Here is a 276,746-nt window from a genome sequence, read left to right on the forward strand (position 1 = left end):
GGTGAGGATACCAACAGGAAGTGTGAGTGGCACCATTCCTGGGTCAGGTCCTAGACTGAAGGAGAAAACTGACTACAGAGCCATGAACCAGCTCTCTCAAGCTCCCGCCCATTTAACTTGCAGTGATGGACTATGACCTGGAACCGTGAGCCAAAATAAACCCCTTCTCACTTACGTCACTTTTGTTAGAGCATTTTACAACAGCTACTGGAAAAGAAACCAAAACAGTGCCTGATAAACACTTACTGCTTGAAGGAACTAATATATAAATTTTTAGACAAGAAGGGAAACAATCTCATTTTCAAAAGACATAATTGTCATGCAAATATCAATAACATGCATGTGCATCGATAGATAATTGAAACTATTTAACATTTTTTAGTTTCTTTCATTGGGAGTTATCAATTTTAACTTTTCCTTAATTACCTTGTATTCTTATATAATGTTTACATAGCTCTTTAAGACAGTAAATTCAAGGCTAAAGTTGTGAGTTCAAGGATAGTCTGGGCTATATAGTAAAACCATGTCTAAACGTAAACAAAATCAAAAGGAGAAAATAACCAAATGCTGTATATACTGAACTAAAATTTGTGGTTACCATTATTTCTGTTAAAAATTTTATGATTGCCACACTTAATTTCATTAAAGTATTATTCCTTTATTAAAGGATGTCATACTCTTTGGTTGACTCACAGGGTTTTTTTTTTTTTTTTGTTTTAAATTGATTGTTTAGCATTGACGTTAGGGTATAATTTTTGAGTAAATTTAATATAATTTGAAGAGTTTGTAATTTATAGGACACAAAGTTCAAAGAGATAAACTAGGCCTCAAAGCACAATGATGTTTATTGCAGTTTTCAGTATTATTTACTGTTTCTATTAAACAGACCCTGTTTAAGTTAGAAAAGCAGAAACTATTTGATTGTCTTTGACCTAAAATAATGATGCTAACATGGGCCTTAATTCAGGGTCCTAATTAACTGACTTCAATGTTCTCTCTTCAAGAGAGGTTATATTGAAATTCTTTTCTCATGTGTATCATGCCATGATAGTGGAGACCTCTAAGAGTTTTCACACTAAAGAAAACAGGCAAATAAGGAGACATTCCTTTCCAGAATTCATATATATGTTATAATAGAACCTCCTGTGACCAAGGCAGTGGCTTCATAAAGGAGTCGGGTGTATCAGTTCTAAAAATGGGAGAACTAAACAGAAGCTTCCAATATAACACCAGTGAAACATCCAAGAAACAGGCTGTACCATATACATACATACATACATACATACATACATACATACATACATACACATATATATATGCTATCAAAATTGTGAAATGTTTAAAGACAATTATCTTAAAGTTTTTGCCTGACTTAACTTTTCAAAATTCCTTTCTTAAAGCAACAGATGACATAAATTTACATAACTGGATGGGGCCAGCACCCTGTCACTCAAAGGAAACGCTGTAAAGATCTACCAAAAGACGATGCAGTGATTTGCAGACTGCTTCTCAGACCTCGGTACCTGGTGGGGAGAGCACAGCTTCTTGTCGCCCGTCAGCCGGTTCCCATCCAGAGAGAACAGGAAGCTTCTCCGCTTGACACTGTCTTCAGATTCTGACTTGGGAAACCTGTCCCCCTCGGTTCTGTGGTTTCCCTCCAAATGCTCCCTCTGCCTCCTCTTCTTCCTCCGGTTCCTCCATTCCTTGGCACTCTTGGAGCTTAGCTTAGAAGCTTCGGAAGAACTCTCCAGAAGTTCCCCTAACCCTCCTATCCCACTGAAGTCTCTGGATGCTGCGGAGGCTGCAGCCACTGCCTGTGGAGAAAGGAGGCCAGGAGATGCTTACAGTGAGCGCCTGGAAGCGGGAGCGAGGGCAGACAGACGTCTGCCACCTAAGAGCATCAACTAGGAGGGGCAGTTCTGCACTCTGGTTTATTACTTAGCAGTAGCCTCTACCTTTAACTGGCATAATACGGTGTACCTTACAGCAAGAACATCCCAGCGTTGCATGTGGTCTGCACTGGCTTGTAATGCTAAACTCTTCCGAGGTTGACTTTAGTTCAGGGGACATTCGCTGACCTGAAAGAACTCGGTCTCCACTTAAGGACACGTGTTTTCTGGGAGCTGGGTCCTTTCTGACCACTGTCCCATGATTGTGAATAGGCGTGTGGTCCTGCTTCCTTTGTATGCTTTTTTTTTTTTTTTGGGGGGGGGGACATTTCTAGCTCAGGGTGTGGTGGTGTATATTTGTAACCCTAGCACTTGGGAGGTAGAGGAAGGAGGGCTGGGAATTTGAAGCCACCCCCGGGCTACATAGTACGGCCCCATCCCAAGCCCAGCCCAAAGCAAACCTCTAATGTGTGACTGTTTTACCTTAGATGTAAGAGCTGGCAGTGGACGGGCAGTTCCTTCTCATCTTTGGCTTGGATTACACCTAGTCCTATGGTTTACACCTCTGAGGGGTTTTAATTCCAGACAGTTTTTTGTTTGTTTTCTTTTCCTTTTTTCTTTCTTTCTTTCTTTCTTTCTTTCTTTCTTTCTTTCTTTCTTTCTTTCTTTCTCTCTCTCTCTCTCTCTCTCTCTCTCTCTCTCTCTCTCTCTTCCTTCCTTCCTTCCTTTCTTTCTTTTTTGTATTTCAAGACAGGGTTTCCCCGTGTAGTTTTGGTCCCTGCCCTGGATCTCACGCTGTAGACCAGGCTGCCCTCGAACTCACAGAGATTCGCTGGGCTCAGCTTCCCAAGGGCTGGGATTAAAGGCCTGTGCCACCACCATCTGGCCAGACAGTGTTTTCAGTTGTAAAATTTTAAATATTTACAAATTTTGTACACTTGTTACAAATGATAAGCATATCAATAAATAAATTACTGATTTTTTCTTAAGCGTATGAGACCATCTCATACGTTTTATTTGTGTATCTCTGCATGATGTATTCTTATAAATTTTGAGGTTTTGGAATCATTAATGAACCCAAGCCAGCTTTGTGGTAAAAACATAGTGAATGTTTCGCATTTTCATCATAGGAATAATATTTTTACGCTGGAAAAGATTTAAGCATGACTTAGTAAGGATTTGGAACGACACAACATGTATCAAGCCAAGTGCTCATTAAGTATGTTCCTGTTTTTAAACATAAGTTCAGGGTAGAAAAGATTCAATTAGGACAATATTGGTCACATTTTTTGCATGTGTCATTATCAACTATAAATACCTCTAATGCATCTACCATTCTGTCGATCTCCGTCTTGGAGTGTAGGTCACACCAGCATTTTATTTTTTCCTTTACAGTGGCAGGTGTGACACCTGCCATTGAAAGTCCTCAGTAAATACTTGCTGAGCAAAGATTCAAAAGACATCTTACTGTCAACTGCCTGGCACTCGTGTGGCGTGGGGCACAACTTAGCTTTGATTTTCAAGATCTCACAGAAAGCTGTGTGGGGATGGCGTGTGTAAGGGCAATATCCTTTGGAAAAGGATAAAAGTAAAACCCATTTAATGAATTTTGTCAGCACCGTGTGCTCTGTTCCTTCCTGAGAAGAAGCAAGCCCTCTTCAGTAATTCTGTTTTTCAACCTCATGTTAACTAAAATAAAAAGCCTTAAACTGAAGCACACTATGTTGCAGCGTTTCTTGGGTCGGTCTCAGTGGGCAGTTGGGATGCTGAGTACAGTCTTGATTTGTGTGTTGGACTCAGCAATACAGAACATGTAACACAAATATATGTTATATCAAGCACTGGACCCATACAGGGTCCCTGCTTTAAACATTGATATGAGACAATGCTGACATGTAACTGAAACTGTAACTCATCATTTAGCTGTCTATAAAATTGTGTATGATAGTCACTTTTAAAAATTTTTGACTGTCCATCACTTCTTAAATCGTCCATGATGACAGATATGGAAGAGCGAAGATGCTGTACAATATAACTAAGTATATGCATTAAAGTAAATCAAGAAAACAGTTGTTGATAGCAAATTAAATACAATACACCCTGTGTGATGCTAAGAGGTACATAATATGTATTGGTGAACATATGAATACACGTGCATCTTTGTTCTAGCCAAATAAAGTCCTAGTTTTCCTTTGCTCCTTGTGCAGACACAAACACAGGGCTTCCAGGAGTGCTTATCTTTTATAGACTTGTTTGTCCCCAGGAATGTAGGAAGTAGTGGTAACACTCTCTGGCCACAGTCCTGAAACAACCATTCAATTTAAATCACTTCTGGAGTTTGTTTTGCATATGACACAATTTCCCTGCCTATTCTGAGTAACAGTTCAGACAATTCAAATCCAAAACAGATTTTTTTTTTTTAAGGCAACAAAAGCAACCCATGGCACAACACATTTTCCATGTCACTCAACAACTCAAATCTGTCACCTGTTCCACTTTCAGAGACTTGTCGGCTCCCTCAAAGGCAGATGTTTCCTGCCATCCCTCATGTCCACGCACCTGTTTACACACAACTCTGTGTTGCTGCCAATGTCCTGCTTGCTCAGACTCATAGCCAGTTATCCACAACTAACATCCTGAACTCCTCTCATAACAAATGGCAAGTTAGTACTTAATATTTATGTAGGTCACATTTTCTCAGGACATTTCTCTATGGCTCAAAATAAACTCTATAATTTATACTGTCTATGAGTCCTTAAAAATACAATCACATAGCTAATTCTTCATTTTAAAACCCTGTTTAAAGCCATAAGACATTAACTATACATACTTCAATTTATATTAGATATCTTAAATGTCATGATTTCAAATTGTATCCTATAGCTTACTCTAATATTTTCCCAGTAGACCTATTTAGCCTGGGATAGGCTAAACTGGGTAATATTGAAATTCAAAGGTCACAAATTAAATATCAAGTACAATTACAGTGATTGGGGATGGAACATTTTTGTCTAATGTTAGCTTTTCCATTTTTAAAACTTGCATTTGATTTTGTGGGTCCACTGAACTGTGTGCATTTCCTGTCTACAAAAATGATTAAACCTACAGGACCTTTAACAAACCTTAAGTAAAAATGAAATTGATGCTGTGTTTCATGAGGGCATTGGCTAGATGGCAAGTTATGAAAGGTCCTAAGTAATGGACAAGACCTGGGCTTCATTTAAGTACACACAGCCTCATGGTGCACTAAACCCTCTTTCCCTTCCTCTACCCACCATTGACTGGCCATTATTAACCATGTTACCAGTAAAAAACTAAAATGGACTTGGTACTCTGATTTCCCCCAAAATACCCCTTTCCCTGAACTATGTTTTGAGTGATATAAAGCTAATGCTACAATTACGGTGATTTGGCCACTACAATACAATAATTGATTATTGAGTGGAGAATGACACATTTTTAGCTGATTTAGCCATGAGATAGACAATCAGCCCCTTTAAACTCTTATTAGATATAGTCTAAACCTAGTTTAGAATTTTATTTCTGAAGTTTAAAAGACTGTACACTTTTAATTTATGTGATATTTTACCCCAAAGTAACTCCATTTCATAAAATACTTATTCTTATATTGTGTTATCTGTGTAGCTTTTGCAAGAAACTTAGAATAGTTGAAAAATTAAATGTTGGTTCTATAAATTCCAAGTATAAATTGTAATTCAAATAATAATTCAAAGATCTATGTCTATTCATTTGAAAAAAAAAAAAACTAAAAAAAAAAAAAAGCTGGTATGTAAAATACCTCCACTTCTAGCCCAGCAGGGCTAGCCAGATTTTCTTTCTCCTGAAATAACCAAGACAATAGAAAAGTAGATAAAAAGTCACTTCACTTCTCGTCAAGATGTTCTAAAACACTGGGAAATGGGAAAGCATGAAAGCTCCAATAGTGTTGTAAATATGGCCTCGGACTCACAGACTGAAATGCAGTGACAGGGTTATCACTGTAGACTTCATGAGTGGACAGGGTGGTGCTGGAATAAAGGATAAGCAAGCTGGCTATGGTTCACAGGACAGGCACGCAAGGACAGGTCTAAACAGGATAGAACCCTGGAGCTCTTTTGAGCTTCACCTTGAGTACTGAGACTACTCAGCAGTGTGTGTGTGTGTGTGTGTGTGTGTGTGTGTGTGTGTGAGAGAGAGAGAGAGAGAGAGAGAGAGAGAGAGAGAGAGAGACGAAGACACAAAGACGGAGATGAAGTTTCCTGAGGTGAGTATAGAGAGAAGGCATCCTCCACCTATACTACATTAGGAATGTCCTGACCATCTGTTCTAGCAAGCACTTCATTTTAAAGGTCATTGAGTATTATTTAGGGAGATGGTAACTCAGTTGTAGATGATTAATCATCTTTACATTAAATACTACTCTGGTCCTATCTGCCAAATCTTCAAATGTTTGAAGATGTGAAAGCATCAAACTGATTCATGTTGAAACTGTCTCATCACAAAGACCAAGAATTTTTATAGGAATGCAAAAGTATGCAGTGACATCCAAAATGAGTTCTCTAGAATTTAATTGAGAATTTTCAGAACTTTACAAAGGAAAAAAATGTAACCCAAGATACAGAAAAAAAATTTAAAACATACAAAAAACTGAAACAGATACTAGACAAAACATTAGCATGGTGCTACAACTGTGCTATCTATGTTCAAAATGTTAGTTAGAGACAGCCACAGTGTCTGATAGGAAAAGTATGCTAGATGGAATTAACACCAAACCAGTCAATATAGCAAGAGATGATCAATTTGAAGATATTGATAGAAAAACTATCCAATATGGTGTAGACAAGCTTATTTTAACACTTGTTCACAACTACAAAGACTCAAAATATCCTTGAAAAGAAAACCAAAGCTTGAATGATAACAGTTCATCCATAAAACTTACTATAAACTTGCAGTAGTTCAGAGTTTCTCTGTGTAACAGTCCTGGCTGTACTAGAACTTGCAGAGATCCACCTGTCTCTGCCTCCCCAGTGCTGGGATTAAAGGTGTGTGACACTACTACCTAGCTGGGCAATGATTTTTGACAAATGTGCCAAGTCAACTTAGCAGAGAAATTATATTTTGTACCAAAACGGTTTTGAAATGATTACCTTTCTACATATACAAAACAGAATACACACAGCTAATATTCTAGATATACATTCATTTATAATGAGCATTGAGCACAAGGTAATACAGAAAGCTATATAACTTTGGGGGCCAATACAGGGGGAAATCTGAGGCACTAATTTAAAAAGTAGTAGTTTAGCTGCCACCCCAAAAGCATTAAAAAAGAAAAAAGTAATGAATTCTGCTTCATCAGAATAAAAACATTTGCTTTAAACCTATTATCAGATGGAAAGCCAGCTCCAGCAGATGTCAAAGACTTGTACTCATAGTGTATAAAGACCACTTCAGACTCTGTAAGAAAACAAACAACCTAAAAAATGAAAACAAAACAATATAAAAAAAAAAAAAGAAGGAAAGAGGATTTCAGTACCCACTTCATAAAGAAAGGCATGGAAGAAAGTAAAAACATAAAAAGTTGTTCTGCTTCATTAGTTGTTTGAAAACTGCAAATTATAACAGCAAAAGTCCTTATCAGCATGGCCTACACAAAGACTAACCATGCCAAGTGTCATCAGCGGCAGTAGGAAAGGAGCTGGGGACCCCAACAGTAAGAGATAGCAGCCAGGCTCCCGGTGCAGCGACGCACAGCCTTCTGCTGGCAGAAACTAGAGTGCCCACCCCACACCTCTTAGTCTAGTCCTGTGTTCCCATCTCTTCAACTCGTGACTGCCTTAGCCACTACATACTACGTTACTCAGTCACTACATAAGCTTCAGCCCTGAAAATCTAGTCACTTGATTTCAGATACAAGCTATCTTGATGATATAGAAACTCCAAGGAAGTCTGAAATGTAGCCATTCACAGAGGTTTCTTAGAAACTTTAGAGATGAATTAACTTCGGTATTCAAATTCAAAGGTTGCTATTGGAATGCAACATTATTAGTTGGAAATCTCGATTATGTTTCTTAAACCCCACCCTCAGTTTCTGTGAGAATATTGCATATTAAGTCTTAACCTTAATGTAGTCCTACCTATTAGCTAATTTCTCTTTGGTATATGATGTGTAAAAAGTTTGACTCCAGTTTTATGAATGATAAAACTTGCAGTAGCTTGCAGTTTTCCAATGCCAATAGCTACATACAATACAAAAATGGCAGCTCCGGCTTGGTTATGATGGCCAAAGACTCCTAGTATGAAACTGAAATAGCAACAAAGCACTGACAGTCACTCCATACCTGAGCCTCCTCCTGCTGCTTCTTCAACTGCTCCAACATCTGCTGAAACTCTGCCTCTTTCTGTTCAGCCTCCTCCAAGGTGGCCTGATTCTGTTCCTCATAGGCCATGGCCACCACAGCCAGGATCAAGTTGACCAAATAAAAAGAGCCCAAGAAAATCACCAGGACGAAAAATATCATGTAGGTTTTCCCAGCTGCACGTAATGTCTAGTGTAGAAAAGGGATAATTTCATTGATGTTTTAATATAATAAATAAAAGTCAGACTACAGGGCTGGGGATTTAGCTCAGTGGTAGAGCGCTTGCCTAGCAAGCACAAGGCCCTGGGTTCGGTCCTCAACTCCGACAAAAGAAAAAAAAAATCAGACTACAATAGTTAGAAATCAGGAAATCAATGGCTTTTAATATTCAACTATTTTGACCAAATAATTTTTGGTGTTCAATGAGCAAATACATACACATAAACATAACAATCAGATAATCAGCAGTATGATTGCCATACCATTTGACATAAAAACATTTCAAAATAGTACTTGTTTGATTTACATTAAAATATCATTATTAGACTTCCTAATGCAGGACCATGATATAAATGTCATGCTTCCACATTTGGTACAGATTCAGCAAAATGAATTTCATATAAGAAATTCCCCATACATGTACTTTCATAGTGTGAGTACGTTTGAGTACATATGTGCATGTATATGCTTCACATAAGAAGCTCTCCATATGTTTTTTAGGTACCTATTCCTATATATGTATATTTCCAGAATGAAGCCCATAGCAGAGGGCCTTTTATCTAAGAAACAGTATATTGTGTGTATGCATGTGTTTGTACAGGAAAGAGACAGGGGTGGGGGAGAGACAGGAAAGGGAGGGGAGAGTAGGGGAGAAGAGGACAGGGGAGGAGAGGAGTCTGAGGAGGATTCTAGGCACATCCACTCTCATAGTATGACCTCCTTACTATCCCTGGGTGTTACAAATAAGTACTTAGAATTTTGTATGAGTTCATCAACACAAATCCTACTCATGCTGTTTAGTTCTCACCAGCTGATAAAGGTTTTCCCAGTAGTCTTGAGTCATGAGTCGAAACAGAGACAAGAAGGCCCAGCTAAATGTGTCGAAGCTTGTGTAGCCATAGTTGGGGTTTCGCCCAGCCTTCACACAGATGTACCCTTCTGGACATTGTCTGTGAAGAAAAAAAAAAAACAATGGTGGGGTGTCAGCGAAAGCACAGCAATTTCCACCATCACTCTTTATTTATAGGAATTGTCAAAAGCCAGAGTTGTTATTGACAATGAGGCTTTCGTTTCAAGAACACTTTAGCTGATTGCTCACAGGTGAAGTTTGTGAAGAGACAGCAGCAGAAGACGGAAGAATAAGAGAGTCAAATTTATGGCCGTTTGGAAAGATGAGAGTGTAACAGCCAGACAGTCCTGTCCTGATGTCATTGTGATGCATGCTTCACAAAGTGGTAAGAATCAATAATTTAAAATTAAGGAGAAAGTGTCAGCAGGTAGGGGACATAAGTCAGCAAGATGGCCTGTTAGCAGTTCTGTGGAGTTGTCTGAAATAACCTCACATTTCAAAACACTTAGTTTTATGGAAACTATGATGACAGTAGAATTTCCTGCATCTTGATGTTCAGGTCTTAATGTCAATACATACATCATCATCAACTCCAATCTTACTCAGTTTTTCCTTAGCGTCCTTCTATTCCAGATAGGTTTCTCCACTCAAGTTTGCATTTTCCTCCCTGTCTAGACTCAGCTCTTTGGAACAAATTGAGAATGTCATGCACACTTAAAAACTAAGAGAAAATCTCTTTAAAGGTAGGGCATGTTCAAAAATCTACGTGGGACTTTATTGCATGGGGTATTTGTCCACAGTCTAAGTTTTTTTCATTAGTATATAGTCATAGGTATTTATTTTATAATTTGAATGATAGTTTATTTCTTTGACCTCTGGGTGTTGGTAGAATTTTCCTGCCTGGCCCACAGTCAGGACAAATCTCTCTTACCTGCCAGTCCCACAGTTGCTCAGACCCAAACAAGTAAGCACACAGAGACTTATATTGCTTACAAACTGTATGGCCGTGGCAGGCTTCTTGTTCTCTAGTTTTTATATCTTAAATTAACCCATTTTTGTTAGTCAATAAGTTGCCATGTGGCTCGTGGCTTACCAGTACCTTACATCTTGCTTGTTTTCACTTCCCAGAATTTTCTTCTCTGCTTGTCCCACCTATACTTCCTGCCTGGCTACTGGCCAGTCAGTGTTTTATTTACTAATTAATCAGAGGAACGCATTTGGCATACAGAACATCCCACAGCAGCTGGGAGCTGTTTGAGTTGGTACTTGCAACAGACAACCTCCATGATTTCATACCTTTTACCCTGTAGCACTTTTTAACCTTCTCACATATTTCAGACTAACCTTTTTCTATTTCCTGAGAGAGCATTAGAATTGGGCACTCCTCTAAGCAGCCCTGATTCCTCTTAAGGAGAGCAGTATCAGAACACCAAAGTCTGGGTGGCACTTAGTGTCTATTGTTACTGAGCTATCAGTACTTCTGGACCCCTCAGCTGATGGAATAATAAAGTACCTGTGTGCATTCTCACTAATGATGCACATGCATAAACACACAAATATTTCTACATGTAGCCATTTGTGTTTATATTCAGCCACACTTGGAGTACATCTCCTATCTCGAATTATAATCCTTCAGCACAAGGATCATTCTAGATCTCAACTGTTGCTTGTAACTTGGCACTTTCACAGTGAACAGCCTGGCTCCTACCATCTCTTTCCATTTTCTCAGTTGTTCAATACCAGTGTACATGCACAGGGGCTTTGGGATTGGCTATCCACACTATTGTGGGAAACACTTTATTGCTAGGCAACTGCTCCTTTCTCTTTAGTGTCATAGACTCTACTCATAGCCTAAGAGAAAGTCAGCGCATTCACTCATTTCTCTTTTACCTCACATTTTTAGGTTATTTCACATGTTTGTTCTATCTTTAAATTTTCTTGTCATATATTTATTATGATTATATATATTAATTTTATCTTGGAATCCCCACGCCTCCCAGTGAGTTTTAAAGTTGGCATCAACTATTTTCTTCTCTGTGTTCCATGGCTTGACAAGTGCTTAGTGTATTTACCATTGAAGACTCACTCAGAGTGCTGTTCCCACCTTAACTACACTGTATTCTTCACCAAGCTCACTCTCCATCAAAAGTCCCTTTAAACTCGGATCTTTTGTTCATCTTTGCTCTTTTGTTCTTTTCAGACATTGTGTGATTGTAATCTTAAGAGTATGTGGCTTTTTCAGGTTGAATTTGTTTTCCTTTCTCACATAGGAACGTGAGTTTCAGATTCATGTATCACTTAGCAACATTGAATTATGTGTGCATACAATAGTGTATGTGTTTACTTAGATATACAATGATATCGTGGCTGCTTCCAGTTTGGATTGATTTATGTATACAGCTGAGGAAAATAGTAGCTTGCAGATTTCTATGTAAATGTGTTTTCTAAATAACTGGCTCTCCATCTAGCCTTGTGGTGACATGGCTGTTTATTTTCTAAGTATTTTTCAAACTCTCTTACCAACAATCATCTATGATTTAGAGATTGCACTTCCTAGAGAGGCAGTCATTCTTATTATTTACACATAAGGCATTTCTTCCACCTTTTTAAAATAAAACTTTCACATCTTTATTAATCCTGTTGTTATTATTATGTCCTTCTTACCCTGCATCGGAGCCATTTCCACAGAGCAAAGGGTCTTTTTGTCCATCCAAAACATAAAAATGGCCTGTTAATATAAAGAATAACCAATTTGATTTCATATTAAATTCTATTTACATTAAAAAACAGAGCAGAGTTGGGGATTTAGGTCAGTGGTAGAGCGCTTGCCTAGCAAGCGCAAGGCCCAGGGTTCGATCCTCAGCTAAAAAAAAAAAAACAGAGCAAAGTTGGGGGCTGGGATGATGAGATGACTCAGTGGGTAAAGGTGCTTGCTTCTGACCCTGACAGCCTGAACCTGATCCCCAGGACACACATGGTAGAAGGAGAAAACTGAATCCCACAATTCCTCTCACCTCTTTGTGTGTGTTGTTGCACACAGGTGTGACACACACACACACACACACACACACACACACACACTTTTTTGCGATAATTTTTTTTAAAGAATTTATCGAAGTTTGATGTTATTTCCCAAGGGTTCACCAATAAAGAGGCTTCACACATAGAGTCTGAGTTGTTTATAGTTGAAAACTCCCTCCGCAACACTAAGGCTAACTGATAGCGGCTATGTGTCTTACTATCATCCGCGATGTAATCCTTCCAGTTAAACGTGCTCAATGTTACATTAACAAACGTCCCGTTTGAACCCGCTGTGCCATTGAAGTAGGAAGTAGTGTTGGTTTCAAAAGCAGAATCGCTCGGAGGCCACTGTAAGCATTTATTCCTCAGGTTGCCCATGAAGAGCTGCAGGCCGATTAGGGCAAAGACACTGAGACAGAACACAGTGAGGATCATGACGTCAGAGAGCTTCTTTACCGACTGGATCAGGGCCCCCACGATGGTCTTTAAACCTTTGGAGAGAGAACTCTATGTCAGCTGAGGAGCAGTGTGACATACGACAGGATTTCCTCTTCCTAGGTACACACATTCTCCAGCTCCCATGAATGGCAGCTCAGCTACATGGACATAGAAGCTTTATGGACAGCTTCAGGACTTGGAAACAGATGGAAGGCTGACTTTCTATATGAACACCATGCTGCCAGAAGGTTCTGACCCCTGGTTCAACAATCTTCGGGACGTTCTTTCTGTGTGATATCATGTATTGCCACAAACATGTAGGAAACTAAATTGTGGTTGCTTTTTCTTTCAGTTACTGTGTTTCATGAAGCTGTTTCTCCCAACCCATCCTTTATGCCAGCCTATAGGAAGCGGTGCTTAAAAGGCAAAATGAATTTTAAGACTGTAAAGATCTCATGCCACACACATGCTGCTCCACAACCTTTTCTCTTTTATTAATTATGATCTATTTTTGAAATAGATCTGGAGCAAATGGTAAAATACAAGACAGTCAGTAAAGCCATCAATAGCGAAGCCTTACCAGAGAGCAAGAGAAAAGACAGACATCTTAAATGAAAGAGAGGTTACAAAACACTCATTGATGAGATGTGGATGTCTCATGCAACTTTCTGTTAAACTCAGAGGCTGACTTTATGAATAAGGTTGAAATTGCCAACATTTTAAGGAACTGAACTAACACAGGAACACTCTTTGGCATTCTTGAATGTGACAGACCTGAATAACAAGCAACAAGGCCAATGGTGGGTTTGCAACTCCAATATTATTATGGTATGTTTAAAGTCAGCCTCGGTGTTTAACCTAGCTCTCACCTGGAATGACTGAAATTGTTTTCAATGCCCGGAGAACTCTGAACGTTCTCAACGCTGAGACATTGCCCAGGTCCACAAACTCTGTCACATATCTGTAATAGGGAGTTCACACACAAACACAATAACACACAAGAAAAGTTGGAGATATAAGGGCCTACCACCTTACACCAGTTTCTTCTTACCTGGAATTACAGAAATAGTTTTCAGAGCTCTCAAGACTCTGAAAGTTCGAAGGGCTGAAACATTGCCTAGGTTTACAAATTCTGTTACATACCTGTAGGATTAAATCAGAGTTACAGATAGTTTTGGCAAAGTTCATTTTAAGTAACTAATGCTGGGTTGGCATCTAGAGCCCCTTGAGACACACAAACAAAACTGATATAAAGCTCAGGGTGCCAAAGGCTGAAAGCTGCCTTTAAGGGAAAAAAATATTGCTTTATTTCAATTAATTTTTATTTACATGAAGATGATTGTTTGCAAGATTTATTGCAGCACAGTCATTTCTATTAAATTGTAGTTAATGAGTAACTTGATTTTGATGAAGATAAAGATGGTAGGATATGAAGAAACTCCAGTTATTGCTCAAAGAAATGAGACAATAAAATAATTCCATGTGTTGCTAATTTGCTAGACATATCTACCTTCTAATATTTAGTCTAATGCATATTATTATAATGTATATGGTATAGAGTTAAGTTGACTAAAAAGAAAGCTCTGTATTCAAAACATATCTTAACTTGATTTATAAGGTTAATAGTTCATTCCTTAGAATTTATCAGATAAAAATAATTACTCACGCCATCACGATGACACTGAAATCCAGCCAGTTCCATGGGTCACGAAGGAATGTGAAATCTTCTAAGCAAAACCCTCTTGCCAAAATCTTTATAAGTGACTCAAAGGTATAGATCCCAGTGAATGTATACCTAGGAAAAGCACCGAAGGCACAGTTAGCAACTGTAGAGAGGAAATAGAAGAGACAGTTTTGAGCATGGCAAACCCTAGCATTTTCTTTTTAAATTTTCCAAAACTTTATTTATTTTGTACTTACCCAAGAATCTTTTGTTTGTTTGTTTGTTTTGTTTTTCGAGACAGGGTTTCTCAGTAGCTTTGGAGCCTGTCCTGGACTAGCTCTGTAGACAGGCTGGCCTCAAATTCACAGAGATCTGCCTGGCTTTGCCTCCCGAGCTTACCCAAGAATCTTAATTATTCTTATTAGACTTAGTAAAGAATTAAACTAAAGAGAAAATAATGTATTTGTCATAAATATATTCCTAAAAACTGTTGTTGCTAAACTACTAATGTTTTAGAACAATAGTTTCTTTGAGGGTTAGGGAGGGTGAATATGATCAAAATACCCTATACAAAATTCTCAAAGAATTAATAAAAATATTCATAAAAAGGGATAATTGTTTCCCATATTTTGTGGATTATCATTAATCTTGAGCTCTTAGAGTTTCTAAGTAGAATGTAAGCCTAAAGGTTAGTGTTCTAACTGCTAGGGGACAAGTAAAAATAACTAGTCAAATTTAACTTTCAGTAGCCACATAGTTGATGTCTTCTTTGAGAGGCATCGTAGTGTGGACCCATGCACCTTTATTGAAATATTCTTATTCAAGTTTTCTAATGGTTAAATTCATTTAAGGCTATTGATAGATTTTATTTTTTATTTTTGAGTCAGGTCTTTTATAGAACTATAAAACTGCCTGATCTGTCCTATGTCTCCTTCATGTATGCATTTATGATCCCATAACATGCATTAGTTTTCTAGGATTTCATGTCTGTATTTGCCTAACATCCTCAGATCACATATAATAAATTCTTCAATCTAATTTCATATTCAAACTTGTTTGAATCCTAATCTCCGCCTTCAAAGGGCAAGCAGCTTTTGAGTTTGTGGTCTATCATTGTGTATTCTAGCCCATTTCTCTGAGTGATGGCAATTTAAGTTATTTCTGTTTCTTCCAAAAATAGTGGAGAGTACTTGCTTTTAAACACCATGTTCTTAAAAAGTACAATTTGAGCTTATTTTTCAGAATATTTCATCTAAGTCATAGAAACATTTGATTTTCTTATGGCAACTCATTGTGTTTTCCAGCCTACAAATCGCTTATATGTACAGAGTGTTAGGATTAGTGTTTGTGAAATGCTTTTCGTGAGATGTTCCCTTGTAGGGAGGAACAAAGAAATAGATGCAGAAATCATCACATTCAGTTTCCCAAGTACATTTTCTCTCCATCCCTCACCCTCACCAAGCTCAAGTGGTTACCGGAGAAGTAAGCATAATCGCCACTTACAAAGTAGCTGAATATTAAGAGTAGACACATTTTACCATGCCACACTTGTGTGGACTTGTATTTTAATTTGGATGTTTGTGTAATGCATGGCATAACCTCTACCTTCACCTCAGAACCGAGGTTTCTTATTGTCTTCTTTTTTCCTTGGACTCCATGTAGATTTGTTTCTGTTTAGTTTAACATTTTAAGTTTTTAAAAATTTTTTTTCAGTGACAACCATAATTTTGCTTGTTTCCCTGCTATGATGCAAAAACTACCACATGTAGTGGATTAGAAAAGTTGTAGTTACTTAACAGAAATGTGCAAACCCGAAACTCTGTAATGCTAAGATTGTCTTGATAGTATGTATAGCTTCTCTAAGTTACTACTTTCCCTTAAAATAAGACACTCAGAGCTAGACAGATGACTGTCTTCCAAAGGACCCTGATTGCACTCTATACTCCAGTCTCAGGGCATTCAACATCCTCTTTTGGTCTCCTTGGGCACCACACACACATGGTGTGCAGACATACATGCAGACAAAACACTCAGACACATTAAAAATAAAATAAAAAAGGTTCATATCTAAATGTTCCCCTGACTTAGCTTTTAGTATTATATTATTAAAATGAAATGAAATTTGTGTGTGCTTAAATGCTTCAATCAATCTTACTAGAAAAAGTTTGTACACAGCTGTTTTTATAGTTATTTCCATTTTGTTAGCTGTAAGTCATAAATGGTACCTGGTATTTTGGTTGAAAGAGCTGCTTCAACCTACAAACAGGATCCACTATGACAATAACATCTAGAAAATATTTTCAAATATTCTCAGTGATCCTTTGCTGAAATATAAATTATTGACAAATGGTGGCTTAGAATGGCATAGTAATTTTTCATAGTAATCTCCGAAAGTGCTAATAATAAAAATTGATGTCATTTGCTTGGGCATCATTCTCAAAACTATAGACTCAAAATACAGAAGTGTTTAGCTTGAGTTACAAAAATAGAAGCCACAAGTCAGACCATTACCACAAAGAGACTGTGAGAGAATCTGAACGTGTTTTCTTCATTTCAAGAAGTTGTTCCTACTTACTCTACATTCTTCGTCCAGTCTGGAGGGTTGCTCAATGTCATGAATACACAGTTGGTCAAAATAGTGCACATGATAAGCATGCTGAATAAAGTAGACTGTAGTTAAGGAATAAATGTCAATTCATTATAGACCTATAAAACTTACCTAACTCAAAAGATTCAAAAACATGAGTTAACTGTGAAATTAATCTTACTTAGTTGGGTTAAGACAATGGTTAATGAGAGAAGTCAAAGCCTTTCATATAGCCTGATGCTCTTTCTAAAAAGTTTACACTGATTAGGAATTCTCTTCTAAACAGATCTGCAGCAGGCTCATGGTGATGATGGTGATGGAACTCATTTCTTTATACTTTACAGCAGGTATAGGGGTGTTGTTTTGTGCTACCAAGGTGCCATCATTTGCTGTTCTGCCAGGAGCATTGTTCTTGCTATTTCCATACAGATTTCACTAGAAGGAAGTTCATGTGACAAATCATTTTATTTTAAAATATAAACCTTTCTAACATCAAACTTCAGAATGAGAGAATCCTTATGTACTTCAAAGGTTACCTCCTATTTGCGGTGTCCATATGATAATATGTTTTGCTTTATTTATGCCTGTCTTGAATTTGTCTATAGAAAATGCCCATCCTATTAAATACCATCCTAAACCTATTTTGTCATCACTTCAAAATCTTTTATAATCTGTGCTTAGTCTCCCCATCACACGTATTTTTTTTTCACTATTAAAATTTGCACATGTCTATGTCACACTGGGAATCCATTACAGCACCTTTAGCATGCAGAGTTAGTATTTTACCACTGAGCCATATCGCAGGCCCAGGAGGAGTTGGAAGGTTGATAACTTTTTGATATATTATTATCCAGGTACATAAGATATGCAGCAGTTTCATGAATATTTTCAGAATGAAGAAAATAAGGAAGAAAGCAAGAAAGGAGTTGTGGATATGAGGGAAGGGAGGGAAGGAAAGAGGATGAGGGGAAATGGAGGCAAATTTGCTGAGGATAGACAGCCAATTAAGACATGAATTTTGGAGCATTTGTTAATATGTATAGTGACACTGACTATATACGCTATATAGTGTATACACTGTAACAACTGTAACAGGATAGACCTCAATAATAAATGACTTAGTTGAGGCTAGTGAAGGGTTAGAGAATTTGCTCTTGTTTCTGCTGTACAGTATGGTCCATTGACATGCTTTCTAGCACGGCTTCATATTTGCTTCTACAACCATGGTAATAATTTTATGATAAACTTGTTATATAAATAACAGAAGACCATGGAAATCAATCTCTTAAGCTAACAATGTTATCATTCACTGCAAAGAAATTTTATAAATATTAAAATATGAAAAAGGCATTTTATTGGAAATCCACCATTAGAAATAGCATTTGGACAATTCGCATGAAAAGGATATGAATGTACCAAAATCTTAATAGCAATTTTCCTAACGGGGTTTAGCGGAGTAAGGATGTACAGGGCAGAGGTGGCACTGAATCGAAAAATTGCCTTCCCTTTATTCAACACCACAAAAGTCTGAAAGAGAAAATACAAGGGAGATTACTGAATCAGACACGCAAGCTTATTCAAAGCATTTCCAACGCACACCAAGAGCTCTTATCTGATTCGCTTGTTTAAACATGTTCATTTAGATTAGTCAGAACGTAACACATCCTGTTTATCAGACACAGTCTCTGTGTTTCCTCTCTAAACATACAGCCACAGTAAAGGTCCAGCTGTATGGACCAGTACCTGGCCAGTCTCTAAGCCTCTAGACTTGTTGATACAAACTGATAGCCCTACACAGTCTTTTGTTGTTGTTGTTTTGTTTTTTTTGAGACAGGGTTTCTCTGTGTATCTTTGTGCCTTTCCTGGAACTCACTCTGTAGCCCAGGCTGGCTTTGAACTCACAGAGATCCGCCTGCCTCTGCCTCCCGAGTGCTGGGATTACAGGCATGTGCCACCACTGCCCGGCGACCTACACAGTCTTTTCAGTCAAATTCCACAGCCTTACAGAGTTCACTTTTGTTTGATGCTTGCCATCTGTCTCCAGCTTTGATGGCTTTTCAGGTCATTCTGTATGCAGAGCTGGTAAGATAATCTTTTCTAAATATTTCAGTCATATCAAAATTCTAACCCCAATTTTGTGGAGGCCTCCCACTTCATCTCTGTAGTTGCTGATTGAAGACATTTAGGTAAGTCACAGAGCCTGATTTTGTTTGCGGAGACAGACCCACTTTGGAGCTTATGCTGAGAAAGACAGCTGCATTGAAAATTAATTGTAAAGGCATGACTTCAAAGGCCACGTCATAGTTAAAAGTCTACGATCTGAAGCATACAATCATCACCTTAGCATTTAAGCTATGCAGAGCCATGATGACCTATCAAGGCCCCCGGGATGGATCACGCTTTATTTTTTACCACTAGAGTCATCTCTGTTCCAGTCATGTGATCCCCATGTCAGTCCCAGTCGGAGCCTGTCCACCCCTTCCTCTGGCTCTGGTGGACATGCTCCCAGAATCAGAGACAAAGGCTAGACCTGTAGAAAGGGCTATCCACGTCCAGGTTGACCCAGCTATCATGACCGTCAAAAAGAAGTTTTTAAAACACCTTCATGCTGGAATGCCCTGGGAGTACTTCAGAATTGTCAATACTTAAATTTTGGAGACAGGCAGATATTTAGGTATTTTAAACACTCCATTCTCCTCAGGTAATTCTAATATGCAGGCAGTCATATTACTTAATCCTTTTTTCCATTCTCAATAGCCAAATCACCCTCCCTCACATTCTCCCTAGATAAATCACACTACCTTCTAATAAGTCCCTAGCTGTTTCTCTTGCCAATAAGTCTTCGTGTAGTACTTTACACTCCTTCACATGTGCTTGCAATCACCATCATGTAGCTATTTCCTCATAGGGGTCATTCCTGGGAGAACCTAGTTAGATGTTTTCATAAGTGACTGGACACAAAGAACCTGCAGTCTATGGTTGCATTTCTCCCCCAGTAGTTAATAGTATGGTTTACAAATAAACACTTGTTCTAATTAAACATGGCTTTACCTTTAAGGCACTGTTCACCTTTATGACATCTGTTGTATGTACTGCTTTACTTAATAGCATGTTTGTACCCTTTAACTAAGGCTGTATCCATACATTCACAGTGACAAGCTACACGCTCTGTTTGAAAAGGCAGGCAGGAATGTTTATACTGTGAGCAGAAAGGGCAGGGACAAGAATCCTCTCACAGCCCTTCTGTGTTTACGACCGTGGAGCCAACCATTACTAACCACTTCCAATGAACTGAGCTCCATAAATTCTAGGAGGAGGGCAAGTAAACTATCCCTTACTGCCATCAGGATTATCTACAAGTGACCATGAACCTTGCCAAGCCTGCCCTTGAACTACAGGAGCATTGGTGGATTGTGACAAATTCACAGTCAAGCAAGTCAAGATCCATTTAGGCATCAACATCAGCAACAGTGTGTAAAAGTTCACAATAATTTGAAGTGCATTAACTCATGCTCTTTGAAACAGTTTCTCTGAAAAAGCAATTTCGACTTGCAGCATTAGAAGGGGGTTTTATTTTAAAGATATCTCTAAAAATAGATTAAGCAGGAATGAACGGTCCTTTTACATATGAAGCCCTCTGCATTTCCAGAGGTTAGCCTGTGGGTGTTAGTGGGTCCTAGCTGATGAGTGTAATGCATCTGCTCTGAATTTGCAGCTCAGGTAGGTATAGGACACATGCCCGATGGCTTAGAAACAAGGAGTAAAATTCTGTTGTTCTCCACAGTGAAAGAGTTACACGGAAATGTTTGATCTAGAGTTCTGATGCTATTGAATGATGTACCTACACCAAAAATTACATGAGAACACACCAGATGGCTGGGTGGGAGATAAATAACACCAGCTCTGTCGTCAGGTTTCTAAGTAATGATAAGCGGCAAAACACCTTGAAAAGATTGGGTGCCTATTGCCACAATCGTTTTAAACACTGTGGCTGGTGTGTTGCAGAAGTTATTTTCTTCTCTGGAATGCGGGTTGCTTCTTTCTTCTGGGTGAATACTCTTGAGCTCACTTAAATTCTTGCTACTGTGAAAGAAGCAGCATTACACCTCAATGGAACAGTACTGAATTTAAAAAAAAAAAAAAAAGTGATGCAACCAACTTTTGACAATCTTATTTGACATGCACTGCTCCTGCAGAGAGTTTGATCAGCAGTCAAAAGCTCTAAAGCTGGGCAGACGAGGCTCATATATCCTTGGTCTGTCCCTGATAGAGTGTGACTCTGGTAAGGCATTGCCCATGGCTTTACTTTCCCATCTGTAAACTGAGTCTAACAACAGCAAGTGCGTCCCTGGCTCATTGGTATGAAGTGAACTAGAGTGTTCAAGTGGCTCCTAACATAGGGTGAGCCCAGCAAATGTTAGCTATTATTATCCTGCCACTATTTTTAAGCTGTTAACCTGGCCAACTTAAATGCTATTAAAATACATTGTGGTATTACTCATCTAGTTATATTAGGCACTAAGATACATCACTAATTAGCGACAGCAAATCGGTACATGAAGCTCTACAGCTCCCATGTTGCCTTTTACATACATTGTCATATAGTAACATGGCTTCGAGCTATGGTAAAATTCTGAGTTCATACATTAGCTCCTCCCTTTGTCTCCTAAGAGTCACATGTCACTTTTTGGAAAGTAGTGCCCAAATCCTCACCCTCATAGATATTTCATAAATGAAGCTAGGCAGCCAACAGGAAAGGGGTAAGGTGATATAGAGGTCTCCCATGATGGTTCAGAGTTACTGCCAATGAATTGTGTGCCAAGTCTGGTTTCCAGCTTGGAGTGAGAAATACCTGTCCTTTCCAGTGCACAAAAAACAATTCTGTTTTCTAGTGGCAGATTCAAATTAACCAAGCTTGAAAGCCTGACCTGTAAGATCATATGCTAATCAATTTACAATAAAATGTGTATGTTATTTTCTCATGCGGAAGAAGAATTATAGTGATGATTTTCCCTCAGGAAATCTTTGAGAAAACAATTTATGGAAGAAGAGTCCTTGTTGAACATGGAGTCCAAATAGCTTACTTAATATAATGGTGTATGGGGGGGGTATTTAATATCATCTTTTAGGCAGCCAAGAGTAGCCCTTTCACAAAGGTGATGCTGTCCTTGGGAAGGAAATTCTTTCAATGAAAGTAAACATAGCCCTCCATTGGTTAATATTTCTTATTTTCTCCTCCACCCCTGCCCACTGTAAGCATAACAACCTGATTGGCTCCTTTAAAAAAGTAATACCTTTATCACGTCAAAGTAAAACAAACATGTGTCCTTAAAATAATTTTAAAAACATATTCTTTGGGTTTTGGAGCTCAGGCTGTACTTTTAGCTCAGGCTGGCCCCAAGCTCATGATCCTTCTGGCTGTCTCCAAAGCTCTGGGCTTCTAAGTATGTAACAACACATACGGCTGCAAATGTATATTTTAGGTTTATTTTCCCAGTTTCTGAGAGGAGTCCCTTAAGGTTAATAATTTATTAAAAACAGAGTTTCTAAATTTCAAATATTTCTTGACTATCTCTGCAGTAGAGTACTGAAACTTATTTTGGAAGCATAAGAATATATATTTAAAGCCTTCACTTTCAAAGGACATAACTTTTAAAAGATTGATTTTATTTAGATGTGTATGTGATTGCATATGTGTGTACATGTGTGTGAGAGTGCTCACAGACTCCAGAGAGAGGAACAGATCTGGAGTTGACATTGCAGACAGTCCTGAGCCACCTTACGTGGGTGCTGAGAACCAAACTGCAGCCCTCGGTAAGAACAGCAAGTGCTCTTAACCACAGAGCCGTCTCTCCATCACCAAGACTAATAACCTCAAATTGTATTCCACTTAAAGGATGCAGCATCTACAACCATTGCTTTTTAAAAGTTCTATTTTGACGAGTAAAGGTATTCTGTTTCCTTGCTCAAACCACAAATCATCAACTCAAAATAATGTTATTCTTTACAGTGACTGTTTTATTTGGATAAAGGTAAGCTATAAATTGTGGCTAAAAGGTGCCAAAATATCCATTTAGGAATTAAAGCAGTATCCTTTATTTAGATTCTCTATGAGTTTCACAAAGTTGGTTTAACTATAGAAATTGTCTAATTCTGGAAGAACTTATCAGTTCTTTTAAATATCAGGAAACATAGTCATTACTGTTCCTTTAAATTATGGGAGGATTATTGTCGCTATTATTATTTATCATCATTAATATTTTCTCTTCTAATCTTGATATTTCTTCCTTTGTGGTACTGTTTTAACTATTTGTAGATGGTTCTAGAGTTTAGCCTAGCACAATCTCAACAAAGCCTGTAGGAGTTCCTAATCACACACCAGGTTAGAGGATAAAGACTAAAAATGTATGCCTCAGTAAACATGCTTCTCTGTGAATTATCTGTCTACAGGGAGAGACAAGTAGATCACTGTCTTCTAGAACACAGACGATTGTAAGAAACATCAGCTGAGAATGAACTAAAAAATAAGTATAACATGCACCCTCTTTCACCCTTATAACTACAATGTTGCTGTCTATCAAGCAGTTAAATGGGTTAGCAACAGCAGATATTTATCTTTGCTGTCAACTGTAAGTTTTCTCATTATCTTGATACTGTGAAATGGTAGAAATTGTTTATGCTTATTCCCCTTTAGCAGAAACGTAACTTCTTACGAATTTTCTTTGTTTACTTTACTGTGCTTTAAGATATGTGGCAGAAAAGAGCACCATAAAATCTTTCACAGATGAAAATTACAATTCTCTAACATATACAAGCCCCCACTTTGCACATCTAATTGAGAACGCCTTGGCCAGGCAAAATCAGCACTCACTTTCTTACTGACATAGTAGGGGTCCAGGTCCTCCAGGGGCTCCGACACCATCTCTGGAGGAATGTCTCCATAGATAAATGGAAGGTTCTTCCCAGCTTCCAAGTCACTGTTTGGCTTTGGTTTGCTCTCATCATCAATGTCTTGTTCTTTCTTAGGCTTCCTGGCTTTCTCTTCTGCAGCACGCTTTTCGATAGCAGCAAGAGATTCTCGCGTGAAAAGGCGGAAGCTCTCAGGTCCTGGGGGTACCAGCAGTGTCTGGGCCATCTTTTCATCCTGCACATTTAATTACGTTTAGCTTCTTGCATAAGAATTGCCTAAGTGGATGGAAACCATGCATGAATATTAGGAAAGGCAGAGAAGGAATAAGAAAGAAAAGCCTGTGGCTTTGGGGAAAACAATATTATGCTGTTTTGGTAATTAGCTATAAATTTTAACTGAGAAATAGCGTTCAAAATGATTTTCTGTTATTTCAAATATGTTTCAGTGATTTAAAATAATAAATATCATAAACAGAGCAAAAACCCGTTTTGCACACTGATTGGCTTAATTTAGCCATTTTGCAATGTATGCATATCTCAAATTATACACAGTATATAGGTTGTATTGGTTGATTAAAATAATAAAACATTAAAAACGGTCTTTTCTGAGGCCTTGAATCCAAATGTATTATAGTCCACTTTTGTTAAAAGAACAATGGCAGTAATGCTTGTCAATCAATTTGTTTAAGGGGACATTTTTTTTTTTTACCACATTTCCTGCATCACAATATAATAACTTCCCAAATAAGTGTTTATTGCAATGCAGTTATTGTGATACATGCCTGATTCATTGCATTACAGGATAGAGGAAAAAAAATTGTCTAACCCAACCACATTCTACTTGTCAGCATCATTAACTGAATCACTGAAAAACATCTCAGCAGCAGCAGCAGCATAATAAAAGCCAGTGCTTCTAAAGAGATCTATCTTTTAAAGATACATATATATCTTCCTTTATGTGTGTGCATATGTACTCCTGTTCATTTGTGTGTAGGTATACATGTGTGTGGATGCACACGTACATGCAAATACGCATGCACTTGTATACCTGTGTGTAGATGCCAGAGGACAATCTGGGTGTCACCATCAGGAACACTATGCACCTTTGAGGCAGTCTCTCATTGGCTAAGAGTTCACTGAAGAGGGTAGACTGGCCCAATGACCCACCCCTTTATGCCTCCCCTATGCTGGAGAGGAGTGGAGAGAAGGCAAAGGCTTGGAAGGACCTGGCTCAATTTCTCAAGGGAGGTAAAATAAATACTTCTGCAGGAATTGTGTCAGTCTGTCAAAAATCCAGGAATCCAGTCATATGGACATGGAAACAAAAGTAACAGTTGCGTTTTTGTTTTTTTTTTATTGTCCGCAAAATCTCATTTTTAAATTCCAAAAGGGAAAGTAGAAACTTTGACAACAATCAAATATGATGTTCACACCAGTCATCTTGTAGAAGGATCTGCAGCTATGGAGTCATTGTGACATTGCCTCCATTCCCAGCCCTTCTAGTCTTGGGGCAGTTCACTCCTAAAACACCTTCTGACGCTTGGCACGTTGCTGTGTGGAAACACTAAGCACACAGATAATGAGAAAACCTGCACTGCTTATTAAAGAGAACAGGTGATATTGCTTTGTTTTTATTGAATTTGTACTGGAATTACTAGTCCCCTGATGCATTCCAGTGGCAAGAAATGTTTTCAACCTGAGAGGACTTTAAGTCAGTATTTATAACACTGCCCCATCATACTGAGCCCTGTCAAAATGTCAAATCATTCTTTCACTAATTTTGTAAAGCACCTGTGTTGTGACTCTGAGTTTTTGGTTTGTTTTGATTGATTTATTTTTCCAGATCAAGTTGCATATGGATTAGAAGGGGAGATAACAGTTCCATTTTACTTAGAGATGAAGTAACCATTTTATTTTGTGCTGTTCATAGCAGGCAGCACAAAACCGAACTAACACTTTCAGTAGGTCCATTTGAATCCATTCTAGGTAGTGCGTTTCTTGATTATTCAAGCCTGGGTCTCCCTGCATAGCATTGGCTGTCCTGGAATGAACTCTGTAGACCAGGATGATCTCGAACTCACAGAGATGCATTTGCTTCTGCCTCCCAAGTACTGGGATTAAAGGCATGCATCACCACCACCGGTGGTTGTGTGTTTCTAACTACAGAAGGAGTCCCTGCTTCCTGCTTATTGTTAATACCCAGAGAATCAGAATCTACCTGTTGCACATCTCTGGTCATGAACTCAGTACCTATGGATCATCTCAATTGCTAAACTTGGAAGGCCACAGAAGAGCAAATATGCATGCTTCCTGGTGGGGTAAAGTTGCTTTTCTATTTGAGCATCATGCTGAACTGACAGAGAGAAAATAATGCTGAGTCTGGGGTGGGCATTTAGGGACTCTGTAGAGTCACCCTCAGAGATCCTGTCTGTGGCACTTAGCCTTGCCAAAGTCATAGCATTATGGAAGAACCTTAAGAACCTTCAGAGGATAATGCTCCTGTTGCTGAGCCTGACAACCTGAACTCATTTCCCAGAACCCACATGGTGAAGGAGAGAACCCACTACCCTAAGTTGTTCCTTGTTTTCATGTGTGTTGAGTATTGTGTGCGCACACTGAATAAATTTAAAAATATTTTTAAAGAACCTTATTGTATATGTGCCCATACACTGTCAAAAAAAATTACTAGCTATACATTGATTTAATTTCATCTCATTGAAAGCTTCTAAGTCTTCAGTTTTAAAAATAAAGTTAGGTTTTAAATGTCCAATGTGGAAATCTCTCAATAATCTCCATGGTTCATTCTGATTTGTATAAAATGATATGGAGCAAGATGCTACTACAAAAATCATAAACATTTACTTACATAAAAATAATCAATTATGTTCTTATTGGCTTACAAGGGGCCATAGTGGAGAATTTGATTGCTGGTCAAAATGAAGTACAAATATCTATGAAATTCTCAGACAGTCGTCTGAGCCCTGAGACATATCGGTCCCTGTTCTCAGCTTTTCCCTGACTTGGGGAATTAGAGCGTGGCCAATATTGGAACTGGCTTCCACATTCAGTGAGCCTAGGATCCTCTATCTTCTCTTACCACTTTGCTGTATAGTAAACTCCCATGGACTTCTAGTTCTCATTAAAATTTTTTCCACTTCTTTCTAGTTCATTGAGAGCTTATTATACAGAATTCTTACATAAATTTATATCCATATGAGAACAGATATTTAAATTTTAATTCTTATTGAAGCCTTGATGTGAAATATATATTATTAATGAATACATGTGCATTATTACTTATAAAAATAATCCAATTTAATATACCATGTTGTCTCCAGAACTATCTTTTCAGGGGCACAAACGATACAATAAATCTAAGGAGATGACCCTCTTAATTAAAAAACAAAGAACCAGTGTGTGGGTACATATGAGCAAATCAAATATACACCTCTGCCAGTTAATACAAAGATTGTCATTCTGTGTTTCTTATTGTAAAACTGGATCACAGAATTTGATACCTATATGGAACCCTTGGACACACATTTAAGAAATATTTATCTCAGGAATAATGTGTACCAGCAACTTTCCATGAACTGGCCCTTTCCTAGAGGAGATAGCAAACCAGTGCACAATACAGATGATAACAGATGTTAATACAGATAATTAAAATACAATCATACACAACCGGTTATCTGACGTTCATAAATTGGATCAATTTATTCTGACTGACTAGGCAAGGGAGGGAGAGATATGGTTCATAAAATTTTCCTGAGGAAGTGACTGGTTTTGTAGGCTAAACAGGATTTGATGGGTGATTGATTGTAGTGTGGTGGCAGTTTGGAAAGAGTTGGCTGCAAGATGCATCAGAAGAGACACCAAGCATGGGTGTATGTGTGCATGCATGTGGACAAAGACAAAAACAGCATGGAGAGTTTGGTCAGAGCTCTCAGCAGCTCATTAAGACTAACACTGACCTGCATAAAAGACTAATGTGAGATCAAACGGTAAGGTTAGGCAAGATGTAGTAGTGCACCAAGGGTCTTGAACAGCATGCTCAGATAAGCACCGAGGTTGAGGGACACAATCAACTTGAAGATTAGCAAGTCAGAGGCAGTATTATGAATAGACAGGCAGGGAGAGACCTCAGAGCAATGGTCTCTCTATGACTGAGTTTCAGGAGCCCTTCATATCCCTTTAGTGGCATATCTACAACCAGACAATTCTAGGGAACTCTCTATTCCTTTCTAGGGAACTGTGATTATTTTTCTGTGGTATCATATCAAGGTTCTATGAATGGTAATTAATTACACTGGAGTCAGAAATGGTATCCACAAACTTTTGATCAATCTTGTGTTTGGAATGTAATTTTTACAGAATTATGCATGTCTCTATGCCTTCATAAATGAATCGTTTGGAGGATATCAGCACTCTGTTAGGCAAATCTCCCAAATTTTGATGAAATTCATCATGTGACATTCCCAAAGCACATTCCTTAATGTTGCCAATGATTACACCAGAAAAGCCATAATGCACTGGGGGTTGTCATGCTCCCAGTGGCAGGTGAGAGCTTTCCAAAATTCCAGTTCCCTTTGAGAGCTCCAGTTCAACACTGACAACAAATGTTGTCATTTGCTTTTCTGAGTGACAGGATTTTTCCTTTTGTTCGTTTTTGAGAAGATATGTGACTAATACCCAAGTCAGAATATCATTGTTTGCCAGTTATCCTTTCAAATGAAAATGGTGTTCCATGACACACACATATGAGAGAGAGAGAGAGACAGAGAAACAGAGAGACAGAGACAGACAGACAGACAGACACAGACACAGACATGGAGAAACAGAAAGAGCAGAGCAGATGAGTTTGGCTCCTGACTCCTATAATTGCCCTGGGCTCTTTCTAGAAACAACCAGGTAGGTTTAGTGTCCAGCAGAAACACTGGGTATTTCTTCCATTTCATCATATAGAACATTAAAAATGTGGCTTCTTTGGGGTTGAGATTTACTACTTTACCGGAAGTTTCTTACATGATCTGACTTTTTTTTCTTTCTTACTGACAGTATGTGGCAGTGAAACACCATGAACAGCACAGGTCAATGTCATTTCCTCCATGCCTGCTGAAGCAGCCACTGAAGTATTGTATCATCAGTGCAAATGATAAACCATGACAGAGGCAAATGGGACCTTGATGCCATGATGAAAATAGCATAGACTTCACAGTCTTCCCCACAAAGGGTCTTAAAGACATGTCATTGGCAGTAGTTCTCCAGCAGGAAGCAGTTAGTGAAGCGGGAAGAAGAAGGTCTAACTGCAGCCCTATGCGAGCAGGCAAGGATTTAGCGATGGTAGATGGTAAATGGACTCCGGCTGCTCTGTTATATTAGAACAGATTGTCATCCTTTCTAGTCTCCACAACCCCTCACTCTGTAATAAAGGGAATTGCAGCCAGGATAGTGCATACTTCCTAAGCTTTAATGTGACATCTACATATGAAAATCCACCTACAGGATGAGTACAGAGGCTCACAGAGAGAGTAAGCCACTCAGGTGGCAAGAAAACCCATAGCCAAAGTGTCTATTCAAGGCACAATTATAGGACACTGAAAACCAGTGAGCTTTTATGGCTGATCTGAGGCAAAGAACAAAGCTTGTGAGCTGCATTTCACTCCCTGGTCTCTGGAGTAAGCCCCAGCTGATAGGAAGCCAGTAGAGCAACACAAGATGTTTGTAAGGCAAGATAATAAATCCTGTTCAGCACCTACTGAGTTTGAGGTGCCTGGGGACATCTGGTATGTAATTAAAATACGTGTCTGAGATGCAGAAAAGGTGTCTGAGCTGAGAAAATGTCGATTCAGGGGCAGAGAACTCTTATGACATCATTTAAGAGCAACGTGAAAAGATGAAAAAGCAGATTTCACATGACTGCCAGTCTTGAAGGAGAGGACATAGAGGGTATCAGGCAATGAGGTCAGAGCGATTACCTAAACACCAGAAGAGAAACTTCCAAGATGTTAATTAGAGGCTGTGTATTGGATCCAGCAATTAGCTGACATATTCACCTCAAGAAAAAATAAGAAATGGATCCAATATTATCTCCTGAAATGTCCACAGGCAAACACACATATTGCTTTGAGACAAAAAACAAAAACAAAACAAAAAACAAAAAACAACAACAAAAAAAACCTCTACATATTCTATTTTTTGTTGAATTAGTTTTTTCATTATTGTTGTCATATTGTATTGAATCCAGCTATTTTACAAATGAATTTTAAAGGCCTAAGTTGTATATAAATAAATATAGAAATTAATTTGAACCATTCGATTTTCTTTCCCATATCACTGAGCTGTGATTTTATTATAAGCTTATGAATGTTTGTGAGATCAACCAATACCATGGGCCTAAACTGTACTAGTTGATAATGAATCAGAATCTGAGAAAAATAACACAGTAAACATTAGGGACATGCTGTGCAACTATCAAGGCACAACACACATCTCCACTTGTCATATGGTCCTTGGCTCCTCATCTTTTCTAATTTTCCAGGACAGTTGGAAAATCTTGTTGCTAGCTATATAACCTGTTAATATTGGCCACCCTCTCTCCCTCTGTCCCTCCCTCCCTTCCTCACTCTCTCTCTCCCTCTTTCTCTCTCTCTCTCTACCCTTCCCTGCATCTCCATGAGTCTCTCTCTCTCTCTCTCTCTCTCTCTCTCTCTCTCTCTCTCTCTCTCTCTCTCTCTGTGTGTGTCTTTTTTTTTTTTTTTTTACAATGATGCATGCTACAGACAAAATCGATTAGTTCTGGTCTGCTATGTCAGACAGCTGTAAATTTACCATCTTCAAGGATGGAAAATTGCTCTATGTCCCATAACTCAAATTATTTCCCCCCTTCAAGAAAAATTCACAATGTATTTTCATGTACTTGATGATGAATGAGTTACTGGGAAAGTCTGAGCCTCTTGCCAAAGGAAATATCTTATCTAAAAGATAAGATGAACCAATTAAATATCCACTGATAAAGAAATCTTTATTTTTGTGGTACTGAGGATTTACCCCATCCTTATACGTCCTAGGCAACACTCTACCCAAACTACATCCTCCTCAACCTGAAGAAGAGGTTTTGCTTCTATGTGTGTGTGCCTGCATGTGTATTTGTGTGTGTATGCGAGTGCATGCATGTATGTGAGCATACACTTCTGTGTGTGATTGTGTGTGAGCACGTGCCTGCCTGTCTGCTGGGGATTGAATCTGGAGCTCATAGGTAATAGACAGGTTAAGCAAATGTTTGACCACTGGATAATACCTACTCTTCCTCTTCTTCTTCTTCTTCTTCTTCTTCTTCTTCTTCTTCTTCTTCTTCTTCTTCTTCTTCTTCTCCTCCTCCTCCTCCTCCTCCTCCTCCTCCTCCTCCTTTTTTTTTGTTTTTTTTTTTTGTTTGTTTTTTTCGAGACAGTGTTTCTCTGAGTAGTTTCAGTGCCTGTCCTGGATCTCGCTCTGTAGACCATGCTGGCCTTGAACTCACAGAGATCCACCTGGCTCTGTCTCCCGAGTGCTGGGATTAAAGGCGTGCGCCACCACTGCCCAGCTACACTTCTTCTTTCCAACAGAACTTTCTCTTAGAACTAATGGCTGTCCCTATACGTACTGGAGTAAGTTAGTTAGCACTCTATCTGTTAGTACTATAAAAAAAAAAAACCAACATAATGTTTTATTGAGTATATACATTGAGCATTTGACACACTGTATCAATAACGACTAGATATCCACAAGGTGGAGTTACATACTGCATTCCACATTTCTAAAGAGCTTTGAAATAATACCTGGCTGTGATGACTTCCTAGCCAGATGGCTTTGAGATTAAGTGATAATAACCAAACTCTGTTAAGTGATTTCTATATTTGATACTCAAGTAATTTATGCGTGTGAACTTATTTAGTCATATTGCAAATTTATCATGCTGATTACAGTCTTGACCTATTAATATTATTTTTATTCTTAATTTACAGATCAATAAATGTACGTTCATGTCAGCTATATAGCTTGTCTAAATTTCAAAGTTAGTAAGCTGAACAACCAATATTCAAATCTGGACAGTTCAGACAAAAAGCCATATTTCTAAGACTATGGAATGACCAGATTCCTAACTCATATTTGCGACATGAAAGTAGGTTGTCAGTCATCTCACTCAGGGATTGCTATGTGTGGAAGCTTCATTGGAAATAGATCGGCTTCACCTAAGAGACTGAAACTTTAACTCTACTTGGGTAAGTAGGAAACACTTATATAAGCATCGACGATAAACATTAGACACATATGTAATAGACACATGATAAAAAATGCCCACATTTCTAAACAACATGTTCACATATATTCAGGGGACTTCTGAGCTGTCTAAAATCAAATTATAGCCCTAGGATTGCTCCTCTAGGTCATGTGTCTTTCAGTGTCTAATCAAGGATGCTGGCACCTCTATCAGCCTGAATAAATTCATCAAGAAAGTAATTCCATGGCAAGGATACCACACCATTGTCAAGTACAAAAGCGATCCCGACTTTCTTTTACTAATGCTCATCACTGTCTAATGATAAATGTGTGGTTGTCCACATGTGATACTATTTATTTATTTCCTGTTTAACAAGTGGATTTATTATTGTCTTTTTCTTCCATGGACTCATATCATGGGGGAAAAACTTGTCAGAGGAAGAAAGCCCAGGTCCAACTCTGTCTTTGGAACGATCATCTAGGACATAATAATTAGCTCAGAGGCTGATGTTTGCTGTGACTTTGTCCTCATCTGATCACTCATAAGCTGAGGAGACAAGAGCCAACTAATGACAACAATTAAGCCAACCTTGTTATACAGGAATCACTGTTACCGGCTTTAATAGCTCTTGACATTTCTTGCTGAATGTTTGCAAACTGAAGTGGGTTTTCTGTGAGTCCCAGTGTGCACTCCACCCTGGATACCTCCTCAAAGCTCTTTTGCAATCAGTGCTTAAGGAAGTGATATGTGACCCCATTCTGGCCAATGCCATGCCAGGAAGGTTTGTGGGGGGGGGGGTCTGTTAGAGCTTATGCTGGTTAGGAAAGGAGTGAGGGAAAGGCAGAGTCTCTGTCTTGCACCTTTTTTTTTTTTTTTTTTCCATCAGAGGAGTATCCATAGCACGCGTTCAGGCATCTTCCAACCACAGCGGCTGCCACTCTGAGGGCAGAGCTGACACAGTGAGTGTGGCCGATCCCAGAGACATGTTTCCCCTTGGGCTCTTGACGGACGGCTCAGCCCTCGGACCCGAAGAACCTCTGCACTGCTTGTTAGGTCCAATAAACATCCCTCCTGACTCCAATCGGTTCAGACAGCTTTCCTAGTTAGTGGCTGCTGATACACCAAATAAACAAGTGCTTGCTGGTCAGATCAAAACCTTAGCCAGTCCAGAAGCCAGCGCACGTTTGAATGTCCTCTATCCGGTAGAAACAGGTGAGCTATGGGTCTAATTACCAAATAAATATAATAAAGTTTAAAGTAAACACAATCCCAGGCAATTTATAAAATACACAAAACAAATGTCCCTCTTAAAAGAAAAAGAAATAGAGCTGGGGTTAATTTCTCTTTCTGGCTTTTGGCGTCATTCCATGCCCCAAGGCCATCCCTGCCAGGCCTCATCCATTTGTTTATCTATTTGGAGAAGCGCACTAATGGGGGGTGGGGAGGGAGCGCACCTTTCTGCCTTCTTTACGTCTGAGTACAGCTGTCCTGGTTAGCAATAGAAATTTCAGTTTGCTTTTCACAAACACGAAATTATTCTAAAGGAGTAGGCTAGGTACCTTTGAGAATCACAGCATCTCTGTTTGGAAAAGCTCCAGGCCCCTTCTGGGAATTAGCTCATTTGTTCTTACAATATCCCTAGAAGGGATTCTGTGTTTTGTCCCCGGTAAGTCACTCCTCCACGAATCCTTGACAGATAAGTCATCGCTGACTAACTCTGGTGAGCTTGACTTCAGCTTTCTTGCTCCATAATCTGTGTGAAGAAAGAACAGAGTGACGTTAACTGGGTGTGCTGGCCACTCACCATGTGCTGGTGCTCTGGCTCTGGGTCCTGGTTCCAGGACTTGGTTTACCTGTGGCTTTTGATCAGAAAAGCAGCTTGCTGCAAAGCTGGCCCTTTGATCCTGTTAAACAACATGCCCAGCGTCGTGAGTAGGGCCAGGAACCGCTGCCAGGAACCCTGGACAAGGGTGGGACTCTTTTCTCCAGCTGCTCTGGTTCATTCAGTCTTTCTAGGACATGCTGGCACATGGAGGCATCTGTCAGACCTGCTACTTCCTTGTCCCTTTGCTCCTTCTACGTCTTCCCCTTGGCTAAGAGATTCTAATTCCATTTCTAGCTTATCTTACTTTTCCTCGCAGTATGAAAAGTTGCTTAACTGACTCATTAAGATAAGACAGACCTCATTCAATGGCTTCTAAAAGTAAATGTTAGACAGGCATGCTACACCACAGCACTACAGTAACCTAAACTATCTGATGTCACTCTCTACTGTCAATGGCTTGTCACAGGTTAAGTCAATAAACATGATGTCACAGGACAAGGGAAGCTAGTCTAAAGACAGACATATTTAAAACAATATGTACTTCAATTTGCATACACAATGGTTCACAAAATCAAGAAATCCTCATTTTCCATTTTCTGGCAAAAATTAAACCCTTGTTTTAAAATTTCATAACATCTATTAAAATTTCTGTCTCCAGATGAACTCTCTCCAAAGTCACCAATCTTCTGTTCTGTCCTGTCACCAGACACAGAACATTATTAAACCCTGTCAGTGCCTTTTGGTGACTGAAAGTCATTTCAGTCAGGATTGAAAACGCCTTGTGGCCTGGCCTGTGCCTTCCTCTCCAGCCTCTTACAGTGTAGCTTTCCCAGTCTCTGGGGGTGTAATGTCATGTGTTTACCTCATCAATCCAGCTGTTCACCTCACAATACAGCTGTTCATTTCTTACAGGTAAATGAAGATTGTATCTGGAAAAGTGTTTTTGTAGAATGGGATTTTAAATTAGCATCTGTATACATAAGTATACACATGCACATACCTGTGAATTTATGTAAAGTAGGTTTTCCACAAAAGCTGGACATTTTTAATAGTATTGGTTGCATTAATAGTATCACAGATATTATTTTTTTTTCAATAATACCCATGTGCTATAGACCAGATCTGGAGTATCCACCAAAAACAGACTGATGTAAAGCTTGGTCTTTAGCCCATGGGGCCATTGGACAGGGTCTACTAGGAGGAACTTCTGTTACTAAGGTCATAGCTTTGAAGGAGGTAGTCGGACCCTGATTTTTCCTCTCCCTGTCTCTGTTTCTGGCCATCATGAGGTGAAGAAGCCTTTGTTCCAGAATTTGGACATGTTGAACTCTGCCATCATAGGCCCAAATCCACTGACAGGGTTATACAATCATGGACCCCAGAAACAAGAGCCAAAGTGAAAGATGTGGATTTTCTCAGGTATCATGTCCAAGCGTCAGAAGCATGACATGTAGTTCCATACAGCAGCATGCATACTTGGACTTAAGCGTTATACTAAAATGACAGTCATCCAATAATTGCCAATGTTTTCTACTCCCCAGACATACTCCTGCTGAACATGGCTTCCCTTGCCTTCACAGCTCACAAGTAATTCGATTTTAAATGCTCTGGCCTCCAGCTTGACATAGAATAAGAATGACTTCAAATAACCAAAACATCAATGTAGTCATAGTTCTTAAATATTTGAGAGGTCATCACCGGGGACATGGTGGAGGTGGGGTGTGAGTTGAAGAGAAGTGGTGAGTCTTAGCAGCACCCCAGCCCAGAAGGCTCTAATTCATCTGCAGCCTCTCTTTTTCCCACCTTCAGGAAACTGTATTTACAAACAGGAGGAAATGCAGCTGATAGTTTAGGCTTCAAGTAGGAGGACCATTCTTCCAATTGCAAGGACTCACTGGGAAGAGCAGGGATTCCTGCATGTGCCTCCCACTCCAATCTGCATTGTATCTTCTTTCTTTCTTTTTTCAATTTAATATTTTAAGCCAGGGTCTCATGTAACCCAGACTGTTTCAAACTCACTTTGTAGTTAAATCTGACTCAGAACACCAGATCCCCACCCCCACTTTCTAACTTCCTCTATTCTGTGACAATAAGCACCTGTGACCATGCTTGTCTCATTTTTACTTCTTGAGATAAAATATCAATCGATTACCACATCAGCCCGGCTTTAAAGTCATTGTGTAGCCCAGGCTGCCCTTGGACTAGTGATCTCGTCTCAGCCTCCCATGGGTTTGGCTTACAGGCCTGTACCACCAAGCCTGATTACATTGTCTCTCAATGTGACTTCTATCTCATTTATCTTTAAAAGTGAGCTGTGCTTTACAGGCCGATGGTGACATAACACTCGACACCTTAAAACAGTTCTGAAGGGCAGCGTAAGAATTACTTCAACTGATTTTTATGTCTTTAAAACATTTGCTGTGTGCACATGTGCGCATCCAAGAGGATGCTAGCCACAAAGGCACACGTGGAAGTGAGGCCACCCCACAGCAGCCATTGTTCTTCCTCCCTGTGGATCTTGGCTCAAATGCAGGCAGTCAGGCTCCGTGCCTTTTACCTGCGGACCCATATCACCAGCCCCATTAAGCTGCTTGCCAACCACTGATTTCATTTATTATTTTGTCATTTGGGGTGGCTTCTCTGCATGTACATCTGTATACTATGAGCATGCTGTGCCCCCTGAAGGGAGAAAGAGTGTCTGATCCACTGTGAACAGAGGTACTGCCAGTTGTGAGCTGCCATGTGGGTTCTGGGGACTGAACCTGGGTCCTCTGGAAGAGCAGTCAATGCTCTTTGTCATGGAGCCATTGTTCCAGCCTCTAGGCGACTTTTTAAAAATTTAATTCTCTTTTAAATTAGAAAATAATTTTCATACAATATATTTTGATCATACTCTTACCTCTCCCACCTCCTCCCAGCTCCTCTCCATTTCTCTACCCACACAACTTCATTCCCTCTCCCTCTCCCTCTCCCTCTCCCTCTCCCTCTCCCTCTCCCACCCTCCAATACAAATTTCCAGAGGTAAGTCGGGGTCAGGCAGGATTCAAGTTTCTGTGGTTTTGAACAAATGCTCTAGGAACATCTGGCATAGAAACACAGACATCAAATCGAGAAAGGAAAGTAAGAAGGGAGAGAGTAGTGACTATGAGGAATGGAAAACATGTTCTGTATGTAATAAAGGAACTCTGAGGAGTGGAATACGTGTTCTGTATGTAAAAAAGGAACTCTGAGGAGTGGAATATGTGTTCTGTATGTAATAAAGGAACTATGAGGAATGGAATACATGTTCTGTATGTAATAAAGGCTGGACTCTAGCTCCAATTCACCCAGAGCCAAGAAAACGGGGATGTACCATGAATCCCAAGGTTTACTTATTTATTTTTAGCTGAAACAAAACAAACAATTCCCGAAAGTTGTGTGTAAAAAGACAAACTTGGTCTAAGAACTAAGCTGGAGAGATGAGAGTTTTCTTAGCACTTACCCTAAGAAACAACAAGCGATGGAGTCAATAGGTACCTAAAGTTAATTGAGCAGAGGCTCATCTAAGACTTAATCAAGGAAGTCTGCTATTGGATGAAATGAGTTCAGTACAGCGGACTTCATTTAGAAATGGATGCAGTGGTTCATAAATATGGCTCTCGTGTGAGCTAAGCTGTGCGATGAACTGAGAGAGCCTTCCTAAATGGTGAGCCTGCCTTTGAGCCAGTCTTATTAGACTTTCAGCACTCCAGACTCTTTGGGAAAAGATATCATGGCGTAAATGAGGAAACAGTTGCTCAAAGAACATGATGGGAATTTACCCTGGAACTGGTCAATAATACCAGCTGTAGAGCCTGGGACCTACTTACTATAAATGTATTTTTCTTAACCAATTCTTATTTTTATATTTGGTCACTAACATCAAGAATTAAATTTTCTAGAAGGTTGAGGTTTTTTTACTCCCTTTAGTGTAGTTTGGTGGCTCATTAAACTTATAACATGTGTTAATTTCCAGAGTTTTGTGGTTTAAGGTGCATGTCTGTGGTATTACTCATATATGTGAGCAGGGATGTGTAGCGAGTGAGTGAAGTCCTGTGTGAAAGTGGATGGTTTGATGTGGGCATGGCCACATCAAGGACCTTGGTGCCTCAGACCCATGAGGAATGGCAAAGTCCTCCCTGGGTGAGGCTCAGTGAGATGGCAAAGTCTTCCTCTGGTCTATGTGCAGATGGGGGCAGAGTGTGAAGAAAATGGCCACCTTAGCTTTCTTGCCCTGATCTTGACTGCCTGAAGATTGCTGCCCTATAGACTGCTCCTGTAGCAGGATTGTAGCAGGAATCTTAACAGGTCTCATGAATAAAATTAAACCTGAGGCCAGTTATTGGGGTGACTGCTGGAAGATCAGAGAAGCAGAACAAGCCACAGCCACCTCACCTTGCCAATTCCTCAGCTGATCCTGTTTCCTCAGACTGGAAGCCTCTCTGTCCTCATCTGAATGAATCTCAGCTGAACTATGTGCTCAAAGCCTAAAAGCTTAACCAGCCAAATGCTTCTAGTTCCTGGTCTTCATGCCTTATATATCTTTCTGCTTTCTGCCATCACTCCCTGAGATTAAAGGCTCACTTCTTGGGATTAAAGGCTTGTGTCACCACGCCTGGCTGTTTCCACTGTGGCCTTGAACTCACAGAGAGAGATCCAGAGGGATTTCTGCCCTGGAATGCTAGGATTAAAGGTGTGAGTGCCACCATTTTCTAGCCTCTGAATCTAGTGGCTGTTCTGTTCTCTGACTCCAGATAAGTTTATTAGGGTGCACAATATTTTGGGGAACACAATACCACCACATGCTCCTACCAAGATTAGCTAAGGTTGCCTCCATGTTCAGCTGTATGTAAAAATCCTGCATTCCTTTTCATCCACAAGTAATAACCATATGAAATAACCACACCTCCATGTTCAACTGTATAAAATAAACACATTGAGCTTCCAGGGCACTGCGGCTTCTCCATGAGAGAGCCTAGCCTACCCAATTTTCTATGTGTCTATGTGTTTTTTTTTTTGTTTTTTGTTTTTTGTTTTTTCCTTTTTTCATCCCCTCACCTCCCCAGTGAGGTCCGTCTCTGAAGTCAGGCAGAGAGTAGCAGCTCACTATCTAATTTTTAAAGACAGGACCTCCTAGTAAACCTAAAGCTCAAAACAAATTGGCTAGATTGACCTGCCCCCCTGCTTCTGGGAATCCATCTGTCTCTCTTCTTACTCGAGGTCTCGAACTTACACACAAACCCTGCTCTGCTCGGCTTTGTAGGTGAGTGCTGGGATCCAAACTCGGGTCCTCATGCTTGCACAGCAAGAACTTTCCTGCTAAGCTGTCTCCCCAGATTCCCTCCCTGTGTTTTAATATTTTTATTTTACTGGAGCTTTGTTGATTTTACTATACTTCTGCCTCCTTGCTTTGTCCTTTAATTTGGGCCATTCATGCTATTTTCTTTACTTTCGACACATTGTATCTTCCTTTGTATTTACAACATAACACTGCTTCAGAACTTTCCAGTTCAAAATTAGTTCTGCAACTCAGTAGCCTGGAAAACCTTGCCTCCTCTGTACTTTGTGCAGGGACTGAGGCAGCTCAAAGCTGCTCACCATAGACGCAGGGACAGTGTTTGCATGAGGAAGGAACAATCCTATTCTACTTCTGTAACTAGGTAACAGCCCCACCTAACCTGCTCAGTTGAGTTCGAAACTTGAGGTCCTTATAGAGATGGTGGCTTTAGATGGACAAATGACTGAGATGGCAGGAAGGGAAATGCTAAACAGTTGCCTAGGAAACCAGCTACGCATCCAGCCTCAGTGTCCCCACCATTCTTCTTGGAGCAAATTTGACTTCCTTCATGGTGGTCACTTAAAAGCTGAAGTATCTTTTAGTTCTATAGAATTTCATGTATTGCTTTGCTTTCAGCATGTTATAGTCAGGAGAGTGACAACTAAGTGTACATTTTAGAAGAGCAGCCCATTAATCCACAAGTCCTAACTTGGACATATTTAAACATATTTAAAATATTTTCCCTGTCCTGTTGAATGTGATCTAGAAAACAACAACAAAACCTCAAGCAAACAAACAAAAACAATATCATTAACAACAACAAAAACCATCAGTTTATATCATGATTCAAAGAAGTGAGATATAATCATTTTAAAAAAACACATCTAAGTATTTCCTTTAAAAGTTTTATTCATTTTTGCTGGACAATGCTGGCATATGCCTTTAACCCCAGCACTCGGGAGGTAGAGGCAGGTGAATGTCTGAGTTTGAGGCCAGCCTGGGCTACAGAGCAAGTTCCAGAAAAAAAAATTTACTCATTCTTAAGTATGAATCTATACTTCTTGTGAATAGCTCATTTTTTTCTAGAGTATTCTTAATTTTAATACCAAAAATAAATATCAAATATTGAATTTATTAATAAAACAGCTTCGAATTGGAAAGGATCTTTCAGGCCATCTAGCTTATAACAGGGCCCTTAAGACACAGCATCAGAATCACTTAGAGGCTTCTTGTTAAAGCGCAGCTTTCGCAGCCCCACCCAAAGCTGCTGCAGCAACTGGGCTGGGTGAGGCCTGCTTTGCATTTCCAACAGGCACAGAAGTGCTGATGACACTGTTGGTCAGAAGCCACCAGCACCGCGAAGGTGCCCGGTTTACTGAATCAGCATAAGAGGAAAGAGAGTAAAGCATGGCAACCATGGTGGGAAGCAGAGAAAAGAGAGACGCGAAGGCCCCACAAGTAAAGAATCCGATTCTGGGCAGGGGCCGCTGCCGTATTGTTTTGAGAAATGATCTCACATAGCCCAGGCTTGTTTCTGGTTAACCTTGTACACTCGATTCTCCTGCCTCCTCTCCGAAAATATGTGGTTACACACAGGCATCAACACAGCCAGCAATATTTTGTTTTTATTGTTTAAAGATAGAAGCACACCCCCTACCACCCCACCCTACACAATGTTCTATGCATATATGTAATATGTCTCTCATTTTAATGACTTCTCAGAAATGACCATCTTAGCTTCCTCTGGCTCATTTATCTACTTAATGCCCTGCAGTGTGATTCCACTGAACCTGGAGCCTTGAAGTGATTGATGGCAGTGCTTCACGGCAGCCACCGATGGCTTTCTGTCTCCCTGCCTCCAGCCTGATGGCCATACAGCCTATTTTAGTCCCACCAGCCAGAGTGATCTTGGGAGAAGAGAAATTTAATCACATCATTCTTCTGCACAGAACCCTACAGCAGCTGTGTAGAAAATGTTTGAAGCCCTCACTTTGCCTGCAAACTGGCTTCTGGCTGTCCTTCATACGTGGAAGCATACAATGTAGGCTGTGTTTCCCTGAAATCCTTGCTTCTCCCTTAGGAAGCTGAAAAACCTAGAACTTACTTCACATACTGCTCAGAGTTTGCCTTGTTAAAGAGACCTGCTCATCCCTCAGTTCCCACCCTCTCCACAGGCCCTGTCCTCTTAGCATGTGCTACAGACCTTATTTCTAATGCCTATTACTCATTTTCTGCCTTTTGAGATGGTGTGTAGTTCTCACAAAAGCTGGACTATTTGCCCAGTTTGGGGTACCACTCCATTCACCATCCAGCCAATGGTTTTGGAACAGTGCATGGTACACGCTAAATGCTCAATACATTTTATTTGAATTGCTGAATACTTAAGATAGTTTCCACAAAACATTTCATGGCGTTGCACTTCAAGTTAGTATTAGGAAATTCACCCCACACTTTTGAAAGTCCTGTTTCCTATGTTTCAGACATTGTATGACAACCACACCAGAAAAAAAGGAAATGCGCATTGAGGTAGAATTCGTTAAGTAAATAAAGTAGTTTGTCCACCCCTTAGGATGAAAAAACAGGAAGAGGACTCATGACAATAACAAGGCCCTTCCTTCCAGGAACAGTATGTTCTCATCATGGAATCCCATTCAGTCCAGATCAAACACGAATTATGATCCTGTGGACCCCAAAGATAAACCTGTAATGATGCCACGTTTACTAGATTCTCTTCATAATAAAGCAACCTGAGTAGTGAATGCTTCCCTCTAAGTTCAGTGAACTTTTCTTGGGAAAAATGACCAGCTGCTCTGAAAACATTAACCCATCTACTTCACCAGTAAAAGTGGTCTACTTTCTCTTCCCCCCCAAAGCTTCTGGTGTCTGGTTTCAGGGTTCCAATATGCTCATTCTGCTTGGTTCGAGTCCTGCCTTGGGGGACATTGCACACCAATTCCAAATCAGAAGTTACCCCTGCCTTCTTTAGGCCTCTCAAAGTACACTCATGTTGTGTTTGGATTACACAGTAATTGAAACACTGTCTCCTGTTTTCTTGGGAGCAGGGGTGCCTGTCTCCATTTGCTAGGAAATTCCTTGAGGAGAATGCTCAGTGACTGCTCGCTATAACCAGAAAACTGTTCAATGAATATTCACAGAATACCATTGCCTAATTTGAATTCTGAAAATGTCTGTTTAACATAAATCCACTGATCCCATAAAAGGACTCAGCACTGGAATTCTGGTGCCAAATTTTGAAATAATAATAATATATTGAGTATGTGACCTTAAATAAAACATATTATCCGTAAAAATTATTTTGACTTTTGTAGCTGAAGTTTTCTCTGGTCCTGCCCAGCTCCACAGACCCTGCAGCTGCTTATAAAATAATCACTCAGAAGCTTATGTTAATTAAAATTGCTCAGCCATTAGATCAGGCTTATTATTGACTAGCTCTTACACTTAAATTAACCCATAATTCGTATTTATGTTTAGCCTAACATGGCTCGGTACCTTTTCTCAATTCTGCCTTCACATCTTGCTTCTGCTGTGTCTGGTTGGCAACTCCTGACTCAGCCTGTCTCTTCCCAGAATTCTCCGCGTCTGTTTATCCCGCCTATACTTTCTGCCTGGCTAATGGCCAATCAGCATTTTATTTATCAACCAATGGGAACAACACATTCACAGCATATAGAGCACCATTACCCATCAGACCCTTCTTTTTTCAATGTTAATGTTAGCATCTAGAAAACTTAAAGGCACATGTGTAGGCCTTGCTATAGTTCTGCTAGATAAATGTCTGCCTGGTGAGGAGATGTCTCCTGCTCCATCACCCTTCTGCAAACTTCTGTCTCTCACATGTTCCTGAGCAGTGCGTGGAACAGGCTAAGTGCTCATGAAAAACAAAACGCATTACTTCAGAAAAGGCTCTTTCCTTTTCTAAGAAGTTTGAGGAGGGAGGGTATTTCTCTCTGGATTGACAGTTTTCTCTTTCCTTTAGTCAAATTGTTGTTTTTGTCCTTAGGGCATAAGATTTTTGTACGAAGAAATACCGGAGTGAACGAAATGACTTTGCCCTGAGCAAACAAGCTGGGTGTGAGCTCAGTGGAGCAAAACCCACATTTAAATCTGAGTACAACAGAATTATGGGAAGCTTTCTGTTTTCAAACACATTGGAAACACCGTGAATGAAAAGTAAACAACATACTCAGACAAATGGCCAGTCCTCGATCCCTCCACCCGCCGCAACACCAGCCATCTTGACTGCCTTGTGAGTCGTCGTCATCCTTAGCTACATTTCTTCTACTCCTCACTAGTACTGTGTGCTTTAGGCAGTTTCTTTCCAGGCAAACACAGACTGTTTACTGACTGTAATCAAAATGACAGCACACTGTTTTTACAACTGAGTGCTGGGAGTCGATTGCCTTTTCCACTTGGCAACCTGAGGACATTTTGGATCTGGGTTCTTGGGGTACAACTTGTTTGTGTCCCTTCAAGATGGTGATGTTGGCCACCCCATAGCCACTCAGGCCCCACATTGAGATTTAAAATGTAGAAGATGGGGGTGGGGAGGTTCTCTACTCCCAAGTGGAGAGGCTTTGATCATTTCCTTCAGATCAGTGCAAGTGGCAAACCCTGCTGAGGGAAGTTCTGAATTGTGTGCTGTGTGGTCCTTCATCAGCCTATGGCCAAGCACATGGGGAGGCATTCTCTGACAAGAATGTCCTAAGAGTAGATGGCTCTCATATCCCAGCACCAGGTCACCTCTTGATGGTACACAGAAGGCCATGCAGCATGACAGAGTGGGTAACTTAACTCATGGCCTTCAGACTTAAGAAGGAGATCATGGGGAACGAATCATATATGGGTTATAAGTCAAGCAACCTGTGTTCTAGACTGACTGTTCTCTGCTCTCACTTGCTAGGGAATATACTGAGGACTCAAAATCTCAGATATTTAGTGTCTATACCCAAAGAAGAAGGAAGAGAGAGAAAGTTGGTTTTAATTTGGATGGCCCCTTTTACCTGTGAAAATTCTAGGTCTGTGTTAATCTCCTGAAATTAGAGATGGTGAATATAGCATTACCTGGTGTTCTCAACAAAGGTCACTGGATCCTGCTGCAAAACAATTTCCTGAGACAAGAGTGCTATAGCTGGTAGAAGGTGTGTGTGTATGTGTGTGTGTGTGTGTGTGTCCTGGTTTTGAGATGATTTTAATGAACTGGGCACTTGCCAAGGTCTTTTTTTGTTTGTTTGTTTTTGTTTTTATTTTTCGAGACAGGATTTCTCTGTGTAGCTTTGTGCCTTTCCTGGAACTCACTTGGTAGCCTAGGCTGGCCTTGAACTCACAAAGATCTGCCTGCCTCTGACTCCCGAGTGCTGGGATTAAAGGCATGCACCACCACCGCCTTGGCGCCAAGGTCCTTTTTATTGTTACTTACATCTGCTTGTTGGTGAATAAATACTATGAAAGCCTTTTAGAAAACATAATTTTGAATCCTTTCTAGATGTAAACATTGAATATCTGCCCATTCAATTCTATACACATGGTTTTTCATGAAATTATGTTATCAAATCCTCTTCTCAGGAATTCTATACAAATGACAGTTTTAAAAAAACCCTACAAAACATTAAGTCTGCTTTTCGGTGAAATATTGCTAGTCACTTGGTTAAATCCCCTTAAAAGATAACCCTTTAAACTAAAGAAAATGTAAAAATGCAATATCTTTGCAAGGATCAGAATTCAGGACCAAGAGAGTCTGCAACTTTTTTTCTTGTCATTAAGCATAACAGTGGCACTAAAATAGAGCAAAGAGACTGTGTGCATTGGCCTGATTTAGGTGTGGGTGATGCCACTTACTGCAGTGGGAAGCCAGAGAGGAAGGGCTCCGCGTGTAAAGACCAGAGAGATGCTGGTCATCCTTTGCAGACAAAGAAGAGCCATTGTGCCACAGGTAAGTGAGATTTTTGTCTTAGATAGAATTACAATGGCCAAGTGCTCCAAGGACATTAGATGGTCTCTCTATCTTCACCCTTCTAAAAACAAAGAACCCAGTAAGTAAGAAGTTGGTTGAAGCAGGCAGGAAGCATGGGGGAACTTAAGAAAAGCAGAAATGAAAGTAGATATTTTTCCATGTGCCAAGTATCCCATCAAGGATGTGGGTGCTTCAGAATTCTGACTGAATTCTGAATGGGACACTGTGGTCTCTTACTCTCCAAGTGCCCACCGTACTCCATATTTTAAAAATTCACAGGTTCCTTCTTAGAGCTATTTCAGGTTTTAATTGATTGGAAAGTGTGGAAAGTTCCCACATCAAGTGCCCCTTCCTGCGTCTTAAATATTTAATGTTCAGGGTTTTTAATCAGAAAGAAATTGAGAAAATCATCAGTAATAATTTCTTTGTGCATAAAACTCCCCAGATAGCTTTCTTGTGTGAAGCTGACTGTCAAAAAAATATTTTTTCTTTCTCATTAGATTGATCTCATATTGTCTAACACCAGTATCACTCCTGTGCATGTAAGAAAATGCACATTACACTGCCTTAAAATAGCTTTGGCATGCCAAGTAAAAACCGTATCTAACAGGAGCATGGGAGGTAGCCCTAGTTTTCCCGGTGGTATGTCTTGACTTTTCTATGTTAATTTGCATGAATAGCCGCATCATGATTTGCATATGCTCTGCTACTTTCCATTGACTCCTGAACTTTCTTTTTCAAAATGTACAAATGATATTAAAGAGGAAGTTGAAACACTCACCTCATCCAAATCAAATTCATTCTTACAGCTGACACCGTGTTGGTAGAGGGGAATGGGTACATCAAAAATAAGTTTATTTTCTACACTGTCTAACTAGTTTAAGGAGGCCCATCTTTGGTCCTTCATTACTATTATTAATACCTCACTGACTTACTATTTGTAGTTTCAATGTAGATTACCCCACTATTTTGTGTGTAATAGACAGATACATCTTTTAAGGTCAGTAATCTAGTCCCAGTGTGCGAATCCAAGTACTGTGCCAGAGACTTCCATCATAAATTGGACTTTGAACATGGTAATGTATTCCCTGTGCTTCTCACAGAAACACCAACTACCTGCGTTGAAGGATAGATAGTCTCAACCAAAGATTCAGCGACTTTCTCTATATGCTGGTCACTAACTTGACCAACAGAATGTTAGGGGATGGATATGTAACCCCATTAAGCAGTAGTGTTGAATGATGAGGACCCAATTATTAGAAAGGGCAGGAATAAACTGCTCTACAGAGCAGATCATGCTCTCCCCTCAGAACAGTCTGTGACAACCAACATAGAAAAGCACCTAAGGTGTTAACCAGGAAGTGTCTCTTTAAGGAGCTGAAAAGCTGACTCACCTGAAGAATGGAATGCCTTTTTAGAAATACAGTTAATTATTAACCTACTTAGCGATTATATCAATTCCCTTTCTTCTCAGAAACACCACTTTCTGGAAAAAAAAAAATTAACCAAGTGTTTTGGCTTCAACTTTTTTTTTTTTTTTATTATTCTACAGAACCTGACTTTCTTCTAAACCTTCTAAGAATTACAGTTTCAAAACATTGAAAATCAAAGCATCTCATTGTAAGCTGGATGACATGGATATTTAAAAGTGGTCAATAAAGCCACTCCTTTCTGATTATTTAGGACTTAATTCTCAAGACAGAGATTCATAGAGAACAGAAGAACAAGGCTGGGGGATCTGTGGTCAAGTGAGCTGAAGTTCACTGATGGTTATTGTCCAGTGTGTGCAATGCTCTATGCAGCTACTTTGTAAAATATTTAATATAAACCAGCACTTAGGTGAGGTCAACTTTCAGAGGTAAGGGTAAGAACTTACCTGTCTGAACTAAATATCAACTCATTTAGTTCCATTATTCCCTTTATAGGAGTGGATATAAGTGCATGGCTTGTTATTCTCTTAGCTATCTCTAATGTCTTTATGTAACACACACCCAGTCATTAGCATCTTTGCATTGGAAAACCATGGCTTTCAGCTCTCTTCAAGTTCTCTCAAGTCACACTTTTTTTTTTTTTGTAAGCTTTACTTTATTTTCCCTGCCTTCTTTTAGTTAACTGATGTTAAAAATCTGGCTGTGTATTTCAAACATGTTTCCAGGGCTTTTAAACATACTTTGAAACCTAGACTTGACCCGGGAAAACCCATTCAAATTGGTCAAAGGAGCAGGCAAGCATTGCCCTTCCAGTTACCCGTCTGGTGTGTTCACAGCTGCGCGCTGCGCTGAGCGAGCCCCTGGCACCCAGCATGTTTCTGTATCTTTTTCCTTTTAGTTACTCTTGTTGTTGACTTTTCAACTGATGAGGCTTCACAAATCTGTATTTACTGCTTTTCTTTTCCTTACTTTTTTTTCATTTACTGGCTAGGTTCTCATTCTAAAGACGTGTATCGAAATCCAGTATTACTCGGGCTGTGTGAGAGTATGATGTATGACTCTAAATTCTAATTTTGCTTCTTCCTCCGGTACCGATTTGATTGGTATCAATTTTTTTTGTCTATGTATATTGGTGGTAGAGCCTAGTGCAACTGTTGGGAGTTGATGGTACAGAAGGACTGAAGGATTTCTTGGGCTGGAATGGAGTTAAGTGGTAGAGCACATGCCTAGTATGTGGGAGACACTAGATTCAAGCTCTAGTAGTATACATACACACTCATACACACACACACACACACACACACACACACACACACACACACCCAAAGAGAGACAGAGAGACAGAGGAAGACAGAGACGGAGAGACAGAGAGAGTGACAGAGAAAGACAGAGAGAGAAACACACACACACACACACACAGAGAGAGAGAGAGAGAGAGAGAGAGAGAGAGAGAGAGAGAGAGAGAGAGAGAGAGAAGGGATTTACCTTAACTAAATAGTTACTAACACATTAATTAACTAACTGGTAACATGAAAGTTACTTTTAGGACTTTGAGACTATATATGATTTAGGACGAGCATACACACAATCAGTGACATTGCAAAATTCGCATCTAAAAGGTGTGTGCATTCCCTATACACAAAGCTTTAAAAGATACATCTCAATAGCTTTAGCACAGAGTAGGAATGGGCATATTACAGGGAACCAACTAGCCCACCAGGAGCAAGATGTAAACACATGGGAAGCATTAACAGCAACAGCAGCAACAACAACACCAAAAACAAAGGTGGTCACTACTCTAGTTAAAGTGATAGGGCACTAGAAATGTCAGTAGGAAAAGCAGAGACCCAGGAGGGATTTGAAATGAAAGAGATGGCACCATGGTGGGCATTAGGCTGGGGCTGCAGCTGCCCATGTGGAGTCTGAGTACCAACATGGCAGTGCTTTTACATAGGGTCAGTTGGCTTCTTCTCCATCTGGCAAAAACACTGGTTGGACTGGGGAAAGGGATGACACATAGAATGACCAGATTCTTCCTGTAGGTGTTTCCTGCTGACTGGGTCCTTTATCATGTAAATTGAAGTTGATACCCATGTGGAGAGAGAGAGGAATTCTCTTAAAAACTCTGGCTTTTTTTTTTTTTTTTTTTGCTTTTCAGAGAAACCACTCAGTCCATCAGTCATCTAGCTAGGGCATGGCACTCTCTACTTCTAGAATGGCTTGACATGAACTTTCTGGCTCCTTAGTCTCATCATCAACAGCCTCACTTATTCCTCAAACCCACTTTTTTCATAAGTCTTTGTCCCTTTCCTTGGACTTCATCTGCTAAGGTCATTCCCACCATGGGCTCCTAGAACACTTGGGAACGTCTTAAGTTAGACAGAAGAAATTTCATAAAAGTAAATGTCACGCACAGACATCAAGAAGTCAAATAAATAGATAGATAGATAGATAGATAGATAGATAGATAGATAGATAATAAATAAATACACAAGTGACCAGTTCTCAGACAGAGGCTTTAAGCCCACAACATCTTTTGCAAGAACATGCCAGTCACAATACCACTTAGTAACAAGAATTGTGATTTAATTAATTACTCCAACCCAAATTCTTGGGAAAGTAAAAGTACAAAATGTTCTGCATAACTCAAGAATAAAGTATATTCTGACTACCAGGAGATTAAAATTCCCCAAAGGGAACTTCTTGGCAGAAAAATGGCCAAAGTTATTTAAAGATTGACTTCCCATCCTTGAATTCACCCACTGACTAAAACAATATTAAATCACTCTTTAATTATGTAGGGACCATCATTTCTCTTACTTTGCTCCAGCATGGAACTTGATCACATGGAGGGCTTCCTGTATGTAATCTCAAAAAGGGCAAAAGTCTAACTCAATTATTATAAAAATAAGAGAGACTTTTAAAGAGATTTTTTTAACTTTGGCAAGCCTTGAAGATGCCCAAATACAGTCACATGCATGTTTATCTATACTCACTTTAATATTTCCTTTTAATTGTTCTTTATTCATACATTTTGGGCAAACTTTTCTTTCTATAATTTTCTTTAACTTCAAACCCAGAGTGAAAGAGATGGAGACCTAAAAAGATAATCTATCAATAGTTGGCACATTGAAACTTACTTGTCCAGTTGAGTAGGTATTCACATTTAATTTTGCAGAATTCTACTGAGGTTAATGACATATTCAGATAAAAACTCAAGATTCAGGGACCCAGAGAGCCAGAGCAGATGTGGCAGTTCATAGAACAAGAGAACTTTTATTATTGTTGCACAGTTAACAAGGTGAAAATCAGTATTATTTTGTCCTGAACTTGGTGACTACCGTTTTTTACATCCCACTAAAGTGCAAAACTGAAGAATGTGCTAACTCCACCCCAAAGTGAAACATATTGTCAGATAAAGGTGACCTGTGAAAGTTGCTGATCAAATCGAGGCACAAGATTCAGTAACAGCAGTTCTGACTCTTGTCCTTTCCCAAGTTTCTGAACACACAAACGGGTAGGAACTCAGATGCTTTGTTGCATACTGGTTGCCTGTGAAAATTGTCCATGGGACAACATTCAAATAGGGGTAAAAACAAATTTGAATTGAAGTTAATAAAATAGAACCTAAAAGTAGTGAAATTAACTGTTTCTGATTTAAACTGTATTTCAGGAGCAGGTGGGCAACTGACCCTCCTTGTTTTGTAGAACAAATAAAACAACCAACTACACAAGTGCAGAAATGAAGAATATATTTTTAGATGACAAGTGAGACATTGTCATCAAGTCAGTTCACAAAGTTTCCATGCATGAAAGATAACAAGAAATGGTCATGTGCACAGCTACTCAGCTACTATCTCATCATATGCTCATTTCATTGGAAGAAAAAAATACATCATTACTTACTTGCATTTACAGATGGTTTCAGATAAACTTCACCCTGCAATTAAGGACTCACAGGAGCTAGGAAGGAGCTGGAGCCAAGAGAAATGACTAGCTACAGCAAGCTCAGTGTGTGTCCTGCTGAGAAATCTTACCCTCCAGTTGCTAAGCCTCCCTGCTCTCGGCCATCGGCTCTGTGCTATCCTGAGTCCATTAAGTCATCCTGGCTGCCATGAAGATGGAGCTGACAGCCCAGTTACTGGAGTCAGTTTAAAGAGGCCCAGGGTGGTTGAAGGAAAGGATTAGGAGGCCTGGGGTGCTGAAAGGTCACCCCAGCTCTAGCTCCCAGAGATCCCCATAGCACACAGCTGTCAGGAGTACAACACTGCACTTAGAGAGTCTTTGGGGAGAAGCAGGGCCTTCAGAGCCTGTCAACAATTTCATCAGGCACATTTTGCCTTCCCACCTTTCACTGTATCCCTAACAGGATTTAAGACCAGAGAGCCAGGATGTTTCTGAGGTTTAGATGCTGTAATCTGATTATCATAGGATTATAGAAATTACTTGTTTTTAAAATGTGATTTCTCACAAAATATAGATTGCCTGTGCGGGTCCTCCCAGAGGCCTTTGGTCTGAAAGGCAAGTCCTATTAAAGTCAGATGAAATAAAGTCTTGGATCTGATTTTGCCAAAAACATAAAAGGAAACAAACAAATAAACACAGTGCAGTCCATAATGACATCCAGGGACAGGAAGAACCATCTTCTAATCTTCTAGAAGTTCCAGGAACTCTCCAGAAAGTGCCTTCAATGACACCACTAACTGACAATGTCATAGTTAACACATTTGTCTGGCTGATGTTCAGCTAAGGCCCTCTTCCAACTTGACAGTTACCCACTGCTAAGCTACAGAATTCCTTGTGGTTTCATCCCCACTTCCTGTGGCAGTAGAAGGTATTTCATCACTGGTACTAATAATAACAATGATACCTGTTCCTTTCCATAGGTGTTGGGGTGGCAGATTCAAGAGGAAGGAGGAGAAGAGAAAATCTCATCCTAACATCCACACTAAGCCCTGAACAGAATCTATTTCATTTCCTCAGTTTTCTAAGTAGGCTCATTGTGATTGATGTTTTGTGTACCCCAATAAACTTATGTGGGGGTCAGAGAACAGAACAGCCACTATATTAAACATAGAGGTTAGGCAGTGGTAGCACATGCCTTTAATTCTAGCATTCCAGAGGCAGAGATCCATCTGGATCTCTGGGAGTTCAAGGTCACACTAGGAACAGCCAGGCATGGTGGCACATGCCTTTAATCCCAGGACTTGAGATCTCATGTCTTTGTTTGGGAAAGACACATGCCTTTAATCCCAGAAAGTGATGGCAGGAAGTAGAAAGATATATAAGGCATGAAGACCAGAAACTAGAGGCTTTTAAAACTTTTAGTCTTTGGAGCAGCAGTTCAGCTGAGAGCCATTCAGGTGAGGACTCAGAGGCCTTCAGTCTGAGGAAACATGATCAGCTGTGGAATTGGCGAGGTGAAGTTGGCTGTGGCTTCTTTCTGCTTCTGTGATCTTTCAGAATTTACCCCAATACCTGGCTTTGTGTATTTCATTTATAAGAAAGACCGTCTAGCAATTCATGTTACAGCTCATCCTTGTTTTCTTGACAATGCAATAGAGTCTCCAGAAGTTAAATTACCTTTTCAGGAAACAGTGAAGCTGTTTCTGCCTGCCAAGCTCTTCACCACTTCTCCATTCACTCCTTGGTGTTTCTACCAAAGAAGGAACTGGCCAACAGCCACAAAAAATGTCTACACCTCTCTCATTCTTAGAGAACCATTATCATACATGAGTTGGGAGATCCAGGGATACCCTGTGCCCCATGGAAACCCCCAAATCACCAGGAAGAAGTCTGAATGAATTAGAATTGGTCTTTGACTCCACTTCCCAACTATGACAGGCAAGAGAAATGCACTTTTGCAGTAGCTGGTGTTCTTTTGTAATCTACAGAGCTCTTAAGTGGTAGACCCTAAACCATGCCCCCATTTCCAGCTCAGAGCTGAACATACTTGAATCTACTATGTGAAAAAAAATTAATATGTGTCTGGATCTTGTAAATGAAATCACCATTACATTTTTGTAAAGAAGGAAACACTCTAATTTTCTTTAGATAGCATGTAATCAAAACATTTCATTTCTGAAGACTTCCAAGAGCATATTTTGCAAGGTGAAGAGATGTGAGCACATGGGCTTTTCACATTATGACCGTTTGTATAGGAGAGAAAGGGAGGTGAGCAACTAGAGAAATGAGCAACTAAGGAACCATTGAAACTTTCTAAACAAAACCAAGAAAAAAAAAAAGGTAACATTCAGGGTCCAAATATAAACATCCATTCATAAATATAAGCCAGTCCAATCAACCAGCTCTGGCATTTACAAAGAACAAAGTTACTCACATCCAGTCACCTGCAGAAAGGCATGGTGTGTACTGTACAATACATCTGAGCCAATTAACATTTATTTCTGAAAACCCTCTCCAAGAGAACACTTTTCTTTATGTCCTATAGTTGGAGTTCTTCTGAAACACACAAAACCAGGGCTTTCCTCTGAGGCAGACACTATTTTGAAATGTTTTAAGGGGGAGTATTATTGCCACTCAACAAAAATTACTAAGTGAGATCACTTGGTTTGTTCACCTCATGATGAGGAAACATACCTCAGGTACCTTCACGTCTATTTGTAAGGCCCTTTGTTTGGTGCAGACCAAAGACTGGGTTGAAATCACAGGTCTTTATTTCTCACAGGGCACATGCTATTCAGAACGGATTGGATGGAATATTTCCATGCAGATTATCACAAACACGAATGCCTTCATCTTTGTCTTCACAAGGGACATTGCACGCCCCATTGTGTGTGTATACACACGCACACAATATGTACATGTAAAGCTGTCTAATCTTAAAAACTTGTCTTTCAACTATTGCCTGTGGGTTTTCTGGTAATGTGGTAATGGTGTGATCGCTAACTAAATGAAACATCATGAGCATGGTGTGAAATATTTTAGTGACAACCACAGACTCTACACAATGGAAATTATTCTCATTTAGTCTCAAACAGGTTTTCCAGGTGATTGGTAGTAATAGGACTAATAGCAAAAGCCAATCATGAAATGTTCCAGGAAAAAAAATAAACCTACCCATCTATCCAGCTTATGGGACACAAAAAGGTACCAAAACAGGGCGTTGTGGAACATACAGGAGTCTTTGGATCATTTTGTCTTTAGCAAATTCTATGTATTTTAACATTACTCTTGGCAATCCCCTCCCTCTAGGCTGCCAGATTTCGAAGAAAAATGATAATGTCTAAATAGCCAAAGACCTCTGTATTATAACTGCCTGCATACATGGCCTCTCCAAAGCTGTTGAATAAAAAAACTAAGACACAGGAAAGATAGTTCAGATTTCATTACACATTCATGATTTAAAGGATTCATGATTTAAAGGTGCCGGACATGCTGAACACTTAAAAAGGTGGTGTATAGTCGTGAAATCCAGTAGCTTGGCATTAAGTCTAACAAAACAGATGTTCTCTCAGTACAATGAACCCCAAACATCTGCTTGTTTCACTAACACACACACACACTCCTTAATCCCTAGTCTGTATTGTAAGTCACCATTTCTAGACAGAAGCTTTGTTTCCTTTGAAAAATAAAGAAATAGTAAGCAGTTTACAAATCAAATGATGCCTTTAGTTCTAATAATTTACATTAAACATTGGGCTAAAATATGGCAGCATGAGGAGGATTTTAGAATGAAAAGAAGATCTGGCAGCTAGATTCTGCAGTGCAAATAATGAAATGTTTTCTCAGCTTACCTGATGGAGAGCCTTAGGAATCACAGCTCAACAAAGGCCAGCATCCAAGATGGTTAGAATGGAGCGTGCCACCCCCTGCAGCTCTTCAGATTTGGGCCCCAGGGATTTGCAAATTCAATTCAATTTTTTTTTTCTCGCTTTCTCTGTGGACATGAAAACAAAGGGACCTTTCCAGAATCCTCTCTGCTTATGCCTCCGCTTCCTGTTCTGAGACTCACTCTATGGTACCCAACATATATCAGAAAACGGCACTGGAAGGGGGTGGGGGGGAGCTGGCAGCACCCAACGTGTTACCGCCATCTACTGGCAGACACAAGCAATTGCGCAAACGACAAAACATTCCTATTATTCCCCATCTCTTTGGAAGGCAGGAGGTAAACCTGTGTGGAAACATTATGATTCACGAAAGGTCCCCACGGTGACAGCAGTGAGGTGTTGGAAGCTAGGGTAACCTAGCTACCATGCGAGTGTGGCGACGCTTTATTTTTTTTTTCTCTAAATTTCTAGTTGTTTGTTTAGAAATCATAAATGTTTTAAAACCTAGGAAGTTTTGTTCAAAATTAGCTTCTTAGGTTATCTAATACGTTATACACAGGTTTTCAGAAAGCCTTCGTTAAGTCTACTCTTTTGAGATGTTTTTTTATTTCAAGGTGGAGTATCTAGCATCTTAGAGAATAGTGTAATATATATCCAGGCATAATCTTTTCGTGTTGTTCGTTTTGTTTTGTTTTTTTGTTTTTGTTTTTGTTTTTATTTTGGTAAAATGCCAAAGGTAACATACAAATGTAGGAAGATTCTATATCTCAATGGAGCTAGCTAGTCTTTACCATTAGATAGTTTGGGTGTGTGACTGACCCCGTCTCAAAAGAGGGACGGGGAGTGGAGGGTGGGGGTGCGGGTGTAGATCTTAGAAAACATCTAACATTACCCCCCACACACACACACCCCACCCTTTCATGAATACATGCACACTTCTACACCAACATATATATACGCTAAACACACACAAGAAATAAATAGAAATAAAGAAGACATTCAAGTCAATTGTCTATTTGAATGGTTGTGTATTTGAATCCACAAGTCTTCAAAAACACTTAACAAAGCAAATGCTTGCCAGGGTATTGAAACACAGGATTACATCATCAAAGTGGAACTAACTTTTTTAAAGATAAGCAGATAAACTGATCTTTTTCATTTGACTTTTCACATTCAGAGAATATTTATCTCACTGAACCTGGCATTTGATAGGCCAGTGAGCTCCCAGGGTCTCTCAGTCTCTGCGCCCACTGCTGGATTATAGCACTGCCCCTGAGGCTGGCTTTTTCTTGGATACTTTCTTGGATACTAGGGACTTTAACAGGGGTCCTTCTGCTTGCCAGGCAGGTCCACTAACAACCACCTACCTCAAACACCCTTGACATACTTTTTTAAAGATGGATTACAGCTATTCCCGGTGTCATCCACACACTCAGGCAATGCTGTGGTCAAAATAAGCTAGCTTCACTGAGAGTAGATACTGACAGAACAATTGTGCATCTATATGCAACTATGTGGGTGCCACCTCAGCTCTGAAGATGAGGCTAGACCATGATTGTCTCTCAGGAAGGAATTTACTCATAGCAAACAGCAGAAAATGTATCAGACACCATATTTTCAGCAGCGTGTTCAAGAAATGTTTACTTTTTTAAAAAATTACAGCTCCCACTTCACCTGATGGCACAAAAGGGATGTACTTGAGCCAGTTAACCTTTGTCTCTGAGAAACTTTCTCAAAGAGCTGGTTCTCTATGTCTTGCAGTCAGAGGTCTTTCCTCTGAGGCAGATCCTATTCTGAGATGTTTTGAAGGGGACCTCAGATCCAGGTAAACAGAGTCATTCAAGGATTCTCTATGTGATGTCAGGTTTATGTCAAACCAGTGAATGGCACCCTTAGCTACTTTCCCTTCTCACTGGGGGATAAGCTCATGGAAACATATGCATGTGGAGAGAGCAGAGTATGACCCTAGGCATCCCTTTCCTGTATAAGCAGACTGCCAGACCTGTCTGCTGAAGTCTAAAATTGTCCTTGGCCCTCGGATATTGTTACCTCTCCACACCTCCTAATAGACCTGTGAGCCCGATCACTCCATTTCTGCTTATCAGGGTAGCAGCCCATGCTTATGGCTATTGTTTACCAGTGTTTTGTAGCTCTACCTACCAAGTCTCATTTGTTTCCCTGTCCTTGGGAAGGAAGGCAAGAAATAAGTAAAGTCTTTTGAGCCTCAGTCTGGGCTGCAATGGACTGACATGAACACCTCTCTACCCCAAGCAGCCATCTGTGCCCTGGCGTTTCCAGGCACCGGAGGTCAAGTGCTCTGAGTATCAGCCCAGCAAGGCACAATGCCTGACACACGAGAATGCTCTAAGTTCGCTTGTGGAGGCTTCCTTTCTTCTCCACAAACTTCCTTTCTAGCCTCAAAGAGTCTGTTTGGATCTCTCATTCTATACCACACCAACTGGATCTGTGTATTTTCCTCTCAGATTGTTCCTTCTGACACCTAAGGGATCAGGTATCAAGGACACAATAACAAAGCATTGAGCTGGGTGGCTCTAACCTGTGGATACCATGACTGAATATCAAGGCTGTGGAAAAATCTGGCAATTGTAATAGGTTTATGACTACACAGTGACAAAAACATTCATTCAAACCCAATATAGAACAGATCCCAGGTGTTTCTGACAATGATCCCCCATGTTGCATCCTGGAACTTCACTGCAACCTTGGTTCTTAGTACACAGCATGCACACTGCCCATGTTATCCCGCCACAGTGCTAAGACACTGCCTGAGTCACGTGACATGAGACAGATCTGAAGGAATTGCAGTCGTTTTCCTGGATATACAGAGAGTTCTGGTCTTATAGAAGCATAATGACTTTATTATGGAAAACAAAGACTTTTAATATATTCCTACCATCATTCCTCAGCAGGAATTAATTTTATACACCTGTGGATTGTGTTGTACTCAAATGTTTTTTGCTATATGAGTTGCTGACTTGAGCTTTATAAAATCATGAGGTGAATAGTATCTTGGGATCAGGACAGAATTCCCAACAATTTCTGAGATATCCAGAAACACCCATCTGCCATTATGATTACAAATTTATGGTGTAATGTCAAATCATGGACCAACTCCATAAAACATTGAAGACTCTTGGTGCCCCATAGTGTCAAATCTTCAGCCAATCCCTCACATTTACATTGAAATATCTTAAGTTTAAAACACAAGACATTTCCACATAGGCTATATTTGTCCTGAAGAACTGTCTGGAAGAACTGGGAACAGTGACTATATTTATGTGGAAAGAATAATGTAGCTAGAGTTTTCTCTCCGGGTCCCATCAAGCCCTGGCAGTCCGACAGCCCACTTATAAAATAAACACACAGACGCTTATATTATTTAAACTGTTTGGCCTAATGCCTCAGGCTTCTAGCTATCTAGTTCTTACATCTTAAATTAACCCATTTCTATAAATCTATACTTTGCCATGAGGTTTGTGGCTTACCGGTACCTTTCGTCTTCCTTGTCATGGCGGTGGCTGGCAGTGTCTCTCTGCCTCAGCCTTCCACTTCCCTGAATTCTCTTCTCTGTTTGTTCTGCCTATACTTCCTGGCCAATCAGTGTTTTATTTATTAGCCAACCAGAACAACACATTTGAAATACAGAATATCCCACATCAGAATAATAAGAAAATTAATATTTATTGGTATTATATGCTAGACAATGTTCTAAAAGCATGTATTAATTTGAGTTTTATCCATAGAAATGGTATGATACACATTTTATAGATAAGCAATAAACTATAGAGGGAGACAGAAATGCACCAGTCAGTATTTCATAGATCATCTGGAACACATAACCTTACAATAGAGTGAGGTATTTCTGATGCTATGAGTGTTTGCCATGTGCTGGAAAAATGTAAGTGAAATTAAGTATCTATGGATTAAAACCACAGCTACTCTCACTGTGTAGGTTTGAGTGAGGAATTTCCACCATTGTATAGTATGTTTGGACACTTGGTCCAAGTTGTGAGGTGATACCTTGTTGGAAGACATACTCTGCTGGGGCCAGGCTTTGAGAGTGTATCACCTCACCCAGATTCCAGTTCCCTCTCACTGTGTTCAGTGTGTGGATAGAAATGTGATCTCTCAGCTTCCTGGACAGCCACTTGCTGCCAAGCCTCCCCCAACATTACAGTGTATCCCACAGCAGAAATATAAGCCCTCCTAAATTCCTCTTTCTATAACTTGTCTTGGTCATGGTATTTTTATCACAGCAACAAAAAGTAACTAATACATACATTTCCCTGAAAATTGTGATATGTTTTATCTTATAATTTTTCTGCCATGAGATATCTATTTTCTAGAGACTTTTAAATTTCTTTCTTTTCTAGTTATACAAAAATTATTCCCATCTCCATCACTCAACTAAAGGCTTACTAACTCTTCTAGTCCCAAGGATAGCATGCTAATTTCACCACCACTCATAAAGTATTAGGTAGTGTGTTCATTCTGATGCTTACATACTTTTAAGTATCAAAATACTCAAACAGGTTTCTTGCTTATGTCAATGAAAGCATTGATTTGTGGAAGGGAGCAGATCCTAGGAGATATTTTAGTGAGGAATGGGTTGAACAATACAAGAAGGTAGTAATCATTGTTTCAGTATATCTCCCAACAAAAAGAGAAAAAGAGTCTGTAAGGAGATTGTCCCTCTATATTACTGATGAAACTCACTTTTTAAAAAAATTATTAAATTTTCTATTCATTTTACATACCAACCACAGAGCCCCCTCTCCTCCCTCCTCCTGCCCCCCAACCTTTCTCCTCAACCCACCTCCCATTCCCACCTCCTCCAAGGCAAGGTCTCCCATGGAGAGTCAGTAGAGCCTAGTACATTCAGTTGAGGAAGGTCCAAGGCCCTCGCCCTGCACCAAGGCTGTGCAAGATTTCCCACAATAGGCACTGGGCTCCAAAAAGCCGGATCATGCACCAGGGATGGAGCCTGATCTCACTGCCTCAGGACCCCCTAAACAGTTTAAGCTAAACAACTGTCTCACCTATCTAAAGGGCCTAGTCCAGTACCATGGGGGCTCCACAGCTATTGGTCCACAGTTCATGCATTTCCACTAGTTTGGCTGGCTGTCTCTGTACATTTTCCCATCATGATCTTGATGTCCCTTGCTCATAGTATCCCTTCTCTCTTTCATCAATTGGACTCCTGGAGCTTGGCCTGGTGCCCAACCATGGATCTCTGCATATGCTTCCATCAGTCACTGGATGAAGGCTCTATGATGGCAGTTATGGTAGTCACTCATCTGATCACCAGAATAGGCTGGTTCAGGCACCCTCTCAACTATTGCCAGTAGTCTAAGATGGGGTCATCCTTGTGGATTCCTGGGAACTTCCCTAGCACTCTATTTCTCCCTATTCTCACGATGTTTTCATTTCTCATGGTATCTCTTTCCTTGCTCTCCCACTCTGTTCCCATTCCAGCTTGAAACTCCTGTTCCCCTATGTTCTCGCTTGCACTCCCCTCACCCTATGTTTGCTCATGCAGATCTCATCTATTTCTTCTTCCCTGGGCAATCCATGTATCCCTCCTATGGTCCTCCTGAAACTCACTTTGTGTGGGCAGAAGTTGCCATTTCAATAATAGAAAGGAAAAATGATGGTGAGTGTGACATGATTTGCTATGAAGTTAGCCTCATGGTGGCTTTTGCACTCTCTACAGACAGAATGCCAGGTAACATTCAGGTTATCAATCAGTGGCTCCTGAGACAGTCTAGAGGATACTGATGACAAGCAGAAGGCTCTGTAACATCAGTGGTATCTGACTATGCTTGATGTAGTAGTCAGTGGTCTCCAGAGGAAGAGAATGAATAAAATGGAGATGTGTCAGAGAGGGATTTATTGGGTTGGATTACATGATGTGGCCTAGGTAGTGCAACGTCTCACACTGGAGAAGCCAAGAATCTGGGAGTTGCTCAAGTCATGAGGCTAGATGTCTCACCAGTCCCCACCTGGTGTTGAAGGCCTGGAGGATTCTTAGAGAGCTGCCAATCATTAGTCTGCATTGGCACCCTGAAGGAGTTGGTTCTAATACAGAGGTTCTCAACCTGTGAGTCTCAACCCCTTATGAGGTCTAACTATCTTTTCATAGGGGTCACCTAAGGCCATCTGAAAGCACAGATATTTACATTATAATTCATAACAGTAGCAAAATTACAGTTATGAAGTAGCAATGAAAATATTTTATGGTTGGAGGGGGTCACCTCAATATGAGGAACTGTATCAAAGGGTTGCAGCCTTAGGAAGGTTGAGAACCACTGTTCTGATATCTGTGAAGAAATGTCCAGCAACAGGATAGATGAACTTGTCAGCAAGAGTGAAGGCAAGCAGGCAAAAGCAAATTGTCTTTCTTCCAACTCCCTTTTTTTCTAGGCAGTCGCCCAGAATCTGGGCTGCTCACATTTAGGGTGGGTCTTCAAATAATCTGATGAAGAAAATTCCTCACACTTCTCCTAGCAGCATATCTTTTAGTTGACTCCAGATCCAGAAAAGTATACAACCAAGGTTAACCTTCACACTTGGTAAATAAGTCATGGACAATCAGAGAGATTCTGGGCAGAGCAGACTAACAGCCTCTCGGCACCTCCTTGGGATTCATCCATTCTTAAGCTTCTATGTTGGTAAGGTCTGCAAGAACAACATGGAAGAGCTTTAATTCTGCTTGACTCTGATTTTCAGAGCATTGTAACCACATAGTATTTTGTTGTAGTGCCTATAAACTCTGAAAAAATTCCAGACCTTTGGCCCCATTTCGTATTTTCTAAGGCATTATGTCCCCAAAGTGGAGAAGGGGGTGACTGTTGTGCCGAACAATGAAATCCTATTAAATACTCACTAGAATGGCTAAAGTCCAAAGACTGGTAGTTCTATTTATACGGATTCACAGAGACACTAGTGAGAATGGAAATTAGTGCAACCATTTTTTTTTAAATAGTGTAGTATTAGCTACAGATGAACACAAATGTACCTTTAGAGCAAGGGATACTACTGGCCAGTATGTGGTAGAAATGTGTGTGTGGACAGGAATGTTTGTGACCACATGACTGAAAACAGCACAAATGGGAAGCCACCTAAGGGTTCACCAACAAGAGAATGGTTCAAAGAGTGGGGGCATGTCCTTGATCCATCATAGCAATACAGATGAAGTAAAGCCATTTCAGGTACCCAGAGAAACAAGCTGTCCTTCACAGCTGAGGAGAAAGAAAGCTGGCACACATAAACAAAACACTGTGGTTTTGTTATTAAATTTAAAAGCAGGCTAAGTGAATTCTAATACCAGAAGTAAAGAGCACTAGTTTGTCTTGAGATAAGACAGTCAAGCATGGTGGAGAGAGGTCATTATGTGGGTTGTATTTCCAATTACATATACACGTTGACGGTGTGATGCTTGTCACTTCTAGAGATGGGAAGGGAGATAAAGGAGAGATGGATGGGACTTTCAGGGCTTCCTGTTTATATTTATCTTCTACTTATATTTGTATTTTATTCATGTAAAGTTTTCTAGAGCTGAGTGTTACAATGTCTGAACTGGGTTGACACTCACGATCCTCTTACTTTGGCCTCCTAAGGCATGTAATAGCACACCTTACTTATATCAGTGTCCTTTAAAAAAATAAGTGTAAAATGCCAAGATACATTAAAGACACACCTTCATATCCATTATACATGTATACCCCTTGGTCATTCCCTCTTTCTGGTGGATATAGAATGATTCTGTCTGCTGTTTTGAGTGTGTTCTGGAATTCCTTGTCATTCAGCTCCTTTGCTTCTGTCTTGTTACCTTGAAACCAAAGTTGTCTTCTGTGTGTTTTCATTCGTGGGAAATAAACACAGGTTAACTGGTCTCTTTGCTGCCTGTGGCTTTCCAGCTCCAGAATCAACTTTACATTGCAGTCTTCCGATGATAAATCAGAATATAAACCTGAAAGTAGCACAGTTTAGCTCAATGCCTGGTGTGTAACATGTCATAATTAAAGGAACAAATGGTCCTCTTCTGGGAAGACAATGAAAGACTTTCTTGGTTAGTACACTCCTTTTTCTATGGTGTCTTTAAAAATTGGGAAATATAGATAATTTCCACATTTTTCTGTTTGAAAAACTGAATACACTAAGCAAATGTTACATGATGGTAGAATTGGTTTAAAGTCATGGTAATTGTCAGTTTAAAGTGTTCTCACTAGAAGGACCGAGGAAATGATTCATACAGTGAATTACCTGGCAAACAAGCATTCGGTCTTGAGTTCATACCCTCAGAAACCACATAAGAAGCCAGGTATGATGCACAGACCTCCAACCCCACTCTGTGGGTGTGGTCATGTGTGGATGCCTGAAGCTCACTAGGCAGCCAGCCAACCTAGCTGGGTTCAGGAAGAGAGTCTGTCTCAAAATATGAAAGTATAGAGCAATCAAGAAAAAACACCCAACATCGACCTTGGCCTCCACATGTATAGGCCCATATATGTATATGCACCACGCACACACACACATACACTCTCTAGTGCTGAGTAAGTATACAACACCCACACTGTGTCCCACAAATGAAAAACAAATAAAAATCTACCTATTCCATAAAATGAGTATATATCAAGGACTCGAATATTCCAGGTTTAATGACTAATTAGGTATAGTATAGTAATTAGATACATTTTAATTAAGCAACATTAATTTATTTTGACTTTTATTATAAAGGAGGAATATGATAAAGCATATTCAGTTTCCAAGTGGCTGCTAGTGCAGACACCTCCTTCACCATGGCTGTCCAGTTACAGGATCTCAGTGTTATCTTGTACGACTATGCCTCTGCAGTTCTGTTCCTTCCCTATGAAATTGCTTTCCTTTACTGCCGTTATTATCATGATTTCCCTCTAACACCTGGGCAACTGATAATTACTCCAGAATACTCAGCTCGGGTAATGAACTTGAAATCCTGTTGCTCTTACCATAAATGACTTAGAAAACCTCCCTTTTATTCCCCAGAGACCACTTTAGCCGCATTTTTTTTTTTCATTTGGACTGCACTGTAAATGCTGATATCTTTCCAGCTGTCATCAGCAACACTTCCATTCACAAGACTATGGGTTCCTTGAGAACAAACACTGCAGCTTCTCATGTCCTTTTTTAATTGCTTCATATGGTGCCTAGAACACGACATACAGACATGGTAGGATCGCACCATGCTACCACCTACATGTTATTGCCTTATAAGTCTCTCCCATTTAGAGAAACAGTAGCGAAGCCTTGCTACCCAAGGACGGGTTAGAACAAGAGTAAGATTACTCCACCACCCCTCATGCATGGCAACCTGTACTTCAGTGTAAAATATCAACTCAGTCTACATTCACCAATCTACATACATTAGATGTGGAAATGATTCATTCGTTCAGATGACTGAATATTTTCAGGTGCTTATAAATGCCCATGACATATGGTAGGGTTCATTAGAGAGACAGGTGTGATAAGGGCAGGTACATGGAGCCAGAGCGGTACACCTCTGTGGCTTTCGGGAAGAACTGCTGGATAATCTGTTTACCTAAATGCACATACTCTCCACTCTAGGGCTTTGTGACTAAGCAACAGGCCCTTTCATTTTTCCTACACAAACTTTGTGAGTATGACACTGTCAGACTGTCGGATCATCCAAGCTAAAGGGAAAAAAAACACTGTTGTTTTTCCCACGAGGCCTTGCATCTATTGCTAACAATAACAAGAAAGCACATAACACATTCCTTAGTGCATACAAGTAACTATGCTCAATCTACATATGAGTAAGTTACTAAGAGAAATATTAAGATTTTAATTCTGTATGTTCTGTGTTTTGTTTTTGAATATTGACTTACCTTATCATTTTGAGCTTCCTTTATACATTTACTGTTTGTTTTATATTCATTGATTATAAAGTAGACTATTTGGATAAAGGTTCATTTTATGGAAGTTTTTGTTTTGTTTAGTTTTTTCATTTCTATTTCAGAAATAAACTTAGCAACTACAGTACCAGAAAGTTCCTCAGAGTCTCTAAGCTCATTCTATTAGTGAAGAGTGTAATTTGAAAAGACTTGGTTGGACTTGCTATGAATGATGCATATTGTCTGAGGGTTTTTTTGTTTTTTTGGGTTTTTTTTTAGCATCCTTTGTTTTGCCCTTATTTTCTCTTGCTTGATGAATCACCTGAATCAGGTATTTTTCTTTGGGATTTGAAGCAAACAGTATAATTCAAGATAAGGACATCCTTTCCTTAGTGGCCAGAAGATGTGGCCCAGAACCTGGATAGTTTGCCTTAATCTTGACTGTGGATATGAGCCTAACGTTCAGTCTGTAACTTACTGATACAAGAAATAAATATTTGTTTTTATTATACAAATGCGTTTTACTTCAATTTGCTACCCTACCACATCCAGTAGCAAAACACTCAAAATATTATTTTCAGGGTTTATCTCTCCTCCTCTTTGACTGCCAAAAGCATAAATAATTAATTTGTCAGTGTGTCTCTAAACTATCTCTTCAGCCCAATTCTTGCTTCAATAATGAAGTCTCAGTAGACACCAACATTCTTGTCCTAAATTTGCTTGTATGTGATCACAAACAAGTTGTTTGACATCCTGAAGATGTAATTCTAGTATCGTTAAAATAAAGACAACACTGACACCTAGCTCATACACTTGTGTGGTTTTCATAATAATAAAAAAAAGGATGGGACCCACTTAACACAGGACAGCCATTGTCCCAATAAATATTAGCATTATATTTTCAGTCATATATTATTATTTTAATTATGGCACCATAATTGTGCAGCTGTGTGAAATAGGGAGACATTTTTATTTTCCTGTTTCTTTGTATTTGACCAGTTTCTCATCACAGAAACCTTCCATTCATCAGCTTGTTACTGCTTCCATATCAGTGAGGTCCTTCTGACCAGCCCTTACAAATTCTGAAATCATTTTCTGGTTGGTAGTCCAGCTCAGATGAAGCCCACCATTGCCGAGGATGCTTGCCAGAACACCAGTTCTACCAGTATGCTATTTTGCTCATCAAAATCTTTAAGGGGGCTTTTTCCCTCTGCTTTAATAAGTAAAGTCAACCTCAGAGTCCTGAACCAAGTGCCTGTGCCCAGAAGCCATAACTCACGTCTAATCAACCAAATAGGGAAAGCTGTTTTTTTGGGGGTGGGGGGGGAGAAGGAATTTCTTTTTTTTTTCTTTTTTTTTTTATTGTATTGTGTTTTAATTTTACACATCAGCCATGGGTTCCCCTGTCCTCCCCCCTCCCGCCCTCACCCCCACCTTCCCCCTAGCCCCTCCCCTCCATTCCCATCTCCTCCAGGGCCAAGACTCCCCTGGGGATTCATTTAAACCTGGTGGATTCAGTACAGGCAGATCCAGTCCCCTCCTTCCAGGCTGAGCAAAGTGTCCCTGTGTAAGCCGAAGGTTCCAAACAGCCAGCTCATGCACAAAGGACAGGTCCTGGTCCCACAGCCTGGATGCCTCCCAAACAGTTCAAGCTATTCAATTGTCTCACTTATCCAGAGGGCCTGCTCCAGCTGGGGGCTCCACAGCCTTTGGTTGATAATTCATGTGCTTCCATTAGTTTGGCTATTTGTCCCTGTGCCTCTCAGAATTTCTAACATGGGCAAGCTTTTAAGTAAATGGAAGATATTTTATTTTACTGTGAGTAATTATAACATTGGATTTTATGAAACATAACTGCATATTTGAGACATGCATTCTTACTGATACAGGGAAATAGCATCATAAAATTTGTTCTAAAATGGCAGAAGTAAAAAGATTGATTAAATAACTTGGATAAAAATCTGAGTAATGACTTATATGATGATACATACACTAGACTTCTTTCTCTGTTTTTGAGTGTTTAGTTTTTATAATAAAACAGGCAATAAAAGATAACAAATTGGAAAACCCATTGCCTATGCTACATTTGGCATTTTTTTTAAGAACACTCTTTCCCACAATTCTTAAATACACCCTCCTTTTTATCATGTATTGTGTGTATACAGGTAAAATGATTATTAAATATGTTAAGTCATTTTGATAGCTTATAAATGTATGAAAGTTGAAGTATCTTAGTGATCATTGTCATCACTAGGTTTTCTGAGCAGTCATTTGTGTTTATAGCACATAGTAAATAACTACAGAAATGAACATTGCAATCCAGTGAAATCCAGGACAATTTCCCAAGAAAGGGTTCTTTCTTTCCTCACACACAAAAAAGAATGCTCATTGCAGTCTTGCAGCATCTTAAAAATCAAGACCTAGTTAAGAAAGTGGCAGGGGTGGATGGGATGAAATTATGAACCACTGGCAGCAGACTTGTAATTGAAGAAGCTTTAGTGGCTGGAAATAGAGACAATTGCTTTTGAAATGGAGAATAAAGAGTTTACAGATAACGGGTCTCACAATGTGGCCCCAGGGAAGGGGCAGCAGTCACATGCCTGCTCTTACATCTTTAAGAATATTTTAGAGCACAATGGTATATTTATTTTTCTTGTAGTAAGTGATATCTAGCAACACAAGTGATTTTTTTTAAAAATATCAGGTTGGGGAGTTAGCTCAGTGGTAGATTGCCTAGCAATCGCAAGGCCCTGGGTTTGATTCTCAGCTCCACAAAAATAAAAAATAAAAAAATAAAAAATAAATCTATTTAGCTTCCAGGTCACATCTAGCTTAATCCCTCCAAGTCCTGTGTTGAAGTGTATGGTGTCTTCAGCAACAGGGACTACCTTAAGATTCTGGGAGGCCACCAAGGGCAGCGGCAATAGTCTATAGTTTGGGGGGTAGTGTTATTGGCTTGTTTGTTTTTGCAGGAGGCCATGTCTCTTGGACTCCCTGAATAAAAACTCAAAAGGAGGAGGTTACTTATGCCTGAAGCTAGGGTTTTGATAAAAATCTATAGCTGTTGGGTAGCACTGTCAATACAAGTGGCATAACTGTAGTGTGTGTGTGTGTGTGTGTGTGTGTGTGTGTGTGTGTGTGTGTGTTTAATTCTAGGTTAACAATTACACACTTTCTATTGATTTTTCAAACATCTTTTATACCATTTCTCTGTCCTCCTTCCCTCTCTGTGTTTGGCCTCCCTTTTCCCTTCCCAACTAATTGCCCCTCCTTCAGTTTCCATTCATAGCACCTGTATTTGTATCGTACACTCTCCATTCCTCTCTCTAGAGCCTCCCTTCCACATGCCACGATCCCTTTTCACTTTGCTAGCTTTTGCGGTCACTCCATGTTATATACTCGCATCTGAGAATTTGGAGCTAGGAACTGCAAGAACACACTGTGTTTTTCTTTCTCAGTCTGGGTAAGCTCACTCACTAGTTCCATCCATTCACCTGGAAATACCATGATTTTATTTCCTTCTAGCTCAGTAGACCTCCACTGTGTATGTAGCACATTTTCCATTACCCATTCACCACGTGAAGGACACAAAGTTGCTTCCATTTCCTAGATATTGTGAATAGGGCAGCAACACACATGACTGCATAAGTGTCTGTGTGGTAGGATATCAAGACCTTTAGTCACGTGCTAAGGAGGGGTATTAGTCTATAAAGTAGATCTCTTTTTTACCTTTTGCATTCTCCATACTGATTTCCAGAGCATCTGCAGCACTTTGGAACTCTATCAACAGTGAATACGGTAACGCTTTCCATTCATCCTAATATAAATGTATTGTTGGTTGTTTTCTTATCTTAGACATTCTGACCAAATGGGACTTAAGTTTACTTTGTGTAGCTATGGTCCATGGCCTGTTTTTAATTGGGTCATTTTTATTTTGTAGGTTATTTTTAACTCTTCTTTTTTGTGTTCTTTGCATATTCTGGATACCAGTTCTCTGCCAGATGTTGAGCTGATGAATATTCTCTGCTACCTCTTTGAGGACTAGCTCTCATATACTGGAAGGTGCTGTGCAAACTGCCAAGGGAGAAAAGTCATAGTCTTACTCAGCTGTGATGCCTATGAACCACAACAAGGACCATAAATGCAAGATGACCTTGATGTTGTAGTAGTGACACTTACATCTTGGGGATAAGTAAAAGCCATGTAATTGGACTTAAGGCCTATTTGATAGGAGGAAGTTTGTGCCCAGTATTGTAAACATAGCCAACTATTTCTGCCTGGAAAGGCCAGGGGATCTAGAGGAAAATTCACTACTGTCAGTTATCCTAAAGTAGTATAATTTCTAACTGTATTCTAAATATGTATTCTTTTACCCACAGATAAGTTTATATCTCATTCCTCATCCAAGAAGCTCCTTTTTGAAGCAGAAATCATTATAGAAATCTACACCTGGTCAAAATATAGAGAACTGACCCAAGTATGTCCAATTACAATTGATAAATTTACAACCTCTATACCCGAGGCTCAGGGAACATCCAGAGTAGAAAAATTGTAATATCAGAGGACCAAGACATCTGTTGCAAGTTTGTGTCTTCTATATATGACAGGAAAGCTCTACCCATGAAATCTCAACAGTATAGCTGCCTAAACAAAACCTGAACAATGACAACACCAGTTGACATGCGATTGTAGTTGAGGGAAATCTCATAAGCCCCTATCCTAGATGAAGCATTCTATGTAATTAATGACTGTAGTCAAAAGTAGAATCAGTTTTCCCTGTGGACAACCCCCCTAAATAGATATCCAATACCAAATGGTCAGCCTTAAAAACATATATGTAGAAGTAACATGAAACAAAATCAGCAGGTTGTGTTTATTAGAATGTGTAGATACATGTATGCCATAATAATCAAGAAAAAGAGGCCATGAACTTGAGAGGACAGGTAAGATGCAGGACACTGGCACTGGAGTAGTTGGAGGCAGGAAATGGAGGAAGGAAAAGATGTGAACACAAGACTCATATATGAAACTTTCAAAAACATTTTTTTAATCTATTTGAGAAAAAAAAAGTAGTACCTTCAACTTTCCTTAAAACATTCCCCAAGCTATGGGCAGAATTCATGCCAAATTGGCAATGTTTAGCCTTCTAGAAAATCCTTTCCTTGGTCATCTTAGAAGACAGGTGGCCTGGCTTTGGTCCTTGTTGGTTTGTGTCTCTGCACACCTGGCCTCAATTGTTCAGCCTCAGGTGGAGTGAGCTGTCACGTGGCAAAGAAACGGACTTGGAGCTGTGGTGTGCTCCTGCCCCTGGCAGCCTGACTGAGTGGATAGGCGGGCAAGGACTAAGGGAGGCTCAGGAGGGAGCCAAACAGAAGCACAGATAATGCAAACACAGACTTTTGAGTCTAGAATAATTCCTGGAATTAAGACCCAGTAGTTAAATGCTAGTTGACACCAAGGCAGGTGCACCATCTTGGCCGGACGATTGTAAGCACTTGGATAAACATTGGTTGTTGATTTATTCTCACTGTTTTAAGAGTGTCAGTTTCCAGCCTTCATGTAGAGTTTGCTAATTTCCTCTGTCCTGCCCCTTATTTATTTATTTATTTGTAAGATTGCAGCTGAGAGTGTGGCAGCCAAGTTTAAAGGAAGATTTATTGTTCACATTGTCTGTGTAGGTTTGGAAACAACAGCAAAAAGCTCTATAGCTTACATATGGAAAATGGGAAGAATTGTCTTTTATCTCTGAGGTTTGATTATTAGGAGAAATCAAAGAGATATTTTCAGTTTGTTTTGTGTGCAAACATAATCACATATAAAATGACTAGGAAAGAATACACCAAGTCAAGAAAATTCTGAAGTGTCAGGGAATAGTTTCAGACAGTGATGTAGATGCTTTGAAAATAATTTTGAATTGTTCATTTACTCAAAGAACTATCAGATAAGTTGCTCCAGGCATTGTACAAGATAGGAATGTTCCCTGGTCACAGGGTGCTTGCTGCACATGGGAGAGGGTTTGTCAACACAGCCTGCCTGCCTTTCAACATGCTGTGTGTGGGAAGGTGATGGTATGCACAGGTGTTACGGGACCCCAGATTGGGACTGCTCCTATTTGTGTGCTACAGAAACAGTTTCAAAAATGGGATAGCAGACTTAGAAAATGTAAATGTCCTGAAGTCAGAGACACTGCAAAGAATAGTGTCTGCAAAGCATAATAATGTGCACTTCTAAAAAACAGTTTAAAGAAATTGCATATAATTATTTTTGTATCAGTTGAATTTGGTAGCTTTGTGGAATGTAACTGGCTGTACCTTGATTACAAAGGAATAAAGAGTAAGAGGTTATAAAAGCACCATGGAATTAAAAAGGGCAGGGACTAGATATACTTAGGACACGTTTGTGTCCAAGTCTTCAAATGCTGGCATCAAGAGTTCAGGGTGGCACATACCTTTAACCCCAGCTTTTGGAAAGTACAAGCAGGAGGATCTTTATAAGTTCAAGGTCAGCCTGGTCTACTTGTCCACAAAGTGAGTTCCAGATCCTGTTACAAAAATAAATATCCATTTCTCCCCTTGTCTGATTCCATTTTCTCAAGTGCTCCCTTACATTTCTGTACATAGAATACTCCAAAACTCGTCACTGACATCCAGCAAGATGGAAAAACAGTGAAAAGTAATGCAACTTACTGCCACATGCCAACTAAAGTCCCAAGAAACACCCCAACTGAGTCAGTCTCAGAGGCTGAGATAATGTGAGGTGGCTTCAGATGGCCAAACCTGGGTCCTGTGGCCGTTTCAGAGAAGGGAACAGAATCTGCTCACCCAACCAGGTGTCTTACATGCAGATAGATAGTCAGTTACCTGTAGGAACTGGAGCACTCTTCTTATGTGAGAATAATTATTGAATAGTGCTTCATGGGTTTATCTTAAATAATACTTTTGATTTGAGATCATTGTACACTCATATGACTATTTTAAATGTCAAATCTTTTCCTCTTATTAAAAAAAAATTACCAACTTGCTCAAACTTCCTCAACTACTCTTGGAAACTACTGATTTAGTGATTTGTTAAAAGAGATTTCTGATGCATATTTCTGATGCTTGGGAGGCAGAGAGAGCTTATACTAGTCTAGGATCTCCAGAAAATAGAACTGCAGCATGACAGACAGACAGGAAGGAAGTCTAACGGACATAGGGCTAGATAGATAGACAGAGATAAATAGGTAAATGATAATGATGATAAAATATAGATAGATAGATAGATAGATAGATAGATAGATAGATAGATAGATAGATGGATAGATAGATAGATACATGGATGGATATAGAAGAAAATAAATCAAAAGATCAAAAATAGGTAGACGGAAGAACAGATGATACACTTACTATCAGGAACTCATTTGTGCAGTTATGGAGGCTGAGGCTCCAGAGGGACAGCAGACAACATGCTGGAGACCTAGGAATCCCATACATTCTAGTCCAGAAGCAGGAGAGGAGCCCCCTCCCTTAGCTATTGAGGCAGAGGTAAAAATCTTTCTTACTCAGTTTCTCTTCTATGCAGTCCTTAATGACTAAGGGGGTGCCTACCCACATATGAAAGGACAACCTGCTTTGCTATCCCAGTTCAAATGTTAATGTCATTCAGGGCCATCCTCACAGACACTCACAATGTTCAACCCAACATCTGGGCACCCTATGGCCCAATCAGGTGGACATGGGCACTTAGCCTCACAGAGACCAGGTTCAACCCTATAGCTGCTATTAAATATGAAATATGAAGGAAAAACATGGGGTGAAAAGTAGAGATTTCTATAGTGTCTCTTTCACACATTAAGGGCATTGGCATTTGGTAGCACATTATACCTGCAGGATGTTGTAAATTTGCAAAACAATTACAAATAAGATTGAAGTCATTTTCCTAAAAGCCCAGTTCATCTAGTATGGTGTGTCCTATGCATTAGCAGAGGCAAAGCCCTGTGCAGATGAGAAAAAAATAAAACGAGACATGATTAATAAGCCTTATTTATAGTTGAAAAAGAATCTCAAGTGCTAAAATTGAAACTACTTTCTGATTGTCCTCACTTATCTGCTAGCGTTTCCCTGAGCACTTGGCAAATAAAAGGTGGGTTGTGTGTGTGTGTGTGTGTGTGTGTGTGTGTGTGTGTATGTGTGTGTGTATTTAATATTGTGCTGTTTCATTTGTGTGGTTTCCCCAAAGTCTGATCAATTACATTAATAATCCACATCACTTGGAATGAAAAGACATTTGTTAAGCCAACCTCAACTTATGATTTATTCATTCATACACAGGGCTGCAACTGCCTACCAAAAAGAATGCTCACTCTTTTTCTGATTGCCAAAAACCATACATCTTAGGAGCAATGATGTAGAATTAAAATGCGATCCAGATCTTGACACTTGGCTCCTGACCTTGACAAGCCTGGGATTTGCTCTCTGGTCTATTTCCTTTCCTTACTACTGAAAGCACTCCTAGACATGCTCTCCTCTCTGATTCAAGGTGGCCTCCAGGAGCTCCAAGTTCAAGTCTTTCTAGTCCTAGTCCAATTGAAAGGAAAGCACACCTCACATGACCTGTGCCAATGGTCTGCTTTTCCAATCCTTTGGCTTGGCTTGGAGTTTATGTCCAATCTTGAACCAGTCTTGGTGACCAAAGGAAAATAGATTCTGACCAATTGCAAGTTGCTCCTTAGATGTCTGAAACTGAAGGCATGCAAACATCGCTCATGCTGTAGGAACTGAGAACTTAACAAAATTATTTGAAGAAACACTATGGGATGGAGATTAGAATGTGAAGGGATGACCATAGGACTTCAAGGTTGTCCAATGCCACTAGACAATCCCAGAAGGAGACAGTGATGAAGACAGGTTGTCTTATGATGACATCTACAGTCCTCAGGAAACACCCTTCCTAGAAATGGCTTCCTTAAAGGATTGTGCCCATAATGAAAATGTCTGTGGAAGTTAAACATCCAGGGGGAGTGGAAATGCCTTCTTCTGTCCCAAGGTCAGACAATGTTAGTGAAGATGCTATCACAGCACGAGTCTTCCTATGTCTTATAATACTTGTGTTTAAAATTTCAATAAAAACTCATAGAACCCATAATTTTTAATTTTGTATATTTATTTATTTATTTATTTATTTATTTATTTATTTATTTATTGTGTGTGTGTGTGTGTGTGTGTGTGTGTGTGTGTGTGTGTACTTGTACATACTATGCTGTGCATATGGAAGTCAGAGGACAACTTGTGGGTCTATTCTCTTCTTCCCTTGTAGTGGACTTTGTCTATCAAGTTCAGATCATCAGGCTTGGGAGCAAGCCCTTTTACCCACTGAGCCATCTCCCCAGAATTTGTAGTTTTTGTGATGTTTTCCCATTTATTCTTTTTTTTTTTCTGGAGCTGAGGACTGAACCCAGGGCCTTGCACTTGCTAGGCAAGTACTCTACCACTGAGCTAAATCTCCAACCCCCATTCATTCTTTCTTCTGGAATATTCCCTAAGGACTCATCTCATCAACTAAGGAAAGTTCACTTTGCATGAATAGTGAATGAAATAGGGCATGATCTGTAAAAGTGTTAGTTAATGTTTGTTCTAATTATCCATAACTCTATATTTTATGTAATTTTACTAAACCATGTATTTTATATAATTTATATAATCTTATTAAACATAATTCACCCCATTTTTGTCATTGTTGTTTTTTGAGACAGGGTTTTTCTGTGTAACAGCCCTAACTCTCCTGGAACTCGCTCTGTAGACCAGGCTGGCCTCAAACTCACAGATCTGCCTTCCTCTATCTTCCAAGAGCTGGGATTAAAGGCCTGAACCACTACTGCCTGTCTAATTCATCCCATTTAAAATTGAATATTTCATTTTATATTCCCAACTCAGCGGCCTGTTTAAACCACTGTGTTTTTGTCTTTTCATTTTTTTTAACAGTTGACTCCTTTTCCCCAGCAACTGAAATATTTTGAAGTCTATTCTGTTGTGAAATTATTTCCTTTTTTCTCTCTCTCCACTGCACATTGCATGTCCGGGGATTAAAACAAAATTTCAATGATTTTGTTATCTTTTGCCATATTCTCCTCCACCCAAAGGCCTCTGAAACAAAATATCTACCCATCACCAGGGCCAGACTTGAGGGAATGGATCCTATAACCTTCCCATGTGTTGATCTCTTTTAATGGTTTCTATGAACAAGAGGAAGTGGGTAATAGTTGTAGCATACCTCTTTCCTTGAAGCCCTCAAGTCACAGGGACGATGGATGTACAGTAGTTCCTTTGTTGATTGCGTGAAGAGGTGTCCCTCCAGACCATCTACCTGGATGATCTGCCTTCCATGAATCTCAAAAAGCTATCAGGAAGAAAATTTAATGGTTTTGTTGTTGTTGTTGTTTGTTTGTTTTAGTTCAAAAGTCTTCAAAAGGCAAAGGTTCAAAAACGTTCCTAAAGATTGATGAGATGGCTTAGCATGTAAAGCATTGCTGGGCAGGTTTGACAGTATTCCCCCTGTGTCTTTGTTAGGGTCCTCTTTTCTAGGTAGCCTCCCTGGAGTTGTGAGTAGCAGTCTAGTCATCATTGTTTTACATCTAGTATCCTCCTATGAGTGAGTACATAGCATATTTGTCTTTCTGAGTCTGGGTTACCTCACTCAGGATGATTTCTTTTTCAATTTGCCTGCAAACCTCATGATGTCATTGTTTTTCTCTGCTGAGTATTGTGTATATGTACCTCATTTTATTTATCCATTTTTCAGTTGAAGGGCATCTAGGTTGTTTCCAGGTTCTGACTATTACAAACAATGCAGCTATGAACATAGATGAGCATGTGCCCTTGTGGTATGATTGAGCATTCCTTGGGTATATGCCCAAGAGTGGTATAGCTGGGTCTTGGGGGAGATGGATTCCCAGTTTTCTAAAAAAAACAAAAAAAACAAAAAACAAAACAAAACAAAAAAACCCACCATATTAATAAGGGCCATATTGATTTCCAAAGTGGTTGTACAAGCTTGCATTCCCACCAGCAGTGGAGGAGAGTTCACCTTGCTCCACATCCTCTCCAGCATAAGCTGTCTTCTGTGCTTTTGATCTTAGCCATTCTGACAGGTGTAAGGTGGTATCTCAGTGTCGTTTTGATTTGCATTTCCCTGATGATTAGGGATGTTGAGCAATTCCTTCTTTTGATCTTAGCCATTCTGACAGGTGTAAGGTGGTATCTCAGTGTCGTTTTGATTTGCATTTCCCTGATGATTAGGGATGTTGAGCAATTCCTTAAATGTCTTTCAGCCATTTGAGCTTCCTCTGTTGAGAATTCTCTGTTTAGTTCTATAGCCCATTTCTTAATTGGACTGTTAGGCATTTTGATGTCTAATTTCTTGAGTTCTTTATATATTCTGGATATCAGCCTTCTGTCAGATGTCTGGTTGGTGAAGATCTTTCCCGATTCTGTAGGCTGTCGCTTTGTCTTGTTGACTGTGTCCTTTGCTCTACAAAAGCTTCTCAGTTTCAAGAGGTCCCATTGATTGATTGTTTCTCTCAGTGTCTGTGCTACTGGTGTTATATTTAGGAAGTGGTCTCCTATGCCAATGCATTCAAGACTACTTCCTACTTTCTCTTCTATCAGGTTCAGCTGGTGTGAGTGTGTATAGATTACCTCCATGTGTTTCCTGTGTGGCACCTGAAACAGCTTTTCATGAAAAAGTTTACTTTTTCCGTGGATATTTAGAAGTTTCAGGGGAATTCATGACTACTTCATAGCCTAAAGGACTGAATTCCTAGAAGCCACCTCCTTGCCCCATTCTACTGTAGGATCTGATGCTGAGGAGAAGACAGAGTGACTGAAATGTGGAAAGCTAGCAAGTGTGGAGGTGCATGCCCCAAATCCCCGCACTGGGTGGCAGAGGCAGGAAGATCAGGAGTTCAGGATTGGTTTGGGTTACATGACACCTTGTCCAAAGACACTTCAAAATAAATAAATATGAATTTATTTATTCAGGGGTTAAGCATGCTGGCCACTCTTCCAGGGATCAAGTTTGACTCCCAGCACTCACATGGTGGTTCACAGCCACTTGTAACTCCAGTTCCAGGGGAGCCAATGCTCTTTTTTTGGCCTCCACAGATATTGCATATACATGGTGCACAGGCATACAAGCAGTGAAAAATACTCATACAAATAAAAAATAATAAATATTTTAATTAGAAAATATGTAAGTGGAAAGTGGTTCCTGTGAAAGTATGGGAAGATTAAGACATAGATGAGGCAAATGATAAAAGAATACTGAGAATGTGGCAAATTGTGATTTGTTTGCACTTTGGAGGAATTCAAGCATTCACTAGTTCTTTAAGAGACAGAAGCATGAATCTGTTAATATTGTAGAAAGGGCATTAAGGGCCCTATGGAAAAATATCTAATATGAATTGATTCTGAACTCCACTTATTTCTAAACATTCATTTGTTCCTCCATCCAAAAAAAGAGAGTAGGAATGAACCTTTTTCATAGTCTAGGGTATCATCTATAGAGATTCCATACCATACTTAGTCAAAGTCTGTCTTCTCTGGCACTCTACTACACCCTTCACTTCTTCTTCATGGGTGAGGAGTATCTCTCACATGTGTCCCTACCACATCACCTGGCACTAACAATAATAATCAATATTTCTCCTGTTCCTATTCCATACTCTCCTAGTCTACACATACATCAAAGAATCAGTCTATTCTGTATGTCTCAGAATCAAGGTAAAATGTATTGTTCAGCTAAGAAAAGCAATATGTGGCAAGATAGTCAGGAATAAGACCAGAAAGAGAACAGGTAAGTGGGAATGGGGTGTCTTACCAAGAAGACTAATGTGGCGTAAGGATATAGTTGCTAAGAATATTCAGCTGGGCCTTTTTGCTTCATCTCTTTGGGACAAATGTTCCTGCCTGATTTGACAGAAATGGTATTTTCTCTGCAGATACCTCTGAGCCATAGTCTGAGACACAGAGATATTACTTGCTGGAACCAGCTCTGTCAGTATGCTTGAATAAGCAGAATTATTCCTTCAAGCCATCTGAAATGGAGCTGACTTCCCAATAAGCAAATCATAACACAGAAGAATGGAAAAGACAAACATTCATTCCTTCCAACTAGTGCTTGCATTAATCTGATTAATTAAAGCATGAATGAGAACCGTTTACTTGTGCCTGTTGTAAAAGAGCAGCGCTGAATTCCTCCCTGGGAGACACACTGTGATCGTTGGCTCCCTTTCTGTTTTTAGCCTCACTGCTTTCTCATGTTTCCCACCAGTTGAAGCTGGGCCAATGTATGCCCACTGAAGAGGGTTGTGCAGTTTTGTTGGTGACTAAATTTAAAGAAAATCAGTGGTTTTTTTTAATGTCAAAATGGATCAAAATACTTTCACCAGAGGAGCTCATGTGGGTGTCCCCAAAGACAATCTAAAAGAAAGCAGCAAAAAGATAGAAGTCATCTTTACCTTTCTGAGGATTTTTCCAGGTTTTTAGTTCTCCACACAGGCTTGTCTAATCTAGTCAAATTTCCTTTAAAAATTGGTGAAAATCAGCAGGTTTAGTTCCAGTATCCTACCTGCTCCTTCTCTATTAGGCTTGCTAATATGTCACAGGAGACAAACTGATTCTGTTGAGTCTGTTTCAAAGAAAGATACTTCAGTGGCCAGTTGTGGTGTCATGTGCTTATAATCCCAGCATTGGAGAGGGTAAGCTTGCTACATAACAAGATCTTGTCTCATAAAAAGAAAAAAGGAGGAAGAGAAGAAGGAATGAAGGGAAAGAGAAGAGAAAGGGGCTTCTTAAAGAGTCTTTAAAATACAGGTACCTTATGAAATCTGGCCAAAATTGTTGAAAAAAAGTTTCTTTTATCAGGGTTCTATGCTATCTTCAGAATCTATTTGTAACCTGGCAATGTGTGTCTATAATAGCCATACTAAATATGAGAATGAGACTTAAAGTCTTCTCTTGTCTTCATATTTTAAAACTCTTTATTTTCTTAAGACCATAAAGAATTAGTAGTTTTTTTAAACATAGTAATGAAAATAATGGCATAGGAAGTAGATTACAATTAGAATACATTTAACTCGTAATTAATTTTGACACTGAATGCCATAGAATTGAAACAATTAGACTGTCAAAATTTCTTGGCAAGAAAAGCAATATGCAAAGTCATACTTAAAAATACTGTCAAGGTTTATTTTCCTGAACATCAAGTTTATTTAAGATTGAGACAAGGGCTGGAGAGATGGTTCAGCCATTAAAGGCTCACAACCAAAACATCGAGATTTAGACAAGATAGAAGGCAAGAAAGGAAAAGGAAAAGTTTATTTAGCAACCTACAATATGTTGTAGCATTTCCCCCCAAAATTGCAAGCTAATTAGTCAAAGCAGCAAATTCATCAAACATATGTGGTAAAGGGATCTGCAGCACAAGAAGTTTGCAGTGGACATTTCCAGAGGTACACTAAACTATAGGTTGTTGTTTTCCTTTTTAGGGAAGATGGGTTTTGGTCTCTTGCTCGCTCGTAACCCTGGAAGCTTACGAGTTGTGTCATTTATCATGCTCCCTCATGCTATGAAATATGTCCTATTTGGTCACTTGTTTGGGTTGCCTTCTTGTCCACGCTCAAGGTTCCTTGCTTCCCCTCTGGGAAGCCTGCAGAGAACACATTGATGTGGATGAGCTCAGGCACGTGATGAGACAGGACCAGTTGGAAAGGGTTTGCTCCCATGTATTTGGGGTCACACAACACACACTGGAGGGGCAAAGTAAGAGAAGGAGAGCCGAGGAGCTATTTCTAGTGTCGCTCTGACTTCTGCCCACAGTGTTAATAATACTTTGTTCAGCACCCACACTCGCACTTTCATCCCAGCTGGGACTCTTCTGATTTGCAGTTTGTCTTTGCTTTCACAGAGATTGAGTAAATGGAGGAGGTGCTGCAATGGCAAAGTTAAATAAATAGTGGTAGCACAATGTGATAGTGCCTTACATCCATCCCAGCAGCAGAAAAGACAAGCCGGTTGAGTCCTATGGACAATGTTATAAGGCTCTTCCTGGCAATAATTTCAACACAATCTCATAGCAGTTGATGATTTCAGAAATATCTCTACAAGCACACTTTCATGTGATGGATTCTCATGGTATCCTTGTGTGTGAGGTGAGGGAGGATCAATAATACTGTGTGCTAAGGGACTTGGCTTATAGGTGGTTGGGGGAAAGTCTTCAGAGCCTGAGTGTTCAGCATCTGTGGCTTGCCAGATCGATGATGTTGGGAAAGAAGAAATGAAAGAAAATAATTTTTTTTTTCAGAGAGAAAGAGAGAGAGAGGGTGAAAATCCTGGTAACTACTAGTATTCACCAATCTGTAAGCTAAGGGAACATCATAGAGATGAGGTAAAGGTCTCTCAGTAAAGATTAAATAAAAACACACACACAAAACAAACAAACAAACAAACAAACAAACAAACAAAAAACAAGAATGCTGTCTCCAAGTACATTGCTAAGTCCATAGCCTTGGACAAAAATGAATCACAGAATGGATTTTAGAATGGACAGCTATGATTAGTTCTTTGCTTAGTAAAAATTATTCTGAAGACTGAAGGGATGGTCCAGCAATTGGTAGCACTAGTTGCTCTTCCTAAGAGACAGGTTTGATACCCAGCACCCAAATGGTGACTCTCAGATCCAGAGTGTCTATCACCCTCTTCTGACCTCCACAGATACCAGGCATGCACCTGGTGCACAGACACACATGCAAGCAAAACACCAACACATATAAAATAAGATAACATAAAACATGCTGAGGATTGTTACTAGTGATTAGAATACAACATGGATTTTTTTTTTCAAAATTTGCTACTCCAAGTTGAGAACAAATTCCATCATCCTATCCAAAGTGCAGTTTCCAAGTTGCCAATTGTAAATATCTTTTCCTCTCTCAAAAAAACCAATCCATTCTGGAGGAAAGTGAGTGGGATTTGTGCCAATGTGGGGGCAATCTTTAAAATATGTTTGAAGCTATATTAAAAAAGAAAGTGTTTGTATCTATTAGCCCATTAGATATGAAGCCTCAATTCAATATTGGCTTGAATTAAACACAGTGTTCTTTACACTCAAAAGACCCTTATTGGATGGAAATAGTGGGAGAAGGAAGGGAGAGAAGCATCCAGAGCACAGGAGCAGGAGGCCTGGGCACAGGCACACTGGGGAAACCTGAGCTTTGCTGCTGTAAGCAGCACAACTATCATTCTGTTTGTCCCAATGGCAGAACTCCCACTCATGTATTTTAAGCACTCTGTTCTGGTACTCTGTTCTAAACTTACGAGGCTGGATGACTCCTAACTAACAAGTGTTAAAAATAATGATTGTAGCTTGGGGAATTTTTTTTAATATGTGGGTGGAGAATTTTCCTTCTTTCCAAAGTTCAATTGAAGAAGGCTTTTTAATGCTTATTTTCAAACACACAAATGTGGGAGCTGTGAGATCAGTTCTCTGAATTCACATGGATTCACTATTTTCCCCCTTTGGGACCCATGGTTATATATGTATACCATGTTCCACTTCACTAAGTATTATGACCGTATATACTTGAAGTGATGGTGACAGCTAGAGATATCACTATCCTTTTCAGGGCAGGTGAGCTATTTGGGCTGCTCCCTTTATAACTAGAACAACTTGATAGACCAATGTTTCCAATAGTGTGTGCTGTAGAACATTAGTCTCAGAGATGGTTCAAGCAGAAAAATTGTTTCTTATAGAAGGGTCTCTGCTAAAGAATCATGCTATGGAATGTCATTATGTATACTGTGAATGTGTGTTGCTCTGTTTGGTTGATAAATAAAATGTTAATTGGCCAGTAGCCAGGCAGGAAGTATAGGCAGGATAAGCAAACAAGGAAAATTCTGGGAAGAGGAAGAGCTAAGTCAGGAGTTACCAGCCAGATACAGAGGAAGCAAGATGACAAGGCAGAATGAAGAAAAGGTACCAAGCCATGTGGCTAAACATAGATAATAATTACGGGTTAATTTAAGTCTAAGACCTAGTCAGTAATAAGCCTGAGCTAATGGACAAGCAGTTATAATTAATATAAGCCTCTGTGTGTTTACTTTGGGGACATGAGTGGCAGAGATTTGTCCCGACTGCTGGCTGTCCAGGACACAGGAAAACTTCCAACTACAGAATCATCACAATTCATGCTAGTACTTTGAAGACTTGAAATATATTCCAGGGACAAATAAGTTTTCAGTTTATTATTTGCTCTTCAAGTCTCTCATTTTCCCATTGGACAGGATGTGGGCTTGAATGCCAGGTAACCCCAAATATCCAACATCCAAGGAGGGAAAAGAGCCCCAAACAGGCCCCAGACAACCTCATGAAGCTGAGCCCTTCTCAGCGGTCTTCTCTCCAGGGAAAGAGAATATTTTATCCTTGTTGAGCTCAGATATTTTCCAGTTTCTGTTATTATACTGTGCAGCTTACACATCATTTGTTATATTCAACATTCTTAAATTACTTTTATTATTTTTCTCATTTTGTTCAGTATTTAATACTTCTACTAGTAGATATACCATGTTATATCAATGCATGCATTTTGCTGTCTGGGGATTCAAGCAGCACAAGGCTCAAAGGGAATCCACAGAGTTGATGTACTATGACATTTTTTTTTTCTGAAGGGGTAAGGGAAAAGACTCACATATCCTCTTGGTGGTTTTTTTCAGACCTTTTCTTTATATTTCTTTTGCATTCTGATTGTGTATTCTGTATTCTCTTTTATTATCGCTATTTAGAGATGTCCTTTGTGTCTCTCTTGGTGTTTTCCTTCTAACTCTATCTTTATTCTTCCTTATTCTTTCATTCTTGATATTTTCCTTCTAACTCTATCTTTATTCCTTCCCTTACAGCTTATGTACCCCAACAAAATCTTTCAGGCAATATAAAAATGACAATGTGGTCGCATTCTGTTTTTCAAGTGTAATTACAATGAATACAAGTAAAAAAAAAAAAAACCAGCGTATTTTCCATATCATTTACATGATTAAACATTTTATGTATTTACTGGTTAAAAAAACAAATTACCCCCAAGAACCCACTTACATTCATACGCAAGCAACTTGTTATAGATTAACAGATTATAAGCAAGCAAGGTATTCTTCTCAGTCAGTTCTTTCACTGTATTTTGTGGTTACAAAGCAAGGATCAGTCACATTATTTCTTATCTTGAAAGGTAATCTTATAAGGAATCTTAAAGGAATCACAAACCTAAACTTTTATACATGAAAAACAAACCTAAACTTTTATTCATGAAAAACAATCAGTCAGCTCTACTTTAAATCTTTAGGATACTTACCCACTCATCAATAGATTTTTATATCAAGAGATTGAAGGCAGAAATGGGTATAGGGAATTAATCATCACCTTTGGACATCAAACAATACTAGTTAGAAAGACATGCCAGCTAATGATAATTGGGCTGCTTTGTTCTTGTTCCCTGACCTTAAAGAGTTCCTCACACAACTATGTGCCTTTCTAAAACTTTAGATCTTCTTGGGTTTTTCACCTCAAAGCTATGTAACAAAAACATCTTAGTCTAACTTTAAGTTATTTTCAAGGCTTTGTTTCAGCCATGTTGCATACCAAAACCTATGAACACATCTAACATAATGATGAAAAGAATTTGAGCCAACCTAGCTCCTGGGACTCAGTTGTTTTTCTTAATCATTAACCTAAGCAACAGTCTATATGGCTCCTCAATGTGTTCTAGCCTCTCCTCTTGATCCTGGGTCTTCAGCCTCCTCTCTCAGCCCTGCCTTGTAGGTGTGACCATTACCGAAGCCTCAATGGGGGTTGGAACTTCCAGGCCAAGGCTGGAATGGCTACCCACTACAGGAATCTTTGATTTTGGTTTATTGACTATAACCCAGGCACTGTAATGCCTTAATCCACAATTTTCCTCACCATTCCCTGTTTCCTTATTGGTGCTACTTTCTACTTTCTACAAGTCTAGGACCTAGATTCTGTCTATCTAATGTCTTTTCACAAGCCTGTCCCTGGTCTTCTGGACCTCACTTGGATACAAGGAACAAAAGAGAATGTTGAAGATGACATCAACACTTTGGTGTAGTCTGTAGTCTCATTATTTGTTGGGCAGCACAATGAAAGGTTTTGTGGGGGCTGGAGAGCTCAATGGTTAAGAGAACTGACTGCTCTTGTAGAGGACCTGGGTTCAATTCATAGCACCCACATGGTAACTCACAACTGTCTGTAACTCCAATTCTAGGGGATCTGGCATCCTCACACATATATGTAGGTAAAACACCAATGCATAAAATAAAAATACAAATTTAAAAAAAGAAAGATTTTATGAACATAAAACATCATCTCTACTGCTCAAGAGCTTGGAACGTGTTAGAGATTCACATTGTCAGCTGGTTTGCCTCTTAGCTGTATTCTGTTTGGAAAATAACATTAGACACTTCATGGTGGCATAGGAGAAAACGTTAAGTCCCCATAGAGAACTGCTCATTTTTTCCAGTCAGGCATTAGCTAGTTTGGTGGAAATATCTTTGCTTGGAAATCCAATGAGCAGGTTGCTAGTTTCCTGTCTAGAAGTAGTGCTAATGTTAAGTCACAGTTTTAGTCAAAGTTCTCCAGAAAGACATAATCAGTGGGAGACAAAAAGGGAGAAAGGTCCTCTATGATGAAAGGGGGTGATAGATGATAGATAACAGATAGCTATAGATGATACATAGAGGATGGCTACATTTTAAACAGATGGTAAAGAAGATAGATAATAAGTAGCCTGGCTTATTTTGAGAAGTGACGTGAAATTGTGGAAGCAGAGGGGCTCCCCAGAAAGACATCTTTAAGTAAGAGAACCAAGGAAGGTGGTAGCATAGGTCAGGTAGAACTAAAGTTAAAGTTTATGGACTAGAGAAGCTAATGGTATGAGATTTAGTATGAGGCCAAAGGTTTGATAGTATGGTAGACCACTGAACCAAGTCTCAGAGTCCAAAAGCTGTGGAATCTAGAAAACATATTTATAGGCAGAAGAAAAGGAGTACCTCAGATCCTGAAAGAAAACAGAAACATTTCCCTTTTGTGTTTTCGTTCTATCTGAGCATTAACCTTTTGGATGGTACCTTTCCACAGCAGGTGAATTCATATTTTCTTTACCCAGTCCATTGATTAGAAAATGCCAGTTTCCTCCAGAGACAGCCTCAGAAACATACTCAGAAATAATTTTGTACTGTTTTCTGTGTAACCCTTAATGTAGTTGCATTGATACCTAAAACAATAACCACAGACATCTTTGCTGAGGAATAATTTCCTTATTTGTGGAAAAAAATTCATATCTTCATCTGATCACAGTTTCTTGTCCTGAAAGAGCTAAAGTGGACATAGGAACCATCTAGCTCTCATTTGGAAATCATTGTAGCACCCCTCTTACTGGTACTCAAATTTTTGCAAATCCTGGGAGATTTCTGTCTTCCAACGCAGCTATCCACTCACAGAGATGTCATTTAAATTCTCTGTGTTGCACAGGAATTGGTAGTAACAACAAGTGAACCTTCATATTTCAATCTTTCTTCTTCCCCTAGAACCATTGTGAACCAGGAATCACCTTTCTGAATCTTCCACCTCTCGACTGTCTTAATATATGTCTTAATAATTGTTCAGATATTTTCTTTCATTGTTCAGTATTTCCATCTATACAAGTGTTGTTTTGGGGGGTGTGCTCCACTCCACCAACACATGGCTCATCACTAGAATGACACTTTCAGTGTGAGTTCAATTTGAACTGAAAGATTAGCATCTTTTATTCTTGGTTCACCATCATCATATACTTCATTTATGTTTGGTAGGGTAGCTTTGGACTTTGCTGTAAACATGGTTTAGAACATTTCTGGTCATTACCCCTTTATCATTAGTATATACATATATGTGTTTGGTATATGTGTACATATACATATGAATATGCAAGCGTACTACCCTGTTAGTGAACATGGGCATGCCAGAGGTTGGTTGGGAATCATCCTCTATCATAGTCACCTTATTTTCCTGAGACATGGTCTCTCATTGAACCTTGGGTTCAAGTTTTTTTTTTTTTAGATTGACTAGCCACTGATCCAGGGGATCCACCAGTTTCTACCACCTAGTCCTTGGGTTATAGGTGTGCAGCACCATATATGGCTTTTATGTGGGTGCTTGGGGTCCAAAGTCAAAACCTCGTGCATGAGAAACTGAAGCCTCAGCCCTAGCAGTACAAGGCATGCTTGTGTATGTGTGTCCACAGGTGTATAGACAATTCTAAATGAGGAATCAACTCTGGTTTAAGCAAACATATCTCGCCATTTCTAACACTTTCTGCTCATTAACGAATAACTAGTAATTTTATCATCCTGCTTGTCACATTTTTTTGATTTCAAAAAGGCAATGTGTTTTATATGTTCTCTGAATAGATTTGAAGCCCTTGCTCACCCGAAAGGTTTGTTGCCTTCAACTCTGCATAGTGGCCTGGATGGTCTGATGACTGGAGTATGCTGGGAGGACATTGCTCTCTCAGGAGAACTCTGCTCCATTTCTTTTTGTTTAGGATACTGGTTCTGCTGAGTAGAAGGTTCCACTAGAAGTAAAGTCTCCTTTGAGGCTTGGGTTACTGTTTGATCTGTGTCACTGATTATGACTGGTCATAGACTGAAGGCATCACTGGTTGTCCAAAGCCCTTCTTCATCCTTTCCCTGTACCAGTGTATATCTCTGGCAATACCAGTGTATCTCTGGCTATATATCTTGATAATGGCATTCTATTCCAGTAACAGACCTTTTAAGCTATTTCTTTTATTTCAATCACTATTTCTACTTTAGTATCTGGCTGCTCTCATATGAGGATTCTGTATTAACAAGTTCAGATCAAGAAAATGCCCACTTTAGTCAATCAAAGGGACAACATTTGTTCTAAATAGACATGTCTTGGTAAGCTTTCTGCCCCTGTAACAAAATATCTTCAATAACTAAATTATGAGGAGGTAATTTGAAGGCCCACTTAAGAAAACTGGATCAAACCATCCATTTAAGGCCTTGGAGAACTAAACACCTGTGATTCCATCTACTCATCCCACAGAGACAGTTCCAAAAGCTTTTGCTGAGATCAATTAGGAACAAGACTATTTTTCCCTATCTTGTGTTCTCTAGGCCACTGAGAGATGAAATTGCCAGAAAGCAAAAACAGAGCTTTACCTAAGGCACATGAATCAAGCAAGTCTTTTTTTTTTTTTTTTTTAAAGCTGACAAGGACTATTGTCAGTAATAATGGAGATGATGTTCTTAGAAACACACCATAAAATGTGGTCACAAAAACTGTCGGAAAGGATGGACTTGACAATCAGTCCTCTGCCTGCCAGGGGGTTTTTGTGAACCTTGCCAAGTATATTGTGGTGTAGGGGTTGAAGAAGGTCAGTTTGTATAAGTGGATCTTTACCATGCCAGATTTGGTTGTTTGCTCCAGGGGGAAAAAAAGAAAACCACACCTCCCAATTAGCAGTGTCAGGACAACCTAAAGGTACTCACTTGCCAACAGTAGGGAGCTGCCAGCCAGCAGAACTGTGTTTTCTGGAGTTACTCACAGGGGTTTGTGAGGCTTACAGCAACTGTGAGAACTCCTCATTGCCCCTGGGTCCTGGAATGCTGCTCTCATAGGAAAGAGAAGGAAGCCGGGGTCCCTATGGATCTTGTGCTTCTCCTTTTCCTTTTCTATCACTGTCCCCCACCCCCCACTTATTAGTATCTTGTGAATCTATAGTCTCTGTTTACCCTCCCCTTTTCTGATCTTTCTTCCTTCCATCCTTGGAGAACTTGTTCTCAAGCACCACAGTGAAGGGAGACGTTCCCAAAGAGAACCTTCCATTCCCATCTCACCCTACTGACTCACAAAACTGATGAGTAGCTTAGGTGGAGACGACAATTCTAAAGGTCAGTCGAATCATCTCCTCTGTTTGTATCTTCCTCTCAAGCAGTGCCCTGAAGGAACAAAAGCGCCAAGGACCGGAGCCTGAGTTAAGTTTAGCGTGTGCCATTTTCTAGCTTGGTTTTTCAGTCTTTAAGAGAGAAAGTAATTGTAATAAAAACTACTTCACAAGCCTGTTTGAAACTTAATGAGATAATTTGTGCAAAGTGCTTACTTAGTACACTGCTGCATCAACAATATACAATAAATATTGTTTTGTTTTTTAACATTTGACAATAAAAGTTCAACAGTCACCTCAAAGCCTGCTTACTCTGGAAAGAAGAAAGAGCTGCTTGATGCTGATTTATCCAGATTTGCCCAAAATACCACTGAAAACAGCTCAAGAATGTAGCACTCTAGTTTCAAGACAGGAATTATCAAATAAGTAAATTTATTGGATACTGTATGTATGTCCACATTTGTGTGTGTGTGAAACCTAAACATATTTTAGATAGCTTAATAAAAGTGCATAATATTTACTACATTGATTTCATACTTTATGCATGCCTATCAAGGAGAACATAGGAATTAAAAGGCAAAAATAAAAGCACTTTACAATAAATTTACAAAAATGATGCACAAATTCTATTTGTGGACACTCATTCATTCATTCATTACTCAGGCATAATTAATGTTTCAGGTATGCATTAAAGGCCCAGGCTTGTAGAAGTGGCCAAATAGAAATTACTATAAAGAAATCAGAATAGAGAGTGAGAATATGTCCAAACTCAGATAAGAGACAAGGGTGTGAACAATACACTGAGCACATGGCTAGACTTTGGTTTTAATGTGAAGGATGTGAGTAGCCACTGGAATCTTTTGAAGAGCATGTGGCATAACCCACAGTTTAGGGAAATTATCCCAGCCATTGCACCATGTAACACCATGGTGAGTGAATATTGGTATGGAATAATCCTCTTGTACACTGTAAAGGTTTGTCACTTGAAGTGGTTTAATAAAACTCTGATGGGACAGTAGCCAGGAAGGAAGTATAGGCATGGTGACCAAACTAAAGATGATGGGAGGAGAAGACTAGGGTCAGGAGTCACCAGTCAGACACAGAGGGTGCAGGAGATGAACATGCCATGCTAATAAAGGTACCACCACTAGACAAAGCAAAAATAGGAATACAGGTTAATTTAAATGTAAGAGTTAGCTAATAATATGCCTGAGCTATTGGCCAAGCATTTATAATTCATATAAGCCTCTGTGTGTTTATTTGGGACTGGGGCAGTTGGGACAGGAAATATCTATTTATATATGTCATTCTAAAATGTGGCCAAAATTTCCACATTAAACCTGACAAAGCTTTAAAAAAAGGATTCTAGACACACAGGAATGGAGTCAAACATGGCCTCTTGGTATCTGGCTTCTTGGTAGCTACCTTTTCTCCAGTGGGCTCTGTTTGCTGGCAGCTCCTTTAAGACATGAGATAGCTTCCTGGATCAGTGCTAAGCAGCAAAAGTGGGCAGCTCCTTTAAGAGGCCCTGCTATCAAACATTTAAATGGTGTTTATGAGCAGCCAGTGGCATGCTACTCAGTGGTGGCATGGACCTAGAAATTTCCCAGAGTTGGGATAGCAAACATGCCTCCATCATGAGACTAGACTCACAGGAAACCAAATGGGAGGAGCCAGCACCAGTGTGCTATGATTTAAGTTACACAGCAGTTTTTGCTCAGCAGACAGAAAAGGTTACAAATGTGCAGTAAGGACAGATTCAGACAGAAAGAACCTCTAAATGGGTCACAGTGTGTTTAAAAATAAATGTAGGCTTGGGAGAGAAAAGAAAACGGATAGAGAAAGTCCTTAAAAAAGGAATAGAGTAATAAAAAATATAATAAGCCACAGAAAGATAGAGAATATACAAAGAGACTGGATACTGTATGTTATTGTGTTGACTTTAAATTTTTTGACTGCTAATGAACAAATGATAACTTCTGAAAGACATTTGATTATAAAAGCTGCTAGATTAAACTAACCTATAAATTTTAAAAATAGTTGACTTCAAAATTTAAGTCAGAAGGTACGTTACTTTGGGAAAGAGGTTTTGCTTTTACTTCCACAGGAAATGAAAGGCTGTGGATTCATTCTCGGTAAAGAAAAATCAGGTTTGATCAAGGAAGATCCCCTGAAATTTTTCCAATGGGAACAGATAGGCCAAATGATCCAATATTTCAGACCATCTCTGTTGCAGTTTTCTCTGAGTTCTGCACCCAGAACAGCTTCAAGGCTACTGGCTGAGAATATCCAGCTTCACAGAACACTCCAGTCAAGACTTGACCATAATCCTAAATTTTATCAGGGTCCCCAAAAGATTATCAGTGTCCTTTAATCAGCAGGAAGTATTCTAGAGAACTACCACCACATTCTCAAAAATAAATTATTTATATTTGTCATTGTTTAGGTTGGTTACAAGTTGTTATTGTTAATTTTCAGAAAAAAAGCTGAACAAAGGAGATTAGATTCAATGATCTTGGTGTAAAAAGAAAAGTGGAGATATAGAAATGATAGGACAAAAGGGTAGATTATTGAATTTACTTTAATTAAAAAGCAACTATTAATCTTACATATTTTACATTGGTATGGACTTTGGTTTATTGATACAAATTTAAAGTTAATTTTGTTATTAGTTATTATATATGCATATATATATATATATATATACACTTTTGTTTAGAGTATTATGTTTATGAAGCCCATTTAAAAAGGTAACATATAATTAAGAAATATAGGCTAGTAGCCACCTATACAAACAAACTTATAGTCATGTTAGTTAGGTTTTCAAGGTCACACAGAGATATATTTCAGATAGATAATCAATCTTAAAACACTTCAAAGACCTATAGAATATGGCATTTAAAATGTTTTAATGACTTAAACTTTTCTCGACAGTGAGACATGTCTGCTCCTGGCAGCATCAATTACTTCAAAGAGGATGATGGGCATCAAAAAATTCCATATAGAGTTTACTTACTTTATGGCAAAACAGCAATTTGGGAAAGAAAAACTGCCCTTGCCTCAATTGCTGTCAGTATTCTGTTCAAAGTGGACCAGCAGGGCACAAGAAAGGTGACTGTCAAACTTTGCCAAGACAAGGTAGGACAGTCCTTCAAAATTCCCTGTTTTACAGGAATATGCTGTCACATATGTTAAGCCTATAGGCCAGAGTTGGATTCCCCAACATTACAGAGGAACTTTGGGTGACTGTCCAGGCAGCAAGATGTCCCTGTCATTAGGTAACATTTCACCCTTCAGGGGTGTTTGATGAAGTTGAAGACTAGATAGTTATGATTATAGTTTTCCTTAGTTATGTTTAAAAGGTAAATTATATATAAAACTTTAGACTCACCAAGATAAGATGGATAATTGTTTTCTCTGATTTTGTCAAATACAAATAGACTAGATATTGTAAATATAATTCCTGCTTGATAAATGTTTTGTTATATGTAATTTTACTATGTTGATGTTAAAACCTCCCTTTTTGATTAGACAGAAAGGGGAAAATACTGTGGGATAATCCTCTTGTACACTGTAAAAAAAAAATTGTCACTCAAATTGGTTTAATAAAATGCTGATGGGCCAGTAGCAAGTCAGGAAATGTATGTTCCAGGAGAGCTCGCCGTTGAGTTTCAGCACCGTGGACAGCTGTATACTCTGTGGCTTGGTTCCTGCCCAGTTGATGGAGCTGACATCGACAAACAGACAGACCTACCCTTTTTTTTTTTTATTTTAAGTGGGTTATTACCCAAAATTTCATAAACAACTGTAGAAAATTAAGTAAGCAAACTAATATATATTGAACCAAACTAAGGACGACAGGAAGGAGAAGGTGGAGTCAGGAGTTGGCAGCCAGATGCAGAGGGAACATGAGTGTGCCATGCTAATAAAGTTACCACCATGTGGCAAATCTTAAATAGAAATATGTGTTAATTTAACCAAAAACAAACCTGAGCTATTGGCTGAGCATTTACAATTCATATAAGCCTCTGTTTGTTTATTTGAGACTGAGGCAGTCAGGACAGGAAATGTCCATTTACAGAATATTGCATTTTTAGGAGCTTATGACGCTGTCTAAAGATACACAGAATTCTAGGACAGGTTAGGCATGTGTCCTAAAGAGTAAAATTTTGTGTAAAAAAAAAATGGGAGAAACACTTACTTGTTAAGAAAATATTTAAATATTGTATAGGTTATTGTAGAAAAAAATCCCCATAAGTACAAATTTCAATTAAAATACTTTAATGGTATTTCACGTTTGTAACAGCTCAGTATTTGATCATATCAGATAGGAGAAATATTTAAAAAAAGAAAACATAATTGATGATGGCACAATCTATGTAACAAAACTTCATCACACATATAATAAAATCTAGAGTCATTCTTATTAGATTTATCAACATTATGCCTTCTGAATTATGTGCATGCCTATTTTATGCATAAAATATAATACAACTAACTGTGTATTAGACAATACTTTTATTAGGCTGATTTAGAATCTTTTACCTTTAACTTCTGAGTTACGTGTCTATGTGTGCGTGCGTGTGGGTTTGTGCCCACAACTATAGTGCCTGTAGAGTCTAGAAGAGAGTGTCGGATCCTCTGGAGTTGGAATTACAGGCAATTGTGAGGTAACTGAGGTAGGTGTGGGGATCAAACTTAGGTCCTCTGAAAGAGAAGTGAATGCTCTTAATCACAGAGCCATCGTTCCAGCCCCTGACTTAGAACCTGGGAGACTAGAATTTTTGTCAGATTTTACCCAGATTTGATGTCAGCTAACCTAAAACCTAGGATGTCCCAAGAGAGCCTGCCGATGAGTTTCAGCACCACGGACAGCATTATCCTCTGCAACTTGGTTCCTGCCCCTCCTTGATGGAGCTGGCATTGACAAAAGACAGACCTACCTTTTTTTATTTCAAGTGGGTTATTACCCAGGATTTCAGAAACAATTGTAGAGAATTAAGTAAGCAAACTAATATGTATTGAACAGATCATATACACAGTAAAACTTTGGTTTTCTGACTTATTTAACAAGTGGGAAGTTTTACATTCTGCTCCTACCCTCCCAGTGAGACCTAGCTTCACACTATAGTATAGCACAATTATCAAATCTCAGAGTGCCTGTACATTCTGAAATGTTTCAGAAAGCTTGAATTGACTGAAGACTTTTCTTTTCATCCTTTATTATTCTGTTAATCACAAACATATCTGTTAAGAAAACATACTTCTCCACAGAGATCACCGATAATGGTAATTGTTACAATTATTTTCATATAGCAATTTTTAGCAATGTTATGATAACTCAGATTTTATTTAAACATAATAAAAACAAATCAAACAACCCCAAAAAGTTGAACTATATTTTTTTTAATTTAGAGTACAATGACTTTCCAATGTTTAATTTGTGACTAATTCGAGTAGTTGGATTCAAATACATTAGATTTCTGAACTATATACATTACACTACTTGGTGTTATTTGTTGAATGCTGTTCTGCCAAATGAGGTTGCTTTACCGTGGTTCCATTTGTGACCAGGAGGTGGCGCTGTCACGCAAGCGGCTCCCTTACATTTATTTATTTATTTATTTTAATTTAGCATGCTGTTTTCTAACAGACAGTGGGTACCATCGAGTGAGTGAGTGTCAGAACAGAAAGCTAAGGCAGAAGCAGAGAGGATGCAGTGATCGTCCTGTCTTGGCTTTTCTTCTTTAGTAAGGATAATGCACATGTGAGATTTTACTTTCTGCTGTCGGCTGAATTCTAGAGACCTGCATTGGAGACTGTTATGTTCATCACGCACATGGATTCTGTGCTATGATTACCATTCCCTTTATTTCAGGTAAGCAAGCATGATTCCATTTTTGTCACATTGGTGAATCGCTATTCTGCCAAACGATGGCATTTACATTAAGATGTGCTTTGTAATCTTGGATTCAAATCCAAAAGGTTTAAATGCTCTAATTCTGGCTGTTCTGCCTTAAAAAAAAAAAATCTTCCTATGCTAAAATGATCACTGGCTATGCCATGTTGTATTTTAATGTCTCGTCGGCTTCTCAGCTTTTCATGTCAGGGGCTGTATTTGTTTAACTTCGAAAGATAAAGCTTTCAGAGTGAGGGATGGGCCTTCTTCTCACAAGGGAAATACTGATGCCTAATGCGTTGAACAAATCATAGAGATGTAATGAAGCAGATTAACATGGCAGTGGTTCTGCCAGAGCCCACGGCTGAGGCCCCTGGTCACAGCCTCAGAGGCACTCCAGCATTCTAAGCCCAAGGCCTTTTGAGCAATCACTGCTGCTAGGATACTGGGATTCTGTCTGCTTTTGTTTTAACCTTTCAGAATGGTATGTAAGTCACTTCTCTCCCACAAGTGAAGATTGATGTAATGTGTTTAATAGACTCCGAGTGACAGGATTGGACTCCCCTCCCCCCATATAAGGAGAACAGTGAAAGCTAATTATTGCTGGGGGAAATGGATTTTCCTTATTTATGGGGAAAAAAAGGAGAGTGACCATTTAGAATAGTTCATATTGTGGAAGGTGTTCACATTTTACGTGATTTTAGGTCATGTGATGTTAGCTGTGCTAACGAGTGCAGTGACTCAGGAGGTGGAAATGGCATGCAACAACCTTTTTTTTCCTTATGATTTCTCATAAAGATTCTTTTATGGTTATCAGAATAGTCAGAGAAGGAAATATAGGAATGTCACATTCAAAAGATGTGGTTAAAATTTGGCTCAACATTTGGCTTGATGTTAATGAATTTTTAAAATATATAAAAATATTTTTGTAAGATTGTTAACTGCTTCACTCCCTGTTTGGGAGGGGTGTGTGTGTGTGTGTGTGTGTGTGTGTGTGTGTGTAGGTGGCAGGGAGTGGGATGCATGCATTCAGGATGTTTCTAGCTCAGTCATCATTTTCCTATAAAAAGGTAGTTTGCTGTGTCTGAGATTGTGAAAGCTGTGGGTTTTCTGAGATGTTTAGGAATACTGAAAAAAAAATGTAATTTGACTATGCTGAATCCAGGAGGAGTTTTCAGTTATATGTAGTTCAATACATAGGATGGTTTTAGAATCACAGATTTCTATTTAGCATGCATCTATCTTCCATTTAGAGAAGAGCACCAGTGGCTGGCAGATTACGTGGATTTTACATTAGGTGGATTATCACACTTGGGGTCCAGGCTCAGTTCAAAGCAGCAAGTATGACTAGTCCCCTGACTGGCAGCTTTCAGTGTCTTCCACAGCAATGATCTCCACTGTGATCAGACCCTAATGGCATATTCCAGGTGTGCTGATAATGACTCCGGTTGATGTTGACTTGGCAAATTCTGTAAAATGGTTTCTTTCAGTGTACGTTGCTCAACGGGTTATCATATACAGAATTAAATTTATTTAAGTTTCTTTCCAAAAGCCACAAGAAAACAGTTTAATTAAACAGTTGTAGAGATTGATTCCTTAATATTGTGTCTTCACTTTAGATTAGGGATATTGTCTACCTTGTGCTCATGAATGACATAGGCAGGCTTATAGAAGCCCATTATTTTATTTCTTCTATCCTATAGAATACTCTGTGTATAGAAGGGGTAATTTGTGGGTACTTAGATGGTATTGGGTACAGATTATATACTATTTCTTCAATATCTGGAGAAAAGAAAAGGATTAACATACATCATTTCTACACAAATATTTGTGAAATACCATGTCTTTATCTAAGAAGGGTTCATGGTAGGGATTGAAAAGTAATTACAGGAACTGGAGAGGTGGTTCAGTGGTCAACAGTGAGTACTGCCTTTGCAGAGGGGCCTGCATTCAGTTCCTAGCACCCACTCTGGGCAGCTAACAATCTTTGATAACTCCAGCTCCAGGGAATCCACACCCTCTTCTGCCCTCATTGAATACTGTATTCACATGGCGTGCCCATTCACAGACATACACACAATTTAAAAATAAAAGAAATCTTGGAAAAAGAAAAGAAATTTACTTTTGAGCATATCACACTTCATCCTGGACTCTGTGGGACATCTACCTATTTACCTATACACCATTACCCCCACGCATACCCTTTTATACACATTGACACACACACACACACACACACACACACACACACACACACATAAATAAAAAAAAACTAAAGTGGCCATGGGGCACATGCCTTTAATTCCAGCACTTGGGAAGCAGAGGCAGGCAGATCTTTGAGAGTTTGAGGCCAGCCTGGTCTACAAAGCAAGTTCCAGTATAGCCAGGGTTATGCAGAGAAACTGTCTCAGACAAACCAAATGGAAAAAAAACTAAGTAAATCTTAAATGGAAATATACATGTGCAGATACTGTCATTGCTTAAAATATTATAAACACCAAAATATGGGATGGAGAAAAGGGGAGAGTGAGTGAGACCAGGGTATGTGGGCCTCTTTTATGCTCAGTTCTGTGCAACAACTTGGGTTCAGAGTTTTTGATGATATAAATCTTAGGAAAAAATGAATTTGAAGAAGATTAAACATAATTAGATCTTTAAGATAAAGTTGACTATAAGTTAACAAAATAGATTTGCTCATTTTAGGTGTAGAGGTGAAGTAGGCATACAGGAGGAAATTGAACAGGAAAATTATAGAGAACAAACAATGATCCAGTATGTTTGCAGCTTTTGTTTTGCTTGTTCTATTTTCTTACTATTTGAAGGGGAGCTAGCTACTAAAAGTAAAGGGAGAAATTCAATTTTCAGTGTTAAGTATTCAACACATTCAAGCAAACTCTCATGGTGGAGATTTGATGTCTAGATATCAGAGTATTTGTTAAGGCTGAACTTATGAACCTGTATGAACTCACAGGGATGTATTATGACTATGTATGAGACATAGTCATAAGTCTCACATAAATGCAAATCCACATGATATAGAAATACAGCTAAATAACTGTGGCATAATCTTCAGGTTTGGAGAGTAAAGGAAATCTAGAAAGGACATCAGTTCATTACAGGAAGTGATGGGAGAGGCTAGACGGTCATCAATATGATAGGAATCACAGTAGATGAACTGTATTTCTGAACAAAAATCAGACAATGAAAAACCCCTAAAGTGGTTGGTTGGCAAGGTAGCAGGATGAAAGCAATTGAGTTAGTTCTGATTAGTAAGTCTTAAGTAGACTTTAAGACACTAGCAGTCTGACCATGCCCAAGGCCTGTGAGGGCTAACTGAGAAATGAGACAGTTAAGAAGTCTGCTTAAATATTAGGGAACTGACAATTCAGAGCTAAGGTGATGTTCTATAGCATCTAGAGGAAGGCATCTTTAAGGAAAATTTCAGTTAGTATCATAGAAAACTAAGTCTAGAAGTCATTGGAGAAGAATTAAGGAGAGAAGCAACAATCATAGTGTTAAGAGAGGCAGGAAAAGAGGTTCAATGTCTGTTTAAAACATGAGACTGGGAGGTTAAGGGCACTGGCTATTCTTCCAGAGGACATAGGTTGGATTCCCAGCACCCATATGGCAACTCACAACTGTTTAAAACTCCAGTTCTATGAGATTAACCATCCTCTTCTGGTCTCTGTGGGCCCTGAACACACATGGTGTACAGATATACTTACAAGACCCATACACATAAAATAAAAAGTAACAGATCTTGAGGAAGAAAAACAAACTCACAAAACCAGTGAGTGATGCTTCAAAGTGCTGCCATGGAAGTAATTTTGAGTGGTTTGCCCTTGTCTGTATGATAGAACATGAGGTTTCTTAAATTTATTGATTTCTCAGAAAGGGCCATTTGTGGCATATGGTCTTTCTTGAAGGAATAATTAATCCTCAGTAGCAAAACACTTCCCTGCAGAACACAGTTTGGTCACATTAACTCTTGAATGAGCAGTTAATAACACTGCTTCACAGCAAGCACACCATGCATATTTCCATCATCTTACTCCTGTAAGTACCACTTAAAACTTGCTCTTGGTGGCTCCAATGCACACCTATTGCACACATAGTGGTTTGAGTGGGATATCCTCCATAGACTTAGACATTTGTATGTTTCAGCACTTGGTTCTGTTCTTTCTGGAGGCTCAGGAGTTACAGCCTTGTTGGAGAAAGTATGTCCCTGGAGGCAGGCTTTGAGAATTTAAAGACTCTCACCATTTCCAGTTCACTCTCTTGTTTCATGCTTGCAGTTCAAGAGGTGAGCTCTCAGCTTCTGTTACTGCTGCCATGCTTGCCCCTTGCTGCCTTGATGGACTCTTATCCCTCTGGAATCATAAACCCAAAGAAAATCTTTCCTTCTATGAGTTGTCTTGGCCGTGATGTTTTATCTTAGCAACAGAAAAGATTAGGACAACATATCAGTACTCAGGGCTCGTTTACCCACTTCTGAGTGAATTGTTCAAGCTCTTTCCTTAAATCTCATTTTGTTCCATTGGTAACCAGATGTGTGTAGAGAGAAAACAGGATGCATATTCACAAACTTCCTTTACTAACATCTATGGAACTTCCTGTCAGAGTTCTTCTTCTTTCTGTTGGCAAGCCCAGAATTCTCTGTGCTCTTTCTTAGAGTTGATCTCTAGTCAGTCACAGAATGGCAAGGTGATACATTGAAGATGTTGATGAAGAATTTCATCCTTCATATTGGAGTTCAGAACTGGCTGAATAAAGTGTGGCATCTGGATTCCAGAGCTCCCTGTATTCTGTGTGGTGAGAGTGAGGAGGTTCAAAGATTGCATATGAGATGCAGGGTGTCTACTGATGGTGTTCCTTCCCTCATTGCTGGCACTGGGCAACCTGGTAAAGGCAGAGGTTCTGGAGCTGCCCAGTATCCTCTGCCTCCCTCTTGTCTTCTCCTGAGGACAGCTTAGATCTCTTCACAAATACCTCAGTTACTTCCTAACTCTTCTAAGTGAGAGTATCTTTAGCTCAATACCTTGTTAACAAAATAAGACATAATTCAAATCACAAATGTGGTTTCTAAATTATTTCTTAATATACTTTGGTTTTACAGCCATCTACAGAATCTATATCCTTGTAATTGTATCTGAATTTTGATACAACTGTCTTCTTAGGAGACTTAGCATGCATGGGGAGGATGGGGGATGGGAACATGAGGATCTTGATAGAGGGAGCCATTTTGGGGTTACAAAGAAATGTGATGCCAGGGAATCTCCCAGGAATCCACAAGGATGACCCCAGCTAAGACTCTTAGTAATAGTTGAGAGGGTGATGCAACTGGCCATCTACTGTAATCAGATTGCTGACTGCCCTAATTGTCATCAGGGAGCCTTTAACCAGTAAATAATGGAAGCAGATGCAGAGATTCACAGCCAAGCACTGGGCTGAGCTCCAGGAGCCCTGCTGAAGAAAAGGAGAAGGGATTTTATGAGCCAGGGGACATCAAGGTTATGACAGGGGAACCCACAGAGACAGCTGTCCTGAGCTTGTGGGAGCTCATGGACTCTGGACCAACAGCATATTTATGACAGTTGTGTAGCATGATCTGTTTGTGAGGCTCCTAGCAGTGAGATCAGAACCTGTTCCTGGTACTTAGCTGGCTTTTGGGAACCTGTTCCCCATGCTGAATTACCTAGCCCTGCCTTGATGCATGGGAAGGAATTTGGTCCTGTCTCAACTTGATGTGTCATGATTTGTTCAGCCCATGAGAGGCCTGCCCCTTTCTGAATGGAGGAGAGGAGTGGATGGGGAGGAGCGTAGATGGGAGCAGGAGAGGGAAGAAGAAGAGGGAGGGTAAACTGTGGTTGGTTAGTAAAATAAATGAAAACATTTTTAATTAAAAAGATATATAGATGAAAACTTACAGACAGCTCACTAAGCTTTTCTGGTCCTCACACATGTTTTGGTCATTGCTCATGATTCAGCAACTTTTTTGGGAGAGTTGCCTTTTCTATCTAGAAGGAGGGACAGTCTCAACTTTAGAAATTACATCTTTCCAACTTGGCTAAATGAAGTTGAGTCTATCAAAGCAGCTTTAAAAAAAAGACTAGCATGGACCATTTGAATGTGTGATGGGTTAGGAATGGAAAGACTAACTCCATCTCATCCCACTAACATCTGCTGAACACAGGCAGTTGACTCTTGAAAGATGCCTCCATCTGGAGGTTCTGAGATAAGCATTAACCACAAAGCAAACCTAACTCATCCTTTCACGGCTTGGAGCACCTCCAAAGGGTTTAATTGTTTGGTTTTGTTGTTATTTACCTTTGTAAACATCTATTTTATGAAACTGTGACTTTAAAATAGGTCATAGAAAACACAAAATAAATCTCACAGTGATACTCTTCAGTTTGCTACTTCAGGCAAGTCTATGGGTAGTCTAAAATTTCTGTTGAAAACCTTTGTAATGAATATTATAAAACCCCTGGCCACTTTCAGATTATACCAGCTGAAAAATTAGAGGCATGTTCCCTTTCTTGATGTCATTGCTTTGGGCATAAATTATTAACACTTTTTATTCGATGTGCTTTAAATACCAACAACAGTTGCAGGTGAGTTTGTTGCAAAGGAAAAGCAATTTTGTTAAAAACAAAAACCAAAAGATTCAGACACAGACTCCACATATTAAGAAGCTGTCAATGTAGAATTTGCAGATGGTTCCTTCACATGCCTGTTATCTCTAGAATACATGCTTGTGTTTTCTTCTCCAAATTTTAATAAGTAAAAGTAGAATTTATAAAAAAAATTGGCTTATTTTTGTCTAATGATGAATCCTAATGTTTAGAATTCATAAATGAAAATCACTCATAATTTCCTTCCAAATAAGAAAAATGAGGACCTCAATAATGTAACTGCATATTATACTGATTTCAAAGTATCAAAGTTTTGTTTACATTTTGAGGATAAAAGTGATTATCATTGACAACAGAGTGGTACCTACTGATACTGTTTTAATGTAGGAAAATACCACTTGAATCAAGAGCATGGGATAAAATTTTATTAAAACCAAAAATTAAATTCATTTTCTTTGCTCTCTTTAATAGTCACACAACAATGTCATCTTCCCTTGCAATTCAAAGCTAGAAAATACCTCAGTATGATATTGTACATTAACTTTCAATTAAGATCTTTAATTGAAAATTAAAGACTTTTGTTATGAAGATAGTATCATTATTGGTGGCTAATATGGACAGTTTTCAAATTTAATTTCTGAAACTTTCAGAGTTTAAGAGACAAGCATATCCTAATTTGTTAATTTTTTTGGATTATTTTTGAAACAGAGCCTTACTATGTAGTCCTGGTTGGCCTAGAACTTACTTTACAGACCAGGCTGGTCTGGAATTCACAGAGATTCACCTGTCTCTGACTCCCAAGGGCTTGGATTTGGATTTAAGGTATATGCCACCATACCTGACCTTGAGGAAAGCATATTTCAATCTATTTGCTATATCAAATTGTGGTAAAAAAAAGTTTTGACTGTTAAAAATATTATCATTTTAGTAGGTTATTTAAAGTTGCTAGAGGGTAAAATTGTAATAGAATAAAGTGACCCGAGGGAAAAATCACCCTCAAGAAGTGTATTAACCATTTCAATTATTATTAAACTTTGGAGATCCTATCTGTTGTTGCTATCTAGAATTGGATGGAATTCTGTGTTCTCCATGTGAGCATATCAGGATGGTATTAGCAGATAAGTGTGCAACTGTGTAAGTGTGTAACTTTACTCTACCTGCCTCTTGGGTTGGGAATTACATATGAGAGGGTAACAGTGAAAGAACAGAATTCTTATGGAACATGTGTGAGGAGTTGGTTGGACAGTCATAACAAAGGAGAGACTTTATCGTTAGATTTTTAAGGTAACATGAACAGTATTTCCTTTCTGTGGATAATTGATGTCAAATGGGAAATACCTAAGACCCAAAGCTGGCCATCCAGGGAAGGTGCTGGTGATGTTGTTTACCATCCAACATTTATTACTAGCTTGAATGTATTTCTCTTTTTCCATGTCTCTTGTGGACTAAAGACTTGAGAGGGTCTATCGTTAACAAAAACTCCTGAAAAGGAGCTGTGTCTGCAGAAGCTGATTGGCTGACTCGTCGAGTCTCAGTTCTGAGGAGACATTGAAATGTTGCAGGCCCAGAAGCTAATTACTTATGCTAGTTCTGGCCCTCTGGAATAGCCATTCTTGGCCAACCTGTGTGGGAACTAACCTCTTGTGAGTAAGAGATGAAGACCTTTTGGAATCTATTAACTTAACTGACCAGTAGCTTCCACCAACCCCAACGGTTAGAATCTCATCAGATGGTATCTTGGGCCTGTAGAAAAGCTCCCCACATCTTGCTATAGCCACCCTTTCTGCTGTACCCACCAATGTATTTCAAACTTGCCTTGATTATGACTTTCTCTGTTCTGTGAGAATATAAAACTTGATGAAACTGCTTCTATTTTAGAACATGGAATCTGAGTTAACCTAAGTTGTGTTCCTTGGCCATGGTCACTCAAAATGACTCCAGAATAAACTGCCCATGACTTCCCTTGAGATGAAAACTGTGATTTTTGCATTGACACTAGCAACTTCCAGATTACTAAGATCTTCTAGGCAAGGGCTGAGACCTATGTGAACATTCTTAGTTAAGAAGACTTGTTTTGTAGACAGGTGGTATGCAGTGTAGCATATGTCCAAGAATGTGGTTTATTAACAAGTTCTCAAGAAGAAAGTATGGACTGCTCATGACAAACTGGTGATGTTCGATGGTCTTATTTCTATGGGCTGAGAGAAGAAAGGCAGAAGAAGGTGGCTTAAATTGAATGGATGCACCCAGATCAATTATTCATGATTTTAGTCCCTAGGAGTCAGAAAGTTCAAATGTAAAGTGGCTTATCATTTAGATGAAGAGCTCAGACAAGCCACAGGCTGTGAAAGACCAGCAGTCAAAGTCCTGAGTGGCACCTGAGTCCTTAGCTATGTCACAAGGAGTGACATGATTCTGCAGATGCTAAGACTGACTTCCTAGGGTAATCAGTTCTGTCTAGAACAATGGTTAGAAAGTCACACTGACTACGGATCTGGACCCATAGCAATCATACCAAAGAAAGCCATTCTCCACTTGGTATACATTGTCCACAGGCCTTAAGGAAGGAGTCTGTAATGGTGGCTTCTGGAACCAGCTCTAGGGCCTGTGGCCCTAAGCTCCCTAGATTTTCCCCCAGCAAGTTCTAGATAACATAAAAGTTGTAAAGATAACAACTCACAGAAATCCTGTCACAATTTTAATTTTCCTCTAGATTTATTTATTTTGTGTGTATGAGTATTTGTATGCAAGTTTTTCTGTGTACCATATGCATGAAATGCCCAGAGAGGCCAGAAGAAGACATCAAATCCCAGTAAACTGGAGTTACTGACAGATGAGCCACCATGCTAGTGTTGGGAACTGAACTCTGGTCCTCTACAAAAGCAGAAAGTGCTGTTAACTGCTAAGCTAGCTCTCCAACCCACATAATTTTTTAGATGGGGCAACTTGGTGAACTAAATGAACAAGAAATGTGTTTGTCAACATCAAAATAATTTAAACAGTAAGTTTTAAATACAGATTTGAGCTTATAACTGTTATGAGGCCTCCATATACAGAAATAATATGAGAGTTAGAACCGTAGGTGACAAACCTGATCCAAGGATACAGGCAGCCAAAAGAAGTATAATTGCTATTTAATTTAATTAATTTAAGTGGGAAAGTTGACCATATGGCTTTTTTGTGCTCTTCAATTTCTTAGTTCCAGTAAATTTATTTACTGCTTTAGTTTTTAGAAACAAATATTATTTAATCAGAATTACTCAACTGATTCTCTTAAAGAGTAAAAATTTGTATATTGTTCTAAATCTCAGCTTACATACTTTTTTCTTTTTGCCTTTTGTTCATTTGGTTTGGTTTGCTTGTTTGTTTGTTTGTTTTTTCTCTGTAGACAAGGCTGGTCTCAAACTCACAGAGATTCACCTGCCTCTGCCTCCCAAATTCTGGGATTAAAGGTGTGTGCATGCCGCCGCTGCCACCACTTGCCCAATAGATGCTTGTTTTTAATGAATAGAAAATAAAACTTTCCTTGAGCATGCAAGATGGCTCCATTGGTAGAGACACTCATCATCTAGCCTGACCACCTGAATCCAATCTTGGGGACCCCATAGATGGAGGAGAGAACCAATTCCTGACCTGCACACCTACACTGTGGTGCACACTCACCACCCACCCCGACACACAATAAACTTTAAAAAAAATTATGAAGCATAGTGTGTGTGTGTGTGTGTGTGTGTGTGTGTGTGTGTGTGTAGATCAAAGGTCAATCACAAGTCTCTCCCTGAATCTTTCTCTCCCTTATTCTTGGAGATAGGATTTCTCATTCAGTCTGGAGTTCAGCACCTCCAGCCAGTGTGGCTGAGGTGTGTCTCAGGCGTTTTTTGTTTTTGAGCCTTTGCTTTCCCAGCACTGTACGGGCACACACTGCCATGCCCAGTTTTTTCATATGGATGTTAGGGATCAAACTCAAGTGTTCGTGCTTGTGCATTTTATGGTCCAGCCCCAGAACACTTAACACTTCCCATATGAGCATTTACTGAAAAGTGTCCATTGAATGTATTTCTATACCTTATAAACATTAGAGTGTCAGTGAGAAATATCTTATGACATAAAATATGAACTAAATTATCTAATTTTATGTAACTGAAATATTACTTCCTTTATATAATTCTCTGTTATCATGTGCAAGATAAATGTCCATTACCTTCACCTACCGCTATACTTGTTATAATATAGATTAGACATCTGTGCACCCAGGTAATCATCTCTCAAATGAAACTTTGAACATTAGTGAGACAGATATTGTCTTTGTTTCCACAAAGCTACCCAGAACCGACAGACACTTCTGTGTTAGTTGACCTTCCAATTGCTACTAAGTAAAAAGAGAAGAGACTTCTTCTAACTTAGTGCCAGAGACTCCAATCTATGGTGGCTGGGGTGGTGGTGGTGGTGGAGGTAGAGTAGTATCCAATCCATAGCAGCCAGGGGCAGATCAGTGTAGTACCAGGATGGAGGTTGGGCAAGATAGAACTGCCAGAGACAGGCCCCAGAGACCTGCTTCTTCTAGCTAGGCCTTACCTTTGAAAAGAATAGTCCTTTCACATCTTTAATTCATCAGTGGATTAAATAACTCATTAGGTCAGAGCCCGCATTATCCAATTGTCTCTGGAAGCACTTTTACAGACACACCGAGGTATTGCTCAGTTCAATCAAGATGACAGTCAAGATTAATAATCACAGCTGACTTCCACCTTAGGCCATCAGTGCATCTGCAAGCTGAGTTATTAGAAGCTTCAATCCAGACACTGTTTGAAATGTCTTGTGTATGTATTGTAAATGTGTCCTGCTTCATGTAGGTTACTGAAATAAGTCATAGTAGTTCTTTTCCTGACTATGCCTTTAATAGTTTAATAGCCTCTTAATTTGATTTTGGTTTCAGTTTACTCCTGTTGATTTGTACAATGAAACAAACATACTATACATAAAATTGTCAGAAGAAGATAATAATTATTGTTCTCACATTATCTGTCTCCTGTGTGTGCACATTGTCTCTGGAACTCCATAATAGAGTAATTTTATGCTTGGTGTCTTAGTTCAGTTTCTATTGCTATGAACGATAAAAACCGTGACCAAAAGCAACTTGGGGAAAAGAGGGTTTATTTGGTTTACATATGCTGGGTTGCAGTCTGTTGAGGGAAGCCCACACAGGAACTCAAAGCAGGAACCTGGAGGCAAGAACTGAAGCAGAAGCCATGAAGGGATGCTGTGTACTGGCTTGCTCCCCATGGCTTACACAGCCTGCTTTTCTATAAAACCCAGGACTACCTGCCCAAAGGCGTTACTGCTCACAGTGAGCTATGCCCTCCCACATAACCCACATCAATCATTAATCAAGAAAATGCTTAAGAGAGTTGCCTACCTGCAAACTGATGGAGCATTTTCTCAATTGGGATTCCTTCTTCCCAAATGACACTAACTTTTGTCAAATTTTGAAAAACAACCCCCCCAAAAAACCCAGCCAGTACATTCAGTAATAGAATTAACCAAACACACACACACACACACACACACACACACACACACACACAATGTGCATATGCAGCCCATATCTCCTTCCACCAGAACTGCAACCTAAACAATATAAAGACTTAACTTCCAGAGGGGGGATGAACGCAGATCACAACACTCCTCTGGTATCTTGACTGCAAAGATTGTGAATTTGGCAACAATTTCAAATCTTTAACTATAGAATTTAGACCACACTTTATTTATCTAGTCAGTGACCTCAAGTTCTTCTTCACTTCCTCCCATCATTCTGCTTTTTTGATTTTTTTTACATTTGCTGACTCTGTCAAAGATTCCCTCTCCTAAGCGGCAATGAGTAAAGCATGGTACACCCTACGCTAGCAGCATAGGAAACAAGAGCAAAGAATACTTAGCAGAATCCAGAAATCATTGCCCTTTATGCTAGTACACTGTTGGTAAGAATCTTTATTATTATTGGTTGAATCACTTTGATTCAATGCTACCTTTTAGAAATTTCATATATTTTCTTCCAGTAATTATATTGGCCAAATAGCTAACGTTTTGAAACATTTACTGCTTTATAATCTTGTCTTTAAAAATTTGCAGTTATTTTATCCTCACGATGATCCTGGGAGTTAGGTATTCCCACAACCACATTTAACATCAGAGGATATAAGGAAATTAGAAGTTGCCTGACTCAGTAGTTGTTCAGTTGAGACACTTTCCTAGGTAAAGCAAAGTGCACAGAGATAGACATCAGGTCTGGGCTAAGATTTTGTAATAAATGAATTAACATGTTTTTAAAGATAAACACAAAGAACTAACAGAAGTACTGTAGATCCAGCTACACTACTCCCAGGTATATACCTCGATGGTCTAAGGCAATACATCACACATTCAATAATTCTTGCACATCATGTTTATTGCAACACTGTTCACAGTAACCAAGATATGCCAGGGCTGGAAAATGGTTCAGTGGTTACAAGCGTTGACTGTTCTTCCAGGATCTGGGTCCAATTCCCAGCACCCATATGGCAGCTTATAACTGTCTGTAATTCCAGTTTCAGGGAATCTGATACCCTTACACAGATATACATGCCAACAAAACACCAATCAAAGCACATAAAATAAAAAATAAATAAAAATAAAAAAACACTGTCAAAGATACAGAATACCCTAGAAGCCTTCAGTAGATGAATGGTTAAAGAAAATGTGGCCTGTCCCTATCCTAGAAGTAACTGAGTGCACAAAATTTCTTCTGTAATCATGACACTTGGAATCCAGCAGCAACAGTGAATAACAAACAAAATCCAAAATGAACAACACATGGGGGAAAGATCATTTACTATGTTGCAGATATATTTATCTTAGGAATAACACATTTGCTTTCTTACATTGCTCTCTCTGAAAATGTGCAGGGGCAGTTCCTCCAAAATAAAATTTTTACCCTTCAAGGGAAAGCAAAAGAAAACAGTTTAAAAATGATAAAACTATATTGTTCACTGGGAAATTGGTGGAACTGGGATCATTGTGGTCGGTGGAATGAGCCAGAGTCAAGGAGACAAACAATGCCTGCTTTATCTCTTACATTATGCTTTATGGTATGAGAGAAGAAAAAATTGTTAGTGTGGAGGAAAGAATCTAAAGGGGGAGAGGAAGATGAAGAGGAAAGAAAGGAGGAAAAGACAAAAGCAGAGTGTCACAATGATACCCAGGATTTTGTATACTAACAGAAATTAACTTAAAAAATACATATACAAGGAAGAATCATGCTTTGGTGTCTGTATAAACTCAGCAAACAAAATCTATGATAAAATAGTAAGTGATAAATAAAAGCAAGCCAGAACCATTGAGCTCACAAAAAATAAAACACAAAGATCTGGGTTTAGAATTATCCTATGCACAAATTCTGCATTACCTGGACACTTCAGGATATTAAGTATTGTTATTGTTATGATAAATAGAAAGAGGAGATACAGCATCTTCTTTAAAATGTAACATTTAATGATTCAAATATAGCTGAAAAAAATCCATCTACTCTTTGTGGTCATTTCCATTGGTCAAAAATCTATGACATATTAAGGATTAAAACTATATACTGTTTGAATATTTACAGATTGGTTAAAGCTAATAAATTCATTTTATTAATCAATTATTATTCTGAAAATACATATTGTTCTTGTAGAATTATATTTTTATTTTTAAAAATCCATTAATTATGCAATTAAGGCAAAAAGATTGACAGGGTATTTTTGTATTGGAATGTTTTATTTTAGAATATTATTTTTATTGAAAATAGATTGTTTTCATACAATAGATTCTGATAACAATTTCCCCTCCCCCAGCTCCTCCCATATTCTCCCCAAATTCCCATTCATCCAAATCCTTTCTTCATTTTTCTCAATAGAAAACAAACATGCACTTAAAAACTAATAATAAAATAAGATAAAATAAAAACAAACCAATATAGGACAAAACAAACAAACAAACAGGAAAAAAAGAAGCAACAAGGAAGCATGAGGAACATGTGCAGAGCAGAGGCACACAGGTTCACACACACAGGCAATTCATAAAAGCAAAGTGAAAAACCATGATATATAATCAAAAGACCTGTAAGCGTTCAAAAAAGTCCAGATAAAGCAATATGAGACAAATATTTCCAAAAATACCATTGAGTCCGTTTTGTATTGGACATCTACTACTGGGCATGGGGTCTGCTGGTCTGAGTGGTCTGAGTTTGTGCTAAGTTGGGGAAAACTAATTTTTCCTTTGCGAGTGGCTATTATTTGGAGAGAAATTGTTGCTGCTTTTCACAGAGAACCGGCACAAAAATTAAGGGAGAAGCTATTGCTATTCTGTAGTTAGTTTTCCTGCCTGGTCCACAGTCAGGACAAATCTCTCTCACCCGCCAGGCCCATAGAAGTTCAGAACCAACCAAGTAAACACACAGAAACTTACATTGTTTACAAACTATATGGCTGTGGCAGGCTTCTAGTTATCTACTTCTTCTACCTTAAATTAACCCATTTCTATTAATCTATGCTTTGCCACGTGGCTCATCGCTTACCATTACCTTACATCTTCCTTGTCATGGTGGTGGCTGTCAGTATATCTCCACCCCAGCCTTTGCCTCCCAGAATTCTCTTCTGTCTTGTCCCACCTATACTTCCTGCCTTGCCACTGGCCAAACAGCATTTTATTTATACAGAGCGATATCCACAGCACTATTCCATCTACAGAAAGGGGCAGAGGGGATATCACTACTTCATGACCCGTCACTTTTTCTGCTTGCCCTTCCTGCCAGACACTCAGATGTCACCTCCTGGTAGGCATCTGGTAGTAAGCACTCTTCTGAGAAATGTGTGACATTGTTCACATCATGATGTAGGCTTTGACTGTACCATCCTCGATCTTGACTAAGCCATCTAGAGCCTAGGACAGCATCTAGCAAGTCATGGTCATTCTCTGACTCTTCTGTTCAAAACGTTTGGGGAATTATGATGTGTAAAAATTACAATAAATTTGAAGTTGAGTGTCCATTAGAACATAGCCATTTCATTAGAACACAGCCATGCTTAGTGTGTGTGTGTGTGTGTGTGTGTGTGTGTTTACATGTGTGTGCATTTACACCTTTTTCCACCTTAGGACATATTTATTTATTTGCACTGTGGACCACACATATCCCTAAGCATTTGCTAAATAGTCTCTTACAAAAGGTGAACTTCAGGCTCCAGTCTGCATTTTTACTTCACTATAAAGGCAAGACGCAGGTGATGGACAGCATTCAGATGACCACATCTAGTGTGGGGTATGGGTATACTTACATCACAATATTGCCTATTAATTTAGCCACTTTTCAGCTTATTCTCTCACTTAGTTCTAATTATAGGGTGTATCTCTAAATGATTGTTGATAATTATTTTTATGCCCTTCTTCAATACTCACTTAATAAGCTTCAATATTATTACATTTACATCAATACCCTCTCCTAGATTGGCAAAATTTTGAAAATATTAGTTCTTTGAGGCCATTTTTATAAAGCTTCAGCATTATCTTTCACTATCATTAATGATATGATGTGCGGAGAAAATTTTACTTTGAGACAGACAACATAGCCATGTAAGGGGATTCCTTTCATTCCTCAAATGAGTAGATGAGATACTTACAAGTACCTTTCAAGAATCTTGATTTAGCTCATAATCATTTAGACACACCAAAATAAAGCATTTTATTAGCATATTTCTAATATTGTATCATTTTGCTTTCCTATTTTTGATGAGAGTTAGTACAGTATTTTATTAAGTACATGATGAATTTTATTTATTGCATCCATTTGTTTTGTGCCTGTATTTAATAACAAATTTGATTTTAGATCTTGTTTTTGAGAGTACATTTGGTAACTTTTGATTATCAAATTTGTATTTGCATATGAAACTATAATGAGTAATTTTCTGTGTTTGAAAAATGTGAAAATGAATATTTCCAATCTCATTATTTCCAACCAAATTTCAATAACTTATTTATATAAAAACCTTGTTTCATTTATTTTATTTTATTGAGGCAGAGTTTCCTATGTAGCCCTAGAACTCAAAGATCCCCCTCTCTCTGCCTCCCACATGCTGGGATTAATGGTATGTGCCCCATACTGGCTAAAATCTTGTTGTTTTAAAGTAAATTTGTATATTTTTAAGCTTTTTGTGACTTGTCTTGTGACATTTGCACTTTCTTGCATCATTTTAACAGGTTTGTTTTCACAGACACACTTTTCCTATGGAATTTCAAAGAATTTAAAATATTTTTTCAAAGCAAGCTCCAATATGGTAATTGGTGATTATCAGCTTTCTCATTTACTGCTGGTGTAGTTCTCTTGATTTTTAAGATAAAACTGACAGTTTTCCCATTTTTATTGGAAGTTTCATGGACTGTCTTAAGATACATTCTGGAATTATTCTGTTTACTGGTTTATGGATTTCTTGTGCTCTTAAGTTTATTGCTCCTTATTTAAAATGATTGGTTCTTTTCTTTTGAAGCAAATGGTTGATGGCATTTTTGCTTTAATACTGAATAATTAAAGGGTGATATAAGGTCTGTGAATTGTTTTTTTTTTTTTTTTGAAAACCACTATGACCGTATCCATAAAAGACTACATCTGTACTATAATTCTGAGATTTTTTTTTTTTTGAGCAAAGATTTTTTTTTTGAAAGATTATTTTGTTTGCTTGCTTCTAGGTTTCAGATTTCAATTGGTTAACATTTTAGAGAATGTTGTAAGTGTGATTAATGTATTGTGGCCCAAACTTTTGAATAAAGTCCCCCCAAAGTATTTCCTATAAAAGCTATTCAGGGTATGAAGATGTAATGTAGTTAGTAGAGTGCTTGCCTGGTATGCACAAAGCTTTGAGTTTGATCCTCTGCACTGCACACTCAGCATTGTGACACATGGCACTCACCTGTTACCTCAGCCCTGGACAGGCTGGGGCTCTAAGGTCAGAAGATCAAAGTCATCTTTGGTCACATAACAAGTTTATGGCTAACCTGTCATGCACTATCTCAAGAACCAAAAATTGTTTTAAAGAAAGAGGAGGAGGTTATTCTACAGGATTTGGACTTTTATTATTTTGCTCTTTTGTAACTGTTCAGATTGATAAATTATCAAAAGCATTTTGTGTAGTACTCTTTGGTTCATTCTTGTTTTAAAAAAAAAATCAGTCAAATCTCTAATGCCTACACGCTGCTTGCAGAATTTATCTCTCAAAAACTAAGAAAGAAGAATATATGTATCTCACAATTGTGTAGAATTTCTACCAGTTTTGTATAATGAACTACTGCTCCTGATTTTGTGACTTTATGGATACTTTTATTCAAAATTTACCATTTTGATATGAAATTATCTCATCTATACATGAAGCTTTTTTGTTCCTTGATACATGTTTTGTCTCAAATAACTTTGCAAACCCTACATTTCTGTTTATATTTGACTGGTATATTTTTGCTCTCATCTTATTTTTAGCTTTTGTAACTTGTTCCTTGCTTCTTTTGAATAAACAGCATCTGCTCCTCTCTTGCATTATGATCTAATTTGGTGCCTTTTATTAGTTAATGTGAATCAAACAATTCACAACTCATTATAACTGGTTGATATCTTTGGTTTCTTGTCTGGTAATTTTTTTATTGTTTCTACTTTTACTTCTGATTTTCCTCTCATTTTTAAAATTAATCTTATGGCTTTTACCAACCAGTCTTTTTCTTATCTCTGTTTTTTCCTAGTTATTTATAATGCATTTACATATATTATTTTGTGCCTGTTAATTTGTCTTATAAAGAAATTATGAGGGTCATGAATGAAACAATAACCATTAGCTACCACTCTCTAAGACAAAATAGTAATTATTTACTTACTTACCCAACCATTTTCACATAGATATGTGACTAGGGATGTAGTCCAGGGCTTACTTGGTGTGCTTGAAGCCCTGGATATTTCCTCCTGCACTGCCAGTTCTAATCAGTCAGTCAATCAACATACTTCATCATTTTATACAAAGGTCTGAGAAACATTTTTCCTATTGTGATGTAAAGCCAGTAACAACGATTTGCATTTCGCTCTGTGGATTAACTGGACTTCGTAGTTCCCTGAAGTTCTTTTTGTTATAATTTCCCCCTTCCCTCTGTCTTAAGTGTGTGCTCAGAATCACTTTCCCACACCACACAGCTCAGTGGCATTTCCTCTGCTGTGGCTGTGTAAGTATGTTTTTCTAATGCCCTTATCTAAGTAAGGACTTTCAATTTTAGTGAAGAAAGGAAAATACAAGCCAATTCCAACAGGGGCTGTGTAGTTTGATGTTCAGGACTAATCATGAGAAGTGATACATTGTTTCCTGAATTCCACGCCTTCACGTGGAGCAGGGTTCCTGTTGGTGAGATATACAGCCCCCCACCACTAGTGCAGAACTTGCTCTTCCTTCAGACCTTGTCAGGGCATCCAGGTTGGGTTGTGTGCTCTGTGTAAAGCTTGCCTCCCCAGTTCTCTTAAAGGAAATGTTTGAATTCAGTATATAAAACACTGGTTTCATGTGCGTTTCCAAATATACTTCATTGACATTTGCCTGTCCTCCTCACTGCCTTTTCCCGTCCCTGCTGCTGCTCCTTCCCAGTATCCCCCCTTCAGCTCTGATGTCATATAGTCCATTACCCTCCCGTTTGTTCCCCCGACTCCCATAAGATATTTCTGACTCATGACCTACTCTCCAGTTTCATGACCTACACACACACACACACACACACACACACACACACACACACCCTTGCATGTTTTCCAGCATCCACATATGTTTTGTCTTCTCAATTCTTCCCTGGATGGTCAAGAATCATTTGTTTTGCATCTAACAATAGAGTAGGCAACAGATATCTGTGATTTGTGACTATTTAGTCCAAATGTAAGTCTCTTCAAGTCCTAAAATTATTTACAAATAAAGAACAGTTAGAATATAAATTTTCACAGACTCATAAGTTTTTATTTACTTAATAAAAAATTATTTGTACCACCTTATCTTCAAATAATTTCTCATTCCCTTCTTTAAAAGAAACTGACAACCCAGGTTCTCCCTCCCTTCCTTCTCCCCTCTTGTTTTCTTTTTCTCCCTCCTCTCCCAGGCCTCTTTGGAGATGAGACCTTACTGCAGTGGACTGAAGCACTGGAGTAGGAATCAGAAGAATGGCTCTCAAATATATTCTCCATAATGGTCAATTTTGTGAGCTCTGATTTTGTTACCCATAACATGGAAGGAAGAGGCTGTGTTGTCTCTAAAATGTCGTAGAGTTCTATGCTCTACACTGCTTCCAGCAAATCTACAAGGAAAGGCAATGTTTTCTCACCTCATGAGAAGAGGCAGTCAACCCTGTACTCTTAGTTTATGAGGGAAGCAGAAGTCTGTGCTGAGCAGTTAGTGTGCACTATATGGTTTGACCTTGGTTTGTGCTACTAACTTCCTAGACTTTTAGCACTGAGGAGAACAAGGTTCACTAAGCCGTCTCAGTTGGTTACACCTGTGAGGTGAGATGGCGTTGGATGTGGCTCTCATCATACCTTGTCTGAGCTGCCCATAAATTTGGTCATGCTACCTTTGTGTTTATGATGCTGAATGTTTTTCAGAAAGGAAACGAATATGATATTTCATTCACACTGCAGTGTTGTTTATCATTGGTGTAGTTACCTGCCGTTGTTCTGGGAACTGGTTAATCTGGAAATGGGAATGGTCTTTCAGTGCTTTGGTTACCTCTCAGGTGAAATGACCTCGGCTTTGTTTTTCAAGTGGTAATTATTGAGAAATGACCCAAGTGAAACCATAATGAAAACTGATGTTTTACGCAAACGCTAATCCTGTCTGGAAATAATAAGAGGAAGCTTTTCTCATGAGTGTGCTGTGTCCATCTAGAACATCTAACAGTCTTCCACTCTATCCCTTAATTAAAACATTTTGTTGAATTTTAAAATGTTGATTTTTAAATGAGTTTAAAACTATTGGTCTCTTTGATGAATCTATAATTGGTCTTTTCCTCAAGTGAAAACTATTTTAATTATGACTTAACTATTAAAAATAATACATTTTAAATATAATGTTTTTATTCTTTAAAAATTTAACTCTTATTTGTGATCTATTTTGATCATGTTCACCCCCATCCCCTGTCCAATGCCTCCCAGAGCCTCCCCCTTCCACACTCACCCCAACTTCACACCCACTCTAATTAATGTGTGTGTGTGTGTGTGTGTGTGTGAGAGAGAGAGAGAGAGAGAGAGAGAGAGAGAGAGAGAGAGAGAGAGAGAGAGAGAGAGAGAGAGCCCATGTATTGAAGTATTGCCTTCTTACTAGAGACTACACCTCCAAGGAAAATTGACTCTCCCCTCACAACTAACAACCATCCATAGTTCCCAGCAAGGGGTATGACCTGGTGAACTCCTTCTCGCCAGTGCTAGAATGTTGATGGTTTGATCTTGTGCAGATCTTGTGGAGTCAACCACAGTTCCTGTGAAGTCATGAATGTAATGGTCTTGTCATGTCCAGGAGATGGTGTTTTAGCCCAGTCTTCCCCAACTCTGGCTCTTGTAATTTTCCACCCCTTCTTCCATAATGTTCTTTGAGCCTTGATGGGGAGGTGTGAAACATTCCTTCTTGATACTATTTTTGTTTTGGAGTGTGTGTGTGTGTGTGTGTGTGTGTGTGTGTGTGTGTGTTCAAAGAGGCTTACATATTTTAAATGAAGAAAGACATAATGAAGACTTGGAAAGCCAGAGAAAGTTTCTATTTTATCCATATCCAGTCCCCAAAACAAGAAACTTGGAGTCATCTTCAATTTCTTTAGCAACTTCTCAAAAAAACAAAACAAAACAAAAACAAACAAACAAACAAAAACAACCACTTCAGTTTTTATCGAGGGACCCTAGGAATCATCTCTCCTCAATTTCTATTGTGTTTGCCTAGATTTAGAGCCTTACTGTTTTTTTCCTGGGTTTTTATTTTACCTCTTTTATAGCATTTTAAAAATCATGCGCACAACATCTGTTTTATTAAACTTCCACATGAGGCAACTCCACCCTAAGGACACAATATATCAGCTTGAAGTTCACCTGGATAGAAAACCTAGAGAAATGACAATGGTTCTACATGTAAAATAAACATCGTCATCAGTAAATAGAAGACAGGTTGCTCGTGATCATAATTCCTACTCAGTAGATAAAAATCGTCATCAGTAAATAGAAGACAGGTTGCTCATGATCATAATTCCTACTCAGTAGAGCACTGGGAGTCCTATCCAAAGTCATGGGACAAGAAAAAGAAATAAGAGCCCTTGAAATGAAAGTGGAACTAATTTAATGAAGTTACAGGATACAAAATTAGAATATGAAAATCAGCAATTATTATATACTAGCAATTATTTATCTGCCAAAGAAATCAATAAAACAATCCTATTTAAAATTGTTTAAAACATTTAGGAACAAAGATGAGAAGAGTGATGAATGATATCTACCATGAACACTATCAACATCAATAAAATATACTGAACACATAAATATATAGAAAGATACACCTTGTTCATAGATTTGAAGAATTAACATTCTTAGATGTCCAGTCTTCAGAAAGCAGTATAAAGATTCAGTGTAATTCACATTACTATTACAATGATGTTTCATATGGAAAATGTTTTTAGGTCCTAAAATTATATGAAATCACTAAACACAAATAAACAAAGTAATCATATGCAGAAATATCAAAGCTAGAAATATTATACTAACTTATTTTAAAATGTATTGTATGAAAAACCCTATTTTCAGGAAAATAAAAATAAAATACAATACAAAACTACAGTAATCAAAGCATCGTGCTTCTGACATAAACCCTGACACATTGACTAATGGAACAGAGTAATAAAGCGTGGAAGTATGTCCATATGTTTATTTTAACAAATTTTGGTAAAAGTGTCACAAAAAAGGAAAAGGACAATCCATTCAATAAATGACAGTTGGAAAACTAGCTATCCACATGATGTGGGATGAAATGGAACCCTAATTTCATGCCATATATAAAATCAAACTTAAAACAGATTTACTTGAACAGTAAAACTACTAAAATATAGCACAGAGGAGAGGTTCCACGGGACTGACCTGAGAAAGGATCCTGTTGGCTATGATGAGGAAACACATCAGAAAAGAAGCTAAAAATGGATGAGCAGGATTACAACAAGCTAGAAAACTTCAGCATTCTAAGGCCAGCAGTCCACAGAGTAAAAGACAACCTGAAGAATGGAAGAAAGCCTTTGCAAACCAGGCATCCTCTAAGAAGTTAATTCCCCAGATTTATAAGGGATTCAAGCAGTGCAACAGCAAGAAAACACGTAACCTGATGAAGCAATTAATAAAATACACCAACATGTAATGTATATGAATGGCTATCTAAACTGATATTTATTAAAATAATGTCTCTAATGTTTTGAATTAGCATTATTGTTGTTGCTGCTGCTAACAAATTCTACTGTAAACAATGAACAAAACTCATTTCTGACTGGTGGTAATTCGGATGGCTTTATGGAGCTAGAGAGCTAGCTCAGCCATTCAAGACACCCTCTTGTCTTTTAAAGGAGCCAATTTCAGTTCCCAAATGGCCTTCTTATTCTTTCTAATTCTGTGTTATTTCTCTTATCCTGTTTATTCAGGATCCTGCACATCACATAATTGAAAAGGCCGAGGTGCACATGGATGCCAGCTTTGCGTTCAGCTTCATCCAGCCTCATATCCAATCTCCTTTTACTTCCCCCACATGCTCAAAGTCATCCTTCTTAGTTTCAATACTTAAGGATCATCTTTGCTTTGAGCTCATTCAACCCCCCTTACTTTGAGAGAAATCCTCTTAAACGCTTTTCTTTTCCATGTGGATTTCTTGTCCTCATTCAGTCCTTTATCCCTGTCTTCAATAAAGCATGGCTCTCTCACACTGAGAAATGTGTGCTTTGATTGCATTTTACTTTCCATCCTGAGTGGAAAACTTCCTGAACAAGTTTGGCTCATCTTATTACTTTACCTCTTTATAGCCCACTCACCACTTACCCACTTTTCATCATAATCACAAGCACACTGTAATATTAATATCTGTAATATTTCATGTGTTCTATGCCTTATTATTTCACTGTCTTCCTTAAAAGCTTCAGCACATTGCCAGTGACCTCTCATATCCTATTTGTCATTTTCCCACTACACTATATTCTTTCTTAACTAAGTCTGCAACTTGAACCTCCGGCCACAACTAACCAACTTGCTATTGTCCCCATATGCCTCCTTTTCTATAGGTCCAGAGCCAGATCCTGCTGAGAGCAGGGCTTGCTCATTATTTTCCTTTCAACTGCAATATTCTCTTAGCTAGGCCATCTTTGGCAGCCTAGAATAAGTGCCACCTCAGCCAAGAAGCCATGGGAATCCCTTTGTATTAATTTCCGTTCTTATTGCTAGGAGAAATAATCTGACTAACGCAACTTAAAGAAAGAACAGTTTGTTTTGGCTCTTGATCCACCAATGCAGGGTAGGTATGGCTGCAGGAGCTTGAGGTAGCTGGTCTCATTGGATCCATAATCAGAAAGCAGACAGATAAATGAGGATGTTCAGCCCCCTTTTGTCTTTTTGCTAAATCTAGGACCTCAGCCTATGGGATGGTATCATCCAAATTCATTATGACTCTTCCTGCTCAATAAATCCAATAGAAATTCCCTCACAGCCATACTCAGTGGTTTGTCAGCTAGGTCAATCTAGAGCATATCAAGTTGATGATCACTGTTAACTATCACAGCCATCAGTGCCTATAACCTTTTTCAAACAGAAGACAATCTCACTCTAAGTCCTTTTGGTTCCTGTTAAGAGGGACAAAATAAAAGAATTAGTCTTGCTGTGGTCAATGATATATTTGACTAAAACAATAGTTTTTCTATTCTAAATAGTATTTTTTCTTCTAAAATAATGATGCTCTCTATCCCTCATTGATCTCCCTCTCAGTAAAGTAAATGAAAAGTAAAATTATGCTGATAAATAAAATAGTTTATATAATGCATATATCAATTTTGACAATATTTTTAGAAATTATTCTAATATTTTTAGAAATTATTAAGCCTTAATTATTTTGTCACTAAACAATTGTAGGTGGCTTTGTTTTGAACTCTGTGTGTGTGTGTGTGTGTGTGTGTGTGTGTGTGTGTGTACACGCACATGTGTTCCTTTATGTCATTACTAGACTTGGTGTTACTGTTCTTTATGTAGAATTATTGTGACCACCTAGTTCACTAGATGGATTACTAGCTAGTTCTTTTTTAACTTCTACTTTTGGATATCAAATCTAGTATCTTGCACATGTAAGGCAAGAATTCTGCTATTGAGACACCCCAATCCTAATTATCTAAGTTTTTGATTTCTTTGGAGGCAGATGGTATGTTGGATTCAACTCCTGTTTGTTTGGAAGCTAATTATCTTCAAGACATGATTGTGTGATACTTCCTGTTAAAGTGTGAATCTGTATCAGAGAAGCTTAATGTGTTCCTACTGGTCATATGGAGACAGCAAACTAAAGGTGACCAAGAGGTACACTCTGCCATTAGAAAAAGAGAGCAGAAGCTGGAGAGTGAAGCAGATGAATGGCTGCCCAACCTCCTTTGCCTGGCTTAGTGTAGCCAGAGTCCAGAAAACAGGAAGGGTTCATGTTTTCTTTTACTGGAATCCAATTTCAATAAAATTAAATAAATATTGTTGAATATATGCTAACTTGAATTTGACCATTGTATTCCTCACCTGACTCAATCTCAATTAAAATAAATTATCTTTGTGTCACCCAGTGAACCCCTTCTGCTTCCTAAGACATCACTGTACTTGGGCTTTGTCACTGAAGCATATTTTACCTGCTTAAAAACTTCACATGAATGATACCATGGCACAATCCTTTTTTTTTTCTTGGTTTCTTTGCACTCACCATAATACTGTTTAAAGTTGAACATTTCTTGCATATATAAGTAGTTCATAACTTTTTATTATCAAGGAATATCTTTCCTTTTTCATTTCCCACTTGATAATATTTGAACTGTTTAGGAGTTTAGCTATTATTTAAAAAATTAAAAATAAATTTAAAAGGTTGGTATGATCATTCTTGCCTGATCTTTTGAGAAGTACAGACTTCATTATTCTTGTGACTGTCAGACTTGAACGACCAAGTTTTAGGGACAGGATTTTTCAAAAGATGTATTTTAAATGTAATAACATGAGCAGTTTGAAAGTTACACAGCAAAAGATACAGAGTGCAAATATTAAGCAAAAAGATGATAGGATTCTATTATTAACAAATAATGAATTATTTCTTGTCAAAAGATACTTATACAAAATAATCATTGGATAGGGAAGAAGCAATTCATTTGTTTACGTGCCCATTTGGATGTATGATGGTATGAATCTGATGATATGGTGTATGCCTACATACCATGTGTATGTGTTTAAGTATGGATATGTTCATGTGTGCTTGCATGCACATACACAACAGTGCACATGTGGAGGTCAGAGGGCAACCTGTGATGGCAGCCTTTATCGTCCATCTTGGTTGAGACAGTGCTTCTCTTTTGCTGTTATCACTGTTGAAGCCCAGGCTGGGGGCTTGAGTTTCTAGGATTCTCCTGCCTCCATCTTCATTCTCACCGCAGGAGCAACAGGACTGTCAATGTATGCTACCACACCCAGTTAGATCTGAGTTCTGGGGATTCACACTCACACTGGCATGGTGGGTGCTTTTGTCCTGGAGCCATCTTCCCAACCAACCCCCAAGGAGGCAATTTTTAACAAAGAATAATAATTATTCAATAGTTTGTGAAAACAACAGTCTAAAAAACTACAGCATAGTAAAAAAATTAGGCAAATTTCATTTTGTTAAAATTATTTTTGAGACAGGACCTCACTATGTTGCCCTAGCTGGCTTAGAACTCACTATGTAGACTGTGCTGACTTCCAACTTGAAATGATCTGCCTCATAAGTGCTGGGATTGTTTCAATAATCCTCTTCTAGGAACTGATAAGACAAAAAGACAAAAGGAAGTTAAAAACAGAAGAAATGAGTAATACTATCGATTATCAAACATAAATGTAAGTGATATTTATTTATACCTCAAAACTTCAAGATATTAATTATTTTCATTTTGCTATACTGGTTTTGTTTAATTTTTAAAATGTATTTTTATTGGTTCCTTAAGAATTTTGTATATGTTTTGATCATTTTTACTTCCCAACTCCTCCAAGATCCTCCTTCACTACTCACCAAACTTCATGTCTTTCAAAAAAAACCATAAAGACCAATTCGTGCTACCAAATATTTTTGTATGTGTTCTCTTCCACTGAAGCCTGGTTGACTTGGAAGAACCTATTCTCTTAAAGAAAAGCCAATCATCCCATTCCTGACAGCTATCAGCTATCAACAGGGGTAGGACTTCATGTCCACCTCACCTCTTCTGCTGGATTTGGTCTGGATCAAGCATGTACAGGTCTTATGTATGCTGTCATAACTGTTTTGAGTTCATAGATACAGCTGTCCTGGTGTGACTAAAAGACAATGTTTCCTTATGCACTACACATGGCTTTTATAGTCTTTCCATCTCTCTTCATCAAAGGTCCCTGGGCTTTGGGAGGAGAAGTTTCAGTATAAATGGTTCACTTAGGGCGAAGCATTTGCCAGTCTCTTATTCTCTGCACTTTGTCCAGTTGTGAGTTTCTGCGCCAATCACTATCTGCTGCAAATAGCAGTTTCTCTATTGAGGACTGAGAAATATATCAATCTACATGTATAATGATAAGTCCTTAGGAATCAGGTTAATGCTATGTCCACTTAAAAATAATTCTTAGTAGGTTCTTTCCAAGAAGGTCCTATGATCTGTCTAATCATAGGTTCTAGGCCTGAAAATGATGCTAGGAATGGATTCTATCTGGTAGACTATGACTTAAATCCCATGATATTTATGCCATTTTTATTTTTTTACCTTTAGAGAATTTCATTCAAGAGTACAATATTTACATAATATCCACTCTTCTCTCCCACCTCCAGGTCCCCCTTAACCTCTTTTTGCTTAATTACTATTGCTAATACATGGTTTTTATATATAAATATGTGTATTATGTGTTATGTATATATGAATGTTTATATAAATATAGTGCTGCTCACATGTATATATATTTGGGCTTACTACTTTAAGTTGGATGAACTAATAGGGGGCTTATTCCTAGAGAACACCAATTCTCCTTCTCTCAGCCACCATCAATTGTCTATAGCTTTTTATCTAGGAGTTGGGCCTTGTGAGATTTCCCCTATTAACACTGGCATGTCAATTGATGTTGTCATTGACTATGTATTGTTTAGGAAACATTTGGTAGAGAATTATTGGGCACAGTTTCCCCTTCTTATAGGGAAGGCACTAGAGCAGAGATCATGGTTCTCTGGCTCTTACAGTATTTCCACCCTCTCTTCCTCAATGTTCCTGAGCCATACTTGTTAGGGGTTGCATTGGAGATGGTCTACTGGGCTGGGCATCCCATGCTCAATTGATCTCTGCATTTTGACCAGTTGTGGGTTTCTGTAATAGTCTCCTGCAGCTGTAAAAACAAGTTTCTTTCCCGAGGGGTCAGAGCTACACTTGAGGTAAATAAAAGGATGAGTATATAAAATGCATTCTGGAGGTCCACTGGTTTAGGGAAATGGTAGTAGTAGGTTCTCTTCTAGGTTCGGTGACCTCACCAGCCATGGAAGGTGGACTTAGTACCTAGCACGGATTCCTTCCTGTTGAGTAGACATTAAGTGTCCGATTATGTGGCTATGGTTACCCCTAACAGATAAGGGCCAGTATTGTACCCTTGGAGACATCATGTCATGCTGGTCATTGTGCTTCATGGGTTGGGTAGGATGACTTTATTGCTTTTCCTCCCCTTAGTAGTTTGAATATCACCAGGTACCATGAGAGTTAGTCCTTAGATAGGAGGTTTTGAGGGCAATTCCAGCTTGATTCCTCCAAGTCCTGTGTCCAAAGCATGTGGTGTCTTTAGCAATAGACTCTTACCTTTAAATTCTGGGATGCAAGAAAGGGCAAGGGCAATGGTCTATATTGTTTTGAGAGTCAGTTGGACTGCCTTGGCCAACAGCTCAAAGGGAGGCTTCCTATGGCTGATGCTGGAGTTTTGTTAGGCTCTGGCTCTTGCAGGGATCACTGTCACCCTAAATAGCATAACTTCGTGGCATGCACGTGTGTGTGTGTGTATGTGTGTGTGTGTGTGTGTGTGTGTGTGTGAATACAAACTAGCATGTTTCCTATGGCTTTTTCAGACATCTCTTATGTTATTTATCACTCCTTCTTCACCCTCTGTGTTGCCTCCCGACCCCTTTCCTCTTTCCCTTCTCAATTAAACTCCTCCCATCATTTTCCCTAGTCCCTCCTTCACGGAACCTGCGTCCCACCATTCCCTCCACAGAACTCTTTCTCCCTGCCCCACAATGTACCTTCTTACGTTCCTAGTTTCTGTGGTCTCTCCATGTAACATACTCATATCTAAAGATTTGGAGCTAAGTAATTCACAAATAAGAGGGGACATCCCACATTTATTTTTCTATATTATTATTGACTATAATATTTTCTACTCCCATCCATTTACCTGCAAATTTCATTTTTTTCTTTACAGAGATTAATATAATTCCATTTTGTATATGCACCACATTTTCATTATCCATTTAAATTACTTTAAATAGAACTTTTACCACAGATCAAAACCTACCTATAATGTAAGTCTTGATCCATTTCAAAGATTATTTGATTACAGTGGATTAAATTAGAGGTCAAGAAAAATAATATAAATAGAAAAGTCTGCTTTTTGAAGCTAAGGAGCACATGTTAAAAATAAGCAATCCATAGATTAAATGAAACATAGCAAGACTTCAAAACATCCTCTACTAATGTCATTAAAACACGGTTTGTTAAAAATCTATATTGAAGCCTTTAGTCAACAGTGTGTTAGAAACTGATCGAAACTTAATTCTCTTCAGAAGGCATGAGAATAGGCAGAGAAGCAGACAGGAGACTGAGAAATACAGGAATGATGCCCATGTCATCCAATGTCCCCATCTTACAGCACATGTAGTGAAGTCAGGCGGTCTTGACTAAATCGCTAAGTAAATGCAAACAAATAGAATGAAAAACATAAATCTTTGAACAGCCCTGGAAATTCCCATAGTATGGTGTACAACGATGCCAAAAATGTTTGTAGTCATAATCTACAATGCATTAACATCGACAGAGATCATGATGGAAGAAAAAGATGGTGATCACAGAGTTGAGTAGGAAGCCTAGGAGAGCTCTGAGATCTGTTATGAGAGGTGAGACAAACCCATCTGCTTCTCTTTCCAGTTTAATCCATAATGACTATATGAAATTTGACTAAACGATCTTGTGGGGATGCCATCCAAACAAAATCCATTCTTTTCATTAGCATTGACTCTGGTGCCAACTGAAGAAAAACTGTGCAAGATCATAAAATAAGGGATGGCTCTAATTCCAAATCTGCTGTGTGTTCTAACTGACAAAGTCTTCTATTTGGAAAAAATATTTTCTTTATAGAACACAAATCATTTCCCTCCCTGGCTCTCTTTTATGAGAAACCAAAAGGAAATTGGTTTGCAGTTTGTGATCATGATTTGAACTTTTCGAAAAAGGTGTGAGTCATCCCCTGCCCTTTGATGATTTCCAAATGACAAGGCTTTGCTTTTAGGGATCAGTTCTAGCTTTTAGTTCTTTCGGTATATTTTTGCTTGGCTGGGGGTGAGAAAAATAAATGAGAAATGTCATTTATGAGTATGAGTCTGTTAATAAATTTAGAGAAAGCCAAGGGTAACTTTTTGAGGACAGAAAGATGGTTTTCAGAAGCTTTTGCCCTTTTCTTCTCTCCAGTGGACTCTTTTTCTTTCTTCTTTTTTAAGGTATCTGCTAAGTCCTAAGATGGAAATCACATAAATCTGACAAGGGATTGCTGCATCTGTGAACCTAGGTGAAAGTGCTATTTAAAAACTAGTCATATTATGAATTCTAACCATGCTTTGAAAATTAGTGTATGTGGAATTGCTTCTGAAATATTTAAATATGGAAGGCAGGAGATGACTTTGGTTTTAGATACCCTTCCTCCACTCACTGCTGTGGGTAAAACACGAAATTTAGTAACATCAAGGGAAAAAAATAAAAAATGAATTCTCAAATTCTTTGCTCTTCAAAAGAATGTTCTAATAATCTGGATTGTTTTTTTTCAGCAGCAGCCCTCTAGAGCTAGCCAAAACCAAAGTTAATTCTTAATCTGGGAAAAAACAGAAGAAACAAAATGCAGCCATGCCAAGCCTGATGGCCTGTGTCTGTCATCCTAGCCCCTGAAGAGCTGAGGCAGGAGGATCATAATGAGTTTTAGGTCAACCAATACTACACAGTTGAATTCCAGGCCATCTTATGTTGTAGAGAATTGAAGCTAAGTGCATGTGAGGGTAGCTGCCAATAGATGGAATAGGTAGCACACTCCCAACATGGTCAACATCCCTTTCACTCCAGAGAGCCAGCAAACAAGTTATGTGTCAGTATCTGTTTTGTAGCTAAAGGTTTTGTTGTTGCTATCATCTATTCTGAAAGCTGCATCATGGTTAAAAATAGTGTCCCTTCTCCCCTCGAAGATGTTGACAGTGTGAAGGCAAGGCAACACTTTGTCTGTGTTTCCAATGTGCAGCTATTTCTGTGCTAAATGTGGCTACTGTGTCCCCGGTGTCTGTAAGGCTGGTCCTGGATGCTGGCCCAGGCAGCCATACAGGTTTGGATTTTTTCCTGTAGTCCTGGGCAAGTCTGTCCTGCATCAGCTTCTCCTATGCTTGCTTACGTGGAAGCTGAGGCAGCTGAATAACAGTGATCTTTCTCTTTCATGTGTGGGTTGATGGCTGGTTCTCAGGGTCTGGCTTGGGCTCTGGTCTTGACATTTATGTCACAGGTGTCGCTGGCGAAAGTGCTGTGCAACCAGATGGCAGGCCTTCCCGAGGTTGGCAGCATCTGCTATCATCATTGCTACCTGTTCTACTTTCTGCTTCCTGTTCATTTGTTACTGCCTTGTGTTGTCAGCCGTTGTGTCCGGTGCTATTTACCTTCCTCCAGGCCTTTCCAACTGTGAACACCTTTCCAAAAGTCCTCTCTGCCTGGAATGGTCACATCCAGGAAGACTCACACCAAGGCTGGCGGCTTCCTCACCGTCTTCCTTAAGCCACAGTAGTTGAGGGAAAAGCTCCCTCATCGCCCTACTTAAAATTGCAGCCTTCCCCTCCCTCTTCACTGTACGATTGCTCTGTGGTCCTGCATGACTTTTTCAAAAGCAGTCACCATCAACTTCTGTGTTCTATATTTAATTTACATATACATTACATCTGCCTCTTAATTAAGTTGTATAAAATATAAGCCCAAAAGGGCAGGATTTTGAGTGCCTAGCTCACTATTCAATGTTGAGCCAAAGTAGTTGGGAGAATGATGGTTCTCTGTAGGTGCTTAAGATTTTTGTTGCTTGGCTCACATGAAGCCTGGGTTGGATCCTCAGCAACAACAAATAAAATATTTAAGTGTAATACAATAATAGAAACTGTTCAATGATTAACTGGATTACTAATACTGAAAATGTAGAAGACTATTGTTTTACATTTAATTTTATTCAAATGGTCAACATAATGTTACATGCATAAGACCTTGAAAGGTACAGGGGTAAATGAATAGTAATAGCATTCAATATTTTATGGGCATCGTCCAGCTCTTTTAACCCTGTAAATAACCCAAGTACTTTTATCAAAGAATCGCAACCAGAAAGCAGCAGAAGGAAGATGAAAACAGGTGCATTGGCATTGAAGTGACTGTCTTTCCAGAGGCGTGGTTCTATCAAGTAGCAGAAAGGAAACCCAGATCTTCGGGATGGAAGATGTTGCGTAGTCACAGCTGGAAGCTGAGTGGCAAAAGCACCCATGAGCCTTCCACAGACAAAAGCAACAACTGTGAAGGGAAGCACTCCCAAGTCTGGAGAGCTGAAGCACTCTGAATCAAGAGGCTGGATTTCCAAAGTCATTAATTTTGACACATTCACCGAAAATACATTTCATATACTAGTCAGCAGAGTAAAAGAAAATTATTCCAGATGCTGAAAAAGATGTCAGAGGATCTTATGACATTGCTCCTGAATGCTTTTCACACTCTAGTCCAAAACACTCATAATTCATTGCATTTTCTAAATTTATTTTTCTCTCATATATTACATCCCAACCACAGTTTCCCCTCTCCTCTCCTCTCAGACCCTCCCCATCACCTCTCTTCCCATATCCACTTCTCCTCCATCCCTTTAGAAAAAGGCAGGCTTCCCGGGGATATCAACTAAGCATGGCATATCATACTGCAATAAGACTAGGCACATCTCCTCACATTAAGGCCGGATGAGGCAAACCAGTAGGAGGAAAAGGATTCCAAAGGCATGCAAAAGAGTCAGAGACAGCTCCAGCTCCCACTGTTAGGTGTCGCACAAGAATACCAAGCTGTACAATCATGACTTGGCAAAGAACATAGGTCGGACCCATAGGCTCCCTGGTTGTCAGTCTCTTTGAGTCCCTCTGAGTCCTACCTAGTTAGTTGTTTAGCAAACCATGTTTACTAATAAAATAGTTCCTTACTTTGTCTTCTCCTCTGACACATTTAGATCTAGCTACACAAACGCAAATTTGAGTTCATTATTAATTCAACACCATAGATTTATGAAGACCTCACATGATGCTCAAGTCATTAGAGACCAGAATTTCCTCACCAAGCCTGGACTAGTCATCTGCTCTGGAGGTGGGAGTAGGCATGTGGGGCTCTCCACCGATGAGGAGGATGACATGTCCTGTGGTCACCTCCAGAATTCGACAGAGGTCTTCTCCAGACTTCACATAAATGATCTTAATAACTATAAAATTGTATTTTTGTTTTTTATTTAGTAAGAGACAAATTGTTGACAAATTATAGAATCTAAAAGTAAAAGAGGCCGGGTGATGGTGGCGCACACTTTTAATCCCAGCACTCAGGAGGCAGAGTTCGAGGCCAGCCTGGGCTACAGAGCGAGTTCCAGGAAAGGTTCCAAAGCTACACAGAGAAACCCTGTCTCAAAAAACAAATAAACCAACAAATAAATAAATAAATAAATAACAGTAAAAGAGACTGTAAAACTACATGCATATATATATTCTAAGAACATATAGTGGAGAATTGTTAAGTATTTTTAAAAATTCATTTTGTTTTGTGCAAGTCTCAGTATTTAACCATTGTTGCCTATATTTATTTTTTCATTGAAAACAGTTTTTTTTCATACAATATATTCTGATTAGTTTCTCCTTCCCATACGCCTCCCAGTTCTTCTTCACATCCCCTCCCATCCAGATCCACACCTTTTCTGTCTCTCGTTAGAAAACAAACAGGCCTCTAAGGAAGAAAAATAAATAAATCAGAAAATGATAACCAAACAAGGAAAAGAGCCAAGGAAAAGCACACATATGCAGAGACATACCAGTTCGCATGCACAGGAATCCCATAAAAACCCCAAACTGGAAACCATAATATATATGCAAAGGATCTGTAATGTTAAAAAGAAAAATGATCTGACTTGATATTATGAGACAAAGAAACTCCAAAGATGCCATTAAAGTTCCTATTGTGTTCGTCATCTGCTTGAAATGGGGCCTCCCCTTAAGAGTGGCTTGTTGCATGTATAACAAAGTAAAGCTAAAGAATAACACAACTTTAGGGTTTGTGCAAGCATCAACTCTTCATTCAGACACCTCCAAACTAGGGGTGATCTGGGGGTTTTGTAAGACAGGAGTAGATCAAAGGAAATCTGCATTCAAATACACTGTTGGGACCCAAGAGAAAACCCCTCCTTACATAAATGGCAGTGCTTGGTGCTTTCTACTGGTTCATATTGGGTTGCATTTTCCACTGATAGAGGCAATTAAAAAGGAGGGTTCCAGTTGTGCTTTGTGTTTTCAAATCAAGGTGGAGAATATCATCTGTAAGGTCCAATAGTCTTTGATTTACTTTAGAATATGAAGGGATTTTTATTTAGTCAGTATTAGTCTTAGATCTGCCCATGGTGTCACAACAGCTAGTTGTACACAATATCCCCTCCAAGGTGTTCAGAGCAGAATCTCTGAAATCTCCTGCTATCCAACTGTTTCACTGAGAGTTCACTGTGTGCAAGTCATTTCTTTATGTACTAGAAGAATTACAAGGCAGATTATGGAAGAGCCTCCCCTCTTGGCAGTACAGGTGATTGCCTCTATTTATACAAATAATTCTTAATTAACAAGTGTCCTGGAGCTTGAAGAAATGAAGGAGCATGTTCAGTTGGAAAGCAGTGAAAATCGGATAGTTGAAGCTTAAAGCTGCTAATGTTAGGTTGAACTGGTATGTGTTGAATTTTAGGTGATGGAAACCACATCAAATGACTCTTAGAAGCAGAAATACTTGAGGAAGCAGGCTTAGAAAAGCTTAGCTATCATGTCTGAGCAAGGTAAAGGTAGATAGGAAAGAAAAACCAAACAACTGGCTCTTTACTCTGTGGCACAATTTGTACATCTTACGGATGGTAGTGGAGAAGGGTTGGATTCTTTGGGGGAGGTGACAGATGTGAGATGATATGTTTATTATTTTTGGCCAAGAGTAGTTTGGGAGATGAATTAAAGCCAAGAAAACTATTTTCAAATGGGATAATTAAAAGACTAATAACAAACTTTTTGCTTTAGATGAGATATAAATTTAGATAATGAAGATCTAATTTAATAAAACTTTCCAAAGCAATTGGATATTGATAAGCTTTTAAAAACATCAAAGAGTATGGACTTTGTGTGCCAGTAAAATAAGATACAGTCAAAAAGAAATGCCCAGCCTTACACAGGGACACATGCTCAGCCTGGAAGGAGGGGACAGGACCTGCCTGTACTGAATCCACCAGGTTTAAATGAATCACCAGGGGTGTCTTGGTCCTGGAGGACATGGGAATGGAGGGGAGGGGCTGGAGGAAGGTGGGGGTGAGGGCGGGAGGGGGGAGGACAGAGGAACCCATGGCTGATGTATAAAATTAAAACACATAATAATAATTTTAAAAAAGAAGAAAAAGAAAACAAAAAGAACCCAAAAAAAAAAAAAAAAAAAAAAAAAAAAGAGAGAAATGCCCAGCAAGTGTGTATGGAGAACTGTGTGGAGGAGGGATGGGTTGAGGCAAGGGACAGTACAGAGGAGAGGGGAAGAGTGAGGGGGAGGAATGGAAAGTCTAGTTGCCTGTAGGTTGGGACCATGCAGGAAATGCAGCAAAGTCAAAACTAGAGAGGTATCCTACAAGTACCCAGTTACTCACACAGAACTTATAAATGAAACTCCAGAACATCAGACACCTAGAAGATCCCTTTTACCCTAACGAGGGATAGAGCTAGAGAAATGCTTCAGTGGTTAAGAACACTTGCTTCTTTTCCAGAAGACTTGGGTTTGGTTCCCAGCATCTATGTCTGGCAGATCACAGCTGCCTGTATCTCCAGCCCCTGGGGATCTGGCATTCCCATCTGGCCTCAGTGGGCACTGAAACATACATGACCATACACATACAGATTACATACACACACACACACAAGTAAAAATAAAATATATGTTTTTTAAACTAACAAGGAAGAAAGGAGTACATTCAATGAAAAGAGAAGGGAGGCCTACTCTTTTCTGAAGGGAAATGGAGGAGGTGTGGATCTGGGGAGAGGGGAGGTAGGGGTGGGGAACGGAACAGGGAGGAAAGGCAGGAGGGAAAACTGCTGGAGGGATATAATGTGTGAGAGAAGAGTAAAAAAGAATTAAGAAGAAAACTGCTAGGTAAAATATAGGTTTAAGGAAATTGACTTATCAGTTGGTTGCGGTACAGTTTATCTCAGGTGTGATGCTCAGCTCAGTGATCTGGAAATTGGAGAAAAATGAGGTAAGACGAGGAAGATGAACTAAAAAGAGAAATATAAAAATTAAGCATCTACATATGACAATCACAATATAATACATAAATTTATATGGAAAAATCAAAATGGGCCTTCATTTCTCACTGATGTAAAGCTAAATCACCTCAGTGACTTATATAAGGCCAAATCAACAAATTAACAAGTGACAGGAGCAGGTTTTTATTCAGACCATTGGCTTCAAAGCCTCTGATCATTCTACTGTTCCATGTCTTGAGAAAGATAGACACTGCTTACAGAGCATGCTGGGACTCAGCTTTAAGGAGTTGGTTTTGAGTTATTTGGTGGAAGTGGGAATATGTTGCATCCTAAATGAAACAAAAATACTAAGAGAAGAAGAATTAAGGAATCGGGCAAAAAAATATAGTTCATCTTAACTTGAATATGATCAGAAAGATAGAAGGGATGGAAAAAAGAGCTAAGAGCAAATGAAAAAAGAGAATAAAGTTGAGGATTTAACTATACTTAAATATCTAACTTCCAAAATAGCTTAGTGTAATTACACATTCTTTGTTTGCTTGTCTTCTTTTGAGATAACATCTGACTCTAAAGCCCAAACTGGCTGGAGACTCACTGTATAGCCCAAACCAGCCTTGAGCTTGTGACAGTCTTCCTACCTCAGCCATCCAAGTGTTGTGATGAAAGGCATGAGCCGTCTCCCCCTGTCTGTAGTCATGTTTTAAAATGGATCCCACTAGAGCTGTATGTAGAGTGGACAGAGGAGGAACAGATTGAAGGTGACCAATTGTTTACTCCCTCGTTCTGTTAACTGATAATGTGAGTCTAAGCTTGATGTTCTGAAGAAGAGAAGAGAAGAGAAGAGATGACTGAGAATAATCGCAGAGGTCTGGTTGACATACTAGGATAGAGCAGCATGAAGAGCAGAGACAGAATGTCGACACTATGAAGCTGGACACGGGAGGTGGTGCTTCTAAAAGAAATCGAAAGAATAATTTGTCTTCATGAAAAGTTCACTTCTATGTCGTCTGTGAATTCAGATTATTACAGTACCTGTGCCCTAGAAGGTGTACATTGCTTATCTATATGTATTTGGTTCTGTCTATATATTTGGTTCCTGTTAGGGGCTAAAGATCATCCTAAGAATAGGTGACACAGAAACAATGTTAGTCTCATTTTGACATCATATTGCTCTACCCAGTGCAGGACCACGATGGTCCTTTCTAATTATTCTTGTGATCTACTGCCTCTCTATAGCTTAGTGGTTTTCTCCTAGGATGCTGCAGCATTCTGGAGGACTGCCTTCAGATTATGTGAATTTCTGTTCTCACTTAATCAGAATTCTGGAAGTGCCTGGGAGTTTCTATTTCTTATGTAGTTAGCAAATGACTGGTTATTACAGTATCATGAAGGGTCCAGGCAGGGTTTGGAAATCAAATGTTTGTTTGGCTTCCTCTTCATCCAGATCTGCAACTCCATGAAATAACTTACTGTCTCATCCTAGGGAGACTTCCATAACCCAATTCAGTATCTGCTTCTGGAGTAACTGACCTAAGACGTGAATTTTGCACTCGAATTAACAGAGACAAACGCTATAACTAATTCAACCATATAATAGTAACAAATGAAACAATAAAGCAAAATAAGGAAGACGATGCTGTCATGGTGTACATTTGAGTGTATGCAGATGGTTTGCAATTTTATACAGTATGCTTGGAGAAGGAATCATCATTGAGGAAAAAATTAAGCAAAGATTATGACATAGGAGGAAACGAGTCAAGCAGATGACTAGCTGTGTGTGTGTGTGTGTGTGTGTGTGTGTGTGTGTGTGTGTGTGTGTCTGTTACTTCAGGCAAAGAGAAAAGCTGAAGTTGTGTCTTGAATACTTGAGAGTGATGGTCATTAGGAATAGAAAAAAGATGGTAGAAGGTGGCAGTGGTGGTGGACAGATCTTCCCTACTAACATAAGGTTCTATACATTGGTTCTACCTCGGAAAGTGGAATTTCATTTTAGAAGTTTTAGCAAACTAGTGACTTGGTTTGTCTTGCATTTTAAGATAAGCTGAATTCTACACTGAAGAGGTCAAAAAACAGTCATGGAGAGCAATTGGTTGAGAGTTCTAAGATTTGTAGGGAATCTTACCAACCTCAATATTACAATGTGTCCCTGGTATCCCAAAATGATCAGCATCCCTGTTCCCATCTCTCCCCAGTGACTACAGTCACCCTCTATGAGGAACACTAAGTTTCTAATGGGAAGAAACATATTCTGCTGTCGCTAACTTTGTTGGGACTTAGGGACACAAATGCAGGCCAAGGTGCCATTAAAAACACACTCTGGCCTGTGAATGCCAAGGCAAGCAAGGAAGGTACCTTCACATCCAGCCAATCCAGGTGTTCTCAGATGCAAAGGCTACGATCCACTGGAGAGGGGAAGTCTACCACAAAAGTAGTTTGAGGAGGAGGCTCATAGGAAGAGTAAATTGAATTCTCTGTGGGGCAGAAGAGACACAAGCCCATTTTAAATCAAAGGAGACTACACAGTTCAGTGCTTGCCCTGTATTTTATTGATTTAGTTAATGCAGCATTAAATAGCAAATAAAACTATAAGATCAGGAGAGCAGCCACATGTGTGTATGTGTGTGTGTGTGTGTGTGTGTGTGTGTGTGCCCACATGCGTGAGTGCACTTAAGCATGTGTGTGTAGTTAGTGTAGTGTATGCATGTATGTACACATGTGGGGGTTGCAATCACCTCTGTATACATTTGTGGAAGTCAAGGGCTATCTAGTTAGGATTTCTATGGTTGTGAAGAGACACCACGACCACAGCAGATCTTATAAGGAAAATATATACTTGAGGGGGCCCGTTTATTGTTTCAGAGGTTCAGTCCATTATCATGGAGGAGAGCATGGCTGTATACAGGAAGACATTGTGCTAGCAGAATAGCCAAGAGTCCTACATCTTGCAGGCAACAGGAAGCTGACTGAGACACTGGACAAGTATCCTGAGCATAGGGAACCTCAAAGCCCACCACCCACAGTGACACACTTCCTCCAAAAGTCCATACCCACTCCAACAAAGCCATGCTTCCTAACACTGCCATTCCCTATGAGAATATGGGAATCACATTCAAACTACCACGGGGACCAACTCTAGACATCTTCCTCTATTTTGGAGGGCACCTTAATGGAGGGCAGGGTCTCTCACTAATCGTGAATCATGGAATTTTTGCTGGATTGCCTTGCTGGCAAGTTCCCTAAATACACCCATCTCAGCCTCTCAATTTTTGAAAATTTCAAAAGAATCACCTGAGGAACTAGCAAGGTGAGATAGCTGTGGCTTGTTCTGCTTCTCTGATCTTCCAGCATTCACCCCAATAACTGGCCTCGGGTTTGATTTTATTAATAAGACTCTTTAAGATTCATACTACATCTGGCTCCCAACGTTCGTGGTATGAATTCATGAAATAGCCTCTTGCCTGTGGCCTTGCGGGCTCAGCTCAGGCCCAAGGTACACTCGGCCGGCTGTGGTGGCACATGCCGGTAAGATTTACTGAAGAAGGCAGAGGCAGGAGGATCCCGAGTTCTCTACGGAGAAGCTTCAGCCGGGGCAGAGACACAAACAGTGTCGGTAGGACCATGGAGGCAGTAGCTGCTGCTTCGAGTTACTGGCTGTTTCTCATCGTGTTGGTGACTTTGGTGATGCTGCTACCTGGGACAAAGAATTTACTGCTGCTTGTTCAGAGAAGAATTGCCAGGACCAGTGTGATACAAGAAAGCATCGGCAAAGGTCAGTTTGGAAAAGGTTGGCAAGAGAAATGCTGGGGAGAAATTGCTGTGAAGATGTTCTCTTCTAGGGAAGAATGTTCATGGTCCCAAGAGACAGACATTTATCAGACTGTGATTACTCCAAACCACAGAGGAGGCACAAAAAAAAAAAAAAAAAAGAAGGGAACCATGATCATGCCTAACAGTGACTTTGAAATTTTCAAAAGGATGATGGGACTCCACAATGGACTATGATGCCACATGGACTATGGTAAAGCCATTAACACCATGGAAAGATCGACTCTGGACTACAAACGGCTCAGGACAATTTCGAGATGACTGGCTGAGATGATACAGCCTGACAGACTACTTGAACAAGGACTTGAAACAAGCCCTGCACTTTCTCATTATGCAGCGGTGGGACAAATGATACAGGACTTGACAATTAACCCAAAATTTTTCTTTTCAGGATCCTCTAAAGATGGAAGTAATTTTAAGAAGATGACGCTCACATCCCCAAAAAGTGGGATGGGAGGTTTTCGGTCGTTTAATGAGTTTTGGATATCGTCATTGTTTATGATGATTGGTTACAAGTTGTTAATTGTTAATGGTCAGGAAAAAAGCTGAACATGGAGATTAGATTCAGAGGTTTTGTTAAAGAAAGAAAAGGAAAAAGAGAAAATAGATATGAGGTAGATCACTGAATCTACCCTGAGAAAAAAGACAAAGAAATAATAGGATAAATGGGTAGATCACTGAATATACTCTAAAAAGAAAAAGGAGAAGATATAAAAATGACAAAAGGTAGACTACTGAATCTATTATGAAAAGAAAAGATAGGATAAGTAATGAAAAATTTTTGTCTGAGTTTATCAAATGTTACTGGACTGGACATTATACATAATGGAGTTTTTCACCTGAATCTGTCAAATGTTAATGGACTAGACATCATTAATGTAATCTTGACTGTGTATATTGTATATACTTATTGGATATGATTTTTCTTGTATTAGTTATAATCTTTTTTTAATTTTAGACAAAAACAGGGGAAATGTGGTGGGTATTGTGTTCCCTAAAATATTGTGTGTTCCCCGAAATAAACATATCTGGGGTCGGAGAACAGACAACCACTAGAACAGAGCCAGAGATGGTGGCTAGAAAATGGGAAGAGTAAGCCATAACAGAAGTTGGGCGGTGGTGGTACACACCTTTAATCCCAGCACTTGGGAGGCAGAGCTAGCCAGATCTCTTGAGTTCAAGGCCTCTTTAGAAACAGCTAAGCATGGTGACCCACGCCTTTAACCCCAGGGAGTGGGGGCAGAAAGAAAAAGGTATATAAGGCGTGAGGACCAGGAACTAAGGAGAAAAAAAAGCATGTAGTGAGTAAAGCATTCGGCTGGTTAAGCATTCAGGCTTTCGAGCACAGTTCAGCTGAGAGCCATTGGGATGAGGATTCAGAAGCTTGCAGCCTGAGGAAACAGAATCACCTGAGGAACTAGCAAGGTGAGATAGCTGTGGCTTGTTCTGCTTCTCTGATCTTCCAGCATTCACCCCAATAACTGGCCTCGGGTTTGATTTTATTAATAAGACTCTTTAAGATTCATACTACACTCAATGCTTGATTTACAGAAGGCATCACCTTTGCCCCAGTTTTATGTGAGTTCTGGGAATCTGAACCCAGGACTTTATTCACTGATGCATCTTTTCAGTCTGAAATATCTCCCCTTATAATTTACTTTTTCAGAAAAAAATGCATGTAAAATGATTTTTTTTTCAAATTGACTTATATTTTCTCTGAGTTCATTATGATACAATTTGTAAATATTTCTGTTAAACAAAAAAAACATTAAAGACATAACATTCATAAAAATGAATGCTTGTCTTTAATAAAGATACTCAATGCATATAATATGAACACAAAGAACTGAAAAGGAATTTGTTTCATATCAGAATGTATCTAGTATTAAAAAAGAAAAAAATGACAATTTTCAACTGGTGCATGCTGCACTTTGGTTTTTCATATTGTATTGTGCTCCCTTCCTAATCTACCACAGAAAACATGAAAGTCTGGCTGTCCAGAACTTTCTCCCCCTTGGGGAAACTGTTCGTTACAGAAATGGACTGGATTCAGACTGAATAAAGAGAAAGGAAACACAAAACCACAGCAGGCGACCACTAAAAAGCACAGGAGAACAGACTCAAACCTCAGAACTAAAGACGTTAAGAAATTTTGGGGTGGGGGAGCTTCAAATAAGATTTAACAAGTGTTATCTAAGTTTATGCATATATTGAAGAAAACTAAGTCACTATTTTAAAACAGGACTTAAAGGGCACTGCTAGAAACCCTTATTTCTCAGATTTTTCCCAACCTTCTTCACAATGGGGTGCCAAAGCCTCTAGGATGGTAAGTTATCCCAAGCTATTAATTATAAATTACTACATGATTACATCTTTATCTACAGGAAATAATAACAGTCATTTTCTTGCTGTGTGTTTATCTTTACAGTACTTATTATATTATATAAATGTCAATTCTTGTGCAGAGAAGTTAGTTATGCAATAGTTACGACATAGCCTTGATTTTAAAATTGTCTCTTTATGTAAGTATAAGTGCATCATTTATATTTGTATCATTATGTGTAATGAAATGGCATAGTTTGCATTTTTCTTTCATTAGTGTCCCTTTGGACCTATGTGTGTTTATATGCACGTGGGTGAGTGTTCATGTGTCTGCAGATACAAAGGGATGTGCAGACACATGTACACATGTGTATGAAGAGAAGAGGACAACCTTGACTGTTGAGTCCTAAGTGCTATCCACCTTGTTTTCTTTGGGAAACATAGTCTCTCATTGACCTGGAGTTTTGCCTGGTGAGCTCAGCTGGCTGTCCACGAAGCCCCAGCGATCTGCCTGTCTCCACCTTCCTGGCAGGGGGATTAAAAAGAAACAGGGCTATGCCTAGACTATCTCACCAGCCTTTCATGTCCTTCTTTTTTATAATTTGGAAAACTAAAGAAAATAAATCATTGACAGAGAAGTAATGGGGCAATGGCAGTAGAATATAGAAATGCAATTTCTAGTGTTCTTTCTTTTTCTAACGTCTTTATATAATATTGCTCTCTCCAGTTTTTTTTTTATGAGTCTTCCAAAAATAAAGCCTCACACTAAAAGTCATTACAAAATCTCCTGCATAAAGAGTGGTACAAATGAATATAGTTTTAAGTCTTCAGGTAACTGTGTTTGTATGTTCTGGTATTGATATTATTATTTGCCAAATTTTCAGGCATTGAAAGTTGACTGCTAATATATTACTAAAGAACATATTTGTATTAACGTATCCCTTACTACACTAAACATAATGCTGGGTTTTTTTTTTTTTTTTGAAAATTTGGTTTTTTTTTGTTTTTGTTTTTTGTGTGTACACGTGTGTGTGTGTGAGAGAGAGAGAGAGAGAGACAGACAGACAGACAGACAGACAGACAGAGAGCAGAAAAGGGCATGGGACATACTGGACTTGGAATTATGAGAATTGTGAGCTACCCACATGTACATTGGGAACCAAACCCTGGTTCTCTGGAAGAGCAGCAAGTGCTCTGAACCACAGAGCTGTCTGTCCAGATCACTCCCCACCCCTTCCGGTTTTGAGGACTCCTACTTCACAATATGACCTTACAGTTCACATGCTTTAAGGAAGATTTTCTGTCCCAAAGTATGTGGCTCAGTCAAGTCCCGTTCACTGGAAATACTGCTATTGCTCTGCACAGAGTGGTCCCTTAGGAGCCACCTAGAATAGAGTGATAATGACAGCTTTGCTCGCTGTGTTGTTTGTTTTGGGTGTGTGTATGTGTGTGTGCAAGTGCATGAAGAGTGTGCACACTGTTGCACTTTTGTTGTTTCCTATCACACTTGAGTTTGGGAAGTTGGCAGGCTGGCCTTTGTGAAACACCTATCACATTAGGAGCCTCTAAAAAGTACCTCTCACTATGGAAATCAGAGCCAAAAGATACAGTGTAACTCTGCGCTGATGACATTAGCGGATGTTCTGAGTCACCCGATACTTAATGCTAGCCTTGGACAATAAACTACAAACCAACAAATCCTTTTTTTTTTTTTTTTTAATTTTCTTTTTGCTGCAACCAGTCTGAGTCACTTTCTCTTACAACCAGAAGGTATCTGCCCCAGTGAGTAAAATACTACTTCTGGCTAACTTTTCCCCTTCTTCATTTCCAACAAGTACAATCTCTACTGAAAAGAAAACAAGAAAAAAGTACAAATATGTATTTTTGGTAGATTAACTTCTATTAATCATGGAGATTACCAAATGCCTGACTTAAGAAGCACAATCCATCACGGCAGGAAAGGCATGGTGGCAGGAGGTGACAGGAGCATGTGACAGCTGGGGACATTGTGTCTGTAGTCAGAAAGCAGAAAAATCTGGGAGTCAATTGGCTTTCTCCTTTTCTCCATTTTATTCAGCCTAGGACTCCACCCTCTGAGATAGGACCTCCCATATTCGATGTGAGTCCTCCTCGCTTTAAACCTTTCTGAAAACATCCCCCAAAACATGATCAAAGGTGTGTCTCCTCAGTGATTCCAAACCCAGTCAGGTCGACAGTGAGGACAAACTTGCTCCGCTGACCAATGTGTAGTTCATGTTCACTTTGGGCTTAAGCTGCGTGAGTGTTTCTTTGATGCCTGTGTAAAGGTTACAGGTTTCGTTGTCAGCCTTTGAGCCTGAATTGTGTTCTCATGACTTCAGGAGACTTCTGAATCTTAGCGTGACTCTTCTCTTCTTCAAATACGAGTTTGGAAAGTGTTATTTCATAGCGTTATGGGACCGTGCCGACAGGCATCTTAGCCCAGTGACTGGCACATAGTAAGTCTTCCATTCTTATTGTGTTATTAGTTGACTGTGTGACAGCTATGGTCTCAATCTCCATCGTAACGATTATTTTCTCCTGGTAGCTTTTCTTTTCTCCATGTATTTTTCTTTTGGGATTTGTGTATGTGTATAGGGAAGTGGATCTCAACTCGTGGGTCATGATCCCTTTGAAGGTTGTGTATCAGATTTCCAGCATATTAGATATTTACATTACTATTCATAACAGTAGCAAAATTACAATTACGAAGTAGCAACGAGATAATTTCATGGTTGGAGGTCACCACAGCATGAGGAACTGTATTAAAGGGTCCCAGCATTAGGACAATGGAGAACACTGGTATGGGGTGTCTATTTCAGTGTGTGTGCATGTTTGTATGTGTGTGACAAATGTACATGCGTGTGTGGAGAGGCCAGCGATTGGAGCTGAGTATCTTCCCTGACTTCTCTCCTTTGTATTTATTGATCGACATCTCTCAATTAAACCTGGAGGTAACTGCTTTGGCTAGATTGCCTAGTTCAGCTTGGAAACTCACTGTCTCTGCTTTGGTAGCTCTGGGATTGCAGGTGGGCTGGAACATCTGTCTGCCTTTTTCTGTGGGTGCTATGGATCCAAACTGAAGTTCTCATTTTTGAGCAGCAAGTGCATTATTCACAGAGTTTGCTTCTCCAGATCCAATCCTCTGGTTTCTTTTCAATGACCCAGTGAGAGAGGGAGAGAGAGAGAGAGAGAGAGAGAGAGAGAGAGAGAGAGAGAGAGAGAGGTGCATTATTAGGTTAAACATTTTTTAATTTATTTTTTACTGGAGAAAGCAACTTAGAAAACCGCAAGGGTTATCTCTTTGTTACACGAGCAAACAGTTTATTGGACCCCAGGTATTCTGGAACGGAGACTAATGTTAAATCTGACTTTGTATAATGTGTCCATTAATATGATTTCATTAATGGAATCAGCAATCCACTACTGAGATTTAAATGTTTTTAACCCTTGCCTATTTGCTTCTTTATACTTTTGAATTGTTCATTTTGATTAAATGACGTTCTGGCTTAGAAAATACAAGGAGTGAATGGAAGCGTTGCCAGTCAGCCGGATGCAGCTCCGCCACCTGTCTTGAGGCTTAGGTCTCTGACAGCCTGCAGACCCTCGGGGCTCCACCCATGAACGCTGCCGGCTGCCTGCTGCTGCAGACTCAGTGTTTTTCTAGGAAGGTGTTTTTCTTCACAGTTCCCAGCCCTCTAGTGGCCGTTATAAAAATGTCACTTTGTAGTTCCCACACAGGAAATGCCTGCTCTTACTTCAGTTACCAGAATCCTCTTACAGGAAGTTAGGTGTGGTCTTTAAAGGAGAATTTGGGGAAATTTTTTTTTCTTTTTCTTTTTTTCTTTTCTTTTCTTTTTTTTTTTTTTTAAGCATGATGGAATTTTAGCTGCAGTCTTCTTGGTTCCAGCTTACAGACCCCAAACTCTGAGTCTAAAAGCTTCTGCAGGGGTAATGTGTTCCTCCTGTTCTTACTATGCTTGCAATCTGAGGATTCTCTACCTTTGCAGTGGAATCCTTGGGGGGGATCTGCAGGGGGAACCCTTTCGTTTTGAAGCTGCTGGCTGCATGTTTTAGCATGTCTATCTCCCTAGAACACCAGGCATGGGTACAACAATTTCCTCCCTTGAATGTGTAAGGAGCATCCTGATGCCTGTGCCTACCGCTAGGCAAGAGAGCCTGTGGGGATGAGTGAAGGAAAATAAGGAATGCTTTGGAGATCCTGTGAGGCTGACAGGGCAGTCTGACAGCCAGTGCCTGAGAGGTTCCGGGTAACTTCAAAAATAAAATCTATCTATACATATAGATTTGGTTTTTTTGTTTTTTGTTTTTTTTTTTTTTCATGAAGCTATTCAGCAGCTTAGATTGTTCAGATTTCCTTGTGTTTTACCAGGTGTAGACTGCAGCAGAGATGAATTGGCAACTTGTTTTACTCTTAGAAGATGCATTTCATATATTACAGTGGCAACTCATTTCTGTAGTGTGGAGGTGAAAATGCATTTTTTTTTTCTTTTAAGGAAAAAAAAAAGAAATAGGTTCAGTGATTTCTGAAGAGATGGCATTCTAGGGTCAAAGATTTTTCTGTGTTCTTTAGATAGCACTGAAATTCCTGTCACTGGCTGAGGTCACATTTGCAACCACATCTGTCAAGTTCTCTGCTTTAATAAAATGTGATTGAAACATCAGTTAAAGTCCATCTATATCATCAAGAAAGTCCATGCCGTAGAGGCTGTGCTTAAAAGAGAAACTGTGTTAGACTACTTTTTTTTCAAGTCCAAATTCTGAAATGGATATTTGAACTACTCTGCTAGATTTTTTTTGTGAAATGGGACATGGCATCTCTCTGTGGTGTTTCTTTGCGTACTGCAAATGTGTTAATTTAAGAAGCAATTACACACTGGTTGGCAGCAGGTTGCTAAGCGAGGGAGGCCCATGCTCCAGACCTCTGATGTGAGGGACTTCCTGTTTGTGCTGGCAGGTGCCTGGTCCCTTCCTGTGCCGTTTTCCAGCAGTTCCAAATGCAGCCAGGCATCTCCTGCTCCTCCTTACCACAACCACCACCACCACCACCACCACCACCCTCACCACCACCCCACCCTCACCCTCCACAGCCAGGCCTTGCAAGGATTTCCTGAGCTCTTTCCCAGGTGAAACAGTTTTGAATGTACTCTTAAAAGTGAGAAATTGGGCCAAAGGCAAACTAGAAAAAGAAAATGTGAGAGAGAGAGAGAGAGAGAGAGAGAGAGAGAGAGAGAGATATGAGCAAGATTCCCGCACAGCCTGCTTCTATGATTTTTGTGTGATTTGTTTTTCCTTCTCTTGTTTTGAATCTGATATGTTTTCAGAAAGAATACGGGTGGGGGGGAATGGCTCCCCCCAAAAAAATATTCACACGAGTGAAACAGCAAGCATACACCAGTATCTTCCATTTGCAAGCTCTGAACAGGGTGTTTTCCCCCAGGTAGCACAATCACTTCAAACATTTCAGGAGTGGGAGAGTGGATTACCTCATACACACCTACTGGATGTGAGCGAGAGATCTTGCAGGCAAATGAATGCGTGCACGAGAGCTCACAAAGGCTAGATGCAGTTGCCTTTGGAAAGTTCTCTAGCTGTTTGCTTGACAGACTTTATGCTCAGTGTCCTGTGACTGCCAACCTCACCCTTTGTCTTAATGGTCCTTGCTTTTTTCCTCCTGTTTCTGTAGCACTTTCTTATGCGAGGAGCTAAACAGTGATTAAAGAAGCAGGATGAAAAGATGGCACAATCAGTGCTGGTACCGCCAGGACCTGACAGCTTCCGCTTCTTTACCAGGGAATCCCTTGCTGCTATTGAACAACGCATTGCAGAAGAGAAAGCCAAGAGACCCAAACAGGAACGCAAGGATGAAGATGATGAAAATGGCCCAAAGCCAAACAGTGACTTGGAAGCAGGAAAATCCCTTCCATTTATTTATGGAGACATTCCTCCAGAGATGGTGTCAGAGCCCCTGGAGGACCTGGACCCCTACTATATCAATAAGAAAGTGAGTCTTTAAGGCCAGTTGCTTTTATTTTCCCTGTTACCTTAAGATGGTGAAGAATGTACCTCCTTCCATCTCTTAAAGTATCTCTAGGGTGCTGGCCGGGCCTGATCACACAGTGGAGCAAAATTCTATGTGTTTTGAAAGTATTTGTTCCAGCCTGCATTCTTGGGACAGGCAGATACTGAAGAGGCATCCTGTAAGAGGGCATGTGAGGAAGGCAAAGGCAGTTCATTTCTCTGAATACTGATTATACCATAAATTGAATGCAGATTCACTATGATGCTACTGCCTTGTGATGAAGTGAAAAGTGGAAAGTGGGAGCATATTATTTTTGTATTTCTAAGAGCAGTATCTAAGATTCCCCTATAGCCTGGAACTTGATATAAGGCTTGCCATCCTTAGCAGGCTTGATTATGCCTTCACACCACAGACCGTCACTTTCCTGTGCCCCCCCCCCCAGAAGAAATAACACCAGAACTCATGTAAGTGCCAAAAAAAAGTCTAACAAAGGCCATATTTGGAAAACCCTGAAGTTTTTATGAAATTATCTAAGTGAAGAAGTTATGGCAGCCTCATTTTTACATTTTTTGAGAACTATAGATATAGCTGAAAATATGAGTCAAATACTTGGCAAAGACGCCAAGAATTCCTGTGATACTAATCACAAAATGCTCTTTATGTTCCATACCTCCTGAAGTCCCTTATCAAATTCCTAATTTCTTGTAATGCCAAAAAAGAAAGGGGGCTATTGTCTTGCCATGCATTGGTAATTGTCACACCACTTGTTATTTTAGAGAAGTCTTTTGCTCTCTTACGATGTCCTAGCTGTATTCCTACATTCTGTTCCACGTGTTGTGTTTTCTCTTTCAGACCTTTATAGTATTGAATAAAGGGAAGGCCATCTCCCGGTTCAGTGCCACCTCCGCCCTGTACATCCTCACTCCCTTCAACCCCATTAGAAAATTAGCTATTAAGATTTTGGTACATTCATATCCTTTTAGTAATGTGGTCATATAAATGTTACTTTCTCTTTGACTTAATTATAAAGTTGAGTCTTTTCAAGAGTGTATGTGGCTGTGTTACCCTAGCTCTTTCCTTTCCTTCAGCACTAAGCCTGTGGCAAGGGGAGGACAGCAGGTAAGTAAAACCCTCTTCTCTCTTCTGAGTAGCTTTCTTCTCTCTGACTTGTCGCTTCTTTCTTTTCTGTTTCCTTCCCAACCACTTGCTACCTCCAAGGCTTCCTTCCTTTTAACTAGACTGCAAGGATAGCCTTTCATGCCTTCAGGTTTTACAGTGTTATATTGGAACAGTTTCCATGCATTAATTTCCCTCACGGATTTATTCTTTAAATCACACAGGGGCACAGAATCTGTGCTGTGTATTTTGCGTCTTTTTGGTCAGAATTGTACAAATTTCTCCTGTTATGTTAGTGCTTGTAAACTCTGAGTTCATGAATATTTTCCAGTGTGTTTCTAGGTACACTGGATAGCGCTTGAGTTCATGAGTATTTGCAAGTGTGTTTCTAGGTACACTGGTGTGTGTGAGGTGTGCTTGTAAACTCTGAGTTCATGAATATTTGCAGGTGTGTTTCTAGGTACACTGGACTTCCCAATGGTTTTCCAGTTTTCCCCAATGACATTTGTAGTGACTTTCTCCTCACCCCTTCTTTTGATCACTTGTTCCCGTGTTTTATCCATAAGTTTAAGTCTGTTTGTCTGTAGCTACTCAAATGTAGTCTTCATTCTCCCTATGGAAGGACATGATTCCTAGAAGCAGGATGAGAGAACTTGATAGATGACAGTGATTTGACTTAGTCCTTGACGTTGAGCCCAGTAGCTGGAATGAGAGGTTTTATTCTCGGCAAAAGCAGCAGTCTGGCTTAGAGTCAGGCCTGGAAAAGCAAAGAAGCAAAGACTTGAAAGACCAGAGCTATGCTGGGGAGAAGGAGAAACAGGAGCATATAGAAGCCTCGAGGTGAAGAGTTATGTGTTTCAGAAACCCAACACAAGTGGAAAAAAACTGAAATACAGCTAAGTTTCTATTAGCACAAACTCTTTCTTTCTTTGGTTTTTGGTTTTTGAGACTGGGTCTCTCTGTGTAGTCCTGAAACTCAGGCTGTCTTGGAACTAACATTTAGAACAGACTGGCCTTGAACTCACAGAGATTCACTTGCTTCTGCCTCCTGAGTATTGGGATTAAAGGTGTGTACCACCATGCCCACCCCAAGACAAACTCTTAAATGTTTCACTACCTTTATTTATTTATTCATTTGGGGTGTGTGTGTGTGTGTGTGTGTGTGTGTGTGTGTGTGTGTGTGTGTGTGTGTGTGTGTGTGTGTGTGTGTGTGTGTGTGTGTGTGTACTTGTGTGCACATGTACCTGCCATTGCATACATTTAGAAGTCAGAGGACAACTTGAAGGAGTCAGTTCTCTCTTCCACATGGGTCCTAGAAACTGACTTCATTATCATCAGATTTGGTGGAAAGTATCTTTATACACTAAGTCATCTACTAGTCTAAAATTATTTTTATGTGTGTGGTGGTGTGTGTGAGGTTCCAAGGTGCAAATGTGGAGGTCAGAGGACAACTTTGTGACATCAACTCTTTTCCTCCATGTTTATGTTAGTTTTGGGGTTCTAATTCAAGTTAAATGTCTTTTGGGGCAGGTACTTGACTCACAGGAGCATTTCACAAGCCCTAAACAAGACAAATACTAAGTTAGAGAGAGTCATGGCTTGACATTTTTGATATAGTCATACCAGGATCTGGATTTAAGGCTTACATCATAAAAATCTCACCATTGGTAGGAGATGTGGAAGATGGTTTGAATCACATAAACTAAGACATTTGAAAAGGGGAATAAGCCTGATGTAGGGTACTTGTCTCAGTTTGGATAGCTATAAAACATGTACCCAAAACTTGCCTGGAAATGTGACAAGTTATGTGTTTAGAAATGCAGTACTGTGAATGTCTTTTTTTTTTTTTTTTTACCCTGGTGGATTTCTTCTCCAATGTTCTTGTAGATATCATCAACATATTTTTCTTTGATCTTTATTTAAGGTTTTAAATTTTACTATGCATATCTTAAGTCAACAAAATTTCCTTCCACCTGCCCTACTAAGAGAATCTAGTTACACATGGAAAACATCCTTGAGTTAGCATTAGAAAAGAAAAATAAGGTTGGTATCTATATCTTGGTTCCCCGGGTTTAAAACTATGTTCTATTATGTTTCAAGCATTTAAAATCTGTGCACTGCAAAAATATATTTATTTATAAGTTATTCATTGTATTTTAAACAACTATGTTTCATTTATACAAATATAATTCATTTGTGAAATTATGACCATCCATCTAGTAGATGCAGATAGGATATGCACTAAGGAAAATAATGACTTAGAAGGCAAAAGCTGGAAATATGAAAATATGAAACAGGTAGAGAAAAGAGACCCAAATGGAAGAGAAAATCAATTTTGGTCCTCCCTCTGATGGAAGAAGTGGTAGGCCCTGTATAAAAGAATGAGGCAGCATTTTGTTTTGAACTGTGAGGATATCATATCTTCTATAGAATAGTTCATAGAAGCTATCATCCACACTTCATGAAAGTCCTTGAAAGTTATGAAACCCAGGAGACAGCCCCAGTGGAGACATCCCCACTTGTAGTTTTCAAGTTTGGACAGAGAATCTGGGTGTTGGAGACAGTGCTTCTATGAGGAGCTCTCTGGAGATTGAGATAATACTTAGATTGGCCTTTGATCATAAGGAACACAGTTATCAATAGGCCAGCAGGCTGATAAATTAAAGCTGGAGCAAGCAAATCTATTATGGTGGCTAAAATGAACTCATGTTTCCATTTTTAAAATTTGTTTACATTTACTGATTTGTGGGAGAGAGATTTGCACTTAGAAGAAGGCAATGGTGTGGAGGCGAAGATGAGAGGTAGAGGTAGACCTTCCTCACCTTCCACCATGTGGATGTTGGGGATCAAACTCAGGTCATCAGGTTTCGTGGCCAGCTCTTTTACCCACTGAGCCATCTGACCAGCCTCAAGATGAACTCTTGACACTCCTGGGGCCTTTTAAATGATGCAGAGTCACAGATCCCCCCCCCCCCAGGAAGTAAATTAAATATAATTTTACTTTCCCATTTCCTGAATTAAAATGTTATGTTCCAAATGTACCATCTTAGAGTAGAGATATAAGTTGAAGAAAGGCAAGTGGGCTCATAATAAATGCAGATAAGCCCTTCTATCTTTTGGTGATATGGTAAAAACTGAGCAGAGATCCCACTAAACAAGATGGATATGATGCTAAAGTTTCTAGCTGGTTTTTACAGTGGCTCTGTGCTTCACTTCACACAATGTAAGCTCTAGGCTCAAGCCTTGGTTTTGTGTTTCCCATAGCAATGCCTTTGCTGTACAGTAAAATGCTTGGGGATGGCCACAGGACAGTAGTTGACTACGGTCAAGAGATTCAGAGAGTCATCAAATTTAGACGTATATTGCAGGAGGGTTGACAGTTTCCAGAGCAACTAAATGTGGGCTACAATGTAGTAAGAGAAGCTAAAGATGGCACTAGGTAGTTACTCTGGACCAGAAGGAAACTGGAATTCCTGTGTACTAAGCCTAGAATGGCTCCAAGTACAACAGATCAACTGCTTGTTTTTCAGCATCCATATTTGAGACATCTGTTAGATATTAGGGGAGGTACTGAGGTGTTCCATATATGTGTAAATCTGAAATCCAGAAAGGGTTAAGCTAGAGAAATAACTTTGAGATATGTTATTGTGTGGATGTTATATATGGTCATGAAACCAGAATAAACCACTAAAATCCTGAGACACACCACAACTAACACTGAACTGTCTGTCCATCATTCACAAAGGGTAGGAGAATGAAAATTATTGGGTTAAGGACCAGAAACCAAGACTCCAATCTTACCTCTGAGATTTATTTGCTTAGTATATGTTGTTGACCACATTATAGTTTTTTTTTTAATCTCAGTTTGTCCATTTGTAAAACTGTAGCCATAGTATGTAAATCATAATAGTAAATGCATTGTTGGCTCTGGTGTTGCATGCCTGTAACCCACGTGCTCAGAGGCAGATGCAGCTGGCTCAAAAGTGCAAGGCTAGCCTCAGCTACAATGTGAGATCAGTGCCAGCCTGAGCTCCATGACAGGCTATTACAAGAAAAACAAACAGAATGTATGACAAGTCCTAATACCAGGATCCATGACCAGCACTTAGGAAGTACTTACGAAGAGTACTTAGGACAGCGGCTGTTGGGAGCAGCTACAAATCGAGCTGCAATGGCTACAATCCACAAAAAGAAATCTTCCCATCATCTAAGTATTTCTGAAAGAACTCTGAATGCATCACTACTCTGCTCCAACTTGTACTTGGAAAGAAAAGGTGCATATTCCACCAGCATTTAAAGCTTGAAATGACCACCACACGTGCAATCCCTCCAATCATCTCACTTTTCCCATGAGAACTGCAGCTGAGGGGTTTTTAAAGCATAGTCTTTATCTAAGATGTTTTTTCCTCTCCGTCTCTTTGTATGTGTGTGTGTGTCTGTCTGTCTCTTTGTGTCTGCATGTCTGTGTCTCTCTGTCTCCCTGTCTCTTTGTCTGTCTGTCTCTGAATCTGTGTCTCTGTCTCTCTCGGTTTCTGTCTGTGTTTGTCTCTCTCTGTGTGTCTCTGTCTGTCTCTCTGTGTCTCTGTGTGTGTGTGTCTTTCTCTGTGTGTGTCTACCTGTCTCTCTGTGTCTCTCTCTGTCTCTGTCTCTTTCTCTGTCTCTGTCTCTGTCTCTGTCTCTCCTTCTCTCCAGGCTTTCACTATATAGTCCAGGCCTGACTGGAACTTCCTGTTGGTGCTCAGACTTCCAGGTGCTTCAGTTATATCTGTGAACCAGCGGGCCCAGATTTCTGAATATGCACTGTCAGTACTGGGTCTCAAAGTTGAAACAGTCATCCCTTCTCAGCCAAGTGATATTGCATTTTTCTTTCAATGGAAGAGGACTGATTTTGGAACCCAGATACAATATATTGGGGTATCAGCAATGCTCATCTCTATATTTTCAAATGTTCTTTTCACTGATTCCAATTATTATATTTATGTGATATTTAAGTGACTTTAAAAAATCAGTTTTATATATAAAATAATGACACAGCTCTGTAGAAAAGAGAGGGATTCAACCTAGCAACTTCCCTTTCTTGTGCCTTTAATAATCAAAGGTTATTACCTAGCTATGTACTAACAAGTATACACATGAAAAGTTAATAGTATATGACATATGACATAAATCAGTATTTTTCCTGGCTCAGAAATATGCTCATATATCAAAAAAGACCTACCCCACTGTTTAATATCCACATTAAAGTTCGAAACTAATAATATGAAACATTTTTCTACCCATAGATTATATGTGAGTTTCTTAAATTCCTCTAATTTCTCTGGACATAGACAAGACTTCAGTGCTTTAGTACAGAGAAGTCTCCTCTTCCTTGAGAGCAACAACAATAACAAAAATACTCCATATCTAATAACCCAAATTATTAGTGGTATTAAAAATAGCTGATAATTATCTTAGCAGACAGCGACTGTATCTTATGAGAAAAGTGTTGGTAGAATCATCCACATTAATATAATAAAACTTAACTTGCTGCTACATTTTTGCTACCAGTTCACACTGAATCACACCACTTGCGAAGCCTGCATGGCTGGTGAAGGATAAATCCGACAGTGGAGGGCTGGGCTTGAAGCTGGGGCTGTCCTATGGGCAAAGAGATGGGGCTGCCAATGCTCCTTGTCAGAAGCTATACAATCATATTCAATATAAGCTTTAAAAAAAGTTTTTCTTTACCATGTATACATAGAGAGTATTTAAAATTTGCCAACTTGGTCCAACTACTTTTATTAACACTTGGTACAAAGAAACCAAAAATCAAAAAGATTAGTTTTTTTCTGATATGATACATATTAGTCTGTTTGTATTTTATTTTATATAGCCAAGCTGTTATGGAAGTATTGTTTCAAGTTAAGTTGGACTTTTGAAAAAATATAGTCTAGTTAATCTATTGAGAAAATCATATAGGATGTGTGTATTTAACTTCTAATTTTAGATCTTAAAAATATGCCTTGATGTGCAGTTTCATAGTTTTTCAATACATGGTCTTACCAATATAATGTTCATGTCTATATGATGTTTTTAATGTGGTTTAAATTTTGTTGAATTCTACTATTTCAGTCACTCATTAAAATCCAAAATAATTCAAAACTATATAATGGATGAAATAATAACTGACAACGATTAATAAAGTAGTATAATTTGAAATTTTATATTTGCAAATACATAGCCTGCCAGAAATACCTGAACCTGACTCTATCTCTTATTTTAAAAGGAAAATAGTTGTATTTTTTCAGTGTCTATCATGAGTCTTAATGAAAGTACATATTTTGTTATTAAAATGGTAACCATACAATATGAACAACACTGTTTTGAGCATGCTTTATTAACTGTAATTTATGAGAAATTAGTCATTATCTCTATTGTTTATCTTAAAACATATTTTACTTTCTTATATATAATTAAATTTTCCTGTTAGAAATAGCATTTTCTACGTATTATAAGACCATATCTCAGTCCATTATGTGACATTAATTTCATGAGGTTTTAATTTTCACTTTGTGTTTATTCTACATGTTCAAACCTTTAACAGTAAGAAAACTTGTATCCATTGTGTATGTAGACTTTGACATTAGGCAACTATTGTAAGGTAACACAGGTAGACCTGATCAGATCAAGCACTGTTGTGAATATTAAACAGTGTGCATAGAATATGCTCATAACATCCTATGACTTTAAAAAATTAAAATTTATTGGGATGAAGATATTGCAGAAAGAGCAAAAAGAGCTGAAGACATCTTAGAATCCTGACCTTATGTTAATACATTATATCATCATATAGTGATTATATCATATATAATCAATCATTATATCATACACAGGATCGTGGGAAGCTGCCCAAATGATCCCAGATACATTTACAAAATCCATTTTGTTGCAGTGTGTAGAATGGACTAAGTCAAGTAGATTATTTTAGAGGAACTCACAATAATGTACAAGTCTTGTTACATGTACTGTTGGTCCTGATGAACACTTGGACAACTCAGTAATAGGGAAATGGAGAGTCATGGACTGAATCCAGATATAGATAATAAGATCAGAAGTGTTCTATGGGAGTTAGATATAGAAGTTTAGGAAGAGAGAGAAATCCTCCAGGCTAAATCATGAGAATACAGACATTGTAAAGGAGTTATATTTTACTGCAGTGGAGGGACAGGAAGGCTGTTAGTTCAGTTTGGAAACTCAACATCTTTCAAAAGGTTTGGAAGAGCCAATGAGATGCCTAAGTACAGATGTCATCTGCACAACTGAGTGAGTGGACCTAGAAAGTTGTGTCACCTGGAGAGAAGATTTGGTATCTGTAAAGACACAAATGACACCTGCAGCTTGCTGTTACACTCTGGTAGGATGCTGATAGCAGGAGACAGGATGCTGGCTTAGATTTTGTTTCTTTTCAAAAAGGAAAATGAAAGATTCCAAATGGCACAGAAACACTGCTGCTCCTGAAGCATGAACAATCAGGCAGTTGGGGCCTCCTTTTAGAAAAGAGGAAAAGACTTCATGAAAAGGGGAGGGGCCATCTTTTGGGGGCTCAGCTGAACTGCAAGTCAAACAATAACTGTATTTTAGCTGTAGATTCTCCTTTTCCATGAAACAACATAGAGGTTTTTCCATCTTTAAGCAAAATAGCTGGAGGGCAGAAGATGGGATAGGTTTGTAAGAACAAGGAAGATAAACATCTTTCGAGAACTTTGGCTGTGATGTGGAGAAAAGATGTGAAGCAGGAGGTTGTGATGAGGGTTGTGGGTTAGAGAGACCCTCTCTCTCAAGATAGGAGAAACATCAGCAAGTTTATGTTGGTGGGAAGAGGCTAAGGGACACAGAAGGTGAGAGAATGGAGAGCTAAGGTATTCCTGAAGCATTTGGAAAAAGTAGCTGTCCAGAATACAGGTGGAGAGACGGAGATTTCCCCCACTGTAACAGAGGAAAGAGAGCAAGTCCCAAAAGGGAGAGCTTTGCCAATTTGGGGTGGGGAGCAGAATCTGATGCTCTCATTATCTCTCTGTGAAGTAAGAAATGAGGTCATCAACTCGCAATGGAAAGGGCGGGAAGAAGAGGATTGGAAATTGAAGGACACAGAGAATGTTTGGAATTATCTTTGTTGGGGGTAGGGAATGCATCCAAGCCGGAACACACAGGACTGTGTTTTGGACCACTGTGGTTAAGGACCATGCATTTCAACTGTTGCCCATCTGCCAAAAAATTATACATCCTTGCAGGGCCCAGAGGGGCTTCTACTTCTTTATACTAATGGTAAACTATCATATGTATATATCATATATATATATATATATATATATATATATTTCTTTGTTTTCAGCAATAAAGGAAAAGTACGCATTTCCTCTTTAAAATCATGTTTTCTAGATTGTACTGCCCTCACGTGGCTGATCCCCATCACTCATTTAGAACTACTCTTATGCATTTGAACAAGCTGAGAATTAAGGATAAGCCTAAGAACATTATTACTAAAACCAAAACAGTCAGTTATTGCTTTGTCTATCACCTGTTAGAGGTGAAAGCTGTCTTTCTAAATTAATATAACACTATGTACTCGCTAACTTTGAACAGGGCCTTTTTGTTTCATAAAAGGGATGAAATGGTTTATGACAAAAAATAAGTGAGAAGGGATGTGAATACCATTATCCTATATCTGAGATTATTATGATCATGTGTAAGTTCCTAAGAAGTGATGCTTTTATACAACTGAAGTGTGATTTATGTTAAATGTGAACATCAATCATTTCAATTATTTGACTGTTGACCCTTTTCGTAAATAACTTTTTTCTGCATGTTTTCATTACTCCAAAGCAATACAAGATGAGTAGTGGGCAATGGGGGAAATAAACCAGAAAATTATTATAATCAGTGTTTTCTCTGTTTTTTTTTTTTTTTTTGAGAAATAAAAAGAACTGTTTACTGAGCATATGCTCTCTATCAGGTATAGTGACTTTTAGGATATTTAGCATGTTTGGTTTTCACAGAAATTCTGTGATATGATTTTTTTTCCTGTTAAAATCAAGTTGGTCAATACTGAAAGAACTTAGTAATAGATTTGACTTAGTTACAAACCTAAGAGATGTCAGCATTATCAGCAGCCAACTTTTCTTATGTTTCTGGATCTTTTGAACAACTGTTGTAGGTTGTACCTTCTATGTAGGAAAGAACTTTGTGTACAAAATTCTCCCAGGGTGACCCTTAGAATAAAGTCCTAATGTATTTCACTAGTTCTTTGAATTGCTTTATCACATGTTTACCACCCTAGTTTATTTATAAAGTGAATTTGCAATTCTGCTGTTTGGTGGATTCTATCATGAAGAAAATTTACATTGATAAACTATTCACCAGTCAACTCACATCTTTGCATTTTTTTACTCTTAATTATTGTTTCTTACTACCCTAAAGGTAGTTGATGGTTCCTTGAAAGTACATTTTACATGTGGATTTGAAGTACAAAAATGAAAGGAAGTTGTTGATAAAATATTGGTAGCATAAGATAAGCATGTTTCAGATTTAGTGCGGATGAAGACAGGGCATGCATGAAAGTGGTATTCTCCTACTGACTTCATTTTCCTTGACAATATATTTCTACTTTATTCAATGTGCTCATTATGTGCACAATTCTTACCAACTGTGTATTTATGACCATGAGTAATCCTCCAGACTGGACGAAGAATGTGGAGTAAGTATAAAATCCACGTTTCGAATTATTCACTTAGTATTTCAAGACATTTTCAGTTTCCTTACTACTTTTTTCTAGCCATGTTAAACCAGATGATTCAAATGTACGCTCACCACTGAATCCCTCTGGGACAGTGGTCCTCACACTTCCAATGCTGTGACCTTTTAATACAGCTCTCTGTATGTGAAGGTGATTCCCCAACCATACAATTATTTTTATTGCTACTTCATAACTGGAATTTTGCTTCTGTTATGAATCATAATTTAAATATCTGATATGCAGGATAACTGATTATGCGATCCCCATAAACGGGTCATTTGACCCCTTCCTCCCCCTCCCCCCTGAAAGAGGTAGCGACCTACAAATTGAGAGCTGCTGCTCTAGGACTAAGTTTTCAGTGGTTCAAATCGCTGCACTGATTTTTGCCTGTTGATATTTGTGGACCTTAATCTTCCTTTTGAATTTTACACACTGGAGATCCCTGATATCTGTTACACTGCTCATTTAGTGATTAACATCAACCTGCTGAAACCATACTGAAAGTCGGCTGGTGTAGTTCAGATACTATCATACAGAGTGGCCGTTTTTTTACATCTTTTAGGTTGAGTGATATAAAAAGCAAAATTCCATTAATTTACAGTCAATGAGAATATCACTTGGAATTGAATGAATTTATTTTGCCTTAAACTTTGCTTAAGCACTATATCAGAAGCCAACATGGAGCCCCTCTTCATGTGTGTCATCTTTAAGACATGTACAATCAGGGCTTAGGTGTATATATCAACGGTAGAGTCCCTTCTTACTATGTGTGAGGCCCTGGTTTCAGGTCTGGCACCAAAATATTCTTTAAAAATTAAATAAACATATGGAAACCACCTACAAAATCTTTAATGTGAACTCGGCTATTTTTCTCAGGTATACTTTTACAGGAATTTATACTTTTGAATCACTTATTAAAATACTCGCAAGGGGCTTTTGTCTAGAAGATTTCACATTTCTACGGGACCCCTGGAATTGGTTGGATTTCACAGTCATTACATTCGCGTAAGTATTTTTATACTGTTTCCTATCCTGGTAGAGTAAATGCAGTTGGAGACTATACTACAGTTCTCAGTTGTTGGCTTCCTACGACTCACACAGCGTTCTTATTAGTTATCATGTGACTCTAGGATGCTTTTCCAATCAAATTATTCAGTTTAAAGAAATTAGGAATGATCCTAATAAATTATATGACTTTAGTTTCAATTAACTGTAAAATAATAATAACAATTCCCAAGTAACAGCTCATAATCAATGGCAATGCCATTCTCCTCTTAGTTGGGAAATCTGATAACAACACTTGCTGAAGTTGAAACGGTCTTGACTCAAGACCAACATAGACTTAGATTTCCCAAAATTCTGAATAACTCTGATTTAATCCTACAGGTATGTAACAGAATTTGTAAACCTAGGCAATGTTTCAGCCCTTCGAACTTTCAGAGTCTTGCGAGCTCTGAAAACTATTTCTGTTATCCCAGGTAAGAAGAAAATGGTATAAGGTGGTAGGCTCCTTATATCTCCAACTGTTTTTTGTGTTCTGTTATTGTGTTTGTGTGTGAACTCCCTATTACAGATATGTGACAGAGTTTGTGGACCTGGGCAATGTCTCAGCATTGAGAACGTTCAGAGTTCTCCGAGCATTGAAAACAATTTCAGTCATTCCAGGTGAGAGCTAGGTTAAACACCGAGGCTGACTTTAGCTGTACTGGTGCTCTGCTCATGGCTTTTTGGCAAAAGCCTGGTTGCTTGTTGCATACTGCGAAATGATGATCAAAAGCAGGAACTGACCCATCCTAGTTTGGATAGGTTTGAATACTTGCTTTTGAATGTTGCTTTCTCTCAATTTGTTCTAAATCAGCCTTTGAGTTTAACAAGTTTAACAAGTTTTGCATGAGGCACTTACAGTAACAGGCTACCTGGTTTGCATCTTACAGCATCAAGCTTTCCGCATAGAAGCTGAAATGTGAGACATGTGGGCCAAGGCAAATTCGATCAATTAGCTCAAAAATGGGCTATCTCTTTAACTGGAGTTCAATGGAAAAGCAAGACAGAGCATGAGCGCTGCATGGGGCTCAGCTTGCAGATGTCTTCCTTATATTGGCCCATTCTCAAGTTTTCAAAGTTCAGACAAATCTATACTCTTGAAATTCAGTGGCTTTAAGATTCCTCCCTGCTCCTCTACTCATACAGATTTTTCTCCAAAACCAATACGGGGTTAGAGAGTAAGACATCTGCAAATAAAAGCGAACTATTTACATAAGGTTGATCGTCAAGCATGAGTAACACAATCATATCTTTTGCTGTAAGGAGTGCGTGAAAACACATTTGGTTCATTTCCATTGGGTTTTCTAAAGAATGTGTAAGTTCCGCTTTCATTCATTTCCACCAGCTAGCAGGCTTTTCGTGACATTTTTATTCAGCCACAAACATTAAACTAATATTGTTGGCATTCTGCATGACATTTGTATTTTTCAGAACAAGCTCATGATATTTTTGTTGGCAAATTATCTGTTGAACTGGAAGTGATAATCCCTCCCTCTGGTTTTATTTGCAGGCCTGAAGACCATCGTGGGGGCCCTGATCCAGTCGGTGAAAAAGTTGTCTGACGTCATGATCCTCACTGTGTTCTGTCTGAGTGTCTTTGCACTAATTGGGCTGCAGCTCTTCATGGGCAACCTGAGGAATAAATGCTTGCAGTGGCCCCCAGATAATTCTACCTTTGAAATGAATATCACTTCCTTCTTTAATAACTCATTGGACTGGAATGGTACTGCCTTCAATAGAACGGTGAACATGTTTAACTGGGATGAATATATTGAAGATAAAAGTAAGATATACTCTTGTAGCCATTGAGTTGTTTGGTTCTTAAAATATTAAAAACTGTACTGTATGTGATAGAAAGTATCTAAAGTTTGGTATAAACCAAATGTCTTAGACCAATTTATATTAACTTCATACATGTATTAAGAATATCAAATTTTATCATTCCTTTTTCCTAATCCAACAAGTGACAGGATGAAAGTAGTCATTTGAAAGTGTATAATCTATTCCTTAACGAGAGCTGAAAGTGGTACCACAGCATGCTGGATATAACCAAAAATTTTACCATGTGGGCATTGGGCAGGTGTATTCAAACATCTTAATACGACATTGGCTAGACTTATTCAGTGCATTATGCTGCAGTGTGTCATAAGGAAGACCTGGAGAGGTGCAGGAAAAATAGTAAATGACGTGCTTGCCTACCATACAGCTCAATCTCTAGCACAGTATAAGCTGAACATGGTAGCATACACCTGTCATACCAGCATTAAAATGGCAAATGAAAGGTCAGAAGTTCAAGGGTATCCTCAGGCACATAATTAATCCAAGGCTAGCCTGGAATACATAATGATGAAATGATTTGAATCTTTTTGGTTGGCTCAGTCCATATGATCTATCAGAATCGAGAAAACATTTTCCAAGGTGAAATCCAAACTTGTGTACTGATCAGAAAGGTAAAAAACTGTGACTTAGTCACTGGGTTATTGATAATTTAATATTTATTCCTTTGCATGAGTATTGGTATTAGAGTTATCATTATCATTTGATTTTATTTGAGGCATGGATATTAGAATAGGTTAATGTTATGTTACAAGTTATCATTGCTTATTGATAATTTAATATTTATTCCTTTGCATGAGTCTTGGTATTAGAGTTATCATTATCATTTGATTTTATTTGAGGCATGGATATTAGAATAGGTTAATGTTATGTTACAAGTTATCATTTTCTCTTACTGAAGCTAGTGAGTTTATCATCTGATGACCTAAGCTCCTCCATGTACTGCTAGATTAGCTGAATGCCACTGTCTCTTGATCACCTGCATTCAATGGAGTTGTTTACTCTCTGATACCCTTCATGGTCAGCATGCTTTTTTAGAAGAATATGAGATTTTATCACAGCTCACATGATACTACATTTATAAAGCTTACATTATTATGAAGGTTTTACTTAAAAAGATTCATTGGAAAAAAATGAGAAATTTTACCAGCCCAATATGAGGTTTTCTACTACTAATAATGTAATAGATGATGAAGAGCTTTGCCCATAAATCTTTTCTCTGCTTCTGTACTGCTACAGATGGATTTCTATTTATAGCGCTTCAGTGGGAGGGGTTGATTGTAGCTGAGAATGCAGAGACATAGTGTCCAATTGCTCTCCTAAGAGGCCACACCACTTCATAGATCCTCCACAGCCAGGCTCAACTCTCTGAACTGAGGCGAATATAGATTCTCATCACATTTGAAAATCTTTTGGTAGAGAACAATAAGAATCAGCACTTTACTGTTCTTTTTCTTCATTCATTAATTTAAAATGTGGAGGACTTTTTAATGTGTTTTCTAGCATCAGTGGCACGTTATGTATTTCCCACCATGTAAAATGTTGATGTTTGTACTCCTCTTAGCAGGGGGTAGCGTTTTGAAGGAAGCCATAATGGATTCTTTATTAGCAATTGTCTTTTATCAGGAGAAGTCTACTTCCCAGCTTACTTTTCATCTTATGGCTTGTTGGGGGGCTTCAGATTTTTAGGCAACCCAATCATCAATTTAATTTGTACATTTTTATCCTATTTTTGTGTTCATAGAATGCTTCTTAATAAGGGATTAAACAGAATGTTTACATATTTTACCTGTACAACAGCCATTTATGTTTTTGGTAGTGTATTGGTAGACTTGCCTTTAAGTTCATAACAATTTAGACTTTTTGTAGTTTGATGGAAAGATCTTAAAATATTTTGTAAAATTATGACCTAGATTTTCCTACATAATCTATTCATGTATTCATTGAATACAAGGCTTTTAAGTACTCTTAAGTATCAATACAATAAATTTAATGTGTGCCTGTGTGTGTGTGTGTGTGTGTGTGTGTGTGTGTGTGTGTGTGTGTAGTTCCTGAGAATATTTTTGAAACTTCTTAAAATTGTATATGTTTTACCTTAAAAAAATAAGTTGCATATATTTAGACAGCTTACACTGTCTGAGCTAAAAGTTTATTTTGTTCAGTTCAAAGGAAGAGATCAAACAAAAACAAACAAACAAAACAAAAATAAAAACAAAAAGCCAAACCAGGCATTATAAGGAGGGAAGAGGCACCTAAGCCCACTCCTCAGAAGAAACTAAATGACAATTGGCAGGAAAAATGTCTGCATCTATTTCGAGTCCAGGCAAAAGTATTTGGAGTGAAATCTCGTTTGCACGCGCACTGAGAAGAAACATGCATTCCTTTCTCTCATTCTGGCCAAGCCATCTGCTTCAGTGCTCCAGTTTTCTCTTGAAGTGTTCCCCAAGCAGTTTGAGTTTATTTCTGTAACAAATTCTGAACCAAAAATGCTATTATTATTATTATTATTATTATTATTATTGTTATTGTTATATTATTATTATTATTATTGCTTCTGGAAAGATTGCTTTCTAAAGTATTTTTTTCAAACAGTATTTAGTCATATAGTTGCTTGATACTCAATTCCTATGGAAAAATTTTTCATTTAACCATGACTTTCAATTATTTTATCTATTTTTTATTATAACTAAACATATTTATAAGCTTCCTCGTCTGAACACAATGATTAAATATTTAAAGGCCTTTTAATGAGTCTATCCTTTGCTCTTTAAATAGGTCACTTTTATTTTTTGGAAGGGCAAAATGATGCTCTGCTTTGTGGAAACAGCTCTGATGCAGGGTAAGTTATACTTCCTATTGACACTCAGTTGACCTCAATAATCTGCCACCTTCCACACATCTGACCCCTACTCACTCCTCATTCAAAGCTCTACATACGTTCTACTTCATACTGACTCACAGAATAGCCAGGGTAAGTGTGGATTCTCGCCTCCTTCACAAACTCGGAAGTAGCAATTATTTTTCCATACTAGGTCTCATCTAATCTTCCAAACTAGCACAATTGAAAAGAGATATTCAGAGAAAATGCATTAGAATTCATAATTGCATACTAGTGTGTGATCATTTATTTAAGCTAGTCTGATCTCTATGGCTTAAGGCATGAAGATCATGTCACTATCTGATACACACGGCGACTATATATGCCTACCATATTTCAGCAAAACAAAGTGCATAAAGTAGACTGGGATATCAGCGTAGATTCAAATTCTGACTCTACCATATTTTCTCACTTCTGCTTGCCTTGTGTTTTTTTTCCATGTATAAATGGGGATTATAATAATTCCGTGGATTATTAAATGTATTAGTGAATTATGTCTACAATATAGAATTTTTAGTTATGCTTAACATTGTGGAAATGTCTGTAATTACGAAGCATTATACATGGGGGGGAAAGCTTAGGAAAGTTAAGAGAAATAGTTACCTTTCCCCACTTGAACTGATGTTACAAAACATAGGCAAAAATCCCATGTGACTTTTTGGATAATGTTGCAAACCTTTGCAAATGATACATTTACCAAAGTTCTCATTGACTATATAGTTTACATTTGGTTCCTATGGTCAAAAATCTTCAGACTTTATCTATACTTAGATCTGTGGTTGGTAAGGCAAACATTTTAACCCCCAACTGCATGGTACTAAATGCTTTCCATGCGGTATCTTATTGAATATTTGCTAGGTTTTTTGAAACAGGTTCTTTCATTAGTCCATGCTGACCTGTGAGGTCCCTGAAGGCTAACAAGGTAGGGAAATTAATCCAAGTTCACTCAACCCAGAAATGTCAGTCACAGTACTGAAGGCAGCTTTGTTTGATCAGTACGGTAACTGTATGAGATCTCCACTGCACAATGCCATTCTCTCCTTTCGGGATGCCCACACAATTGTATCTTCTCCTCTCTGCCCTAGTACACACACACACACACACACACACACACACACACACACACACACACACACACACACACCAGTTATATCTCAAAACATCTTCAGTGAAAATCAATTATATCTCTATAGATTTATTTATCTGATTATGTCCATCATCACAAAATAAATTGTTAAATATATATATGCATGGTAAATAGAATATTACAATTAGGAATTAGAGGAATCCCCAAAATGGACTTGGTAAATTCTGTTACTACATAGGAAAGCCCACCTAGTGCAGGGTAAATGCAAGGTAAGGCCAAAAATACAGACTTTCCCTGGAGCCTGTACAAAATGACTCACATCCAGTAAAACGGAAAAAGACTCTCAGATACTGAGATCCTCTTTCCCTCTAATGTAATTACAGACAGTGTCCTGAAGGGTACATCTGTGTGAAGGCTGGGCGAAACCCCAACTACGGCTACACGAGCTTTGACACATTTAGCTGGGCCTTCTTGTCTCTGTTTCGACTCATGACTCAAGACTTCTGGGAAAACCTTTATCAGCTGGTGAGAACTGATGTAATGACTCTTTTAGGATGCAAGGGATGCAGGGGCCAAGGGACCCACTGAGGAATCTTTTCTTACTTAGAGAGGGAGCTACCAGCTGATGTGAAATTTACGTACATGTTCCTTCCATTTTGACAGACCCTACGTGCTGCTGGGAAAACCTATATGATATTTTTCGTGCTTGTGATTTTCTTGGGCTCATTCTACCTAATAAACTTGATCCTGGCTGTGGTGGCCATGGCCTATGAGGAACAGAATCAGGCCACCTTGGAGGAGGCTGAACAGAAAGAGGCAGAGTTTCAGCAGATGTTGGAGCAGTTGAAGAAGCAGCAGGAGGAGGCTCAGGTATGGAGCGGCAAGCACAGAGACTGTTGGGTTTATCTCCATTCTCTGACCTGCAGGTTGCTGTTGACCTTGGAGAGACAAAGGTGTGTGTGGTGTCAGGGACCTGTTTGGTTGTAAGCAGAATGTTACTTGACTTCGTGATTATGATATACACTAAGGGCGTCAAAATACAGATGATTATAATTGCTTTGTTGACACATTCCTCCTTGTGACATCTTGAGGATACAGACTGTTAGTACTCTGATTCAATGAATCTGATAAGGTAGCAGAGCAATATGCTGTCAATGGAAGTGTTTCCTTAACTCCAGGTAGTGGCTTCTTCAGTGCAGCCTCACTAGAGGGGAGCAATGTCAGAAAATGCAAGTCACACTGCAAGATTTCACAAATTCCGGAAACACAAAACCTCATCTAATATGAAATCATGATAACACTAACATTCTCAGCTTCTCTTGCTGAAAACTCTTACTGTGGACTCAATGAGTCTTCAGAATAATGTGAGTGTTTTTCTAAACATATTTGTTTGACTTAATGGTATTCACTAACCCAATTGTCTGATTTTATCTTTTATTGTCTGTTGGATGTAGGTCTGCTATGTCACTATCATTTAATGTATTTATTTATGTATTTATTCAAATGTAAGTGTGTTTATTCCAAAATAAAGTAGACTGAGGTAGTAGCAACTACACTGAACACTTTTTTAAAGCCATATGGTTATCATTTACCAATCCATTCTGACATCCTGGGGTCCCCTGTTATATAATCTGTGACATGCTTGCACATTTTAGAATTAAATAATTAAAGTAAAAGATTAAAGGTTTAATCAGTAAATATTTGAATGAACTTAATTCCATAGCTCAGTTTGGTAGTCATTGTTGAGTGTGATGAAGAGAAAATACCTTTGAGGTGTAAATAGAAAATTTTAATACTTAAATTTCTCTTTAAACCTTGCTAAGGTCACATGGAAATGTTATTGTTTGCTGTGTTCATGTTGGTAGATAATTAGAATGCCACATGAGGTCAGAATTAAAAGATTTTATCATTCATGTGTGTCTACTTCCATGTTGATTTTTATTCTTTGGTTTATGAAAATGTTGTTTTCCCAAGTATGGAACAGAATTACAAAACTGGATTTCAAGGTCACATTCACAGTATCCTAGATAAGCGAAGCAGTAAACAGTAACATTGGAGGTGGTACACAAGCTGTGCTCACTTTGTGCCCTTCTAGGCAGCAGCAGCCGCCGCATCTGCAGAATCCAGAGACTTCAGCGGAGCAGGTGGTATAGGTGTGTTCTCGGAGAGTTCTTCAGTAGCATCAAAGCTGAGTTCCAAGAGTGAAAAGGAGCTGAAAAACAGAAGAAAGAAAAAGAAACAGAAAGAGCAGGCTGGAGAGGAAGAAAAGGAAGACGCGGTGCGGAAATCGGCCTCTGAGGACAGCATACGAAAGAAGGGCTTCCGGTTTTCGCTAGAAGGAAGTAGGCTGACCTATGAGAAGAGGTTTTCTTCTCCACACCAGGTACAGAAAAAGAAAGGAAGGAAGGAAGGAGGGAGGGAGGGGAGAGGAAGGGAGGGAAGGAAGAAGGAAGGAAGGTGGAAAGGAGGGAGGAAGGGAGGGAGAAAAGAAGGAAAGAAAAAGAAAGAGAGGGAGGGAGGAAGGAAGGAAGGAAGGAAGGAAGGAAGGAAAGAAAGAATGAAGGAAGGAAGGAAAGAATGAAGGAAGGGAAGGAAGGAAGAAGGAAAGGAAGGAAGGAAGGAAAGAAGGAAGGAAGGAAGGAAGGAAGGAAAGATTTCATTTTCACAACAGCATAGCAGAGTTTCTCTTTCCAGCGTTTAGTGGGGCTGAAGCTTCCTTCTCTTGAACTTTGTGGTGCTTTCACCATGGTAATGAGCATCAAGGGTCAAGTTGCCATCTCAGAGATCCTGCAAGTTTTGTAACTTTTTTGGAAGCACAAGAAGGCATTTTCATACTGGAGTGTGCTTGGGAAGGTTTGAGGTTTTGTTAAAGACTTGAGACTCACTGGGCAGTGTTCCACATGGGGAATGATCACAGATGGTCCCCATTCCTTCTTAGCTACTGTGCCTGGACCCAGTGAGCTGTAAGGTTTTCAGAGTGGCTGGTGCCCAGAAGTGGACCAGGGATGCTTTCTGTGCCATCTGTGCTATATTCCTATCCATGTAAAAGCTCTTGTGGAGAATGAATTATTCATTGTCTCAAAGGGGGCCAAAGTAAAATCCTTTCTAAACAGTAGCCCCAAGTCTCAGGTAGACAGGTGCTAATAAAGATGCGTGCCACTAACAAGCAGCGATGTTTGACTGTACTTGATTTTCTGTGCCTTACATTAAAGTAAGCCTCGAATTCAGAGAATTCACTGATTTACATATTGCAAGAAAATGTTTTCTGCATGCCTCTGGCTTATGTACCCAACTGAGCTGTTGAAATTTCACTATTTACGTTCCTTGTTTTTTTTAAATTACCAAGAGAATTCCCAGAAATACACAGTTCCTTGGAGGACAATTTCACTATGAGTGAAACTACAGTATTTATGTAGTACCAGTAACAATGACAACATTATTTGTATTAGTACCTGCCATATGAATTTTTAAGCACCTCGATACAAACCTATGTATGTAGCTAATAATTTAAATATTACGTTGGCAAATGTTCAGACAGGAAGAGGGGAGCCTGTGTGCTTTGTTGAATGTCTGTTGTATGCACTGTTATCTACTTATTTTGAAATTTATTTTATTAGCATCTATTTATTGTAAAAAAAAAGGTTTTATTATGGCAGTTTCCACATATGCATATAGCAGACCTTGACCATATTCATTTTATCCTATTCCATTTATCCTCTCTGACTTCTGAGTCTCTCCCTGGTCTCTTTCCTCTTCCCAAATCAAACCCATCCCATTCTACTTTCATGTCTATTTTTCATATATTATTTGTATAATATATATTTATTCTGGCTCATTTCTGCTAAGATGATGATATATTATGTTATTAATGGCTAATTTTATATTCCATTGTGTGGAGATTCCCCATTTCCTTTATCTGTTAGTGATGGACACCTGGGCTGATTTCACAGCTTTAGAATTATGCATAGTTCTGTTTTAAACATGGATACACAGGTATCTGTATGATATGTTGACTTAACTCTTTTAAGTATATACCCAGGTGTGGTATAATTGAATTATATGTTAGCTCTATATTTAAATTTTTTAAGGAGCCTCTTTACTGACATAAATCCATACCCATATTGCATAAGGTTCAATTTCCCTGATATCCTTGCCAGCACTTGTAATTTTTGTTTTCATATGAGGGTATCTTAGGGGTTTTAATAGATTGTTTTAACTGAGATGAGATGGAGTCTCAATGTAATTTTGACTCATGTTTCCCTGATGGCTAGTACTAGTGAACATTATTTTCATTTATCTATTGACTAGTTGTACTTCTTATTTTTGATAACTAGCTGTCCAGTTCATGTGTCCACTTGCTGATATGCTTATTTGTTCTTCTGATGTTTAACTTTTTTTGGAGTTCTTGATACACTCTAGATGTCAATCTCCCATTTTGTAGCCATTTTTCACTAAGGTAAATGTTTTGTTTTGTTTTGTTTTTCAGTGCCAAAGCTTTTTAATTTGATCCAATCCCATGTATCAGTCTTGGCTGTCATTTCTTGAGCTGTTGGAGTGTTTTTTGGAAAATAGTTTTCAGTGCTCATAACCTGAAGCATTTCTTTCTGCTTTTCTCTGGTAGTTTTAGAGTTTCCAGTCTTACTTTAAGATCTTTGGTTCCTTTTTTAGAAAATATGAAAGGAGCTTATGTATTAAAAAATGTTGTCAGAGAAGCATCTTTTCACTGGGAAGGTGGCTGAGAGATGAAGATTTGCACCTGAATGCAAAGAGTTCAGTAGCAAGTCTTGTGATTTACTCAGTTTAATTACCTTGGCCTCTCCATGAGGACCATAAGATCATTGGCCATCTATATTGCTTTTGGTTTCTAGAGATAAGGTCTCGAGTTTCCTAGGTTGACCTCTCACTGGATGTGTAGCTGAGGATGACTTGAACTCCTGGTCTTAGTGCCTCCATCCCAAATGCTGAGATTACAGGCAAATGTCATCATGAGTGGCTACAAACATTGTATCTTCTTGATGTGGCCTTCCCTTTATTAATATGTAATAACTTCCTTTCATGTCCTCCACACAATACACAATTTTAGCTTCAGATCTGCTTTGCCAGACCTGAGGGGAGCTGTGCATCCTTGTTTTCAGATTCCATTAAGTTGAGATTCTCTTCTTGCATTTTTCCTCTTTCCATCTGTTTCTGTCTTTCCTGGTGACTTGAGTTCCATGTGGCTAGTAGATAGGTGAATCTTGTTTTGTATTCCATTTAACCAGTATACATGTTCTAATTGGAGAGTCAGGACACCTTACATTTAGGGGAATTACTTAAAGATATGTGTTAATTTCTCCCTGACTCAGTTTGCTGTTTTACTGAGGTTTAATGACTAAATAATTTTTTATATGTTGATTCCTTCCCATTCCTTATTTTTTTTAATGCTGTCATGGTTGTATGTATCTTTATTCTTCTTCTATGTAGAGTAATGCTTTAAGTATCTGCTTTGTGTCTGGCTTATTGGACAAGAAGTGCTGTAATTTATACATGGCATGGAAGGTCCTTTCTCTCACTCCATTTTAAAACAATATTCCTGGGTGTTGTGATCTTGTTCAGCAATTATTTTTTTTCAGAGACTGCTATATGTTAGTCCCTGCTCTCCTGGCACTTAGAATTTCCTCAGCAAAGTCTTCTGCTTTGAATGGTTTAGCTTTAAAAGGATCTAAGCACCTCCCTTGGGCTTTTTCTTCATTCCCTTGTATCAGCATTTTTACTATGCTATGACCTCGAGATGTCACATTCTGGTCATGTCTAGCTGGTGTGCTGTGTTCTCTGTTCACTCCCTGACCTTCTTTGTTCCACTAGTCTAGTCCGTTGGCCATGCTTTACACTGAATTTTCTTTTATTTGATTTATGGAGCTTTTTCATTTCTATAACCGTTTAATCTCTATCTCCTTGCTAAGGGCCTCATCCACGTGGCTGAATTTCATGTGCAAATCCGAAATGGATTTCTTTATTGAAGTCATATGTTTACTCTAGTCCGCTTTGTGGTCTCATTGATCATTTTTGAATGTTTGGCATTTTTAAAGTTTGGCATGTAAAACATTCACTGTCTTTGGCTCTGGTTAGTGAGGAGTTAATAACTTTTGGAGGGATCTGGGAAAGCAGCTGAGTTGCTAGAGTGCTTGTGTAACATGCATGAAGCCCTGGGTTCGTTCCCCAGCAGTGTACAAATTGCAGTGGCACAGGCCTGGAGCCACAGAACTTGGGAGGTGGAGACAAGAGAACCAGAAGTTCTAGGTTATCCTCAGTTAAACAAATGAAGTTTGGGGTCAGCCTAGGCTACATGAGAGCCTGTGGAAGAAACAAAACAACAACAGCAGTAAAATATGGAGAAGTCCTGTTGCCTTGACTGGTCATGGTTCTTATCTTTCTTCCCTTCGATTCATGCATCTATGGGATGGATCTGTGTTGTGGTTTTAACTTGGGGACTTTTCCATGAGCAGCATTCTTTGAGGGTTCCACTCCCAATAGTGCTTAAATAGAAGCAAACAAAATGACATGATGGGAATAAATCAGGTGTAGAAATACCAATCATAGAAATGAAGACAACTACTCTACCTGCAACAGCCACAAAAAAAGAACTTGATAAAAACCACATAGCATAAAGTATGAAGTTTAAAAGATTAAAAGTGAAATTAATAACTATTGTGTTCCCCCAAAATATTGTGCACCTTAATAAACTTATCTGGGGTCAGAGAACAGAACAGCCACTAGATACTTAGGCTAGAAAATAGTGGCACTTACGGCTTTAATCCTAGCATTCCAGAGGCAGAAATCCGTCTGGATCTCTGAGAGTTAAAGGTCACACTAGAAACAGCCTTTAATCTCAGAAAGTGATGGCAGAAAGCAGAGGACCAGGAACTAGAACTTGGTTAAGCTTTTAGGATTTTGTGCAAGCAGTTCAGCTGAGATTCATTCTAGATGAGAACTGAGAGGCTTCCAGTCTGAGGAAACAGGATCAGCTGAGGAACTGGTGAGGTGAGGTGGCTGTGGCTTGTTCTGCTTCTCTGATCTTCCAGCATTCACCCCAATACCTGGCTGCAGGTTCGTTTTTATTAATAAGTACCTTTAAGATTCATGATACAAATAACAATAAAATTGAAGTTAGTCTAAGGAAAGGGAAAAAGAAAGAAGCAAAATTTTAGAAATGAAGAGGGGCAGGAAATCAATCTATGGTTCTACCAACTGTAGAGTTTGTGCACCTAAGGACTGCAAATTTCCAAACCCAGACATGTCCCTCAAGGGCTTTGTAAATTAGGAAAAGCAAGCACAGCTCTTCCTTAGAGGTTCTGCAGGGAAAGGGAGAACCCTAGGAGCCAGGCACTCTGCCCACCCAGCTCAGTACTTTAAATATCTGCACAGTACTAAACTATCTTCAGTAGGGAAGAATCTTCAAAAATCAAGTCACCTGCTGGAACTGGGCTCAGAACGTTTTTGCCCCACGCAACAGTGAATCCTACATGGTAAGGGGCAGCTGCAGAAGATGTACCCAGCTGTAGCCTCTGAGGTATGAGGAGCAACAGAGTGGCATTCTTCTACAGTTGGCCTGTCCTGCAGGAGGAAGTACTGCCAGCCAAGGCCTGTACTAGATTTGGGGCTTTTAGGAGCTGGAGGTTTCTCTTGGAGCTATGGATGTCAGCCTGCTCTCAGAGGAACTGCCAGCACACTTCAGACTTACCCTGTGAATAGCTTCCATTGCAGCCATTCATTTTACCCCCTCTTCATCAGTGCTAAAAACTAGATGGCAGAGTGTTGCTTTCCCAATAGTCTTGGCTCAGCTGAGTTAAAGATCACCCAGTGTTGTGATTATAAGGCTAATATAGTATTCAATCTTGGTCTGACACTGAATCCCATGGACTTACTGCTTTTTCAGGCAGCCTGAAAAACTTCCTTTTAAACTGATGATGAAATGTATAGTTTTATTCCACTTAAAACAGATATACATATCTAGTATTTTTTCTTTCTCTTCTATCTTATCAGATAAAGACTTTCATATAATCTAATATTTAACATATGCACATTTTGTAAGGTCAGCTGTTCCATTCCACAGCTGAACAATACTATGAATTCAGATGAACTGTGGTAAATTCAATTTGAATAAAATTTGTTTGTTACCAAAGAGAAGTACCCTGTCACAACCCTATGGTTCCATTTGTATAAATATTAATTGAGAAATATGACCCCCTTAAATGTTGGGCTTTTTTATTTTTATTTTTATTTTTTTGGTTTTTTCGAGACAGGGTTTCTCTGTGTAGCTTTGCGTCTTTCCTGGAACTCACTTGGTAGCCCAGGCTGGCCTCGAACTCACAGAGATCCGTCTGGCTCTGCCTCCCGAGTGCTGGGATTAAAGGCGTGCGCCGCCACTGCCTGGCGGGCTCTATTCTTAAAAGCGTGATTATTTTGGAAAACAAAAAAATGAAAAGGAGGGGGAAAGCGAATAGAGGGAGAGAGTTAAGAAGAGTTTAAAAAGCAAGAAGGAGAGAAGAAAGAAACTTATTTAGCCTTCTCCTGAACTTAAATTTGTGTAAATTATAAACCAAGTTTGCCTAAATTTGAAACTTCACAGCCACTGGCCCTGCAGACATTTTCTTCAATCTGCCTCCTTCCAAATCTGAGAGGACTGAGTCTAGTCTGTGCATTATACCCGGGAGTGCTGATGCTGTTCCTGCTCTTTCTGTGGTTTCTCGCGGATACAGCATTTCCTTTTGAGTGTCTGTACACCTCTCCTTCTGTGTGTTTCCCAGCTGGTTGGACATTGTGAGAGATCACTGCCATAAGTGACCTGCCAGTTTTCATTCATTTTTATATTTGTTTCTTAAGCAATAGGTATAAATACAATGAATTGCTTTTAAAATATTTGCCTGGTTTAAAAAAAAAAAAAAAAGAGTTAGCAAGTGGCAAAGAAGATGGCAGTGGGATCTAGGAGAATGGAGCCGATAAATGAGACAGGCCAAAGTCTCATGTAATAGCATACTTTATTCCGAGCATCAGACAATTTATACCCTGAGAGTTAAGAGGAGTCATGTGAGTCAAGTGTACACTCACAAGAGCAAGCCACACATGGCAGGCAAGCTGCAGCAGCAACACATGTTTTTTCATAGAGTCATATAGACAAATAATGAGAGCTAACTATAACGAATATTCTGAAGTAAACTCACTTATATTGCTACAGCTGGGAAGGGCACAAAAGAATAATCTAAGAACAATTGCATGTTTTTTAAGAAATTGAGATTATAAGACTCTTCCCTTGGTTTCTTGGAGTTTTTTCATGAACTAAAAATTTCCTCACAGGACTCTATCTTGGAGAAGGGGAAAGAGAGAGAAAAAGAGAGAGAGAGAGAGAGAGAGAGAGAGAGAGAGAGAGAGAGAGAGAGAATGAGAACCTAGATGTTGTACTAACCCCACTTTGAAAGAAGTAATACTGCAAATGTCAAACCAAGTAAAGAAATTTTACCTGGGTACAATGGTAAGAGCCTCTTGGATTTTGTGAGATATTTTCAAAGGTCACAGATCACAAACTATTAAGAAACTGTGCTTTATAATGACACAATAGGAGATTATGTTGATAACCACTTCTGCTTTCATACTGAAAAAATACAGAATATAAGCTTTTCCTGCAAGATTATAATTTTCACAGCAGAGTAGGTGGAAATGTGAAATATTTTTTAGACATCTCTGACTTGTAAGTGTGGGAGAGGGAAGAAGGGAGAAAGTCAAGAGTGCAATCTCTATCAAGTCTCAAGGGAATCTGGATGTTTTCTTTTGAAACTTTTCTAAGAATCAGGTCACCTCTTTGTGTCGTGCTGGTAGCAATGGCTCTACCAGAAGCCACAGGAATATACAGCAGAGGGCAGTTGATAGTTGAGGTGTCACCCTACCAGATGAATCATCCTCTGATAGAGGAACCCCAATGAGCAAAGCTTATAGGGCCACAAACTCTGAAAACTGTTGTTTCTGTCTGTAATGTCACCCAGGCAAAAATAGCTATGGTATCTCCCCAACACCCACACTGCAATGTGTATTCCCATATAACATGTACATGTAATCTCATGATCACATCTCAATTTTATGAACACGTACATCTGTGGACTATCTAAAGACGACTCATCATTAAACTGTATAATTTTGACAAATAGAAAATATACTAGGTTATGCTTCATAATTAGGTCTGTTGTTCCACAAGGACTGTAAGACACTTAAGCCTGTTTTATATCATTAACTCAGACTGACATGAAGAAAGCAGCAATTTCTTCTCAGTTCCAAGACAAGCTACATACAATTAGCCGATTTTAGGCCTCAGAGCAAATTGAAACTAACTGAATGCCTCATAAATTACACCTTCACAGATAATACACAAGGACAAATTCCTAGGTGTCTTATTGTAGAACCAAGGTCAGGCACAAAGCAATTTTGGTGCCAGTTCTCTGCTTGCTAAAAGTCTGGCTGATAAAAACCTATCTCCCTGCACAAATTCCTCAGCAGCTTGTTGTCATGGTTACTTACTCCCCTCAAATATAACTTTTTACATTGCTTTCCTGGGGAGGTATATAGAGGGAGAAGCTTGAGAAAAATAAAGAGAATGATTACCAGTATGTGTATGAGTTGTATTCCCTAAGATAAATAAGAATTACTCCTAAGTCCTACTACTTTGAGGCTTTCTCTTTGCAACCCTGGAGCAGTCCTGGGAGCTGGTCTCACAGGCTACAATAGTGTCATGATTGCCATCTATATTTGTGATAAGCCAGGAATTGTATTTTTGGAGATTCAATAGTGTGGAGGCTTTGTCTTCTTGGCCATCTTTCATTTAATTTACATCATAGTATTTTATTACTCTAAGTTTATGAAATCATTGTAAGCATGTCTTTAGTATAAGCTATGGTTCAAATAGAGGAATGGTATTCTGTTTGGCCCATTGAGAACTTACCTTTTACCAGCCTTTGGGAAAGAGAGGTACCTTTATGATTGAGGTTGTTGAGATTGCTGGCTCTAAGTGCTACAGTGAGCATCTTTCCACCCAGAAGGAAGAAACCTGAGCTGACTTATGGAGAAAGATGTGGTTTGGTTATTTGTAATATAACTAGCATCATATATAAACTCTGGACTTGAATGGATTAGTATACCTTTTAATCATGAGATATATTGTGTGAATTTTTATTAAAATTATTTCCCTCTATTCATCTATGATGTACTTCAAATTAACATATAAACTCTACTACATATAGTTAACTTTACTATATTTCCTTTTAGTTATTTTTATACATCTCTTTTTAAGTTAATGATAAATAAAAGATTATTAACTAAGATAGGTAGGATTGGAGTGGTAGCTTGAATGAGAGCAGTTCCCATAGGCTCCTGTGTTTGAATACTTGGTCCCCATTTGGTGGAACATTTTGGGAAGGATTATGAAGTATGGCCTTGTTGGAGGAGATGTGTCACTAGGGGTGGGATTTGAGGTTTCAAAAGCCTTCCTCCATCTCCAGTATGCTTTCTGCTTCCTGTTTATGGCTGGAGATGTGAGCTCTCAGCTTCTGATTGTGCTGCCCTCCAATTGTTACCTCTATTCTGCCATCAGGAACTCTAACTCTCTGGAACTAAATAAATGATTTCTTCTATAAGTTGCCTTGGTCATGGTGTTCTATCACAACAAGCCAAAAGTAACTAAGACAGTTGGGTAAGGGGTAGAGATAAGGATAGAAGGAAATAACTTCTTCAGAGGGACAAAGTATATCTTCTGAAATGTTATTCTTTTGTGAATAATGAATAGACACATAACATACAAGAATATTTAACACTTTTAGAATGTATTATAGATATTACAAAGATCTTTGAAGAAAAGATGATTATCTAAAAATAAAGTTGGAATAATACTTAGTGGTCAAGGAATATAAGAATATCATAGGTACAAAATTTTATTTGGTTAAATTCTTTCAAGAGGAAAAGAATCAAACTCATCATATTAAGTTAGGGAATTTGTTTTATTTCTATTAATAATTATAGACATACAAATGCCGAATAGCTAAAGGAAAGAACAGAATCATTATTTGAATAATGTCTATGAGTAGTTTTATGCAAGAGTAATGGTTTGATTTTATGGGGGGATTGCAATTGTCTTCAGTCTCAGAAGAGATTTTTGACTTTGGATGTTAAGCAGCCTTGAGACTGTGATAGACTATGGGAATTTTTGAAGTTAGAGTAAATGCATTATACATTTTGATATGGCTACAGTTCTGTGAGCACAAGGAAGTGGAATGTGGTGGTCTGAATAAAAATGGCCTCCATAAACTCATATGTTTGAATGCATTGTCACCAGGGAGTGAAGCTATTTGAAAGGATTATAAGAATTAGAAGGTATGGCCTTATTGGATTAGATGTGGCCTTGTTGAAGGAAGTCTGTCTCTGGAGGTGGGCTTTGAGGTTTCAATAGCCCATACCAGACCCAGGCTCTCTCTGCCATTGGGATGTAGCTCTCAGTGATTATTCCACTACCTGCCTGCATGCTGCCATGCGCTCTATCATGATGATAATGGACTGTGTCTCTGAAATAGTAAGCAAGTCCCCAATTAAATGCTTTCTTTTATAAGCGTTGTCTTGGCCATGGTGTCTCTTCACATCAATAGAATAGTGACTAAGACAGCAAGTCATATACAGGGACTTGAGCCTAACCACATCTTTCTTCATATGTCAGCCCAGGTTTCTCCTATATGTGTGGCTTGATGCCATTGTCGCTCTCAGACCCAGTAATCTCAACAACTCCAGTTGAAAAAGCACCTCCCTTTCCCAACAGTTGGAAAAGGAAGGTTCTCAGTGGGCCAAGAAACAACCCTGTGTTTCTCTCTAAACCATTCTGTATATTACAGGTATTAAGTGCTCTAGTTGGTTGTACCTGAGATGTTACCCACAAACTAAATGATTCAAGAACTGAGGAGCTTTTCCCAAGGTACAAGGTACTATCAACAATAGAGAAATGAGTATTGGACAAGTAAAAGCACACGTCGCCGAGGTTATAAAAAGACTGGCATAGAGGAGTCCTTTCATTCTTGTTGGGCAATGATGGTCAAAAGAAGAACCTGATGTACAGTCGGGCTCATCATTTGGAAAATAGCAAGTGACTATAATCAGATTCTCAGTTGAAAACCATTTTTTGCTATTATGGTGTTGTTTGGATTGCCTGAGACAGAAGAGTGGAAATCACGAAATGAATCACACAGTTATTTCAGCTTGATTTGTTTAATTTATTCATGAAGGCCATTATAAAATATGCAAAGGGAGGGAGAGAAACTGCTCCTGTACTATAATTATGCAGGTCTACGAACAAGCTTTGATTCTCCTCAAGGGAGAATCTGCCTCGGGGTGTGGTCACTTGTGAGCTCTTACTGCGTCTATTTTAGCCTTCAAAAGGCCTAAATGTAGGTGTGTGTTTAATTACTTTTCATTCAATTGTTAAGTGAAATTCAGTTCTAAGAGAATGATTTAGCAAGTAGTGCTGTTTCAGGCATCAGCAATAAGACTAGACAGTGTTGTGGGAGTGCTTCTAATTGTGCTAAGACAAAGAAAATGACCAAAGAGGAGGAAAATAAAGGAGAATGGGGAAAGTAAAATGGAAGGGGTGAGCACCTAGCACAGGAAGGGAACCTTCAGCACGTGCCTTGTGACTTATCCTGAGATAGCCTGCGGGTATGAACCAGCCGGTCAAGCCATTTTCTTCTGGGTGCAGGTTCTTAATTTCCTTCATCTGTTTTGTTTCTTTTGGTTGTTTCTAGTCTCTATTGAGCATCCGAGGCTCCCTTTTCTCTCCGAGACGCAACAGTAGAGCAAGCCTTTTCAGCTTTAAAGGCCGAGTGAAGGATATTGGTTCTGAAAATGACTTTGCAGACGATGAACACAGCACGTTCGAGGACAACGACAGCAGAAGAGACTCTCTGTTTGTGCCACACAGACATGGAGAAAGGCGTCCCAGCAATGTCAGCCAGGCCAGCCGTGCCTCCCGAGGAATACCCACTCTACCCATGAATGGAAAGATGCACAGTGCAGTGGACTGCAATGGCGTGGTGTCTCTGGTCGGAGGCCCTTCTGCCCTCACATCTCCTGTAGGGCAGCTACTACCAGAGGTGAGGCCTATTAAAACAGCAGGCAAGGGCACAGAAGGAGAAGAAACATTAGTACAGTCAGGAATGAGGGGTTTGATTTCCACAGGCAATAATTTTCCTGCATCTGTTATTCCAAGGCCAAGAGATTTTTGGTATTATCAAGCTATGAATTTATCTTGTCAAAACCCTTTACACATTCAAACAAATTAAGATCATACAAGGAGTTCCATAGAAGCATTTGTTCATTTTTATTACTACAGTTTGAAATTCAACAACAACAACAACAACAAAAAGCCAAACCACATTTTTGCTATGCAAACATGTAATTATTATTATTGCTATTATTATTACTATCATTATCATTGTTATTTAATTTAGTTTAGGAGGAAAATAAAGGGGAATGAGGAAAGTAAAATGGAAGGGGTGAGCATGTGCCTTGTGACTTATCCTGAGATAGCCTGCTAGCTCAGGTTTTCCCTGTGTAGTCCTGGCTATTCTGAAACTCTCTTTGTGGAACAGGCTGGCCTTGAACTCAAAGATATGCCTTCCTATGCCTCCCAAATACTGGGTAATTTAAATACATGCGCCAGGCGGTGGTGGCACACACCTGTAATCCCAGCACTCAGGAGGCAGAGGCAGAGGCAGAGGCAGGTGGATCTCTGTGAGTTCGAGGCCAGCCTGGTCTACAAAGTGAGTTCCAGGACAGGCTCCAAAGCTACAGAGAAATCCTGTCTCGGAAATAAATAAATGAATGAATGAATGAATGAATGAATGAATGAAATGAAATGAATGGATGAATGAATGAATAAATAAATAAATAAATAAATAAATAAATAAATACATGCATCACTAGCCTGGCAATATGATTAAATATTAAGATATTCATGTGCATGATAATTACATAACTAAGCATTTCAAAGGTTTTTGCTGTCCTTTTCCTTTAAAACAACTTCCCACTTCCACTTGCCCTCAGGTTGTCACTAATTATGTCTAAATCCCTTAGTCATGATTCTCTCCATTTTACTTTTTTCTCTCCATTCCTCCACCTCCCACATCAACTCAAATGACCCAGCTACTGTATATCTGTCAGACTTTTTCTAATGGCTTTCAACTTTCATATTACTGCCATAAATTCTTATATGCAAAGTTGCCCCAAATCAAGCATATGTAACAGGTTTTCAGCTTAATAATGTATATCAGGATTCACCATTGATGGTTCCTTTTTAAGACAAGACACTCCTCATGTTGGCATTAAATAAAATGTCATTTGACTTTTATGAAATACTCCAGCCATATTGTCTGATCACATCACAGGGTCCTGAGCTGGGTTAAAATCTCCTTTGTATGATTACTTTTATGTAATTTCATTTTTTCAAAGGGACAAGCCCTGTAGGGTCCCATTATGATGGTCCAGTTGGTTTTCAGTCCCTTCTTAAAACAGCTGTTGCTCATCACTGATTCCCCATGGTCTCTCCTCAACTTTTCCTCCTGGAGAAATTCCCAAGTGTCTTGGAAAAATAACAAACCTCAAAACTGGTGGAACTTCGTTGTGAAGCAGACAAGAAGAATAATGAGGAAATGTCACATCTCCTTAGAAAAATAATTTTAGCCAGCTATCCACAACACATTGCCCAGAACACTGCAGAGCTAATACATTGAACCCTCACAACTACCCATTATAATATTTACTAATTTATCTCTATTCTACACAGCAGGAAACTGAGGCCTATGCATGGTGGTGCTACAATTTGCCCCCAGATGTGCTGGCCACAGGCCCTACTACATTCCACTCATAGTGAAATACAATACTCCATTGAATTTTCTTAAATGAGAAGAACAGATGAGTAAGGAAGAAAATATATTTAAATCACTGTTTCCTCTTTTTTGGTTCTTGGTTTTTTGAGACAGAGTTTCTCTGTGAGGCTGGACTCGAACTCATAGAGATCTGCCTGCCTCTGCTTCATCAGTGTTGGGATTAAAAGTGTGAGCCACCACCGCCCGACTAAACCAGTGTTTCTTTTTTATTTTTAAATTCTCAAAAATTAAAACACAGTTTAATTAAAATACCAGAGACACATAAAACAAACCAATAAAAAAATCAAATGCCTTTGAATAACCCTAATGTAGGATGTGAAAAAGCTCTATAATGGAAACACTAATAAAGGAATGTGAGGAAGACATTTGGAGTCAGAGATGTGCCATGCATGCAAGCATGCATCCAGCAAGCTACCACAAACCCAAGTGTAAAATATCTATGGAGTACTGAAATGTTACTGTTTTGATGGGCAGGTAAAGAAAAAAAAAACTGTTTCTTAAGCTGTGCTTCAAACTTTATCAGAATGAATCTCAGAAATAGAAATTCCAATTTTTCTCTCTACACCCAGAACTACTCTGACTGAAGCTGTGAAGAGGCACCCTGGAAATCTTTTTCTTAAAAAAATTTTCCATCCACATGGTTCCTGAATACAGAAGTAGTTCTATCATAGATCTTCATACCACTTAGATAAAAATCCCAATGTCGTTACATGAATATAAGTATGAATCCAGATATCAGCACTGTCCTGGCATTAATCATCATACATTTATCCTATCAGAAAAGGTAGAATACATAAAGGGCGTTAGGCTTAGTTTGAAGCCAGACCTGTTGTAACCTGATAATCTGCAAATTCCCACACCTGCATTCTTTCAGCCATGAAGTCAATGCTTTGGGGCAAGATTCTGTCCTGTGGAAGGAGCTGAAGGGACATACACATTTGGCAGGCTTTGGGGTCCTGAAGAGGGAACATGCAAATAGAAAACAGACAGCAGCAAGCAAATGGCTTGTCCCAGAGCATACTATTTCCTATTCTGTACACATCTATTGCATTGAGACAATTAACTTCAGAGGAATTATCTGAGTAATATCACTAGGGATTTGGGAATCTATCATTACAACTTACATAGATCTGGAGTTTTGAATGTGGTTTTGCCTAAGCAGAAGAGTTGGAATGACACTTATGTGACCTCTACATTATTCTTAAAGGTGTTCTTCTTTGAGGAAGTAAAATATTTCCATTTTGTGAGCCCATGTTTAATTTAAGAGTTTTATTTTCAATGAGGGATTCTCTTTTCTTTTTGGTTCAACTTCTCCTTTATCTTAAAGTCAATTTGAGGTGACTGGATGGGTCTTTATCACCATTCATGGTAGCATCAATTGAGTGGAAACCAGTTTTGAAAATACATGATTATGCAAATTAGTAAACACAGCAGTAATGTTCATTGCTCATGTCACAGTGAAGTCCAGATTAATAAGCAGCAGCCATGCTGCTTTTTAAGCAATGGCAAAAACATTCACAGAACTGAGAGTACCTTATTTATGACCAACTCACTCAGACCTGCATTTGAAATGGTTAAGATTTTCTCTTTGTCCTATGACAGTTAAGTTCATGTTTGACATCCTGAAGTAGGAACATGTTTCTACCCACTTCCAAACCTGGAGAGTTTACTTTATATTAGGGAAGAATTGAGTCATGGTATGACTGCTAAAAATCCAAACACCACTGATTGGTATGTCCTGAGAATTTCAATGTTTAGGTAGCTCATCTGTGAACATAGTTGTTTCATAAGAATAATATGAAAAGATAGATTAGCTTTAAAAAAAGATATAGATATTAGCAAATGATATCTATCTCAAAAAAAAAAAAAACCAGAAGTGTTTTACATGTGGACATCACATTTTAAGGGAACTATTATAGAAGTATATTGGATAATAAGGTATTTTTTTTTCACATCTGTCTGTAAAGATATAAAAGCTGAACCTGGTAACATCAGGAACAACACATTTCAATTTGAAGTTGGAGGTTGAAATAGGTGAGATGCTCAGAGTTTATCCAGTTGATATTAATTTTGGTCCTTTCCAGCCTCAATCGCTAGCATGGCAGAAGCTCACTCTGGCAAACTTGGGCATCCCAGAAGACTGAGGATCTGGTGGACTTTCATAAACAATCCTTATATGCTACTTCTAGAAATGTCACCATGAACTTTTGTGGTCTAGATATGAAATATACTCCATAGGCTCACACGTTTCAATCATTGGACCCTCATTGGTGGCACCATTTGGGAAGGTTGTGAAACCTTAGTGGGTGGAGAACAGAAAGAGATGGTGACTCACTGGAGGTGGGATTTGAGGCTGTATAGCCAGGTCCCGCTTGCTGCCCAGTGACTGCTTTCTGAGTGCAGATGGGATGTGACAAGCCAGCTCCCTACTGATGTCACCATTTCCTTCCCTGTCTGCCACCGTGTGTTCCCTGACATAGGGGGCTGAACCCAAACAAAGTATTGTTCCCTTGAGTAGCTATGGTTTGGTATTTTCACCATGGCAATGAGAAAGCAAGACATTGCTTATGTCTGAGAAAGCATGGTAAATTCTTGGTTCACTAGCATCTACAAATGGAGTGCTTTCAGGATTGTTACCCAAGAATAGTGATTATCTTGTTGTCTGGGATTTGGGGATTTCAGGGCACAACTACTGAAACAGAAATAAGAAAGAGAAGGTCCAGTTCTTACCATGTGTCCATGGACTTGTTGGAAGACCCTACATCAAGGCAAAGAGCAATGAGTATGGCCAGCATTTTGACCAACACAATGGAAGGTATGTCAAAAGTCCCATACCATCACTCTTTGATAGTAGGTTGGTAACAATGTGAAGCCCCTTGCCTAAATTTCAAGACAATACTCCCCAACCCAATACCACATTACCCCTTCTTTGAAAAGGTAAAAGCAAATCAGTACATAGAACATGGAATCTGCTGTTTTGTGTAGATTTTGAAACAAGCCTCTTGGAAACTGCTACAAATTCAAGGTACATTTGGAATATGGCTGTCAGAGCTTAAATTCTAAACTCTTGGAGCTTGATGATGACATTAGTAACAGTGTAATGATTTATGCTTATTGCTATAGTGCTAACACATTTGACAAGGTATAAAATATAACAAGCTAACACTTTATAAAATGTATTGTCTCAACTAGGATTATAAATAAAAGTGGGGGGTTAAGGTGGAAGGCCTCATGGAAGCTATATTTAAAATTTTGCAATTCTATTTTTGTTCTTCTCTTCTTTCTCCTGCTTTCCATCCATGTATCTCTGGTGAAATATTATATCAGCTTCTACTTTGCTCAAAGATTAGATCTCAATAGCTAGCATAGTATTTATACATCTGGTTTTTCATACTACCAAAATGTATGGGGAACAGCTTAATTTTAATCACTTACAGGCTCTGCCGCAGGTTAAATGTACTAATTTATTATTTGAATTTCATTTTTCCGCCAAAATGTGGATGGTAATGTTTAGGTATAAAGTTGTTATAAGGATTAAATAAGGTGACCCATATAAAACAGCCCCATACTTTGCATGCTGAAGACCACCAACCGATGCTATGGTTATTAATTGTTCTATCATGCTACTTTTGTAAATTCATGTGGGTTTTTACATTATAAGTGAAATCAACAACTGTCAACTTCAGTACATGGAGAATATATTCATCTAAAATGTATTCATGTATAATCCCCACCCTGGTTGTTCATATCTTCCTCATTTTCCCTTTTTCCTTTCATATAAAGTGTATTCAATCTCATCATCTTTTACAAGTCTCCCTGATTCCCATTCCCACGTGTGTAAAAGTGTGTTTGAATATGTAAGTAAAAGGAGAAAGCTAAGAAGGAGCATATGGGTGAGAATAAAATGAGTGTGTGCATGACTTTATTTTTTAAAACTCAGTTCAAATTTTAATAGATATATACACTGTATCTTAATCATATCTCCACTCCCTTCCTCCTCTTCCTGGCCCTCCTCCCAGTATATCTCCCTTCCCAATTTACTTTCTTCAGAGACTGGGTAGATTCTTAGAAAGAATATTTTTTTTAGTCATAATGCAAGAATCTCATGATCTCAGTATCAAAAATCCTGAAAGTCATAACCAGAAAATCTACCATAAGAGATGACTCTGTAATCATAGTCAAGATGTCGGTAAAGACCCAGTTTTCTCAGAGTCCTGATCTTTCCATTGACTTCCATGGAATATTAAACTCTAGTCCATTCTTCCCCAACCTTGCCTGCCTAGCTCACACTCCTTCTTCCCCCAGCTGCCAGTAGCTTGCTCCTCCCTATCCCTCCAGGTAAATCTTTTGAAGAGTCTCTGGTCTTCTGCTACTTGCCATAGCAAAACCACTGAGAGGAAGGGGCCAGTGGTTCTGCTTCCGATGTCAGCAGCATGGCTGCTCCCCAAAGCAGGAAGTAGAGAAGGAGCCAGGGTAAGTCTGAACTGACAGCCACACTTTGCCCTTCTAGTAGTGTTAAGTTCGAACTAATGTAAGGAATAACTGAAGGAAAAAACACTCAAACCATCACCAATTGGACTTGTCCATGGATTGACATCCAGAGCTCAAAATGAACACACACACACACACACACACACACACACACACACACACACACACACATCTTTCTCCATGGAAACACATCTCCTGGAGTTGGTCAGAATGAAAAGGCTGTTCTAGAAATTAGAACAACTCAGGAAGTGACAGACTACAATATTTTGTTTTTAATGTCTTCAGAGCCTTTGTGTGAATGAAGTTCGTTTTAGTGAGATAGTTGGTTAAACTTCATTCTTTTTTTTTTTCCACTTGTGATATAAAATGAAAGCCTGATGTTTCCTTATTCAGTTACATCTGAAAAGTTTGAACATGACACTGTGGGCAGCAGTCTTGTGCACAAAGCATGAATAGTAAAGTTTACTTTGATACAGTCCTGTTCTGTTCCCTTTAATAATGGGGCAGTTTCTTGGCGATTATAATCTGTTTATTTAAATGTGGTTTCTTCTAAAATTTGGTTCATCTTCTCTTTCATGAATGAGGCTTGTTAATGCGCTGGCAACTTTTGCTTCCCTTCATTTCAACTACAGCCAACTCTCCATTATCCAGAGTAACAAATAGTTGCACTTAAAGATGAGCAAACATTATTTTAAAATGCAAAATTGCATAGAAATGCTTCATGGACACTCTTTGGGTGATGTGTGTGTTGGGGGATGAGTTAAAAGTACTGAAGGAATTGAGATGAATCAACAGAAGATTAAAAACTTGGCTGTCACTGCCTCTAAGCTGGGAACCCCCCACAGGAATAATGGAGAAGTGGTTGTAGTCTTCTTCTGGATGCTTCGCTTGTTTCAAAGTGGGAGATAGTCCTATGGGGAATTAATAATTGAATGATTTTATTTTAGACTTAAGGCAATTTTGCTCCGGCTTTTCCTAGAATCAAGACCATGAGCACCTGCTGAATTTTCCCTTTGAATGTTTCTCTAATTTCTTTTTTTTTCATCTGCTATGCTATTTGCTTTTCTTTTTCTACCAAATCATAGCCTGTATAAATTAAAATGGAACGTATTCTGATAGCATATAAACAGAAATTTTGCAGCTTCTCTTCTATTATTTGTTGCAAATTATATGATCTTTTAATTTCCTGTGCGTACATGAACTTGTGTGGGAATATTGAAAGAATCTATAAACTAATAATGCATATATTAAATAAATAAAAATGGACAATAATTTTATTTGTGGGATTTTTTTTCTCCTATTTAACTGAAATATTCTTTATTGTTTGCCAAATTAAAGACTATAAGAGATGGAAATATAATGTTCACTTGAAGAATTTCAGTTCCAAAGAGAAATTTAAAGTGTCTAGCTTTAACAGAATTCCACTAAAGCAGTTAAGAAAATAAATTGATTTAAGGAAGTGATAAATTTTATAGCATAAATAAGTAGCAAATGTTTATTAGCAGAACAAAGATCTAGCAACATGCTTCTCCATTTTCTATGCTATCTCCTCCTTCATAAATTTTGCTTTATTGTAAACTATATCAGTGGTGAAGAAATACCCTAGTTTCTACAAAAACAGTGCTGAAGTGACTGGCCAGAAACCATGTGCCCTGGAATGAACAAAAGAGGGGCCTTCTTTCTGTTAATGGGAAGAAGGGATGGTCACATGTTGGACAGAGCAGGTGATCTTCTGCAGTGGCATTGGCAGAAACTAACAGATTTGGTATCCTTTCCCACTGAAGACTTCGCTAAGTGACCATCTTACCAAAGGATGATGGAGATGATAATTTTCTACCTCATATGCCCCCCAAAGTCATTGTCAATGTTGAACAAACAGGTGACATCGAGAAGGTCTCTGAATTGCTTAATTTTATAAGAAGTGATCAAAAAGCCTTTTAGACAATAGTCAGAAAAGTTTGATATTACACTGCCATTCAGCTTAAATCCTTCTTAAGAGCACTGCATGTTTTTTTAACATGAAGTTTTATGCCATATGTTTGATAAAATAGTTACAGATTTCAGTACATTAACATAAATAGATCCAATATAAATGTATGAATTCTATGAAGGTTTTGCATTAAATCTTGTATTTTCTTAATAGTACTTGAATCTCATTTTGTAAAGTGTTAGCATGCTGACAGTGAGGACCCCAGTTTATACAATTAGTTATTTCCTTTTTTTTTATTTTGGTACTTTCTGGTTAAATTGATGTATTGAGAGCACACTAAACTTGTTGAACTTAATATGCCAACCCATGTAACTAAAACATTATTAATGTGAGAGTTTTTTAACTCAGAGGAGTGATTCCCTTAAATGTGTCTCATTAGAATCCCTCCAATGATGTCCTAGAGACTGAGGTTCCCTGTAACTCAATAAGGTTGTCAGGATGTCTCCTGGGGAACCTTTGGTAATAAACCCCAACCCTTGTTCTGTCTGGAATATAGAGGGACATGTGTGTAATGAACATTCCTTCCATTTTGCTTCTTGTAATTTTGTAGACAATTTTTTTAAATCAGTATTGCAGCTAGAGTCTTAGAAACTACATCTATCTGAGACACACTGGGAAATGTACTGGCCTTTCTGTACCTACCCTATCTGTGACTGCAAACCCATAGTTTTTTTTTTTTTTCTGGCTCTTTCATCAGATTTTCATATCTTTTAAAAATACATTTAGATTATTTTTAAAGAATTACTTTCAACTTAAACCAAGGACTGAGTAATAGAAAGTAAAAGGTTTTCATGGATATATTTACTTTTTCCTCCCCAGAACTTGAAGAATCAAGACAGAAATGCCCACCTTGTTGGTATAAATTTGCTAATATGTGCCTGATCTGGGACTGTTGTAAGCCATGGTTAAAGGTAAAACACCTTGTCAATCTGGTAGTGATGGATCCTTTTGTTGACCTGGCTATCACCATCTGCATTGTGTTAAATACGCTCTTCATGGCCATGGAGCACTACCCCATGACAGAGCAGTTCAGCAGTGTGCTGTCTGTCGGAAATTTGGTAAGACTCCTTGAGGGCTCATCTTCCCATTGGTTCATGAATGTTATATTAATTTTATGTGTTACTGTCAAATAATATGTGAACTCATTGACCATGTTCACCAAAGACACCAAAATCTCTTACATCTTTTTTTTTTAAACAATAAAAATAGGTTGCTACACTTAAACATAGTGCAAAGGATTCAAGTGTAATTGAATTTAGAAATAGTCATTTCTCGCAAGGTGCTAGAGAGGTCCCCAGAAATCCACAAAGATACCTCCACTGTAGACTACTGGCAATGGTTGAGAGAAAGCCCGAACTGACCTAGTCTGGTGATCGGATGGCCAAACACCCTAACTGTTGTGCTAGAACTCTCATCCAATAACTGATGGAAGTGGATGCGGAGATCCTTAGCCAGTCCCCAGATGGGGCTCCAGGACTTCAATTGTCGAGAAAAAGGAGGGACTGTAAGAGTGTAAATTGTTGAGACCAAGATTGGAAAAAGCACAGGGACAAATAGCCAAACTAATAGAAACACATGAATTATGAACCAAATGCTTTGGAGGCCCCAACTGGATCAGGCCCTCTGGATAAGTGAGACAACTGAATAGCCTGAACTGTTTGGGAGGCACCCAAGCAGTGGGACCTGGACCTGTCCTTAGTGCAAGAGCTGGCTGTTTGGAACCTGGGGCATATGCAGGGACACTTTGCTCAGCCTGGAAGGAGGGGACTGGACCTGCCTGGAATAAATCTACCAGGTTGAGCTGAATCCCCATGGGAGTCTTTGCCCTGGAGGAGATAGGAATGGGGGGTGGGCTGGGAGGAAGTTGGAGGTGGGGGTGGGAGGGGGCGGACAGGGGAACCCATGGCTGATATGTAAAATTAAATTAAATTATTTTTAAAAACTCAGAAACATGAAAAATAAAGAAATAGTCATTTCTCTACAATAATGATAATTACAACCAGGCATAATGACACATACCTGTAATGCCAGCAATTGGGAGACAAAGGCGGGAAGAGCACATGTTCTAGGGCCATCTGGGCTACATAGGGAGATCCAAGGAAACAAGGAAAGAACCATAAGTAAAATTAGGGCCATCCAGATGGCTCAGCAAGAAAAGGAGCTTTTCACCAAGTCTGATGACCTAAATTGGACAATTGACCTCAAAAGGTGGAAGAGAGCCAACTTCTGTAAGTTATCTACTGACATAACATTTTATATATGTGCTCCCCCAAATACACAAGACAAATAAGTGAAAATATTATTTTCAAAACAAGATTATGCTAGGAATTTGGGAATATACACTTATATATAATATGAAATGCTTATTAAGTGCTCATGAACCTTAAAAAGTACCTTAGAACATAATACATTTCTATATTTGAATTGCACACTATATATATTATTTATTTTATTTCTGATAGATCTCAGGTGAGTCAAATGATAAAATATGTGCAATAAACATATTTTATATCAAGCTCTACATTAAGTAGCATTCACACTCCATTTCTTTCCTCTCCTTCCCCCACCTTCCTGATGGAGACCATTTTAATTCAACAGTTCACTTTAAAAAAAGACACCGTGGAACAAGAAGTGTTCTTGAGGAGATCTACTTCGAAGTGCTCTACCTCATTAGATATGTGCCTTTGTATAGCCCAAGAAAAGGAAATTTAACACAGAAACAACCTCTTTGGCTTATAGTAGTCCTTTACCTTAGATTTGAATTGGTCACCTGTGTTTTATCATCATGCTTTGAAATCAGGATCAAAGTTTTTAGTAGCTCTAAGCTTTTCATCTGTTTAATAGATATTCAGCTGCTATAATTGGCTGAGACTCAGTTACTTGGTTATAGGGTGCAGTCTAATTTAGTTTCCATTTATTTACAAATCAAGCTAGGCTACAGTTTACTATGTTGGCAACTTTGGGCCCAAACTTGTTCTCAAATTAAAAAAAATAAAAATAAAAAGAACTGCTTTGAGACAAATTCACTTCACATCAACGCAATAATTTGAAAAAGCAGAACTAGTGAATTCTGATAGCACACAAACTCTTTTCTTTTCTTTTTAAAATTTTATTTATTTATTTATTTATTTTACATCCCAACCACAGTTCCCCTCCTTCCTCTACTCCCATTCCTACATTTTTGGTTGTGGGCCTAGCCCTTTAACAGCTGAGCCATCATCTCTCCAGCCCCCTCTGCTCCCATTCCTATCCTTCTCTACCTTCCCCCTCAATACATTCCTTCTCTGCACACAAACTCTTAAAATGTATTGGTCTTTAAGAAGATAAGAATGGCAACAGCCAAAGGGGTGACAAAGCACCAGTAGAGTTTATTGATTGATAGAGGTGGTATTTTTAAGGTGAGGGAAGGATGGAGTCTCTGTTGTTTTCTTAAAATCCCAACAGGGAAGCAACCAGTAGTAGGAACTGATTAAAACTATAGACCACTTAAGAAAGCAAATACCTCATCAAGTTCAAGACACAGCTACCACAAAAGAGGAATATTAGCTCAGAACAGGGGTGCAGTTTCCATTTTAAACTGAAGAAATACACCAAGTAGGGATGTAAACACAATATGTTGGGTAATGAGAGACAACAATGAGGTTGGCTAATTCCAGTCACCAGTAAGAAATATTGAGAGTAAAGGGCAGAAAAAAAAAATCAAGATATGTGGAGGAGAAAGAAGGTTTGAAGTAATTGTACAAAATGGAAATGGAAAACATTGATTTTATTTTTCAAAATTAACAATTGATAAAAAGTCTTTACAGTCTTGAAGGCTGCTAGTGACTGTATTTATTACAGTTCACATAAAGTCTCCTTAGCACCAATTTCATCTTCAGATCCATGGAAGGAGACAAACCTATTGTAATTTGGCAGCTAGTCTGTGCTTCTGGGCAAACACTTGAAGTTTTGGAAGACAAGAGAGATTAAGCAGCGCTGAGCACAGTGTGCCCAGTGCACATTTTGTATCAAAATTGGGGTGTTTATTTATTATCTGAATCTATGTTTTATCACCTTGTAAATCTTAAATATAATGAACAATTAAATGTTGGGTTGAATATAAAACACGTGGAAGCATCAACTTGTTGCGTGCATGCCAGTCTTGAAAATCCCAAGTTTGTGTGGGATCTGCTTTTGGTTGTATTGCACCTTCTCAAGAGTAGGCATTCCTAATATCAACTGCATTACTCATTTAGGTCTTCACTGGGATCTTCACAGCAGAAATGTTCCTCAAGATAATAGCTATGGATCCATATTACTACTTCCAAGAAGGCTGGAATATCTTTGATGGGTTTATTGTAAGCCTTAGTTTAATGGAACTCGGCTTGGCCAATGTAGAAGGATTGTCAGTTCTCCGATCATTCCGGCTGGTAACTAATTAGCAGTATCCATACTGTCTTTTGTATTAATTAGTCTTCATACATTCCTAATAGCAGGCTCAACATATTTTACAAATATAATATTATTGAAGACATGAAAATGTAGTGCCTTTTCCCTAAAATGAAGTTCTTTTTTCGTGATAGCTTTGATAAATTTACTTACTGTTCTATTCCAATGAACAGCCAGTAATGACTCTCTAGAAATCAAATGACAGATTTGATGGAGAAAGAAAAAAATGGGAGACACACATCAGTCCAGGTTGCAATCACCATAGTCAACACAGTTATCTGATTTGTGTAATGACTCATGAGGCTCCACAGGGACCTTGGATTGCCTACTTTATCCCCTGAGAAGCTGGTACTTGGGATATGGTATATGGGAGGAGGAGAATAAAGACAGTACTTCTTGAATATTTTTTCCCTCAGCCAGATCAGGAAGTTGTCAAACCTTCTCTCTGAGAAGCACTGCCTATACTGTATATTGATAATTTTAAATTAATTATCTTTCATTTGATCTTTTTATTTCATAACTATTTGCTTCTTTTTAAAATTAAATGACTACATATCATTTGATATGTAGTTAAATATTTTATTTTATATGCTCTGACTAGGGATTGGTTCTATTTTCAAATAGTAGAGATTGACTACAGTTACCAACAAAAGTTCTTGTAGGTGATCTATTGCACTGCTAACTAATTTGAGACTTTGATTTGATGTCTATTTGGGACTTCCCTTATGAATTTCAAGTTCAAATTTGTGCTGAGAGCCTTAGAACTATAATATCTCCCCCTAGTCTTCAATGAGAGTTATGGATTTAATTTGAAACTAGAAGGATGCAAGATTTACAGAAAACAATTAAGATAATCATATGACAGGTTAATATGGACAACGAGTTTTTAAGAAGAATGTTTAGTAAACCTTTGTGATAATTCATACAATGTAGGGAACTGAGGATCACAGTATCATTAACAGCTTGTATAATATACCAGGCACTTTTTTTTATAAATTATCTCTTGGAATGAATTAAACAATCTGGTGCTTCTACTTACTCCTTTGAGTCACTTAGGTGTCATTAGATAATGCACTACTGTCTGCCTGATGCTTACTTAAGCAGCAGAAATGAAATGCTTCTGCTATTTAACTGATGGTGTTTTAGGGCCTCTGCCAACCAATACCACCAGTTTGTCGGGTTCAGTGGCAAGGGGATTTGTACACTCTGTAATGACTTCATTCTTAAGTTACTAAAGACATCAAGGGGTTGGGGCTATAGCTCAGTGGTAGAGCACTTGCCTAGCAAGTGCAAGGCCCTGGGTTTGATCCTCAGCTCCAGAAAGTACACCTTTCAGCTTAAGCCTCCTTCTAACATAATTCCTAAAAGGTATAGTCTAACATTATAGCAAACTAGAGCTGTAGCCAGATGAAAATCATGTAAACTCTCCAAGAAAGGTTCATCTTTCACAGTTAACTTATTCAGTGTGTGCTATATATCATGATCTTTCAACTACACTGAAAAACGTATTCACGCTGGGCTGTTAAATAATAGCTCTACTTCTTTGAAAATGAGTCCCTGAGAATTAACCTACATGACCTTTAAATGTCTTCGTTAAAATCAAACAAACAACAACACTAAAAATATCCGAAAGCTTCCATAGGGCTCCCCCTATCTCTCTCTCTCTCTGTGTGTGTGTGTGTGTGTGTGTGTGTGTGTGTGTGTGTGTGTGTGTGTGTACAATATCTGCTACATTTATTAGATAATTCTTTGGCACATGAATAATCCATCATTCTATAGTTGACACATATTTGCTATACATTTCTTTTGTAAATAAGAATACAGATACTTCTGCAAGGCAAGGCGTTAACAGTATTCTTACATGACTTTTTTTCTAGCTTAGAGTCTTCAAGTTGGCAAAATCCTGGCCCACACTGAATATGCTCATTAAGATCATCGGTAACTCGGTGGGCGCGCTGGGCAACCTGACCCTGGTGTTGGCCATCATTGTCTTCATTTTTGCCGTGGTCGGCATGCAGCTGTTTGGAAAGAGCTACAAGGAGTGTGTCTGCAAGATTTCCAGTGATTGTGAGCTGCCCCGCTGGCACATGCATGACTTCTTCCACTCCTTCCTGATCGTGTTCCGCGTGCTGTGTGGAGAGTGGATAGAGACCATGTGGGACTGCATGGAGGTCGCTGGCCAGACCATGTGCCTCACTGTCTTCATGATGGTCATGGTGATTGGCAACCTCGTCGTAAGTACTAAAATCATTTTTCTCCTATTCAGTCACAAATAATATGGTTTTAAAATGTTTGACTGAGAAACGTTTTGTGTGTTAGGTAGGATTATTTTTAAGGAGTTTATTGCAAGAGTCACACATGATTTAGACTTCAGTAGTTTGCACATCCTCAAAATGCCTCTTGAACCAAAGTTCTTCCTTATTATTCTGTGGTGAGGAACCTGCTGGTTTTATATTTCCATACTAAGGTGGAAGTATAAATAAAATCACTCACTCATTTTGTTTACAATTATTAACAATGATATATTTCAAAAATGTCTCAATTATGGGTTTCCTCAAAATTTGATTAAAATCGTACTAAACATCTCAACTCAAGAAAAATATTCAAAGGCACTTTGTACCTAGAAACTATAGTATGAGTCAGTAACATTGCCTTAAAAAAAAAACAACCGTTGTCACTTCTGTAGAACATCAACTGTTTCCAGCACAACTGTCCTGCATCTCGGAAGAATGGGTATGATAATAAGAAAAATGTGCCTCAGCCCAGGTCATTTGCTGAGATAAGAGTTCATGTTTGGAATTTGAAAACAAAGCCCTGTATCTTACCTTCACATAATGGAAATATCATTTTGCTAGGATGGCTCAGTTTTCATTAAGGAATATAGATCTGAAATAGCTATAAAATTTAAGCTACAGGGAAAAAGACGATTGTCCCCAAACTAAGGAACAGTACATCTTACAGCTGGGAAACAGGGAGTAGATTTTGTAAGAAAGAGCAGAAACTCATATCAAACACTGAAGACTGAGCAGTTTCTATGGATGAAAGTTCAGGATTGGGGTATCTGGGCTGTTCAAGCTCCGAGTCAGTCTTGAGATTGCTGTCAAGATGTTTACTGAGGGCACAGTCTTGATTTGGATGAGAGGAGCAGCTTCCAAGAAAACTCCATCTCTTGACGGTTAGCAAGTGGCTCCAGTTCTTCATTGGCTGTTGGAGGAAGGCCATAGATCCTCTCCATAGGACTGCTGAGTGTCCCAGTTACATAGCAGCCAGCCTCTTCCATTTCAGATAGTAGCAGAGAGAGTGTGAGAAGACAGCCAATATATTCTAATCCTGGAAATCACACTCTATCACTGTGCTGTGATCTGTTTAAAAGAAGCTACTTACTAAAGGGAATGCATATGGAACAGAAAATTAATTTTTAAGGGAAGAGTATCAGGTAATTTGTGGATATATTTTAATGCCACCAGAATCACAAATACAACTTTAAAGATGATTGCTTTTAGGAAAGTAGAAAATGATTACATAGAACAGAGAGGATCAGTCATGGAGTCACAGGACCAGAAAGAACAAGAAGGTCATGCCTGTGGCAGACGATCTCTCATTTCCTGTGTGTATTGGGCACTAGCTAGAGAAGGGCAGAGAAGGCAATAAACAGTCTTCATGACAGTGGAGAATGAGTGGACAGAAACAGGAAGTCAGAGTGGGAAGAGAAAAAGTGAGTTGTTGCAAAGCTGGGTGGTGTCTAATTGATTAAAAGGATAATTTTATTCATTAAGAAAAGAAGTTTTCTTCCTTAGGCAATTCAAAGCTAAAGATGCCTTTTTTAAACTCAGGAATTGATGAAAAGCAAGTGGTATCTGAAACAAATTTATATCAGAGAACATGGGATGAATTTGAAAAGAAAGAAACTCAGTCTATTACCAATTACTGTATTGAAATAAAACAGATCTCTTTGTGAATGTGTTGAGAATTGTTTTCTTTGTATTCCATTTTATTTAAGTATTCAATTATTTATTTACTTATTTAGTGTATTGTGCGTGGACGTGTGTGTATGAGTGTACATGTGGATGAACATGAGACATGATGTGTATGTGGAGGCCAGAGGATGACAGGTGGGAGTTGGTTCTTTCCTTATGCCATGTGGGTCTTGGGAACAGAACTCAGGTTGTCAGGCTGGGTGGCAAGCACCTTTATTCCCTGAGCCGTCTTGCAAGCTCAGGAGATCAAGTCTAAAGAGAATTTCAGGAAAAATCAAAAACTATGGTACAGATGACATTTAGTGTTAATGTAGATTGTCATGAAAACATTTAACTAAAATAATGCATTATTAATATGAAATAATTCTTTTTATCTTGGATTTAAAGATTGAAGTGTAATACTTTTAAGATAAAAACCTAAAAGGCCCTCCTTTATTTTTTATAAGATTTTTTTATTTTATTTTTAATTGAAAGCAAATATATTACGGCTCCTAGTTTTGAGTTTTTATGTAACTCTGCGTCTGTGTGTTTCTTATGTTCTTTCTTTGGCTCTTTTTCTTCTGTTCGTATGTTGTGTCTTATTCTGGTTTGTTTGTTATGTTTTATCTTATTTCATTATTAGTCTTTAGATAATAAAAAAGCTATTTCCAATAAAAGAGAAATTTAGGGCCTGGTGGTGATGGCGCACGCCTTTAATCCCAGCACTCGGGAGGCAGAGGCAGGCGTGTCTCTGTGAGTTTGAAGCCAGCCTGGTCTATAGAATGAGTTCCAGAAAGGGCACCAAAGCTACATAGAGAAACCTTGTCTCAAAAATCCAAAAAAAGAAAAAGAAAAAGAAAAAAGAAAAGAAAAGAAAGGAAAGGAAAGGAAAAGAAAAGAAAAATTTAAATGTGTATGTAAAAAAGAAAATACATTTTTCATACAATATATTCTAATTACTGTCCCCTCCCCAGACTTCTGCCAGATCCTCCCTGTTTCCCTCCCACCTGAATAAACATCTTTTCTGTCTCTTTGTAGAAAACAAACAGGCATCGTAAAAGTAATGGTAATAACAAAATAAAATATGATACAGTAAGAACAGACCAGAATAAAGCAAAACAGAAAAAGAAAAAGCACAAGAAACACAAAAACACTGACATTATATTCACATACAGAGAGAACCCATTTTAAAAAAACAAAAACAACTCAGAACCCATAATAAACAAGCAAAAGGAAAAAAAAAATCCCAAAGTATTATGAGACAAAAATCCTCCCAAAATACCATTAAGTTTGTTAGGTGCTGGCTATTGGACATGGGGCCTCTCTTTAAGTGTGGTTTTTACACCCAGTCAGACTCCATTGGAGTTCGGGGAGAAGTAGACACAAGTCCACATCCCCAACTCAGAAGCTATCTCTGATAGATTTGTTTTATTTTTAATTGTGTATATGTGTGGGTGTGGGTGTACGTGTGCATGTGCATGAGCCTCTCTTTTTTATTGTCAGTTAAAAATTTCTTTGGAGATATCCCAAATATATTTATGCCATAGCTAAAGTAATATGACCATCAAATTTACCATATGTATGTGTATGAGACAGGATTTCTCTGTGTAGCCCTGGCTGTCCTGGAACTTGTTCTGTAGACCAAGTTAGCCTCAAACTCAAAGATCTGCCTGCCTCCGCCTTCTGAGTGCTTAGACTAAAAATTACCACTGCTAAGAAAAGATTTTCATTATACCCTTGGTTGAGTATGACTGAGCTTCATGCACTGGCTCCTGCAAATTTTTCTTTCCACGTTTGCTGGAAAGATGGAAGAGCTTTCAATGGCATGACTTCATCTCAGGGCATATGAACTGCTCTGTAGGTTTCCATCACAGTAGCTCAGAGTAATTTCTGCCAAGGCTAGCCCATAGCAATTGGAAAATGGGGCTGCAGACAGCCTATCCCCAGCTAGCCTTTTTCCAACCATTCTTGGATACTGTTTCTTCAGTAGTGAAGCACTAGCAAGTTGAAGGGATGTGAAGGCTTTGGGGTTTTCTCACAGGTTGGGAATCAGAAAGGAGAAAAGTATTAATACATGTATTATTTTTCATCTGGTACCCTAACAGAAATAGTTACTATATCTTCCTTCTCTGAGGCAACTTCACGGAACATGCTAAAGAGTTGATTTCTTTTCATGAGCTGACAATCTTCCCTTTTGTCTTAAGGGAAAGAGCACCCCAAATTTCCAACTGTCACTGAGAAAGCTTGCTGAACTGTTCCTTAAGTCACTATTGGCACAGTAAACAAGGTCAGCTGGTTACAAAAGAGGTTAGATGAAAATACCAACATATCTTTCTAGAAAGAGGAGACCAGGAGGAAGATGATGCTTTGAGGCCATGTTGGATAATGGTACCACAGACAGCAGTTAACCCTTCTCAAGGGTCTGCCATGTGATTTGTCATGGATTCTTTGTTTGAATCCTTACAACAACCTTATAAACAGGGCACTTGAGAAATTGTATTTATTTACATGTGCAGAAAGTTGACACAGTGCCTATTGATAAAACCAGTGTTGAACAGAGGATAGAAACTTGAGTTTTATTCAGCACCTTTGTTTTGAAAGATGTCTTCCTCTGTTATAGAAAGAAGTGTGTGGAAGTTGGGTTGGCAAGATGATTAAGTTGGTAGAAGTACTTGTCATAAGGCCCAATTTTTTTCCCTAGAACTCCCAGTGTAGAAGGAGCCAACTCTACAATGTTGTCCTGTGACCTCGATATGCATGCCATGGCAGGTACCCACATGCACAACATCATACACATCATCATAATAAAAATTATTAATTAAAGAAATGTGTCAAGCTAATAATGACTATTAGTAATAAAATGATTTGCCTCACACTACCAAATGCATATTGAATGCTTTGAAAAAAACAAATAAACAAACAAAAAAATCCATATGGGGAAAGGAGAAGTAGTTTTCTTTAAGGGTATGGTGCTTAGTAGATTGGCCATGCTTTAGCAGACAGTCATGTACCCATGAATATTTGGGCAGTACAAACTGAATTTGCAGGTTATTAAAACAAGGAAGGGAGGGTGGGGAAGTATGGGTGTATCTAGGAGGTATTATGGTGAAAATAGGGGATAAAACTGACCAAAATATATTGTATAAGATCCTGAGCCGGGCAGTGGTGGCGCGCACCTTTAATCCCAGAACTTGGGAGGCAGAGGCAGGTGGATCTCTGTGAGTTCAAGGCCAGCCTTGTCTACAGAGCAAGTTCCAGGGTAGCCAGAGCTGCAACACAGAGAAACCCTCTCTCTAAGTAAAAATAAATAAATAAATAACTTTGGCCAGCAGTGGTGGCTCACGCCTTTAATCCCAGCACTCAGGAGGCAGAGGCAGGTGGACCTTTGTGAGTTGGAGGTCGTCCTGGTGTACAGAGTGAGATCCAGGAAAGGCACAAAGCTGCACAGAGAAACCCTGTCTCAAAAATAAAAAAATAAAAAAAAAAAAAAAAACATCTTGGGGTTGGGAATTTAGCTCAGTGGTAGAGCGCTTGCCTAGCAAGTGCAAGGCCCTGGATTCGGTCCTCGGCTCTGGCAGAAAAAGAAAAAGAAAAAAAGATCCTGAAAACATTAACAAAAGTATTAAAATTTTAAAACTAAGAAAAGGGTGAGTTCACTGAATTTATGGAATAGAAAATCCACATAATGAGGAGTGACTATTTCTCTGGCAATGGGATAACATTCTATTAACTTGTCAATTTGTAGTAGAACATGGAAACATCTAGAAAAGTAGTAGCAAATTTTTCATACTGACCATAAGTACAGCAGGAATTCATAAAAAGAAGTATCAATGAGCAAATAGGGGAATTCTATTTTCTTCATGTAAATAATGAAACTTAATCATGAAAAGCATGCAAATTGGATGATCAATACAATTATGTAACTTTTTAATGTACTCATCAACTATGATCTTCTACAAACACTTAAGGTAAAGAAATCTCTGTTTTCTCATCTACAAAATAGTGGCAATAATCCCTGCTCTGCAGAATGGCTGTGAGAAATAAATCACATGAACCTCGCAAAGTTCTCGGGCCAACACATTTACTAGGAACTCAGCAAAAAGTGCCGTAACTGTTATTGTTATCGGGTGTGGGTTCTACTGTGATTCCCACCCTGGTGTATACTTAGCAACCTAATACAGTAGTCATTTGCCAGCAAAGTTGTGGAACCCACAGTGGTGTTCAATTGTACAGTAAGGATAATAATAGGCAAAACCCAATGCATTATATACTTAAAAATAGCTAGAAAAGAGGAACTAAAATGTTCTCACCAAAGAGAAATAATGAGTGTTTAAGGTAACAGATGGGCTAATCACCCTTACTTGATCATTGCATAATGAATAGACTTATCAAAATATTACAGTATTAATCTACAAATATATGTCAACATTATGTTGATCAAAATTAAAATAAACTAAGAAAACAAAGTCTAATATTGTACATTGTATGGGAGGATTCATTAATATAGATAAATTTTTTTCATGATAGACAAGGCCTTTCCATTAATAAACCCAATAATAATTGTGTCACTGCTAATTCAATGTTCTTATAGATAAAGACTCAAATTGCGTATTTAAATCTTTTTTTTTCTTATTTTATCTATTTTTCAGCCAAGTAAGAAATTCAAGTGAGTCAGTGTAAAACATAAGTGTACTAATAAATTTCTGAAGTAGAGGGACAGGAGACGGACAGATGGTTGGTGTAGACTTTACCTTCATCCTCACTGGCTCTTACCTTAAACATGTCATTGTAGCTAAATTCTTCCCAGGGTCCACTTTTGTACTAACAACCTTTGCATTTGGTCCCTGCTGTATTTTATTTTGATTCTGTGTTTGAATAATCAAGGACTATGTCACTTAAACCCTGAGAAAAAAAATTGCAATAGTTATGGTCCCAGCAATGCCTGATTCCTAATTTCCCTGCCTGGTCTACAGATTTTACCTGTCTGCTCTACAGACGTAGAGATGGTGATACTGCAAAAAAAATTTTTTTTCATTTTTGGTTTTTTCGAGACAGGGTTTCCCTGTGTAGCTTTGTGCCTTTCCTGGAACTCTCTTGGTGGCCCAGGCTGTCCTCAAACTCACAGAGATCTGCCTGCCTGTACCTCCCGAGTGTTGGGATTAAAGGTGTGCGCCACCACCGCCTGGCTGCAAAATTAATTTTTAATTCAATATTAACAACATGGTTATCATATAGCAAGCACATCTTTATTCCGTTTCTAACTGTTACATAAACATAGCCACTACAAAGTTTTTTTTTAACAAAATTAAGATTGTCAGTCTAACAATCAATATATTTTTCTTGAATTTTGCATGTTACCAAAATGAAAAATCTTGCAATGTTACAGAAGCAAAAATCACATTTAAGTGTACAGGAGTTCTAGGAATAAAATTACAATAAGTATTCACTGTCCTAAGAAATACACATTATATGTACAAAATAACAAGCGTAAAAAATAACGTGTCTTTTTCTGCAGAGCTGTCTAGATTCTTCTAGATGTAAAGTTAGTCTAGAAATGTCATTTCATGGTGGCTAGTGATTTTGAAATGAACCTGAAAGAAAGAATGTGAGTAGTATTTGCTATCAGCCAGGTGCTGGGTTGCTTTTTCTTTGCTGAGTCTCTGGAGACACCATCCTTAATGGGATGTACAAAGAGAATTCCACATTTCACTGCTGAAGCAAGGCAATCAGCCTGTCTGATCACTCTTCCTCCACTCTCTTCTAGGTTCTGAACCTCTTCCTGGCCTTGCTCCTCAGCTCTTTCAGCTCTGACAACCTTGCTGCCACAGATGATGATAATGAAATGAACAACCTCCAGATCGCAGTGGGAAGGATGCAAAGGGGAATTGATTTTGTTAAAAGGAAGATACGTGAATTCATTGAGAAAGCCTTTGTCAGAAAGCAGAAAGCTTTGGACGAAATCAAACCCTTGGAAGATCTGAATAACAAGAAAGACAGCTGTATCTCCAACCACACGACCATAGAAATAGGCAAAGACCTCAATTACCTCAAAGATGGAAACGGGACGACCAGTGGCATAGGCAGCAGTGTGGAGAAGTATGTGGTCGATGAGAGTGATTATATGTCATTCATAAACAACCCCAGCCTCACTGTGACTGTGCCCATTGCCGTTGGAGAGTCTGACTTTGAAAACTTGAATACGGAAGAGTTCAGCAGTGAGTCAGATATGGAGGAAAGCAAAGAGGTAGGAATGTTAAAATAAAGGGTATTTTGGTGTGTACTTTTGTGGCCTTAACATGATTAGTTTATATTACATGTTGCTTCCCTATACGGAAAATAGGAAATATCTACTGTAACATTCATATTGTAAAGATGATTGGTAAATTAATGTTAGATTATACTGGCTAGGCAAATTGTGATTTAACTTTTCAAATAGTCACTTTCCAAACTCACAACATATATGTGAATTTTTCTAAACATTTTAAAAATAAGTTTAGATTTAGGATACTACCTCAGGGTGTATACTTTCTTCCTTATGATTCACCACAATAATGGTTTTTGTATGTACTAGAAAAATAACTAATGGCAACATGGTTCTTATTCTCATCTTGTATTCTTGCCTGCAATGAAATACTTCATAAAAGAATAGTACATAGTTTTCCAAGCTGTATTAACTTGTGCTAAAGTTGACTTGGATCTTAGTTTGATGGTGTTTAGTTTTGTGTTTCCTAAAGTAGAAATTTTTTTTTAAGGAAGAGAAGTTTGTGATAGGGAATTGTATCTAATCCAATTGAGTGTGGTCAGCCTGCTCACAAAGAGAAAGCCTCCATATGCCATTTACACAAATTCTGATCTTACTGACTCAGTGTCTTCATAATACAGTCTTTGATTATGAGATGATTGCGAATACTAGTGAATGCTTTCTTGTGTTTTGTTTTTAACCCTTGAGTTAAAGGGTGGAAAATGAGGTACTGTCTATTTTGCAGTGTTAAACAACTTCTTTTTGAAGGGTAGATAACTGGATGGACTCAGAGGGCATGAAGATGTTTGAATTAAGTGCTGTTTTGCGTTTCCCCAAAATTCACTTGATTCTTTATCAGCTTTCTGGACTACCACGAATATATCGTTTAAAATCCATGCCCTAATCCTGTAGGCTTTAACTCTCCTGCTATTTTAACTAAGGTTAATGCAATTCCCACTATGATTTATGAGTGCCTGTTTCTCTTTTTAACTTTTGGAATAATGTTGAATCCGTGCTTGAATGACAACCTTTCAAAGAGAAATTTAGTGATGTAATGCGGTGACCTTCACTTCTGACCATTCTTACTTCTCACAGGCGTGAGACCAAGCTGGAGCCGTCAAGAATGCCGCTCTGGTGTTTATTAAGCATCCAGAGGCTCGAGCCACCACTTTTACCCAGGTTACCAAAGCAAGTTGTGCATATATAAATATAATCAGTGTCTACATGACTTGACTGGCCTGCATGTGACTCAGCTATGTCCCTTGCCCATCCATTGGCCGTGCACTAGAACATGCACAGCTCTTCCTAGGTTGGGTTGTATAAAGCATGGTTAGGCAAGGCTGACAACCCCAACGTCTTTCTTTTGTTTTAAGGAAAATTAATTTAGCTGCTAATTTCTTTATGTAGATTTAATAGAAAGTATACTCATTTAAAAGTGAAAGTGCATGCCTTTGCAGATTTTGTAACTTCCACTTAATGTCACAAGTTTGGAACATGCTAGTAGCCTGGAAGAGGATTGTAGGTGCTCTCAAAAAAAAGAAAAAAACAAAAACAAAACAAAACAAAACAACAACAACAACAAAAAAAAAACAAAAAACTGAAGGAAAGCTTTCTGTCCTCTGCCTCTTTGTTTTCGTATTTGTTTTCTTCTACTACTTTTAAAATACATCCCCAGTAAGTGTGCTATGTTGATAATAGTTTGCTCAGTGTCTGAAGGGTAATGTGCAAATTAAAGCAATCCCTCACCCACGTGCAAACTTCCCAGCCGACTTTCAATGTGATAATACTGTAAATGAATAGAAGTGTTTGCATTTTGCTGCCAGCAGCAAGGGTGTAATTTTCATCCACTTCATTTTCGGGAAAAGGGCAATGCTTTATTTAGCAATTGACCAAAAGCCTTTTGCATTTAGAATGATTCCCTTAGAGATTCTGTTTATGTTCACTTTTAAAATTCCTAGAATGAAAGAAAAGAGAAGAAATGTACTCATACATCAAAATAAAGCCCCCCCAAAAAGAGAAAGATTGACTTCTACCTGTCTTTATATGATGTGCTTATTCAGAAAATAGACGGTCCCCACCCCTTCACCCACTGTGACTTTCTTCTCCCCCACCCCCCTTCTCCACAGCACCTATCGAAACTTAGTTCACAGCCTAGTTAGCATGCATCATTCTCCACAACACCTTCACAGGATAATCACAGTCAGCACATGTCTCTGTTTGTTTATTTATTAATGAGAGAACCCCCACATAGTGTGTAACTAGTCTGTGAACTCTTTTTATCAAACTTTTCACTGTCTAATATTTATTCACAACTCCGTGCACAGATATTTAAACCAAATTGTTTCCTCTGGTTTCATTACTTTTGTAGAAATGTTAGTAAGAAATCTTTATCACTTAGAATTAGTCCAATGAAAACTGTAAAATAACTCATAATAAAATCATGTTGAGATTTTTTTGGAAGGAGAAAAATCCCATAACACTATTAAAACATTCTTTAATGCTTTGAAGAAAAGTCAGTTGCCAGTATTCCTGCTTCTGTCAGAAGACCAGTGTGTAAAATATCCAAGGTGCAAGAGTTGGGGATTGAGCTCAGTGGTAGAGCTCTCGCTTAGCAAGTGCAAGGCCCTGGGTTCGATCCTCAGCTCAAAAAAAAAAAAGGTGTGTGCCACTACCACCCACCGGAAACCCTTCTTGCTGGGCAGTGGTTGCGCATGCCTTTAATCCCAGCACTCGGGAGGCAGAGCCAGGTGGATCTCTATGAGTTCAAGGCCAGCCTAGGCTACCAAGTGAGTTCCAGGAAAGGCACAAAACTACACAGAGAAACCCTGTCTTGAAAAACCAGGAAAAAAAAAATCCAAGATGCAGATTCCTCCCCAATTATATGTTAATTCCTTATTTTCTTTAAGGTAATGATTCGCTTTTTCTAGTTTCTTATAAAGAGACAAGGTTAGTTCCTTTAGTCTTTCTTTAGGGAAAGGCACTGAGAGAAATAACAATCAGGTATACAAACTTCCCAAGTATTGAGGCAGTATATTAACACATCAAAAGAGAATTGATTCTTACGATTTTCAATTCTTTTTTAAAAGTTTTTTGCAGTCTTTTTTGGAAATATGGTTCAGTCTCTAAAAGAACATACTAAATTCCAACATGAACGGCATGAAAAAGTCAAAAGTATGTAGATTAGACCTGAGCAAGCATTGGTAGGAATGATATCAATGGATAATAACTCGTGATTTTTGTCATAAAATTGGTAGTCCTCATGGGAAAGATTTTCAGTGGGGTAATGATAAAGCAAAAAACAACAAAAACCTTCTACATATCTTTAATATCAGACCAAAATGGGCCAGACACATTGGTAATCTGCTGAGGGTAGCCCATCACAATATAATTGTTTTTGCAACTCCACTAAATTTAAAGTCTGCTATGTTTGATTTAAAGTTTGTAATAAAATATCCATCATAAATAATGAAATGGTTTTCTGGTTAAATCACCATAATGAACATGGTATTTTGGTTTTGTCAACTTTCTGATTGTAAAGATAATACCAGTTTTTTCTTTTTAATGTTTTAATATGTCACTATGACTGTAAGCCCATCACCCAATCAGACCACACCCTCCAATGTTGTGATGTTAACATTTTCCCTGTAAAATCAACTGGCACTCCTTCAGCGTATGCTAGTTGCAGGATCCAGGACAAAACACTCACCATTCTTAAAGAGCAAAGCAGTACACTCTGGAATACCTGATTTAATCTACATTTGGGTTAATGCTTTTTAAAATCCTTATTATTACTATTAAATTAAATTAGGACATTTTTTATTCTCAAAATTTTGGACAATCCTTACTAATTACATTAAAAAATAGCTTAGCTTCATGGTAACAAACAAATGTTCACATGAGAGACTTAATGAGAAATATAGTTTTCTTGACTTTTCTCCAATCAGAACCTAATTATTTTTAAAATTATTTATTGTCATTGGCTTTCTGGAGGGTTACTAGTTTGACACAATGCAGTTTAATAATAATTTATTATTGATATAGAAAATAAAAGTTGAAAATACAATCTCTAAAATTAAAAGATGGAATAGTAGGGTCTTGAGCTGAGTAGTAGCTGCTGAAATGCCTTCTGTGCAGGCACAGGGATTTGAATTTGCATCTCCAGAGTGCATGTGTAAGCCAGGTACAGCACTGGGGAGAGACAGACACAAGGCAATACCTGGGGTCTTCTACCTAGTCAGTCTCTCCAAATCACTGAGTTCCAGGTTCAGTAAGAGACCCTGATTCAAAACCTAAGGTAGAGAGCAATGGAGAAACAAACAATATCAACCTCTGGCCTTCACATGCGCGTGCGCGCGCGTGCACACACACACACACATGTACCAACATATACACAAGCACATGGCCACATGACCTGTACATACAGAACACATATACACCCCAAAACATGAAATTGTGCAATTTAGTATTTATTAGATCATTTAGTGGAACATGATTCTTTCCTGCCTAGTTTATAAAATTTGGAATAACTACTGAATAACAAGAAGTATCTTAACATCATAGATATAAAGAGTTTATAAAATGTAGTTTTATGTAAATATGTTTCATATTCCTAAGTGAGTATGATTACTGCTGGTTTATATAGCAGCCTTCTGTGACTGTTCTTATATAATCTCTTATTCCAATCTTGTATGCACACAATTTTGTTCAAATTTAACTAGGTAAAATCTCCTCTAATGGTATTGCTCTACCCATTTATTTCCTGGTAAGTTAAGTATGAGTAGTAATAAGGAAATTTAAATATTTAAGTATTACCAGAGGGAAGTAGAAAACTTACTAAAGTGTGTCTATAAATAGCCCACTTTTATTTTGTTTTCTTTGTAGCACTTTGTAGTGTGTGATGCCCAGACTGGGACACTACCTGACAGCCTATAAAGGAAAAGTTTTATGTAAGAACATAAACCAGCTGGGCAGTGGTGGCGCATGACTTTAAACCCAGCACCCAGGAGACAAAGACAGGCAAATCTCTGTTAGTTTGAGGCCAGCCTGGTCTACAGAGGGAGTCCCTGGACAGTCAAGGCTACACAGAGACAACCTGTCTTGAAAAAAAACAAAAGAGAGAGAGAGAGAGAACATAAGCTCCAGCAGTCACTTACAATGATACACACTTGACAGCTCTAAGTGGCAAATATTCACCGTGGTCAGGTTCATCATAACTAGGAACTGATCTGAATCTTATGATTTTTATGTTCTTAATTTATTTCATTTTGTGGATTCTTAATACCTTTTAAGCAACATAGTTTATTAACATGATGGTATTTAACTAGTATACAACATAATGATTGAATTGAGATGAAGAATTATATTAATCATCATTTTTGTTGTACATCTCCAGTATAATTTATGATAAGGTTTTTATTCGTGAGATATTCCAATGTATGCCTTCCTCATTCTACAGTAACACATACAGGAATTACGACTATGATTGGAATTGACACTAAGGTTCTTAGTTATGATTCATATAAGTCAGCAGTATCATAAACACTTACCTTGAATCTATAATGTTGAGTCATATATCCAGTCTACTAAATGTTCCAAATTCACTAAAGCTGAATTTACTGGTGAATCATCAGAGAAGTTTCCTAGAACATTGTAGAAGAATAGAATACAGAAAAGATAGGGCATAGCCGCTCATTAACTCTGACATTGACAAGGTGAGGAAGCCCACTGGATAGCAGTGTGAGGCCTCAATGTGCAGCATGGTCTTTGCTGTAGTAAATTAAACACCACAAGCATAAGTACACACACACACCCATGTGGAAAACACTATGTTATTGCACTTTGGGGAAGAGGAGATGTAGCTGCTCCTTGAAAGGTTCCATTCACTCTGGAACACTAAATCTACATACTTAGTGTAGAAAGAAGGGCACTGAATCTAAAACAAAGGTTCAGTAGTAATTTTCCTTATAGCTGGTCTCATAGACTCTTCTTAATTATGAGTGAATTCTTGGCAGCCTGATTTTCAGAACATACTCCCAACTTTAAGAATTGTTGGTCATCATTTTAACATCCCTGAATATCCAAGTAATCTTGATAGTCTTCGAATGATGATGTTCCTTTGAACCTGAAAGAATCAGACAGGAAGAAGTACAAGTACTTAGAGGCTGAAGTCCATAAATAGGCTGCAAGGTCACTTGTTCATTGACACATGAAACATTCACTAACAGCAAGAACTGGTGATAGGTACAAGGAATATGATAATGACAAAAAACAAACAAACAAACAAACAAACAAAAACATAGTCTTCTGCCCCCAGACCTTAAATCTAGTGAGGTACATGTTCCAGAAACACAAAACACATCTTAAGCTGCAGTTTGTAGAAACCTCAGTGTTGAAGTTCATTGAAAAAATCTGCTGTTACTTCTTTATTGGTACTAAGATGCCTTATTATAATGAAAAGGAGTTGTGTATATTCTATTTCACTATGTTTTGAAAAAGAGAAAACACAGAAATGCTTTGGATATATTGCCCACAGATAAGGCCTGTAAACAGTTTTCAAAAGGACAGAAAAACACATCAAGAGAATTCTTGTTTACATTGAGGCATGATGAACTCTGAATAGAGCAAATTGACTCTCTCTAATATTGTTTTTAATTTCAACAAGGTATTGAAAGCAAGTGATTATTCATTCAACAAAGAGCAAATTGGGACTTCAGAGTAAGCTCTGAGGGCTGAACTGCATTTTTGTTGCCCCATCCACAGGGCTTAGGGTACTGTTCATGCCCCTAAATATCTTACAAGTATGTTGACAAGACTTCAGTTTCTCTTTCTTTGAAATACTCTAGCCTATCCTTCATGAAAGGTGAAATTGAATGAATAAATCACAAAAAGTTATGAAATGTCCAGAACACCCAAGGTAGGGAAATGGTGGAATGGAAGAAATTAGAAACTGGAAGGACTCATGTCAGGGAGGAAGCACAATAGCTGCAAAATAGTGAAAACCTGAATTGATATTGGTGATACTGGTCTTCATGGCATCTTTCAAAATATTGACAACCCAGACACATGGTGATAGGGGTGATAGCTGGTGTTGCAGGGAAACTTCGGAAGATTTTGAATCAAGATTTCCAATGACATTTTGTGTGGTGACTACTCCAAATGCAGTACCAGATTTCATTCTGTTATGAAGCCCTTTATTTACAAATCCATCCATCCATTTATTTATCTATTGAGTACATATTACATACTTGCTATTAATTGTATTAGTCAACTTTCCTACTGCTGTGATAAAATACTCACAAAAGCAACTTAAGTATGGGAATATCTCAGCTCACAGTTTGAGGGTACAGTCCATCACACAAAGGAAAGCACAGTGGTCAGAGTATGAGGCAACTGGTCACATAGAATCCACAGTCACAAAGCAGATAACAATGGTTACTGGCTCTCAACTAATACCCAGCAGCCCATGGGATGTTGCTGTACACATTTGGGTTGAATCTTCTCACCTCAGTTAATTCGGTCAGGGAATTCTATCACAGATAAGCTCAGGGATTTGTCTCCTGTGTGAATCTACCAAGTAAGCAATCAGAAGAACCATCACACTGATGTATATGCTGATATAGCCATTGACCAGTGCCAGCCTGAGCACATGATACAAAGAGGGACCCAATTTTTGTATTAGGAGCTCCATCCTGCACTTCCAATGTTATCCTCTTTGTTAAAAGGAATATATTCCATTCTTACTGTGTATAGTTAAATCAGATGTGACTAAACTTCAGTTTGTGTGGTTACCTGTGCTGCATTTCAAAATCCTATAAATGACAAAGCCTGTATTATCTGGCCTCTAAAGTACAAGAACTTGATGTTACATGATCTCTACAAGAGATGAAAGAATGTTTTAGGAGTCAATTACATGACTGCAAATCCAAGTATACTTACATAAGAAAGAGTCAAATCTAAAAGAAAGGATGTACAATTAGAAAAGGCCCCAAAACTTGGAATACTTGTAATAAATTTTATTTTGGTGTTTCATTATAGAACAAAATGTATTCAAATTTTAATGGCAAAGATATTATTATCTGCATAATATCAGAAAAAGTTCAATGAGAAAAAATCAACTCATAGCCTTTAACATTGTCAAGACAAATTTTAAAATAAATTGCTTAACTAATTCTTAGGAAAGAGGAGTATATAATATTTATACATCTATTATTGGTATTGTTAAAGTAGTTAAGACATTTCAATTTCTCATATATGTACATAATACTTTCTTCATATGAACTCAAAAATATTTTCATGCTATAAAAGAATCATCTCATTAGGAAAGGATCCATATAATTCTTATCCAAAGTGTGAGTAGGATCTTTCCAGTAGAAACTCCAGCATCTATTTGAATCCAGTGTTCCATGTCAGTGTTCATCTTACCATGTGCTTCCCTCATCCTCTTGGTAAAGGAGCTCTTTGAGCCCAGCCGCCTCCTAATGTTATGCACTAATAGTTATAACATTGTAACAGGTTCGAGAATGCTGTGGCCTAAACTACCCTGGTTCCACGTGGCACTCACACCTGGCCCTGCACCATGCCTGTGACATCTTAAGAACAGGTTTTAAGACTGGGACCCCATCTTTTATACTGGTCCCATGGATAGACTGACCTGGATAAAGTGTATGCATGTCAACATGTAAGACAACTTCTTTCCTCTGTAGTTTCCTTTGGATGATTTTGATTAAACCCAAAGGAAACAAAATGACACACTGTGACACATTTCTGCCAATTCTAAGAGGACAGGCAAGAGTGCCAAAGTAACAGGTAGTTTCCAAATGCACAATGAAACCCAGGAGTGCATTGGCCAAAGAGAATGCGAGATACCTGCTCTTGCTGTATAGCTAACAATGTGCTGCTCTTTTCCAACATAGAAAGTTATAGAATGTCTTTAATAATAACCTGTAGTCTATGTTTTCATGTCAATGAAAAGTGGAAAAATTTAGATTGTTGCTGTTTATGTGCACTTGACCCAACCTTTTCTATATTTGACATGAAAATACACTTGTGCGGCTTTTGTTGGACGGGTCACAATTTTAGAATAAAATTTCATTTACAAATGAATTTGCAAAAGCAAGATCCCAGTGACCATATGGCTGGCAGTTTGCATAAGCTTTCTGTAGAATTCTATTTCAGAAATCTCATAGATACTTAAACAAAGGTTATTTAAGTGGCACTGTGTCTAAGAAAAAAATTCTCCAGTGCTGTATCTAATCTTGTGACCCCCACCTCTCCCAAAGCAGACTGGCATTATATTTAAGTTATTCTTAAATTACAGATCAAGAGAATGCATACAGAAGATTGGGGGTGGGACACGACTGAGCAGTCTTGGTTTGGATTAGAGAACATGTTTAAAAGCTTTTCTGTGGGATTGGTTTTCAGAAATTGAATGCAACTAGTTCATCTGAAGGCAGTACAGTTGATATAGGTGCTCCAGCGGAGGGAGAGCAGCCAGAGGCTGAACCAGAAGAATCCCTTGAGCCAGAAGCCTGTTTCACAGAAGGTAAGCAAGCAGTGGGGTGGTGTTGGTAACCTTCTCTCGTCTATCCATCTTTCCTGTGACCTGTCTACATCTCTCTATCCACTGCCTCTAATTACCCATGCCTGTTTATCTACCAACTATTCATTTATTTGCTTTGTTTTAAATCTCAAAACAAAGGCAACTTTTCTGACTACAGGCTTAAATTATGTAATTAGATCCTTTTTGCTTTTGAAGGTACTGATCACCTCTGAAACATGCTGCTGTTGGTGTATAAGTTTGCTTTCTGTTGCTGTGATAAAACCCTCTGACCAAAAGCAAAGTGGAGAAGAAAAGGTTTACTAATTGGACTTACATTTCTATATCACAGTCCACCATGAAGGAAGTCAAGACCGAAACCTAGAGGCAAGAACTGAAGCAGAGGCCATGGAAAAACATGGCTTACAAGTTTTCTCTCCTTGCTTTCTTAAACAACACATGATATTGGCCAAAAGATGGCAGCACCCCAGTGAACTAGGCACTCTCCTGTCAATCATTAACCAAGGAAGTGCCCCACAGATTTGCATACACATCAATCAGCTGGAGGCATCTTCTCAGTTGAGGTTCTCTCTTCTCGGATGACCTGAGTGAGATTGTGTTCATAAAAGAACCCAACCAGCACTATTGACTCTTCTGGCCTCCTAAATTAGCTAGCAAGACAGATAGCTAAATCAAATGCATAACTGTCAAAGATGTCAAAAAGAAAAGGAAAAGACTAGTAACGAAAATGAGTAAGGAAATAATCTGACATTTTTTGAGTGGTCATAGTATAGTGTACTAATTGATAAGTACATGTTTCAGTCTGACTTTGGGTAATAGTTTCGTGTATCAATGAAGGTCAAGTATTTTTGTGATTTTTTTTTTCAACAAAGGTGAAAGGTATAGGAAAACTAAAATACACTACATACTTCCATATGAGGCAACTGGTATCATCAGAGTACTCTCAAAAGGATTGTCTAAAGAAAGGGAAAATTACGTCATTTCTGATGAGGGTCAGTTATACCACTTAACAACAGTGCTGAATAGCAAACCATATGAAAGCCCTTAACTCCAAGTCACTCAGCTGAGCTTGACTGCTAAAGCTTGGGCATGATGCTCAGACTTTCCCGTCCCTAATTTTTGTTTGGATTTCTTTTTTTTAATTTATTTATTACTATTATTATTATCATCATCATCATCATCATCATCATCATCATCATCATCATTGTGTTTGAATTTTACACATCAGCACATCAGCCATGGGTTCCCCTGTCCTCCCGCCCCCTGCCCCCACCTTCCACCCATCCCCTCCCCTCTATTCCCATGTCCTCCAGGGCCAAGACTCCCCTGGGGATTCATTTAAACCTGGTGGATTCATTACAGGCAAGTCCAGTCCCCTCCTTCCAGGCTGAGCAAAGTGTCCCTGTGTAAGCCCAAGGTTCCAAACAGCCAGCTCATGCACTAAGGACAGGTCCCGGTCCTACAGCCTGGATGCCTCCCAAACAGTTCAAGCTATTCAATTGCCTCACTTATCTAGCAGGCCTGATCCAGCTGGGGCTCCACAGCCTTTGGTTCATAATTCATGTGCTTCCATTCATTTGGCTATTTGTCCCTGTGCTTTTTCCAATCTTGGTCTCAACAATTCATGCTCTTACAGTCCATCCTCTTTCTCGACAATTGGGCACCTGGAGCTCCACCTGGGGCCTGGCTGAGGATCTCTGCATCCACTTCTATCAGTTATTGGATGAGAGTTCCAGCTCGACTGTTAGGGTGTTTGGCCATCTGATCACCAGACTAGGTCAGATCAGGCTTTCTCTCAACCATTGCCAGCAGTCTACAGAGGATGTATCATCGTGGATTTCAGGGAACCTCTCCAGCACTCTGCCTATTCCTGTTCTCATGTGGTCTTCATTTATCATGGTCTGTTATTCCTTGTTCTCCCTTTCTGTTCTTGATCCCGCTGGGATCTCCTGCTCCCCTAAGCTTTCTTTCCCTCAAATCTTGCCCTTCATTACTCCCACTGTCGTCCAGGTTGTTCATGTAGATCTCATCCATTTCTCTGTCATTGGGCGTTCCCTGTGTCTTTCCTAGGGTCCCGTTTTCTAGGAAGCCTCCCTAGAGTTGTGTAGCAGTCTTGTCATCTTTGTTTTACATCTACTATCCTCCTATGAGTGAGTACATACCATGTTTGTCCTTCTGAGTCTGGGTTACCTCACTCAGGATGATTTTTTCTAGATCCATCCATTTGCTTGCAAACCTCATGATGTCATTGTTTTTCTCTGTTGAGTAGTACTCCATTGTGTATATGTACCATATTTGCTTTATCCGTTCTGCAGTTGAAGGGCATCTAGGTTGTTTCCAGGTTCTGGCTATTACAAACAATGCTGATAAGAACATAGCTGAGCAAATGCCCTTGTGGTATGATTGAGCATTCCTTGGGTATATGCCCAAGAGTGCTACAGCTGGGTCTTGGGGGAGATGGATTCCCAATTTTCTAAGGAAGCGCCATATTGATTTCCAAAGTGACTGTACAAGCTTGCATTCCCACCAGCAATAGCGGAGAGTTCCCCTTGCTCCACATCTTCTCCAGCAGAAGCTGTCTTCTGTGTTTTTGATCTTAGCCATTCTGACAGGTTTAAGATGGTATATCAGAGTCATTTTGATTTGCATTTCCTGGATAATTAGGGATGTTGAGCAATTCCTTAAATGTCTTTCAGCCATTTGAACTTCCTCTGTTGAGAATTTTCTGTTTAGTTCTATAGCCCATTTCTTAATTGGACTGTTGGGCATTTTGTTGTCTAATTTCTTGAGTTCTTTATATATTCTGGATATCAGCCCTCTGTCAGATGTGGGGTTGGTGAAGATCTTTTCCCATTCTGTAGGCTGTCGCTTTGTCTTGTTGACCATGTCCTTTGCTCTACAAAAGCTTCTCAGTTTCAGCAGGTCCCATTGATTGATTGTTTCTCTCAGTGTCTGTGCTACTGGTGTTATATTTAGAAAGTGATCTTCAGTGCGAATGCATTCAAGAGTACTTCCTACTTTCTCTTCTATCAGGTTCAGAGTAACTGGATTTATGTTGAGGTCTTTGATCCACTTGGACTTAAGTTTTGTGCATGATGACAGATATGGATCTATTTGCAGCCTTCTACACATTGACATCCAGTTATGCCAGCACCATTTGTTGAAGATGCTTTCTTTTTTCCATTGTACATTTTTGGCTTCTTTGTCAAAAATTATATGTTCATAGGTGTGCAGATTAAGGACTTCAATTCGATTCCATTGGTCCACATGTTGGTTTTTATGCCAGTACCAAGCTGTTTTTATTATGGTAGCTCTATAGTAGAGGTTGGGGTCAGGGATTGTGATGCCTCCAGAGGTTGTTTTATTGTACAGGATTCTTTTGGCTATCCTGGGTTTTTTGTTTTTCCATATGAAGTTGAGTATTATTCTTTCCAGATCTGTGAAGAATTGGTTGGTAATTTGATGGGGATTGCGTTGAATCTGTAGATTGCTTTTGGTAAGATCGCCATTTTTACTATGTTAATCCTGCCTATCCATAAGCATGGGAGGTCTTTCCATTTTCTGACATCTTCTTCAATTTCTTTTTTCAGGGACTTAAAGTTCTTGTCATATAGGTCCTTCACATGCTTAGTTAGAGTACTCCCAAGATATTTTATATCATTTGTGGCTATTGTAAAGGGTGATGTATCTCTGATTTCCTTCTCAGCCTGTTTGTCTATTGTATATAGGAGGGCTACTGATTTTTTTTTTTTTTAGTTGATCTTGTATCCTGCTATGTTGCTGAAGATTTTTATTGGCTGTATCAGTTCCTTGGTTGAATTTTTGGGGTCACTCATGTATACTATCATGTCATCTGCAAATAGGGAAAGCTTGACTTTTTCCTTTCCAATTTATATCCCCTTAATCTCCTTATGTTGCCTTATAGCTCTGGCTAGAACTTCAAGTACTATATTGAATAAGTATGGGGAGAGGGGACAGCCTTGCCTTGTTCCTGATTTTAGTGGTATTGCTTTGCGTTTCTCTCCATTTAATTTGATGTTGGCTGTTGGCTTGCTGTAGATTGCCTTTATTATGTTTAGGTATGTTCCCTGTATTCCTGATTGCTCCAAGACCTTTATCATGAAGGGGTGTTGTATTTTGTCAAATGCCTTTTCTGCGTCTAGTGAGATGATCATATAGTTTTTTTCTTTGAGTTGGTTTATATGGTGTATTACATAGACAGACTTTCATATGTTGAACCACCCTTGTATCCCTGGGATGAAGCCTACTTGATCAGGGTGGATAATTGTTTTGATATGTTCTTTGAGTCTGTTTGCCAGTATTTTATTGAGTATTTTTGCATCAATGTTCATGAGGGAGATCGGTCTTTAGTTCTCTTTCTTTGTTGCATCTTTGTTTGGTTTAGGAATCAGGGTAATTGTAGCCTCATAGAAAGAGTTTGGTAATATTCCTTCTGCTTCTATTGTGTGGAACAATTTAAAGATTATTGGTATTAAGTCTTCTTTGAAGATCTGGTAGAATTCTGCAGTGAAACCATCTGGTCCTGGGCTTTTTTTGGTTGGGAGACTTTTAATGACTGATTCTATTTCCTTAGGGGTTATTGGACAATTTAAATGGTTTATCTGGTCTTGATTTAACTTAGGTATGTGGTACCTATCCAGAAAATTATCCATTTCTTTTAGATTTTCCAGTTTTGTGGAGTACAGGTTTTTGAAGTATGACCTGATGATTCTCTGGATTTCCTCATTGTCTGTTGTTATGTGCCCCTTTTCATTTCTGATTTTGTTAATTTGGATGCTCTCTCTCTGTCTTTTGGTTAGTTTGGATAAGTAAGGGCTTGTCTATCTTGTTGATCTTCTCAAAGAACTAACTCTTTGTTTCATTAATCCTTTGTATTGTTCTCTTTATTTCTATTTTATTGATTTCAGCTCTCAATTTGATAATTTCCTGGCATCTGTTCCTCCTGGGAGACTTTGCTTCTTCCTGTTCAAGGGCTTTCAGGTGTGCTGTCAAGTCACTAGCGTGAGATTTCTCCAGCTTCTTTATGTGGGCATTTAGTGCTATGAATTTCCCTCTTAGCACTGCTTTCATAGTGTCCCATAAGTTTGGGTATGTGGTGTATTCGTTTTCATTGATCTCTAGGAAGTCTTTAATTTCTTTCTTTATTTCTTCCTTAACCCATTTTATTGGTGATTCAGTTGAGCATTATTCAGTTTCCATGAGATTGTAGGATTTCTGTAGTTTTTTCTATTGTTGAAATCTAACTTTAAACCATGGTGGTCCAATAAAACAGGAGGTTATTCCAATTGTTTTGTATCTGTTGAGATTTGCTTTGTGGCCAAGTATGTGGTCGAGTTTAGAGAAGTGTCCATGGGGTGCTGAGAAGAAGGTATAATCTTTTTTGTTTAGGTGGAATGTTCTGTAGATAACGATTAAGTCCATTTGAGCCATAACATCAGTTAAGTCCATTTTGTCTCTGTTAAGTTTCAATTTGTCTGATCTGTCCAGAGGTGAAAGTGGGGTGTTGAAGTCTCCCACTATTAATGTGTGGGGTTTTATATGTGATTTAAGCTTTAGTAATGTTTCTTTTACATATGTGGGTGCCCTTGTGTTTTGGGGCATAAATGTTCAGAACTGAGACTTCATCTTGGTGGATCTTTCCTGTGATGAGTATGTAATGTCCTTCATCATCTCTTTTGATTGATTTTAGTTTGAAGTCTATTTTGCTGGATATTAAGATGGCTACACCAGCTTGCTTCTTCAGACCATTTGATTGGAAAGTCTTTTCCCAGCCTTTTATTCTTAGGAGGTGTCTGTCTTTGAATTTGAGGTGTGTTTCTTGTATGCAGCAGAAAGATGGGTCCTGTTTTTGTATCCATTCTGTTAGTCTGTGTCTTTTTATAGGTGAATTAAGTCCATTGATATTAAGGGATATTAATGACCAGTGATTGTTCGTTCCTGTTATTATTTTTATTTTTTGGTGGTAGTGTGTGTGTACTTCACTTCTTTGGGTTTTACTGCTGTGGTGTTATCTATTGCCTGTGTTTTTTCATGGGTGTATGTGACTTCCTTAGGTTGGAATTTTCCTTCTAGTGCTTTCTGTAGGGCTGGGTTTGTGGATAAGTATTGTTTAAATCTGGTTTTGTCTTGGAAGGTCTTGTTCACTCCATCTATGATGATTGAAAGTTTTGCTGGGTATATTAGTTTAGGCTGGCATCCATGATCTCTTAGTGTCTGCATAATATCTGTCCAGGTCCTTCTGGCTTTCAAAGTCTCCATTGAGAAATCAGGTGTTATTCTGATGGGTTTGCCTTTATAAGTCACTTGGCCTTTTTCCTTTGCTGCCCTTAATATTCTTTCTTTATTCTGTATGTTTAGTTGTTTAATTATTATGTGGCGAGGGGACTTTTTTGGGGGGTCTAGTCTGTTTGGTGTTCTATAGGCTTCTTGTATCTTCATAGGCATTTTGTTCTTTAAGGTGGGAAAGTTTTCTTCTATGATCTTGTTAAATATATTTTCTGTGCCTTTGAGTTGGAATTCTTCTCCTTCCTCTATCCCTATTATTCGTAGGTTTGGTCTTTTCATGGTGTCCCAAATTTCTTGGACATTTTGGGTCATGACTTTGTTGGTTTTAGTGTTTTCTTTGACTGATGAATCTATTTCTTCTAACATATCTTCAACACCAGAGACCCTCTCTTCCATCTCTTGCATTCTATTGGTTATACTTGCCTCTGAAGTTCCTGTTTGTTTACTCAGATTTTCTATTTCCAGCATTCCTTCTGCTAGTGTCTTCTTGATTTTTTCTATTTCCCTCTTCAGGTCTTGGACTGTTTCCCTTGCTTTTTCATGGTTTTCTTTTAGGGACTTATTGTTTTCTTCTGCTTTCATTGTCCTTTCCTCTAGTTTTTTATAGCGTTCTTCCCATTTTTTGTTTGTCTGTTCCTCCACTTTATTTTTGATTTCTTCTATATAAGACTCTAGCCTCTTCATGATGTTACTTATAAGGTTGTTTCCTCCTCCTCCTCCTCCTCCTCCTCCTCCTCCTTCTTCTTCTTTTCTTCTTCTTCTTTTCTTCTTCTTCTTTTCTTCTTCTTCTTCTTCTTCTTCTTCTTCTTCTTCTTCTTCTTCTTCTTCTTCTTCTTCTTTCTCCTTCTCCTTCTTCTCCTCCTCCGTCTCCTTCTCCTTCTCCTCCTCCTTCTCCTCCTCCTTCTCCTTCTCCTTCTCCTTCTCCTTCTCCTTCTCCTTCTCCTTCTCCTTCTCCTTCTCCTTCTCCTTCTCCTTCTCCTTCTCCTTCTCCTTCTCCTTCTCCTTCTCCTTCTCCTTCTCCTTCTCCTTCTCCTTCTCCTTCTCCTTCTCCTTCTCCTTCTCCTTCTCCTTCTCCTTCTCCTTCTCCTTCTCCTTCTCCTTCTCCTTCTCCTTCTCCTTCTCCTTCTCCTTCTCCTTCTCCTTCTCCTTCTCCTTCCCTTCTCCTTCTCCTTCTCCTTCTCCTTCTCCTTCTCCTTCTCCTTCTTCTTCTCTTCTTCTTCTTCTTCTTCTTCTTCTTCCATTCCGTGATGTTTAGGTCTAGCTGTTGGAGAAGGGCTAGGTTCTGGTGATGCTGTATTGCTCTTTATTTTGTTATATGTACTTCTGCCTTGGTGTCTGCCCATCTCCTCGTGGGTTCGTTCTTGGTCTTATCAGTGTACTTGGTCCAGACAGAGCTGACAGATTTAGGGAGCCTCTCTCTGGTCCAGATGGAAGCTCTGGGCTGGATGGGAGCGCTGGTCCAGATGAGAGTGCTGGCTGGATAGGAGCTGGGGGACTGGACTCTGAGTCTCAGGAAGTCCCGGGGGTCTCCTTATCTTGTCCAGATGGGAGCTCCTCTTGTCCAGATGGGAGTTCCGGGACAGGATGGAAACTCTGGTCCAGATGGGAGTTCCAGGGCGGATGGGAGCTGGGGGCTGGTCTCTGAGTCTCAGGAAGTGGCTGGGGTCTTGGGCAAATGGGTGTAGGGGCAGGGTGTGGAGACTGCAGGGTCTGCCTGCAGTCTTGGAAAAGGGGAGCCTTACCACAGGGCCCACCGATTGGCTGGAAACTCTGAATTTCTTAATTGGTTCTTATAACTTCATGTTATCAATAGGACTTTTATAAGCTCCTACAATCTAGGCCCAAATCCATTTTATTCCATGAAATTCAGAAATTACACTTTATTGATGAGACTTTAATAAGACTTTACTTTATGATAATTGTTTTTGTGACTGTAAAACTTATTGAAAAAATCACTCTTACTACAATTTACATTCCCCAAGGGTAAGGCTGTTTTACATACTATAATTTTATGGTTTTCCTAGTACAAATCTTTGAATACAACAGTTCTTCAATAAATATTTATTGAAAAGCTTTTTACCTAGTACCTAACCTATTACATGTAGGTGCTTATTGAATTGTGGTTGATAATGATCAGAAACAAAGCAACCCAATTATTCAATAATAGCAAACATTTATATAAATTCCCATAATCTTATGGAGAGAAACATAATAGCATCTTTCACAAACCTTATGGTTAGATGGAGAAACTCTATTAAGCTATGAAGTGAACTAATCAAAATTCAAATACATGTAATTTTTATACAGAGTAGTAGGACTTACTCACAGGACAAAGGCAAAACAGAAAGATAAGCTGGAGTTATACTTTGTTTTTTCTGCATTTGAGTGTTTTATGGTATATTATAATACAGTTACATGCACATAAAAATAAATAATCATCTAACCGATCATTGAAAGGCTAGACTGTTGGTTTTGATTTCTGTAAGTGGAAGCCATCTTTAAAATAAAGTTGTTTCTAATACACTATGTAGTAATAACATAGGTGCATGTCCCACCTTCACAATGATGCCCCAAGAGTGACTGGTGGCCTTTCTTCCATCCGCTGTCATGTCTTCCAGACTGTGTGAGGAAGTTCAAGTGTTGTCAGATAAGCATAGAAGAAGGCAAAGGCAAGCTCTGGTGGAACTTGAGGAAGACATGCTACAAGATCGTGGAGCACAACTGGTTTGAAACCTTCATCGTCTTCATGATCCTGCTCAGCAGCGGTGCTCTGGTGGGTGATGCAGAGCCTGCCCCCTCGACGTTTTCCTTCTCCCTCTGTTGAACCTCATTTTACCCATCTGCAGAGCAGACTGTTGGGAAAAGTGGAAGATGTGTGTGGAAGGGCCCTTAAGAGCATTACACTGCTCCAAGAGCCAGATAGGATTACACCCAGACAGTGATATCTCAAAAAGAATATCTCTGACTTTTAGTTACCAGGGGCAGCTCCTTTTCTTTGTTTTTGATAGTGAGTTTTATTCTTGTATTCTCAAGTCTATTATTACCCTTTTCAGTGCTGACTGAATTTTAGCCATATCTTATTTAGGAAACAGATTTTAGAGTGTCCGTGCAATGCACCTTCCAGCAAAGGGGACAATCAATGGCACTTCTTCAGAAGGGCTATGCAGATACGATGTGGGGCTGGCAGCTGAAGTGGAGGCTGCTTAATGGAAGGCCCTTGCTGGAACAAATCACTTGACTTGTTCACACCAGTTCACCTGCCAGCCACTGTGAATGGTGACCAGGCTTACTTAATTTCTAAAAGCATTACAAACCTAGCTTGCATCTGACTTCATGTAATAGGATGAATAATTTAATCAAATATTCACTAATATTACAAAATGGGGTGACCATTTTCCCATTTTGTGATGTGACAGTAGTTGCACTTCCTTTACTTATAATTCGCTGAAAGTGTTTTGGGAGTAAGTTTTCATTAGCAGGATGGCTACCTTGCTTCTGGGGGCCTTTTAGCCCACTTCTGCTTTAACTGAGTCCTGCATCCTGCCATCTGCTCAGTTAAGAGAGTATCTGAGTCCTCACCAGCCTGTGACTTTCCTGTAAGAGCCGTTGGCTCCCTGGTATCCTCAGTCACAGCTCACCAAAACACATGCTCTTGCTCACACAGGAGCTGGCTTCTGGGGGCCTCGAGCTTGAGCTCCATTCTAAGCTCCAAAGCCCTTATGCAGAGCCCCATCATAAATCTAGATGACCTCCTTCTCTAAAAAGAAAACCTTCTTAGTTCCTTGACACAGGCCACAACACACTGTTTTGACATTTTTTTTTTTTAAAAAAGGGCTTGTGCTAAAAGGTCTTTTCTTTCTAAAAGGCTCAGGGGTCCCTGTAAAATGACCATATCCTTTCTTTCCTAAGAGATATAGAATGATGGCAGCTTCCAAAGACACCCACAACTGCTGGAGAAAGTGAAGAGATCACTTTTCCCCCTTTCCCAGATTCAGGAGACTCCTTGTTTACACATTCCTGGGAGGTGGTTGTCAGTCACTCTGGATCTGAGCTATTTCTAAATGATACCACCTCTTGCTTAAGAAAGAAACATCTGACCTTCTCTTACACATCTTTAGCTCTTTGGGGATAATCTCAATATCCAGATTTTAGAATTGTGTGAGTCTCTCAGTCGGCTGCAATGCCCAGGTGCTCTTCATATGTGCAGCTAACTGTGAAGCCAGGGCATTGTGATGACCCTCCTGCCCCTGACTGAAGAAGGCAGCTTTTCATTTCCTTTTTTTTTCCAATACACAAAGTGGAAACTGTTCTTGACAACATTCAATATCATGTTATCATTTGCAGGCCTTTGAAGACATATACATCGAGCAGCGAAAGACCATCAAGACCATGCTGGAGTATGCTGACAAGGTCTTCACTTACATCTTCATCCTGGAGATGCTTCTCAAATGGGTTGCCTATGGTTTCCAAATGTATTTCACCAATGCCTGGTGCTGGCTGGACTTCTTGATTGTTGATGTGAGTACTCTGAAGTTCCCTCTTCTATTTTTTGGCAGGAGATGATTAGCCTTGGTCCCAGCTGTGGCCAGCAGTACAGAGCAGGCACTCTGGGACACACTGGTGTAGTCCAAATACAAGTGCTATTTTCTACTTCTCCAGTGGAATTATATCTGAGAATTATACATTTTGTCAATTTAAGTGCCACCTTATATTTAGTGACTTAGTTTGAAAAATAACATTTGAATCAGTGTATTAAATTCTAAGCTATGCAAAAGTAAAGTTGTTTTCTAACTTTGTCTTTAATTCTCACATTTCACACAGTTATGGTTGCTAAAATTCTTCATGAGCATCTCTGGCAATAGAATTTGTCTGCAGTTGAGCCTGCTGAGAAACGTGTCCCATACGTAGAATATCAATTGCATGTAAATTTGAAAGTCCAAAACCAATCAATATCACTGGATTTATCTGGTGATTAAAAACAGATTGCCTAGCTAATATTTAAAGGACTTATTAATTTGCATTAGTGTTTAAAGATATTAAGATGGACTATCAGAATACAGAAGGATTTAAAGTAATTGAATATGGTAAATTATTCCTAAATGTAACATGCAAAGGGTACATGAAGAACTACATTAAAAATCTTCTTGAAATGCAGAAATTAAAGCCACACATGTTTATGTTTGACAATTACAAGCAACAAAACAAGTATGTCAAATATGCCATCGCTCTTCCTTTCGTGTGACAGGTCGTGTAAGACACCATTCTTTTTACTTTTTGTGTGTGATTGTGACAGATCAGTAGCTTGATGATGGCATAGCTAAAATTTAACATATAAACAAGGATAAGTTATTATATCCATATTAACTAAATATAAAGAAACCCAAAAAGAAAGTTAATTGTCTGCCTGAACTAACATTGTCCAATATACATTATCTAATATGAACTCACATTGTCTAGTATACTCTGAAAATCTACTGTTTTAGATTTGTGCATACTCTTATGATTGTACATTAAACTGGTTGAAACTTTGTTGAAAACCAAATATTCTTTCTAATAATCTGTGTTCTTATGGAGCTATAAGTAGAAATGTCATGTCTCTGGTCCTAAGGGAGCTTAAGGTTGAGTGGTAAGGACAAATGTGCAATTTCCCTGGAGGAAAGGTTTCTTGAGGGTAGAGTAAACCAGGGTTTGAGTGGACAGGATGCCACTGGCTCCAGAGGAGGGAGGGACACTGACTTGTGCCACCCTCGAGCACTAGTACTCGAGGGTGAGCATAGGTGGGGGGGTAGGAGGCAAAGGTTTGTAAGTGGAAGACAAAATCAGACAGACAAGTGCTGGCGGAACCTGTGATACCATCCAAAGAAATGTGAACTTAGGGGTTTAGTGGACAGGAAGATTTTGAAGAATATCTTCCAACAAACAAAAGCGCAGAAGATTAAAGATGTCTGTGGTGTCCCAGGAAGATCCAGAGGCACCTCCTTTTCAAGCGTGGCTAAACAGCTTACTGAAAGTGACATGGCTTACCCCTTCAGTTCTCTGAAAGTTCTGCCCTGGTTCAGGGCATTGTTCATTTGTCTCATTTTTCTTTCGTCCATTAATGTATATCTCTCCCTCGGATTCTTCTTTTTTTTTTTTTAAAGATTTATTTATTTATTATGTTTGCAGAAGAGGGCGCCAGATCTCATTATAGATGGTTGTGAGCCACCATGTGGTTGCTGGGAATTGAACTCAGGACCTCTGGAAGAGCAGTTGGTGCTCTTAACCTCTGAGCCTTCTTTCTCCCTTGGGTTCTGTCTTCAGAGAATGTAAAGCACTCCAGATTCTCCAGGCTTACATTTGGAAAGCCTTCACAATTCTTGATAATTCACTTTATTCCTCAGTTATCTATGAAGAGAAGACTTAGAAAGCCCTGAACTACCTAGATGAATTTTGTACTTAAATTTGGAGACTTTGCTTTCAGATTATATATGCAAAATTAGTTTAAATAAACCAAGGTTTTGTAAAAAGAAATTCTGTTTACTTCTGTTATTTTTCTTAGAAAATATTTTTCAAATATGTATTATCACAATACTTTCAAAAAACTCTATTATGTATTTGCTTCTGATTATCTGATTTTCAAATTTTGGTGTGCTTTAGAATGAGATAATGTTTCTTTTCTGAGTTCATATAATAGTCATAACTCCCAAAGGTAACTGGGTATTTTAGTGATGACTATGACAACTTTTCTTTTTTTTTAACTGAGATTTTTAGAATTATTACCAATAGCACTAGTAATCTGTATAAATGACTAAAGAAAATAACAACCTTAAACTTCTTTAATTATACTAAATTCTCAACTTTTCTTTCTTTTCATTCATTAATTTTACTTGCTTTAATTAATGATGTCTCAAAATGTGGTTTATGAATCATCACTGTTGCTTTTACCAGAGAACTTAGAAAAATATAAATTTCCTGAATGTACTAAATCAAACTCCACCAGCTCTCAATGTTTTTTTAATTGAAGTTAGATTTTTTTCTTCCATACAAATTTTGATCACAGCTTCCCCTTCCCCAACTGCTCCCAGATTCTCCCCTCTACCCCAGCTCCCGAATCCATATCCTTTCTTTCTCTGTTATTAGAAAACAGGCATCTAAAAAAAAAAAAAGTCTGGAAAGACATGACAAACAGAGAGTGACATTTCTGTTATGGCACTCAGTGACCTTGACAAGTTCTGGGTGGTGTAGAAACTCGCCGAAGTTCAAGAACTGCTTGCTTCTCTGTTGCAGAGAGCAAGGTTGAGGGGTGTGTAGACACTTGTATCTATAACTTTTAATCAATTGTCTGCTCTTTTTCTGTATAGGTATCATTGGTTAGCTTAACTGCAAATGCCTTGGGTTATTCAGAACTTGGTGCCATCAAATCCCTCAGAACATTAAGAGCTCTAAGGCCACTCAGAGCCTTATCCCGGTTTGAAGGAATGAGGGTAAGACCAAACATCTTAGAATCTGCTGTGATTAAGAACAACCTGAAACTTTCTACAGTAGGAAGGGCAAATCCATCTTCATGTTCACATAACCAACCAATCTGCAATATGTATTCAATGTCCCTAGTGCATATCATCATTTGACTCAACAGAACACAATGCTCAATGCTCTCAATTCTCTTCATTTTCCTTGGGGAATTCTTGATCATATCTCATAGATTGCTGATATGAACCAAGATTACCTATCATCCCTCTATTGTGAAATGCGCAGGGCCTCTTACTTGATGTCATTTAAAATAAACCAATCATGACTCATCCTTTCTTCACTTCGCTTGTATTATGTACTTGGTGCCTGTTGAAGTCTGAATCTGGCCTTTTGGTTTTTAAGCACAGACAGAAATATCTAAAAAGTAGGTCAGCTGTAGAAATCTAATACTCCCTTAGAAAGGCAGTACAAAGGACCAGGAGGAATTCATGCTGACATTTGTTATCCCCTGGGACAAAAGCCCAAGAACACATATCATCACCACCTAGAAAATAATTGTACCCTGTCTCCATGGTATGGTATTGAGTATTTAAAAAAAAAAAAAAGAAACACTTGTAGGAATGGATGCTTTTTGTGATACTTAAAAGTTTCCTGTAATCCTAGCACTCAAAAATTTGAGGCAATAGGATTGCCAGCCTACACAGTCAGTTCCAAGCCAGGCTGAACTACAAAGGGACACCCTGTCTCAAAAACTCTTTACAAGACAAGACAAAAACAGAAATGAAAATAGTCCTCAGACTTCATCAGAGTGTTATAAGCACAGCCATAGATGAATGCTATGTGTTGGTGTGTAGGTATGTTTGCGCATGTTTTTCTATGTATAGAAAGAAATGATTGGTTAGCTGTTGGATTTGTTTTCTCTTTAGCAATTAAATAAAGCCATGCTTTTACAGTAGTAAGCTTAATAAACAAATGATGTTAAATGATCTGTACTATAATATGTTTCATTTTCTATGTCAAATTCATCTCTCATATACTCCCACTTCCTCTTTCTTGGCCTTGGGACCAAATCCCAGGTCTTGTGTATGATAGGCAGGTGCTCTGTATCACACTGTACCCTCAAATGTTCTCCTCTGGTCTCAATTTAGTATTGCATACTTGGTATTGTTCATAAGAATTTATGAATTTATGTCATTATTTGTTTTTTTTCTTCTCAAGGTATTTTTAAATTATATTTGTGTTTTAATTTTACATATCAGCCATGGGTTCCCCTGTCCTCCCCCTTCTGCCCCCACTCCCACCTTCCCCCCAGCCCCTCCCCTCCATTCCCATCTCCTCCAGGGCAAAGACTCCCATGGGGATTCAGCTCAACCTGGTAGATTCAGTCCAGGCAGGTCCAGTCCCCTCCTTCCAGGCTGAGCAAAGTGTCCCATCATATGCCCCAGGTTCAAAACAGCCAGCTCATGCACTAATTACTTGTTGATTTTAATTATCTTCATTCCTTGTGAAAAATCTCCTCCTACATATATATACTTGCTTAGCCCCCAAGAAAGAATTCCACAATGTAAAATTCATTTCATGTTCTTCTGAAATTTAGAATTTAAAAAGTCTTAGATCAAGCTATTGAATATTTCTACCCAACCTTCAACTTTGAGGAGTGATATATTTTTTCTATAACTTGACTTATTTTCTTTGTTATATTAAAATATTATATTTTATATTATGTGTGTAGCTATTGTGCCACATGTATGTAATGTTGGCCTTAGAAGCTAGAATAGGATGTCTTAATCTCTGTAGTGAGTTACAGTTCTGAGCCTCCATGTTGATATCGGGAACCAAACCTAGATCCCCTTGATCTAGGAGTCATTTCTCCAGACCACTATTCTCTCTTTTCTTTTTTAAGACGCACTTAGGTATTTTCTCTGTATGTTTGTATGCCAGTGTATGTGTGTGTGCAACACAAGCATTGATGCCCTTGAGGCTAGAAAAAGGTGTTAGATCCCTGAAACTGCAGTTACAGGAGAATGTTAGCCACCTGACATGGGTGCTGAGAACCCAGCCTAGGTATTCTCAAAGAGCAACAGTGCTCACAACAGTTCAACCATTTTCCAAGCTGAAATCATTATTTTCTAATAACATTTGAAAGGCAGAGAATATAAATACTTGTCCTTTCATGGGTTTCTTCCCTCTCCTCCTGTGCCAGGTTGTTGTAAATGCTCTTCTGGGTGCCATCCCATCCATAATGAATGTACTTCTGGTCTGCCTGATCTTTTGGCTAATATTCAGTATTATGGGAGTGAACCTCTTTGCTGGCAAGTTCTATCACTGCATCAACTATACCACGGGGGAAATGTTTGATGTGAGTGTGGTCAACAACTTCAGTGAGTGCCAAGCACTCATAGAGAACAACCAGACAGCCAGATGGAAGAATGTCAAAGTCAACTTTGATAATGTGGGACTTGGATATCTTTCTCTGCTTCAAGTAGTAAGTGACCACCTGATTATTGCTTGCAATGAGTCTAAAGTTTTTTTTCCTCCACAATTAAATGTTCCCTCACTGCTGTTAGAGTGACTGCCCTCAAAGAGAAGAAAGATAACACATGTTTGCTGCAGGCTGCACACTGTTTGTGGAAATGTTAATTAGTAAGCCTTAATGAGAAACACTGAAGGGATCCTTCAAAAAAGAACTATTGTATGATCTGGTGATTCCAGTCCTGGGCACGTGTCCAAAGGAAATGCAAACTCAGTGTGTGAAAACATGTCTACATTCTCATGTCTTTCATATACATTCTGATTGTCATTGCAGCAACATTACCCATGATAGCCTTCTAAGTCAATCAGTGGATGAATGTCTAAATAAAATGGTATATGCACACATGGAATAATATTCAACCCTGTTTCATGCTGATACTCTGTTCCTGAATGCTTTCCTAGGTTCTTTCTAATAATTGTTCTAATAATCACATCAGAGTCAAAGGCTGTTGAGGTGACTTTTATGATCTTATATTGTGATTTATATTATCTTATATTGTCTTTGTAGAGCTCTAAGAGACATGTTACTACACATATACACTATGTAGTGTGCACTCAAATGAAGCCTATCTTTCACCAAATATTTGCCATTTCTTTGTGGTGAAATATCTAAAATACTGTCTCCCAGCATTTTAGTCTCATCTTTTGTTAGTACTTCTACCCTGAAGATTTATTTTCTAAACTATAAATCAAGAGAAAAACTAAGTATTTTGACTCTTTTACAGGCCACATTTAAAGGATGGATGGACATCATGTATGCAGCTGTTGACTCAAGAAATGTAAGTCTATTGAGACCAGAAATGAATATATCCATATTATTGTAAATTGTCAATGGCAAACAACAACAGAAAAAAATGGTATAGTTATAGGTCAGTTTACCAAACACAACTATTTTACCAAAATAAAGTACTCACGTTATTTCTTTAAAATTATTTTTGTCTGGGATCCTAGTCTTTACTTACAGAGTTAAAATTTCTTAACATGCTAAAGGCCTAATAGTCCCCTTAAAAATAATTAGTAGCCCAAAAAATTGAAGCTGGCCAGTTTTTCAAATTTTAATTAGAAAGTTTTTCTCAAGTCATTGTAAATTTTTAATAAGATTTATTTTATTTTATTTTATGTGTGTCAGTGTTTTTTGCCTACTTGTATGTCTGTGCATCACACATGTGCCTGGTGCCCATAGAGCCCAGAAGAGGGCGTTAGATCCCAGGGAGCTAGCTGGAGTAACAGACAGTTGTGAAGCACCATGTGAGTGCTGGGAATTGAGTTCTGCTCCACTGGGAGAGCAGCAAATACTCCTAACTGCAAACCATCCCTCCAGCCCCTCACTGTGATTTCTTATTTTGCTTTTCTCTCTTTTTTTCCTCTGTCTTTTCTAATAAGCTTGGGCCTTGACGTTTAAATTTTTATGAACTGTATTTTTGAAATGAGACATTTTATTTTTATGAACAAAAATCCTCCTCAGGGCAATTTTTTTCATGTGCCATACGTTTCCTCCAGCCTCTGATCTTCTGTGGGGACGGATATGACTAATAATGACAAATGGTGGGGAGCACAGGAAACACAACAAGCCAAAACCTACTAGTGTCTCCTGACGGGAGGCGGCAGTGTGTGTGTGAGAGAAGGCAGAGATTTGCAAAATCAACCTTATAAATGCAGTGGAGTTTTTTGCTTCAATTTTTATTAATCTCATACAGTTGATCAAGGAAGAAAGGACATTTTGGAAAGAGACTGATTTATGGTTTACTAGAGCCCCAGATTACTCTCAAAATGTCATTTCTCTGTACCAGCAATTAGCTCTGTATTAAAAAATCCCTGAGTTGTTTTTACTAACCTCATAAAAACACACAGAAGAGAATTGGATAGAAGACCATTAGAGGCAGAAAATACTAAAAAGCCCTGCAATGCATCAGCAATCCCAGCTATGAGAGTTTTCTGAATCATGATTGAAAATGTTTTACTTGTCACTCGGGATACCAAGGGCAACCTCATGTTATCCTGTTTAATTTTGCACAGTAGCCTTGCGTGCTTGGTACTAACTCTTTGTATTATTGAAGCAGCGAGGCTCAACACACTCGATGCAGAACGTTTTTTGAACTCTGCCAAGAAACTGTTTCTACAGGAGCTCTCTCTACCTCTTTGATTAGTTCATCCAGAGCTATTTCTACCTTAGCAACAGCGCCTACATGGCACACAGCTTACTGTGCATCTCTGTTAGTAACCTAGCAGAAACTGTCTGCTACCTAAGCGCTCACACTCATACATCTGGCAGAAGACAAAAGCCAACTGGCCACTGAGACAATGAGGAAGACTTTCTGGCTTTTTCTTTTACTTTCATTTTTTATTTAATGTATTTATTTGAGATAGGCTCTCACTGTGTAGTCCTGGCTGACTTGGAACTCTCTATGTAGACCAGGCTAGCCAGAAACTCACAGAGATCCACCAGCCTCTGCCTCTTCAGTGATGGGATTAAAGGCTGTGCCACTGTGCCAGGTTCCTTCTTTTACTTTCATTAGACACACACACACACATACACACACACACACACACACACACACACACACACACACACCACTAGATAAATAGAATAAAATAGTTGGGTATTAAGATATTATTTGCTTTTTGCAACATATTCTTGGGAAATTTTTACTCCTGTACAAGTGTACAGGACAGTTAATCTATGTACAGAAGTGAACAAAAGATTATGAAATGACAAGAACTGGAATCAACTGAAAAATAATAGCAACAAGTAAGTATTATGTACTAGCAGAAATGACTGTAGATGTGTTAAGACAAAAAACTGCATATACATCACAATTGTGTTTATTGGCTCAAAACTGGTACAAAATAAACCTACTATTTAAGAATATCAAGGTATCAATTCTCAAAAATGGAGGCTAATGTTGCTACCAGTGATGGTAGCATCTATGTTGCGGAAGAATAAACACATCAGGATTTCTGAAGTACCTGAGTTGTGTGTTTTTCTTATAAAAGGGGGTATTTCATTTAACCTTATATATTAGACACTTTAGTATATTGCATTTAATTTTATAAAATTTGAAGATATCATATTACACTGTTATACATTCATATACATATAGATAAGTCAAATGGCCAGCAAACAATACCTAGTTTTATAATCATTTTGATTTCTACCTTATCATGTTTCACTTATAAATGTTTGTTACAACCCTTAAAACTGATGTTCCAATACAATAAGTTGCATTCTTTATCACCGATGATTGACTCACTGAGTTATTAGAAACATACTGTGAGACTTGAAGTTTTTATTATAACAGAAGCTTTTTTCCCCCAAGGTCTAGTCAACAGAGGACTGTTGTAATACAGACTGCACCTACTGGAGAGAGTGAGTCACTCTACCCACTATCAGGAAGGACAAACTCTGCCAACCTACTCATACATACATGTACAATGTGATTTCTAGCCTACTTGGGAAGTGTGTACTATTAAATTTTCCACAACTACCCATCACTATGGGTTGATCTTGGCCTTAAGCACTTTTCTACATGTTAACATATTTAACTTTCACGAGTTACTGTAAAAGGTATAGGTTCTAGTGTTTCCATTTCACAGGTGAGAGAACTAGGCAGAGAAAGTAAATATTACCTATTTTAAAATAGAATAATAATGAGACTCTGACTTCTCTACTGTGGGGCGAGGTAACTCTATCTACATGCCATGTTGTGATCTTTGCTTATTAAGGAGAAGAATGTTCACAGTCTAAGGGTTTATTGAGTGAAATTATTATAATTATTTAAGTTTCTGCTTGAATGTTTTCATTTTCTCAAGTCAGCGAATAGTCTTTCAGGATTCAACAGGCACATTAGAACTGGTTGTTCCTGAAACCTGTTCAATATTCGTCTGTTTCATATTTAGAGATTTGAAAAGTCAATGATGTACTTTTTATGAAACTATTCAATCTAATGGTTACCATTCTTATATTTTAGGTAGAATTGCAACCCAAATATGAAGACAATCTCTACATGTACCTTTACTTTGTCATCTTCATTATTTTCGGCTCATTCTTCACACTGAATCTTTTCATTGGTGTCATCATAGACAACTTCAACCAACAGAAAAAGAAGATAAGTATATCTAGGCGCTCTCTGCACTGGGATGATTGAGCTGAGCCCAACACAATACTGCCATTGTGCTGCAAAATGCATTTGCCAAGGAAAACAAGGCAAACTTCAGAAAGTCTGCTGTGATTTAATGAGTTGTAAGAGATTAGGTCAGCCAGGCATGGTGGTATACCCGTCTTTAATGCCAGCACTTGAGGCAAGCGTATCTCCATGAGTTGGAGGCCAGCCTGGTCTACAGTGAGCTCCAGGACAACCAGGGCTATGCAGAGAAGCCATGCCTTGAAAATGAAAATTTTTAAAAAAAGAGTGTAGGTCATTTATAATTTAGATCCAACACTTTGAAGGCGCCAGTGAGCTAATGTGCCTAACTAACATGTTGACTGAGTTTTGATCTTCATGAATGATAATTAGCAGCATTAGAAGTGCTGACTTTCACACAGGCACTCACATAGATTTTCCAGCTAGCAAAGAACATGGTTTTAACAATGTTTTGTTTTTCTTTCTTTACTTTGGAGGCCAAGACATCTTTATGACAGAAGAACAGAAGAAATACTACAATGCAATGAAGAAGCTGGGATCCAAGAAACCGCAAAAACCGATACCTCGACCTGCTGTAAGAACAGAATTCTTTCTTTTCAGTGAGCACTATGGTATCTGTCATTTTCACAGCTAAAATTCCAGAAAGGAGTATCTTTCTGAATTTGTAACCCCATATTTATATTCTAACTTGATAGCCTAAATATATGCCATGTATCTGCATATGTCAAAATTATTTAATATATAATGTTACATACAACCATATAAAACACATGTAAATGCTTTTTTAGTCTGAAATGATGGCAGATCACAAAGAATTAGAGACATTAAGGTATTCTTATAATGTAGAGATGATACTACAAGTGTTTACATATGTGTCATGTGGACACAATGGATGCCCTCTGACTGCCTTGTATTTTGATTGGCACAGCTTAGGTAGTCTCACTGCCTGCTCAACTCGGGAGGTTGAATGAAATCATGAATGAATCACAGTCACAGGTTTTTTTTCTTCTGATTTTAAATATAATGAATATTTGTATTTTCCCAACTCTTCTGCCCTGAAGTGGGGTCATGCCATGCCTTCTATGATTTTTATAGCTTTTCCAGTTGTACATTTTTCTTTTCTTTTCTTTTCCTTCTTTCTTTTTTCTTATAGAAGAGTTTGTTCAGGGCTTACCATTTCAGAGGATGAGAGTTCATGACTGTCATGACAGAGAGCAGGCAGGCAGGCAGGCATGGTACTGGAGTAGTAACGGAGTAATTGAGAGCTTACAATTAATCAACAAGTATGAGGCAGAGAGAACTAACTCAGAATGATGCTAATATTCTGAAACCTCACAGCCCACCCCTAGTGACATACCTCTTCTAACAAGGCCACACCTCCTCATCCTTCCCAAACAGGTCCATCAGCTGGGGAACAAGTATTCAAATATATGAGCCTATGGGGGCCATTCTTACTCAGACCGCCCCAAGACGAAAAATATTTTGTCTTGGTTTTTACATCTTTATGCCTTCTCTAGTCTTTTTTCCTTCTATATGGGGAGATTACTTATATTAAAGAGATTATGCTGTCAAAGTATTTTGTCAACAAAATGCACACACCACAGAAGGCGTAGAAGCAGTCAGCTGTGGATGCTGATAAGGGAAAGAGAGCTGACTAAGCAGGGAAGCTTTTTTGAAATGATCCATTACTGAGGAGCCAAGAAGAATGAAGGAGTTTCAACAAGCAGCAAGGTTGAGACTGAGCCTTGTATAGGTGAAAGCCCTGCAGGAATGCCACATGCAGTGCAGAGAATGGGAGTCCAGCTGAGTCGTGGGGATGTAAGAAGAATTAAGTGGGTCACCATTTATAGGAATTACCTCCTCCCTAAGACCACTAGAAAACCATTAAAGTGATCCAGTCATTTGGGGTTTGGGTTTTATAATGATCACTCAAGTTTGACAAAGATGGAGGTGTGTGCATTGCAGACAAAGTTTGGAGCTACTTTGGAGATCATAGATAGCCAACACCAGAGGGAAAGTGGATGGGTTTGGGGACTGCTGCTGATGTAGAATTAAAAGGGGTCCACTCACCTAATATGGAAAGTAAAAGTCGAAGAGGAGTGATGAACTGTCACTGTGTCAATGGGAGACTCAGAGATGCAACATAGGGTGTGTAAGATGAGAATCAGGGACATCAGTTTGTAGAATTTTGCAGCCAAAAGTGAGTAGAGATGAGAAAAGAAGACTTAAAAGTAGAACAAAGGTTTCCTAGGATTGAGAGATTAAGTTTGAAATGCAGTGAAAGACATTCTGGAAAGGAGAGAATGGCTAAAAGAATATGCAGAATAAATCGCACAGGATGGTTAGAAAAGAGAAGTCCTTTAAGAGATGTTGAGTGACACAAGAAAAGAGCATGGGAACTCAGAAAGTATACAGTGAATAAGGTTGTTGAATATCTTCTTCCCCCAACAACAAAAAAGGAAGAAGTAAGAATGTTAAATAAAAGAATGGCAAAGAGGCACAGAGGGTTGGTTAACAGTGCTTAGGACCCAGATTAATTTAGAAAACACATGCTTTGGTAAGCCAATCCTTCAGGGCTATGCACTTTCTCGAAGTACACCCAATGCCCTAGGATTTAAATTGGCAGGGACTCAGAACTGATATTGGACATTGAGGCATCCCATTAAGATGCTATATGTGGGCAAGAAATCTAAGGGATCTTTGTCTAGTCATGATAGCACAATTAAGACCAATTGTTGCCTCTAAGAGAATCTGGATTAACTAACCCCTGGAGGCGGAGTCTGTGGGGAATGTGGTGCCACTTTGTCCCAAGGATTCTCCAAAGCAGAGGAAGAAAGAATAAACTAAACAAACCAAATGAGAGCCAACCATCTGCAATGCAATGCCACAGATCTCATGATAGGTGAAAGGTACAAGACAGCTGGACCTCAAGCAATGTCATTCGCCAGGCAGAGAAGGGGTGGCATTTATTTCAGAGAAGGGACAGATGAGCAAGCTAACATGATAGGATGGAATTTGTGTGGAGCACTGAGTGGTGGAGATAAAGAAAATACAGAAAGCTTGCAAAGGCAAACTACAGTGAGTGGAAGCTAAGACAGGAAGTTGGGGTTAGAAGCAGTCAGTGAAAGGAGGCCTGGGAGGAAAGAACCATATGAAGAAGAGGTTCAGCCCAGCCAGCTAAAGGTGTATTCAGAGAAAAGAGCCAAACAGAACAGTTGCCATTTGGTGTCCAAAAATTGCTACTGAAAGTGATGAAGACTTGCATGTGGGAGCAGGCAGAACACAGTGGTGGAGAGTACAGACCAGCAAGTATCAAGTTCTGGGACAACAGCCTATTGATGTGTAGGCAGCAGGGCAACAAGTCGTTCTAGTTGAGGAGATACAACGCACAAAAGTTAGAACAAGGCCTAGGCTGTAGTGTCTCAGAATTTCTAAGCAGATACAGGCAACACAGACAATAACAGTGTCTCTTGATGACAGCTATTTACACATGAGGACTTACTTTCACAAGCAAGACAAAAGGCCAAACACTTCTTGAAAATAATGTTCAAGCCAGGCATTGGTAGTACATGCCTTAAATCTCAGCACTCAGGAGGGAGAAAGCAGCCTGATCTCCCTAAATTTAAGGTGAGGCTGGTCTATACAGTGAGTTCTAAGCTCCCTAAATTTGAGGTGAAGCTGGTCTACATAGTGAGTTCCAAGCTCCATAAATTTAAGGGAGGCTTGTCTACACAGTGAGTTCCAAGCACCCTAAATTTAAGGGGAGGCTAGTCTACACAGTGAGTTCCAAGCCAGCTATAGCTACATAGTGAGACTGTTTAGCAAAAAGAAAGAAAAGGGAAATGAAATTCAGACCAACTGACACAAAATTGACTATGTTCTAAACTTGTTTTTAACAGTTTTTTTCTCTTATGAGTCTCTCTGTGTAATACTCACATGGGTTTACCTATGCAAAGGGAATAAGAATACATGTTATGTTACTACAAAATAGTTATCATAGCCAAGAAATTAACCTTAATAGAATATCACAAAATATAGAACTTGATGCCATTATATCAGTTTTCCCACTAAAATTCTTTTTCTTCAACTATAATTTAAAGTTTATCTTTTTTTTTTTTTTTGAGTGTGTGTGTGTGGAGCTGAGGATCGAACCCAGGGTAAACTTGACAATGGAAGATAATGAGGCTTTGGGGAGAGAACAGAGTTGAAGGAGGCTGGGGAGAAAGCAAGAGGAACTCAAAGACAAGTGTTCATTCACTCGTTAAAGGTGGTGTTAATATCTACCTCCCAGCAGATGGAAGAAAAATGTTTACTACAGCTGCAAATACTTACTGACTGTCCATCACAATTACATACTGATGCTGGGGGTACTGAGACCATGAGCTGCTCTTAATATTCTTTTTTATAAAGTTCATAGTATGAATAGTATTCATGAAGCAAATACATTTGAGAAAAGTTGGCTATTCCAATACATAAAACTGTTGACAACAGATAACACAAGAATGGTATATTTTCACAGAAGATAAGTTTTTATATTACTAAGTTGAAATCAGGTAAATTGAATGAGATTGTTTTATTTTGTTTTGTTTTTGTTTTTTGAGACAGGGTTTCTCACTATGTAGGCCAGGCAGATCTTGAACTCACAGAGATCCTCCTGCCTCTGCCTCCTGAGTTCTGGGATTAAAGGCGTAGGCCACCATTCACCACCCAGCAAATGAGCTCTTTTTCAAGTGTTGGTGAGTACACTTGTCTGTGTTGTTTGTTCCAGAACAAATTTCAAGGAATGGTCTTTGACTTTGTAACCAAACAAGTCTTTGACATCAGCATCATGATCCTCATCTGCCTCAACATGGTCACCATGATGGTGGAAACTGACGACCAGAGTCAGGAGATGACTAACATACTGTACTGGATCAACCTGGTGTTCATTGTGCTGTTCACTGGCGAGTGTGTGCTGAAGCTCATCTCCCTCCGCTATTACTATTTCACCATTGGATGGAATATTTTTGATTTTGTGGTGGTCATTCTCTCCATTGTAGGTAAGAAGGGGAGCCTTTACCCTTTTTGCTAATAGGGCCAGGTGTGGGAGCAAATGCTGTATTTGAAAGGTTCCGGCAGGTATCAAATTCCAGGGTAGTTCGGGCTGCCCTGTCTCAAAACACAAACAAAAAGACAGAAACAAAGTGAAAGAGTATTTGATAGTGATAACATTAAAAGTGCTAGAGATATTTCTTATCATTTCAAAATTTTAGAGAAAGCCTAATAGTTCATTCCTTTTAGTTTTTTATATTTGCTATTTCATCTGTTCATGAAATTATATGCTTTTTTCGTTTTACTATCTTGCCTCAATTTAAAAGCCAATAGCTACAATTTACATTGTTTCCCATACTTAGTCACATTCTCATAAATAACTACTGCTTTGAATAAACAACTAACACTCACTCATGCATAATTCCTGAAAAGTAGTCAGAAAATGCATAGATATGATCTTTTTGATAATTGGAGTGGTATATATGTACATTTGTATATACTGACACACATAGGCTTCATGATTTCCTGGAGTTCAGATAGCTCCCTATAGTTCACAATAGTCCTTTTACAAGTAGACATTTTATTCAGAAACCCAAACTGGATTTATTATCATCGTAATTTATTATGTGTGCATATAAAGGATATCAAATAAGAAGCTAAAAGCAAATATAATAGGATTTAAGGAGAGGCTTGGCTCTTATTTTATTTTATTATTACTATTTTTATTTACTGATATTGGAATGAAACCTCGGGACCCTAAACATGGGAGGAAAATTATCTACCAATTACTATGAAAATGAGATCCCAGATACTAGGTTGGGAATTAGAGGAATAGGAATATAGACACTAAGGGAAAAAATATGTCCAGGAGCACCTCATTTTTGCAGTTTTCAGATAATGCATTCTGTGCAAACAGGTCATGACAACTCTACATTTGGCAAGTCAGTTTGCACCATTTTTCAACAGTTTAGATGAAGATAGAATTTTTAGAAAAAGGTATTTTTAATTAAGATCCACAGGTTTTTTTGGACAAAATGCCATTTTATATTCAAACTGAAGTATATTGTATGAAGTTATTATATACACCAAGAAAACAACTAGAAGATTCATGTCATTTGTTTTCTTATATATATATATATCTATATATATATATCAGAGGTTAAGAACACTAGTTGCTCTTCCAGAGGTTCTGAATTTAATTCCCAGAAATTGCATGGTAGCTCACAACCACCTACAGTGAGATCTGATGCCCTCTTCTGGCATGCATGCAGGCAGGCAGGCAGGCAGGCAGAACACTGTGTACATAATAAATAAATAAATCTTTTTTTTTTTTAAAAAGTGTACCTGTGTGTGTGTGTGTGTGTGTGTGTGTGTGTGTGTGTGTGTGTATTTTGCCTGCTTATATGTCTGTGTACCATGTGTATGGAGGGCTCATGGAGGTCAGAAGAGAGCACTGGACCCTTGGAACTATAATTAGAGACAGTTGTGAGCTGCTGTGTGCATTGGGAGCAGAGCCTTAGTCCTCTGGAAGAGGTGCAAGTGCTCTTAACCCCTGATGCATCTTAGCTCTGCAGTCCTGTAACTGGTTTTCTTGTGGATGACTTCACTCCGGTTATCTGAAACCAGAGTGCAAAGACTGAGAGGAACATGTGCCCCCGAGTTTGACCTCTTACCAGCACTGTACCACTGTGCCAGAGTTCTCTGAGGTAGCCAGGTGGGGATACAGAAGTCTGACCTTATAGGAGGTGAGAATACATGGGTGGTGAGCCAAAGCTGCAGAATATAAAGAGGGAGCGATGGGAAGACGCTAACCAGTGAGAACCAATGAGTTACAGTTTCATAGAAGCAAAAAATTCTAACGTGCAACCACACCATAGGGTCACTACAGATAACAGTCATACACTTCATGCTTTAAAAGGGTGAGAGAGGATTTTGACTCTTTTCACTATAAAGATAAAGATTTCAAGATAAAGATGTTGAAACATTAGACAGCATATACTTGTATGGAAGCATGACCTGCTATGCCACAAATAGGCATGGTTTTTATCATTTATGTGTCATTAAAACATTTTTCAAATATTTTAAAGAAAGATTGGGAGTTAAGGAAGACATACCTTGAGGCTTCCCTTTCTGTACTACTCACCAGCTCTCATACCTAGGGCAAGTTACATCACTGCTCCAGTTACTGGCTTTCCATTGAATACAGTGCTGTTGTAGTGTCAAATTGTGTGGATTGGTTCACTTGGATCTCTGTTTATTATGAAGAAAAGACTCTGAAAATATTTAACAGAAACAAGAGTTGACAGTTTGGTCATACAATGATGTATTAAGACAAAATTTAGAGGTCTATTCCAAGTTGAATTTGCCTCCCAAATCTGTGTGTTCTATGGTACATGTGTTCAACTACCTGAGAAGGAAATGTTGTCATCATGAGTTCTCATGTGGAACATACCATTAAAAATTATGTGCTTCATCTTGTAGTTCTTACACAAACAATAGTCCTAGTGTTTTAGAAGTATAAATCCATTTCTGTGCTCAGCCCCTTTAAACTTTGTGACATCTTTAGGTCTCTAATAGTTTGGCCTTTCTTTGATAGAAGATATTTTAATCAAGAAAATGGCCATCAATATTTTCATTTAGAATAAAGACCTCAATGGTACAACACCAAATATACCAAAGTTATTTTAGTGAATAAATATTGCAGTTTACTTGCAAACACAATGCATATATATGTATATATACATGCATTTATATATACACTCATAGGCATACACACATATACATATTATAACTATATTAGGTAAAAGCACTAATAAATGTATATTTATTGGTATTTATGTAATTCTTGTATGTGCAGTTTATAAACTAGATAGTACTTGTCTTAATCATATAAAACTTTGCTGCTGCCATTGACACTATTGGCTATCATTTTTCACAGGAATGTTTCTCGCTGAGCTAATAGAGAAGTACTTTGTGTCCCCTACCCTGTTCCGAGTCATCCGCCTGGCCAGGATTGGCCGAATCCTTCGCCTCATCAAAGGCGCCAAGGGGATCCGCACGCTGCTCTTTGCTCTGATGATGTCCCTTCCTGCACTGTTCAACATCGGCCTCCTGCTTTTCCTGGTCATGTTCATCTATGCCATCTTTGGGATGTCCAACTTTGCCTATGTTAAGAGGGAAGTTGGGATTGATGACATGTTCAATTTTGAGACCTTTGGCAACAGCATGATCTGCCTGTTCCAAATCACCACCTCTGCAGGCTGGGATGGACTGCTGGCACCTATATTAAATAGCGGACCTCCCGACTGTGACCCTGAAAAAGATCACCCTGGAAGCTCAGTGAAGGGGGATTGTGGGAACCCGTCTGTGGGGATTTTCTTTTTTGTCAGCTACATCATCATATCCTTCCTGGTTGTGGTGAACATGTACATCGCCGTCATCCTGGAGAACTTCAGCGTCGCCACTGAGGAAAGTGCAGAGCCCCTGAGTGAGGACGACTTTGAGATGTTCTATGAGGTCTGGGAGAAGTTCGACCCTGATGCCACTCAGTTCATAGAGTTCTGCAAGCTCTCTGACTTTGCGGCTGCCCTGGATCCTCCTCTTCTCATCGCAAAGCCCAACAAAGTCCAGCTCATTGCCATGGATCTGCCCATGGTGAGCGGAGACCGCATCCATTGCCTGGACATCTTATTTGCCTTTACAAAGCGGGTTTTGGGTGAGAGCGGAGAGATGGACGCCCTTCGAGTCCAGATGGAAGAGCGGTTCATGGCTTCCAACCCCTCCAAAGTCTCTTATGAGCCGATTACCACCACTTTGAAACGCAAACAAGAGGAGGTGTCTGCGATCGTCATTCAGAGAGCGTACAGGCGCTATCTCCTGAAGCAGAAAGTTAAGAAAGTTTCCTCCATATATAAAAAGGACAAGAGCAAGGAAGGAGAGGGAACTCCCATCAAAGAAGACATCATCATCGATAAACTAAACGAGAATTCAACTCCAGAGAAAACTGACGTGACGCCTTCCACCACATCCCCACCTTCCTACGACAGCGTGACCAAACCAGAGAAGGAAAAGTTTGAAAAGGACAAATCGGAAAAGGAGGACAAAGGGAAAGATATCAGGGAAAGTAAAAAGTAAAAAAATAAATACATAATAAAATTAAAACAAACAAACAAAAACACACGAATATTCCATTTTGTGATCAACTGTTTACAGCCTGCGTGGGTGATGTATCTGTGACTCCCTCAGGAGGTCGATGCCAAACTGACTGTGTCTACACGTGTGTACTTAAGGTCAGTGCCTATAACCAGACAGGCCCTCGGGTCAGCCAACGGGGACTCACTCCACCCGACAGGACACACAGCACAGACAGGAGGTTTCTGTTTTCACAACCAGCTGACACTGCTGAAGAGGAGAGCATGGCTGCTCAGACTACAGGAACAATGGAGACGGGGAGGGAAGTTAACTTTTGATGTAAATGTAACACGTGACACTTGATAGCAGAAACTGTCACCACTGTTTGTGTTTTAACTGCCACACCTGTCATATTTTTACAAAATGTGTGCTGTGAATTGATCACCTTTTCTTTTCTTTTCTTTTCTTTTTTTTTTAATTCACGGGTTGTTTACTCTTATATGTGACTATTTTTGTAAATGGGTTTCCGTTTGGGGAGAGGGATTAAGGAGGGACTCTACATTTCTCTATGTATAACGAGATCTATTTTCAATGAAGGCATGCTGCAGTTCTCATTCACACGTGAAGCTATCTCATCACACAAGGAAAGGGTTTACTTCTTATTTCAGGATGTTTTTAGATTTTTGAGGTGCTTAAATAGCTATCCATATTTTTAAGGTGTTTCATCCAGAAGAATTTTAATGTGCCTGTAAATGTTCCATGGAATCACAACCATCAAAGAGTTGTTTTATTTTTACATAACTCATTCTATGTACATGTATAGATGTATATATGTATATGGCCGTGTATATACATATATATGTATACACACACGCATACACATGCACACACAGACCATCACATGCTCAGAGTCCTGGCAGCATGACTGTAACATTTTTTGATAAGTGTCCTTTGGCAAAAAATATCCTATCCATCCTTTCTAAGAAACCCGAACTGACCAAAAACCATCCCCACTGCCACTTTCGGAAGCTGATTCTGCTTTCTCCTGCAGTATTGTTTAGCCATCTTCTGCTTTTGGTAAGGTTGACATAGTGTATGTCAATTTAAAAAAAAAAAAGTCTGCTTTGTAAATAGTAATTTTACCCAGTGGTGCATGTTTGAGCAAACAAAAAAGATTTAAGCACAGTATTTGCTGCATCAAATATGTACCACAGTTAAGTATAGTTTGCAAGCTTTCAACAGGTGACATGGTGTCATTGGTTCCCTTAGAGTTTGAAGCTGTCACTGCTGCATGTCTCTCTTGCTGATGCTGCTGTATCTTGACCCTTCCGCTGTTCAGAAGTCTAAAAGGGAAGCCATATGTCAGAGTGAAGGCAGGCAAATTATTGCATCCGGAATGTATCCTCCGTGACACTGAGCAATGCTTTACTACAGTAAACGAGGAAGAGCTCCCCTGTTCCATGTCCTCTAGACCTTAACTGAACACTCTGGTGAGAAGTCGGACCGTGTAAACAAGTGGCAGACTGCTGAGATCTGTTGAAAGTATATGGTTAGAGTTTTCTAAGAAAATATAAATATTGTAAAAAAAAAAAAAGGGGGGGTTCATTTTACGTTATTTTTCAGCCTTTTGTACATAAAATGAAAAATTAAAAGTATCTTCAGGTGGATGTCACAGTCATAAAGTTAGTTTCTGTTCCCAGCACTTCTTCATTAAGGCACTTCACAAAGTAAGAGATGAAGACTGAGAGGCGGTGTAGGTTTCTGCTCTCACTATTGGTACTGTGGACTTGCACATCTTTCTGCACTTCTCCAGTCAAGTTGAATGTTCATTTGCTTTCAGTAGTAACGCCTTATCATTGACAAGAGGTTTCAAAGGAAGCAGATGATACTCCTGGCATGGCTTGAATGGGAGGTCTTCACCTAGCATTTCCCCCTAGAATTCATCCATCTTTCCTAATGTTTGTTTACACAGATAGATAGATGGGTAGATAGAATTTTACTGACTCACATGGCACTAGCTGTATCAGATATGATATAGGAACCAAACTTCCTTCCTTCCCTCATTCCTTCTTTCCTTCTTTCCTTCTTTCCTTCTTTCCTTCCTTCCTTCCTTCCTTCCTTCCTTCCTTCCTTCCTTCCTTCCTTCCTTCCTTCCTTCTTTCCTTTCTGTCTCTCTCTCTCTCTCTCTCTCTCTCTCTCTCTCTCTCTTCTCTCTCCCACAAAACCACGTAGTGAAATGATATTACCAATTACAGCATACCATTTTGTTTCACAAACAACATTCAATGTAGTTTCTTTATACTAAATCTATTGACTTGTGTGTTGGTGAATGCATGCAGGAAAATACTGTTACCATAAAGAGCAGTAAGCCACATTACAATCAAGCCAAAAGAATAAAGATTTTTGCTTTCGTTTCTGTATTTATTGTTTTGTCTGTGTTTCTATCTTTGAGATGCCATTTAGAGGTAAATTTCTATCGTGTAAAAATGATCTATCTGAAAATTTAAATGTAAAAAGTACACATTAAGTATAATTATTCATCTTTGAATTTTTCATGGACTGGAAGCTAAGAAGAGTGTATTGGATATTTAGTTTTAATATTGGCCAAAACACCCCAGCTATGGCACCTGGTAGAGTAGCGGGAAGTTAAAAACTTAATAAAAATTTGACTAACATTCTAAATCGCGCTTCTTTTCTCCTCCCTGCCTGTGTACTGTTTGATTTTCTCCTCTGTTTTCTTCTTTCACTTCCTTCCTTACATATTCACAACCAACTGCCCCGTGTCCTTCTTTATCCCTCTCTCAGACATTGGCAGTTTTCCTGGAGACTCTTTCCCTTGGTTCTTTTCCTTTACTAAAATCTTGTTTAGCCCTGTCCACATGAACCATTCCCTTAAAAATATTCTGCTACTTTGTGGATGACACATACAATCTGAATATTCATTTTTTTACAATTTTCTCCGAAAAACTTCTAAGAAAGCTTAGATATCAGTTTTTTATACTATAAAATTCATAATCAAAATTCACAGGTTTGCTTTTCCCATTTAATTATGAACAGTTTGAGAAGTGCCTCTCAACTTTGATTGCATCTTTGAATTACTTGTGAAGCTTCTAATAAAAATGTCAATGTCGGATGAGCAGGCCAATTGAGTTCCTATCTCCGGAGGTGAAACCTAGTCATCTAGCATCTTTAAGACTCTCCACTGCTGATGAATCATAGCAAGTTTGGGAATCAATGTCCAATAGGAAATACTCTACATGAAAAACATCTGTTACTTTCATAAGCCCATTGTTTAGCTCAGTATGCAGCGAGGGTGTTGCTATGCTTCTGAAGTATTTATCTTCCAGTATGAAGGGTATGAGGAATTGATACTGAGCCACTTAAACTTCTGTAGTATTCTATTTGGTGGAAATAATTAGAATACTAAAATGATCTAGAGAATGACAGGAAGACACACATGAGCTCAATATGACACCCAGCCCATCCATGATGTATACTGGGTAATTTGAATTTGAGAGTAGTTTAAGCAGTATTAGGAATTCATTCAAAACAAAACAAGCAAACAAACAAACAAAACCTGGACAAATCTAACATGCCCTGGTGCATGACAACCAGTAATCAGGACAGATGGAAGTTCACAATGATTAGTCAAGTTATCATTAACATTCAAAGATAGACAGTAGGGGCTGGGGAGATGGCTCAGTAGTTAAAAGAGCACTTGCTGCTTTCCCAGAGGTCAGGTGTTTGGTTCTCAGCACCTACATGGTGGCTCCTCATGGTCTGCATCTCCAGTTCTATGGATCCAGCATCTTCTCTTGGCTTCTGCAAGAATAAGGCATTCACGTGTGCACAGACACACAGGTAGACAAGATATCCATACACACTTGTTTAGAAGACTATATTGGAATGACTCTAAAACTCAACTGCTCTATTCTTGAAGCTCCTTATATAATCAGTTGTTTTTCTGAGCTCTCTGGTGGACAGACCAATCTATAAACAGCAGGAAAGACAATGGGAACGTGGAGAAAAAATGGGAGAGGCCACTTCCTGAATGATCTTGTGGGAATGCCTGCTACGGGTACCAGCCGCAGTGGCGCCAAAAGGGCAAAGCAAGTCAGGTGGTGGTGGCGCCTGCCTTTGATCCCAGCACTCGGGAGGCAGAAGCAGGCGGAGTTCTACAGAGTGAGTTCCAGGGATGGCGCAAAGCTACACAGAGAAACCCTGTCTCGAAAACAAAAAACAAAAAAACAAAAAACAAAAACAAACAAACAAACCCGCAAAGCAGAGAGGAGTAAGAGAAAGCGTTCCTGCTTGTCAATATTCGGGATCTGTAAAGTAAAACCACATGTTCTTCGTGCAGCTAATGGTTACAATGACGCCATGGATGCACACACAGTGCTTCTGTTGTTGTTTTTATCCTGTTCATATGCACTAAATAAAACTCAAAGCATCTACTACCCGTCAACTTCATAAGCAGAGCTGAGAGATGCAGATGAGCCTCCAGACTCCAGCAGTGTGGCTCTTGCTAGGAGACCCAACACTGTGAAGAAAAACAGAAACAAACATGGATTTTTTTTTTTTTTAATTAGCTCTCTGAAGGACGAGCTTCAGTTAGAGGCAAAGCCCCTGAAAAGTCATTCTAGAGTCTGTTGGCAAAGAGAGGGTGACTGAACTCTATTGCTCAGCAGACTATACCGGTGCCATCTGATACCACAGTGCTGCAGTGGGGCTGCCTCGTCTGGGCTAGTGTTTTACAGGCAGCTCATTTTCTCATTTATGTCTTTCACTATTCCTTTGTTTATTCATTTTGTTTATACAAACATTTCTTTTTTCAGGTTCCCACTCATTTGGTGCTTTCATATGTAAAAAGAAAATCCCAAGGCTTACCTGGAAGTGGTGGCCCACGCCTTTATCCCAGCACTCAGGAAGCAGAACCTGGTGGATCTCTGTGAGTTTGAGGCCAGCCTGGTCTACAGCGCGAGATCCAAGACAGGCACCAAAACTACACAGAGAAACCCTGTCTTAAAAAAAAAAAAAACCAAGGCTCTCTCCGCATTAGCATGCAATCTAATCTATTTTATGTGAGTCTGTGCAATCCATCTATCATGATCCTGTATCATATACTCCTCAGCGTGAATACAATCGTTTCTCCCCCATTGTTCCTGCTGCTGTCATGAGGTTGTGACTGACAGAGAACTTGACAGAGAAATGGCTGGTGGACTGTTGGTTAGAAAATTTCTTTACAGCAGCAAAACCATGGAAGGTAATGGGCAATTTCACCTTGTTTACAAGTCGGTTTACTTAATTACCCCACAAATAGGCACAATGACAGAGTGAACACCTCAAATTGGGGTGGGGGTGAGATGCTTCTCCTTCAAACAGTTAGCAGTTAGTAGATTCCATTATTTAGTCTGATTTTTTTTTTTTGAGAGAGAGATAAATTAATCTTCACAGGGATGGATTTTCCCTCCTATAAAATTTAAAAGTGAAAAACACTATTCTTTTGCATTAAACGAATTTTTTCTAGTTGCTAAATAGCATGAAAGAAAATGTTTTTTAAATATTATTTTTATTTGTGTGTGTGTGTGTGTGTGTGTGTGTGTGTGTGTGTGTGTGAATGTATGTGTACAGGTACTTGTGGAGGCCAGAAGAGTGCGTTGTATACCCCTGGAGCTAGAGGTGTGGTGGTTGTGAGCCACCTCTTGGAGGTGCTGGGAACCCAATTCAGGTCCTTGGAAAAGGAGAGCGGCTCTGTCAGCCACCTAAAGAAAATCTTGATGGGAATGCCAGTCCTTAGTCCAAAAGTCCCTAACCAAAGCCCTTCTACAAGATGTATTGGCTACCTTGTTACAAGATGCTTGTTGACATTAATATTGTACAGAGTAAATGACAGCATTCATGAATCAAGCTAATACATTTGTGCTGCTAAGAAAACCAGGGAAATCCCAGCCAAGATCTTGTGACAGTGCTTAAGGGGAAGCAGTCCCACAGAGCAGACAACTAGTTTCTTGTGAGAAGCAGTGCTTGCCCAGAAACTAAAAACTAAAAGCAGTTTATCTCATGACCTTACAAAATCGGGCCTTAGCCTGGGGACGGGGAGGCAGGTGCTGTCCTGCAGATTTTGCACAGAGTGGCTGTTGCATTCTGAAGGTTCCTGATAGTATTTCTCTGACCTCTGCATTCCTGGTTGGCTGAGTACTTCAGGGAGGTTCCCTGTCCCCCAACTATTGGTTCCTCCCATTCCTGATTCTGAGCCTTATCTAGTGTTTATCCAGAAGCTCTTCTGATGTGCGTGTGGTTCAGCTGCTTCCAGAGAAGTTCCACCCCTGGGACGCATTGAATGAGCTGCACAAGCAGGAATCAAAGGGCTGCTGGGGAAGCCTGGGCCTTAGAGAACCTTACTTGTGGTTCTCTAAAGAACTCTTGATGGACCTCATACTAAATATGGAATGCAATGATTGACTTCTTACATCCTATGGAGGATGAAGTACATAAGCATAGAGTTCAGAGATACCTCAGAAATTACTGAGGAAAAAAATCTAAAGCCATTGGCAATTGAAAGAAAGTGTCAATTTGGGGTATTTTAATTGCTTCTTTTTCAGGCCAGTGAATGTGCTCAGCAAGCTAGAGTGCATGCCACCTATCCTGAGGACCTGAGTTCAGGCTCCAAGACACACCTGTAGGAAAGAGAATCACAGCATTTGCATGTATGTGTGTACACATACACACTCGTACATGCACACACACACACACACACACACACACACACACACACACACGCATTATGCACACACTAAATAAATGTGATTCGAAATATTTCTTAAAAACGAAACAATAACAACAAAACCACCACAGGACCCATCACTTCCTGCGGTGGTTTGATGAAAATATCTCCCATAGACTCATACATTTGAATGCTTGTTCCCCTGTTAGTAGAACAGTTTGGAAAAGGATTAGAAGATGTGGCCTTGTTGGAGGAAGTATGTCACTGGTAGAGGTAGGTTTTGAGGTTTCAAAAGCCAACACCAGACTCCCCCCACCTCTCTCTCTCTGCCTGTTGCCTGTAGATCATGATGTAAAGCTCTCAGTTACTGCTCCTGCACTATGCCTGTCTTTCTGCCATGATAATCATAGACTAATCCTCTGAAACTGTAAGCAAGCCCCCAAATACTTGGCTTTTTTAGAGTTGCCAGGACACCTCTGCATAAAGAAAGAAATAAAAATTCTGAATGATCATGTTTGATTATGCTACAAAGTTTAGGATGAAGCATGATTATGGACTTAACTCGTTGCTGTGACAGCATTCATTTGCAAATGCGTTTGCATTTGGTTTGGCTGTGCTCAAGGCACAGGCTCCCATTTTTCCCACCTGCACTATTTCCCATAAGGATGAGAGGTTTGTTTCAGCAGAAATTACATTCTGAAAATTTAGCAACTTATGAAGCAAATGTTTTATTATACCATTTCTACTTTATACTTGCAGCTGCAACCTTTAAAAACATGATCTTGTCTACTTAAGACAGGTACTTCCATCTCCTCCTGATTTGACATCTTACATAAGGGCTTTTCCTCTCCTTCACGTCTGAATTTTTGTGGGAATACAGGAATGCTTAGGTACTTTGCATGGGATGCCTGATTTTTTTAAGTATTATAATTTTTATTACAAAGCATATGGTATACTTTAGACTTATCTGCCTTCTGTTCTGTTTCCCCCCTCCTTTCTCCTGCCCCTCCCATTTTAGTATCTTTTTTACCTAGACAATTTCATGTCTACTTTCATATCATTTGTACATATATGAATTAGATATCTGTATAAAACCCAAGGCCCACAAATGAGATAATGTCTGTGAAATCTATCTTCCTGGGACCGACAAAATTAACTTAGTATTGTTTCTAGCTACAGCCATTTTCCTGAAATCAATGTGACTTTATTCTTCTTTCTCTTATGTATATAGACTACACCTTTTGATATCCATTCCTCTATTGACAGACTCCTAGCTTTGAGGCATAGCCCAGCTATTGTGAATGGAACTGTAATCAGCATTGACATGCAAGGATTTCTGTGGCATGTTCACTCGGAGTCTTCGAGGTAAACACCCAGCAATGATATATCTGGGCCATGCTGCATCTATTTTGAGGAATCCTCCATACTGGCTTCCATAGTTTCTGGATAGTTTGCATCCCATCTGCAGTATATAGCAGTTCCCTTCTGTTCTACATTTTACCAGTGACTGTCATTCTGAAAGGGATGAAATGGAACCTCAATGTAGTCTGTATGCAATTCTCTGATGACTACTGAGGTTGAACACGTCCTTCCTATTTTTATTGGCATTTGTATTTCATCTTTTGAGAACTGCCTCTTTATTGCATTAACCCACTTGCTGATTGGGTTGGTTGGTTTCTTGTTATTTCATTTTCTGAGTTCTCTGTGTTTTCTAGATAGTAATCTTCTCTCAGATGTGTAAGGAGCAAAGATTTCTCTCCCATTCTGCAAGTTGCCTCTTTACTGAACCACTTGCTCTGCTCTGCAAGCTTTATAATATCAAAAAATCCCAGGTTGGGGATTTAGCTCAGTGGTAGAGTGCTTACCTAGCAAGCGCAAGGCCCTGGGTTCGATCCTCAGCTCAAAAAAAAAAAAAAGTTAAAAAAAAAAATCTCATTAGTCACTTGCTGGAATTCTGTTGTGAGCAACCAGAGTCCAGAAAGTCTTTACCAATGTTGATACCTTAAGTGTTTTCTCCCCTACCCAGTTTAGGTCCTACATCAAGATGTTTGATCCATTTGGAGATGATCTCTATACAGAATGAGATAAGAATCTGCTTTTACTCATGTATTTATTATTCACTCATTTATTTATGTATTTGTTTTTGAGACAGCCTCACCTGTAGTCCAGGCTGGACTAGATATCTTAACACTTCTGCTCCAACTTCTCAAGTACTGTGTTTATAGGAATGAGACACCATTCCCAGCCCCTTGTATTTATCCTAAAGATTTCTCTATACATAGCTTTTAGAATAGTATATATTCTTAAAAGAATATATAAACATCTTATCAGATAGTTTTAATTAATGCTCAACCTTAATTTTTACGCTTGATGAATTTTGTATTTATTTTTTTCTATGACCTTATTTATACTTTCTGATTTTCAAATCCCATTCTTTCCTGGCCTCTTTCACAATACATGTCCTTATTTTGCTTTACAATATACCTGCTAGTTGGAAACTTTCTCATTGTAGCAAGTCTTTCTTGTTAGACTTCCTTTGGATTGTGAGCCCCCAAATAATGACATGGAGACTTATCATTAATTATGAAAGCTTGGCCTTAGCTTAGGCTTGTTTCCAACTAGCTCTTATAACTTAAATTAACCTGTTTCTATTAAGTGATTTTTTTTTCCATGTGGCTCTATGTCTCTCTTCAGTACTGTGCATCCAACTTGCTCCACATCTCACTGATGAAATCCACATGCCTAGATTCATCCACTGACTTCCCCTCTCTGCCCATAAGTCCTACCTAACCTCTCCTGCTTAGCTATTGGCCGTTTGGCTTTCTACTGAACCAATCACAGTGACACATCTTCACACAGTGTATAAATATCCCGCAACATCTCATGACCTTCCATCCTTCTTCCTTTTCATTTTCTCTTTTCTGTGTGATTACTCTTACGTTTTAGTCATACTCCTGATGTAAGATATGACCACCACTTGTACTCTCACCCAAACCAATGATGGTTTTTTTAAATACTAATAACATATTAGTGCCATTCTATTTCTTTTCGTGTGTGTGTGTGTGTGTGTGTGTGTATACACATGTGGGTGAAAGTTTGTGTGATTACACATCTGTGTGCGTGTACATATCTACATGGAGGCCAGATATTAAGCTTGGGTTCTACTTCTCCTCCTCCTCCTCCCCTTCCTCCTCCTCTTCTTCCTCCTCCTCCTCCTCCTCCTCCTCCTCCTTCTCCTTCTCCAAGACGGAGCTTCTCACTGGCTTGGAGGTATCACTTAGACTAGACTGCCTAGACAATGAGCCACAGGAATCCCCTTGCCTCTGTCCCCAGTGCTGAGATTACAAGCAATTGCCAGCACATTTGGCTTCTTTACAAGGATGCTGGGATCAAACTCAAGTCTTTATTCTTGCACAGCAAGTGCTTTACCAACTGATCTGTCTCTCTAGCTCCCACAGACCTTATTCTTACCAGCTATTTCACCAAGTATTTCAACTTCAGCTTTGCCAACTCTTAACAACTAAATGGTGTTTTGTTGCAGATTTCTGTAGGCAGGACTCTACACATGGCGCATGTTGAGTACCCCCTTTCCTCAAATCTGCTTTTACTGAGGATGTCTTCATTTTATCTTGCATCTTTCCTCAGATTCTATCAGTAAGGATGAAGGAGGCAAAACTCTACTGAAACTGGACTTATTTCAGCTACATTTTAAAAGTATTAGTTTAAATTACAATTATCTCTTGTATTGAAATTCTTTGGAGTCTAATCACATTTCACTACGTTGGACTTGGAATTCATTCTACCATACTTTAGAGTCCACAAATCTATTAGTATATTTAATTCAGAACATGTCAGGAAAATTATCAGCTTTTAGTATTTACCATTCCACATCCTCTATTTCATTTCCATCTGGAACTCCTGGGTGCCGTGTGTTAAAATCCCCTCCTAAATCTTCCTCACAGGTCCTAATGTCTTTTTCTTCATTTTCAGTGTCGTAGCTGATCACTTTAGGAAATACTCCTTCCTGAGATCATTTCCATAAGACTAGGTTTATTACTCTCTTGGCTATTGGTATAAAGTAAGAATACTGGTAGTAGAAGGTAATGTGGAATTTGAACATTGTGGACATTATTAACTAGCTTTTTCTTTTCCTTTAAGCTTTAATGAGTTGTAATTTTGTAAGAATTTGTTGATTTAAGCAGACGATTTTTTTTTTTTTTTCAATTTAGGATAAAAAGAGTCTGTTAGTCATTCTCTTGACTAGCTTCTCTAAGGAGCCGCCCATTTTATTAGTATACTGAAAACCTTCCTTCAGGCTAGCAGTTTTATTCCCTGAGTTTTTAGATTCATAATTCATGGGCCTTGGCTCTTCTCAACCCATCTCATACCAATTTCACTTTTCATGGTTACTACTGTGGATGGCCATCCAGTACAATCCCAGAGAAGGATTGGGGATGTTTCGTTGTGTTTTGTTTCTGACCATAATGGGGAAAGGTATTCAAAATTCACCCTTGAGCATGTTGCTTAGTGTCTGTTGTCATTGTCTTTAAGTAGACACCCATGCACATCCTTTAGCAGATCTTACAGTTCCAAGTGTTCTCAGAGGTTTACATCCTGAATGAACGCTGAGTTCTGCTACCATTTCTCCAGATCTCACTGATTGATGAAAGTGCTTGGTTACTCCCATATCATTTTACCACAGTTGCAATAAGTGTATGTTTCAGGCAGATTATTTCTGCTGGTTACAAGGTTGATAGCTCAGTGATACTGATGGTTATTCACTGGACAGAAAAAGAAATTTTGTTCTCTTTTCTATGAGGTGGGAAGCTCCTTTACATAATCTTCCTCTACTTGTCTGTATTTGTTAAGTTCTCTGAAATACGGATCTTCACATGCAAAACCCAAATGTTACTATGGACTTACATATCCTAAATATGACGTTGATTTTTTTTTTTTTTCATTTTCTGGAGTAACTGGTTTTTGGAACAGAAACCTTCATAGTCTTCATAACACAAAGGGTTCAGGAAAATGAGGGAAACTTATTGAGAAAGTGAAATGCAGTGGGAAACATGCCAAAACCTATCATAATAAGCATAAATGAATATACCTATGTTTTCAGTTCAATAAATCTCATACTGAAAACAGTGTTAGAATGTTAAGAGATTGTATTCCATGTCCTATTCTAGAAGCACATCCAATGAAGGATAGACTTTAAAGGAAGAAAGATCTAGTGAAGGTCTGCCATTATTCTACCAAACTAAAAGTAATTCTTCGGGAAAACTTCATAGTATCCTAGAAAATTATTTTCTGCCATTTCTTAGTAGTATTCTTAATTTTTTGTTCAATTCCTCAAAGTTTTTACCCCAGAATTAATGTATTACCCAGCAAATCTACCTCTAGGCATATACCTAAAAGAGAAGGGTACAGATGTCCTAGCAGAAAATTATATTCAAAGAAAAATGTTTATAACAGAGAAAAGTGCCCATCTGTGAATAGATAAATTTGAGCATATAAACAGAATGGGATTGTTCAGCCATTGACAAGAGTGAAGTACTGATGTATACTAAAACTATATGGACCTCAAAGACAGTGTGATAAGAGAAGGGGGAAAAAGACCAAATGTCGTGGGCAGTATGACCCATTTAATACAATGTAACTAGACTATGTAGATGAAAAGAAAGACTGGGAGGGCAGCAAAGAAAATGACTGGTAGTTGGTGTTTATGGAGTGACAAAAAACTGTGAATTATAGAGCTGGTGTTTGAATAACACTGAAGATATACTAACAGCCTTCCAACTCACTTCTTCCACTTTGAACTGGTTATACCATGAATTTCAAAACCTCAGTGAAATTTTATGAGAACTATTTGGGTGCTTTTCCACTAGGGGGTGCTGTTTCCATTGTGAACCGTGAAGTTTATTTTTGGGGGTGGAATGCCTTTTATCCTCGCAAGCCTCCCCCCTGTTTATGTTGCATGCATTTTAGATACAAACAATGGAAGAAAAAATACATTTTAGTAACTGCTAAAAGAAATAATGTTATATTTGAGTATATCTCTTAAAAAAGACGTTTGTGAAGTGGCTGTCTAGCAAATATGTTTTTCCTTGAACACAATCTCATGGTTACAAAGGGAAGCCAGCATAAACAAACCACAATATTAAGGAAATAGCTAATGGAAGCAGTTCAAAGTCTCAAGTGAGACCGACAAAGGGAATCCTCCAAGGATTCACATCTTCAGGGAATTACAAATATTTCTTCATGACTACTGTAATTGATGGAACCCTAAAAGCATTTTTCTCGTAAGTAGAATAAAAATCATCTGCTCAAATTAAAATGACTTTATTAAAGTTCTTTACAGAAGCTACTTCTTGTAGCTCTCCCAGGAATAAAATAATTAGACCATCGTGTCCTCGAATATCTGTGGCCAGTGGCTTAAGGAGAACAATGTAGTGCCTGCCGTGTATCCGCCAATGTGGAATTTTTCTCCAGCTCCAAAACCACAAAATACATGACTCTTTATGCACTGAGAATGTCCTCTCTCCACCAGCCAGAGCAAAATCAAAAGGCAGTACAGAAAGTCAGGCCGGGGAGAAAACACAGGCTCCAGAGGAGATCTGAGTCAAGACACTCCGATTAAAGCTTCTAATTACAGACCTGGCTTCTATATAAAGCCAGCGGTTCCCATCTTCCAAAGCATGGGACTGGATGGGAAAGGAACAAGCCGTTGAACTGCAAAGACCACACTGTAAAGAAAACCAGAAAGCGCTAGTTACCAGATCCTCTAGGAATCAGGAAGCAGCATTTCAACAGAGTAGAATGATTTGGAAATATTGAAGAAACTGTTCTAAGTAAATAATGTAAATGGTAGCTATGTCACCTTCCTAAGTCCCTTCAGTTCTGCCATTGTGAATATAAACCACTACTGCTAGGGTTGGAATATATTTCCACCCATAGGCTCATGTGTTCAAGGCTGCTGGTATGATCTGGGCAGACGAAGCCTAGCTGGGAGAAGTAGCTCACTCCCGGCATGGCCTGGAAAGACATCTCATATCTGCAGGCTCTCCCTCGACCCACTTCTTCATCCACTATGAAGTGAGCAGCTGGCACATGTTCCCATGGCCATATTGTTCTGCCTCACCTCAGGCTCAGTGAAATGGGTTCAGGCAACCAAGGGCTGAAACTGTGATTCAAAACAAATAATCTCTCCCTCTACATGGTTTCTTTGAGGTCTTGGTCACACCAGGGAAATGCAGGCTAAATGAAAAAGAGAAGTGCCAAACAGTGAGGTCACTTCTGTGACTTTACCTGACAGGGTGGCTCACAAGCCTTTACAACTGGTTTGTGGGAAACATCTGGAAAGGTTTAGAGGTGCAGGCTAAGAAAAACAACCCAGAGTTTTGTAAACAAGGCTTATACCAGCCATTTGCGTGGAGCTTAGTGGATTTGAGTGTGACAGGAACGTGGAGAGTAAAGACTTGGCTCACACTGGGCAGTGGTAGCACACGCCTTTAATCCCAGCACTCAGGAGGCAGAGGCAGGCGGATCTCTGTGAGTTCGAGGCCAGCCTGGCTACAGAGTGAGTTCCAGGAAAGGCGCAAAGCTACAGAGATACCCCGTCTTGGGGGAAAAAAAACAACAAGAACAAAAAAGACTTGGCTCACAGTACCTCAGTTTGTAATGAATCTACTTTGGTGAATTGGACTAGAGGCTATTGTCTAGATTTTGTCTGTATCCTGAGACTTTGTGGAAGGCCAAAGTTCAAAGGTAATGGAATACTTGGCAGGGGAAACTACAAGACACAACACTACTCTTAAGCTGTGCTGTGGACTTTGCTGGTTGCCTTCAACCAGGTTTGTAGTGAAAATTGGAGTACCAACTTCAAAGCGAAACATTTTTTAAAACATGTGGTTTTGTAAGAAAAGCAACACCATTGAAGTTGCAGCTCAAGAAGGCATACTTTCCAAAAATATTAGCACCAGCACACAGCATCCAAGTACTTTTAACTAGGAAGCTGGGAAAGATCCTTGGAGGACATATCAAGTACCAACAAGATGCCACTCATCCTTCAGATTATGAGACTGACACACTACCTGTCCTTAGTGCATGAGCTGGCTGTTTGGAACCTTGGGCTTACACAGGGACACTTTGCTCAGTCTGGAAGAAGGTGACTGGACCTGCCTGTACTGAATCCACCAGGTTTAATTGAATCCCCAGGAGTGCCTTGATCCTGGAGGACATGGGAATGGAGGGGAGGGGCTGGGAGAAGGGTGGGGATGGGTGCGGGAGGGGGGAGGACAGGGGGAACCCATGGCTGATGTATAAAATTTAAAACACATAATAAAGGGGGGGAAAAGGTGCCACTCATCCAAGTTTTACATCTTTAGGGTTTAAAAGTATAAACTCATTTAAGACTTTTCCTGAGGAAGAGAATATTGCCTCAGGGTAGGCTTTATGCTCACAATGGGTGGTCCTAGGAAGCTGTCTAATCTACGATTTCTTTCACTGAGCTAGGCCTCCTAGGTACCCATTTCAACATGCTCTCAGCCTCCATGGCCCAAGAGAGACAGGAAGCTGGTTACTGCTTAGTGCAGGACTTGGTATGATCCTCTGATGGTGATTTTGCGGGCACGAAGAAGGCAAGCGCTACAGGCTCATGAACCTTTCTATCACTAATTCATCAAAAATCCCAGGAGGCCTAGCTACACACGGGGATTCGGAGTCCCTGAAGACAGTGTGAGAAGGTAAAGAATGAAGTGGAAGATGGAGTGCAGACCCAATCAAGTTGGAAATGTCAGAAATGTGGGTTATCACTGGGGTGGTGGTGGTGCATGCCTTCAATCCCAGCACTCAGGAGGCGGAGACATGCAGATCTCTGTGAGTTCAAGGCCAGCCTGGTCTACAGATTGAGTTCTAGGACTGCCAGGACTTTTAGACAAAGAAACACTGTCTCAAAAATGGGAGTGGGGAGAAAGAAAAAGAAGTGTGGATTACCCGTCAAGTCAATCAGTAGACCCATCGAGGAGATAGGCCATGTAAGGTGTATCTGGAATGGGCTACTGAAGCCTTCCAGAGCTCACAGCATATCACCACATGCCCTGGTGGCTATACATGGAACCACAGGATTTAATATTTATCCTGCTTGGTTACAATCTAGATTTTGTCTGATCTCTCCTTTCTTTATCTCATCTCTTCCTTTCAGAATTGAAATACTTATTCTGTGACAAATTATATGGAAGTGTGTAACTTTTTAAAAAAGATTTATTTATTTATTATGTATACAGCATGTATGACCAACCAGAAGAGGGCACCAGACCTTTATTACAGATGGTTGTGAGCCACCATGTGGTTGCTGAGAGATGAACTCAGGACCTCTGGAAGAGCAGTCAGTGCTCTTAACCCCTGAGCCATCTCTCCAGCCCCCATTTTTTTTTAAGTGAGAACTCACAACTAAGAATTCACCTTAAGTCTTAGTGGAGAAGTCAGACTTGAACTTCTGAACAATGTTATACCTGTGAGACTTTAGGGTTTCTGGGAGATAGACTAAAGACTTTTGCATATAATTATGAAATGGGTATGCGCTTTGGAAGGCTAGGCTCTGAACGCTGGGGCTTGAATATGAAGTGTTCCTTATGGGGTCATACAGTAAAGGCTCAGTCCTCAGGTTTGTGGTCCTGTTTGGAAGGTGGTGGAAATGTCGGGAGATAGTGTATAGCTAGGAATGTAGATCGCGTGGGCTTGCTGAGGAAGGATTTGCCTTGTCCTCAGTCTCCTGTCTTCCCTTTTTGTCCTCCTGCTTCCTAGAGAAGATGACAAGGACAGCCAGTCCCCATGCTCCTGCCACTCTGATAATTCTTCTCTTCAGGCCCAAGGTGATTCTTCTTATACAGGAAATAAAGGAAACCTTTGGAGCCTGCTGATAGATACATGAATTGGTCCAGACGTTGTGGAAATTGGTGTGGAAGTCCCGCAAAAATACTAGAAGTACAGCATGTTTATAGGAACTAGGCATATCCCTTTCCCGTCTACACCAGGAGAACTCAAGGTCTGTGTTTCATAGAGATTCCTGTCTTCCCGTGCTTGTCATGACACTATTCACAAAAGCTGTATCGGGGCATCCGCCAGCAAACAAGTGGGTTTAAGAACTTGGTATATATACACAAGATAGAATTATATAGCCATAAAGAAAGGGGCTGGGCAGGGAGGCAAACACCTATGATCTCAGCATTTGGGAAGGTGAAGTAGGGGGATCATCTCATGTTCAAAGTAAGCCGAGGCTATGGAATGATAAGGGTGCACATGATTTGCAGGAAAAGTGATGGAACTGGTGCTGGTGTTATAGGCGGTGCTGTTACCATGTGAGAAAGGTCACAAGGCATGACAAAACCCAGTATCAGAGCTTTGGGGGGGGGGGGCGTCAGAAGAGAGCATGGCCAGGCCTGTTGGAAGAGACATGTGAGGAGAAAGGAGAGAGTGGGGAGGAGAGAGCAAAAGGAAGAGGGGAGGAGTCTGCAACCAGCTTCTTCTTTTTTTTAAGAGTTAAAAGCCCTAGAGGTCAGAGCAATAGCTAAGCACAGAGACTAAAACCCTTTCTTACCTTCCCTGCCACTGTTGTCCTTCCCATCCAAAAGAGAGCTACTTCCTGTGTATCTGTCTTTTTATTGACTTTCTGTTCTGCCTTCTCATTGGTTGTAAATCCAGCCACATGACCTCCTCGTCACTGCCTGTCTATACAGACCTCCAGGTCTTCTATGGTCAGTATTGAGATTAAAGGCATGTGTCTCCATGCAGGCTATATCCTTGAACACACAGAGATCTGCCTGTGTGACCAACTTCTTAAGGATTCCCCGCACATACACATGTGGGCTTGTGGAGCTACTCCACACATGCGCAGGTCACGTGACCACACAGCACATGGATGACCCCTTGCTTGGCCACTGTACTGAACATGTTTGGTCATGCAGCTGGAGGATTGGCCAGGAATCCTAACAAGTGGAAATCCTCCTATTAAATCAAATAAATCACGAACAGAGAGATCAATATTGCACGTTCTCACTCATATGACAAATCTAGAATGTTTTGTTTCCCAAGACAGGGTCTCTCTGTGTAATCCTGACTGTCCTGGAACTCACTCTGTAGGCCAGGCTGGCACTGAACTCAGGGATCTGTCTACCCCTGTCCCCCAACCCCCACCCAAGGCTGGGATTAAAGACATGCATCACTATGAATGGCTCTCTCTCTCTCTCTCTCTCTCTCTCTCTCTCTCTCTCTCTCTCTAACTCGATCATCTGAGGATGTCTTTAGAGCTGCATGAGGACAGGTCCAGAGTCACATTAGGTGGAAGAATGAGAACACAATGGAGGAGGACAGAGGCCTATAGCGGGAGGGCATAGACATCTGGCCTGCTGATCGGCTGACAAATCCCCAGTTTCTTTTCTTCTTTTTAATAAGTAGAATATACAAATAGGACAGACTTATAAAGGGCTTCTTAGCCACTTGGGAGCTCATGTGTATGAGAAGGGAGGAAAATATAAAATTATAATGGCCATTAGTTGATCTTACCTTTGTACCAAAATGTACAGATGTTAAAGGTGAACTCCATTTGTATACTTAACAGGATGTTCGGAAATAGGGTTACAGAATTCAAGGTCAACATCTTGTCAGCTTGTGGTGGCATAAAAGAGTGGATGTGACTCCCAGAATCGCTGTGGAAAGGGAGAGGATGGCAGGGAATGGAGTATCCTTGTTTATTAAGAAAAAAAAATGGTAAACTGGACAAATGGTGCACACCTTTAATCCCAGCACTCAGGAGGCAGAGGCAGCCCGATTTCTGTGAGTTCAAGGCCAGCCTGGTCCACAGTGAGTTCCAGGACAGTCAGGACTTCACAGTGAAAGCCTGTCTCAAAAAAAAAAAACAAAAGACAAAGAAAAGCGAGGGGGAAGAAAGGAAGGAAGGAAGAAGAATTAGTGGAATTCTAAAAAGAGATATGGGAACGATTCAAGCAAAGAAGAGCAGAGGAGAGAGAGAAAAGCAAAGAAGAGGAAAAGGAGATGGGGGGAAGGTAGGAGAGGAGGGGAGAGACTAAAGAATCTGAAGATGGAAATTGCTACACATGTGAGAGGGAAAAGACTTATCCACTCCGAGGGAATCTATGAAGTCACTGATGTGGCCAAAGTCTCAAGACAGAGAATGGATACCTCAAAAATAGTGATGACACCTCCTTTCCACCCTGCTCCCATCTTAATTTTGAACCTAGAGTTTTTTCAGAGTTTAAAGGCATTTTCTTTGTGAAGGATGCTCATACTTCATGCTTCCGTCAAAAGCTGAAAAAGGAAGAGAGGAGGGATGGGAAAGACAATAGACGTAGTACCAATGATGTTCACGGAAGGACTAAGAGTAAGACTACAGTGTGGAAAACACTTAATTATGAAAAGCAGACATCTGCAGTACTTACTTTAAATTAAATAATAATTCTTCTTAAAATAGTGTTTTCTCCTTGTAAGTGACAACAAAGAAAAGGAGATAAAGACAGAAAACCTCTCTTTCTATACAGAAGTTGTGACTTTTTACAAAGGATAATAATAGAAGGGCCGGAGAAAAGGCTCAGTGGTTAAGAATGCTCATGACTTTTGTAGAGAAGTCACATGGTAACTTGTAGCTGTCTGTAAATCCTGTTCCAGGGAGCCAGCACCCTCCTCTGGTCTCCAAAGGTACTACACACATGCTGTGTATACACACACACACACACACACACACACACACACACACACACACAAGCAGTCAAACACATACAATAAAAATAAATAAATAAGTTTGCAAGAAAAAAAGATAGGAGTAAAATTTATGATTCAAAAACTTTAGAACTTTAAAAGCTGGTTGTTCTTGTTTGAAAGTATCTTTGTAGATTGCTATAAAGCCATTTTAGTGGAAACTGGAAACACCACCTTTGTGATTACAGAAGACTCCTTCCTTCCATAACTTTCAGCTAACTACATGTGAGCAAGCTTATTCAGGCCATGTGATCTTTGTTAGTGGACTGCAGCTACTCATCACCAATAAAACTGTACCACCTTCAGATCAGCAGCTATGACAATGCATCCTGTGGGATCACATTTGCTTTACACTATGCTTAACTAAATCTAGCAGGAGAATTAATTAATTTATCAGTAATAAGGAATTGATTTTCTTCCATTTCAGTAAAACTAGTCTCTTAGATAAAATTCTCTTCTCCTCTCCCCCTCTCCAGTTTTTTGTTGTTGTTATTGTTAATTTCAAAAGGCATGAAAAAGAGGATTTTTCCTTCATTGAACTCCTTGAAAATGGAACATTACATTATTGGAGACTGCCTTTAGTGACTCTCCCAGACTGGAGACCAAACAAATGAGGAAGCAAACATAATTAAATGGAACTTGGTATGCAATTAGCATTAAAAAAAAAGCCTTTTATAGTTTTTAGAATGTCTCCCTAAGCCGTTTCTTCTTTATGGGGGGCTTAACAGCTCTTCCCAACTGATAGGGACCATTCTAGGTAGCCAAATTTGAAAGATTTTTAACTAAAGGCAAAAGGTAACAAAGTGAACGTGGGATAGAATGAGAAATGCTCACTTCTTACCTGGCTAGTCTAAAGAAAAGTGTAAAAAGTATGGCATGCATGGCTAAATAGCCTGTTTGCTATCATTACATTTTAAAGACGCAGTCGTCAGTGTCAGATTCTGACAGTGACATTTGACAAGCTCATCACTTTGAAGTAATTCCCCGGGTCAAAGTGCAGAGTGGGAAAAAACAGTGTGGCAGATTGCAGCCCATGCTCATCTACTGGCATCGCTGCCTGATGTCTGAAGTCACTCGATGCACTCTGACATAGGAACAAAACATGCTGATCACAATAAATGTGCACATTTGGAACTGAACTGAACTGCAATCCACCTACTTGGATTTTATTGTCGTTGCTGCTTTATAATTTTAGTTTTATCAGCTCTAGAGAAGTTTATCAGCTCTAATGAAGCTCACATGGAAATTGTAATAGTGACATTGTTTGGTTGTTTGTTTTTCTTTTTTTGTTTTGTCTTGATTTTTTGTTTTGTCAAGACACAGTTTCTCTGTAGCTTTGGTGTTGTCCTGGATCTTGCTCTATAGACCAGGCTGGCCTTGAACTCAGAGACATCCACCTGCCTCTGCCTCCCGAGTGCTGGGATTAAAGGCGGGTGCCACCACGGCCCGGCCATTAGTTTGTTTTTTTCAAGACAGGGTTTCTCTGTGTAGCCCTGGCTATCCTGGAACTCACTATGTAGACCAGATTGGTCTTGAACTCTGAGATCTGCCTGCCTCTGCCTCTGGAGTGCTGGGATTAAAGGTGAGCACCACCATCGCCTGGCAAAGTTGCTTCTTGTTATGCAATGTAACAAGACCAATTAATATCTATCTATCATCTATCTAATCTATGACATATCAATTGATTGTTACATAAATCCATGCCATTAATCACTGTTGGATTTAAAGATGAATGGAACTGATGTAGCAAAAGAGCCTAAGACAAAAGGGATACTAAACTGATACCTACATCATGAATTTAGTATAAGTAGCTAATGTATACATGGCTTTTTAATATTCTTTTCTCTCCATCACAAATAAGAAAAGACTTGTTTCATTCAATACCAATCAGGATAAACTCTTCAATATCCTGCTTCTCTTTTCTGTGCTGAGAGTTATGTTTAGGACCTTGCACATACAAGGCAAGTTCTCTACCATTGAGCTATGGGACCAGCTTCCATTATACTTTGGATTAATATCCATCTTAATAATTACAAGTGATTAGGCTTTAAAAAAGGGCAAAAATTACACTTCTGTTATATATTGATTTTTAGACACTTGGTCTCTGGCAAAAGGCTGAGAATTGACATATTTATTGATTTGTCAGCTAATAGTAGACACAATACAGCAGCAGCAACTCCAAGTAGATGCAAAAAGGTTAATGTTCCCACTCCTCTTTGGTCTCTGCCCCAAATAGCACACAGCTTTCTCTTACTAATCAACGTCAAGAAAGATGAGAGGTGGAAAACTCAAGACAAGCATTTAAGAAGTAATAGGTACTCGTGAGAGGGAGCTATAAAAAGTAAACGTCATACTTTCTAACCACTTGTTGAAGAGAGAGACCCCTGGTGATGGATTTCTGGAGTGAAGTCCTGGGGCTAAATTGCTTAGACAAGTCTATTGTGTTACTGAGATGTCAGGGAACCATCTGACATGAGTACTTGATCAATAAGATTCTGCGTCCTCCAGAGTAGGTCATTCTCAGGAGTGGAATGCTGACCATCCACGTGTTGAGGAACAGGTTACTTGCTGAAGGGTGGCAAATATGTACATCAGCTACAAAGTCAGTAAAACAGCTTTAGAGATTTCTCAACACCAAGTGAGCAGTAGCATACACCAAACAAAGAGGCCGTGGTGTCCACAATTCCTACCAGAGAGGCAGGAAAGTCTGACAACAGTGAAATGCAAGAACATGGAGAACTATCCACTAGGGTAGAACATTAGCCTTGCCACAGGATAGGGTTTGAGCACACGGTGTGTTTCTGTGAGATACAAAAATGTAAGCATGTGTACTTCTGGAGGGGAATCCTTGAGAGGCTCGAGACCATGTAGAAGTCAACATAGAGGACCTAGAAAGACTTAGGTAGTTGAAGCTGGCCAGCTGTGTAGTTAACTTATATGTCATACTGAGAAAAGGAACCAAGCCACATGGCTAAACATAGATAAAAATGATGGGTTAATTTAAGGGCAAGAGTTAGTTAGTAAGAAGCCTGAGCTACTGGCTGAGCAGTTATAATTAATATAAGCCTCTGAGTTGTTATTCAGGAACTGGTGGACAGGAGAGAACTGTTCATTTACAGAACTGGGTAAAAAATTAAATAAAATACCTTTGAATAACACATACTTGAACAGTGCTTAATTGGCCAATCAGAAGAGGAAACCTGGTAAGGGTGTGAATGTAAATCCTATTAACTGGGCCAAGCAGCCACAAACCTGAGCAAACCCAGAGAACACTCAATTTTTTTTCTCAGTTAGAAGTTCTAGAATATTGGTGAGCCAAATTTTACATGCTTTTATATGTATCCTCAAAGTATATTTTGAAGTTATACAATTCAGAAATATAAATATAATTATATATGTTCAATTCCACAAGTAAGTGTTTAAAATATGATATATATGTATATGTGTGTGGGGGGGATAGGAAATATAGGATATATATAATACAATTGGCTATTTTATGCATGCTGCCGGGCTGCTGGATGGTTTTTCAATCATTAAAAATGGTATCTTTAGCATATAGAACATATACTTTTTTATTTATTAATTAACTCATTTTGACATTTTGTTTGATTGAAAAGTAATTCTTCCAGACATATAAGGAAAGCAAAGGACAAGCAAAAACATAAAAAGGCACTGCTTCAAGCATGGAGACCTTGAAATGTCTGATACATCAACATGCAGGGAGCAGAGAGGGAGTGGAGATTCATTCCAACTGTACGGCCAGCAATTCATTCAATCATGCCTATATATCAATACTCCAACGAAACCTCTAGACATCAAAGCTTGGTGATCTCCGCACAGCAATGCTTTGTATACTGTCACACCTCACTATGCTGGCAAGATGACTCATTGTGACTCTGAAGGGAGGCTGGGGCAGGGAACTGGACACTTTCATGCTTCACCCCCTACATCACTGCCTTTGGGGAGTTCTATAGTACCATACAGCAAAACTATAGATAACAATACTTCCCCAGGGTCTGAGAGATGTTCTGTTGAATAACTAACTGAACCAGGGGAAATAGGAAGAGTTGTCAAAAATGATACTTTAGCTTATCAGAAGTGATGGGGTATGGGGCGGGGGGATAGGATGGGAGGGGTGGAGGTGGCGGAGAATTCACAGCTGCTACTTAAAGTGAGAACACCTTTGAAAAAAACCTGTGTTCATATTCTGTGAAATTTGACTCAGCTATGGTTAGAGTACCTTTAGTCATCCCAGTGGACATTAATATGCCCTCCCTCACTTATTCACACCAGGCGGATCGTCACCCCAGGGCTCTTACCCTGTGGTCCTGTTGATAGATACTTACATGTAATCTACGCGCATGCGTGGAGTACACACAGGAGTCCCTGTACGCATGCGCGGCCCAACCTTTAAAAAGCTGGCGCCACCTTGCATTACTCTCTCAGGCTCTCAGGCGCTCAGGCTCTCAGTCCTTCTCCTCCTCCCCCTTCCCCCTTCCCCCCCCTTCTCTCCTCACCCACGTGTTTCATCCAGGCCTGTCACCTCTATCCTCTTTAATAAAACTCTTTCGTGGTCTTGTTGTGTTCGGGACATGTTTCTAGCGCCAAATAACTAACATTTTGGTGCCGTGCAAAAACGGGCGCTTCCGGGCACTCTGTGCCTGGAAACCCGGGAACCGGGACGTAAACTGCGCTACACACGCCGGGAACTCTGCTCCGTTCGCGACAGATCACTCCATTTGCCTGGTCGCACAAATCCGCATGCAACACCGCTACTGATTGGTAAGTTTTCCCCTTTTCTTTACTGGCTACCGCTGGCCCCCATTGCGGGCCCGGATTTCCAGCCACTTCCCACGTCTGCAGCTTGAGATATTTTGCGAAGGGACCACCACTGTCAGGTGCGTTCCGGGGGTCGTGTGAAGCCGGCACGGTCTTCGCACCCGACGGGGTGGCTGACCGTGAAAAAGTCTCCTGGGGAGGCCTTCCTTCACTCGACCAGGCTCCCGCTTATCGGCTGACGAGCTGATAAGGCGGCTTGTGCCCGTACAGATCTACGTTCGATATTTGGGGACGCCCAAAATCGGACCTCTAGATCACGTTTTGTTTTTTTAATTTTTTATTTTTTTGCCTCTCCGCTGCGGACATGGGAAATAAGTTTTCCAACTCGATCAGCCCTACTTACAGATTCCTAAGCTTATCCGTCTCTGTACTGAGAGACGGCCCAAGTATGCTTTAAAAAATAACAAAAAATCCCAATCTTTTACGGGAGTTATCTAATTCTGACCAGCAAACAGGCAAATGGAAAGAGTTGCTCTTTATCTTAGCTTTCTCTCTCTCTAAAAGCTCTAAAAAGGTAACCATGACTTGTGATTCTTCCGCCAACCAGCACGCACCTCCTGCTGGCCGTCACGGATGGTGGCCAGCCACGAGAAGTGCGGCTTTCCATTATTGATACCGCCACGATTTTTTCACAGTGAGTCTGCTGTTCTAATGGCTGAAATCTGAGGTATATGTTTGCGACGGACAATCCCGGGGGTTGTCCAGGCTGTGCTGGCATTGGCAGGCACATTCTTGCTCGGAGCAAAAATGGCGTCTGGGGTCTACCGGGTGGATCCACGGCAGCACAGTCGCAGCTCTTCCCATCCCTTGACGAAAGTGGGGGACTTTAGCTGAGCTTAGATCTTACTTCATTCTCAGGACGCCTGAGTTGAAGTCTGATCCCGGTTTGTTATTTTAATTTTTTATTTTCCACTCAGTTACAGCCATGAGACAGAGGGCGGATACCACCACTTACTTTGGCTTATGGGGCGGTACCGATAAATCTGGCCGCTTACCGATAAATCTGGCCGCTTAACAGCTTTGCGGCACCGGTAAACCTGACCACATAACAGTATGGCAGGTACTTCAGCCATTAAACGTTAAAATAAGAGTTGCTTCATCTCCAAACTTTCTGCTAAAGCTCTAAACCCTTTCCTTTCCCACTAAGGTGTCTGCCACATGTAACCTCTGTCTGACTTTCGCGCCATTGGTGGGCGGGCTCAAATGTGCGGGCTTGGGCGGTTCCTAAGAATTGCCCTAACTCACCCTGACTCCACCCACTCATTCTCAAACTGCCTTGAGAATCACAGACGGGTCTAAAAGTAGCTGAGATCTAAACAATTAAGTTTACAATAATCAAGATGGCTCCTAAGCCAAAAGGAATCAGCTTATAGCCTCAGGCAAGTCTTCCAAAGGATTGGTTTACAGTCTGCCTACTGGCAGATCCTTCTAAAAGCTGTCCTTAAGCCACCAATCATCAGGAAAAATTCAGGACATAGAGCAAATCCATCTCTTGTTCCCGGCTAAAAGTTAAGTATCTGGAGAACAAGGCTCCTGACCCCACGGTCAAAAGAGTCATCTATGGCATTTAAGGTGTGTCAGGGAAAAAGCCCGAAAACAAAATTGCCAAATGCTGGCACTCGCTGACTCCTGAAAGCTGTTGGGTCCCTGTTTTAAATAAAAAAGGCCATGGGCTAGCAAACGCCCTGCCCTTGTGCTGCCTAGAAAGACAACCAGTCAGCTGACTGCCCCCAGGCGCCAAGACGCATGGGTACAGCAAGCTAAGACCTCCAGCAAACCTAGGCTTGGCTACAGACACAGCAGGGAACCCAGAACTCAGCAGGGGAGCAATCAGTTTCCTTCCTTCTGGACACCAGAGCCATTGACTCAGTCCTGGGAGTTTAGGAAGTCACTCCTTCTTTCTATTGTCGGGAACAGAGGACAGCCTTCCCTCACCAGACTTAATTACACTTTCAAAGTTACTTAATGAAAAAGATTTCCAACTAAGATAAGAGCTCATTGTCTCATTTCAAAGTTACCGCCTGTGTTTCTCATGTGCATACAGACAGGGCCACGATCTTTGCCTTGTACCTAATTAAAAAAAATAAGTTCTCTTCCACTTTCAAGCTCCAGAGGACACCAGGATCCACTGCCTGGTCACCAATTCCAGAGGAATTTCCCAACTAGGGCCACATAGAGCCGGAGGCAAAAGGGACCGTCAAAATATCCAGGCGGTAAGGTTATAACAGTTTGTAAACGTTCAATACTCAGTAACTGATCACCTGTGTTTCCCAAACGCTAAACTAGCAAAACAAACAGGTGCCTTAAATAAACCACCTCAAATGAGGCTTGTCTCAGATAAAAAACCAACCAGAGTACTTAAACATCACAGCCACCTTTAACATGTCTCCAACCAGACAGATCTACCTCAGATAGATGTCAGCTCCAAAAACGAAATAATAATGAATCTTTTCTCTAAGCTTTTTATGTCACCAGTGTTTTGTCAGATAGAAGGTTCCCAGCCACACCATGGAGGACGGACAGCGGCAGGATCTCATCCTAGGATCAGCCACACCATGGAGGATGGACACAGCTACAGGATTTCATCCCAGAACTTCAGGAGTCAGCTTCCCCATCTCCCCCCATCTATCATTCCCCATCTCCCCCCCCAAAACCAATCAACGTCCATCATTCAGCCTGAAGCAGTCTTTGATAGAAACGGCGTCCCATACCCATCTATCCACATTTTTTTCTTTTTTAAAACATGAGAGTCGGGAATGATAGATACTTACATGTAATCTACGCGCATGCGTGGAGTACACACAGGAGTCCCTGTACGCATGCGCGGCCCAACCTTTAAAAAGCTGGCGCCACCTTGCATTACTCTCTCAGGCTCTCAGGCGCTCAGGCGCTCAGGCTCTCAGTCCTTCTCCTCCTCCCCCTTCCCCCTTCCCCCCCCTTCTCTCCTCACCCACGTGTTTCATCCAGGCCTGTCACCTCTATCCTCTTTAATAAAACTCTTTCGTGGTCTTGTTGTGTTCGGGACATGTTTCTAGCGCCAAATAACTAACACCTGTGACCAGAAGCATCAGCATTTTGGAGTGCCATGCTAAAGATACAAATTCTCTAGTTCTCCCTCAGAGGTACTGAATCAGAGACTTGGGAGTTGGGTAAGAATACGTGTCTGTTTAAGGTTTCTGGGTAATTTAGATGCATATTAGTATAATAGTATAAAAGTTATTGAGCTGAAGAAATGTTACCTACCTTCAAACCCAGTCACATTCCTCTTCCTCCACCAAAGACTTGTTAGAGGCCTAGAAACATGATACTCCCGAGAGCTCCCAGATCATCTGTATTCTAACACAGAGATTTCAGGGTTTTTTTGCTCTCTTGAAATTATGGGATTCTTCAAATCTCTTGCAATCTTCAAGAAGCTCTTTTTGTGTACATGGAACATACTTACTTTGTTATAAATTAAAAATGAGAGCCGGGTGGTGGTGGCACATGCTTTTAATCCCAGCACTCAGGAGGCAGAACCAGGTGGATCTCTGTGAGTTTGAGGCCAGCCTGGGCTACCAAGTGATTTCCAGGAAAGGCGAAAAGCTACACAGAGAAACCCTGTCTCAAAAAAAAAACAAAAAAAAACCTTAAAAAAAGATATAATTTAAATTTTTATTTTAAAATAAAAACAGAGACTATGTTGGCATAAATTATTTTTTTTTTTATGAAAGTTACTGTCTTCCAAAAACAAGTGAGAAAATGGCATTGGTTTACTGTCTGCCTCATAGGAGACAGCTGAGTTCTTATGTTTGTTTTTATGCTTAAGCTGTTGAAATATGCTGTTTTGGTTGAAGTAAATCAGGAAAACTTGTCCTCACACAGACCTTTGGTACAGAGACATGTTAATAGCCTCTGCAGATCACAATGGCTGCTCCTGGCTGCTAGTAAAAACTTACCAAGGGTAGTGTTTGAAAGGTGAGTTGCAATGTGAAGCGGAAATGGCATTACCTTCATCTTCCTACTCTGCCACAACGAAGTCCTTTGTTCTCTCTTAAATGGCTGTCTCACCATAGCATTTTTTTGTAACACTGTGTCTTGGTTACTTACTGTTAAACTGCTGTGAAGAGACTCCATGACAAAGCAACACATAAAAGAAAGTGTTTAACTAAGAGGGAGCGGGTGCTTACATTTTTAGAGGATGAGTCCATAACCATTACTCAGGAAGCCTAGCCTCAGACAAGCAGGCAAGCAGGCATGGCGCTGGAGCTGAGAGTTTACATCTGATCCACAAGTTGGAGGTAGAGATCTAGAGACTGGGCCTAGTATGGGCTTTTGAAACTCAAAGCCCACTCCCAGTTACACACCTCCTCCATCAAGGCCATGCTTCCTAACGCATCTCAATCAGTCTACCTGCTGGAATCAAACGTTTAAATAAGTGAGCCTGTGGAGCCCATTCTCCATCAAACCACCACTCAACAGCCACTGACTCACTGGGTTATGAAGAACATCAAGAGTTGTCATACAGCCTTAAGATAAATACAAAGATAATCTTGTTGGTTAACGTTCGATCTATCTTAGAAATATCCTGATACATTGGAGAGACCTCAGGTTAACAGTGGTAGACTCATTTCAGAATTCCAGTCTTTGCTGGGAAGTTCAAATTATACCACTGGCAACAAACAGTATTCTTTGACTTGACAGACTCATTTCCTTCATATTAATGAAACTGCCCATAAAATCCCCAAATCTAAAAAGCATAGTATGTCTGTTAGTCATTATTTCAAGTATAAATGACTACACACACACACACACACACACACACACACACACACACACACACACACACACAGGCATGTACACATGCTTTTTGCTTAGCTCCTGGCTGAAACAACACCACATGCATTTTTCCTTAAGCAGTCATCATGCTGTGGTAGCAAGTAGAAGTGACTTAGCTATACTTTGCATTTAATCACACAGAGTATTTGAAAGGCAGCCATTCAAAGCTTAAGACTCAGTAAATTGATTTTTACTGCTTCATCAAAGACAAAGTAAAGCTCCCTTTTATTTCCCTCCTCCTTCCCCTCCTTCCCCTTCTCTCTCTCTCTCTCTCTCTCTCTCTCTCTCTCTCTCTCTCTCTCTCTCTCTCCAGAAGAACACAATAATCAAAAGAACAGATTCCCTTTGGTTTCCTCTGGTGTTCTCTGCTGGAACATTCACACCATCACCAGCACTCTGTGCCACTTATGCAAATGTCGGCACGGGGAGAAAGGCAAACAGTGTCTTTCACGTGTTTATGAAAAGCATTTTGATTTCATGAAATCTCAGAAAAGGTCTTAGGAACACTCCCAAAGAAATTTCACTTTGAGAACATTGCTAACTGAGCTTCCTGGTGCCCATGATACGGTGGGGACCTCTGGGGGGCAAAGGGCCTGCCTCCTTTGGCATTTCATTTTAAAGCCAAGAAAAGTACAAATAGCACAAAATAAATAGATGTAGAACAAATAAGTGGCTTGATTGTTGGCTATGTTGGAACTTGTTGCTCTGCTTTATTTCTAGTGTTTACCTAATAAATGTCTACCAACCACTGTAGGCTGGTAGGAAAAACCCACAAGCAAAAAGGAAGCCAAGCCATACAAACCATGTCTTAGAAAGTTCTCTCCAGCATGTGAAAGATTCTAAAGAACACATTTCCTTAAGAGATTGTGTCTAGTTCCATTAGGGAATGGATCTGGTGCCTGAAAGTGAGAAGTGAGGTTTCTGGGGTGCCATAGTATATTCTCCGTCATAGAGACCTTCTCAGATACCCAGCTTTCCCATGGCAACCGCTTTTTAACAAATACTGCAAAACATAGTCTTTCCTTTTGCCTTACATTTGTTAGAGAAAAAAAAAGTGGTGGTCGGGCGGTGGTGGTGCATGCCTGTAATCCTAGCACCCAGGAGGCAGAGGCAGGTGGATCTCTGTGAGTTTGAGGCCAGCCTGGTCTACAAAGTGAGTTCCAGGAAAGTCACAAAGCCACAGAGAAACCCTGTCTTGAAAACAAAACAAACAAACAAAAAAAAAGTGGTGATGAGAATTATTAATTATCCATTTAATATCCATTTACACTTCTGAGTACTTTATTTTCAGAATATCTGTGACTTATTTCAAGTTTTCAGTCACTACAGAAATCATTGTATTTCTCACAATAACGTTCTTTTGTGTCATTATTTTTCTATAACAAATTTACCAAGTTTTAAAACTACCTATCAAAAGCTACCATGAAGGAGCCAGTGCCTCCAGGCTTCCTTGTATGCTCTCTTCTCTGTGTGGAAATGTCTTTATCCATTTCCAAACAAGTGAAACATATCACCTAAACCTGTGTTGTCAGCCTCCTGTCCCTGTAAGAAACACTACCTACAGTTGGTTTATAGGGAGAACATATCTACTATTGGTGGGCTTCATTGCTTGGCTTTGTGTCTGGACAGCACACAACAGTGGCAGCACAGGGAGAATGGAGCAAAACCACTCACCTCATGGCCAGGGAGCTTGAGAATAAATGTTCTGGGGTCCCACCAGCCTTTTCAGAGACATAGGGGTGCTCCTGCCACGCATCATGAGCCCCCCAGAGACCACTAGGAGTCTGAGTTCATGTGCAAAAACAAAGAGCGTTTATTGTAAGCTTGAGCTTGGGCTCTCTGTTCGTTCTGACAGAGCAGTTGGAACAGGGAGAGCCTCAAGCTCCGCTGAAGCAGGGTTTTTAAGGAGTAAAGGATAGGGGGTAGAGGAATTCTGGATTCAGATGGGGGTGTAACTCCTAATTAGGGCAGGAGTGAGGTGACAGAAGTCTTGTCAAACAGTGATTGCTCTAAGGAAATCGGAAATCTACATACAGATTATGTAAGCTATCCTTAATGTTCTAGTACTTGTTTGTCTCAATTCTGATTGGTCTCCCATGGGGTACAGTCTGTGGTTTTTCCTGGTTGTTGTAAGGGTGAGGCCTAGTTCCAGTATTATTAGTCTGCAGCCTGTCATGGCTGCACTAATGTTAAGTTGGGCCTCTTCCTACCTGTTCCAGGTTCCACCACCTCCCAATATTGGGAATGAAATCAAGTCTTTAATGCATGGACCTTTGGGATTCATTCAACAGCCAAACTACAGCTAGCTCTGACTGAAAATTATTTTCTTTTCAGATGTTGTTTAATGGGGATTATGTAATTTCTTTTTTTTTCTTTTAAGAAAAAAATTTTTTTATTCACTTTACATACCAATCACAGATCCCCCTCTTCCCTCCTCCCAGATTATGTAATTCCTACACTTGAGGTCCCCAAGATCGGTGTTTAACAAGCAGCCTTTTCTTTCCCCAGAAAGGGCTCTATAGTGAGTCCATCTATGAGAGCCAAATTAAATTTTAAGTTTTAATTACTATGCCTTAGAGAGCCACGAAACAAAAATGCCTCTGATCTGCAAGCCCCTTGCCCAAGGACAGATAGTTCCTGAAATGCTGGAGACTATTGTTTACGGGAGATAACAAGCCATATGTGTACAGTCCCTTAAACAAGTCTGTTTGACTCATCTGCACTAGATGTACTTGATCTCAAGTGGGCAGGAGGTTCACAAGGAGGAAAGACACCAGGATGTGCATTTGCCACTGATTGGGTGTAGACCAGGGGGTACTTCAGGATGCATGCCTGCCCCTGACTGGACCTGATGGGAAATACTTGAGCTGTTGCAAAGCTTGATTCAGGGCCATATTCTGGGAAGCAAGAGATGGCCAAAGCCCATCTACAGGGCCAGTAGTTAATTAAAGCTTGCTTCAAATTTGGCTTTAAATTGTGGTAGTATTATTATTACTGCCCAGTAGGATTAACACATCCAACTTGAAACAAAAAGTAAGAGCCTCTGTAGAAAGAAAGAAAAAGATAAGAGGGAGGAAGGGAGGAAGGCAGCAAGAAAAGAAGGAGGAAGGGAGGGAGGGAAGGAGAGAGGGAGGAAGAGATGGGCAGGAGGTGAACGGAGAGGGGGAGGAGAGAAAAAAGGAGCCTTCTGGGTTGTAACACAATCCTTGTAGAAAAAGATGAACCACAGAAAGAGATGAATACAGGTGATCTGAGAAAACCCAGATGTAGATTTTTCACAGCTGTAGTGGGGGGGTGGAGCTTGACCTCACAGTTGCCATGACAGGTTTAGAGGCCCAGACACAACTTCTGGCAGGGAACACCTAGACCCAGGAAAAACCATAAGCTGACTCCACCCAGTGAGGCCTGCATCTAAGGGGAAATACCTGACATTCCAAACATTCCCTATACCCCTAGATCAATGTCAGCCAATCAGGGTCCTGAACCCTGGAAATACCCTTATCCCAACCTTTGCTATGATTAAAAAAAAAAAAATCTCACCTGCTCTCATCTCTACATTAAACCAACAGAGAAACCAAGCCCAGAGCTTAAAATTAAAGGTTCTTTGCTTTTACATACAGGATTCAGTCTCCTGGTAGTCTTTTAGGGGTCCCTTCGATCTGGGCATAACATTAGCAATGCTTATTTTGTTTATTTAAATTTTTTCTTACATTTTATTTGTTTGGTTGTTTGGAGAGGGGGAAGGGAATATTTGCACATTATCCAGCATGCCTCTGGAGGTCAGAGGACAGATAACATTGTGTCATTTAGTTCCTACTTCCACAGTGGAATCAAGCAATCAAACTTAGTTCATCAAGCTTGGTGGCAAGTGCTCTCACCCCTGGGCCATCTCCTTGGCCTCTTACATTTATTAATTTGTGCTGTATGGTTTTCCTGGAAACTGTGCCCCTTCGCTCAGGCACTCCAATTTGCTGGGTCTGGATGGGTGAGAGAATCCAGAATTGTATCAAGAACTTGGGGACGGTGACCACAGATAGCAGTCTTCAAAATGAGATGCTTAGGACGTCTTCAGAAGGTGGGGGGAGAAAAATGATCCAGAATTGGATCATGGAGATGGCTCAGTCAGTAAACTGCCTGCTGCATAGGATGGAGGACCCGAGTTCAGATCCACAGAACCTACATAAAAAGCTGGCATGTGAAGTAACTTGTATCCTCAATGCTGTTGCAGAAAGGACAGAGACAGGCGTAGACGTCTGAATTGATTTAAGGAAGTACCTAACACCTGCATATGTCTGGTAATAGTTTTACTTATTTTGTGGCAATGTCTCACCTCACACTTGACAAAACTGTGTAGGGTACTTAAGTGTATTAGGATTAAGCTACACAAAAATTCTTGTCTGGGCACAGGTGTTAGGATCCTGCTCTCACTCTTCCGGGTCTAATGTCTTACAGCATGGGGCGGAGGGGGCGCCGGCGACTTTGTACCACCTGGGTGGTCACTCGATCTCCTCCTTAAAAAGCCGCACACGGACCCCCACCCTCTCTCTTTTCTGTTTCCTCTCTGCTCTGCTCCCGCCAACTTTCTGTCTCTCCAGGCCTGGTTTCTTTCTAATAAAGCTCTTTCTAGCTCTGGTGGTCATAGCCTTGGCTGGTAACTTTTCTGCCACGCCCGCCGACCCACCAGCGCCGTTCATCCTTTCATGGGTTGTCTGAAATTTAATTTATATTTGTAGTCAAATATAAAACAACAAGCTATGGCCATATGTAAAGCTAAATAATATACACACACAATAAATAAATACACAAATAAAGGTGTCTTGGTACATGCCTTTAATTCCAGCATCCAGGAGGTACAGGCAGGGGGATCTTTATGAGTTCCAGGCAAACCAGGGCCACCTAGTGAGGCTCTATTTGAAATAAATAAATTAATAAACGTAAGAGGACAAGGAAATGGCTCAGGGGTGAGGGCACTTGCCACCAGATTCATCAGTTGTTCCCAAGATAGAGGAACAGGCTTGCTTAAGTAATCTACTTCTCTTGGTGACAAAATTAACCTGATACTGAGTCCCATCCAGGACTATCTAAAACCAGTCTGTAGGGTTAGAACCTGAAATTTTGCATTTAAGGTAATTTTGTGGGGAAGTCTGGTATTTTCTAAGCCATGGTGGTCTATATAGTTGGTGAGTCTGTATTTTGTCTTATGTTTCTCAAGACGCTATTAGCAAATCTTCAGAATTCTTTAAGGTTCACGGTTTACATTTGTTTCTTAATTTGTGTGTCCTGGGTCTGCACCAGCACAGTTATCTGGCAGCTTTAGAAATACAGGTTCTTAGGCCAGCCCTGAGAGACTAAATCAGAAACTAGGGGGTGGGGGCTAGCGACTGTGTTGTAACAAGCTCTGCCTGGAATTCTGATCCAAGCGTAGATGGGAGACCACTGGTTTGGCCAAAGAATAAAATGACTACACTGTTCTTCGTCATCTTTGTTCTGGAAGAGATTTTATTTTTTAGAAACTGTATGTTTAAGAGCAAATTTAATGGCTGAGATGTATTCTTGGCAGCAAACAAAGCAATCCATTTCCTCTCTGTGTTTCCCTTTTGTGTGCCTGCAGATGTTGGCTGCAGCAGCAACATTATAAACATATGCGGTGGGAGTGCTTAAGACCAGAACTCAGGAGATCTTTTCAGGTTAAATTCTCTCCAATACTTCCTCCGGAAGACCTTGTGCCAGTTCGTGATTTCCAGGCAGATGTTTTCCATTATACTGCTACTGGGTCATGACAGGCACTGCCACAGTTTGCAGTTGCCGTGACAACCACCTTTTTTTGGTCTGCAGAGAATAGTATACAGCTCAGAGGTCTACACTTCCTTCCTATAATGGAAATGTTGGTCCGCTGACAACTGTCCATTTGGTCTATCGGCAGTAAATTCGAAAGATCACATTTATTACACAAGTTCTGTCTAGCAGGCAGTCACATGTTTCCTCTGTTAATTTTTAGACAAACGAAGATCTGTTACTAAGAACACCATTCTTTACAAAGCCTATTTTCCCATGGAGATTCTAGAGAAACTCAGTCACAAATTTTTGTGATTTCTGCTTACTGTTTTCCATTTATTTCCTATTTTCCTTTTGGCCATTTATACAGGAATGAAGAGCAAGTATTAATTTGCAAGGCAATGATAATCTAATAACACTCTAGACTTGAGAATATTATATGTAGTATCTAATTGTAATTTCACTGGGGAACTTGTTACCTGGGGTATCATTAGATTCTACAAACATAAAAATGGCTACAGCCAAAACATTTTCAGAGTTAAGTTACTTTGAAAAAATGAACTAATTATCATTTTTAAATTAAATCAGACAAAATGTTTTCCCCTCCTTTTCTACCAATGTATATTTATAGTTGGATAATTTTTCTTTCAAGTATTTTTTTAATTAATTAATCCATAGACTGCTGAAATCATGCTCCGCTTGGTTTATATCCTATGCAGAGAATGACAGTCTTTCAGAGAGAGGTATTTTAAATTATGGAACTTACTTGCAGTACCAGGTCCCACAGAGCCTGAACTAAAAAGTCCTGTGCTCATGTACTACGCTGTTTCCTTTACTACAACAATAATTGCAAAGAGGCTCGACTTTAGGCTCAGATTCATAATGCTTTGGTGTTTTTTGTCCTGTAATAAATATTTTAATCAAGTAATCAGTCTTGCCATTATATTCTAAATTGCGATTTTAACAATTATAACCCCGAAATTGCTTTATTTATTTACTTTGTCGTTGTTGCATTGGAAACTGTGACATTATTTGCATGCTTTCTTTGCAAGTGACTCTGAATTACAGACTTGACTTTATTGTATATGGTGCTTTGAATAGGTCTATTTTCTGGCTTGGTGTTAGCGGCATATAAATTTATTCTATTTCCTCATTGTAGATTGCCTGTTTTCTGAAATTCACTATTACCCTCATTGGTTTATTTTGTATCCCTCGTGGTATCGAAAGCACCCAGAGATGCTCAATAAATCCTGTTATAATCACTTGAAAAAATAAATGCTCTTACCCCTCCTATTCATGTATATGTCAATGATGCATGCATTGCCTAAAACATCCTTGCAGAGGTTTAGGAAACATAAATGCCATAATGGATGTAAGCCTGGTACCATTTTAAGTATTTCTGAAACTTTAACATATGATCAAATGACATGTGTTGTTTTGTGATCTAAAAAGAAGCACATGGAAGACACAAAAATAACAAGGAAAATGAAGTTCCTCAGCCACCTTTGTGACTTGTCATTCTTCCCATCACACCACCTGGGAAGCATGTGCCGTTCCAATGCATCTCTCACTCCCACATCCTCTGAAGTTGAGGACCATATCTGTAAAGGAGTAAGACTTCTTTTCTGAGACAGATTTTTACATCTGTGTGCAGGAAGCTGGGCGTTCCCAGCTCCCTTCACTCTGTGATGTTCACTTGATCTGCCAGCACTCATTTGTAATCTGTGGTGGGAAAAGGAGAATCAATTTCAGAAATGGAAGGGACCTAAGAGTTCGTTAGACCACAGAATAAGGAGTCTCACGCTCCCAGTGTCAGGCAGCTCTGAGGAAAGTGGAGGCTGACTGCTGACTAGAGACCACTGCTATAGGCAACACAATGCCTTGTCAAAAAGGATCATGAAGATGGTGCCTGCTCATTATTATCACGGAAGAGTACAGTCTGGCTCAGCCAACTGTGTCTAGAGGATCCAGAAGTGGATTTCAAATAAGGTACCCAAATTTTAAATATTAGTGACTTGTGCACACACACCAAAAAGGGTACAGCCTGTCAAAAGAGACATGACTTCAGGCTAAAATTAGCCAACTAGCTGCCAGTTTCAAAAAACATGGCTAGGCAAAAACTCTTGTCTCACTAATTAGGAAACAGTCCAAAGTGACACAAAACTGTATTCAAGGTTATCCTGGGCAAATTTAAACAACAAAGCTCCTTCATCACAGATGTCGGCCACCTGAAGCTGCTGTTTCCTCACCAAGGCAGACTGGACATTTGAAAGCCTGTTCTCCCACGAGGACAAGGCTGCAGGAATCCGTATCACATCTTTGGCAGTGGAATGAAAAAGGTTGGTGGGTTAAGAAGTAGCAAGAAGGGCTGGAGAGATGGCTCAGAGGTTAAAAGCACTGCTTGCTCTTCCAAAGGTCCTGAGTTCAATTCCCAGCAGCCACATCGTGGCTCACAACTATCTGGTGCCCTTTTCTGGCCTACAGGGATATATGCAAACAGAAGATGTATACATAATAAATAAATAAATAAATCTTTAAAGAAAAAAGAAGTAGCAAGAAGTTTTTGTTGGTGATTTCTGACTCCTAAGGTAGAGTAGAATAACAATATTGACTTTGTGCTCACTCTATTCTTTGACAATTCCATGGGTTTTCTGTTTGTTTGTTTGTTTGTTTGTTTGTTTTGTCTCCTCCCAATGCGAAGAAAGCCATTATAATACACAGTCCACCTGTTAGAACTAAGTTAGAATTAAACAAGAATGCTAGAGATAGAAGTGCAATTTCTACATGGCAGGGATGAACACAACCTTTGGGTAGAACCTTGAAACCTATCTTAATGCAATGTTTTCATAACAAAATACTAGTTGTGTCTAAATGAGATGTCCTTTTGCAGTACAATAAATTATGGTATCACAAAAGCCTGATAGAGACTCCAGGGCTACTCATGCTCTCTCAAAATCTGTCTAGACAGCCTGGAAACTTTCTGCTTGCAAAGTAATGCTTCAAAGACAAGGTCAGACTAAGGACAAGGGGGTGAATCATCTAACCTCGCCACTGCTACAGATTTGGAAATGATGCTTTTAAAGAAAAAACGCGAGTCTTCTCTGTTTTGTGGATAACTTCTCCCTGACTTGACCTGATCCCAGAGGGCACCATTCTCACTTTGTTGCTTTGAAACACACCCCACCATCACCAGCACCACCTCGATGTTGAGTTAAAATTGGTTCTACAAGTGCAATCTCATAGATGCAGAATCCCCACCTTCTGCTGCTCATTATTCACTCTGATAACTAATTTTGAGCCCTCCAAACAGCAGAATGCTTATCCTTATCTACGGAATAACTTGCCATGCACTTCCTTCCAAGGAAGATTAACTTCAGGGTTTCGTGGTAGTCATCTGTGCTAATACTTAAAGATTTGTCATTTATCTCTATGGAGGAGGAAAATTGGGGGCTATGCACATTTGCCTATGTTTAATCTTTAAGGGATTCCATAATTTACATTTGCTATTCTGTATATCCTCAGATAGTGGTTTATAAGTATAAATAACTGTTACAAATGTATGTATTTAACACCTGACCTCAACTATATTTGTCTAAGTGAGCACAAAACTATAAGTCAATGTTTGTTAAACTGCTCTGGAGAACTAACTTTTTATGGTTGAAACATTACATAGATGCTTAATGCACATGCAAATACACACGCTCGAGGACTTATTGGCTTGGGATACACTGTCCTAAAACAAATGTAAACTGGCCTATTTGTTCTAATGTATGAAAGTCTATGCCAGTTAACACGAAGGAGAAATATTTTGAGTAGTCAATCCATTTTGCAGGATCCTGTGATATGACTGATCTGAGTGTGGAGGGGGAACTTCAGAAAGTGTGAACTGGACCATCGGGGACATTTACATCCCATAAAGATTTTGAATTCTATTTTATTCACTAAGCCATCTGGGTGACTATGGATAAGCCACTTGATTTTTTGAGTAAAACTTAGATAAATAATATTTGTATCACAAGATTGCTCTTAGATTAAAAGAGGAAAGTTGTGTGAAGACTTTGGAAGTCGACTTTCTCAATCTGGACAAGTGTACATTCTTTCCCGCCTCTCACACAATAATCTCTTGATTGTCCTCCAGGGCATACGACTATGCATTTTATGAGTAAAATCAGGTTTAACATATGTGTCTTCTTCTTATTCCACTCTCTCATGTGCTATGCATGTGGCTCTGTGTTGACATGGTCCATACCACTTACTCAGGTAACTAGTATTCTGTGGTATCGATCACTGCTTCATTAAACACTGCTTATTGGACATTTGGATTATTTTCACATTTTCCCCTGTCATAGATGGCTTTGTGACAATGCTTGAAACAAATCACTTGCTTTGTTCTTAGATTATTTTTGAGGAGACTATTCCCCAAAGTGAAATCACTAAATCAAAAGGAGGAAGACATTACATAGCTTTTGTCGCATGTAGCAAGACAGAAAATTTGAACCAATTTATAATGTCATTTAAAATACATTACCCTCTCTCTACCCTAATATCAGTGGGTTTTTATTGCATAGAATTTATTCCCTGTTGCCAAGTCCACTTGGCCAGTATCTACTCTGATTTATTGATGTTGCACAGGGATAGTTGTCTGTTGCCAAAATGGAAACTTGTTGGGAAGAGAGAATGTGTTCTTTGACTTGTTGAATGGATAGGACATTAACTTCCCTTTTGTCCTAAGCCTTAGCAACTATAAAATCATTTTATATGTTTCTAATTGATGAAAAGCTAGGTGAGCACAATAAATTCTGAAATTCTACCATTCCATAGAAATGTGTGTTAGTAACACAGCAAGAAGAAAAGCTTTATTTTGCCAAGACAAAATAAGGCTAACTTATATATGCATACACATGATTCAAATACTGGCCACTCTGTGCTGAAAAATATGTGGGCTTTATAAAAGAATAGTTTATTTAGGACTGTGTACTTAAAGAAAAGAAATAGGGAAGTGAATTCTGGAAATGGTAACTGGCCATCATCTGCAGAAACAGTTCATTAAGTGCCACCCTGTACTTCAGTCACATTAATGTTTTCATGAGATCCAGCTAGTTGGAAAGGTATGTCCAGTTTCCTACTAAAGCTGAAGTTGGTGGAGTACCTGGGTAGAAAATTGTTCTGAGTTATCAACTAACTTTAGGCTTTAGGCAATCAAGTTAGAGCCCATAAGTTTTGATGCTGAAGAAATGATGTTATTATGCTAAATGGTTATATCATTTATTATAATGCATCCTGATAATAGGATATCTTGAAAACCAAAAACCAAACAACAAAAAAGGGGGGAGGGATGTATTTCCCTATTACCTTATTTCCAGGGAAGAAAGTATAAGGTTTTGATACATTCTTACAGAATTCTTTACATACACACACACACATAGTGTGTGAACACATGTATACACACTAAGACATTAGGACATAGAGTCCATCTTACAAACTTTTTTTTTTTTGTAGGCACACAGTATCAGCATAATGATGTTCTGTGTTTGCGTCCCTAATTTTTTTTAAATAAAAGTGTCGATACTGAAGGAGAAAAGTGATCATCAGTGTCACCCAGCTGCAAACCCTGTGACCTATAATAGCTACC

General features: G+C 39.1%; 2 protein-coding genes across 11 annotated transcripts in view; one reads left to right on the forward strand and one right to left on the reverse strand.

Annotated features, from left to right (window-relative positions):
* Positions 1 to 54,726, reverse strand: part of Scn3a (sodium voltage-gated channel alpha subunit 3) — a 112,951-nt gene extending 58,225 nt beyond the window's left edge. For 4 of the 8 annotated variants that reach the window (XM_036185572.1, XM_036185569.1, XM_036185568.1 and 1 more), the window contains exons 1-12: positions 54,475 to 54,725; positions 33,755 to 33,948; positions 23,898 to 24,211; positions 18,435 to 18,553; positions 17,015 to 17,104; positions 14,443 to 14,571; positions 13,646 to 13,737; positions 12,557 to 12,829; positions 11,982 to 12,045; positions 9,276 to 9,417; positions 8,231 to 8,437; positions 1,524 to 1,814 (exon numbers count right to left, since the gene is read on the reverse strand). In XM_036185572.1, coding sequence (XP_036041465.1) covers positions 1,524 to 1,814; positions 8,231 to 8,437; positions 9,276 to 9,417; positions 11,982 to 12,045; positions 12,557 to 12,829; positions 13,646 to 13,737; positions 14,443 to 14,571; positions 17,015 to 17,104; positions 18,435 to 18,553; positions 23,898 to 24,161 — 1,671 coding nt within the window. In that variant the 5' untranslated portion in view covers positions 24,162 to 24,211; positions 33,755 to 33,948; positions 54,475 to 54,725. Of the gene's footprint in view, positions 1 to 1,523; positions 1,815 to 8,230; positions 8,438 to 9,275; positions 9,418 to 11,981; positions 12,046 to 12,556; positions 12,830 to 13,645; positions 13,738 to 13,827; positions 13,920 to 14,442; positions 14,572 to 17,014; positions 17,105 to 18,434; positions 18,554 to 23,897; positions 24,212 to 33,754; positions 33,949 to 54,474 lie in introns of those variants that run through there. The other 4 variants (XM_036185573.1, XM_036185570.1, XM_036185567.1 and 1 more) reach the window with 3 other exon arrangements.
* A 38,332-nt stretch (positions 54,727 to 93,058) lies between these two features.
* Positions 93,059 to 237,022, forward strand: LOC118583210 (sodium channel protein type 2 subunit alpha). Of its 3 annotated transcripts, none has more exons than XM_036186625.1 (27): positions 93,059 to 93,289; positions 141,928 to 142,245; positions 143,116 to 143,234; positions 153,023 to 153,112; positions 154,028 to 154,156; positions 154,725 to 154,816; positions 155,706 to 155,978; positions 158,807 to 158,870; positions 160,380 to 160,521; positions 160,660 to 160,866; positions 162,092 to 162,379; positions 173,799 to 174,146; positions 178,623 to 178,755; positions 183,241 to 183,479; positions 186,657 to 186,830; positions 188,727 to 189,083; positions 196,570 to 197,049; positions 206,467 to 206,587; positions 215,527 to 215,681; positions 217,253 to 217,426; positions 220,249 to 220,371; positions 222,561 to 222,842; positions 223,615 to 223,668; positions 226,858 to 226,995; positions 227,501 to 227,605; positions 231,800 to 232,070; positions 235,001 to 237,022. In XM_036186625.1, exons 2-27 carry the CDS (start codon positions 141,979 to 141,981, stop codon positions 236,194 to 236,196), a joined length of 6,021 nt encoding a protein of 2,006 aa, XP_036042518.1. In that variant the 5' UTR covers positions 93,059 to 93,289; positions 141,928 to 141,978; the 3' UTR covers positions 236,197 to 237,022. The 3 variants fall into 3 exon arrangements, with proteins under 3 accessions (XP_036042518.1, XP_036042520.1, XP_036042519.1); XM_036186627.1 differs by having other exon boundaries at positions 93,195 to 93,289; positions 142,035 to 142,245; XM_036186626.1 differs by lacking the exon at positions 93,059 to 93,289 and adding an exon at positions 140,104 to 140,171.
* The last annotated feature ends 39,724 nt before the right edge of the window (positions 237,023 to 276,746 follow it).

This window comes from Onychomys torridus, chromosome 4 (genome assembly GCF_903995425.1).
Source record: "Onychomys torridus chromosome 4, mOncTor1.1, whole genome shotgun sequence".
NCBI lineage: Eukaryota > Metazoa > Chordata > Mammalia > Rodentia > Cricetidae > Onychomys > Onychomys torridus.

Bases quoted from the DNA above. Each gene is read 5' to 3' on its own strand.
- LOC118583210 (XM_036186625.1), top strand. From the start codon at position 141,979: ATGGCACAATCAGTGCTGGTACCGCCAGGACCTGACAGCTTCCGCTTC. The intron at 174,147-178,622 runs GTGAGGCCTATT...TGGGGATTTCAG, and splicing joins TAGGGCAGCTACTACCAGAG to GGCACAACTACTGAAACAGA. The intron at 227,606-231,799 runs GTAAGAACAGAA...TGTTTGTTCCAG, and splicing joins AACCGATACCTCGACCTGCT to AACAAATTTCAAGGAATGGT.